This window comes from Pogoniulus pusillus, chromosome 25 (assembly GCF_015220805.1).
Source record: "Pogoniulus pusillus isolate bPogPus1 chromosome 25, bPogPus1.pri, whole genome shotgun sequence".
NCBI lineage: Eukaryota > Metazoa > Chordata > Aves > Piciformes > Lybiidae > Pogoniulus > Pogoniulus pusillus.
This window is the reverse complement of record NC_087288.1, coordinates 19,825,910-20,033,717: the sequence shown is the minus strand read 5'-3', so window position 1 is coordinate 20,033,717 and position 207,808 is coordinate 19,825,910. Positions and strand designations below refer to the sequence as shown.

General features: G+C 51.8%; 6 protein-coding genes across 9 annotated transcripts; 2 read left to right on the top strand and 4 right to left on the bottom strand.

Annotated features, from left to right (window-relative positions):
* Window positions 1-1,791: 1,791 nt before the first annotated feature.
* Window positions 1,792-32,948, bottom strand: KLHDC3 (kelch domain containing 3). Of its 2 annotated transcripts, none has more exons than XM_064164668.1 (11): window positions 32,865-32,948; window positions 22,800-22,959; window positions 19,772-19,948; window positions 17,338-17,453; window positions 14,421-14,492; window positions 12,258-12,471; window positions 11,425-11,511; window positions 10,211-10,319; window positions 3,226-3,299; window positions 2,586-2,664; window positions 1,792-2,455 (listed from the first exon to the last, which is right to left on the bottom strand). In XM_064164668.1, the coding sequence occupies exons 2-11, from the start codon at window positions 22,951-22,953 to the stop codon at window positions 2,389-2,391; spliced, it is 1,149 nt and encodes a 382-aa protein (XP_064020738.1). In that variant the 5' UTR covers window positions 22,954-22,959; window positions 32,865-32,948; the 3' UTR covers window positions 1,792-2,388. The 2 variants fall into 2 exon arrangements, with proteins under 2 accessions (XP_064020738.1, XP_064020737.1); XM_064164667.1 differs by having other exon boundaries at window positions 22,800-23,034; window positions 32,865-32,941.
* A 73-nt stretch (window positions 32,949-33,021) lies between these two features.
* On the top strand, window positions 33,022-34,451 carry MEA1 (male-enhanced antigen 1). The gene is given in 4 exon segments (XM_064164666.1): window positions 33,022-33,162; window positions 33,164-33,455; window positions 33,569-33,689; window positions 33,769-34,451. Coding segments are annotated over 4 exon segments (642 nt in total). The 5' UTR covers window positions 33,022-33,097; the 3' UTR covers window positions 33,933-34,451.
* Window positions 34,329-71,649, bottom strand: PPP2R5D (protein phosphatase 2 regulatory subunit B'delta). Of its 3 annotated transcripts, XM_064164663.1 has the most exons (16): window positions 71,567-71,649; window positions 70,534-70,641; window positions 62,434-62,659; window positions 59,307-59,506; window positions 58,276-58,386; window positions 55,631-55,723; window positions 54,092-54,222; window positions 53,690-53,749; window positions 52,076-52,184; window positions 51,231-51,284; window positions 48,011-48,181; window positions 45,898-46,025; window positions 43,571-43,672; window positions 38,971-39,043; window positions 38,419-38,535; window positions 34,329-37,252 (listed from the first exon to the last, which is right to left on the bottom strand). In XM_064164663.1, the coding sequence occupies exons 1-16, from the start codon at window positions 71,591-71,593 to the stop codon at window positions 37,115-37,117; spliced, it is 1,848 nt and encodes a 615-aa protein (XP_064020733.1). In that variant the 5' UTR covers window positions 71,594-71,649; the 3' UTR covers window positions 34,329-37,114. The 3 variants fall into 3 exon arrangements, with proteins under 3 accessions (XP_064020733.1, XP_064020734.1, XP_064020735.1); XM_064164664.1 differs by lacking the exons at window positions 70,534-70,641; window positions 71,567-71,649 and adding an exon at window positions 67,038-67,327; XM_064164665.1 differs by lacking the exons at window positions 38,419-38,535; window positions 38,971-39,043 and having other exon boundaries at window positions 37,160-37,252.
* A 13,756-nt stretch (window positions 71,650-85,405) lies between these two features.
* Window positions 85,406-154,485, top strand: ABHD12 (abhydrolase domain containing 12, lysophospholipase). The gene is made up of 13 exons (XM_064164662.1): window positions 85,406-85,706; window positions 124,305-124,429; window positions 127,861-127,966; window positions 134,040-134,159; window positions 139,797-139,827; window positions 144,663-144,708; window positions 146,184-146,313; window positions 148,121-148,158; window positions 148,367-148,446; window positions 149,437-149,519; window positions 152,165-152,243; window positions 153,630-153,757; window positions 154,191-154,485. The coding sequence occupies exons 1-13, from the start codon at window positions 85,555-85,557 to the stop codon at window positions 154,228-154,230; spliced, it is 1,158 nt and encodes a 385-aa protein (XP_064020732.1). The 5' UTR covers window positions 85,406-85,554; the 3' UTR covers window positions 154,231-154,485.
* Window positions 154,486-156,502: 2,017 nt separating this feature from the next.
* On the bottom strand, window positions 156,503-182,969 carry PYGB (glycogen phosphorylase B). The gene is made up of 20 exons (XM_064164661.1): window positions 182,673-182,969; window positions 179,749-179,850; window positions 177,062-177,140; window positions 176,075-176,178; window positions 173,152-173,283; window positions 169,667-169,778; window positions 166,390-166,472; window positions 165,379-165,522; window positions 165,027-165,119; window positions 164,765-164,911; window positions 164,061-164,224; window positions 163,067-163,181; window positions 160,884-160,985; window positions 160,612-160,759; window positions 159,618-159,676; window positions 159,143-159,284; window positions 158,603-158,810; window positions 158,102-158,236; window positions 157,823-157,889; window positions 156,503-157,550 (listed from the first exon to the last, which is right to left on the bottom strand). The coding sequence occupies exons 1-20, from the start codon at window positions 182,913-182,915 to the stop codon at window positions 157,398-157,400; spliced, it is 2,532 nt and encodes an 843-aa protein (XP_064020731.1). The 5' UTR covers window positions 182,916-182,969; the 3' UTR covers window positions 156,503-157,397.
* Window positions 182,970-183,670: 701 nt separating this feature from the next.
* ENTPD6 (ectonucleoside triphosphate diphosphohydrolase 6) lies at window positions 183,671-207,481 on the bottom strand. The gene is made up of 13 exons (XM_064164659.1): window positions 204,821-207,481; window positions 203,702-203,778; window positions 202,789-202,932; window positions 200,643-200,718; window positions 193,922-193,957; window positions 192,721-192,809; window positions 190,870-190,949; window positions 189,998-190,062; window positions 189,544-189,645; window positions 188,792-188,932; window positions 187,418-187,474; window positions 185,617-185,729; window positions 183,671-185,029 (listed from the first exon to the last, which is right to left on the bottom strand). The coding sequence occupies exons 1-13, from the start codon at window positions 205,077-205,079 to the stop codon at window positions 184,946-184,948; spliced, it is 1,323 nt and encodes a 440-aa protein (XP_064020729.1). The 5' UTR covers window positions 205,080-207,481; the 3' UTR covers window positions 183,671-184,945.
* Between the last annotated feature and the right edge of the window lie 327 nt (window positions 207,482-207,808).

The following is a 207,808-nucleotide window of genomic DNA, read 5'->3' as shown; positions in this document are numbered from 1 at the left end:
ATGGTCATGGTGGATGCAGGAGGACGCCTGGAGCTGGCAGGGTACTGCTACCTCCTTTGCCTCCTGGCTGCCTCTGAACTCGCTGACCCTGCTGCTCCTGGCCTCCTTTTGTAGCCTCCTGGGGCACAGGGGCCAAGCCGCTCACGGTGAGGGTTACCTCTCCTGACGCAACTCCAAACAGCTCAGGGCTATTTTTAGAAGGTTGGCTGCTAAAAATAGCCCCTGCAGCTGGCTGCAATCCGAGAGGGGAAGCAATAAAAGGAAGCCAGGGGCTTTAAAGCAAACCTGGCTACTCTGAGAGGGTGATGATGACAGTAGCAGGGATCCCCCTGAGAGGCAAACATCTGCCCAGTTCCTGGCTCACAGTTGTTACCAGCCCAGTAGGAAGTCCAGGATGGGCTGAAGGCCTGTGGTTAAGTCTGCCCACCCAACAGCTGCTCTCCAGCATCACTGATAATTCAGCTAGGTGCTGCAACAGGGTGGGCCAAGAAAATGCACTAGAGACAGCTGGACAAGGTGGTGAGCAGTATCCCACCCTGGGGTCTGGAGCAGGGTCCTACCAAAGGTTTGCTTTTGCCCTCCTAGAGGCAGCTGGCACAGGGAGCTGTGCCTTTTGTCTCCACTCAGAGACCCAGAGATTGGTCCTCCCTAGAGCAGGCAGTGAAAGCCATTCCTGGCCAAAGGCAGGAGCACCTCGGGGAGCCTCTGTTCAGTATCATGCTGCCCAGTGTTGTGATCCTGGGCAGACTGGGGGCATTTCCTGCCACCTGGCACCCTACAAGGAGAGTGAGCTCAGTGCTTTGGTGCTGGGGAAGGGGATGCCATGGCAAACCCCACCATTTCATGGCACAGCTTGAGAGCCTGTAGCTGAGGTAGCTGGTTGAGCAGGGGAGATACAGCTGCCAGACAACACATGGGAGATGCCCACCACAGAGGAGAAGCCCAGGCTGGAGGTGCTTTCCCCGAGCCAGATGTGGCAGCACAGCCTGGCTCCTTCCCCACTGCAGCCCGCCCACTGGTGCCCATTGCCCAGCCCACCACAGCATGGTGGTGCCAGTACATGAAGAGAAAGCTCTTGTTGCCCTTGTGGTGCCTTCCATTCTCTTGCCACGGGGTTTTTGCTCCTTGCATGCCACCCTAGGCTGCTCCATCACACCCACACTGGTCCTCCTCCCACAGGCTGAGGAGCCCAGACACCTCTGTGAACTCATGCTGCTGGATGAGCAGTACTTGACCCTGGCTACATGCCAGCACTCTGGGCAGGAAAGACAGCCTGGGCCTCCTGCCACCCATCCCTGGCATGCAGCCACCACCATCGCTTGCCTGCCCTGTGACTGTACAACCCCTGAAACACCCTGAGCCCCTTCCTAGCTTTCCCTCTGTCACCTCTGCTACAGGCACCTCCAGAACTCCTCCTCACATCAGACACCTCCACAGGATGGGGCTCTTCTGTGCCACCTGGAAAGGCTGCCTCAGACACTCTTCCACCTCCTTCCCTGCAGCAGGGAACTGTGGGGTGCCCACACGCAGGCAGCGGAACCCAGGAGACGTGCAGCATCTTTCTCTCTGTCCTCTTGCAGGGCAGCATAGCCCCAGACAGGAGCAGTACTGCAGCAGAGGGCCCAGCTACTTCTTTCCCCCAGGGAAGGCTGCAGCACACACCAGACAACTCACAGCTACCGTAAGACACTGGTGGCCTGCAGCTGCAGGAGAAAGCACCTGGTTCAGTTTCTCCCCTCCCAAACTTTTGTTTCCCCTCAGCTGACCTGCTAGGACACAGAGCAGCAGAAGCCATGTCCACCTCAGTGTTTATAAAACTCCCCAGTTGGTGTTTGACAGTGGGAGCTGGGCAGAGTCCAGTTGGGCCCATGCCCCTGCATGAGGCTTGGCTTGTGGCTGGGGCCTGCCCTCCAGTGCCAGGAAGCTGGTCAGCACTGGCAGGTGCAGGCGTGGAGGTCCCTGCTCTTCTGACAGCACAGGAACAGTTCACAGCCCAGGGCCAACCCTGGGGCCATGGCTGCTGGTAGGAGTTGATTCAGGCCCTCGGGAAGTGGCCAGGGCCCAGGCCAGCACAGACACAGCTCCACAGGCAGCAGGGGAAGGAAGGCAGGAGACGCTGGAGCCATCAACAAGGAGGGGAGTTCACAGTTGTGCTGCTGCTGCTGCTGCTGCTGCTGGGGTGAGCAGATTCTTCCCTGGCAGCTTGCTCTGCCTGTCCACGTGTGCTGCCCAACAGGTGACAGGAGCAGAGAGAGGCCTAGCTAGGGGAAGGCAAACTGAGCTCACATGTTCCTTGCTTGAAAGGGCTACAAAAACTCATGCAGGCAGTGGAGGAAGAGGTCACTGTGTGGAGGAGCAAGGGCAGGGAGGCAGAGGCAGAGGCCGGCGTCAGCCCTGGGACGAGACGATGGGGCGGCTGATGGTGCTGTTGGTCGTCATGGCCGAGAGCTCCCATCTGTAACACAGCAAGGGACACGCTGGGAGGGAGCCCCAGCACAGCTCCCAGGGCACCCCCCAGCCCAGCACACCCCAAAGGCTGCCAAAAGGGGCCCCAAGGGCTGACCTCCCGGCAGGGCACACAGTACCTGATGTCGTGGGGCAGGCAGGACTGGTCCAGACTGTACTGAATCACTGCTAGCTTACACAGAGTCTTCAGACTGGGGCCTGTGGGGAGAGAGCAGTGAGCCACAGCAGTCCTTTTCTGGGCCACAGAACCAGAGAAGGGTAGGAGTTGCAAGAGACCTCTGGAGATTGGTTCAACCTCCATGCCGAAGCAGGATGACCTATGGCAGGTCACACAGAACCTTAGGGGTTGGAAGGCACCTCCAGAGATCATCAAGTCCAACCTCCCTGCCAAGGCAGGATCCCTTAGTGTAGTCCACACAGCCGTGCACACAGGTGGGTCTGGAAAGTCTCCAGAGAAGGAGACTCCACAAGCAGTGCTACAGGGCAGAGCACCCCAGCCACCCCTCTGAGGAGCAAGGCGAGGTGCACAGCAGGGACAGGCTGGAGCAGTTTCCTCTGCCCCCACAGAAAGTTTGTGGAGCAGGTGCTGAAGAGCCATGAGCCCAGCTCAGATCTTCCAGCACTGCTGTGTCTCTAACTGGTGCCACCGAGTGGGAAGCACCTGCAGCCATGTGGGACATGCTATGGTGCTCCACAGCAGGGCCTGCTCGCGGGGGCCCTTGTGGGGAGGTGCAGGCTGGGCGAGGAGTGCTCACGTACTGAAGTCGAGGATGTAGAGGTCCGAGTGATCCATCAGATCGAATTCGTCACCCATGCCCTCTTCTGGAGACGGGCTGCAGAAACCAAAGCAGGGCACTCAGTACTGAAGTGCTTCTACAACAGCTGTGGGCCCCTGGGCTCCCCAAGGGCTGAGCAGGTCCAGACCTCTTCCTGGTCTGCCTGCCCCATGCAAGGTCCCTCTGATCCCTCCTGTCCCTCTGCTTCCCCCAAGAGCACCCAAAGCCACTTCTCTCCCAGCTCCTTGCAGAACCTATAATGCTGCCCAGAGCCAGGGGCAAATCACACCACCTCCTTGGCAGCCAGAGTAAGGGATGGAGGAACTGTCTCCTCCTGCATGACCACGACACCTCCAAACACGTCCTGCTCTGTGGGGAACACCACCTTTCCCCTGTACACTGACCAGCCTCTGCCTGCTTTCACGTCTCACTCCCTAGGTACCTCCCAGACTACACTCCAGCAAACTGAGCAACACAAGGGCCTCTCCCCGAGCTGCGGCACCCACCCTCAGAGCAGGAGCAGGGTGGTGGCAAACAGCTGCTTCAGAGCTGAGGCTTGTTTTAAGGCTCAGCAATTTCAGTGGATCCAACCCTTCAAAGTCAGACCTGCAAAGCTGAGTCCCAGGACAAGGCTGAGGAGACCTCCGAGCAAGCTGGAGAAAGGGTGTGAGCAGCTCCTGGAGGCTTTCAGAAGCATCTGTCCCACTCTCTGTGTGACAAAGAGGCTCTATGAGCTGCTCTACAGCAGGCAGGGCCAGCAGCTGGCACCAGCTGGAGAACCCAGTGCACTGCTGGAGGCTCACCAGCTCCATGGCACTGCTCCATGGCACTGCTCCCTTGTGGGAAGCTGCCCCGGGAATATGGCAGGAAACAGATCGAACCACCTGGGCAGGCAGTGGTCAGCCCATCCAAACCTGGCCCCAAGCACCACGTGGGGCAGCCTGACACAGCCCACACCATGTCTTTGTGCAAACCTCAGGCCAGCTTCACCTCACAGCCAAGGGCAGGCACGCAATGGCAAGTGGAAGGATTTGCAGGAGCATCACAAGTTACAGACATCTGATCTGGGAAGGATCAGACATCACACAAGAACAACACACACAGCCCAAAAAGCTGTGCTGTTATCTTACCTAACCTCACTGAAGACAAACTGGAGCCTGCAGAGGACCTTTGACAAGGCTGTCTAGTTGTGATGCAGTGCCACTCAGCACAGAGACTGGGCCAGCAGCTAGTGACCACCCACATCTGCTGCAAACTGGTGAAGCAGCAAAAGGAGCCACAACCTGCAGGCAACACTGCTGTGTCCACCTCAGCTCCAGCTTTCCAGGGCTGTGTGAAACACTTGCAGACTGCCACACACCACGTTACTCAGGAGTGATGCCCTGGAAACCTCTGAGCTAGGTTCTCCTGTCTCTAAGCTCTCAGGAGCACCAGTGCTGCTGGGGACTGAGGCTGCATGCATGTGCCCACACTGCTGCAGCACTGCAGTAGGCCAAGTGTAATAAGCCAAGCTGCTTCCACAGAGGACAACATGGAAGGTGCTTTGCAGATGTTCAGCTTCTTCTACAGAGAAGCAAAGGCAGCAGTGGCAACAAACACCTGAAGCAGGCACTGAGGTCTTTGCCTTGGTTTAGGGGCAGCTCTTTCCCTCTTTGTCTTTTGTACTGCTGCATTTACAGATCGTTATGGCTGGAAAGAGCTGTAAGACCTTCAAGTCCATCCATTATCTAAAGGTACCAGGGCCACTACTACACCATATTCTCAAGCACTGTTTCCAGGCTTTTCAAAACCACCAGGGATGGGGATTCAGCCACTGCCCAGGGAAGCCTGTTCCAGTCTTGAGTGAAGAAGTTTTACCTCATATCTAACCTAGACCTCCACTGGTGTAATTTGAGGTCATTTCCTCTTGCCCTATCAGTTATGACTTGGGAGAAGAAACAAACCCTCATCTGGCTCCAACCTCCTCTCAGGGAGTTGTAGAGAGCAATGAGGTCTCCCCTCAGCCTCCTTTTCTCCAGGCTAAACAACCCCAGGTCCCTCAGATGCTCCTCACAAGATCTGTTCTCCAAAGTCTTCACCAGCTTTGCTGCTCTTCTCTGGATCTGCTCCAGCACCTCAATGTCCTTCTTGTAGGACTGAACCTAGGACTCCAGGTGTGGCCTCATCAGCACTGAGGACGGTGAGACAATCACCCTTTTAGTAGCATGAACCCTTCAGCAAAAGCCCACAGGTCAGCGACCTGCAGCCAGGACAACATCCTGCTTGTGCTCCTCTGACGCTGCCAGTGACTGGGCTGCTTTTGCCTTCTGCTGGGTGAGCTCGAGCTGCGTGCCAAGCACAAGGTTTGAAACAGGTTCTACCCAGCTACATGCTGCTCACTCTTCCAGGTCTCCCATGGCGAAGATCTACTGCAATTAGTTCAGCACAGCCATAGAGATGTTCCATGTGATTTCAGCCAGAAATCATCTGCGTGGTAGGACCAGCACAGGCATTTCTCAGCTCGACTTGAGAATCACTGTGGGCTCCAGCCACAGCTCCCTGCTTGTGCCAAAATGAGGATGGCATTTCAGAAGACTGCAGTCTTGGTGGTACAGTCAAAGCACCTGAGAAACTGGTCACTGATCACAGAGACCACTCTGTGGTGCTTGGACCAGAGGGAAGTACTGCCATGGCTGATGGCCGTTTGGAGGATGTGAAAGAAAGAAACGGTGGCTTGAGTCCTGCTTTGGTTTGTGACAAAGCAGTTTAGAGTGTCCTCACTGCTCACCTGGAGCCTTGCACAGTGACATCTGCAGTGACATCACTTGCTTCCCCAGCTATGGCCCACTGAACTTTGTACCTCACGGGACATGAGACAGTACCTGCCTCTGCCAGCTTCCCACCGCCCCAGCAGCACAAACTGCAGGGCACAGCTCACTGCTGGCAGAGAAGACCTGTTGCTGATAGGTCCCATCTGCCTGGATACAGGCAAAAGCCCCTTTAATTCCACCCCTCTGTGCTCACCACACCACAATCTAATCTCACATCCACGTCACAGGAAATCCTAGACCATCCCTTATCTTTCAAAGGAAAGCCAGCAGGCACCACATCTGTGGCTTTAATCACCCAGCAGCAAGGGAAAGCCTGGAGTTCAAGACCAGGGGAGCCACGACTCACTGACAGCAGGGTGCAAGGGCACCCTTTTGCCAGCCAGAGCACAGCAAAACTGCTTGTTGCAGCTGCACAGCAACTTGGCACAATAATGAATGCTCCTGGCCACCGAGCACCCTGGGACAGCCCCTAACCTCTCACTAAGGCTAGGCTTTGTCAGTGAAAACACAGCCTGAAACAAACCCCAACTGGCTTAAGGCTCTGGGAACACCTTAGGGTGGCCTCCCAGTACCTGAAGGGGGCCTATGAAAGCAGGGGAAGGGCTTTTGACAAGGGGTTATAGTGATAGGGTGAGGGGGAACAGACTGAAGGTGAAAGAGGGGAGATTCAGATTGGCTATTAGGAAGAAGCTCTTTCCAGTAAGGGTGGTGAGGCACTGGAACAGGTTGCCCTGGGAGGCTGTGGATGCCCCTTCCTTGGAGGTGTTCAAGGCCAGGTTGGATGAGGCCTTGAGCAACCTGGGCTAGTGGAAGGTGTCTCTGCCCATGGCAGGGGCGTTAGAATTAGATGATCTTTAAGGTTCTTTCCAGTGCAAACCACTCTATGATTGACTGATTCTATCATCTCTTTAGCTAAACTGTCTTATGGCATTGCCTCTCCACACCACTCTCCCCTGCGGGTGGACTCTACAAGCTTAAGTGCTGGTGGGTTTGGAGGAAATCAGACTGAGGCCACAACTGTGACACAGCTAAGGGGAACACTGAGCTTAGTGCCTGTCACTTAAATGGACACAGATGATGGGATTGCTGCTGGCACCAGGAAGAGACCAGAGCTGGGACAATAAGACCAGGGCCTGGGCAGTAGTACAAAAGAAACATCTAGATGCCACAGGAGTAGGCACACTGCAGAATCACAGAGTGGTAGATGATGGAAAGGACTTCTGGAGATCAAGTCCAACACTCCTGCCAAGCCAGGTTCACCTAGAGATGGTTATATAGGAACAAGGCCACGTGAGTTTGGACTGTCACCAGACATGGAGACTCCACCACCTCTCTGGGTGGCCTGTTCCAGCGTTCTGTCACCAAAGAAGTTCTTCCTCATGTTCAGATGGAACTTCTTCTGTTCAAGTTTGTGCCTGTTACCCCTTGTCCTGTCACTGGGCAGCACTGAAAAAGAGCCTGGTCCCATCCTTGGCAGCACAGGAGGTTCTGCCTCAACACAAGGGGAACTTCTTTACTGTAAGGGTCTCAGAGCCCTGGCACAGGCTGCCCAGAGAGGTCGTGGGGTCTCCTTCTCTTTGAAGGAGACTTTGAAGGCCTGTCTGGATGTGTTCCTGTGTGACCTGTGTTAGATAGGATTGTCCTGCTCTGGCAGGGGGTTGGACTCTCTCTTTGGGTCCCTTCCAACCCCTAACATCCTGTGATCCTCCTGCACCCACCCTTTCAGTATTTCTCAGCATTGATGAGATGCCCTCAGTCTTGTCTCTCCCAGGCTAAAAAGATCTAACTCTCAGCAAATCCTCACAAAAAGATGTTCCAGTGCCCTCAGCTTCTTTGCAGCCCTTTTCTCTACCCTCTCCAGCAGCTCCCTGTCCTCCTTGAAGCGGGGAGCCCAGAACTGGACACGGTATTTCAGATGTGGCCTCTCTCGATGCTGCGAGGGAAGGCAAGACACAAAGGGATCTGCCTGCCCGCCCAGCCCCCAGCAAGGGGAGCCTGCTGGCTCCTCCTCCCCCTCCCTGGGCAGGGGAGCACAGGTCAGGAGGCAGAGCAGAGGGAGTTCTCCATTACAACGACTTCCTGGAAAACTCCTTATCTCTGCAGGCAGCTCCAGCGCACACCTGATAAGTGTTACAGGAAGCCGGCACAGGTCTCGCCTGCATCTCCCTGCTCCAGCCCAAGCAGGCTGCATTCTTGGCTGCCGGCAGCTCTTCCTATCCCAGTCTGGGGCTGGCTGGGGGTGAATCTGGATTAAGGAAGAAATGAAATCCTGCAGTTGTTAGGTGCAGAAGACGAGGCACTGCTGTGTTGCCTGGCAGAGGTGGACTAAACTGCCACAGGCTGGTGTGGAGTCTCTCCTGGTTTGCCAGCATTTCCTGGGAGCACCCAGTGGCTTAACACCAGAGTTCAGCTGCTGCTGGGACACAAACCCACACTGCAGCATCTCTGCATCCCAAGCTACCACTGGACCCTACTGAGCCTTCCACTGCACAAAGCTGCAACCAGTGTCTGTTGAGGAGCCCAAATCAGCGCAGCATCTCTGTATGCCTCACTTGTCCTAAGCACTCCCTCACACCTGCATGGATGTCCTGCTTAGAACTAAGGACACTCCCTTGGCACTTCTGGGGCCTGAAGGTTCTTCACTCCATCAAACACTGGTATGGTCGAGCCACAGAACCACAGAATGATTTGGGTTGAAAGGAGCCTTAAAAGGTATCTAATTCCAATCCCCTGCCATGGGCAGGGACACTTCCACTAGACCAGGCTGCTCGAGGCCCTGTCCAACCTGGCCTTGAACACCTCCAGGAAGGGCACATCTACAGCCCCCCTAGGCAACCTGCTCCTGTGTCTCACCACTCTCACTGGAAAAATTCTTCCTAATATCCAGCCTAAATCTCCCCTCTTCCAGCTTAGAGCCATTCCTCCTCATCCTAGCACCACAAGTGTTTGTCAAAAATCTCTTCCCAGCTTTCTTGTAGGCCTGCTTCAGGTACTGGAAGGCTGCTCTGAGGTCTCCCTGGATTCTTTTTCTCTCCAGGCTGAACAGCTCCAGTTCTCACAGCCTGTCCCCATAGAGCTCCAGCCCTCTGATCATCTTCACGGCCTCCTCTGGACCCACTTCAACAGTTCCATGTCCTTCTTGTGTTGGAGTCCCTAGAACCAGACACAGAATCTGTCCTGCCTTGTCCTGTTTTCAAAGTTATGCCCTGCAAGTGACAGCCTGGGACCTGGAGAATGCCCCAGAGTCTTCCAAAGCACATGGAGGGCTGAAAACATTTCAGATGTTTCTGCAAGGTTGATGCTGTCAAACAGGCCTGTGCTCCAGAGCTGCACTCTGTCATTCCAGACATCAGAGTGTGTCCTGCTGATGGGCTACTTCCTTTCTTTTAGCAGCTGTTAAGGCTCTTGGCCACATTCAGCTGCCCTGCTCCCTGGCAGTATCGCTTCCAGGGTTTGACAGCTAAATCCTTAACACCAGGTCCCTCCAGCGAATGGAAACAGAAGGGAGTGCTGCTGCCACCTGGTGTGTATGGGCTCTGCAAACGGTTCCCAGCCGAGCTGACAGCCCACTGCAGCTTGGCAGGCACCACACTCGCCAAAGAAAGAAGGGAACAAAACCTGATGGGAGGTGCAGGGCAGCATGTAGGGAAGGATCGGTCAGCCCGAGCTGTGGTACAGCAGAGCAGATTAGGAGGGCAAGATCCCCTCCCCATCACCCCTTTTGTGGCAAACTTGACCACTGCACAAGCCCTCTTGAACAGCACATTGCACACTTGTGCCTCTACTTGAGGGCCTGTCAGCAGCTGCTGTACAAGCTTGCATGACATCTGCAATCTCTTGTCCTTCTTCCAGAGGAGCCCTGGTCTGCATGGCTGCTTACACTTGTGAAGCAGGTCAGAGTGCCAGGCTGGAAGGGGCCCCACAGATCGTGCAGACCTACTTTCCTAGGCAACAGTATAGCTGAACCGAGAGGGCCCTGTTGAGTCTTTAATGTAGGGGAATCCACTGCTGCCCTTGGGAGAAACATCCCATGGGGAAACATCTTCTTCTGGAGTCTTCTAGATGGGACAGTGGCCTCTGACTGCAGCCTGGGGCAGAGCAGGGAGGGACACAATGCTGGAGGGAATGGTGAACCTTCTCACAGAGCCACCAACTCACCTGGTGCCTCCAAAGAGAATGATTTTGTCCCCCACTCTGCAGCAGCACTGCCGGCGTCGAGGACATGGGCCCTTCCCCTTGGGCTCAATCTTCCTCCAGGAAAGGGAAACTAGGAGATGCAAAAGAGTGCAGTAGGCTGTCACAAGAGCCTGCCCATGAGCCAGCTGAAGCAGGTTACGCATTTAAATGGTCAACAGCAAAACCGGAGGCCCCCAGAAGCCAACACCCACACTCCTTATTGACCTCTGCCCCAGTGCCACCCTGAAGCACTTCTATGAGGCTGTTGCTGAAGCATTACTTAGATGCCAGGCCCAGCCTTGGAGCTCTGCCTGCTGAGACACAGGTTGCAGGTCAAGGCCTTTTGCTTGCAAAGCCTGAGTGCCAGAACCCACGGGCTGCCACGGCAGAGGTCAGACGTCACAGGGAGGGGAGAGAGCAGAGCTCCAGGAGCAGGCAGGGGACCTCTTTTCCCCAGCAGCCTGCTGTGGGTCAGCTCCGGAAGGTGGCCCAGGGGCCAGCTCCATCTGCTGGCAGCAACTCTGAATGCAGAGGACTCTCGCAGACTGGAACTGAACCAGGAGGAGAAGACAGCAGCTTTGTCCTCGCTGCTCCACGGCAAGGATCCGGGGGGGGGACTGATGAGCCGTGCACAGCTCTGAAACCTTCAGAAGCTCCCACATCAGCTCAGAGATTAGCTCGGGAGCAGCAAACCGGTTGGTGTCAGGTAACTTTACTGTGCAAAGCAATTAATTAACAAGCAGCCTAATGAACTACAAAAAGTGCCCAAGGACCCCCAAACAGCTCACAACTGATTGCTATTCAGAGTGCCAGCTGAAGTGACCCCTTCTGCTGCACGGTGATCTATGCCAGGAACGTGTATGGTGATCCTGCAGCTTAAATCGAGTGGGGTCCCCAGCTCCCCTAACCCCCTTGCTTCCCTATCTCTTCTGCCACCACTTGTGTGTGTTAAAGAACAGCTTACTTTTGCTAACCACCCTTTGATGAGGTGTGTCTTTCAGCAACACTTCCTTTCCCACTTTCTGAGACTTGGAGATGGTCTGAGGAAGAAGAGGGGTCCCAAGCACAGCAGCAAGTTCGTGGCAATGCTTTTACAAGAACCATTTTCCCATCAGGCAGGCTCCCAGCCCTCGCAGAGCAGGCTTACCTCAAGGGCCTTCAGCACTGTCACCACCACAGGTTAAAAGCACACATACCTGGATTGAATTTCCAGAGGTCATGGAAGTGCCTGTTCAGACGTGCATTGTAGCCACCAAACACATAGAGCTCCCCATTGTAGCTGACTGTGGGCAGCAAACACAGACACATTCAGTGAGCCACCCGGGGGGGGACCTAACCCAAAGCAGCAAAGTGGTGCTCCTTATCAACCTTCACTTACATCACCCTCACATGCAGGGCTACAGGCAAGGCTTTTCACTGGGAAGCAGCTCCCCACAGAAGCCAGACTCTGGTCACAGAATCATGGAATGTCAGGGGCTGGAAAGGACCTCAAATGCTCATCCAGTCCAACCCCCTGCCAGAGCAGGATCACCCAGAGCAGATCGCACAGGAAAGCATCCAGGCAGGCTTTGCATATCTCCAGAGAGGGAGACTCCACAACCTCCCTGTGCAGCCTGTGCCAGGGCTCTGGCACCCTCACAAGGGAAAAAATCCTCCTCGTGTTTATATGAAACTTCCTATGCCTCCACTTCCACCCATTGCCCCTTGTGCTGTCACTGGGCATCACCCAGCAGAGCCTGGCTCCAGCCTCCTGGCATTCCCCTGCACATCTTTATAACCATTGCTGAGGTCACCTCTCAGTCTCCTCCTCTCCATGCAGCACAGCCCTAGCTCCCTCAGCCTCTCCTTGTAAGAGAGATGTTCCACTCCCTTAATCATCTTTGTGGCTCTGTCCTTCTTGAACAGGGGGGCCCAGAACTGGTCACCCATTACTAACCCACATCTCCACCCAGCTGATCAGACCCCCCTGGCCCAAGGAGGGCAGGAACTTCCTTCCCCCATCCTCCTCCCTCAGCAGGGCCCTACTCACATGCTGAGTGGCTCCGCCGGCCCTCAGGCAGCACTGGGGTTTGAGGGGAGTCCAACCAGGAGTTGGTTTCTGTATCAAACACCTTAATGCGGTTGCAGTAGATCTCATTGTTGGAGTGGAAGGGCCCAAAGCGATCAGCTCTGCCGCCAAAGACATACATCTTTGTGCCAATGATGGTAGCCGAGTGGAAGTCTCTCCAGCGAGCTGGCGTACCCTTCAAGGGGCAGGACAAAAGGCTGCAGATTAGCCAGGGAGATGACAGTTTGAGGTGGCTGCCCCTCCCTGGAGAACTCCCCCTCCTGCAGAGCCCAGCCACAGCAGGCAGAAGCTGCGAGAAGTGTGGGCAGACAGAGATGCACAGAGTTGGTTTGGGTTGGAAGGGATCTCACAGATCAACCTAGTTCCAACCCCTCTACTGCAGGCTGGGACACCTTCCACCAAGCCACGTTGCTCAGGGCTCTTCACACAGCCCTCACTCTCATTGCAGCAGTGATAAATGAATCATTAAAAATACTATTTTTAGATTCATTCTTCTGACCTGGTTCCTTTGTTCTAGCTGAAAACCAGTCAGGGAAAGAACCCAAACCACCACAGTTTCTTCTGATGAATAATATTCAATTTCTGTGCTAGTTTGAAGCAGGCTAGAATGTTTTGGTAAGAAAAAAGTAGATAATTGGCTGTGAAAGAAAAATAATGGTTATGGCTACTCCCCTCACAGTCCTGCTGAGATGTGTGGGAACAGGAAGGGTAAACATTAGATAACACTTTCACCATTTTGGTCTTCACTTTCTGGCTGGGCTCGGATGAAGCTGCAGCTCCCTAACCTCACTGCCACTCACCTTTGCTTCTTAACCTCTTGGCTGAACCTCTATTCTTTCTTAGGGCTGGGGTAAGGTTGAGAGGGGCAGGGGAAGGTGTGGGGGTGGTTGAGAGCCCCTCCTGGGGACTCAGGTTTCTGGGAGGGGAGTTGTGCTTCTGTATTACTTTTAACTTGTCTATAACTGTATATACTGTAACTATCTGCTTGTATATTGTGCTAGCTGAAAATAAATAGCTTCATTTATATTCCCAGAGTCCAGCTGAGTTACCTGGGGTACCTTCTAAAGTGTGGGGGGGTGGGTAACAGCCAAACCACCAAATTTCTTCCATGAAAACTCCAAGCTATCACATTCTCACAAAGTGTGTGTGGGGGGGAAAGAGCTTTGAAGCTGTACCCATAGCCAAATTGTAAAGATTTGTTTAGACTGTACCCCAAAATTAGCTGAATTTTAACACACAGTTATGTTACCAAGCCTAGTAGGATTAACAGACATTAGCCAATTAATGACTAATGGTCAGCAGTTACAAGTAAAGCAACTAAATTACCTCTGACAGTGCTGTGAAAGTCAGTGCCTGTGCAGGATTGGTGTATTACACTGCTGCCAGGCTGCAGTGGTTTAAGGCTCATCAGAGAATCCCAGTAAGAGAAGCCAGGAAAGTTCAGTGCAGAATGTAAATAAATTATAGCATTGGTTGCAAAAGCAAAAAGGAATAACAAAGTCTTTGCCACTCATTGGTTTGCTAAGAGGAGCAAAATGGCAACATATAAACAATTTGTCTCTCTTGGCTCTTGGGCTCTGTCGCTGCTCCTTCACCTCTCCGACTCCTCCGCACCATATACTGACCTCGGCTGACCAGATAAGAAGTGAGATCTCTGAGGGGAGAGAAGGTGGTGGTGTTGGCCCCTTCTGGGCTTTGTGCAAGGAGAGAGGATTGGATTTCTGTGTCACATCTGAATTGTTTAGAACTGTAACTCCATGGGAGTGTACTTTGTGTACATGCCTGCGAACTTAGCTTGCTGTAAAAGAGAGCTTCAGCTCACTTCCAAGCTATCTGAGCTGGCCTGGTAAATTTCATCTGGGGAGGTAGGGGAGTGTGATTTTTCCTAACCCCACCACACAGATTTCCAGACCTGAAACTGAGAAACCCATTCCTCTGCTTTGTGCTGCTGTTTGAAAGGTTCCTCTTACGCACAGAGCTGACAGAAGACAACAAAGTCAAAGCTGTCACCTCTGCAGTGACGCCGCGCTTTCAAACGCAGTGCAAAGAGACAGCACTGCCCACCCCAGGCAACAGCAGAGGTGAGGCCTCCTCCACAAACCAGAGCGAGAAGCAGGCACTGACCTTGGCAGAGATTAAGGTCCATGTCATGGTTGTGGTGTCCAGTTTGTGGATATCGTTTGAAAAGCAGTCGGCCTGGAAAACACAGCAGGGCACAGCCTGGTCACAAAGGGACTGAGCCTGGTGACATCTGGCCCCAAGGAGGATGCTGTCCTGCAGACCTGGAGCATCTCTTTGGAGTCAGTGCTTCTTAAGAGATGTGCTGCTTGCTCCAGAACGTCAAGGGAGGCAGCACACTTCTCACTTAACCACAGTGAGGAGAAGCCCATTGCAGCACAAGGTTTCACCTCAACACAAGGGGGAACTTCTTTACTGTAAGGGTCCCAGAGCCCTGGCACAGGCTGCCCAGAGAGGCTGTGGAGTCTCCTGCTCTGGAGCCTTTCAAGGCCTGTCTGGATGTGTTCCTGTGTGACCTGTGTTAGATAGGATTGTCCTGCTCTGGCAGGGGGCTTGGACTCGATGGTCTCCTTGGGTCCCTTCCAACCCCTACCATCCTGTGATGATCCTATGATCTCAAAGGTGGTTCTGTCTCTCCCTGCAGCTCTCCCATTTGTTTGGTGTTTAGCTCAGTTTGGGGCTATCCTGCACATGCCTCCAGAAGCCTGTCTCCACTTCATGCAGCAACAGAAGAAAGGGGCACTGAGGGGACAGAGTGGCTCTTCTAAGGCCATGGGATGAGAGGTAGTAGCTAAAAATTACTTCTAGGAAGCTAAACATCCAGAAGCAAAATACACCTGGGGCTCTGGTGACCCCCCAGAACTCATTTACAGCTGTCTGTCTGGAAGAACCTGCATTCACACAAGCAGCACAGAGTCCTGCTCCTCAGACAGTTGGCTGAATATGACCCAGCATGCACCCAGGTGGTCAAGGCAGCCACTGGCACCCTGACCTGTATCAGCCACAGCGTAATGATCAGGACCAGGGAACTGATTGTGCCCCTGTACTCAGCACTGCTCAGGCTGCACCTCGAGTCCTGGGTTCAGTTTTGGGAGTCTCACTACACAAAAGACACTGAGGTGCTGGAGTATGTCCAGGGAAGGAGAAAGCTGTTAAGGATCTGGAGAACAGGTCTGGTGAGGAGCAGCTGAGGGAACTGGGGTTGTGTCTGGAGCAGAGGAGGCTGAGAGGAGAACTCAATGCTCTCCAAGGCTTCCAGAAAGGAGGTTGGAATGAGGTGAGATTGTAGTGAGAGTGTTGGTCTGTTCTCCCAAGTAACAGGACAAGAGGAAATGGCCTCCAGTTTCACCAGGGGAGGGTTAGGTTAGAGATCAGAAGAAATTTCTTTGCTGAAAGGGTTCTCAATGACTGAAACAGGCTTCCCAGGTAGGTGGTTGAATCCCCATCAAAAAGGGAGAGATGTGGTGCTGAAGGAGATGGTTTAGCCCCAGACATGGTGCAGTTGGGGAACGGTTGGACTTGATGCTCCTAAAGGTCTTCTCCAAGCAAAACAATTCTATGATTCTACAAAATAGCAGTGAGACAGCAGCAGGCTTGTCTGGCTTGGTTAAAAACAAGCCACCTTAGCACTGCTCCTGCAAGCAACATCATGGATTTAGAGTGCTGCTGTCCTCAGAAGAGTGGGGAGGATCCAGAGACTGCTGTAACGGAGCCCCCCAGTTTTCTTCCAAATAAACAGATGTGACTGCACAGCTTCTCTGAAGCCTGGTGACAGTCTGACATAGTATTTATTCCCTGGTCTTAAGAAGTGGGTAAGGATTTGCTCAAAGGAGCATGAGGCACTCTGACAGCTAGTGCAGGATGGCCTTCAGCTGAAGGTATCGTTAATGGGAGGACAAGTGTTTGAAGAGGGGACGAGTATGAGGCGAGCAGGGAACATACACTGCCTTAGGACAGAACCTTACAGCAACGCTGCTGACATGGGAAAGTGATTTCTCTGGCTCCTTTCTCAGCTAAAATTGGTTGGACTTGATGATCTCAGAGGCCTTTTTCAATCTTAATGATTCCATAAATGACATGTAGACCTCTATATATTTTAGATGCTATGCATTTACCTACCTAAATTTGGCTGAGAAATGAAGCAGAAAAAAGCCCCAAACCAACCCAGTTGTATTTGTATTTTTACCTCTAGCTAAATGTTTTGGGAAATTAAAATTTAAAGAAGGCACCTTTGGTTTTTTTTCAGGCCTACTTTCCCAGCCTTCTTCTGCACAATCAGCATAACCTGGGTAATTCATCACAGACTCACACAATGGTAGGAGTTGGAAAGGACCTCTGGAGTCCAAGCCCTGCTCTGCCGAAGCAGGCTCACCCAAAAGGCTGCCCAGGATCACAATGCCTGGGTGGGTTTGGAATCTCTCCAGAGAAAGACACTCCACAGCTCCTTTGGGCAGCTTGCTCCAGGGCTCCAGCACCCTCACAGTGAAGAGTGTTCTCTTCTTGTTCTAGTGGAACTTACTGCATTCCACTTTGCTGCCCCTTGTCCTGGGGCTGGGCGCCACTGTAAAGCATCTGGGCCCATCCTCTTGCTCCTCACCCTTTAGCTATTGATCAGACATAATTGCTTTCATAGACTCATAGAATCAACCAGGTTGGAAGAGACCTCCAAGCCCAGCCCTAGCCAGTCAACCAGACCATGGCACTAAGTGCCTCATCCAAGCTTTGCTTGAACACCCCCAGGGATGGCGATTCCACCCCCTCCCTGGGCAGCCCATTCCAATGCCAATCACTCTCTCTGCCAACAGCTTCCTCCTAACATTCAGCCCGTACTTCTCCTGGCACAACTTGAGACTGTCCCCTTGTTCTGTTGCTGGTTGCCTGGGAGAAGAGCCCAACCCCACCTGGCTACAGCCTCCCTTCAGGTAGTTGTAGACAGCAATGAGGTTTCAACTATGGATACAAATATGCTCCTGTATTCTGCCTCTACCAATGTTCAGGGTAGGATCACCAAATAACTACTCACCAGCTGTTCATAGCCTCCAAAGATAAACATGGTCTTTGCCAGGACACAAGCTGAGTGCCCATCTCTTGCTCCTGGGACCATTCCAGACACTTTTGGCGTGAACCATTTGTGCGTGTCTGAAACAAAACCAGGAGGCAACAGTGAGAAAGTACAGTAGCTGCTGGGACAGCACAGCTCTTTGCTGCTGCTCTTCACCTCTAAGGCAGAAATCCTTCTCCTGGTCATGTGTAGCACCTGCTTCTCTGGAGGAGCTACAAGTTTCCTCAGGCAAGGCTACCTGGTGACAGAGGTCTCAGTTCCTGAGCAGAGCCTCTGACCCTGCCTGACCTGACAAACAGCTCATGTTTTAACTGCGAGTAGCAAAGCACTGCTTGAGCAATGTTATTTTTATCCAATCTCTCGCAAAGCCTCCTTGTGAGTCACTTAACTCTGCGTTTACAGCCTCAATTACAATGAGGCAGCAATGCCAGGTGGCTCAACTAAGCTCACGGTGTGGAGGTGCTGACTAAATGACTGGGGAAAAACAGCTCTCAACTGCAGGCAGAAATCACTGAAGCGGAAGCTCGGCGATGCCAGCAGAGCTGCTGCACACATCCCTGCCTCTGCAGCGCAGCTCTCCCTATCTCCTGATGCTGACTAACTGACTGGGGAAGAGCAGCTCTCAACTGCAGGCAAAAGTCACTTAACTAGAAGCTCAGCAATGTCAGTGGAGCTGCTGCACACATCCCTACCTCTGCAGTGCTTTCCCTGTCTTATGTGCTCCTCTTGTTACATTCTCATGCCCTCTTCCTTAGGAGCCTTCCTCACGCTCTACCCTTCATGGTTCTCTTTGCACTGCTCTCTGTGACCCTGCACCAGACAGGTTCAGCCCCTTAGCCTGCACACTCCAGGGGTTGGCTCGATTTAAGGGAGGACTTTAAACCCTGCCAGAACTATTATTCATGTCAGGGCCACACGTAACCAAGCCACTGACTTGCTGCCAAGCACAAACAAGCACCTGTCCCAAAAGCCCAGAGAGGCACAGATAAGCCTTGAGGCAGCAGGAGACATTACTCCCACCCTCCCTAACTGCTGTGAGCTGCCAAGAGCAGTGCTTATTTCAGAAAGTGGCAACACTGGAGCCAAAGCAAGATTCTTCATGAGGATAAACTTCTCTGAACTTGGCCTGTAGCCACAACTATCCAGCTAGGCTCCAGCTGGAAGCACACAAAGGGTCTTGCAAGGTCGACAGAATCCCTGGAGAGCCTCTAGTGAAAAAGCTGCAGTGGCTGTCCAGCTCCTTTCCTTCACAGGGGCTTCTTCCAAGCTCAGTCCCACAGTAGCAGCAAGAGCTCACCCAAACAACACACCAAGCTAGAGGTGGAAAAAGACCTTGACTCCCGATCTGATCAGCCCCCCAGGGGACAGAACTGCACTCAGCTAGGACTTTAATCCAACCTGATGTGATTCCCATGGTGGAACTTATATCACAGACGTGGGGCTGCAAGTGCCAGCTTCACTCTCCAGGATTGGCAGAGGACAAGGACAGCATGTACAGACAGCTGCAGAGGGTTCAGACCAGGACTGAACTCTGGCCTTCCCTTAATTGCCACTTCATGCTAAAGTACTGGAGTTGGCAGGGAGATCAGGCAGCTCCCACTGTGAGGCCTCTGCATAGGCAGAGGTTTACTGCTGGTTTCCCAGCTGCATGTGTCAAGGCAAGGAGGAAACCCTGTGCCCACAGAGCAGCTCCAAGCTGTGAGATGCTTCCTGGTGAAGACAGGAACCTATGATCAAACACCAGAGCAAGAAGTTTCCTTGTGAGACCAGCAAGCCAGTTACTGGTCAGTATTTGGACAGACTTGCCTTCAGAATCCCCAGATGTACTCCCCTACCTTCCTGACACTCCTGCCCACCCAGCTCCTGACGGTCTGTTCTTCTCTATGTAGAAGCCAACTGAAAGTCTGAAGGAGTTTCTTCCAGGGTTATCAAGCTTGATCCATGACTTTCCTCCCTTGGGCCTCCTATTCATGACTACTACTACTGTGTTTTACTCCTTGCTCTCCTCATGCTTTCTGAGAGAAGGACCATCCTCAAGAGGAACCACAATCCTCAAGGGCACCTTCTTGCTGCAACCTTCAGCCACCTCACACACAGAACACTTCAGCTGTAGTTACTACTAGTGAGAGCACACAAAGGTGACAGAAAAATTAAAACCAGTCTGACCACTAAACAAGCTCACTGATCTCTGTCCAAGTGCTTCTGCAGAGCCAAGCACGCAGACACACCATGGTGAAACAGCCAGCAACACCAGCTCCCCATTCACATCACCTGCTCCAGTCTAAGCCTGTAGAGTGGAGGACAGGACAGCAAGCTGGGGAGCAGTGTGGTGGGCCAGGCGAGTGGTGTCACCAAGAGAAGCTGGGAGAAGGAAGAGCGAGCAGCTGGGACTTACTGACATCGAAGGCGTAGAGCACGTTGCAGGCTCCCTCGGTGTCGTTGCGGCCGCCCCATATGTAGACAGTGTCGTCTATGAGCACTGCTGAGTGCCCATACCTCATGTAGGGCACCTCTCTCACCTGGTCTCGGCTGTTGGTCCACACTGGAGGCAGCTTGACCCAGCGCAGAGACACTGCAAGCACAAGTTTGAGCCCACATCAAACGCTCACAGGTCACACAACCCATCCTGCACAGTGCTTTCCCCCCACCCCACCAATGCCAACAAATAGAGCAGTCTCATAAGCAAGACAAAGCTGGATCTGACTCTGAGCAGTAGACACTTAGGGAATGCAGAAGCACAGTTTTCTAAGGGCCCTTCATCACAGAAAGCACTAAAGCACCAGAGGGCTCTGGACAGAATTCTTTCATCAATGAAGATCACAGCATCAGAATTGTTTCAGTTGGAAGAGACCTTTAATATCATTGAGTCCAACCTAAGACCACCTTGGACACTACACCATATCCCAAAGTGCCACATCCACACATTTCTTGAACACTTCCAGGGATGGTGACTCCACCACCTCCCTGGGCAGGGATAAAAATGTTATGAAGGCATGTCCATGCTGACCCATCCTAGGAGGTGAGTGAAGGTACAACACACAAAACAAACAGAGAAATGAAAAAGCAGAGTGGTGACAAGGAATGCAGGCACTACTTCAGGCTAGTGACATTTCTGAGAGACTCAAAGCTGGAAGAATCACAGAATGCCAGGTTAGAAAGGACTCCAAGGATCATTTGGTCCAACCTTTCTAGGTGATAGTGATAGCTGAAATGAGATGGCCTAGCACCCTGTCAAGGAGAGCCTTAAACCTGACCAATGTGAGGGAATCCACTGCTTCCCTTGGGAGCTGATTTCAGCAACATACACGGGCACATATCTGGAGGCATCACTGGCATTTGCAGTAGCGCAGTTTAAGTAAAGCTCTGCAGCAGAAATGGTGTTTAACTTTGGGTTTCTAAGCTTTAGATGAGCTGTTTGCCTCCTTTACCTCCATTCATAGCTGAGTCCTCCCTCCTAACTCCTGTATTACTAACAGGAGCTCCTTGTGAATAGAAGTTGCCCTTCCTGGCAGCCTGCAAGTCACATTCAGCAGTAGCCAGAACAGTCAACAAGTATTACAGGGTTTAATGACAGTGCAAGAGTCACAGCAACTATTACATGGCCATTGCATAACAGCACCCAAACATCCTCCCTCTGCAGCACACATAGCCTCCAGTTTTGTTTTCGACACAAAAGATAACACAAAACCAGAGAAGAAAACAGTCTGCATCTCTCCTGAAATCCTCACGTGGGGAGAGAGTCAGGCAACTTCAAAGATGAGCATCTAGCACAAGGGCAGAAAGGCTGCTGAAGCACAGCCAATGCTAAAGTCAAGCTAGATGAGTTGTTTCCTGCATAAACCAGTCCTTCTCTTTGGCAGACTGAAAGAGATCATTCAAAACACAGTATTCTGCCCTCAGCACTGGCACCTGGCACTGCTAACTGGCTTGGGAAGCCAGTGGTGGCTGCAGCATCGTGACGCTTCAGTACTTGGGAGCGGTGAGAAGGGAAGACAACCCAAGAGCATTCCCTTGGGCACAATAATTATGCCTCCACCATAAATGCAGTGCTCCAGTGGCACGTTTTACAAGCTGCAGCATTCAGCTGTCCTGAACATGAGAGCCCAGTCTCTCTAGGTAGAGATGAATGTCTCTGCTCACAAGCCCCTGAGCTACACCCCGCTCTACGCTGTGAGCAGGGCAGCCCTGTGTAACCAATGTCTTCAGGCACAGCTGCACAATTCAGCCTTCTCCAGTCAGAGTTAGAGGAGTGAATTCACTGCAGACAAACTAGCTTTATCTGTGTGCCATGGTGTGTTGCTGTCCAGCCTGCAAGACTGGTAATTTCTTCCCTGCTCGTGTCTCTATTCAGCTGGACCCACCCAAGCATCCATACAGTTTTTTGACCACCTGCCTGATGACAGGAAATGCTTCATGGAACCAGCTCTGTGGTCCACTTCATGGACCAGCTCTCTTCAGAGAGCACTGAATCAAGAAATACAACCTCTCCCAGCACAGCCTCCAGAGAGCTACTGCCTACCCCACACAAATGGTTCTAGCTCCAGATGCTTTTCTAAGCCACATTGTCAAAGATAGTGGCCATCAAAATGAGAAGGCCTCCATCCTTGCCACATGGCCCTTACTGACCTCCACTACGCTGGCAGCATTGTCAGCTTGTCCCCCAAGGGAGCAGCTCAGGAATCTAAACTTGGGCACTTAGTTAAGTGCACTGGCTCTCTATCCCACCTCTTCTACGACTACCTGAAAGGAGGCTGCAGTGAGGGGGGGGTTGGTCTCTTCTCCCTAGTATCAAGTGATAGAACGAGAGGAAATGGCCTGAAATTGCATCAGGGGAGGGTTAGGTTGGACATCATGAAAGATGTCTTCACTGCAAGAGTAGTCAGGCACTGGAACAGGCTGCCCAGGGATGTGAAGTCACTGTCCCTGGAGGCATTCAAGAAACATGTGGACATGGCACACGGGGACATGATTAGTGGCCAGGTGGCCTTGGGTTGATGGCTGGACTCAGTGATCTTAGAGGTCTTTTCCACCTGAAACAACTCTGTGATTCTATGAGTCCGTGCTAGGGGCAGCTGAGCATGGTCATGCTGCAAACCACAGGCAGTACCTGAGCCAGATAAACGTCACCTATTTGATCCTAGTTGGGCTAATCTTCGCCGAGAGCAAGGACACAACAAGCCATCGCCTGTGTGGTTACTTTGAGCGGGTCGTTATCCTAGCAGTCTGTGAACTACAGATCCTCTGTGCCCTGCCCCTGGCGCTGAAGACACACGGCTGCTGGAGGGAAGAAGGCCAGGCAGGTCCTTTTGGAAACCAAGAGGCAGACAGCAGGTTACAGAGCCTAACACACGAAGCACCAGCGGGCAAGAAGCGTGCAGCCGAGCCCAGCGAGCCGCACCTCGGTGCAGCGCAGAGACGCTTACCTGCGTTGAAAACGTGGACGTCGATCTGGCGCAGGGTCTCATAGTCCTCTCCGGAGCAGTAGCCACCAAAGGAATAGACCTTGTGCCCGACAGCCACGGCCGCGTGGTTCACCCTCCGTGGGCCACCTTCCAAGTGCACTGCCCACCGTAGCATTCCTCCCTGCAAGCCAGACAGCCTTAGGAGCCCCAGTGCCACAGCCGCATGCTTCCTGCGCCAGCACGATGCCACCTGGCTCTGCAACAGAGGGGCACTGCTAAAAGAAGCCAATCCACCTTGCAGGTCTTCTACCTTCTTTGAACGGCAGTTACAGAGGTCGTGCTGCTGTCATCCTCTCTCCTCTGCCTCCCAGCCAGAGAGAGTTTTACTCTTCCCTTGGAAAGGAGACGCAAGGTAGGCACCGTAACCTAAGCAAGGCTTGGAGGAGCAGGCAGAGAAGCCCTCAGATACAAAAAGCCCTCAAGGAGTCTGTACAGGTAGCCCAAGCTAAGCACCTTTGGTGAAGGCAACTGAGTGCTGTGTGCCCAGCTGTGACCTGGTCACATACACATCATGTTTGTGCCAGAACAATTTGTGCACATGAATGAGAAGCCTGTGAAGGTGAGAAGAACAGAGCCAGAGGGAAGTGAGGCACCATGAGAAACAGCAGAGGAAAATTATGGGGCCCCCAACACAAGAGAGACGTGGACCTGCTCGAGTGGGTCCACAGCAGGGCCACAAAAGTGATCAGAGGGCTGCAACACCTCTCCTGTGAAGACAGGCTGAGAGGACTGGGGCTGTTCAGCCTGGAGAAGAGGAGGCTTTGGGGAGACCTTATAGAGGCCTTCCAGTACCTGAAGGGAGCCTACTGGAAAGCTGGGGAGGGACTGTAGTGATAGGATGAGGGGCAAGGGTTTCAATCTGGAGCAGGGTAGATTCGGGTTGGACATTACAGTAGGAGAAAGCTCTTCACAATGAGAGCAGTGAACACTGGAACAGGTTACCCAGAGAAGTGTTTGAGGCCCTGGCCCTGAAGACATTCAAACTCAGACTTGCTGTGGCCCTGGGCAGCCTGATCCAGCTGGAGGTGTCCCTGCTGATCCAGCTGGAGGTGTCCCTGCTGACTGCAGGGGGGTGGATCTGTGGAAGTATTTCAGAAAGACACCAAACAAGGGAAGGCAAAACATCAGCCTCACATAAACCAATCACCTCCTCAGTACAGGGCTGGACTACCCCACCAGCATTTGGACTCCCTGATTTGAGCACTAGGGTCTAGGTCATCGAGAAACAAGAGAACAGAAACCTCCCAGGCTGCAGAGAAAGCTCTTTGCCAATCATCAGAACAAGGCCTCCTCCTGCAGCAAATCCAGGCATCAGGATGGAAATGCTGTCACAGCCTATCTCAGCTCCACTGAAAGGCTTCCCACTTCAGACACATGGCTTACAGGGGCTCCCCGAGAAGTCACCACAGCTGATTCTTACAGAGGTTCTCCTTTGGATCTAAGGATCTGGAACACAACCCTGCCTGGGCTGGAAGAGAGGAGATTTGGGCTGGATATTGGGAAGAATTTTTTTACAGTGGGGATCATGAGACACTGGATCAGGTTTGCTCAGGGAGGTTATAGATGTCCCCTCCCTGGAGGTGTTCAAGGTGAGGCTGGACAGCATCTTGAGCAGCTTGGTCTGCTGACCCTGGTTGGAACAAGATGATCTTTAAGGCCCCTTCCAACCCAAACCATTCTAGGAGGCTGTGGGTGCTTCTGAAAATGTAGGTCAGTTCAATACCTCACCAGGTTTCTCTCAGCTGAAAAGCAGCCACGAGAAGAGCTGCTGGTGCTTCAGAGAGCCTAAAGAAAACTCTCTTTTCATCGCTTGGTTACAGCTTCTTGGAAGGTTCAGTCAGTACACTCCCACCCCACACACTCAGCTGTAGCATTTGCAGAACACAAAGAAATCTGCAGAGGCCTTCAGCAAGGACCAGAATTCCTACATGCTTCCTCCTCTTCCTTTACAAAAAGCAAAGGCAGAGTTTTCACAGGGAGCACTTCTCACAAAAGCCACAGGATGGTAGGGGCTGGTGAGACCTTTGACACCATTTAGATGACACCATTTAGGTGACCCCCTTGCTACAGCAGGTTCACCTAGATCAGGTTGCACAGGAACATGTCCAGGTGGGTTTTGAGTCTCCAGAGAAGGAGACTCCACAACCTCTCTGGGCAGCCTGCTCCAGTACCCTCAAAGTAAGTAAGTTTTTCCTCATGTTTAGGTGGAACCTCCTGTGACCTAGTTTGTGGCCATTGACTCTTGTCTTATCACTGTGCTCCACTGAAGAGAGTCCAGTCTCATAGTCTTGACCCTTGCTCTTTAGATATAGATAAGTAGAGATTAGATTCCTTCTCAGTCTGTTTTCCTCCAGGATAAACAGACCCAGACCTGTCAACCCCCACCTCACAAGACACATCTCCAATCACCCCAGCATTTTTGTGGCCTTCTGTGGGACTCTCTCCAGTAGTTGCCAGGCTCTTGGACAGAGCAGTCCACCGTTGGATCCGGTACTGCCTATGTGGCCTCACCAGAGAAGAGCAGAGCGGGTGGAGAATATCCCTTGACCTACTGGCCTCAATCTTCTTGATGCACCCCAGAATACCATCAGCCTTATTGGCCCCTAGGGCACATTGCTGGCTCATGATGAACTTGTCCACCAGCACTCCCAGGTCCTGCTCTGCAGAACAGGTTTGAAAGTTTCTTTAAACTTGTGGTTAAAGTTTCCAAAGCAGATGGAGAGCAGTAAGAAGAGGCAGCTGTTCTGCTCCAAGGGGTCTCCCTCCATCTCCTCAGTCAAGCAAAACCACTACTTGCAACCAGGCACCTATCACCATCAGCCTGACCATCACAGTATCTGGCTCATCTGCACTCTCATCCCCACCTGGGGAAGGAGTCAGAGATACGACTCAGCAGAGATGCCTTAGGCTTCCAGCCCAGCCACGCATACTACAAACAGTTCAAACTGTGCCAGGGGAGGCTTAGGTTGGTCATGAGGAAAAGTATCTTTGCTGCAAGAGTGGTCAGGCATAGGAACAGGCTGCCCAGGGTGGTGGTGGAGCCACCATCCATGGAGGTGTTCAAGAAACATGTGGACATGGTTTAATGGCTGTGGCAGTCTTAGCTTGATGGCTGGACTCAATGACCTTGGAGGTCTTCTCAAACCAAACCAACTCTCTGAATCTATGAGAGGCACCCAGGAGCCAGCCACCTCATTCCAGAGCTACTCATCTCAGAAAAGTAGAAGTGATTTCCCTTTAGAGTAACTCCTTTTCCAAGTTGTCTCCCAAATAGCAATGGGCAGCCAGAGCATGCTCTGTGCCCAGAAGTCACAGCAACAGGACAGGCAATGTCTGAACAGAGAGCATCCTGCAGTCTTGCTTGCATCAGATGGGCACAGACCATGGAGACCCACCCAAAAAGCCACTTCTTGCAGCAATCAATATCACCTTGATTGCCACTAACTGCCCACAAAGTCACATCAAGCTTTACTCAGACAATGGTAGGAGCTGGAAGAGAACTCTGCAGATCAAGTCCAACCCCTCTGCAAAGGCAGGCTCACGTCAAAGTGACAAAGGAAAACCTCCAGGTGGGCTTTGAATACCTCCAGAGACGGAGACTGCCACCTCAGTGCTCCACCACCCCTAAAGACATTTCTCATGTTTAGATGGAACTTCCTCTGTTCAGGTTTGTGCCCATTACCTCTTGTCCTGTCACTGGGCACCACTGATAAAAGCCTGGGCCCACCCTGCCAACAGCCACCCCTTCAGTATTTCTAAGCCTTGATGAGATCCCCTCTCAGTCTTCTCTTTTCCAGACTGAAAAGATCAAATTCTCTTTCCTCACAAGAGAGATGTTCTAGAGCCCTCAGCAGCTTTGTCATCCTTTTCTGTACCCTCTCCAGCAGCTCCCTGCCATTCTTGAACTGGGGAGCCCAGAACTGGACATGCCATTCAAGACGTAGTCCCACCAGAGCAGAACAGAAGGGGTGGAAAACCTCCCTCAATGTGCTTGCCACACTCTTCTCCAGCAAAGCTGCTCCAGAAGGACCCACAAGTACCCCTTCTCCTCCAGGCCACGCTTCACTGTGTCTGGGACCACCACAAATTCAGATCAAGCAGGTTTGGGGTTTACTTTAAGGCAGGCAGCAGCTCTTGTGTAAGTTCTCTGCAAAGCCAGAGCAGAGAGGAGTTTCCATGGAGACCACCCAAGTCACCTTTCAAGCTATTCTGAATTGTTTCTAAATCTGTTTGCTGCCTCAGCCATGAGTTTTCACTTCAAGACCTAACCACTTCCCTCTAAACTGCTTCTTGATGTAGGAGACACCTCGAGGCCTTAACTGGCCTTTACCGTCAGCATCTTCAGCACCCTCCAGCCCGGGTCCAGTCCTGAACAGTTAAGAGGCTGAATCTTGTTTCTGAGTTCTCCACTTGGTTCTTCCTGCAGTAGTAGAGCACAGCAGCCTGGTCCTTTCACTCCAACAGCAGCCAGCTGTGCTACCTGCACACTCTCACCGTTAAGGCCAGTTACAGGAACGCAAGAATCACAGGCTCACAGCTCACAGGATGGTAGGGGTTGGAAGGGACCCAAGGAGATCATCCAATCCAACCCTCTGCCAGAGCAGGACAATCCTATCTTACACAGGTCACACAGGAACACATCCAGACAGGCCTGGAAAGGCTCCACACAAGGAGACTCCACAACCTCTCTGGGCAGCCTGTGCCAGGGCTCTGGGACCCTTACAGTAAAGAAGTTCCCCCTTGTGTTGAGGCAGAACCTCCTGTGCTGCAGCTTACACCCATTGCTGCTTGTCCTGTCCCAGGGAGCAGTGAGCAGAGCCTGTCCCCCCCCTCCTGGCAGCCTTCAGATACTTAGGAACATTGATCCAATCCCCTCTGAGTCTTCTCTTCTCCAGACTGAGCAGCCCCAGGACCCTCAGCCTCTCCTCATCAGCCATGCCCTCCTGTCCCCTCATCATCCTCCTAGCCCTCTGCTGGACCCTCTCCAGCAGATCCCTGTCCCTCTGAAACTGGGGAGCCCAAAACTGAACACAGTATTCAAGATGAGGTCTCAGCAGGGCAGAGCAGAGGGGGAGCAGAACCTCCCTTGCTCTGCTGGACACACTCCTGCTAATACACCCCAGGATGCCATTGGCCTTCTTGGCCACAAGGGCACATTGCTGTGCCATGGGGAACTGTCAGCCACCAGCACCCCCAGGTCCCTCTCCTTGGGGCTGCTCTCCAGCAGTCACCTCCCAGCCTGGACTGCTGCAGTTTGTTATTCCTCCCCAGGTGCAGGACTCTGCTCTTGTCCTTGCTGAACCTCATCTGGTTCCCCTGTGCCCATCTCTGTCTGCCCAGGGCTCTCTGGGTGGCAGCAGAGCCTGCAGCTGTCTCAGCCAAGCCTCCCAGCTTGGTGTCAGCAACACAGAATCACAGAACAGTAGGGGTTGGGAGGGACCAAGTCTGACCCCCCTGCCGCCGCAGGATCACCTAGGGCAGGTCACACAGGAATGTGTCCAGACAGGTCTTGAAAGTCTCCAGAGGCACTGCACAACCTCTCTGGACAGCCTGCTCCACCGTCTGTCATCCTCAACAGTAAAGAAGCTTTCCCTTATGTTGAGGTGGACCTTCCTGCGTTGCAGTTCCATTGCCCCTTGTCCTATCACAGGGCACCACTGAAAAGAGCCTGGCCCCTTCTTCCTGACAGCCACTCTGCAGATATTTGCAAACATGAGTAAGATCTCCTCTCAGCCTTCTCTTCTGCAGGCCAAGCAGCCTGGGCTGAAGGCAAGGACACCCTAAGAAGCTGATCTAGTCAACCCAGAGGCAGTGGCTGGAGGCCCAGCTGGCTGTGCTGTAGGAAAGGATGATGCTGATGATGTAGCAACGTGCTTCCTGACCATTACAGTTTCTGGGAAGGGTTTTGTCAGGGATCAGTCCTTCCCAGGAGCCAGGCAGATGTAGAATGGCCCTGGGGTGGTGGTTAGGGCTGCAGCTAGCTGCATGTGGCCTTGGCTCAGGATGGAGATATGCCCACAGAGCAAACATACAGCACAGCCAGCACAGCTTCTTGCTGCCACTCAGACCCAGAGCTTAGGTCATGGAACTGTTTTGGTTGGCCTCTAAGATCACCAAGTCCAACAGTCAATTTAAGACCACCACAGTCACTAAACCATGTCCCAAAGTGCCCAACACATCCACGTTTCTTGAACACCTCCAGGGACAGTGACTCCACCACCTCCCTGAGCACGCAGAACCACTGGTAGGCTTTGTGCAAAGAAAGCAACGAGAAGTGTGAAGCAATCCTCACAGGATCACACCTTACAAGGCAAAGGGAGACACAGGCTTTAGCAAGCTGCCAGTGTTTTCCAAACACAAGTGCTCCTCTCCACACTGTAAGAAAAACATCCAGCCAGATTCCATCTTTCTCTTCCACCGCTGGCCACATCATATCCCAAGCCTGTCACAACCTCTTCCTGCCTTCACCAAGGGCTTGGTCTCCTTTTCAGCCATGCACAGATCCACCTCCCCCTTCTCTGTGGCAGTGCCAGAGCCCTGCCTCCTGAGGACCCCTCTGCTCCTCTCCATGGTTTTTGCACCCACAGCTCCAGCCTCTCTCCTCTCTTGCCTTTTTAAAACCCCTTCCATTAAAGCAGTCTTCTGCCCCAAAGCCACTTTCCTCTTGCAGTTGCTCTTTGCACTAGCTACAAATATGAATGAAATGCACTTCTGAGAGCTATTTCCTGTCTTAAGGCCCTGCTTGCTGTTGTGGCACATGTGTCAGCACCTAACTTCACCTCTCCAAAAGCTGCACAAGAAGAATACAATGGTCTGGATGGTTTGGGTTGGAAGGCACCTTAAAGGCCCTCTAGTTCCAACCCCCCTGCAATGGGGAGCACTAATTGGGTTGCTCAAGGCCCTGTCCAACCTGGCCTTGAACACCTCCAGAGAGGAGGCATCAACAACCCCCCTGGGCAACCTGTTCCTGCATCTCATCACTCTTATTGTAAAACCTTTTTCCTAACATCCAGTCTAACAGATCTTCTAATCCTGCTTTGTGCTCACACAGGTGCCAACCATGCAATCTTCACCACCTCTCACTGCCCTGGTCTGCCATCATCTAGCAGAGCTGCAGTCAAGCACAGGCAACATCTGGGCTGAAGGCCTGCTAGGTCCTGTCATTAACTGCCAGGAACAGGAAAGCTTCCAAAAGCGAGGTCACAATTCCAAGCAGCGCTGGAGCAGGCGATGCTGACCATGCTGGAGTGAAGCAAGCACTGCAGTGAGTTGTTCCTGGGCCATTAAGCACAGGGAGGCTAAAATTAAAGAGTGCTCCAAATGCCTGAAGCCCTTCACTGACTACACAGCACCACAAGCCCAGGTACACACTTACTCAGCCATGAGGTGATCATGAACTGGCTCTGCTGCTGCTGTCAGGCATCGCACCTGACCACAAATGGAACCTCACAAGCCTGTCAGCAGAGAAATGCTATAGACGTCCTTCAACACCTCCCTCCCTCTTCATCAGCACTGAGATTCAGCAAGGAGCACTGCAATTCACCCTGGGCACTTCACTACTAAGCAAGAGAACCATCAGATTAAGTCAGGCCTTCCAACACAGCACCCCCAGACAACACTCGAATCTCTGGCTGTGCTGCTGAGGATGCACATTGAGTCCAACCCCCCTGCCAAGGCAGGTTCACTTAAAGGTCACACAGAAACACCTCCAGGACTCCACTGCCTCTTTGGGCAGCCTGTTCCAGTGCTCTGTCACCCTTGAGTTAAAGGAGTTCCCCCTCACCTTTAGGTGGAACAGCTTCTGTTCAAGTTTGTGCCCATTACCACTTGTTCTGTCACTGGGCAACAGTCCCATCCTGCTGACACTTCCAATATTTCTAAGTCCTGATGGGATCAGTCATCTTTTCCAGACCAAAAAGACCCAATTCCCTGTCTTTCCACATAAGAGAGATGTTCCAGTCCCCTGAGCATCTTTGTAGCCCTGAAAGAACCTTCATCTTAACTGTCCCATCTTAGACCTAACAAGAGGCTACCAGCACCATCCACCACCACCTGAGATCATCAGCAAAAGCACTGCTTTTCTCACTGGCATTCCTTATAGAAACACAGGACTGTTTCAGCTGTGAAAGTCCTCTAAGACCACCGAGTCCAATCACCAACCTAAGACCACCATGGCCATTAAGCCACGTCTCCCAGTATCATGTCCATGTCATGGCTGTAGCTGTTTGTTGTTTGCTTTAGACTTTCTATTTTCAATCCCTGCTACCATCTCTGAAAACACTTCCATCTGAGCTAGAAAGCTGCCCACCACCTACAAGTGCACCAGCAAAACAGAACAAATGATGCAATTATTTCAGTTGGAAAAGACCTCCCAGAGTCCAGTCATCAAAATAAAACCACCGAGGCCATTAAACCGCATCTCAGAGTGCCACATCCACACTTCTTGAACACCTCTAGGGACAAGGACTCCACCACCTCCCTGGGCAGCCTGTTGCAATGCCTGACCAAAAAGATTAAGTAGTCTTAGAACAAAAACACAGATCCTTGGATAAACTTCTTTGTGCACAGAATTCACTGAGCTGCCTTATTCCTTTATGCACAAAGATACCTTGAGCCATTGCTGAAAGCTGCTCAAATCCCCCTTGCTGCAGTCAATTCCCACAGCAAGGGAGAGAAACTCATTAGAAAGCAGCCTAGGTTTTCAAGGGCTTGATCTTCAAAGCACCACCCCAAGCAGAGAAGCCTACTGTTCCTGCAACGTGGCTTCAGAGAGCAAACCCTAACGTGTGGCTGCTTCGATCCCATCTCCCCAAAGATGCCAGCCACAAGGTTTAGTGATGCTTAAAATAGTCCAGCTAGCTCCCAGCAGCCTATATAGACAGTTTTATTTCAAGCACATCCAACTTACTGTTAGAGACAGGGTGAGAACCACCCCCTTTCTTCACTCGTGCTTGACATTTATCTGATGGTGCTTTGACTATTTATGCTATGGCAGTGTGAAATTGCAAGCTTGCACATTCAGCAAGCTTGGACACTCACAATGTGATTCCAGCAGTGCTAAACTAGACGGTGCTAGAACAGCCCCTCCTGAGCTCGTTAACAGAAAACCGATCTGGAAGCTTGTTTTAGACACAGAAACCACAGACCTCAGGGAGAAATGGATCCCAGGGCTCCTCCTTGCAGACAGCAGCAACGACCACTACCTTATTTTTGCCCAAATACTTTGCCCACCACCGACTTGCTTTTGCCCAAAGCTCCAACTACGCTTCTGCGCCTTCTGTTGTGGCTTCTCCCCTCCCTCATCTCACCTTCCAACCCCCCACTGGTGCTTCTCTACAGAGATACTCCTTGGCTCATTCTCCCTCGCCAGGAACGTCTCTGGGCCTCTGGCTACTGTCAGCCAGGCTACTTCTGCCATGTCCGTGGGAGGGGACAACGAACGTGGCGCTATCTGCTCTGGGCACGGTCCCGCCACCTCCCTCCCCTGCACCTGCCGCCACCACGGCAGAGCGTCCCGCAGGGCTGCTCCCGGTGCTCGCCGGCACCGCTCCTCCCTCCGCCGCGCTGCAGTGGGATCGGGCTGCGCTGGCACAAGCCCGCGGGCACGGCGGGAGGAGGCCCGGCGGCGGTTAACGCGGAGGCGACGAGCCGGAGGGCAGCCTCCACGGCAGGGACCCGCCAGCCCCAGAGGAGGGGAGAGTCTCGCCTAAGGCCGACTGTCGCCAGCACCCACGGGCTCTTCGGGGTCGCCCCGCACCTCCGCCCGCTGCCCGAGGGTCCCTGCCAGCCCTGAAGCCGCAGGCAACGGGGGAGAACGACAGCCCCGGGCCCCGCGGCCAGCCTCCCCGAGGGGCTCGGTGGCAGCGGCAGCCCGCCCGCGCCCGCCGCGGCTGGCTCCATCATCAGCCCTCCTGCGCTCGGCCCCGCCGCCGGCCCCGCCGCCGGCCCCGCGCCGCCAGCTCCCCCTGCGCCACGGCGCGGACGCCCCGCTCCGCCAGCCGGTCCCGCTCAGCCCCAGCCCCGTACCTGGCGGCGGGAAGGCGACCCAGGAGTCCCAGCTCTACGGCCGCGCCCGCCGGTCGCTGGGATTTGTAGTCCGGCACCGCCCCGCCCGCCCGGAGCCCGCCCTCCCCCGCCACGGGGCAGCCGGGCCCCACGGGGCCCCTGCGAGGGTGCTGGACCCGAGCTCCCCTTGCGGCTACGGCCTTCTGCAGCCCGCCCCGCGGCCGGGCAGGGTACGGCAGCGCCGGGAGCGGCCGATGGCGCCGGTGCGGTGCCGGAGAGGCCTCCTGCCCCGGCACTACAACACCCACAGTGCCCCAGCGGCAGCGCTGCCGGGCGGAGGTGGTGGGGCCGCTCCGCCGCCGCGCCCGGGGGATAGCGACAGCGGCAAGTATGGGGCCGGAACGGGTGTGTCCCGAGGAGCCGGGGCCGCCGGAGGCCCCCAACGGCTCGGCGGGCTGGAGCGGCGATGAGGAAGAGGAGGAGGAGGAAGGCGGCGGGTATTTGTACCAGCCGCTGAGCCAGGAGCCGGAACAGGGCCCCGGCGAGGCAGGCCCTCCCGCCGCCCCGGCGGGCCGCACCGAGTCGGGCCCCGACCTGCAGGAGCGGCTGCAGGTACCACCTCGGGCCGGGCCGGGCGGGGGATGGGGGCGAGCCGGCGGCGGAGCGGCTGAGCCCGGCAGGGCGGGGGAGCAGGGTCGGCAGCCGCTCCCTGCCTTTCTTTGCAGATGATGAGGCTGTACTTGCCCGACCCGCCGGCCGACAGCGAGGAGGAGGCGGAGGAGGAGGCGGCGGCGGCGCAAGGCGCTGTGGCTCCGAGCAGCCGCAGCTCCATCCCCATGGATGCAGGTAACGGCGGCTCCAGCCAGACCCTGGCTGCCGCCCTGCGCGGGGCTCGGCCGCGGCCTCACGGCCTCTCTGTTCACAGAGCATGTGGAACTGGTGAAGAGGACTATGGCCGGCGTCAAGCTTCCCAGCCTGGGCATTCCCGCCTGGGCCAGCCAGATCTCGGAGGACCAGTGGAAGGCCGTGGTGCAGCGCACGCTGCAGGCCCGGCAGAGCCTCGGCGGCTCCGCTCCCGAGTGGAAGTGAGGGCCGAGCTGCGGCGCGGGGGCTGCCCAAGCCGTCCCTCCGCTGCACCGACAGGGCAGACGCCTGCTGCCCTGGAGCCCGGCGGTGACAGGATTTGCTGGCATCCACCCTTCAGTCTGTCCCACTGACATTACCTGGCTTCCCTTCCTGCTCCTCTTTCCCGGTTCCAGCTGGTGTGTAGCTTGCCGTGTTGTCCTTGTGTTGGCTTCCTCTGCCTGCGAGGAACCCAGCCGGGTTCCACACCTGTGTGTGTCTGGAGGGTCGGGTCTGGGCCAGCTTTGCCCAGTTTCCCTTTGGACAAACACTGGATTTGTCTGTGCTGGAGAAGTCCCTCTCCACGCTAGGGCCCCTCTTCCAGGGCAGGGACTGTGCTGGAGCATCAGGTGGAGCCGAGTGTTGTCTTTCCAAGAGATTGTTTTTATTTAGTTCTGTACATACAGGGACATCTGTACAAAATCCAACACTTTCATACTATGTAATGCTCTACTGAAAATAAAGTACACCATATGTACATATGAACTGTAAGCAGCTTAATACTTGTGTCCAGGGGGTGAATACAATAGTTAAGTGTCGCTTGTTCCCTCGGGAGGAGGGAGCCAGGTGAAGTGGAAGAGGCAGCTCCAGTTCTGTCCATTTGGCTGATGTGGGGAAAGGCATAGGCAGAAATGAGCAGTGCTAACGCTAAAAAAGAAGTGTTGAGCAGCAGGGGGTAGCTGTAGCCTTGCAGACAGAGGCCTGCATATGAGCAGCAGATGAGCACACTCCCCCCTTTCTTAGGTGGTCCCCTTCTTGGATGTCCAAGGACACTGGAATGAATAGGCAGCAAACTAACGGCAGTGTGAAGTACTAAGCATAAATTCCCTGACCCAGAACGAGACACACAAAACTATGAGAACACTGAAGCTGTACAGCACACAGTCGTGATGTGTTACAGTCCTGCCTCTGCATGTGGCACAACCCCAGCAGCAACCTCTGGCCAGGCGTAGGGGCTGCCAGCAGGACCGTCTGCAGAAGAGCACCTTCTGCAGGACAGCAAACAGCTCCTGTGCACCAGAAGCCTCCGTTCCTTCCGTGAGCAGAGCAGCCCGTTCCGGGGAAAGGCAGACGCTGCCTAGCAGCAAGCAGGCTCAGGTGAGGGCACACACCGGCTGCAGCGCTCGAAGGGACGCGGTGGCTTATAAACGCAACGGTAAATGGGTGAGTCAGAACGGCTGTACTGCAGCGGGGAGAGCTATCTTCCCGAGCCCTGCTGCCAGTGGTGCTCGGCCATCCTCATCTCTGCCGTGCCCTGAGATGCCTGCTGCTAGTCTGCTCCCCCTGGCGCCACCCAGGGCATGTCTACATGCTGTGCCAGGCATGAGGTAATTGATCGGCAGCTGACCATGAGCTTGGACTAATGTTCAAAATAAGCAAGAACCTCCCTGAGGTGTTTTTGTAAGTCTCCTGATGAACTGGCCCATTGCATGAAGCAGAGGGGAGGTAGGGTCCTGCATGACTGGTGGTGATCCCGCACGCACTCGTGCTTGCCAGCTACTCCTAAGGACGGTGGCACACCCAAGGAGTGTCCAGGGGAAAGTGTGCCAAACAGGCTGGAGGCACAGCACACACAGGGGAAATCAAAAAGCTTGCTTTGGGTGGGAGGAAAGGTGAGCTGCACACCCGTGGCAAGATGAGAGAGGAGGAAGCTCTGACCTGGGAATGGTTCTATGGTGAGGACAAGCAGATACACCAGGGCCTTCTGCAACATCCCATGGTGCTGCAAAGCAGTGGCAGGACTAGCATCAACCCTGTGTGCTCTCTCCACTACTGCAACCCCACTTGAAGCTTATGTGTCAAGAACGCAAGCACAGCAGGTAAGAAGCAAGGAAGAGTCCCTTTGCTATCACAAACCAGCCTCTCTGAGGTGGCACCTTGAATCTGCACCACAAAAGGTAAGGAAAATGCTGTGTAACAGTAGCACCCACGTGTGCAACCCCCTGGGCTATCAGCAAGTGTGCTCTAAAGGCTAAATTAGCACAAGTGCCTGGTGCACCACATGATAACTAACAAGGGCCTAGGGCTGCAGCAGGTGCCAAAGTAGCAGGGCAAGGCGGACTTTGCTCAGAGCACACACAGAAGCATGTTGGCAGCAGCACCTAGCCACTGGTCATAAAGAGGAGACAACACTTGAACTCAGCCTGCCCTGGAACGTGTATCCATTGCTTCTAATAGTTTGCAGAAATCACTTGAGCAGCACAAGCTTCCTAGAAACCCTGGCCACTGCAGAGCTATGCATGGGATACAGCAACAAAGGGAGAGCTGCAGCAGTCTTTTAATTGAGCAGGTAGAGGAAGAGAGCAGGAGTCAGTGGGGGACGCCTGCTACAAAGCAGAAAGTTAATTCTGGGCCCACAATTAACCCAAGACACTGGGATGCAGGTAAGGAGTCGGCACAGACCAACACAAACAGCTGAAGGAATTCACTTTCCCACAAGAGAGCTTCTGTGGATGCTCTACAGGGAGGGCTGCAACAGTACGCAGCGCTCGCACCCAGCTTTACTAGGGGTGGCAAAGCACTGAACCCCCACTCCACTGACAGGAACAAAACAAAAGGCTTGAAGCAAAAGAAAGCTGGAAGCTGACATCTCTGCTGTGCATGAGACCCTTCAGCTGCAGAGCTGCACCCCAAGGCAAGGTGGAGAGGCAGCAGGGTCCCCACAAACTCCTGGCCCGAGCTCAGCCTGACCTCTGGGCACCACAGGGCTTGGCTGCAGAGGGGCAGGCATGGTGCATGGGCACTTGGGGCTTGCAGCAGCATGCTGAGCCACACATGGTAGCCTCTGGCCAACACAGAGCCTAGTGCTGCAGCACAGCAAGGCTCTGGCTCCCAGGCAGAGTAAGAATCTGGTAGCAGCTGGAAATGAAGCTGCCTGGGCTGATACAATCACAGGTCAGGCAGGTTCCCTTCACGCATGCACACCCCAGGCAGAAAAGCAGGAGGAAGGAGGAAAAGCAGGACGTGACAGTGGTGAGATACAAGTCATAACGTAAAGCCAGATCTATCCTGGGGGGAAGTGGATGGAGTGGAGGACAGGCACAGCTCACCATGTTCATTCCTTATTTATACATGAGAACCAAGTGCATTTCTGTGACCTCTGGGGAAAAGGGATGGGGCAGAGCTTCCCGGGCCAGCTCCTGAGCCCGTCAGAGAGCCTCCTGGCTTGAAGTGAGAAACTCTTCTGCTCTCTTGTGGGCCTCCAGGGCTTTTATAGTGTAGACGTCCTGAGGAAGCTCAGATTTCCGGCGCAGCAAAACTTTCTCCTTCTTAATGTCTTTCAGCATCTACAGGCAAACCAAAGGAGTCAGGGATCAGTAGCAAACACGTTCACCCTTCCATCCTCCCCATCTCCCCATTCTCTGGCTTCAACAGCTCTAAGATATGCTGAATGACACAGCAGCTTGCTGCAGCAACTTTGGTTGCAGCAAACTCATGAGCAGTGTAGGCTCGGGGCAGTGTCTGGAAAGCTGCCCAGCAGAAAAGGACCCTCTGGGTGCTGGTTGACAGCTGGCTGAAGGTGAGCCAGCAGTGTGCCCAGGTGGCCAAGAAGGCCAACACCATCCTAGCCTCTATCAGGAATGCTCTGGCCAGCAGGAGTAGGGAGAAAATTGTGCCCCTGTACTCGGCTTGGTGGGGCTGCACCTTGAATAGTGAGTTTAGTTTTGGGCCCCTTGCTACAAGAAAGACATTGAGGTGCATGTACAGAGAAGGGCAACAAAGCTGGGGAAGGGTCAGGGGAGCATGTCCTGCAAGGAGCAGCTGAGGGAACTGGGATTGTTTAGCCTGCAGAGCCTGAAAGGAGGCCTCATTGCTCTCTACAGCTACCTGAAAGGAAGTTGTAGTGAGACTGATGCCAGCCTCTTCTCGTAAGTAATGACAAGACAAGAGGAAACAGCCTCAGGCTGCACCAGGGGAAGTTTAGATGTAAGAGTGCAAGATGCAAGAGTGGTCAGGCATTGCCACTGGAACAGGCTGCCCAGGAGGTGGTGGAGTCACCATTCCCAGATGTGTTCAAGAAACAAGCAGATGTGAAACTTTGGGACATGGATGTGTTGGGTAGAAGGTTGATGATCTTAGAGGTCTTTGCCAGCCTTGATGATTCTATGGAAACAGGCTGAGTGTCACACAGACCAAAAGGATACAGAAAAGTCCCACTGGATCTTTTTCTACAGTAGGAAGGTTAGACAAACTCCACTCCTCAGACTACAGGTTCATCTCTTAATGATCTGGGATGGCAGTAGGGGTATTGACCCTCAGAATACTTGGAAAGAGCCAGTTCTGGACCTTGCTGATGTCCTGGCTAGTCTGAGAGTAACTGCAGAAGGACCTGAGGCCTTGAGTAACCTGGTCTAGCATGGTCCCATGGCAGGGAGGCTGGAACCAGATGACCTATAAGGTCCTTTGCAGCCCAAACCATTCAGTGAGTCTGTGACCCTGGCCATCTACACACCTGCACAGCCTCTGTCTCCACTGTCTTCTTCAGCAGCTGTATATCCTCTGCAGTGGGGGTCTCCGTTTCCATACAGCAGACAGGAGGCAGTGGTGAAGGTGCATAATACATGGGGTACTGCAGACAACAGAGACAGCTGGAGAGACAGCACCAAGCCTGCACCCTCAGCACCCTAACAGCCTGGCACACAGCTTCCAGCTGCCCTCCCTGGCACTTGTAAAGCCAACAGTAGGTGTAGAGACAGGAAAGCAGCATCTTCTCCTACCCATTCCTTCATGTGCCCTCTGAGCCACAGCACAGGAACAGATGGCAGAGGAGTCCCCGGATACAGACCTGCTCTCCATAACACACTACTTACAGGTCAGTGCTACCGAGGGTCAAACAGGTAAAGCACTGCCAGCCTCTCCAAGAGGTTTGGGAGGGACAGACCATTGCAGTTGTGTGCTTAGGATTGAGATCAGGTGCTATAACCTGCTCTTATCAGCTGAGGAAACAGGTCAAGACCACCAGCACATTCCTGTCTCATTAAGTCTAGGTCCTGCTGTTACCCACCTGGGGGTTCAGCCGGGCCAACTCCTCTATTTTGTGCCACATTTCTTCTCTTTCCTTCATCCTGAACCTTCCCCTGCAGAGAGAGAGAGAGAGAGAGAGAATGACTATGCAAATGTGAACTCCAGGGCAAGTCCATCCACAGAAGGACAAAAGCAAGAGACACCAGCAACGTGAAGCTGAAGGTAAGAGCTGTTCAGTCCTTCAGAGCCCCCTAATTCCCCCTACAGGCGAGAGGTGGCAAGAAGAGGAGACACTACAGCCACCAGGGGCAGGCAGGCACACTCCTTGCGCACCTCAGATGTGCAGTGGGCTGCACAGGCACATTTTCCCTGTCTTTGTGCTGCATGAGCAGACCAATTGGAGTAAAGGAATGACACCACTTTGGATGTCAAACGCATTCTCCTCGTGCCCTACAGATGCAGAGGGACGGACTGCCACTTCCAACAGGCCTCAACTGCCTGCAGTTCCCTCTCTCTCTAACCACAAGACATGAGAAAGCTGCCCAAACCCTCAGGCACAGCTCTTCAACTTGGCACAGACCTTAACTGACCATTCAGCTGGGACACCTGGAAAATCCAGGGCTGCCAACACTCCCTGCAAACAGAGGTGAGCATTCACCACTCCTTCCTCTCTTCTGCATTTCAAACATCTGCTCTAAACTCTGCTTTATTTCTGATTTTAACCATCTGACCTTAGCAGGTGACACCAAACTGTGTGGCCCAGTTGACACACCAGAGGGAAGAGATGGCAACCAGAAGCCCTTGAACAAGCTTGAGAGGTGTCCCCTCATCAAGTTCAACAAAGCCAAGTGCAAGGTCCTGCACCTGGGTTAGGGCAATCCCAAACACAAATACAGGCTGTGTGAGGAGTGGCTTGAGAGTAGTCTGAATGATAAAGCCTTGAGGATGTCAGCTGATTAAAAACTCAACATGAGCAGGCAATGTGCACTGGCAGCCCAGAAGACAACTGTGTGCTGAGCTGCAGCAAAAGAAGTGTGACCAGCAGGATGAGTGGGGTGATTCTTCCTCCTCTATACTGCTCTTGTGAGACCTCACTTGTATAGTTCTGGTGCCCTCAACACAAGAAGGGCATCAAACTGCTGGAGTGGGTCCAGAGGAGGCCACAAAGATTATTAGAGGGTTGGCACACCTCCAGCATGGGGACAGGCTGAGAGAATTAGAGCTGTTTAGTTTGGAGAAGAGAAGGCCTTAGAGCAGTCTTCCAGTACCTGAAGGGTGCTACAAGAAAGCTGGGGAGGGACTTTCTACAAGGGTTTGTAGTGATAGGATGAGGGGGAACGGACTGAAGCTAGAAGAGGGGAGATATAGACTGGATATTAGGAAGGAATTCTGACCCAGTGTCTCGTGGTCCTGACTGTAAAGGTTTGCTCAGGGAGGTTGTGGCTGTCTCCTCCCTGCAAGTGTTCAAGGCCAGGCTGGACAGGGCCTTGGGCAACATGGTCCTGCGGAAGGTGTCCCTGCCCATGGCAGGAGGTTGGAACTAGATGATCCTTCAGGTTCCTTCCAACTCAAACCATTCTATGACTCCATGACATGACCACCTCACAGGTTTTTATTAACACAAAATGTGCTATTTCTGCTCAGTTTAAGTCTCTGTTAGAAAATGGCAGCTAACTGTAGCACCACATCACTGTCCACTGACAGGCAGGACCTGCAGGCAGCTCTGCAAGGGAGGCAGCAGAGATGAGCTGTGGTTGTCTTCTCCACTGGCAGGGTAGCAACAGGATGTGCTGCTCAACAGAAGAGGTAGCAGCACTGTGGGGTACAGGAGTAGCACTCTACATTGGACTGATCTAAGACTCAGCTCGACAGGGTGCTCGACAGGGCCATCTCATTTCAGCTATGCTATTAGCTATAAAGGTTGGACCCAATGATCCTTGAGGTCCCTTCTATCCTGCACTCTATGATCCTGTGATCCATTTTCTCATGTGCAAGCTCTTCTACACTACCATTGTCCTATATTCTGCTCCATCCCAGGCCCCTTGCCTCAAAACTCCCTCTTTCTTCACTTCTCTTATACAGAATCAGAGTCATTTTGCTTGGAAAAGACCTTTAAGATCATCAAATCCACCCATTATCTAACTCTGCCAAGGCTGCTGCTAAACCATGGTCCTCAGCACATCTCTGAGTCTTTCAAACACCTCCAGGAATAGGAATTCAACCACCTCACAGAGAAGCCTGTTTCAGTCTTTGAGAAGCCTTTCAGGGAAGAAGTTTCTTCTAATATCCAATCAAAATCTCTCCTGCTACAACCTGAGGCCATTTTCTCTCACTCTATTACTATTTACTGGGGAGAAGAGACCAACCCCCACCTTGCTCCAACCTCCTTTCAGAGAGTTGTAGAGAGCAATGAGGTCTCCCCTCAGCCTCTTCTTCTCCATACTAACAACCTCAATCCCCTGAACTGCTCCTCACCAGACCTGTTCTCCAGACCCTTCACCAGCTTTGTTGCCTTTCCCTGGACACACTCCAGCACCTCAATGTCTTTCTTGTAGTGAAGGTCTCAAAACTGAACTCAGGACTCAAGGTGTGGCCTGATCAGTGCCAAGTACAGGGGCACAGTCAGTTCCCTGGTCCTGATCACCACACTACAGCTGATACAGGTCAGGATGCTGTTTACTTAAGCCATGGAGCCTGTTACCAATCTCATTCCTTTTATCCATAGATACTGTGAACATCACTACCATTACCATTCCCCAACCCAGCTCTTCACTGTACCTCTGCCCCAAATCTCTGCCTCCTTCCCCAGAGAAGCTGTGCTTTCCTCCTGGCCTCCCATCATACCACATCCCCTACTGCCAGCGATTTCCCTTTTCTAGATGTTTCTCAGCCTCCAGACCTTTTACTTTCCAGTTGCTGCATTTCTATCCCAGCTCTAGCATCACTTCAGAGAGAGATCTTTTCTCCCTTCTCAAGCCAAGAAGAGTGGCTAATGCTTTGCTAGTAACAACACCATTGAGCTTTCTTCTTTAGGAACAAGTTCTTTACCATGAGAGTGGTTGAGCACTGGAACAGGTTGCCCAGGGAGGTGGTTGGGACCCCATCCCTGGAGATACTCAAGGTGAGGCTTGGCAGGGCTCTGGACAACCTGCTCTAGTTGAGGATGCCCCTTACAACTGCAGAGGGGTTGGACTAGATGACCTTTGGAGGTCTCTTTCAGCCCAGACCATTCTATGACTGATTCTTTTTTACCCAGAAAGGCCTCCTTGTCTGTGTCCCTCTGGCAGGAATATCCCACTTAGCTGAGTGTATTATGCTCACTGTAAGTAAACTAGTCTTTGACTCAGCTGCTAGAAGATGCTTTTACATCCTGCTCACCAAGCTTTCAACTGGCATTTTTACCAAATTTGGTCATGTAGGAGAGCAAAAGCTATACCCTTGATTAAAACTCTGAAACATAATTAGGCAGAGAGGCACTAGAGAGTGAAAAACATAAATCAGCATCAGCAGAAAACAGTGCAGCTCCACCCATCTGCCTCTTGGACAGCTCTGATCTGCTTTGCTCATCTTTTCCAAAACAGTCCTCCACCAGCCACACAGTGATGCTGGGAACAGTCACCCTCAGCAGAGGTGAAAACCCAGAGAGTTTCCTCCTAGCTTACTGAACTGACTCAGCTTACCAAGGCACGAAGCACAAGGAAACAGAAAGAGTGGAGTTTTTCACAGCATGATGGTGGAGGTGCTTTGCTGAGCTCACATTTTATCCCCACCACTAGCTCTTTGAAATTCCAGGTATTATTCTGTCTTTATTACTGGAAAATTGCAAGTGTCCTGGGGCATGAAAGATGCAATATGCCCACTGCAGCAAAGCCCTTCAGAGAAGTCTTTCTAAACCAGCAGGGTTTCACTGGCATCACTCTGACACAGTGATCAATATTTCCAAGGCAGGGCACAAAGACAGGCTGAGGGAGCTGGGGTTGTTCAGCCTGGAGAAGAGAAGGCTCCAGGAAGATGTTCCAGTACCTGAAAGAGACCTACAAGAAGGATGGAGAGGGACTGTTTGCAAAGGCCTGCACTGAAAGGACAAGGGGCAATGGTTTCAAACCAGATAAAAGCAGATTTAGATTGGACATTAGGAGCAAGTTCTTATCATGAGGGTAGTGGAACAGTGGAACAGGTTGCCCAGTGAAGTACTTGAGCCTGTGTCCCTGGAGATGTCCAAGGTGAGGCTTGACAGAGCTCCAGGCAACCTGATCCAGTTGAGGATGCCTCTGCTTACTGCAGAGAGGGTTTGGACTAGATGACCTTTGGAGGTCACTTCCACCCAAACCATTCTATGATTCCATCATGTCTCTGCAAAGCTGAGCATCCCCTGTACTGCAATTTGTTTCCTCATGACCCAACAAACCCTGTAACTCTTTTCCAAGCTACCTGCTTCAATTGAACCAGAAGGATTTTTAATCAGCCCACATATTTCACCTCCTTTCATCCCTACACACAGCTGAGGAATCCTTCTTCTTACCAAATTAGTTGTACCACCTTTCTATTTCCTTCTGCCTACTGGTATCTACCATCTGTTCCTGTACCCCAAGGAGATTCTAGGATGAGCTCAAGTTACTCGGCAAGAGCCTTTTACTCACTTCTGCTTCTCTGCCTTGTATTGCTGTGTGCAGTCATCAAAAAGCTTTTGGTTCATCTCCATGAACAGCTTCAGTGCATTGTAGATCAAGCCATGGATTGTCCTGCAAAGAAGGGAGAAAGAGTCATGGTGGCAACCCCAGGTTCTCATCCCTCAGGTAGCACCAACAACACAGACAAGAGCTAACAGCAAAGTGACAAAAGATTTTCACACAGTCCCAGCTCTTAGCATGGCAAAACTTTCTACAAACAGAGGAGAGACTATCACACAGGGAGATCAAGAGATGATGAAGGAAGAGAAGACAACTGGGACAGGTCTGCACTACTGTGGTCCGACTAATGAGGGCAAAAATAGGCATTCATGCATTTATTTCTTGTAGTTAGACACTGAAAAGGAAGACTGCAAAGGACCTGTTCAGGGCTGTTCTCAGTGGGGCTTCACCTAATCTAATATTTCACCTTGCATATAGACAATGACTTTTTTGGGCTGGCCAGGATACAGTCACGAGCTCTGCCAGTGAGCTGCCCAAAACACAGACATTCAGCAGCCTATAGAGATGGGAACACAAAGAAAAGCCAACTTTGTGACAGCAGCTTATGAATAGGTTGTGCTGTATGCAAGCTCTCTCTGAGACTCTCCAGGGAAATAAAAACAAGCATTGAAGCTGTCTCTGAAACATCTGACCCAGAGGAAAAAGATAAAGAGACTCAGCAGACTGATCTCTGTGCTTCACCAGTTCTACAGATGGGAGTAACAGGCACAAACTTGAACATAAGCAGCTGGAACTAATCATGAGGAGGAACTTCTTTCATTTAAGAGTGACAGAGCCTGGAACAGGCTGCCCAGAGAGGTGGTGGAGTCCTTCTCTAGCGACTTTCAAATCCTGCCTGGACTTGTTCCTGTGTGACCTTCTCTAGGTGAACCTGGCAGGGAGGCTGGACTCAATGATCTCCAGAGGTCACTTCCAACTCCTACCATTCTGTGATTCTGTAATGAGTGAGATACAGCCTTGCTGGACTAACGCAGGCTGTCTGACAAAGTGCTGGAGTAGATGAGCTATGGGGAGGAAGAGGAGAATCTGAGGTACCCAATATGCCCTGAGAAGATGTGGCTAGTGCTAAAACAAAGACAAGGAGAAATAAGAGGAAAACACTTTCAGGATTTCTTCTGAAGGAGAAGGAAGACAAGAAAAGACAGAAAGAATAAGTCAGAATCTTGCTTGGTGCAAGAAGGAAACAGAACTGGTGAAGGGTTTTAGACAAGAACATAAAGTCCTTCTCTGAATTCTGATCAGGAGGGGGAGGAACACTGAGCTAGAGCCTGTGTCCAACTGTCTGCATGCCATGTGCAGATGTGCAAGAGCAGATGTGTCCATTCATGCACGAGCCCATCTATGTGCCTGATGGTGCACATCTGGGTGCTAGTGTGTGTCCCTGTCTGCATGTCTGTGTCTCCCTTGGTCACTAGAGAGCCCTTGACTGGTGGTTCAAGTTCCTGCTGCTTGAGACAATGAAGAGAAAGAAGAAGTCAAACAGCAGAGCAGTGGGGAGCTCTCTGGAACAGAGTACCACTCCACAAACCCTGTCCTTGCTACTGCACTATACTCCTAAGCCCTGAACTCACTCAGCCTCCCCAGAATTAGGTATTTGGCCTTTTTTTTTTCATCCTCTAGAGTAGAGGAAGATTACTCTTTTTTTTTTTTTCCTTTTGGTGTTCTTGTGGTTTGTGTTGGAAGATTTAAGCTCTTGGCTGTGGATTGAGTATTTTTAGCTAATTCTTTAAAAGGAGGTGAATTTTACAACTTGGATTAATTGGGTAAGGAATCAACTGAAGAAAGAGTTGTAAGAAAGGAAGCTGATGTGAGATCAAACAGACTGCTACTGAGGATTGGGCACAGAGGGCAGTAATTGGATATGGGGCATCTGCCTGGTTACTTCAGCTTTCTCCATTCTCCTCGTGCTCTAGGAGCCAGGCCCTGCAATAGCCACGGTCAAGCACATTGCATGGGTGATCAGTAGTCAACAAGCCATCTGGAAAACCTACTGCCCACCTCCAGCAGACCACCAGCATCAATGATATGAAGACATCAAACCCTGGGCAGACTCAGTGTCACCAAGGCTGGCCACTGCAGGCAGCTGAGCCCTGGCAGAAGCAGGCCACTGAGCTCTGCTGCGGCACTCTCCCGTGCTGACAGCACTAACAACCCCTCTGGCTCAGCACCTGGTGTCACCAAGCACCACCAGCCGTCGCTGCACTGCAGCAGCACACCCCAAGATCACCAGTAGGTCAAGCAATCCTGCAAGTGCCAGGCCATGTGGGAAGACCTACTTGTTCCAGTGACTCTTGGAGTTCTTGTAGAGCGCTGGAAACATGATGGGGAGAATTTTGGCTGCGTTATCGCTGATCAGGCTCATGATATATTCGTTGTTCCAATAGTACAGCGCTCGCTCTGCCACCTGCAGCGGGAGACAAAGCCAACCTTGGAGAGGCTCCTGCCATTCAACACCTGTGCTGCACAGGGAAGCTGTGCAGTGCTGGGACCAGAGCTTGCCACCACCCAGCCAAGGCAGCAGAGGCAGCAGGGCTGCCCTCTGGCACGCTCTAGGAGGCCGTTCACCCCTCTCGCCCAGCTTTCTTTCCCTTAGCTTCTGCCAGACACTTGCCACCTCCCTAGGGCAAAACCTCACGTTCTTGACTGGGCAAAGCCCACCCTGCATGTACTGATGACTCCAACACCTTTTACACAACACTTGAGGACAGTCATGTCACATGCACTCCAGCTCCCAGCTCAGACCAGCTTCAAGACTTCTTTTCCTCAGAGCCTCCTCTGTCAAATTCCATTCCTCACCGCCGAGTCTCTGAGCTCTGGAGCATGCTTCAGTCACCAGGCCCACGACTCACCCCCTGCTGTAGTTAAGGGTGAAAATAGGGAAACCCGTGGGGCAGCCATCCTGCTCTAACAAGACAAACAAGCCTAACAAGTTCTCACACAGGGACAGATTCGACCACAGTTGTCCATACGTAACCACAAGTCTGGGCAGTGCAGATCACCAGGCTAATTTCTACATCTACAGCTAGCTCACAGATGGTTTGAAAACCTAGGAACAGAAACACCTAGTCTCAGTTTTATATTTTAGACTTAGTATATACTCTTAAGGTATCACTCCACAGGAGTAAATGAAGTGAAACTCACCTCAGGTTCACTTACCTAGCTTTGGTTTCCAGCTACTGGATCCTGTTAAGGCTTTGTCCACTAGATTAACACTCAATCCACTCAGAGAAACCTCTCCCCTACCAAGGTATTCAGACTTACCAAGAAGTCCGTTCCTGGTTTTGCTCTTAGACAAGCTGCAGACACAGAGACTGTTCAGCCTGACTGTACAGGACACGTTTGGGATCAGTTTTCTTAGGCTGCAAGGTGTCTTCAGCTTTTCCAGGTTTTTCAGAGCTGGCAGCCAATGAGGGCTGCTATCAAGTACAGGATGGCTCTCCACTAGACTTTACCCTACTTTATTCAAGCTCCTTAGCTCCCTATGGTAGCTCCTTCCATGCCTAAAGGTCATGTTAGTCCTTTGGTTCCCTTTACCACACCAATAATCCACATTCAGCCTGTTTCCATCAGGCTCCCCAAGTCCTTTCCAGGAAACAGTGCTCTTATATATGCACACAGTTAATGGTCAGACTACATCACCTTGAAGTTTTTTTCCCAACCTAAATGATTCTGTGATTCCATGACTTAGACTGGCCTCGTTTTTGGCCTGCAAACACACAACTTTGGACCTCTCTGTACCAAAGACAGACTGGAGGCACTCTGCCTCACTGTGCAGTCACAGTCATGCTGTGTCACTGTTTAACAGCCCACCCATACCTGGGTCAGCCACATTTTTTCACCAGCAAGCTAAACCCTAAGCCAGCAAGCAAAAAACACCTGCTAGAACCTACTAGCAGATCCTAAGACCCTGGGACATTTTAAACCTGAAGACTACCAACCAGAGATTCTTTTAGCCTACCCTACAGACAGCTTACCTTCACAGGGAACAAAAACCATGAAGCAGACTCCAGCAGCTTTTCAGTACACCTCACTTTTTATCACCTACATCAGGCTCATACAAAGTACCTTCTCTGCACAGTCTCTTTGGTTGGCCTCCTTCCAATAGTGCAGCCAGCTTAGTTTTACTGCAGCAGAGTGACACTGGAGGTGACAGAGCAGCTCTGCTCCACCCTCCAACATTTTGAGCAATATGTGATGCTCAAAAGCACAGTGCAGCAGGAGGGGCTGCACCAGTTCACTTTATCTTCTCTTTGGATGAGCTGGCTCTGTGGTTGTGATGAGGATTCTCACTGCCTCCCACCACATATCCCACTGATTCACAAAGACGAGCCCTCAATGCCAAGTGGGCCTCAGGTCACTGCCCTATCCCATCCCTGAGCTGCAACCCACCTGAAAGTGTGGGCTGGAGACACACTTGGCCAACTGCCTGAACAAGGGCTCCATAACTTTCACAAATTCAGATGGCTCAATCACGTCCAGGATCTCCTCCAGCTCATTTAAAAACATCACCTCCTTGGGACTGTGAGTTTTCGGCCAGAACTTCAGCAAGCCCACAATCACCTGAGTGGGGAGGGTACAGAGACACTGTTAGAGGCTGGAAGGTAGCATCAGCTGTGAAATACACTTTTAAGGGTCTGGTCACAACAGCAGGTGGGAGGAAGCAAGAGAAGAGGCTCTCAGAAAGTCAGAGTGGGTTACCAGGGGAGAAAAACCCAAACTCCGCCAGGTTTCATACCAAACAGCAGCCCAGGCTGCTGCCATTCTCTATGAGCACAGAGCTTAGAACCACTTTTTTTTCCCCCTAAACACAGCCTAACATGGAAGACTGGAAGCAGTGTGGGCAGCACGTTGGGTGGCAGATGGTGCAGAGCAACTATGGAAGATCAACTAATAAACCTGGAAATGCTATGGAGAAGGTCACCAGGGAATCATTCTTCAATACACACCAGAGCCTGACAACTGGGAAGCACCCAGCAAATAATGTGATGAGGGAAAAGGAAGGACAACCTCACACAGAAGTAACTGGATGCCTGAGCTCATTCTGGCAAGGTTTTGAGGAGACTCAAAGTTCAAATGGACTTCAGATAGGAGCAGACAATGGAGGCTACAGCTAAATGATTAGTTAATTATGGCAATGCAGATGCAAGTTGTGGCCGAGGACACTCTTGTGTACAAAGCACAGGAAGAACACACTAGGGGAAGGACAGTGTCCCACCTGAGTATTTAGTTATAGTACTGCTTCCTTCTCTTTCATCTGCTTCTAGACATGAGCAAAGGCAGGATCCAAGCTCCTGCAGGCCTTCCCTGCCTTGAGGCCATGGGTACAGCATTTACAGAAATGCTGACTCTGTGGACAACAGAGTCACACCCAACTTAGGAGTTGCTCTTCCACACTCTGTGTACTTGGGCAAGCTGATCGTGAAGCCAGTACTAGAGAGAAAGCTCAGAGGGGTGCAGGGGCAGTAGCAGGCAATGAAACAGCAAGATTAGAAACATCTAAGCATTATGCCTCCAAAAAATCAAGGCCTGAGAAGCCAACAGTTTGGTATCCTCAGTGTTTGTCATTGCTCAGGTTTGCCATTTGTCCTCCAGCTAAGGTGGTGCAAGCTGTGCTGAGTCTGTCTTTGTATGACTGAGCACAGCTGAGGCCTTGCTCAGCTGGCAGTCACTCAGGCTGCTGTTAACACAAGAGCTACCACATCACACCTTGCTGAGCAAGGTTCCAGGAGGCGCACTCAGAGTGGATGTGGACCTTGTTAGCAATCTGGCCACCTTCCAGCACTGGTGGCAACATCTCCTAGTGCACTGCTGATGCACAAGCCCTGTGATTCTGCAAGCCTTCAACAAGCCCACTCATCTCAGGAGACTATTCAAAGCCTTCCCAAGCAGGATGCTTCCACAGGACACGACTTGTGGCAGAATGGCCACGGTGTGTCTGGTTGAGGCCCAACACAACACTGACTGAAGGTGATGAAAATAGATCAACCTCACTGCTTTCCACAAGCACCAAAACCCAGACTTGGGTCTCTAATCTTAGGGCCCAGGAACCAGTGATGAGCTATGGAGCTTTACTATTGAACAAGCTGCCTGGAGAAGAGGAGGCTCAGGGGTGACCTCACTGCTGTCTACAACTACCTGAAGGGAGGCTGTAGCCAGGTGGGGTTGGGCTCTGCTGCCAGGCACCCAGCAACAGAATAAGGGGACACAGTCTCAAGTTGTGCTGGGGGAGGTCTAGGCTGGATGTTAGGAGGAAGTTGTTGGCAGAGAGAGTGATTGGCATTGGAATGGGCTGCCCAGGGAGGTGGTGGAGTCACTGTCCCTGGAGGTGTTGAAGCAAAGGCTGGCTGAGGCACTTAGTGCCATGGTCTGGTTGACTGGACAGGGCTGGGTGCTAGGTTGGACTGGATGATCCTGGAGGTCTCTTCCAACCTGGTTGATTCTATGAACCCTGGAAATATTGACAGGTTTCTTTTTCTCTCTTCTCCCTCACCCCTACAGTAAAAATGCTTTGGCAGGAGCTGGCTGGGCTGGATGTCAGCCACGGGAAGTACTCAGCACGATCAGGAAGCTACTTTACACAGTTTGTTTCAGAGCAGGCTTTTGGGAACACAGGAAATGGAAGATCCACATTTAAGGGAAGAGCTGGGAGGTCTGCTTCAGCACTGCTGCTGTTAGAGATGCTGAGCCAGAGAGCTGACAACAGCTGACCAGCTTCCACCGAGCGGTGTCAGGCTCACCAGGAATGCACACATTTCATCCAGGGAACAGAACGCTCTCAGCTAGCCTTACTCATTAAAATGCTCACACTTTCTGCTGCTCCCTGCTACAGTAACACCACCACGAGCTCCCTGGCCATCTGCTGTTTTCGAGGCTGCGAAGCTGGGCTCTGCAGAGACATTTCCTGGGCTGCAGTGGGTGGAGAAGCACTTGTCTCCTGCTTGCACCCTCTGCCAAGCCAGCACACAGCCTGGTTAACGCTGCAGGTCTGCTCAGCCAGTAAGTGGAATATGCAAGGTCCTCATCTACACTGCTCACACATTTTAGAACCTGCTATTTCCTGAAGGCAAATGTGTCTACAGTGTGGCTTAGCACTATGGAGGCAGCAAAGTGACGCTACAGCAGCAAGGAGCATCAGTATTCACTTGTGCCCAGGAACTCGACGCTTGCCTAAACAGACCTTTGTGTCTTGGGTTCCTAACCTCACCCCTCCAATTCTTCAGCCAAGCCCAGGAATCTGGAGTGAACTCTTACTATTTCAGGGTGCTCCCAAGCTCATGCTGGTTCCATCAGAGATGAGCTGGCCATGTGTTTTGTGTCTGCAGCGCTCGCAGAAAGCTCTGCCATGAGAGGACAGCTTAGTGTAGTGTTCCTTCTGCTACATCAAGATCTGAAGCACCTTGCTGGAGCTTTCAGGAGAGCATGCTAAAGGTTTACACATGAGGAGCACAGCCCTTTCTGACCACAGGGTACCAGGCAAATCCAGTAAACAATTCAGTTGACTCCCAGCTACTTTAGCCCTTTTTTTCCACCCCTTCTGCACTCTAGGGAAGCTGTGAAGCTTCTTGGGACTTGAGTGACACACACAAGTTAGAGCAAGGTTGTTACTCACTGGCTCTGTCAAGCTGCTGTCTTTCTCCAAGAACTGTACAACACAGTAGGCCAACTGTAAGAAAAGAACATGGCAAGGTTAGAGCTTCCTCAAGTGTACCTGAAAAGTGCCACCACCACCCTAGGCTGGAAGTCACATTATGCCCTCCACAAGGCATGTGATGAGCAGTTATTTGCAGCTCCAAATGAATTCAGGTCTTCTGACAGCAGGCAAGGGCTGTAAGGCCAAGCAGGCAGGGCTTGACTCAGGACAGTAGTGTAGCACAGATGATAAAACCTGAGCCACCTCAAGCAGCCACCAGCAAATACGTCCAAATGCAAGCACAGCTGCACACGTGGGAGGACACAAACCTGACTATCACAACACCTGGCCTCAGCAACACAAGCCTAAGAGAATAGACATAATTGCTCAGTACCTGTGTTTTTTCACTTCACAGCCTGAGTCCTGATCTTCTCTACTTTTCTATTATGTATTCTAAATTGAAAGAAATTAATCTCTGCACCATCCCAGCACACTGATTTCTCTGTCTATCTCAGCAGTGACTAACAGCTGACACACCACATGCACAGGCATGTGGCAAAGCAGGCCACAGCATTAAATCAGCAGAGAAAAGCAAGATACCCTCCTGTCAGTCAGTGAAATAAAGCACAGGTATACACAAAGGCATCAGCACCACAAAGCTGGGACAAACCACGGCAGCAAGGGACCAGTGCAGAGTCCAGAACATCTCACAGCAAGAACTTTGTCCGACAGGGTGATGCAGCCTGGTGCATGGCTATAAGCAAGCCTGAACAAAGGCTTCTGCAAGAACCACATTCTGCCCTGAGAACTGAAGCACTTCTCACCTGTGGGTGGTAGACACTGAGAGACTTCACTTTGTGCAGTGGTAACAAGACTCTGATGAGGAACATCTTGTGCTCTTCCTTCAGAGGCAAAGCAAAGCCATTGATTATGCTGAGAAGAAATAAGAGGTAACATCTTTACCCAGCAGAAACCATAGAATCATAGAATGATTTGAGGTGGAAGGAACCCTGAAGATCATTCAGTTCCAAACCCCTGCCATGGGCAGGGACACCTTCCACTAAACCAAGTTGCTCAAGGCCCTCTGCAACCTGGTCTTGAACACCTCCAGGCAGGGGGCATCCACAACTTCCCTGGGCAACCTGTTCCAGTGTCTCACCACCCTCACTGGAAAGAATTTCCTCCTAATATCCAATCTAAATCTCCCTTCTTCCAGCTCAAAGCCATTCCCCTTCATCCTTGCACTACAAGCCCTTGTGAAAAGTTCCTCCCCAGCTTTCTTGTAGCACCCTTCAGGTACTGGAAGGCTGCTGCAAGGTATCCCCCAGAGCCTTCTCTTCTCCAGGCTGAACAGTCCCAACTTCCCCAGCCTGTTCCCATAGGAGAGGTTCTCCAGCCCTCTGATCCTCTTTGGGGCCTCCTCTGGATGCTCTTCAACAGTTTCATGTCCTTCCTGTGCTGGGGGCCCCAGAACTGGACACAAACAGTACCTCTCACCACAAAAGAATCAGTGGCTTGCCCTAGCTCTCATGAATCACTTGAGAAAGCATCCATCAGAAGCATGGTCCTTAGGGCCCAACCTGCAAACCTTAGCAGGCATGACAGGGAAACTCCTCTGACAGGGCCTAGGCTTTGTCTTGTGCCAGGGTGAGTTCTGCCAGGTTTAAGAGGAACCTCTGAGGAAGGCCAGCACAGAGGTAGCCCAGTCATCAAGGCCTGTACTTTACAGAACAGGAGGATGACAGCATAGGAGAGGGCTGCATACAGAAGGGCAGCTGAAGGCATGGAGAAGACTACCCATTGGTAAGGTATCTCTGGGCTGTGAGAACTCCCTTTTGCTGCCTGCTGAGGCAAGACAGAAAATGTGACTGGAATCAAACTCAGAATTAAGGAGACAAATCATAGAACTATAGAATTGCTTTGGTTGGAAAAGACCTTTCAGATCACCAAGTCCAACCATTATCTAATTCTGATAAGGCTGGTGCTAACCCATGTCCCTCAGCCACACTTCTGTGTCTTTTTGAAACACCTCCAGGGATGGAGACTCAGCCACCTCCCTGGGGAGCCTGTTCCAGTCTTTGAGAATCCTTTCAGTGAGAAAGTTTCTTCCAACACCCAGCCTGAAATTCCTTTGGTGCAACTTGAGACCATTTCCTCGTCCCATTGCTTGCTACAGGGAGAAAAGACCAACACCTACTCTGCTCCAACCTCCTTTTAGGTAGTTGAAAAGACTGAGAAGGTGTCACCTCAGTGGGAGGGGAGAAGGCTACCCACTGCACTTGTCCTCAGGCTGGAGAGCACTTTCACCATGTGCTTTGTCAAACTGAGATCTTCTGGAAGAGGTAGCTCCTGCAAGAACTGCTGAAGGAGGGCACTACTAGCTCCTGAACTGGGAGGTCTCACTGTGGGCCCTCTGGGAACTGTGGAAGTGTCCTTACCTTCCCAGGATCTCCAGCAGCTCTGCAATCCCATTGTGGTGCTCTGTTTCATAGATGAACCTAAAGAGAAGAAGAGGTCATTGCCAAATGCTAGATACAATTTGGTAAGCAAAATTAAGGAGAGCCCCTGGAGATGGGGACAACAGGGCAAGGTGTAAGATAGAATCAGATAAATTCATGGCCCCAAGGTGAGCTAAAGCTTGCAGGTCCCAATATTTTCTCTGTGCACTGAAGACAGCACCACCACATCCTCACTGCTCTTAAGCGTGAGTGAATGCTGTCCCTGACAAAGCAGTGTGATGTAACTGAGCCACTTAGCAAACTGCAGCCTAGTGCCCCAAATTCATCTCACTGGATTGTCCCACTCCCTCACCAGGCCAGTGGCACCAAGGAGTATCTCACCTGTAAAAGATGTTGTTGATCTGCCTCCTCACATATGCTCTCAGGCCCAGGAACTTCCCATAGATCCTGTGCAGAATAGTCTTTAGGAAGTCTCGTTCTCTGGGGTCTTCACTGTCAAACAGATCCAGCAGCTGTGGAGAAAGACAATCAAGTCACTGACTCCATACTGACTGGTGGGGACTGGTGGGCTCCATACTGACGCTGGGCACTGCTTCTGCTTGGCAGAAGAGGGCCTTTTGAGTGCAGTGATGCATTCAGCACCCTGAGCACAGCAGTTGCTTTCCTGATTCATGCAGCCTCCAATTCACAAGCTAGAACCATCAGCACTTTTTTTTGTGTTCAGAAGCACAGTGAAGGCCTGCACACTCTACAGGCTGTGTCCTTGGATTTCCTCTGCAAGGCCCCCACTGCTCCTCTCCAGCAGTACAAAGACAAATAAGTTGCAGGGATACAACCTGTACATGCTCTTGCCCTGCACAGACAACTCACAGAATCATAGGAAGAGAGCTCCAACATCATCCAGTCCAACCTAGCACCCAGCCCTGTCCAGTCAACCAGACCATGGCACTAAGTGCCTCAGCCAGGCTTGGCTTGAACACCTTCAGGAACAGCAACTCCACCACCTCCCTGGGCAGCCCATTCCAATGGCAATCACTCTCTCTGACAACAACTTCCTCCTAACATCCAGCCTAGACCTCCCCTGGCACAACTTGAGGCTGTGTCCCCTTGTTCTGTTGCTGGGTGCCTGGCAGAAGAGCCCAACCCCACCTGGCTACAGCTTCCCTTCAGGTAGTTGTAGACAGCAATGTGCTCTGCCCTGAGCCTCCTCTTCTGCAGGCTGCACACCCCCAGCTCCCTCAGCCTCTCCTCACAGGGCTGTGCTCCAGGCCCCTCACCAGCTTCATTGCCCTTCTCCAGCCATGTTTCAGCACCTCAACATCTCTCTTGAACTGATGAGCCCAGAACTGGACACAGCACTCAAGGTGTGGCCTGAGCAGTGCTGAGCACAGGGGCAGAATCACCTTCCTTGTCCTGCTGGCCACACTGCTCCTGAGCCAGCCCAGGATGCCATTGGCTCTCCTGGCCACCTGGGCACACAATTGTGGCTGCTCATTCAAAACTAGACGAGGGAAAAAAGAAGCCCCACATCAAACACTTGCTGACTGGACTATGAGTGTAAGACTTTGACCAAGATCATAGAATCACAGAATGGTCTGGGTTGGAAGGGACCTCCATCTAGTCCAACACCCTTTGCAGTGAGCAGGGGCATCCTCAACTACAGCAGGTTGCCTAGATCATAGTTGAGACTAACCTTGGATATCTCTCCAGGGATGGGGCTCCCTGGGCAACCTGTTGCAGTGCTCAGCCACCCTCGTGGTAAAGAACTTGTTCCTACCTTCCAATCTATTTCTCTTCTCTAGTCCGAGACCACTGCCCCTCGCTCTATCACTATAGGCCTTTGTAAAAAGTCTCTCTCCAAAGTCTGCTGCATGTCCCTCACAAAGGCAGTGCACAGTGGCAGGTGCAATGCTTACTTACAGACAGTACAAACTTCTGGTCGATGTATTTCTTGGCTACATTTGGTTGAAAGTCAGGTGACTCCAGGAACCGGAGGAAGAACTCATACACCAGCTAGGAAAGGAGAAAGAGAAATGGCTTAGAAACCTTCCCCATGCTCTCATCACTGTTTACTTCAGATTTTAAATGTCTTCCTTCTCTTTAAGGATTCAGGGAAAGGCTGGGAAGCCTGAATGGGAGGACAGAAAACACAGGAACCTGTGTTTCTCCACCCAGTTAAATCAACACAGTTGCCCTTGCTCTGATGGGCATCAAGAAGGTGGTACATAGAATGGTCTAGGTTAGAAGGGACCTCAAGGATCATCCAGCTCCAATCTCCTGCTGTAGGCAGGGGCACCTCCCACTGGAACAGGTTGCTCAAGGCCTCATCCAACCTGGCCTTAAACACCTCCAGGGAGGCAGCAGCCACAACCTCCCTGGGCAACCTGTGCCAGTGTCTCACCACCCTCACTGGAGAGAACTTCCTCTTAACATCCAGTGTAAATCTCCCCTCTGCCACTTTAAACCCATTCCCCCTCATCTTGTCAACAGTCCCTCCCCAGCCTTCCTGTAGGTCCCCTTCAGATACTGCAAGGCCACTATAAGGTCTTCTCAAATCCTTCTCTTCTCCAGGCTGCACAGCTCCAACTCTCTCAGCCTGTCCTCATAGCAGAGCTGGCTGCAGCCTTCTGAGCATCTTCGTGGCCTCCTCTGGACTGGCTCAAACAGTTCCATGTCCCTCTTGTGTTGGGGCTCCGGAACTGCACACAGTGCTCCAGGTGGGGTCTGAGGAGAGCAGATCTTACTGCCTCAGGTCCCATCAAAGACAAGAGCCACCTATTCAGATGAAGACACTAGGCCTGGGAAACTCTTTTCCCATCACCGGCCCACATCTCAACAGAAAATAGAAGCCTTAAGAGGAGAAGGCAAAGGCTCAGGCATCACTGGAAGCCCTTAAGACACACCAAGGAAGATCAGAAAAGCAGAGGGATGGAATAGATCCCTGCAAAACACAGTGTCCTCTGCCTGCTGGAGACTGACTTGGACTCGTCCCACTTGGACAACAAAAGGCAGCTTGTTTTAAGAGGGCTGTCAGTGCTGAGACATCAGTTTCTGATCTTTCTGTCCTCCTGTAGGGATGAGTCCATTCCAGGGCTGTCTAGTGCTTCTGAGTGGCCACTAGCCCAAGCATGTCATCCCAAAGGCTGGAGATAAAGGAGCTATGGTGTCACCCATTCACAGACAGGGCCCAGCTGCCCAGGCCAACAGCACAGAAAAACTGTAATGATGGCCAGAAAGCTCAGCAGACACTTGCCACAAACCCACACAAGCTGCTCCTGACCTAACTCTGGCTTCAAACACTCCCAGCTACATGGTGGTGCTGATGCCACCACACCACTTCTAATGGCACTTAGATCTCTGCATCAACTGCAGCAAGGAGAAGTGATCAACCACTGCTGCAGAACCGCAGCCTATCTCCTCTCTGTATTTTCTGTTTCACTCTGCAGTGCCTGGTTCTTGTTCTGCCTTCGTCTGCTTCACCCTGCACAACTGCCTGGGTAGCCACCAGAAGCTCCTCTCGTGACCTCCACTAAGATATGCTCACTGTTGCTTTCACAACCCTTTTCAACCAGCTTGCCCTACAGTCCATTTCCCAGGACACACAGCCAAATGAAAAGATCCTTGGCTTGCCCCCCCTCTTCTCCTCTCTTCAGTCCCTCATCTCTTCTGGTAAAACCTTTCCTCCCAATTAATGCAACTGAATTACATCCAGCATGCAAGAGACATATCAGCAGGTGCCAGTATAGGCTTTGCTTTGGCACCAGGCAGTCCTCTTCCTCCACAGAATCCCAGAATGCATCAGGTTGAAAGAGACCTCAAAGATCATCCAGTTCGACCCAGCACTAAGCATCAGGTCTACACACTCCAATGACAGTGACTCCACCACTCCCTGGGCAGACCATTCCAGTGTCTAAGAACCCTTTTAGTGATGAAATATTTCCTAGCATCCAACTTGAACCTCCTCTGGCACAGCTTGAAATCATTTTCTCTGGTCCTGTCACTTGACACCAAGAAGAGGCTGCCCCCTCCTCACTCAAACCTCCCTTCAGGTAGTTGTAGAGAGCAATGAGGTCTCCCCTCAGCCTCCTCTTCTCCAGACTGAACAACCCCAGCTCCCTCAGATGCTCCTCGAAGGCCATGTGCTCCAGGCCCTTTACCAGCCTTGTTGCCTCCATGTGCCTCCCGGGCAGCTGGGCAAGAAGAGGAGCACTGAAGCAGGCAGGGGTGGTGCCCCGCAGATGATAAGGGCTCCTTCAGGAGGGACAAGAACACAGATGGCAATTTCTTCTGACAAAGACAGTATGACACAACTCCCTCACTTCCAGCCTACCTCAGGGCCACACGGGACTACAGCCACCTGCAGGTGAAAGCTGCACACAGCCATTGCCTCTATTGCCCACGAGACACGTGGAAAGCAGGCTTGGTCCCTCCCTGTCCCCACACCGACAACCCCTGGCAGGCTTGGAGAGCAGCCAGTGGCAGGGCTGCCAAGCTCCAGCACAACACGGGCCCCTTGACTTCCCAGACGTGAAGTCATCAGATCTACATCCCTCTCTCCTCCTCACCTGAAGGTGTGGCCAGGCAGCTTCTAGCGTAGGCTCATCTTCCTCAGGGTCAAACTCCGCGCCTGTGGGGTTGGATGATGGTGGAAGTGTCCGGAAGAGGTTCACTGAAAACTAAACCATAGAATGATCTGAGCTGGAAGGGACCTCCAAAGGTTAGCTAGCCCAACCCCCTCTGCAGTTAGCAGGGGCATCCTCAACTAGATTAGATTGCCCAAGCCTCAACTACCTCCCTGGGCAACCTGTTCCAGTGTTCCACTACCCTCATGGCAAAAGAACTTATTCCTAACATCCAGTCTAAATCTACTCTTCCCTACTTTGAAACCACTGCTCCTCATCCTGTCACTGCAGGCCCTTGTAAACAGTCTCTCTCCATTCTTCTTGTAGGCCCTTCAGGTATTGGGAGACCACTATTAGTTCTCCCCAGAGCCTTCTCTTCTCCAGGTTGAACAATCCCAGCTCCCTCAGCCTGTCCTCTACAGTAGAGGTGCTCCAACCCCCTTATCATTTTTGTGGCACTGCTCCATCAAGTCCATGTCCTTTGTGTATTGAGGGCTCCAGATCTAGATGCAATACACCAGGTAAGATCTCACCAGAGCAGAATTGTTTTGGTTGGAAGAGACCTCCAAGATCATTGAGTCCAACCTTAAATGAGTGAAAAGGTGCATGACTGACATTCCTGCACTTTATGACCTTCCTCCCTGCAGCAAATCCTTTCCTGCAGAGCACCACATTGAGATTTTTCCATAGCTGTGCCTACAAACTGATTTCTCCCTAGAGGCTGTAGAGTTACAGACTGCAGAGGAACTCCATGAGTACAGTCTGTGCCAGAGGTAAGCTCTCCCACCTCTCCCTACAGCATGCACTGTCACAGCCTACTCTTCTTCTCTTACAGGAGCAGGCAAGCAATGAGGAGGGGAGGGGTAGGACTGGGATCACACTCCTCCCTGACAAATGCCTGTTGCTCACCATGCCTCTGAACAGTTCCTATTTCTTTGCAACACAAGCATGTACTGGCCCCATCCATGGCTTACCATGATAACAGCTTCAGGATAGATGGCCTCAGTGACAACATCCCGGTTGTGTGTGATGTATTCCACCATCTCGTTGAGACCTGCTCGTTTCACCTCCTTGAACTTCAGGTCACTGAGAGGGTCAGAGATGAAGTCAAAAAGCACACAGCATTGCCGCAGCTTCTGGATGAAAAGCTCTTCTCGTTCATGTGGAGGAGCATCTGTTAGAGAAAGCAGGGATCTGTGTCCTTGGAGATACCCAGCACACCTTCCTGATTTGCCCAGGTACTGGTGTGGTTTGCTCCCTGTCCTGCATTCCCCCTCCCCCATCACACTTCCCCCTGACCTGGTAGGAAAACAGGGAGAGAAGCATAAAATTGTTTTGGTTGAAAAAGACCTCTAAGATCATTGAGTCCAATTGTCAACCTAACACCACCATGGCCACTAAACTACGTCCCACAGTGCCACATCCCTGTTTCTTGCACACCTCCAGGGACAGTGACTCCACAACCTCCTTGGGCAGCCTGTTCCAATGCCTGACCACTCTTGGTGAAGAGATTTTTTCTACTCTCCAACCTAAACCTCCCCTGGCCACTTCCTCTTATTCTATCACCTGATACTAGAGAGGCTAACCCAGAAGAGACGCTCAACTGGCACAGGTCCTGTGTTAGCATCATTCTGTCTGGCATACAGCCACTGGAAACTACCCAGTATTAGGGCCAAACTTAGCTCTTTCTTGCAGAACAGCTGGTGCAGCTGCAAGGCAGTCACCCTTCCTAAACAATGACCTGTTCTGGTGAGCTGCATCATAGAATCATAGAGTCAACCAGGTTGGAAGAGACCTCCAAGATCATCCAGTCCAACCTATCCCCCAGCCCTATCCAGTCAACTAGACCATGGCACTGAGTGACTCATCCAGTCTTTGCTTGAAGACAACAGGTCTGGCTGAGTGACTGGTAGACACTTGCTCCTTGCCCACACTTAAGTCGTGTTTAATCCCACCATTATGCAGACTAACCTACAGTGCTAGCCCTAATGTGGACAAGTTCAATAGCACAGCAGTAATATGTGACAGAAACATCAGGAGGAAGAAGAGGAGGCAGCTTGGTCCTCTCCCAAGAAAAGTGGCTGTAGGAACCAAAAGCAGTCTGCACTAAGATCTCTGCATTTCAACACTTTCCTCCCAACGTGCTGAAGACTGTGAGAATCCTAAGTATATCACAGAGTGACAGTGGCTGGAAGGGACCTTTGCAGGTCTTTGGGTCCAAACACCTTGCCAAGGCAGGTTCACCTAAAGAAGGCCATACAGGAACACATTCAAGTGGGTTTTAAATGTCCCTGGAGATGGAGACCACCACCTATCTGAGCAGCCTCTCCAGCGCTCTGACATCCTTAAATTAAGGAAGTTCCCCTTCACATTTAGATGAAACTTCTGTTCAACTTTGTGCCTCTTGCCCCTTGTCCTGTCACTGGGCACCACTGAAAGAGAGCCTGGTCCCATCCTGCTGACACTCACCCTTTCAGTATTTCTGAGCTTTGATGAGATTCTCCCCTCAGCCTTCCCTTTTCCAGACCAGAAAGACACAATTCTCTCAGTCTTTCCCACAAGAGTTTAAACTGGAAGAGGGGAGATTCAAACTAGATGTTAGGAAAAGGTTCTTTCCAGTGAGGGTGGTGAGACACTGGAGCTGGTTGCCCAGGGAGGTTGTGGATGCTCCCTCCCTGGAGGTGTTCAAGGCCAGGTTGGATGAGACCTCGAGCAACCTCTTGCAGTGGGAGGTGTCCCTGCCTATGACAGGGGCATGGAACTAGATGATCCTTGAGGTCCCTTCCAACTTAAACCATTCTGTGATTCCATGATTCTAAGAGAGATGCTCCAGTGACCTCAGCATCTCTGTAGCACTTTTCTGTATCCTCTTCAGCAGCTCCTTGCCCTTCTCAAACTGGGGAGCCCAAAACTGGATGCAGTATTCCAAATGTGGCTTCATGAGAGCAGAGTAGAGGAGGAGAAGAATATCCCTCAATCTGCTGGCCACGCTATTCTTGATGCATCCCAGGATGGCACTGACAAGGGCACATTGCTAGCTCATGCTCATTCTGTTGTCCACCAGCACTCCCAGGACCCTTTCCTCAGAGCTGCTCTCCAACAGATCAGCCTCAGCTGATATACAGGGTTGTTCTTCCCCAGGGGCAGGACTCTACACTTGACCTTGCTGAATTTCGTTTGGTTTCTCCCTGCCCAGCTATCCAGCATGTCCAGGTCATGCTGAACAGCAGTGCAGCCTGGTGGGGTGCCAGCCACTCCCCCAGTTTGGTATTGTTACAGATACACACACACATATATATTAATAAGCATGAAAGTTTACACAGAATCAGAGGATGTTAGGGGTTGGAAGGGACCTCAAAAGCTCATCCAGTCCAATTCCCCTGCCAGAGCAGGATTACCTCTACCAGATCACAGAGGAACACATCCAGGCAGGTCTCGAATATCTCCAGAGAGATATTCAATACATATTCTCCACAATCCCCCTGTGCAGCCTGTGCCAGGGCTCTGTCACCCTCACAGGGAATAAAATCCTCCTCATGTTTACATGAAATTTCCTATGCCTCAACTTCCACCCATTGCCCCTTGTCCTGTCACTGGGCATCACTCAGCAGAGCCTGGCTCCAGCCTCCTGGCACTCACCCTGCACACATTGCATTAATGAGGTCACCTCTCAGTCTCCTCCTCCTCAAACTAAACAGACACAGCTCACTCAGTGTCGCCTCCTAAGGAAGATGTTCAAATCAGTTCAAATGACAAGTGAAGTCCTGAAGTTGTCACTGAGTATTCTCCTTCTCTTTTGGGCTATCAGTTCACAGAATCACAGAACGGTTTGGGTTGGAAAGGAGCTAAAAAGGTCATGTGGTCCAACCCCCTCCACAGCAAGCAGGGACATCTTCAACTAGACCAGCTTGCTCAGAGCCCTGTCTCAAACCAGCTGCCAAGCCAAGCAGCTTTCCCAGAGCCAACCCTGCCGTGCTGTAGCCAGAAGGTTAGCAGGACGCTACCAGGCTCACTTTGGGAAGAGCCCTTACGCCACCACACTCTGCCTCAGACAAGGTGCAGCTCATGATGCAGGTCACTCTCAGCCCACAGCTGCTTTACCTTTAAGGGCTGGGAGCTTCTGCAGTTCCCGGTTTTTGCTGAGGTTGAAGCGGGAGGAGCTGTGCCTCCGCTCCTTCTTCACAATCTGGGGTCCCCCTGAGTACTTGATCTTGTTCAGCTGGGTTGGGGGGGGAGCACTGTTACTGGGCCGCTTATTTGAAGTTGGCGGCTGTTGCTGCTGCTGCTGCTGCTGCTGTGGCTGTGGCTGCTGCTGAGGCTGCTGGGCCTGAAGAGAGAAAAGAAAGTAGAACAATTCACAAGCTTTTATCTATGGATCTCACAGTCAGACACCTCCAAGCATCTTCTTGGGCTGAAGAAACCAGGCATGCTTTTCACAAGCTTTTATCTATGGATCTCACAGTCAGACACCTCCAAGCATCCTCCTGGACCAAGAAACCAGGCATGCTTTTCACTATTGCACTTGCAATTTACCCACCCCTGCAGGGCTCTAGACCTGTTGGCTGCATCTGCAGCAAACCTTCAAAGTGAAAATCAGTTTCACTCCTGTGAGCTACAGAACTTGTAGAATTGTTTCAGGTGGGGAAGACCTCCGAGATCAAGTCCAACCATCAACCTAACACCACCATAGCCATTAAACTATGTCCCACAGTGCCATGCCCATGCACTTCTTGAACACCTCCAGGGACAGTGACTCCACCACGTCCCTGGGCAGCCTGTTCCAATGCCTGACTACTCTTACAGGAAAGAAATTTTTCCTGGTATCCAACCTAAACTTCTCCTGGCACAATTTCAGGCCATTTCCTCATGTTCTATCTCCTGATACTAGGAAGAAGAGCTCAACCTCCACCTAAGCTGCCACAAAGACATGATAGCCTCTTGGCTGCTAGAGATAATGGAACCAAAGCCACGTCTTGCAACTAGTTACAAGAGTCTGTTGACACAAAAACCCAGGAGTCTTTCACAGTTCAAAAAGAACTGCCTCCAATTACAGCAGTCTGCACAACACCCAGCAAACATGGAAGTTGTTTCCTTGTCCTTGTGTGGAGAATCACCTGGGAAAAAGCAAGGCAGTGTTGGAGGACAGAGCAGGTGTGACAGCCCTGCAAAGACAACGGTGAAGATCACTTAAAATCATTGCTGCATCCATAGCTGCTTGTCTAGGAACCACACAGGCCATACCCAAATTTGTGTCTCACAGCTGTTGGTTTACATAACCCATCCTGGGTGCTTCCTCCATCCTCACCTTGTCTCTGCCTCACTGATCTCTGGTCTTCTCTTGTAGACTTGATTGTCCACATCACCCCTTTCAGCCACACAGAGTCACAGAATGTTAGGGTTTGGAAGGGACCTCCTGAGATCTGAGCCCAACTGCCCTGCCAAAGCAGGATTACCTGGAGCAGGCCACACAGGAATGCATCCAGACAGGTCTTGAGAGTCTCTGGAGAAGCAGACTCCACAGCCTCTCTGGGCAGCCTGGTTCAGTGCCCCATCTCCCTAACAGCCTAAGCTTTTCCTCACGTTGAGGTGGAACTTTCTGTGTTCCAGTTTGTATCCACTGCCCCTGGTTCTACCACAAGACACCACTGAAAAGAGAGTAGTACCTTCTTCAGATACTCAGATCAGTAAACACTGATCTGATCTCCTCAGCCTTCTCTTTCCCAGACTAAACAGCCCCAAGTCTCTCAGCCTTTCCACATCAGACAGACATTTCAGTCCCTTCACCATCTTCACAACCCTCTGTTGGACTCCCTCTAATACATCCATGTCCCTCTTGAACTGGGAAGCCCAGAACTGGACACAAAATTGGTCTCACCAGGGCAGAGCAGAGGGAAAGGGGAGCCTCTTTCAACTTGCAGGTCATACTCCTCTTAACATCCCCACACTTTCCTCTGCCACTCTCTACACTTCATGCTTGTTAAAGAGCACTTACAGAGGCACTTTCTGATGTTTAGCAGGTGACCAGCAACTCAAGCCAGTGTTTGCTCAGCTCAGCTTTGTTCTGATCTTGCTGAGACTCTCTGCTGGTTCAAGTTCCACTTGAGCCATAATGGCTCAACAACCACACTGACCCAGCTCTTGGAAGACTTACTATGGAAGAGGGCAACGTCTTACCAGCAAGCCTGTAGGAAAGGGCTCAGCTGGAGAGAGCACTCAGCCTGCTCTGGCTCTGCTCTGTGAGCCCAGCAACTTTCCCTTCCTCAGCTCTGCTGCCTCCTTGCTGCTGGTACACAAAGCCAAGGAGCTGCAGGGTGAACCTGTTTAGAACAAACCAGGCACTGCACAGAGGGTAGAAAGCAGAGATGGGTGAAATCCTTGGATGTCAACCTCCCCTTCCTCCATAGACTCCCAGCTGTCACAAACAGCATGGTGGTACAAAAGCAAACCCTCTCACAATAGCGACCAGCAAGACTTTGAGGGAAAGCACCAGCAGTGCAGAAGCTCATTAGTGCTTTCCTCCAAATGAGATATGGTCAGGTTCTTCCTGTGAGGAGCAGCTGAGCTGCAATTTACCCTGCACAGCCCTTACTGAGTCCTGATGGTTTCCAAAGAGGTGCGGCACAGCACCAGTCTGCAAGAGTTATTGGACCCACAGCATGTGGGGAGGCAGCAAGGTACAAAGAGGGAAAGCTGCCTGCATGGATATTCTGCTCTGCAGACTGGGATATGTAGAGCAAATGCAAAGGCTCCCTGTGAAAACCAGTGCCTAAAACAAAGCATCAATTGTTTTGCCAAGCCATTACTTAAAATTGAAAACATTTTGGTTCTGATCTGGCTCTGCTTGAAGGAAATCTTAAGTGGTTCTGATTCAAACTCAGATCCAAGCCAAGGCTGGGGGAGAAAAGAAGATTTTAAGTCTCTTCATTTTAGATGTTATCTGTTTCCTTTCATGGATCAGCACTGCCCCACAATGAGAGGAGGAAGCGTGATGAGCTTGTGATGAAAACAGCTGTGACTGCCAGACAAAGCAGGCCTAGATTATTAACTGGAGGCAACTTATCCTCAACAGTGGTCTCTCCTCACTTAAGTCAGGCTGAATTCCTCCTGGCAGCTTTCCAAGAGTGACAAGTTCATTCCTCATCCTGAATATTTGGGCACCTAGGCTGCTTTCCAGGTGCTTCTGGGAAGTCAAGTCCTAGAATCATAGAATCAACCAGGTTGGAAGAGACCTCCAAGATCATCCAGTCCAACCTAGCACCCAGCCCTGTCCAATTAACCAGACTATGGCACTAAGTGCCCCAGCCAGGTTTTGCCTGAACACCTCCAGGGATGGTGACTCCACCACAGCAGCCCACGGCAGCCCATTCCAATGCCAATCACTTCCTCCTGACATCCAGCCTAGACCTTCCCTGACACAACTTGAGACTGTGTCCCCCTGTTCTGGTGCTGCTTGCCTGAGAGAAGAGCCCAACCCCACCTGGCTACAGCCTTCCTTCAGGTAGATGTAGACAGCAATGAGCTCTGCCCTGAGCCTTCTCTTCTGCAAGCTGCACACCCCCAGCTCTCTCAGCCTCTCCTCACAGGGCTGTGCTCCAGGCACCTCACCAGCTCTGCATCACACTCTGTCCACAGGCAAGACCACCAAAATCTGAATGCTGAGCCACCACGAAGAAAAGATGGGACAGACAGAAATGATGTATTGGTGGCCTCACAAGTTACACTGAGGGAAGCAGGACACATGGATCCCCCTGTCTGATAAGACATTCCCACCCACACAGGAAACATCACAAATGTTCTGAGCGTGCTGTATCACGCAGCCACACTGCCTGGCATCTGGCACCAAGGGGTCTGGAAAAGTCCTTGCCACCAGCTTCTACAGTCAACAGCTGGCATGAAGAAGGAAAAAAATACAGCCCCAAGTTTAGCTGCTGGTTATTCAAGAAACAGGCATGCAGATGCAAAAATCACACAATCCAATCTGCTAATTTGATGGGGGGGGCAGATATTCTCTTATGCAGCAGTGCTCAGAGGGTTTTAGGATGGACTGCCTCTATATGGATTTTCTGACATCATCCTCAATACTTGCTTTCAGGAGGCGCTTCCTGTGGCAGGCCTGCTTTCCTTTTGCCTCCAACACCTCCAGTCCTGGAGACAGGAATCACAAGAGGCTTAAGTTTCCTAACAGCTCCTCTGAAGTTTCCATTCCTGAGGATACAGCAGAATGCTAAAACTGAAAGGTTTTTTCGTTACTGCACAGGTATCAACCTGTTCTCCTGATAGCAACACCAGCTGGACACTCCATGGCTGCAGGCACACATCTACCTGATAAAGCCAGGCCCCTTCCTGACAGGCAGGGTTATGCTGCCTGTGCTGAAGTGACTGGAGAACAGCACAAAGCTGTGGCAGACCCACTTCCTTGCCACGGTGGTGAAGCCACTTGTGCCAAAAGACTGGGCCAGCCCCAGTTGCAACCACCTTCAAACCTCCCCAAGCACAGGTTCCCTGTCTTCACAGCAGCTCCCACCGGTTTCCATCACCTCTTTATCCTGCTAGGAACTTGCCTGCACATGTCAATGAGCCCCAGGCCACGGGCTTGCTCTGTGTCATCTCTCCTCACCCCAGGCTCCCAGGGACAGACACCCGTCCCCATCCACCCGGAGCTGTGACAGCTTCTCCTCTGCATTCCTACCCGTGGATGACCTCACCTCTGCAGGCACTCCTACCGCGGCTGGATACATCGCCACTCGGAAACCGGTCTGCTTCTCTGGTCCCTCGAGCATCTCCTGCTTACTAAGCTTCTCAGCCCAGATCTGCTCGCAGCTCCTCCTCCTCCTCAGATGACTCTTCCTTTCCCATCCCTCAAGTCGGTACCTGCTCTCTTTGTCTGCTGTTACACAGCTTCCCTATTAAAATAAAGCTCTCTGCCTCCCAAGTAACATCAACACACTGCCTCTCTCCGAACAATGAGCCCCAGGTACTGCAGCAACAAGACCCATGGAGATAGCTGCGAAACACGTCATGCAGCAGCTCCGCGGAACGCGGCACCCTTTCCCAGGGCTGCAAGTCTCATCAGCGAGGCTCCGAGCTGCCCTTCAGGCTGCAGAGCAACTCCTCTCTCCTTTTTACTGCTGCTAATCCCTGCTCCCACTTCCAGGTCATTAACTCTCTTCCCCACCCAGCTGCCTCTCCCAGTCTTTCTGGCCAGAAGGAGTAACTCTTTCTCGTCCTCTCATTCAGTGCTGAATCACACACACACAAGATCATACTGCCAGCATTTCTCTTTTTTCTCCTGAAACAGCCACATGAAAATTCCCTTCATTCATATCTTCACCATGTTCTGGAGGGGATGAACTAAACAAACCTTCTACTTCCCTTTCTTCATGCTCCTGTTTTATCCCACTGCTCCTTGTCCTTCCCTGAACAAACTGCCCTCGCCCACCCCCCTCTGCCAAAGCCAAGGGCTAGCCAACCTCTGCTGGTTCTTCACCTCCGATAACTTCACCTTAAAATGGACATCTAAACCAGGGCTGCAATAGCCCTGTATTTACAAGGGAACTCAAACACTTGCTTTTCCTTGTGGGGATATGTCTGCTTTTGGACCTATCTTTCTTTCCAGATCAGCTCCAGCAAAAGCTCCTTTACTGCAGCAGAGAACAAAGCACTATGCTTAAGGGTTTCTGGACTGACTCCTACCCTCTTCATCTCCCTCCGCAAAGATCCCCATAGGAGGTCCTTGTCTGCTGCACTTGCTCAGATCTGTCAAATCAGAGCTGCTCTTCAAAGAGCTTTACTCATTCCACCAGCCAGACAACCTGCCCACAAAACAAGTCACAACTTTATGGTACAAGGATAAATTAGGGCTGAGTTTTTCCCCATGCTCTTTGGAGCATGGTGTTGTGAGAATGCAGTGCATACCAGAAGAGGGATGCCCAAATGCTTCTCTCCTGCTGCAATCTAACAAAAAGAAAGGGAATTCTCTTTGGTGCACACAACTTATAGCCTAGAAAAGGCAACAAATCAACCATAACTTCATGGAAGAATTTACAGGGCACAGAACTCTCACAACAACAGCTAGCAGAGGCACCTAGGTTAGGATCAGCTCATCAATCCCACCAAGCAACAGCACTCCCGGTGTTTCCCAAGTCAAACCATCTCCTGCTTCTGACACAATGAAGCAGTCTCACTCCCAGCACAGGTTACCTAATTTCTTGTGGTCCCCCAATGTGAAAGTCAAAATACCTTTCTGTTCTTCCTGAAGAGCAGGAAAATTGCACTCAAGCCAGTATACATTTCTTCTGGTCAAGCAAAGAGCTCTCTTCCATTCTGCAGCAGAGCAGTTCAGGGACAGGAAAGCACCAAGAGAAAGCAAACTTCACCACAAACTCAACAGGAAAAGAGATCTGCGGCAGTGCAGACTGCAGAGGTGTCTTCTTTCTACTCTGCTCTCTGTTCCTATGATCAAAGGAGGCTGAGCCTTCCATCTTAAAGAAGGGCTGGATTTTGTTTGGAATATGAGGAAGTGGCTGGGAATGTTTTGTGGGAGGGAAAGTTAGACAAATGACTTCTAAGTTTCTTCTGCACTCAGGCACAACCAGACATTATGTGCCACTTCAGGTCACAGAAGGAAGCTTGTAGCCTGCACTGTTCTTCCTTTCTTACTGCACCAGTTGTAACCGGGAGAGCAGTGCCACCGCCCACGGCTGACCTTGATGGGGACCATTAGAGTGCTCTGCTTTGATGGCCATCCCTCACCTTCATGTTACCACAGAATTGTTTTGATTGGAAGAGACCTTTAGGATTATCAAGTCCAACCTAGGAAAGCTGAAGCACTGCAAGCACTGAAAGGTTGAAGCATGAAAGACCCAGGCTCTCATTCCTCTTCCCAGAGCTGTGAACTCAGCAGACCAAGAATACTAAGTCACCAAAAGGTAAGCCTGACCCCGTGATGCCAAGGCAGGAGTTTGCTCATGTCCTTTGAGTTTGTAGACAGCTCTCCCAGCAAGCTGTTTCCAGCTGTACGCATGAAAGAAAACAGGCAGAACCCAAAACCAGGATGAACTATAAAAAGAGGACCTACAAAACTTCTACAAAGCATATAAATTTGGGTTTGGAGTTCTTGCTGGCCACATAACAGGTTAGGGAGGGGTACAGGCCAGCCCATGAAATTGAGTGGCTTGTTGTAGGAATATTTTCTAAGGCTTTACAATCCATGCTTTGAAAAAGACTCAAAAATAACCTTATTTTGACTATGATTACCCCACTGAACTACATTTCTTCCTAAGGTCTTAGAACCTTACCCAAATCCTTCAAATTACAAGTGCAACATGTTCCAGACAAGACTCAAGCACGCAGACACTTAGGGACACAAAAGCAGCACAGTCAAAGTGCAGTGTTAAAGCACACACACACACAATTCCTTGGACACAGGTAACTTTTTGAACCAAGCCTCCAAATCCACAGCCACGCTGAGAGCTGGACAAACTCAGACCTGCCAGGAAAGTTCCAGTTTACCTAAATTTTTGCTGATTCTAAGCACAGTTGATCATATTATCACATTCTGCTGAGGCCAGTCGAACACATCCAGCTTGGTAATGTCAACAGTGAAGAGTGAAAGAGACTGAGCACAAGACTGTGCCTTCTTCTGAGTAATGTGATCAGCAACAAGGCTGTTCCAAAGGAAAACCGTTTGACCTCTGGCAGTTCACCTTTACTCTTTCAGGTGTTCTATCCATTACTTCCTAGTCCCACTCCTCTAGGAAACACCTCAGATGTTCCTTTTTTATTGCTTCTCACTCCTTTCCCACTCATAAACAACGTGACAGGAGTGCTCTGAAAGGAGCAAGAAAACTGCTCCCATCTGTCAGGCTTCCTCACTGATAACAGTGGCTTTTCCCTCACTCCAGCCCAACTCTGTGAGCAGCACTCACCAGCAGCTTTCTGCCAAAACTGCTCTTGCAGGGCTGGAGGGTATGAGACTCATTCTGTCTTTTCCATAGTCACTGTTCCCTTTAGTCAACCTTCAAGAGGAAGTAACTTTGTCTTTAACTTTAGTCTTTGCTACCATCTTCTCCTATTCCTTAAGATGCTGATGACAGACATTATTTGGCAAAGCAGCACGAAGTAGCTAGAATGGAAGATGCTAATTGCTCCTCAGAGATGAGTTGCACATGCACACTGCTGTATCCAAGGTGAAAGCCTTACCTCTTCCGAATTCTCCACCCCACCATCCTTCCCGCTACTGCTACTGCTGCTGCTGCTGCTGCTGCTGCTGCCAGGCTTTGTCGTGCTTTTGGTAGACTTCGGAGACTCCTGAAAAGGGCAGAATGTGTCCAGAGAAAATGTCACCTTGTGCAGAGCTCAGTTGTGCAGGATCACAGACTTGTCCCTCCTCCACCCCTGCAATCAGCCCTGCTGCGGGCGGTAGCTCCCAGACCTTTTCCCCTGAGAAGGATGGCATGAGCCGGGGAGCACTCCCTGGCAGAGGGCAACCGCGGCAGGGACAGGGCATAAGCAGAAGCAAGTAAGTGCCGGCACGGCCCATCCCGGTCCCTAAAGGCTGACCCCGGCCAGACACGTCCGGGGGTGACAGAGCCCTGCTCCCACCCTGCCTGTGCCAGCGCCTTGCCCAGCTCATGGTCCCGCTGCTGCCCACTGCGGGCTCTGCTACCCACAGAGCCGGCGGGCACAGGGCAACGGCAGTGGACTGGGGCCACCCCGGGCAGGGCCGGGGCACACAGCAGGGCATGGGACAGATATCCCTGGCCGCACCGCCGTTGTCCAGGCCAGGGAGGAGCCGTACCGCCCCCACGGGAGGCATAACTGGGGGCAAGAGAGGCGGCCGTGCCTCGCAGCCCCGCCACCTCCCGCAGCGCGGAGCGAGGCAGGTCGCAGCCTCTGCTCAGCACCAGCACCGAGGCAGGCACTGGAGGCGGCGGCCGCAGCCTCCGGTGCCCTGCAGCCCGGGACCGGCGCTGGCTCCGGGGCGCCTGGGACCGGCTGCGCCCCCCCGCCCGCGCGCGCCCCCGCCGCGCCCCTGCGCCACGCGCCCCGCCCGCGCGCCCCCGCCCCTGCCGGCCGCAGCCCGCGCGCGCTCCCGCCCCGAGGGGGCCGCGCCGAGGAAAGGCCGCGCCGGGGAGCGCTGCGGGGGCGGGGGGCCGGTTTACCGGGGCCGCGCCTGGGTCGCACAAGGGCATCCCCGGCGACGCGCGCCTGCCCGCCCGCCTGCCCGCCGCACCTTCTCCTTCTTCAGCTTGTAGGGCATGGTGAGCGCCGGGCCCCAGCCGCTCCGCGCCCGCCGCCACCGCCGCCGCCTGAGCCCGGGCCCGGCCGCAGCGCGCTGCTCCCATTGGGCCAGCCCTAGCGGTCTGCCTAGCAACAGCCTCCGCCACCGCCGCGCGGCCGTGACGCAAAGCCGCGGATTTTTCTCATTGGCGGCGCCGCGCTCCGGTGCCGGGCACGGCCCGGGGGCGGGGCAGGGCTGCGGCCGAGGGGCTCTTCCGGGGCAGCGCCGCCCGCTTCGGCTCCTTGCGACGGGGCTCGGTCGCGGCTTGGTGCGGCGGCTCGGTGCGGCGGCTCGGAGGCGCTGGTGTCCATGCCCGGGGGTTCTCCCGCGCAGGGAAACGGCTCTGAGGACGCGCAAGCGGAGGGCAGATCTCCACGGGAGCCCCGGCGTTGGGGCCGCTGCTGCGTGCCCGTGGCTGTCGGGGGTCAGGGGTGATAGTGGCGACAGTGGCTAGGGTCCTCCTCATGCTGCGTCCCTCATCGCCTGTGAGGGAAGGGCTTGAGCAGCATGAGCTGGCCCCAGGGACAGCGCCCCGCCTTTGTAGGACAGGTGGTTGGTGGCGCTCCGAGGCACAGCTTTGGGGAGGCTGCTGCTGGAAATAACGGTGCCAGCGTAAGGGGGAGGGGGGGGGGGGGGGGATGAAAAAGCGTGAGAGGAAGCACTGCAAGGCGCAGAACGTTCAGAGCAGTGCCCCTGCTGATAACGGAGAAGGCTGTTCCTGGCCTGTGGGTCTCTCTGTGCTTCCTCGTTCGCGTAGCACAAGTTGGACAGCTCGTTGGCAGATGGCCCGGCATCCTTGCAGTAGGAGGACAGCCTCTAACAGCCGGTAAACATTGCCGTCAACCTGATGTTGAACACGGGGGAAAGCAACCAGTGGGCAGCAAGCTGTCCTCAAGTTCATGGACTTGAACCGAGCAGGATCTGCTAGCAAATGGCCACTCTGTTAGTGCACGTGGTGCCTAGAGAGCCGAAGGTCAGTCCAAAATGTGCTTCAGATGGTGGCTGCTGACCTGTTGCAATAGGTGCAGGAGCTCCCGTTCACTTCAGCCAAGCTGGCAGTAAAGATCACTCTGACTTTCAACCAGGTGAAGCTTTTCTCTGCAGCCCGTGTTCTGGTGTGCACTCTGGATGTGTTGCTGGGAAATCTGTAATGGGTCCTTGGTCCTCACAGCTACTCTTTGACAGGATGGGATTTGGCATATCAGTGCCCAGAAGAAAGGGCATTGGGCTGTGCCAAGTGCTCTGCACATGGGAAGAGGGAGGAGAAATCCTCTGAGACCATTATAAAAGATCAGTCCAGCAGCTGCTGCTTGAGAGCCCTTGGCACAGGAGATTCCCCAGAAACAGAATGAGGCCCTAATTATTGTTGTCCCTCTCCCATGTCATGCATGAGTGATCCTGGCCAGAGCACTGGCACAACTGTCTGTGTGCCTGCAAGCAGTGCGAGCAGGTAGACTTGACTGGAGAGTTTATAGCTATCATCATTCACTCTCTTAAGCTGTCACACTGAGCTCTGCACTGGCTTTACTTGGAGTTCCTCTGATGACTGGTCCCAAAGGAGCAGCTTCACCGAGCTGATGTTTGGCCCCTGAATTTCAACCAGAGCCAAGCAGCTGGTGTTTGGGCCTTATTTTCCTGAACTTGCCAGCAGAGAAGTTGCATCCCACTGCCACAGCAGCTGCCTTTTTCAGCAGGAGCCCTGCACACCAAGGGCAAGCACACAAGCAGCGAGGTCCTCCTGAGGCCGGTCTCAGCTTCCAGCCGTGACGACTGCGCTTGCCCAGAGCAGGGAGTGCTGCAAAGGGCCAAACTAGCTTTCCAGGCTTGGCAAAGAGTTCTAACAGGTTTCACCCAAAAAGCCCTTTGCTGCCACCTGCCTGGCCTGTCAGCCCAGGACACTTCAGCGTCCGTCTCTGCATTCCTCCGACTGGGGCTGCTGGCAGCATTGCCTCCACACCCGGAGCTGGAGACCCACTCCCAGGTGCCATCTCCATAGCAGGAGCATGACAGAGGGGACTGTGATGGCTTCAGTTCTCGGCCCAGGCCGGGCAGTGAGAGGGTTTTACTGTTGTACCCTCTCTCTGTGTTGGGGAGCACAAGTTGGGAGACCTCAAGTCTTTGGCTGCTGCTCCTTCAGGGGCTCTTCTAGGTCATCTCAGGTATTTGACCTTCCAGCTGGGAGGCTGCTAGTGGTTCTGGAGGGCTCAGAGAATGTCTCTTAGAAATGACTGGCCAGCTGCTGCTGCAAAGTGCAGGAGAGGAGGGACTTTGTCTGCTCCAGTCCACTGTGCTGTGCAGCCATCTCAGCTGCCCTCCCTGTCACCCCACCTCAGCGGGGTTGGTTATTGGCAGGAGGGTTGCTGCTCTCAGTGCTCAATGGTCCTTGGCATAAGCAGCGTGAGCAACAGTGGGGGGAACAGCCAGTGGAGGTTGAGGGGTGCCAAAGCAGCATAGAAGTCTGAAGGCACCTGGTTCCAGATGGGGTTAACCCAGCCTTGCTTGACACACCCACTCCCACCCCAAGCTGAGACTTTCCACTGCTGCAGAAGATGGGCTTCCAGCCGGGGCTGCTGCTGCCTCGTGGTGACTGTGGAGAGGTGCATGGGGCTACAGCCCCCACTCTATGGCACAAGGAAGCCAGCAAGGTCACAGAATTAACCAGGCTGCAGAAGACTTATAGGAACATCGAGTCCAACCTATCACATAACCCTTCTAATTAACTAAACCATGGCACTAAGTGCCTCATCCAGCCTCCTTTTGAACATCTCCAGGAATGGTGATTCCACCACATGCAGCCCATTCCAATGCCAATCAGTCTTTCCATGAAGAATTTCTCCCTAACATCCAGCCTAAACCTGCCCTGGCACAGTTTGAGGCTTTGTCACTGGGTGCCTGGGAGAAGAGACCAACTCCATTTGGCTACAGCCTCCCTTAAGGAAGCTGCAGACAGCAATGAGGTCTCCCTTGAGCCTCCTCTTCTCCAGGCTGCACACCCCCAGCTCCCTCAGCCTGTCCTCACAGGGCTGTGCTCCAGGCCCCTCACCAGCTTTGCTGCCCTGCTCTGGGCATGTTCAAGTACCTCAACATCTTTCTTAAACTGAGGGGTGCAGAACTGGATAGGGTGTGGCCTAACGGGCACTGAGTACAGAGGCAGAAGGACTTACCTGATCCTGCTGGCCACACTATTCCTGATACAGGCCAGGATGCCATGGGCCTTCTTGGCCACCTGGGCACACTGCTGGCTCATCTTCAGTCAGCTGCCAACCAGTACTCCCATGTCCCTCTCTGCCTGGCTGCTCTCAGCCACTTTGTCCCCAGCCTGCAGCGCTGCATGGGGTTGTTGTAGCCAAAGTGCAGAACCCTTCACTTGGCCTTGTTAAAACTCATGGCACTGGACTGTGCCCATCTATCCAGCCTGTCCAGAGCCCTCTGCAGAGGCCTCCTGCCCTCTAACAGATCCACACATGCTCTCAACTTGGTGCTGTCTGCAAACCTACTGGTGGAGGACTCAATCCCCTCATCCAGATCCTCAGTGAAGATATTAAACAGGACTGGGCCCAGCACTCATCCCTGGGGCACACCACTGGTGACAGCTTCCAGCTGGATGTGGCTCCATTCAGCACCACTCTCTGTGCTCAGCTCTCCAGCCAGTTCTGAACCCAGCACAGAGTGCCCCTGTCCAAGCCAAGGGCTGCCAGCTTGGCCAGGAGTTTGCTGTGGCAGACAGTGTCAAAGGCCTTGCTGGAGACCAGGTGGACTACATCCACAGCCTGGCCCATGCCCACCAGGTGGGTCACCTGGTCATGAAAAGAGATCAAGTTGGTCAAGCAGGACCTGCCCCTCCTAAATCCATGCTGGCTGGGTCTGATCCCCAGGCCATCCTGCAGGTACTGTGTGATGGCACTCAGGATGATCTGCTCCATTGTCTTGCCTGGCACTGGGGTCAGGCTGACAGGTCTGGAATTTCCTGGGTCTTCCTTCCGACCCCTCTTGTGGATGGGCACCACATTGGCCAGCTCCCAGTCTTCAGACACTTCTCCAGAGAGCCAGGACGGCTGATAAATGATGGAGAGCAGCTTGGCCAGCTCAGCTGCCAGCTCTCTCAGCACCCTAGCATGGATCCCATCTGGTGCTACAGACTTGTGAGGATCCAAGAGGCTCAACAAGTCCCTAACTTGGTCATCAAGGAAGGTGCTGGAGGAAGACCACAGGAACCTACTGCCTCATGTGATGCAAGCAGAGTGGGCAAGAGGTAGTGGAGGGGCCCCTGAACATCATGAAATGCTGTGATGCAGGAGTGGGGGGAGCATTAGAGGGTCACTGGGGCATCAGAGGCAAAGGGGGAGCTGAGGGAGCACCCTCTGGGGAGAGCTTCATGGTCTCAGTGGGACAGGGAGTGGTTGGGAAAGTAGGGGGGCATTGGGAGCAGCAGGGGGCAGCGAGCAGGGCATTCAGAGAGGGCAGGGAGTTACTTGCGGTGGCAGGTCCGGGAGGCTGGCAGTCGTGGTGGACGCTTCGTGGGGAGCTGCCAGGTGCCGGAGGAGTATTGGTAGCCAAGAGGGGAGCTGCAAGGGTGCAAGACAAAGGGGGACCTGAGGGGGGCAGGCCTGTCCCATGTCAAACCCCTGCCGTCTACAGGTCTCGAAGGGCTTGTGCCACAAGCACCTCACCACGCTGTACCACGGCGTGGAGATGAGGACGGGCTTCTTACCTCCTCATCTAACTGTCCACCGTGAGGAGCATCCTGAGGCCAAGCAGGGCTCTGGTTCTCCCAGCTGCTTCTCACTGTAGCTGTCGTCCACCGATGGGCGAGCTATAGGGCCACAGTCTCTGGCAGCACGGGACGGAGCAGCAGGGGCTCTGCAGGGCTCTGGCTGTGGTGCACAGAGGATCTCTTACCCCAGCCCAGGCAATGAAGGGACTCGGGAGGTTGGTCTCCTCTCCCAGGCAACCAGCAACAGAGCAAGGGGACACAGTTTTGTGCTGGGGGACATCTAGGCTGGCTGTTAGGAGGAAGTTGTTGGCAGAGAGAGTGATTGGCATTGGAATAGGCTGCCCAGGGAGGTGGTGGAGTCACCGTGCCTGGAGGTGTTGAAGCAAAGCCTGGATGAGGCACTTAGTGCCATGGTCTGGTTGATTGGACAGGGCTGGGTGCTAGGTTGGACTGGCTGAGCTTGGAGGTCTCTTCCAACCTGGCTGTTTCTATCCTGTTCTGTCCTATTCTATTCTCTCTCTGCCTCCACACCCTCCACCTGCCACACTACATCCTTACCTACTCTTCCTCCACATGGCCACCTGTCCCATAGCTCCCAGGGTAGCCTCTAGCTCCTCATCTACCCCCAGCTTCCTCCATAGGCCCTGACCTTCCCCCACTGACAGCTGCCATCTGCCTCTACCTGCCCCCAGCATGTGCTGCCTCTCTCCTGCGAGGACTTGAAGCCAGAAAATTATCTGGATGGCAAGAAGGTCTCCATCTCCAGCTTGTTCAGGAGTATCCAGGATTACTTGTTCCAGCACTTTTCAAGGGATCAGTGCTGGCCTGTAGCTCCTTGTATCCTGTTTGCCCTCCTGGAAGGCAGCAGTGACACTTGCTTTCTGCCAGTCCCCAGGAACCTCTCCCCAGGGCTGTAATTAAACAGGTGAAGCCTCAGAGGGACTTCAGCCACCTCCCTCAAGCACTCTAGCAGCATCCCATCTGTTCTCAGGGGCTTGTGTCTGTCCTGTTTGAATGTTCCCCAAACCTGTTCTTCCTCACCCCAGGCACTCTCTTTGGCCTCAGTGGCTGTGGTTCCTGAAGGCAGCAAAGTTTCAAGGTCATGACTGTCATACTTTTAGCATGGGTGCCTGGAGTTAACTCTTCTCACGTACAGGACTTTTCACATCCCTTTGTTGGGGATGAGATGATGGAGATGGCTTCAATCAGCTGTGTTTGTACTGTCATCTAGGAAGACCACGGGGTAGCAGGCAGGGAGTTGTGCTGACTTAGGAACATCAGCACGTGGCACTTCTCTGAGCCATTAAGGAGCACTGTGTGATGGACCTTTCCAAAGCTTGTTCTGCCCCTAGTAACCTGGATTTTCATGGCTTCAGAAAGTCAACACGAAATAACAGCCCCACAGACCTCTCTGTCTGAAATCTCCATCATTTCCTCTGCATGGCCCAACCTGAGGACAGCGGAGTCAGCAAAGTGAAAAAGCTCAAGGTGCTGAGCTGCTAAGGCAGCAGCTGGAGGAGCACTCCGGGCAGTCCTGTGCTGCCCATCAGGCACAAACGCACACCACCAGCTTCAGCTACAGAATTTGCGCCGCCACTGGTGCCTCGGGGGTTTGTAGCATCAGTGCTGACAGAGGAGAGCAGCTTGAGGAACAAAAAGCTGTTCTCCTAGCAGGCTTCTCCGCGTTTCCTGAGGTACTGCTGCTTTCCTCGGCAGGGTGCAGTCTCTGCTCTGTCCTGAGTCATCTCTCCTTGGCTTTTGCCCTCCTTTCAGCACCTCTTCAAAGAAGGTAGCTCTGTGCTTTTCTGATTTCTCTGCTGCTTTAAATATCCCTCTGCTCCCCAGACACTTCTCTCCCAGTCCCGGCTTTTTGTGCTTCCTTTGGTGTCTCTTGCTGTGGATTCTGTCTTTTGGGGAGGCATGGTTGAGGCCATCCACAGCCAAACACAGCTCTCTTCACTTCTCTTCATGTTACTTAGGATCTGTGCTCACTTGCTGTGCTTTGATTTCCGTCTGTGTTCCTCATCTCCAGGCCAGATGAATTCATGTGTAACTGCCTCTGGAGAATACAGAGGGAAGAGATTGCCATCAGTGCAGCCCAGCAGGCTCTGACCCATGGCCTGTCTCCAGACCTCTTCCAGATGATTCCAGACATACAGGAACCCTATGGGACATGTCCTTGCCCATAGGGATAGTTTCCATTGTTGCTCTACCATAATCTTCATGCCTTGAGCTAAGAAATCTCAAACTCTTTCCCAACCTTTACTCTGACTGGATTTTCCTGTTCTTCCTGTACATGCTGTCTTTGTAGAACCACATGGAGTTACTGGCTGCTAAGAGATCCATTGGCAGCACATTCCCTATGCTGTTTTGCATTGTTCAGATGAAGTATTTGGTGACCACAGACGGTAGAATTTCACCCTGGTTTGCCTATAACAGCAGCAGTACTGCACGCAGTGGGCCCTTGCCTCAGCAAACTCCTGCCAAGTCCACCAGAATTCAGCCATGGCATTTGGGGGCTAGTCTAGACTTCAGAATGGATGCTAGGGACTGTGTCACAGAATCACAGAATGGCTCGAGTTGGAAGGCATCTTAAAGGTCTTCTAGTTCCAACCCCCCTGCCATGGGCAGGGACACTTTCCACTAGATCGAGTTGCTCAAAGCCTCATCTAGTCTGGTTTTAAATGCTCCTAAGGATGAGGTGTTCACAATTTCCCTGGGCAACCTGTTCCAGTGTCTCGCTGCTCTCACAGGAAAGAACTTCTTCCTGATGTCTAATCTAAATCTACCCTGCCCTAGTTTAAAACGTTTATGCCTTATCTTATCCCTACAGTCCCTTCTAAACAATCCCTTGTTGCAGAGGAGTTTGTCTGGGTTTTGGGGGGATGAAATATGAGGCCGAATTTTAAAGAGTTTAAAAGATTTAATATTATATGCACTAGGAATCCCCCTTCCCCAGACTTATCTGCAGCTACCCCACACAAGTTCTTTGTTTGCAGTTTCGAGATTATATTACAGAATGTCTGTGTATAACAAATTAGAAATCTAGCAAAGGTTTGAAAGGATTTAGGAAGAGAGCCTGTGGCTCCAAAGTGTCACCGGTAGAGATTATTCTGGCTTAGATCAAGTTCGTCAGTTACTCACTGGCCAGAGTCAGTTTGAAGGTCCCAAATATCGTGGATTGGAACAATTCAGGGGTTATCAGGGCGCACTGTCTGAGCTTCCATGGGTACGAGCCAAGCTGGGCATTGGGCCGTCCCGAGGCTGGCCAAACATGGGTCGGGGCACTGACGAGTCGATCAGTATGATCAGTGCAGTGCGATGCAGTGCGGTGCAGTGCAGTGTGGTGCGATGCGATGCAGTGCGGTGCGATGCAGTGCGGTGCGGTGCGGTGCAGTGAGGTGCGGTGCGGTCAGTGCGGTGCGATGCGATGCAGTGCGATGCGATGCGATGCAGTGCGGTGCGGTGCGGTGCAGTGAGGTGCGGTGCAGTGCAGTGTGGTGCAGTGCGGTCAGTGCGACTGCGAGTGCCCTTTTATTATATAGTGTTCAGAGGAGGTGTATCCAGCCAGACTGGGGCTGGCACAAGTGGACAATACAGATTGGCTCAAAGTTATGTGTAAGGCACAGATAGGTTATTCCCTATAAAAACAACCTTTGGTTCCACCCCAGGGGCCTGGCAGGGTCAGCCCCCAGCAGATGTGCGTAGGTGCTCACAGTGCCTTCCAACTCAAGGACTTTTTCCCATAACAAAGTCTCATGTTTACAGCTCATGCCCCACTGGGAGTTTTCCCACAGCTAGGAACGGCGACTGGTGCCGTGGGCTGTAGTCATGCAACGGCGGTGGTCAGGCAGAGCAAGGTTTTGACCCCGCGATTGATGGTCCTTGGGGCACAATTCTGTCCAAATGAGGGCTTGGCAACCCTCCACCACATCCCTCCACAACTTTCTTGTAGCACCCTTCAGGTACTGGAAGGCTGGTATAAGGTCTTCCCAGAGTCTTCTGTTCTCCAGGTTGAAGAGCCCCAACTCCCTCAGCCTGTCCTTGTAGGAAAAGTGCTCCAGCCCTCTGATCATCTTTGTGGCCCTCCCCTGGAGCCTCTCCAACAGATCCATGTTGGGGGCCCCAGAATTGGACACACTACTCCAGGTGGGGTTTCACACAAGTGAAGTGGAGGGACAGAATCACCTCCCTTAGCCTGCTGGGCACACATCTTTTGAAGCAGCCCAGGATATGGTTTGCTTTTTGAGCTGCCAGTGCACATTGCTGGCTCATGTCGACGCCTTGCCAGCCAGCACCTTCAAGTCCTCCTGAGCAGGGTTGCTCTCAATCCGCTCATCACTCAGCCTGTATTTGTGCTTGAGATTACCCCAACTCAGATGCAGGACCTTGCACTTTGCCTTGTTGAACTTCATGAGGCTGGCATGGTCCCACCTCTCCAGCCTGTCCAGGTCCTTGAAGAGGAGCCAACAGATTGATGATGCTTGGCCTGTGCAGGAAATTCCCAGCAGAGTCTGTCAACAGAACACCTTGGAGGTGGAGAGAAGCTCTTAACTGGAGGAGATTCCTTGGGTCTGTGTATGTTGGGAAACATCCTGAGACAATGTGTCATCAGCAAGGACTCTGGCAAAAGAACTGAATTTAGAGGTACCCTTTCTGCCAACTCCCCCAGTTACAATGTTAAACCCCACACCTAGCTACAAAGCCCCTACCCAAACGCACCTCTCACTCTCTGGGCATGTGCAGTGATTTCAAAGCAGCTGTGTCTTTCCGGATGAAGCAAGAAAGGAGCTAACCAAAGTCTGATCTGTAAGTGTTGACAGGAGGTGTAGCTGATACATGTTACTGCAGAAGTATCTGCTGTAAAGCTCAGCTGGTGTGCTGGCTTTGCGGGGATACCCTCAGCACCCAGACTTGCACGGCTTTGGAGTTAATCGATACCTCACCTCTGCGTGTGAGAGTAGTTTGTTGCACACTGGGGAAAGGAACATGGGGGTTTTTGACAGCAATATAAGCTGTCATGCTGATGTACATCCCAGTGCAGGGACCTGGGGGATATCCACTTTGGTGTCATGGAAACCTGCAGGTAACTGGAAATGTCGGCACCCCAGCACCCAGCAGGGATACCCAGCTTGCTGAGGTGCCACTCACAAGGGACAGAAAGGGGCATAGGCCTGGTATGATTAAACTGATTCCACAAGAAGAGCCACTGGGACAGGGGAAACAGGGCAGCTGTGAATGAAAGAACACCGCCTGGACTGCATGGGCCTGGAGGGGCTAGATAGAGGCTAAGCTACAGAACACACCTCAGTGGGGAGATATGGCACAGCTGATACAAAGACACAGAGAAGGCTTAGCGGTAGCTCTGACTGTTGGACTCAGCAGTGAGGACACAAGTGACGCTGTGAGGTGACACAGATAATCACAGCCATAGCCTCTGAAGAGTCAGAGATATCACCTTCAACTATTTTGTGTTCTAAAACTTTCTCTGAAGCACAAGGCAGTGATGTCAAAGGTTTGGATGTGACTCCATGCTTCCCTTGTGCTTTGTAGCCTTCTGGGGAGGTTATGGTATCACTTTGGAAAGTGCATCCTCACCTGCTGATCTCTACAGACACACACAAGCATTGCTAATTGGCAACAGAGCTTCCCTAGCAGTGCAGGGATAGAATCACAGAACGGTATGGGTGGGAAGGGACCCCCAAAGACCATCCAGTCCGACCCTCCTGCAGCCAGCAGGGATGTCTGCAAGCACAGCAGGCTGCACAGAGTCTCACACAGCCCAGCCTGCAATGGTTCCAGGGATGGGGCATCCACTACCTCTCTGGGCAACCCCTAGTCTAAACCATCAACCCAACAACAGAGCCCACTCAAGAGTCTGCCCCCAGCTGTCATCTTGGACTCTAAATCCTTTAAGCCCACAAGAAGGTCTCACCAGAGCTCCCTCCTCTGCAGGCCAAACAAGCCCAACTCTCTCAACCCCTGCCCACAGCACAGGGGCTCCAGCACTGGAAACAAGTGGTGGCAAACATCTAAAACGTCCCCTGAAGTGTATCAGCAAGAGCTGATGACTGCACTGCCCATACATCTACATCAGGCCCACATCTAGCTGGGGCTAAACTACAGCAGTGCCTCCCCAGCAGAGAAGAGGAGTTGGGCAAAGGAGACTCACAGGTTGAAATGGCAACAGACTTATTAGTCAAAGTGTTACCAACATCAATTCAAAGTATATGAAGTTATACTGCAAAGGTACAGAAGGCACAATAATCAGGAAGGCAGTCCTTGAGAGAAAGAGGAGAAAGAGGAGCAGGCTGAGCAAGAGCCTGAGCAGAAAGCTGCAGCACCCTATGCCACTGGGGAGCAGGACAGCAGTGCAGTGCAGAAACAGCCATGCCCCTGTGTTCTGTCTCCCACTGCCGCTGCTACCACTGTGTTGATCTGTTAATCATGGATTCACAGAATGGTTTGGGTTGAAAGGGACCTAAGAGATCATCTATTTCCACCCTCCCTGCCATGGAGAGGGACACCTTCCACTAGACCAGCTTGCTAGAGGCCTTGTCCAACCTGACCTTGAAACACCTCCAAGGAGGTGACGTCTACAGCTTCCCTGGGAAACCTGTTCCAGTGTCTCACTACCCTCAGTGTAAAGAATTTCTTCCTAGGGTACTTTCTCTTTTCCTGTAAGGTGAAGCAATTCCTGGAAAATGGCTTTGTGGACAAGTGACCTCAGCTATCTTCCACCCATTTCTCCTGGCTCACTTCTGACTGATCCTGTACCTGATGGAACAGAGACATTGAAGAGAACGGTGTGAACTAATCAATCCCAGGAACAAAGACAAGGCAGTGCACCAAAAAGGAGAAAGCAACTGCTAAAATACAAGTCTCAACTACCTCAGCAGCTATGGACAGCCAGCAGAAAGTACTGCATCATCATCTGCCAGCACAGGTTTTGTCATGTTTCTGGAAGCTTCTCCTCACTTTTCACAGAATCACAGGATGCTAGGGGTTAGAAGGAACCTCCAGAGAGCATCAAGTCATTTGAGACACTTTAGACCAGGTTGTAACTGCTCAAATTTTCAGCCAGGCTTTTGAAAAGACTGAGGATTTTTTTCTCTCATGTTTTGAACAGCAAAGGACAGTGTTCCCATCCCTCTGATTTTGTTTTGTGTCTTATATCTCATTGGAAAGAGTGAGTGCTGCAACTGAGGATTGTTAGCCATGCATCAGGAGCTTTGTCATGAGTTGTGGTCACTCCAAAAGCAGGTTCTGCAAAGGCTCTGTGGGGCTCCACTGGAGAATTCAGGCCTGTGAAGAGGGAATTACAAACTGCCCAACAGGCTTTGATACAAAAGGAATGGACTCAGACAAAATAAGAAAAGACTGGATGAGGCACTTGGTGCCATGGTCTAGTTGACTGGATAGGGCTGGGTGATAGTTTGGACTGGATGATCTTAAAGGTCTCTTCCAACCTGGTTGATTCTATGATTCTGGGTGAAGTTTACTACTGAGAAGGATGCTTGACTAACCTGATAGCATTCTATGATGACATAACTGGATGGGTAGATTCAGGGAGAAGAGTGGATGTAGTCTACCTTGACCTTAGCAAGGCCTTTGACACTGTCTCCCATAATATTCTAGTGATCAAGCTCAGGAAGTGTGGAAGAGCAGGCAGTGAGGTAAGTTAGGAACTGGTTATAAGGTAAAGTCCAAAGAGTGATGATCAATGGTGCCAAGTCCAGCTGGAGAGCTGTAACCAATGGAGTCCCCCAGGGATCAGTGCTGGGGACAATCCTGTTCAACATCTTCATCAATAACATTGATGAGGGCACAGAAAGAGAGACTGAGTCTGCTTAGCAGGTTTGCTGACAACACCAAGCTGGGAAGCTTGGCTGAGACAGCTGCAGGCTGTGCTGCCATCCAGAGAGCCCTGGACAGACAGAGGTGGGCACAGAGGAACCAGATGAGGTTCAACAAGGACAAGAGCAGAGTCCTGCACCTGGGGAGGAATAACAAACTGCATCAGTCCAGGCTGGGAGGTGACTGCTGGAGAGCAGCCCTGTGGAGAGGGACCTGGGGGTGCTGGTGGCTAACAGTTCCCCATGGCACAGCAATGTGCCCCTGTGGCCAAGAAGGCCAATGGCATCCTGGGGTGTATTAGCAGGAGTGTGTCCAGCAGAGCAAGGGAGGTTCTGCTCCCCCTCTGCTCTGCCCTGCTGAGACCTCATCTTGAATCCTGTGTTCAGTTTTGGGCTCCCCAGTTTCAGAGGGACAGGGATCTGCTGGAGAGGGTCCAGCAGAGGGCTAGGAGGATGATGAGGGGACAGGAGGGCATGGCTGATGGGGAGAGGCTGAGGGCCCTGGGGCTGCTCAGTCTGGAGAAGAGAAGACTGAGAGGGGATTGGATCAATGTTCCTAAGTACCTGAAGGCTGCCAGGAGTGGGGGACAGGCTCTGCTCACTGCTCCCTGGGACAGGACAAGCAGCAATGGGTGTAAGCTGCAGCACAGGAGGTTCTGCCTCAACACAAGGGGGAACTTCTTTACTGTAAGGGTCCCAGAGCCCTGGCACAGGCTGCCCAGGGAGGCTGTGGAGTCTCCTTGTGTGGAGCCTTTCCAGGCCTGTCTGGATGTGTTCCTGTGTGATCTGTGTTAGATAGGATTGTCCTGCTCTGGCAGGGAGTTGGACTGGATGATCTCCTTGGGTGCCTCCCGACCCCTAACATCCTGCGAGCTGTGAGCCTGTGAGCTTGGACAACAACACTCCACCACTTCACCACAGGGTCCTGACGCTCTGACGCTCTGCCTTACCTTGAGCTCACAGCCGCCCATCGCGGCCGGGCAGCGCCCGGAGAGCCAATGCCTTGCAGTGCCCCTGTGCTCCCGAGAGGTGACCTGCTCGGCCTGCCCCGGGCCCAGGGGAAGGGGCATGGCGGACCTGAGCCCCAGAGCGCCCCACAGCGAGACCCCCGCGCCCGCCCCCGCCGTGCCGCCAGCGAAATGGCCGCCGGCGCTCTGCCCGCAGTAAAGATGGCGCCGCGGCCCCGCCGAAGTGCTGGCAAGCGGCGACTCTGTGGCGGTGCCGGCGGCCCGGGGGCGGGGATTGGCGGGGGCGCCGGCGAGGCGGGGTGCGGCGCAGGGCAGGGCGAGCGGCAGTTGTGAGCGGCATCGCTGCTCCCGCTGTTGCTCCCTGCGCTCTCCGCCGCCCCGGGCTGCTGCCGCCGCCCCGGCATGAGGAAACGCAACGAGTCGGTCACGGTGGAGCATGAACGCGCCGCCGCCGCCGCCGCGCCCCTCGACAAGGGCTGCAGCCTGAGGCACAGCCTGCGCCTGCCCGCCGCCGCCGCCGCCGCCGACACGGGTATGAAGCGACCGCTAGGCAGGTGAGCAGCGCCGCGCCGGGATTTGCTGTCCCGCTTCTCCCCTCGGTGCCTGCCGAGCCCGCCTAGAGCCACCATCCTTCCCCGCCAGCCCCGCCGCGGGCGGCCGCAGCGCCGTCCTTGGCCGTCGGAGCGGCGACCACCGGGAGTCCGCCGACGAGCCGGGGCCTCGGGCACCTCAGCACTGCAGCAGCAGGGCAGAGTTTTGCAAGCAGAGGGAAAGGATCTTCCCTCCACTGCTTTCTTCCCCTCCCCCATCCCTCCCCAGCACCGCAGGCAGCCTGCGGCTGGGAAGCCCCCGGGGGCCGCCAGGTGCGTGGGAGCTGGGGCTGGTTCCAGCCTCGAGGACACTTCGCTGGCCTTGGGGCGCTGGGCGGGTGGGCAGCCGCGCTCCTCCGGCGTGTTCCCGCTGCTCGGTCCCAGCGGGTCCTGCAGCCCCACACCCTGCCCGCAGAGGGGCTGGAGGGGTTCGGTTCTCATGCCTGGGTCGTGCTTCCTCCGTACAGAATCGTAGAGAGGTAGATGGGGAAAAAACCGCCTGGCACAAAATCCTCTCCATCACAGAGTGTACGTGGGAGAGCAGGGACCGCAGGTGGGGTGTCCCTTTGTCAGTTTGGGGTGGGTTTTTTGTTAAGAAGCAGCTGGTTCATGTGATAAAAGCAACCTCTTTCAATAAACGGATCAGATTTAGGTGTCTGTAGGAGAAGCTTCTCTGTGTGGCTCCATCAAAAAAAATTATTCATGGGATTTTTGCTAGCTCTGTTAATGTTTTAAACGTATTGTGCCTATTTGTGCCGGGGAGAATGTTTGTGTTCCTCTGCCAAAACATAGCATCTGTCACAACAAAAGGTGCCTTCGAGCTAGAACCTTCTTTTCTCAGGATTCAAGGGGGGTGTGTGTGTAATATACGAGAGAAACTCACGGTTGCAGAGGGCTAGGGAAGAAAAGATTCAGAGATTCATAGAAAGGCTTGAGGTGGAAGGGACCTTAAAGATCATCTAGTTCCAGGCCCCCCAGCATAGCTGGGGACATCTTCCACTAGACCACGTTGCTCAAAGCTTCATCCAACCTGGCCTCGAACACCTCCAGGGAGGGGGGGGGCAAAAGATGCAACCTTTCATCTTCAGCTACACGAGTGTGGTGCTTTCTCCTGGGCTCCATTTTGGAAGCGTAAAGAATATTTAACGAGCAAAATAGCTGCGTGGTTACTGCTTGTCCTGAGTTGCTGGGCTTTGGGAATACACAGCCTGCGTAAGAGAAAACCCAGCAAAACAGCAGCATGGAATCATAGAATCAGTCAGGGTTGGAAGGGACCACAGAGATCAGCCAGTTCCAACCCCCCTGCCATGCCCAGAGACACCCTACCCTAGAGCAGGCTGCACACAGCCTCAGCCAGCCTGGCCTCAAACACCTCCAGCCATGGGGCCTCAACCACCTCCCTGGGCAACCCATTCCAGCCTCTCACCACTCTCCTGCTCAACAACTTCCTCCTCCCCTCCAGCCTCACTCTCCCCATCTCCAGCTTTGCTGCATTCCCCCAGTCCTGGCACTCCCTCACAGCCTCAAAAGTCCCTCCCCAGCTTTTTTGGAGCCCCCTTCAGATCCTGGAAGGCCACAAGAAGGTCACCTGGGAGCCTCCTCTGCTCCAGCCTGCACAGCCCCAACTCTTTCAGTCTGTCCTCACAGCAGAGCTGCTGCAACCTCTGAGCATCCTCCTGGCCCTGCTCTGGACACTCTCCAGCATCTCCACAGCCCTCTTGTCCCAGGGGCTCCAGAACTGGATGCAGGACTCCAGGTGGGGTCTCAGCAGAGCAGAGCAGAGGGGGAGAATCACCTCCCTGGCCCTGCTGGCCACACTGCTGCTGCTGCAGCCCAGGCTCTGCTTGGCTTTCTGGGCTGCAAGTGCACACTGCTGGCTCCTGCTGAGCTTCTCCTCCAGCAGCACCCCCAAGTCCCTCTCCTCAGGGCTGCTCTCCAGCCTGGCACTGCCCAGCCTGCATTTGTGCGAAACAAATAAACCAAACAAAAACACAAACCAAAACTAAAACAGAACCAATAAACCACGAATGAATTTGTGGAAAGTGAGTTGTTCCTCTGGTAGTTTTTCTGCTTTCTTAGTCAAAATAAGCACTGGAAAAGAACTTTCTCTTGCTCACGGTGTGGATTTTTGCCATGTTCAAAGGCAGAAGCTTTAACATGTTACTTCCTTTTTAAGTGTATATATGTTGAGTAATAGATATTCAATTTTATGCCCTGGAGGGTAAACCTTTGGGATGTTGTCAGCTCTCTGTTCATGTCGTGACAAGCTTTTGGTAATTGAAAAATGGTTGCTTGTGTTGATCTCTCCATTTCAGTGACTCTGCAATAGATCAGGCTCTGTCGGTGCTCTGCTTCTACAACAATTAAACATTCAGCCTGCTTACTCCATTTGCCTGCTTCTGAGAGCAGTGGCAATCAAATGGGGGCTAATTAACTTCTTCAACGTTATGAATGGTGTTTCAAGTACTTCTTTCCTGAAGTGGAGGTGCTGTGTCAGTGGTGAGCACTGGACAAGCCCCAAGAGCAGGTAGTGCAGGTTTTTGGCTTGGGCTGATGGGCAGATACACTGTGGAAAGCAGATGCAGCACAGCTATTAGATAGGTAGTACTATGCAGTTAAAAAGCAGGGGAAGCAGGTCCTGTCTGCAGAGAGGTTCCTTGGACTGTGATGAGCTCATTGAGGTGCAATCTGCCAACAAGGTGGTTGTGACTGTACCCAAATGTCATGGCCAAAGTGTCAACCAAAACTTGGGTGGATTGGGAGAGCAGAGGTGCTGTGAAGCCAGGGAAGGACAAGCCTGAGTTTGGTGTGGGCTTGTCTCGGTTCTAATTTAAATTCCCAGAGACTCAAATGTATTTGATAGAAGCAAATAACAATTTATAGAGGACCCTCTCTCTTCCCCCTTCTTTCCCAAAAGAAAGGAATTAGATGTAAAGAGAGAGGAAGGGAAGGCAGGTAGGTGGTGGAGTCACCATCCCTGGTGGTGTTCCAGAAAAGACTGGATGAGGCACTCGGTGCCATGGTCTGGTTGACTGGCTAGGGCTGGGTGCTAGGTTGGACTGGGTGATCTTGGAGGTCTCTTCCAAGCTGGTTGATTCTATGATTCTAAATCATCTCACTCTGATTTGGAAGTTAAAAGGAAAATTTAACAATAAATTTAAAAAAGGTATCTGAGGTGGGGAAGTTACCAAGGTATAGGAAGGGAAAACAAACACAAAACGTGTGAATGCAGCCAGATTTGGATGGTGAGGGGTTTGTCTGCCTCCTGGGTGATGGCCACGTGGTAAAGCAAAGAGAACCAGGAGCAGGATGGTGATGGTGGTAAGCAGGGAGGCAGGGGGTGCAGAGAGAGAGAACAGGAAGCTCCCCCTGCTTTCATAGACCTTTAGGCAGGAAGGGGAGTGGGCTAAGCATGAACCACCTGGTGAGGTTCAGACCCACCACCACCCAGGGTCACATTCAGGGGCACTCCCCCTGGAGGGTTAACCCTGTACAAGGCTCAAATGACGTTCTGGTGAGCTTGTGACCGAGTCTGGAGACTTTCCAGACCCTTCTGGATACATTCCTGTGTGATCCATCCTCCTTTGGGGTTGGACTTGATGATCTCTGGAGGTCCTTTCCAATCCTTACTATTTGTGTTTTCTTCATTTGTGCATTTTAAGATGCTCAGCAGGCAACATTTCTTATTTTTCTCCACACTGAGCCTTTGAAGCAGTGTTCCTTAAGCTCTTGACGTTGTAGGAAGGCCTCATTTGCTTGGAACTTGCTTTCCCTTTTCCACATCTCAAGTAATCACAATTTTGTAAGAGTCCTGAAGGTCATCCTGCGCAGTGTTGCTGAGATTGTGTCTGTCTGTAGCTGAGTAAAAGTGCAAAGTGGAACAGCTGCTCACTTCTGTAATTCTGGTTGCTTTAGGGTTGAGTTGGTTTTGGGTTTTGTTTTGTTCCACTTCTCTGCTGTCCTGGCTTGGCTTGTCTGCCTTTCTTGCTGACTTTCAGTGGACCTCCTTTGATTTCCTCATGTTGCAAACTGCCAGACGGTGGTTTGCGGGCATGAGGTCTGTGTGTCTGCCAACAGCTTCTAGCAATGCTTTCTACAGGGTAACAAATACCCTGTGTTTGTATTCACTGTTCACTGTGAATCTGTGTGCACAGAGTGGGTGGTTCAGGAGGGAGAAGGTATGATGCCAAGGGATAAGGTTGTTGTCCAGAACTACCACCTTAATCCTAGAATCATAGAATGAAACAAGTTGGAAGAGACCTCCAAGCTCATCCAGCCCAACCTAGCACCCAGCCCTAGCCAATCAACCAGACCATGGCACTAAGTGCCTCAGCCAGGCTTTGCTTCAATATCTCCAGGGATGGTGACTCCACCACCTCCCTGGGCAGCCCATTCCAATGCCAATCACTCTCTCTGCCAACAACTTCCTCCTAACATCCAGCCTAGACCTGCCCTGGCACAACTTGAGACTGTGTCCCCTTGCTCTGTTGCTGGGTGCCTGGCAGCAGAGCCCAACCCCACCTGGCTACAACCTCCCTTCAGGTAGTTGTAGCCAGCAATGAGGTCTGCCCTGAGCCTCCTCTTTTCCAGTCAGGTCAGACAGCTTTCTAGCTCCATATCCCCTTGGCAGCAGACAGCAGTGGGTGTTTAAAGAAGATCATGAGCAGGGCATATGTATATATAGAGAGAGAGTGGATTTTCCTTGTGGGATATCCTGACTGTAGCTAGTTAGGGGGTCAACTGGTTGCAGTGTGAGCTGTCTTTGTGTTTTAATGTGCCAAGTCATGCAGTTATTACAGCATTCCTTATGCTACTGGATATAAAATTAGTATTTGCTCCTGTTGTTGCTTTCAGTGTGTTACACCAGTTTTACACCCTGGCTTGCAGAGATGGTAAGGAGGTGAAATCTCTGCTGTCAGGTTGCTGGGATGGTGGGAGGTGTCATAATATCTCAAGCTGGGGATTTGTACCACAGCAAACTGCTCTTAGCAACGTTGCTCATTGATAAATGAGTTAAAATCAACACTCCTGGTGGCTGTGAATTCTGAGTTCAGGGGAAGTGGAACCATCTGCATGTCAGACTTCTGTTACTTAGTCTCTGTGCAGACCTGAAGAAACTGCACTGGTGCTTGCCTTCATAAAATCAGAACAGTAGAGTTTGGAAGGGACCTCTGGAGATCAAGTCCAACCCCCCTGCCAAAACAGGATCACTTAGGCCACATCGTACAGGAATGCATCCAGGTGGGCTTTGAAAGTGTCTAGAGAAGGAGACTCCTCAACCTCCCTGGGCAGCCTGCTCCAGTGCTCCATCACAGCAATGCTTTCCCTTGTGTTGAGGTGGAACTTCCTGTGCCCTGATTTGTATCCACTGCCCCTTGTCCTAGCACAGGACACCGCTGAAAAGAGACTGTCTCCTTATTGACACTTGATTGTGCAGGTTTCCATCTTCCCTTTGCAAATGATACAAGCCACTGGTTAGGGAGAAAAGGTGACCCCACTGTAGCTGTGTAGTTCTGCAGCCAAGATCCTGAGGCAAAGTGAGTGAGCCATGAAGGCAGTGATGTTTGTCATTGCAACAGCAACCAGGGCTGTAGAGCAGCCGCAGGGCTTGTGTGTGCAGCTCCAGAGAGGCTCCTTCTCTTAGAACCACAGAATCATTAAGGTTGGAAAAGACCTTCAAGGTCGTTGAGCCCAACTGAAACCCAGCTACCATGGCCACTGAACTTGATCCTCAAGTTCCACATTCACACGTTTCTTCAATGCCTCCAGAGGTGTTGACTCCACCACCTCCCTGGGCTGCCTGTTCCAGTGCCTGACCACTCTTTTGGGAAAGAAATCTTTCTTAATATCCAAGCTAAACCTCCCTGGCACATCTTAAGTCCATTTCCACTTGTCCTATCACTCTTCCTGGGCAAAATGATAGCATCCTAGCTGTAGATTTAATTGATGCTTGCAGAACACAATATTGACTTAGCAGCAGCAGCACCAGCTTGTTCTTGCAGCAGTCTTTTTGAATGTTGCTAGCACTGTGTGCATCCTTCTGGTTTGGTTCAGTCCTATCTTCATGCTGCGCTCAGTTCTTCCAGCAGCTGGAACTCCTGAGGAGGTGGCTGTGACTTTTGAGCTCCTCTGGTGCAGAAAGTGTAACAGAGCATCTCTGCTTTCATGTGACAGAGATGAGTATCTGGTAAATAAGATTTGTGTGGCTTTGGCTGGTGCATACTGGAGTTCAATGTGGCTTTTCTTAAGTGGTTTACAAACAGAAAGAAACAAATATAGGCACTTCTGCTTTTCTTCCAGGGGAGGCAGAAAAATACAGGATGGTGTTTATCTAACAGCTTTATCAGGAGCTACTTTAAATGTCTGTGAATGATTTGGGTTTTTTTGTCTGAAACTCTTTAAGAAGTCTAGGCTGGATGTTAGGAGGAAGTTCTTCCCAGAGAGAGTGATTTGCCATTGGAATGGGCTGCCCGGGGAAGTGGTGGAGTTGCTATCCCTGGAGGTGTTGAAGCAAAGCCTGGCTGAGGCACTTAGTGCCATGGTCTGGTTGATTGGCTAGGGCTGGGTGCTAGGTTGGGCTGGATGAGCTTGGAGGTCTCTTCCAGCCTGGTTCATTCTATGAGTCTAAGCAACAGTGCAGGACTAGAGTACCATGGAATGTTTGGGTTTTCTGTCCTGTGGATATTTTTTGCCTGGTGTGGGTGGCCATTCTCTAATATTTGTGTGACAATGTGTTTTCCAGGTGACAATATTTAAGTGCTAGCTGATTATTAAGGTAGTGTTTTGGGCAGTTGCTCTGACTTGTTTTTGTGGTCAGTGGTTCTGGTATTCTGAGGCGGCCTTAGATACAGAAAATCTCCCTATGGGCTCACAAAGGATAAAGAAAACTGAGTGGCTTTAATACTGATATGGATAGGAAAGCAAATTCTCCCATCTCATTGCTGCTGAACCCTGATCCTGGTGGCAAGCAGTCACATGTCACCCTTCTCTTCTGTACCTAGACCTTACCTGTGCTTCATCCCAACCTTTTAGGAAGTTGCTCTGACTTGTTTGTGTGGTCAGTGGATCAAATGCTCTGAGGCAGTGCATTTGAGTAGCCTTAGATATAAAATATCTCTGTGTGAACACACAGGGAATGAAGAAAACCAAGTGAATTTAATACTGACATCCATAGGAAAGAATATTTGTCCATCCCATTGCTTCTGATCCTTGATCCTGGTAGCAGTCACAGGTATATTACCCTTCTCTTCTGTGACCTAGACCTTATCTGTGCCTCATCCCAATCAGTAGTCAGGCTGTAGACCTGAAGCACGAATTTTGCTGTTCACTGTTCTCTTACAAACACTTGTTGCTGCAAGCATTACAATCTGTTTCTGTCTCTCTGCGTGCTGCTAGGCTGCAAATCCCACGTGTGTCAGCATGTATCTCGGGACAAGCCTTTCTCTGTTGCTGGAGAGCCATAGCCTTATACAATTGTCACACTTGGAAAAGTCCTCTAAGATCATCAAATCCAACCTGGCTGTTAAACCATGTCCTGAAGCCTGCTGCTCCTCAGGCTGGCTCTTTAGTTGTCTCAGCTATTTTTGCTCCTAGGAGTCTCTGTTCCTGGGTCCCTGCAAGGTAGATTTTTGGCTGGCTGCCCAGCTTGCATATCCCACAAGCTGCATTTTTTTTTGTCTGAATATATTACAATTGGATGCAAATTTAGTTATGGCAGAGTTGCCTTCTTGTTGGTTGTGTGCAGCTCTCTCTTGAGTCACAGAGTCACAGCAGATTGCTTTTATGGTTCACTTTCACCGATGTTTTACAAAACTACAGTGAGATGCTAAGGCCAAGAGGCTGCAGCAGTCTGCTGATAGCTTGCTTTCTGCTGCAGCTGAGTTTGACTGGGCTGCTGAGCGTGTCCACATGTCCAATGCAATGTGTGGTGGCCTCTGGTGGCATCCTGACCTAGCAGCTGGAGTGCCCCATGCCTTCCTGTGTCTCTTAGGATTTAAGCAGCAGTATCTTTCCTCTGATGGAAAACTTGAGAACTGGGTCATCTCTACCTCTCTTCCCACCCACCTTGTATCTCTAGGTCTAGCCTCTTTTTGTCTTCCTGTTGCTCTGTCTGGAAGCATTTGCATAGTCCCTTAGGATTGTTCCAGTCTGGACATTATAGCAGAGATGAAAGTTTGCAGGAGCACAATTACAAAACTCGTTGGGTCACAGCAAAGCTGGAGCACCTCTGCCACAGGGACAGGCTGGAGGAGCTGGGGTTCTTCAGCCTGGAGAACAGAAGGCTTTGAGGAGACCTAATAGTGGCCTTCCAGTACCTAAAGGAGGCCTACAAGAAGGATGGAGAGGATCTGTTTACAGAGGCCTGCAGTGACAGGCCAGATGCTGAGCAATGGTTTCAAACTCAAGAAGAGCAGATTTAGATTGGAACAAGTTCTTTACTATGAGGGTGGTAGAACACTGGAAGGGGTTGTCCAGGGAAGTGGCTGCGACCCCATCCCTGGAGATATTCAAGGTCAGGCTTGACCATACTCTGAACAACCTGATCTAGTGGAGGATGTCTGTGTTCACTGCAGGAGGGTTGGACCAGATGTCTTTTGGAGATCCCTTCCAACCCAAACCATTCTATGGCTCTGTGTCACCATCCCTGGAGGCGTTTGAAAGACACAGACATGGTGCTAAGGGACATGGTTTAGCACCAGACTTGATAGAGTTAGATAATGGTTGGACTCAGTGATCTGGATGAAGCACTTAGTGCCATGGTCTGGTTGATTGGCTAGGGCTGGGTGCTAGGTTGAACAGGATGATCTTGGAGGTCTCTTCCAACCTGGTTGGTTCTATGATTCTATTCTATCTTGAAGGTCTTTTCCAATAAAATGATCAGGCTCTTCCTTAAGAATTCTTTTTCCCCCTCCAGGTGAGTTTTGTGCTATTGTCTTTCCTAATTGCTGTCTTCAGGTTAAACCAGTTAGTTTCCAGGTTAAACCAGTTAGTTTCTCTTCAAGGTGCTGCTTGTAGGAGGCCTTTCATCAGTGCTGCAGCTTATTCACTAATTCCACCTTCTTCCTGGGCTGATGTTTCAGCTGTTCTTGAGCAGAGTTCATAAAGGAACTGTGAAATGGTTTCCAGTGACTTGCTTGTGCTTTCTTCTCTAGTCAGTAAGGTTTAGTCAGAGTTGTTGATTTGTGTTCAATGTGTGAACGCAGCTTGCTCTGCGTGAGGATTTCTTTTGTAGTTTGGATTTTGATTTGGTTTATTTTGTTACAACTCTTAAAGAGGATGCACAGTAATATTTTGATCAGATCTGTCAAAAAGAGGGTTGTGTAACTATTCCCACATGTGCCTGACTCTCACTTTCATCAGTGGGACTTGGTGGCCGTGCCTGAATCCTAATTTGTCTTGTGCATCGTCAGCTGTTCTGGCAGCTTCCAGCTAAGTGGGTGCCTCTGAATGGCTTCCAAGTTTAGGGCTTTAGGTGTTCAGTCTCCCAATCATCTTCCCCATTTGTTCAGCCTTTACATCCATTATAATTATCTTTACTTATTCTCATCTCCTCACCCCTCTTTTCTCAGTTTTGCTCAGCCTCTATATCCGTTATCATTCTCTCTCCTGGTGCTCATCTCTTCCCTCCCATCTTCCTCAGTTCATTCAGCAAAAATAGCAAGATTCCTTGCAGTGTGGGGAGTCCTTAGCTGCTTTAGTCTGGAGGTTTTAATATGAGATTCTTTTTTGTTTGCTTTTTAAAGGACTGACTGATTTGGGAGGTTTTGATGTGTAGGTAACAGTTCTATGCCTTTATGTGGCTTTTAGTAACATTAATTTTTTTCATTCTTTCTTTCTTTCCCACTGTGTTCATCACTGACGACCTCAGGAGGTTCAACAAGACCAAGTGCAGGGTCCAGCATCTGGGTCGAGGCAATGCCAAGCACAAAGCCAGGCTGGGCAGTGTCAGGCTGGAGAGTAGCCCTGAGGAGAGGGACTTGGGGGTGCTGCTGGAGGAGAAGCTCAGCAGGAGCCAGCAGTGTGCACTTGCAGCCCAGAAAGCCAAGCAGAGCCTGGGCTGCAGCAGCAGCAGTGTGGCCAGCAGGGCCAGGGAGGGGATTCTCCCCCTCTGCTCTGCTCTGCTGAGACCCCACCTGGAGTACTGCATCCAGCTCTGGAGCCCCCATTACAAGAAGAATGTGGAGATGCTGGAGTGTGTCCAGAGCAGGGCCAGGAGGATGCTGAGAGGCTGCTGCAGCAGCTCTGCTGTGAGCACAGCCTGAAAGAATTGGGGCTGTGCAGGCTGGAGCAGAGGAGGCTCCCAGGTGACCTTCTTGTGGCCTTCCAGGATCTGAAGGGGGCTACAAAAAAGCTGGGGAGGGACTTTTGAGGCTGTGAGGGAGTGGCAGGACATGGGGGAATGGAGCAAAGCTGGAAGTGGGGAGAGTGAGGCTGGAGGTGAGGAGGAAGTTGTTGAGCATGAGAGTGGTGAGAGGCTGGGATGGGTTGCCCAGGGAGGTGGTTGAGGCCCCATGGCTGTTGGTGTTTAAGGCCAGGCTGGCTGAGGCTGTGTGCAGCCTGCTCTAGGGTAGGGTGTCCCTGGGCATGGCAGGAGGGTTGGAACTGGCTGCTCCTTGTGGTCCCTTCCAGCCCTGACTGATTCTATGACTCTTTGGTGTTGAAACCATGGCATTGTTTGTTCTCTCTTGACTCTTAGCACCCTCCTGCAAGTCTATCTGATCTAAATTTCCCTCCCCCCCCACTGTGTCCAGCTTTCCTCTGAATCTCTCTGGATATTGTGTAACAGAGCACAGCATTTTTCTGCTGTATCTGCTCTGTGTTATTCATCCTACAGTCACACATTCTCTGAGCAGTTTTCTCGAGTCCCAGTGTTTCTCACAGAGAGCTCTACTCGTGCAGGACTGCTTCAGACTGAAGAGAATTTGCCTTCTAGTTGTGAGTGAGTTTTGTGTTGGTCTCCTTGAACTCCTTATTTCACTACAGTGCCATACTTCTGACATCATGTGTGCCCCTGGGTTCGGTTGCTCCACTTTGATGGCTTATGCCTGTATTAATAATCACTGTGGTGTTCTTAATAAGTACTGCTTTGTAATTCCTGTAAAGGTCTCTTCTACTCAGGAGCTGTATGAATTGCAGACTCGTGTTTGTTTCACTATGCCTACACTTCCCAATGCATGAGTGGATCTGGGTAACAACTAGGATCCAGAGGGCTTTCTAGTCACCTTGGTAGTGGAATGTCTGTTAGAACCAAAGTATTGTCACTGTCATTGCAGTCTTTGCATAGAATCATAGAACAGTCTGGGTTGGAAGGCACCTCCAAAGGTCTTTAGTCCAACCCTCTCTGCAGTCTGCAGGAACATCTTCCACTAGATGAGATGCCCAGAGCCCTGTCCAGCCTCAACTTGAATATCATAGAATCAACCAAGTTGGAAGAGACCTCCAAGCTCATCCAGTCCAACCTAGCACCCAGCCCTAGCCAGTCAACCAGACCATGGCACTAAGTGCCTCATCCAGGCTTGGCTTGAACACCCCCAGGGATGGTGACTCCACCACCTCCCTGGGCAGCCCATTCCAATGCCAATCACTCTCTCTGACAACAACTTCCTCCTAACATCCAGCCTAGACCTCCCCTGGCACAACTTGAGACTGTGTCCCTTGTTCTGTTGCTGGTTGCCTGGCAGAAGAGTCCAACCCCACCTGGCTACAGCCTCCCTGCAGGTAGTTGTAGACAGCAATGAGTTCTGCCCTGAGCCTCCTCTTCTGCAAGCTGCACACCCCCAGCTCCCTCAGCCTCTCCTCACAGGGTTTGTGTTCCAGGCCCCTCACCAGCCTACAGGAAAGCTGGGGAAGGACTGTTTAGGAGGGCAGAGGTGATAGAATGAGGGGCAGTGGTTTTAAACTGGAGCACAGTGGATTTAGGCTGGGCATTAAGGAGGAAGCTCTTCGTGGTGAGAGTGGTGAAATACTGGAACAGCTTGCTCAGAGGTGTGCTGGAGGCTTCATTCCACAGAAGAGGCCTCAACCCCTTTCCTAGGCAACCTGTTCCAGAGTTCCACTACCCTCATGGTAAAGAACCTGGTCCTAACATCCATTTTAAGTCTACCTTTCTGTGCTTTGAAGCCGTTGCCCCTTGTCCTATCACTGCAGGCCTTTGCACACAGTCTCTTAGTGTAGGTCCCTTCAGGTAGTGGAAGGCTGTTGTTAGGTCTGTCATTGCTTCTCAGCTGGCCACCCTGGGCCAGGTGTTGTGGAGGCAGGGAATTAACGTGGCCAAGTCAGGAATATATATAAAGATAGAATGCTTTGATTGTCCTGGAAACCCTGCCCCCAGGACTAGATGCAGACATTAGCCTCGTTCTGATTAGCAGATTCACTCAGGCTGTGGAGCTCTTACCAGCATCCCGCAGGTAAATTTGACTGCTTTGGCAGTCAGGAGCTGGGAAGGGCTAAGCTACCAAACAGAGCATTCCCACTATCAGTCAGGCTGAGCCAAAAGCTCTCTCACAGGTGAGCCAGGCTGTGTGAGAGAAAGGCCGGGCCAGAGGCTTGTCCTCTGCTCTCTCTCAAAGCCCCCCGAGGCTCCTTAAGGCCAACCAAGCTGCACAAAGGCAGTGCTTATGGTGGGAGCCATCCGAAGCAGGGACTGCCCTGCCCCCCAGCAGCTTGTCCTTGGGAGCCCAGGGGACTCCTTCGGCAGGAACTATCCAGGTGGGGAGAGCTCTAAGGCAGGAACCCCAAGGCAGGCAGCACCCCAATATTTATCCCCTTCCTAGACAAAGAGCTGAGCTAGCACTGCCTGGGCATGAAGAGCACAGCCAATGCCCAGCCCGATCCCAGCGCGGGCACTGCACGGGCACCCCTGGTGCTGGAGGGGCCCTTTGCTGCCCCCTGCACGCCTGCAGGGCAGGGGGAAACAGGTTTTTCACACCTTTCCTCTCCCATTCAAACCACTGAGGGAGAGGGAATTTGGGGCATACCGGACTCCAGGACGCAGGTTGTTGGCTAGTGTGATGCCAAGAATGGCTAGCTAAACTGAGTTTCTAGTATCAGCATCAGTCTTGGGTTCCCCTCTGCACTTTTCCATGTAGGTACCCTTTTTCCTCAGATACACACATATCTGTTTCCAGGCTCTTTCACTGGTGCAGAGGATCAGTGCTTCTGCTTCTGAGGAGCTCGGGTTTGAGGGTGACTTGCCTGCATGCTGTAAGTGGCTTGTAGCTGCTGAGCCAGGAATCCAGTTCTCTGCAGATTCAGTCTCAGGGTGTCACAGTGAGTCTGTGAGTGTGCTCCAGTATGCACTGTCTGTGTGTTTCTTTTGGGTGAAGACAACATTTGTGATGCTTTTGTTACAGCTTTGTTTCCTTGCCAGAACCTTCTGCTGCAGTACATGCAAGAGCTCCTTTGTAGCCAAACGTGTCTTGTGCTGCAGATGAAGAGCTCTTCCTGCTGAGTCCAGTTCCCTTTGAAAAGCACCGTGATGACTTCTTAGGAGGATACAACTCAGTTACTTTTATCTTTCCAGGCCTGAAGGACAGGTCAGATTATTTTGGTACTCATGCCAGCCTGTGACATTAGTCAACAGACCTCTACAGCAATTCTGCCCTACATACACCTGGAAACTCAGTGGGTTTTGGAAGGTTTTGGAGATTCAGTGGGTAGCTGCTCTGTTGGTGGTGATGTTAGCAGCTGCACTCTCATGTTGGTGTCAGTGGACAGCTTCTAACGTGGAGTGAGTGATTGTGAGCAAGGGAGATTGACTAAGGGTACAGAGTGAGAGCACTAGGTTAATGTAGCTGTGTCTGAATCAGTGCCATGAGGAGATTAAAAGAGGAAGTACTTCTAGTGTATTAAAAAGGTGCTTTAGGCTTCCTGTTACATTAAAGTCATTAGCCTGAGGTGCAATCTCTGCAGTTTTATTGCTAGGAGTTAATTTGCACTTAACATGGGAGAAGGTTTAACAGGTAAATGTATAGAACCATAGAATTGCTTTGGTTGGAGAAGACCTCTGGGATCATAGAATCCACACGTTTCTTGAGCACTTCATAGATGCTGATCAAAATAGATCTGCCCTGTGAGAGGCTGTCACAGATTAGTCAAGATTACAGCCTGCTTGGTGAAGGCATCAGTGGCAAAACTGTTTCTGCAGTGTACTTTGTGCTGTAGTTTATTTTATTGAAAGGGCTTGCATTGCTAGTGGGGAGTGTGTTATCTGTGGTGGAAACTGGCACAGAGGAGGGAAAAACAACTGGGAGGTTATCTTGGGCTTGATGCTTAAGCTCAAAGGTGTGTAATTTTGTCTATCAGCTATCCCAAGGATGAGACAATTACTGCTGATAAAACCGTGAGAAGGAGAGGGTTGGTATGGGCTGACAAATAGTGCAGTCAGCAGGCTGGGGTGGCTGAGGGAACAGTGAAGAGGTCACCAGAACACAGGTTAGGTGGAGCTGGCAGGACTGAGGGAGAGTGTAAAGGCTGGACCTGTGACTAGGAGCAAGGTTATTGCAGGTAATCACCTCCTGGAGCTGTCCTTTCTCCCGGGCCTGGCAGGGGCAGTGCCTGCACTCCAGGCTTTGCACTTCTCCCTGGCTGGCAGGCACCTCTCTCAAAGCGACAGATGTTGGTAAACAGGCAGCACTGACCTTCAGGAGTCTGCCTCTTTCTTCTTGAGGCAACTGACAAGCAGAGTCTCCTAACTTCTGCCTCTGTTAAATGCCTTGGTCGTTTGGAGTGTGGCTTTGAACTGGGAGAAAGGATGTCTGTGTTTGCTTTCCAAACCAGAGTGTTTGTTTAACCCAGTTTTGTTTCAACATCGTAACTCCTACTAAGTAGCAGAGCAGCAACAAAGGTTGTTGGGCTAGAAAATAAACTTTAAAACACAAACACTTGAAAATATTTGAGCTAAGTCTGACAGCTGCCCTCTCTTTGATCAGAACAAGCCTAACAAACCACAGGAAGGGAACTCCAGAGATGGAAAGAGGAGCATGAAAACCTTGAGCGCCGAAGTTGTCTTCTGAGTCTAGCAGACAGTTGAAACAAAACCTCTTAGTGTAGGGCATGCAGGATTGAGTGGTGCAAGTTGGTGAGTTTTGGTGGAGTTTGTTTTAGAAAGAGAAATAAAAATACTCCCCCTGGATAGGCTCTCAGTGTCACTTTTCAGTTTTTCCTCCTGTTTTTTGTTTTCTTTTCTGTAGCTGCCACTGCTGAATGGATACTGAGTGGCTTTAAGCATAGATAACAGAGTCTGGAATTGCTCTTTACACATCTGAAGAAACATGGATTTGATGGGTGCACCACGAGATGGATACAGAACTGGCTTGATGGCTGTGCCCAAAGAGTGGCTGTCAACAGGTCCATGTCCAAGTGGAGGCCAGGGACAAGTGGAGTCCCTCAGGGATCAGTCCTGGCACCAGTCTTGTTCAACATCTTTGTGGGTGCCATGGACAGAGGCACTGAGTGCAGCCTCAGCAAATTTGCTGACCACACCAAGCTGTGTGGTGCAGCAGTCAGGCTGGAGGGCAGTCAAGCAGAGCCTGGGCTGCAGCAGCAGAAGTGTGGCCAGCAGGGCCAGGGAGGTGATTCTCCCCCTCTGCTCTGCTCTGCTCTGCTCTGCTCTGCTCTGCTGAGACCCCACCTGGAGTACTGCACCCAGCTCTGGAGCCCCTGGGACAAGAGGGCTGTGGAGATGCTGGAGAGTGTCCAGAGCAGGGCCAGGAGGATGCTGAGAGGCTGCAGCAGCTCTGCTGTGAGCACAGACTGAAAGAGTTGGGGCTGTGCAGGCTGGAGCAGAGGAGGCTCCCAGGGGACCTTCTTGTGGCCTTCCAGGATCTGAAGTGGGCTACAAAAAAGCTGGGGAGGGACTTTTGAGGCTGTCAGGGAGTGACAGGACTGGGGGGAATGGAGCGAAGGTGGAAGTGGGGAGAGTGAGGCTGGAGATGAGGAGGAAGTTGTTGAGCATGAGAGTGGTGAGAGTCTGGCATGGGTTGCCCAGGGAGGTGGTTGAGGCCCCATGGCTGGAGGTGTTTAAGGCCAGGCTGGCTGAGGCTGTGTGCAGCCTGCTGTAGGGTAGGGTGTCCCTGGGCATGGCAGGGGGGTTGGAACTGGCTGCTCCTTGTGGTCCCTTCCAACCCTGACTGATTGTATGATATCAAGCTCAGAGTGGGTTGTGTGTGTGTGGTGATTTTATTTATTTATTTAATCCATAGAATCATTTTGGTTGGAGAAGACCTTGAAGAACAAGTCCAACCATTCTCTAACACTGCCAGGTCAGATGGGGAACCGTGTCCCTCAGCATCACATCCGCAACTTTGAAACACCTGCAGGGATGGGGAATGCAGCCCCCTCCAGGGAGGCATTTAGCACAGGTCATTCTTGAGAAGAGATGCCACTGTTCTTTGGTCACTTCTGTCTTGCATTTTCAGTAGGGGTGACATGAACAGCAAGAGCTGGTTTTCATTCTCAGCCTCTGAAAAGAATCTGGGCCTCACCTTTCACTTATATTATTGCTTCTTGTACACGAGATACCAGATAAAGAGGGGCAGCCCACATCTGTGGAAGTCTTGTAGGCTCTCTTTTCATGTCTTGTCCTGAGCTTGTCTTCTGCCTGTTTTCTTTCATGCATACAGCTGGAAACAGCTTGCTGGGAGAGCTGTCTACCAAGTCAAGGACATGAGCAAACTCCTGCCTTGGCATCATGGGGTCAGGCTTACCTTTTGGTGACTTAGTATTCTTGGTCTGCTGAGTTCACAGCTCTGGGAAGAGGAAGGAGAGCCTGGGTCTTTCATGCTTCAACCTTTCAGTGCTTTCAGTGCTTCAGCCTTTCTAGGTTGAAGTTTGGCCTCAATGATCCTAAAGGTCTCTTCCAATCAAAACAGTTCTCTGATTTCTGTTTTATTTTTCTTTGGTTCCTCTGCTGCCATTCTAAATGTGAATGGTTGGGATGAAATCACATTTGTACCCACTTAAAATGCAGGATAATTCTTCTTGCAAAAGAGATTGGTGTTGAATGAGAAGGGAAATGAGGCTGTGTGGAGCCTCATCTCTCTTACTGCTAGAGGTGTGCAGAATAAACAGCCTTGTGTGACATAACTGGAAAAGCACTTTTCAGTGGGATATAACCAAGCTCAGAGCAGTGAACAGTAAATGCGTTTGCCCTGTCTAGAGGATGATTTACCTTCCCTTGGCAGTGAAGCTTCCCCTGGGGTGTCTTTTCTGAGACAGAGAAGCCTACACAAATGAAGGTGATGCAACTGGAGCTTTGGAGTCAGGGCTTTCAGGCTGCAACATCCTTGCTTGTGAGGGAAAATGTGTGTGAGGTGTTGAAGAATCAGATCCATCTTTAGCCTTTCCAAGAAGGGAAGCCTGGCCCTGTTTGCTCCCCTAGAGCAGCCCTAGCTTATGTTTTGTAAAGCTTTGGTTGGTTTCAGAGCAGCTTTAGGAAGCAGGACTAAAGCTGACAGCATCAGTTTTGTACTGCTGAATGTGAAAACTGTGCATTGGACACAGTCATTGGGAAGATCCCATTCTCTTGTTGTTGCAAATCCAACAGAAGCACAGTGAATGCCCTTTTCTGCCAGCCCCTGATAGCTTTGTGCCATCCCTAGTGAAGCACTCTTCCCCTTTCACTGCCAAAGCAGGGACCACATTTCATAGAGTCATAGAATGCTGGCAGTTGGAAGTCTCCTCTAGAGATCACTGGATCTTGCCAGAGCAGGCTCACACAGAACAGCTCACACACAGCAGCACATCCAGGCATGATTTTAATGTCTCTAGAGAAGGAGACTCCACAACTTCTCTGGGCAGCCTGCTCCAGTGCTCTGCCACCTCCAGAGGAATGTTTTCCCTCATGCTGAGGTGGAACTTCCTGTGTTCCACCTTATATCAGTTGTTCCTTGTCCTATTACTGGGCACCACCCCAGGTCTCTCAGCCTTTCTTCACAGAAGAGATGTTCAAGTCCCTTAATTGCCCTTATAACTCTCCACTGGACTCTCTCCAGTGGATCCCTGTCTGTCTTGAATTGGAGAGCCCGAAACTGGACACAGTATTGCAGGTGTGGTCTCACCAGGGCAGAGTAGAGCAAGGAAGAACCTCCCTAGGCATTCTGGACACACTTCTCTCGATGTGCTCCAGGATACCATTTGCCCTCTTGGCAAAGTCTATCTCCATGGAACTGCTTTTTTTTCCCCTTTAGACTTTATGGTAGACTGGTGCACAGTGCTGCAAAATGTTCTGCTTCTCTGCAGCGAAGTAGAAATTCCATCACCTGCTTTTCAGCTTCTTGGGATGTATTTTCTGGCTTGGCTCATCAGAGTTGTATCACAGTATCATCAGGGTTGGAAGAGACCTCACAGATCATCAAGTCCAACCCTTTACCACAGAGCTCAAGGCCAGACCATGGCACCAAGTGCCACGTCCAGTCCTGCCTCGAACAGCTCCAGGGACGGCGACTCCACCACCTCCCCGGGCAGCCCATTCCAGTGTCCAATGACTCTCTCAGGGAAGAACTTTCTCCTCACCTCCAGCCTAGATTTCCCCTGGCATAGCTTGAGGCTGTGTCCTCTTGTTCTGGTGCTGGCCACCTGAGAGAAGAGAGCAACCTCCTCCTGGCCACAACCTCCCCTCAGGTAGTTGTAGACAGCAATAAGGTCTCCCCTGAGCCTCCTCTTCTCCAGGCTAACCAATCCCAGCTCCCTCAGCCTCTCCTCGTAGGGCTGTGCTCAAGGCCTCTCCCCAGCCTCGTTGCCCTTCTCTGGACACGCTCAAGCATCTCAATGTCCCTCCTAAACTGGGGGGCCCAGAACCGAACACAGTTGTGTAGGATTACCAAAACCTCTGCTTTTAACTGTCATTAATTGCTCAAGCCTTTGTCTTTTTGGAGATGTTTCCCCAACAAGATAATAGCTAAATCTGGAATCATTGAATAAATCATAGAATGGTTTGGGTTGGAAGGGACCTTAACAATCATCTAGCTCCAATCCCCCTACCATGTGCAGGGACACCTTCCATGAGCCCAGGTTGCTCAAGGCCCTGTCTGACCTGACCTTGAACACTTCCAGGGAGGAGGCATCCCCAGCTTCCCTGGGCAGCCTGTTCTAGTGTCTCACAGCACAAAGGAAAGCAGGAACAGCTTAATTTTGCCAGCTATCTGTGAAACACACTCCTGTTCAAGGTATGCCAGAGCCTGACAGCAGTTCTGTGGATCAGTCCTTTAATCATGGCTGTTGTTTTTGGCCATGCACTGCCCGTTTAAGCCTCCCTTTTTAAACAAGTCACAATTACAGAGCCGTTGTGACTGTCAGCTAAATGTCACTGTGCTCAGCTGACAGTCAGCACATGTGATGTTTTGGCATTGTTCAGTGTTCTTGTTTGCTTGTATGTCTCAAACAGGGAACTGTTGGTTTATTGTAATCAAAATGTATTACTAGTGATGTGTTCTGGTCTAAATGGTGGCAGGATCCCTGCTAACACAAAAGCTGCTTTGTCTTCCTTCAGACTTCTAAAGAGCAATGGCTTCTGATCTCTGCCAGCAAAAGCAGAGCTATTTCAGTCAGACAAAGGCAAAGGTTGGACCAGGTGATCCTTGGGGTCCCTTCCCACCTGGCATTCTGTGATTCTGTGGGATACAAAATGAAGGTCTTCCTGCATTTAAAATGAAAGATGTTTGCAGTACACAAATGGTGCTTTTGCTCAGGTGGTTTCAAAGAGAGCCAAAGCCACAAACCCTTCCAGCAGTGGCCATTCTCAAGCTGTGTGGCTGGTGACTGTCTTCCACAAATTGTTGTGTGAAGAAAAGGTTTTCTGCTCTCAGAGTTGTGCAGCTTGGAAATGTGGACCTGTTCATAGATGTGTGTCCACAGGAGCAAAGTCTGAACCTGTGCATTCCTGTTGCTGCTGGAAAGTTCTCACAGGTGCAGTTACCAGTTCAGGAAAGCTTGTGGCTGTCACACTCTGGGACATGGTTTGGTGGCCATGGTGGTTATAGGTTGATGTTTGGATTTGGTGATCTTGGAGGTCTTCCCAAACAAAACAGTTCTGTGATTCCCTGCAAGCCTGGCAGGTTTGCAGTGCATTAACCAGTTCTGAGTGGTGGTAGGAGGAGGTGGCCTGGCCATACTGGATGCTTTTTCAGTTAGAGTATGCATTCAACAGGTGAATGGCTTTATAAAACCATAGAATGTTAGGAATTGGAAGGGACTTCTAGAGAGTATCCATCCAGCTTTCATGCCAAAGAAGGATCACTTAGGGCAGGGCACAGAGGAACCCATCCATATGGGTTTGGAATTATCTCTAGAGTCAGAGACTCCACAGTCTCTCTGGGCAAGCTGTTCCAGTGCTCCAGCACCCTCACAGTGAAGAAGTTTTTCCCCATGTTGAGGTGAAACTTGCTGTGTTCCAGCTTATACTCACGATGTTTAACAGCAGCTGGGAACTGTGGTGGAGTGTTTAATGTCTACATTGGTTTTGCTCTTGTGCACCTTGATCATTGCTCCTTGTGAGCAATGCAGTAGAGAGAAATGAGCTCTACAAGTCTGACTCAGCTGGTCTCAAACTCCTGGTTTGCATTTCTGGTGCTCTTTGAGTCTTTTTATGATAATGTTCTGTTTTTTCCTCTTTCATTTGCAGAGAGCTTTGTGTTCCCCAGCTCATGGACTAGTAGCTGTCTGTGCCTTTAATATAAACCAGCTGTCAGCTGTGAAATGAGTGAAAAACTTTAAAATTTAGTTAACACTGTGGAGGGAAAATTGGTAAGGGACTTTTTAGGGTGTTGGGTAGTGATAGGACTAGGGAGGATGGAGCAAAACTAGAAGTGGGCAGATTCAGATTGGATGTTAAGCTCTTGACCGTGAGGGTGCTGAGACACCAGAGCAGTTGCCCAGGGAGGTGTTAGAAGCCACTCCCCTGGAAGTTTTTGAGGCCAGGCTAGATGGGGCTCTGAGCAACCTGATCTAGTGTGAGGTGTCCCTGCCCATGGCAGGGGGATTGGAACTAAACAATCCTTGAGGTTCCTTCCATCCCTGACCATTCTGTGATTCTGCTTGCCCCACAGTGAACCATAGGATAATAGAATTAACCAGGTTGGAAGAGACCTCCCAGCCCTAGCCAGTCAACCAGACCATGGCACTAAGTGCCCCAGCCAGGCTTGGCTTCAACACCTCCAGGGACGGTGACTCCACCCCCTCCCTGGGCAGCCCATTCCAATGCCAATCACTCTCTCTGCCACCAACTTCCTCCTAACATCCAGCCTAGACCTGCCCTGGCACAACCTGAGGCTGTGTCCCCTTGTTCTGCTGCTGGTTGCTTGGCAGAAGAGCCCAACCCCACCTGGCTACAGCCTCCCTTCAGGTAGTTGTAGATGGCAACGAGGCCTCCTCTTCTCCAGGCTAAACAAGAAGTGTTTCAGTATCTCAGTGCCAAGCTCAACTAAGGATCTAGTATGAGTGATTTTGGAGTTGGTTAGAATCATAGAATGTTAGGGGTTGGAAGTGTCCTCCAGAGGTCATTGAATCCAATGTCCCTGTCAAGTTAGGATCACCCAGGGCAGGTCACACAGGAATACGTCCAGTTGGGTTCTGAAAGTCTCCAGAGAAGGAGACTCCACAACCTCTCTGGGCAGCCTGCTCCAGGGCTTTGCCACCCTCACGGTAAAGAAGTCTCTCCTGATGTTGAGGTGGAACTTCTGTGTTCCAGCTAATGTCCATTGTTCCTTAACCTATTACCAGGCACGACCAGAAAGAGACTGTCACCTCCATCCTGACACCCACCTCTCAGGTGTTTATACACATCAGTAAGATCCCTCTCAGCCTTCTCCATGCTAAACAGCCCCAAGTTTCTGAGCCTTTCTCCATAAGAGAGGAGCTCAAGACCCTTAATCAACTTCATAGATACCTGTCTGTTTGGAACTGGGGAGCCCAGAACTGGGCACAGTATTTCTCTGTCTGTTTCCAACTGGGGAGCCCCAAACTGGGCACAGTATTTCTCTGTCTGTTTCCAACTGGGGAGCCCAGAACTGGGCACAGTATTTCTCTGTCTGTTTCCAACTGGGGAGCCCCAAACTGGGCACAGTATTTCTCTGTCTGTTTGGAACTGGAGAGCCCCAAACTGGGCACAGTATTTCTCTGTCTGTTTCTAACTGGGAAGCCCCAAACTGGGCACAGTATTTCTCTGTCTGTTTGGAACTGGGGAGCCCCAAACTGGGCACAGTATTTCTCTGTCTGTTTCTAACTGGGAAGCCCCAAACTGGGCACAGTATTTCTCTGTCTGTTTGGAACTGGAGAGCCCAGAACTGGGCACAGTATTTCTCTGTTTGGAACTGGGGAGCCCCAAACTGGGCACAGTATTTCTCTGTCTGTTTGGAACTGGGGAGCCCAGAACCGGACACAGTATTTCAGGTGTGGTCTCATCAGGGCAGTGTCAGATTAGTGTCAGTAGCACTGCTGAGGAATTAGGAGAAAGCATGCTCTTAGAAATTAAAGAAATGGTTTGTACTGGAAAGGTTCTGGTGCCAACTGAACAGCTGTTGCAGAAGATGCATTCAAAGCAAGTCAACAACCTTAAAACCCTAATCCCCAAGCCTGCTTTTCTGTCCCAAAAGTAAATTGTTCAGTTGCCTAGGGTATAATTATTCATTGTTTACTACATACTTAAAATAACAGAAGCATCTGCTCCTTTCTTCTTGAACGCAGCTTCCAGGTTAATCTTGTCACACAAATGCTAATGCCCTTTTACCCAAGCATGGAGGAGGAACAGCTGTTGCTTGTACCATGCTGTCAGGAGACACTTTCAATCAGTGTTGCATTGCTGAATGATCAACTCCTCCTTGTCTCCTGAGGTATCCCAGTATCACCAAGGTTGGAAGAGACCTCACAGATCATCAAGTCCAACCCTTTACCACAGAGCTCAAGGCCAGACCATGGCACCAAGTGCCACGTCCAGTCCTGCCTTGAACAGCTCCAGGGACGGCGACTCCACCACCTCCCCGGGCAGCCCATTCCAGTGTCCAATGACTCTCTCAGGGAAGAACTTTCTCCTCACCTCCAGCCTAAATCTCCCCTGGCACAGCCTGAGGCTGTGTCCTCTTGTTCTGGTGCTGGCCACCTGAGAGAAGAGAGCAACCTCCTCCTGGCCACAACCTCCCCTCAGGTAGTTGTAGACAGCAATAAGGTCACCCCTGAGCCTCCTCTTCTCCAGGCTAACCAATCCCAGCTCCCTCAGCCTCTCCTTGTAGGGATGTGCTCAAGGCCTCTCCCCAGCCTCATTGCCCTTCTCTGGACACACTCAAGCATCTCAATGTCCTTCTTAAATTGAGGGGCCCAGAACTGCTCCAGGGGAAAAAAAAAATTAGATGTAGCTCTCATGTCCCTGTCCTGTGGGGTGGATAAATCTTGTGCCAGCCTTTCCCTACCTTGTTTTGTTTGGTTTGCTTTCTGCAAATGTGTTTTGTTGCCAAAGGCTCCTGCATTGCTCCGTTATCTCTGCTCCGTTATCTCTGCCTTACCCTCACTTTATGGACTTACTGCTTTGTTTGGTCACAAGCAGTGTTCCCTAGGACTCAGTGCTGGGGCTGGTCCTGTTTGACCTCTTTGTCAGCGATTTAGGTAAAAGGGTTGGATGCAGTCTCAGCTTGCAGTCTCAGTCTGCAGTAAACTTGCAGAGCACAAAAAATTAAGTGGGAGTGTTGATCTGCTTGAGGGTAGGAGGGGTCTGCAAAGAGGTCTGGATAGGTTGGATCAATGGGCTAAGGTCATTTGTATGAGGTTTAACAAAGCCATGTGCTGGGTCCTGCACTTGTGTCGCTACAATCCTATGAATGCTCCAGGCTTGGAAAGTTGCTCAGCAGAAAAGGACCTGGGGGTGCTGGGTGAGAGCCATCTGAACATGAGCCAGCAGAGTGTTCATGTGGTCAAGAAGGCCACCAGCATCCTGGCCTCGATCAGGAATGGTGTGGCCAGCAGGAGTAGGACAGTGATGGTGCTGCACCTTGAACTAGTATTTGGTTTTGGGCCTCTCAGTATAAGAAATTGAGGTGCTGAAGCAATGGAGGGTGATGAAGCTGGTGAGGGGTGTGGAGAAGAAGTCTTGTAAGGGTTGGCTGAAGGAGATGGGATTATTTAGTCTGGGGAAAAGGAGGCTGAGAGGAGGCCTCATTGTTCTCTACTGCTTCCTGAAAGGAGGTTGGACTGAGGCTGATGTCGAACTCTTCTCCCACATAACTATTGACAGGGTGAGAGGAAGTGGCCTGAAGCTGCTCCAGGGGAGGTTTAGGTTGGATATGAGGAAAAATTTCTTTGCTGAAAGAGTGGTCAGGCATTGGAACAGGCTGCCCATAGTCTGAGTGCTGATGCCACAGTTCCCTGTTGTGATGCACTGGGGTCTTCTTTCTTGCAGGTCCCACCCAAAATCTTTCCCTAATTCCTCAAGCTGAAATGTAGTTACTGAGGTCTTAGTAGATGAAGCTTGCTGAACCCTTCTGAAAATGCCAGTTCAGAAACCCCAAGAAACCCCAGTTCATGGGCATGACTGGCTGGATAACTTCCTTCTTGCTGTTTATTGTTTTAAGTTAATGTTTAATCACTTGATCCTAATCAGAAGGAGGCATGAAAGCAGTCTGAGTGAGGGGCAGGAAGAGTTAGAATGGGGGAATGTGGGAGCTTCAAGTTTCACACCTCATCTGCATTCAGGTAGTTGCAACAACCCACCAAAATGAGGTGCCCTGTAGGCAACTTCTTGTTTTGGGGCTGAAATGGATAAGGAAGCTTCAGGAAAGAGCTTGGGGATAGATGTCTTGTGATGGAAGGAGGGAAAGTGCATTGATGAAGAGGAATGCTGCTGGATGAGAAGCTGGATGTGAGCCAGCAATGTGCATTTGCAGCCCAGAAGGCCAATGTCATCTTGGGCTGCATTGAGAGAAGTGTGGTCAGCAGCTTGAGAGGTGATTGCTACTCTGCTTTGCTCTGGTTGAGATCTCACACAGAGTTATTGTCCAGCTCTGGGGCTCCCAATCCACGAAGAACATGGACCTGCTGGATTGGGTCCAGAGGAGGGCCACAAAGATGATCAGAGGGCTGGAGAACCTCTCCTATGGAAAGAGGCTGTGAAAGAGTTGGGAATGTTCATCTTGGAGAAGAGAAGGCTCTGGGGAGACCTTATAGCTGCATTTCAGTACCTGAAGGGCACCTAAAATCATAGAATCCTCCAGTCCAGCCTAGCACCCAGCCCTAGCCAGTCAACCAGACCATGGCACCGAGTGCCTCATCCAGGCTTTGCTTCAACACCTCCAGGGACGGTGCCTCCACCACCTCCCTGGGCAGCCCATTCCAATGCCAATCACTCTCTCTGCCAACAACTTCCTCCTAACATCCAGCCTAGACCTGCCCTGGCACAACTTGAGACTGTGTCCCCTTATTCTGTTGCTGGCTGCCTGGCAGCAGAGCCCAACCCCACCTGGCTACAGCCTCCCTTCAGGGAGTTGCAGACAGCAATGAGCTCTGCCCTGAGCCTCCTCTTCTGCAGGCTGCACACCCCCAGCTCCCTCAGCCTCTCCTCATAGGGTTTGTGTTCCAGGCCCCCCACCAGCCTACAGGAAAGCTGGGAAAGGACTGTTTAGGAGGGCAGAGGTGATAGGATGAGGGGCAGTGGTTTTAAACTGGAGCACAGTGGATTTGGGCTGGGCATTAAGGAGGAAGTTCTTCACGGTGAGAGTGGTGAAATACTGGAACAGCTTGCTCAGAGGTGTGCTGGAGGCTTCATTCCTTGAGACATGCAAGATCAGACTTGATGTGGCCCTGCACAGCCTGATCTAGTTGGAGGTGTCCCTTCTGACTGTAGAAGGGTTGGACAAGATGAGTTGGGAGATTTGAGACTGAGTCAATGACTGAGAGAGTCATTGGACACTGGAATGGGCTGCCCGGGGAGGTGGTGGAGTCGCCGTCCCTGGAGCTGTTCAAGGCAGGACTGGACGTGGCACTTGGTGCCATGGTCTGGCCTTGAGCTCTGTGGTAAAGGGTTGGACTTGATGATCTGTGAGGTCTCTTCCAACCTTGGTGATACTGGTGACACTGTGATACTGTGTTTCCTTCCAACCCAGCGCAATTTGTGAGCCTATGAATGTGACTAAGGCAGCAGTTGTAGTGTCTGTGAGCCGAAGGCACTGCCAGAAGAGAAGGATGTGGAGGCTCCTTCTTCAAAGAAGCTTTTCTACCACGGCTGCTAAACTACAAACCGATCAATGTGTTCATGTATTTGCATGTATCCATGGTGATACAGATGCAGGTCTTTCCTGCAGGGAGCTTTCTTTTGTGGGCATGGGAATGTTTGCCAGCCTCAGGCTACACGCATGTATGGCAGTGAGTGGGGAAGTGAGGTTAAGTGCACCTGTACCCAGGTAGAGCTTGTCAAATGAACTTGGGGAACTTCTCAGACTGGAAGGTGATGTGAGGGACTTTTTAAGAGGTGACAGTCACTGATGGTGTGCCCCAAAGATCAGTGCTGGGCTCAGTCCTGTTCAGTATCTTTATTGATGATCTGGACAAGGGGATTGAGTCCAGCATCAGTAAGTTTGCAGATGACACCAAGCTAGGAGCAGCTGTGGAGCTGCTGGAGGGTAGGACAGCCCTGAAGAAGGACTTGGACAGGCTGGATGGGTGGGCAGAGGCCAATGGGATGAGATTGAACAAGGCCAAGTGCAGGGTTCTGCACTTTGGCTACAACAGCCCCAAGCAGGATTGCCCTTACTCAGGTGTGTGACCTTGCACTTGATGGTGTTGAACTTCCTGATGTTGGTATGGGCCCTATTCTCAAGCCTGTCCAGGTGTCTCTGGATGGCATCACTTCCCTCCAGTGCATCAACCAGGCCACACAGCTTGCTGTCACCTCCAGCCTTGCTGAGGGTGCACTCAACTCCACTGTCCGTATGGCTGATGAAGTGGAAGGGTGATAGAGTCACCATTCCTGGTGGTGTTCAGGAAAGGTGTGGCCATGGCACTTTGGGGCATGGTTTAGTGGCCATGGTGGGGTTAGGTTGATGGCTGGACTCTGTGAATCTAGAGGTCTTTTCCAACCAAAACCATTGTGTGATTCTGTGACCCCTAATTCTTCACTGCTGGCTGTCTTACTGTCTACCCAAATTGTGCTGCTTTGAAGCTAGCTAGAATGTTTAGGTGAGAAGAACTGGATTCCAGGCTGTGAAAGGGAAACAAGGCTGATGTCTGCTGCACTCAAAGGCTTGCTGAGATGGATGAGAACAGGAGTACAAACCTAGATAAGGCATTCGGGCACTGCCTGGGCTCTGGGCTGCATTTCTCTCTAACCTCACCTTCTGTCTCTCTGATTAATCCACCTGCTTCCTAACCCCCCTGGCCACCCTCCATTCTTCCTTGGGCATAAGGCAATGTCTGGGGTAAGGTAGAGGGGTGGGAGAAGGTGGAAGGGCAGTTGGGAGTCCCTCCTGGGGACTCAGGTTTCTGGGAGGGCTGCTGTGTGTCTGTGGGCTGAATGGGCTGCCCGGGGAGGTGGTGGAGTCGCCATCCCTGGGGCAGTTCAAGGCAAGGTTGGATGTGGCACTTGGTGCCATGGTCTGGCCTTGAGCTCTGTGGTAAAGGGTTGGACTTGATGATCTGTGAGGTCTCTTCCAACCCTGATGATACTGTGTGTGATACTGTGTGTGTGTTCCCTTTTCCCTTGTCTGTGTATCACTGTATATCCTGTAACTATATGTTTGTCTCTTGTGCTAAGCTGTAAATACAAAGCTTCATTCCATTTCCAGAGCCTCTGAGTCCAGTCTGGATGATTTCCAAAGGGGATGGGGAACACCCAAACCATCACACAAATGCAAAACACCTCTGTTCTGAATGAAAACAGAACCTTTGGCCATGTGTAAATTACCAGAAGTTGTCATGGCTGATGGTATCCTCCCAGAAAATCAATCATTTCTTCCTTTAAATGTGTGTCTGGAGATACAGTGTGCAAAGCAGAAACCACTTCAGATTTTGCCTGCGTTTGGACAGAACACAGAAGATGAGCAGAACTGGGGAGGGACTATTTGCAAGGTCTTGTACGAGGATGAGGAGGAATGGGTTCAAACTGGCAGAGGGGAGATTTAAACTAGGTGTTAGGAAGAAGTTCTTTCCAGCAAGGGTGGTGAGACACTGGCACAGGTTGCCCAGGGAGGCTGTGACTGCTCCCTCCCTGGAAGTGTTCAAGGCCAGGTTGGGTGAGACCTTGGGGCCATCTATTCTAGTGGAAGGTGTCCCTGCTTATGGCAGGGAATTGGAGCTGGATGAGCTTTGAGGTCTCTTCCAAGCTAAACCATTCTGTGATTGTATGATTCTAACACCCTTTGGTGAATGGAAGAAGAAAATGTGGTGTCAGTGGGGGAAGTTTTGCTTCTGGGGTGACTTAGGTTTGGGTGTTTTGGATTGAGGTTGGATGTTTTCTGTTGCTGTTTGGGGGGTTTCTCCTGCAATGATCTTCCTCAATATATTTAGCTTTTAGCTGCTTATTCTTTAACACATTTGTAGTTTCCAGCTAAGGCAAATTGAGTTTCCTGTTAAAAAGGGAGTAAGGAGTCTGTTGTTGCTGCTGCTGCTTTGGCCTGAGCACACCAGAAGCTCCCCATGCAGGGCATTTCTTTCCTGAAGCAGCTTCTCTGTAGAGCAAGAGCAGTTTAATTGAGCCAAATTGCTCACTAAAGACTTCCCTAATAATTTCACAACGGCTGTACTATAGCACTTTGTCTGTGAGTTATCAGGAGAAGGGAAGCTGTTTCTTAATGGCTAGAGGCTCTGCCCTGGTTGCATTTTAAGTAGACATCTCCCTGGAGATGAAGGGTAAATGTCACATTACCGATTAGCATTTGGCAGGGGGTACCAGAGCAGAGAGGGAGATGTCTGAGTTCAGACTCTGAAACAAGAGCAGCTACATCAATTCCTGAGCTCTGACAGCATTCCTTGGACAATGTGCTCTTCTGTCTTTTATGTTCCTCCCTTCCAGCTTGTGGCTGGGTCCTACTAAGTGCTTTTGCAAGCCCAGACATTCGAAGAGCCTGTGTTTTGATGTGCTCTGCTTGTGTCTGGAGGAGTTCAGACCTGACTCTTGGTGCCTTTCTAAACAAGTTGGATGCTTTGGGGTTATTTTTCTGTAGAACTGAAACTCAGGTGTATGCAGTAGCCCTCCCCCAGGAGCTCTCCGTTTGGCACTGGTTAGGGCAGCTCGCTGGGGAGCCCCCACCCTGCCTGGTTTCTCACCTGGGTTAGTTCTGGGTGAGAAGGTGGTGATGGCAGAGTCACCTCAAGCGTGAGGGACAAGAAAACTGTAAGGCTGTGCTAGCTCTGAGCAAGCAGCCAAGTGAGACAAAGCCTTAATGAAAAGCCCCAGTTTTCTCACCAGAGAGAGCTAAATTAGATCCTGATTGATTGCTCAGCAACAGAACGTCAGCCACGCTTCAGTGGTCCTCTCCCACACTCCCATGCCGCGGACGGCAGTGGGCGGTAGGTGCTAATCACAGAATCAGGGAATCGTTTGAGCTAAAAAAGACCTTTAAGACTCACTCCAGACGTTCTCCAGCTCTTCTGAAGCTAGTGCTGAACTGTGTCCCTCAGCACCACCTCCCTGCCTTTTCGAAACACCTCAGCAATGAGTATTCAACCACCTCTCTGAGGAGCCTGTTCCAGTCTGGGAACCCTTTCAATGAAGAAGTTTCTTATGATATCCAACCTAAACAGGTCTGGTGCAACTTGAGAATAATCCCCTCAGGGATCAGTGCTGGGCCCCATCCTCTTTAACATCTTCATAGATGATCTGGATGAGGGCATGGAGTCAGTCATCAGCAAGTTTGCAGATGACACCAAGCTGGGGGCAGATGTGGCTGGGTTGGAGGGCAGAAGGGCTCTGCAGCAGGACCTTGACCGCCTGCACAGATGGGCAGAGTCCAAGGGGATAGCTTCAATAGCTCCAAGTGCAGGGTGCTGCACTTTGGCCACAGCAACCCCATGCAGAGATACAGACTGGGGTCAGAGTGGCTGAGAGCAGCCAGACAGAGAGGGATCTGGGGGTGCTGATTGATACCCACCTGAACATGAGCCAGCAGTGTGCCCAGGTGGCCAAGAGAGCCAGTGGCATCCTGGCCTGCATCAGCAATGGTGTGGCCAGCAGGAGCAGGGAGGTCATTCTGCCCCTGTACTCTGCACTGGTTAGACCACACCTTGAGTCCTGTGTTCAGTTCTGGGCCCCCCAGTTTAGGAGGGACATTGAGATGCTTGAGCGTGTCCAGAGAAGGGCAACGAGGCTGGGGAGAGGCCTTGAGCACAGCCCTACGAGGAGAGGCTGAGGGAGCTGGGATTGGTTAGCCTGGAGAAGAGGAGGCTCAGGGCAGACCTTATTGCTGCCTACAACTACCTGAGGGGAGGTTGTGGCCAGGAGGAGGTTGCTCTCTTCTCTCAGGTGGCCAGCACCAGAACAAGAGGACACAGCCTCAGGCTGTGCCAGGGGAGATTTAGGCTGGAGGTGAGGAGAAAGTTCTTCCCTGAGAGAGTCATTGGACACTGGAATGGGCTGCCCGGGGAGGTGGTGGAGTCGCCATCCCTGGAGCTGTTCAAGGCAGGACTGGACGTGGCACTTGGTGCCATGGTCTGGCCTTGAGCTCTGTGGTAAAGGGTTGGACTTGATGATCTGTGAGGTCTCTTCCAGCCTTGGTGATACTGTGACACTGTGATACTGTGATTCTTCTCTTCTTGTCACTTGTTACTAGGGAGAAGAGACCAACCCCCACCTAGCTACCACCTCCTGTCAAGGAGTTGTGGCAAGTAGGAAGGTCTCCCCTCAGCCTCCTCTTCTCCTCACTAAACAACCTCAGTTCCCTCAGCTGCTCCTCACCAGACCTGTTCTCTAGATCCTCCACCAGCTTTGTTGCCCTTCTCTGGGTCTGCTCCAGCACCTCTATGCCTTTCTTGTAGCGAGGGCTCCAAAGTTGAATGCAGTCCTGTAGGTGTGGCCCCGCCAGTGCTGAGTGCAGGGAGACAATCCCTTCCCTGGCCCTGCTGGCCACACTGTTGCTGACAGAGGCCAGGATGCTGTTTGCCTTGGTGGTTGCTGGGGCACACACACTGGCTTATCTTCACCCATTTGTTGATCACTTATGGGAGTGGTTGTGGAAAGCTGGTTTGAATTTGAGAGGAGAGAGCTGTGGTCTGTTGGGATTAGCCCAGCCACAATCTTGTGTGGTGTTACTGAAAGCTGTGGGGTTTGTGTGTGGTCACCTTGCAGGGTTTTACAGTGGATTGCTCTGCAGAGCCTGGCTCTTGAGTACTTCTTCTGGGCTCCTTTCACTACAGCTGCAGGCAGACTTTGTGTAGCTTGCTACTGATTGCGCAGTCTGGACCTGATGATCTTGAAGGTGTCTTCCAGCCCTGTTAATTCTGTGACTTCTGCTGCTGCCCTCTCTGCTGCTCTCCACAGGGCAGTCTGGTTTTGATGTCATTAGAATCATAGAATGAACCAGGTTGGAAGAGACCTCCAAGCTCAGCCAGTCCAACCTAGCACCCAGCCCTAGCCAGTCAACCAGACCATGGCACTAAGTGCCTCAGCCAGGCTTTGCTTCAACACCTCCAGGGATGGTGACTCCACCACCTTCCTGGGCAGCCCATTCCAATGCCAATCACTCTCTCTGACAACAACTTCCTCCTAACATCCAGCCTAGACCTGCCCTGCCACAGCTTGAGACTGTGTCCCCTTGTTCTATTTGTGGTTGCCTGGGAGAAGAGCCCAACCCCACCTGGCTACAGCCTCCCTGCAGGTAGTTACAAACAGCAATGAGCTCTGCCCTGAGCCTCCTCTGCTGCAGGCTGCACACCCCCAGCTCCCTCAGCCTCTCCTCACAGGGTTTGTGTTCCAGGCCCCTCACCAGCTTCGTTGCCCTTCTCTGGACACCTTCCAGCACCTCAACATCTTTCTTGAATTGAGGGGCCCAGAACTGGGCACAGTTGATACTAATATCCTAAAGCTTACTGCTTTGTACTGTTTCCTCTGTCATTCCTGTCTTGTTTCTGCTTTCCTGAGTTTTCTTCTGCTTTAGGAAACTGGGCTCAAGGTATGGAAATGATGTCATTGGAAGTCTTGCTGGCTTTCTTCACCTCTTCAATTGTCAAGTTTGCCATGGGAAGTATTTAAATCTGTTGAACCTTTCAAAATGTATTTTTGTATCCAGAGCTGGCTGGCAGTGTCTTACTACTATTTGTTTGCTTGTTTTCCCTGATGAAAAATGACAGTTCCTTTAGCTTGCCAAGGAAAGTGCATCAGTTTTAGTGATAAATGTTTCTGAAGTCTAGAATGTGGTTCCTGCATGAGAGGAGGCAGAGAAGCAGTTGTGGTGTAGGCAGGTTTTGGATGGGTAGGTTTCTGTGAGTGCCCCTAGCAGTTGCCAGTTGAGGGGGACTGGAGTGTCTCTCTTTGCATTATGCTGAAAACCCTCTTCTCTAGTGTGATGGTTTGGGTGTTCCCTGCACCCCCACACTTAGGAAACCACCCACACTAGACTCTGGAAATGGAATGAAGCTTTGTATTTACAGCTTAGCACAACAGACAAGCAGACGGTTACAGGATATGCAGTTATAGACAGACACAGACAAGGGAAAAGGTAACACAGAAACACAGCAGCCCTCCCAGAAACCTGAGTCCCCAGGAGGGGCTCCCAACCACCCTTCACCTTCTCCCACCCCTCTACCTTACCCCAGACATTGCCTTGGCCCAAGGAAGATTGGAGGGTGGCCAGGGGGGTTAGGAAGCAGGTGGGTTAGTCACACAGATGGCAGGTTAGGTTAGGGAGAGAAGTGCAGCCCACAGAGCTCAGAGAGCAACTCCATTATCTGTATTTGTGTTCTTGTTCTTATCCATCTCAGCAAGCCTATGAGTGCAGCAGACATCACCAGTGTTCCCTTTTCACAGCCTGTATTCTAATTCTTCTCACCAAAACGTTCTAGCTAGCTTCAAACTAGCACACCTAAAGCTTTGTCTTGAATCTAGGGCTGCAGATGCTGTTTAGATCTTGAAAGATGCACAACAAAACTATTTCTCCATCCCAGTTGTTTGTGTCATTCAGCTGGTGTGCAGCAGCCAATATTCACAGAGAGTGGAGGGGTTTTAGTTCTCGCAGACTGGTGCAAAGTCAGGAGCCAGGTGTGTTCCACAGAGCTAGCCCTACCTCTTTACAGAGTTCCATACTCTTGCCTCAGTTCACAGAATCACAGAATGGTAGGAGCTGGAAGGGACCTCTGCAGTCCAACCTGCCTGCTAGTGCCTCTGTCAGGTTGCATAGGAATGTGCCTAGGCATGTTTTGATAGTCCCCAGAGGTAGATCTCTCTGGGCAGCCTGTTCCTGTGCCCGGACACCCTCAAAGTAAGGAAGCGTTTCCTCTAAGAAGGAAGCCTCCTTAGCATGCTCTGCATACCTATTGTTGTTTTTCTTCTCCACTGCTTTACAGCTTCTTTGCCTTCAATTAAAACAGCAGTACCTACAAAATGAATAAGGCATGCTCCAAGAGGAGTTGGTCCATGTAGGTAAGGGGCTTCTCAGTTCAAGGAGGGGTGTGTGTGTGTTTTAAGTATTAGAATCATAGAGTGGTTTAGGTTGGAAGAAACCTGAAAGTTCATCTAGTTCCCAACCCATCCCCCATGGGTGATGACACTGTTCACTAGACCAGGTTGATCAAGGCCCCATCCAGCCTGACTTCGAACACCTCTAGGAAGGGGACATCCACAGTCTCCCTGGGCAACCTATTCCAGCATCTGGGCACCCTCACTGGAAAGAATTTCTTACCAATCTCCAGTTTAAATCTCCTCTCTTTCATCTCAAAGCCATTCCCCTGCACCCTGCCACTACAAGGCTTTGTAAAAAGCCCCTCCCCAGCTTTCCTGTGGCATCTTTCAGGTACTTATAAGGCAGCTATAGGGTGTTCCTGGAGCCTTCTCTTCTCCGTGCTGAACAGCCCCCAACTCAGCCTGTGCCAGTAGGGGAGGTGCTCCAACTCTCTGTACATCTCTCCTCTAGTCCCGCTCCAACAGTTGGATGCTCTCTGTGTGTTGGGGGCTGCAGAACTGAGGTCTCAGGAGAACAGAGTAGAGAGGATCATCTCCCTTGTCCTGCTGGTCAGTGGTATGCTAATGAGTAAAGTTCAGTCGTTAGGAACACACATCTCAACGGTATTACATCTTCATGGCTTGCTGATAAGTTTCTTCCATTAGCAAGTTCTTGTTTCTTTAACTCCTGATGTCCTTGGCATCGTCTCACAACCTTTTGTTTTACTGTGATGGGAACTTCCAGCACAAGCCAGCCACCACCAGTCTGTCAGCACTTCTTCAAGCCTTCAGTCCCTAGCAAGGCATGCATTGTTTGCTCCAAGTGGCCAGTGTTGTACCATAAAGCTTCTGGTCAGTGGCTCCCCCTTAGAACACCACTATAGTATATCCAACCCCACCTAAACCAGTGTCCCTGTAACCTAGGCATTCACTCAACCAGTTTCCTTTAAATAACATTGTATCACTTGTATTTCATAGAATCAACCAGGTTGGAAGAGACCTCCAAGCTCATCCAGTCCAACCTAGCACCCAGCCCTGTCCAGTCAACCAGACCATGGCACTAAGTGCCCCAGCCAAACATTTTGGCTTTTTATCCCTCTCAGCAAACCAATGAATGATGCAGACTTCATCATTATTTTCTTTTCACAACCAATGATCTAACTTCTCTCATGAAAATATTCTGATTGGCCTCAAACTAGTGTTCAAACTCTTCACAGCAGTGAGGAGCAGGTTTAGTGTGTCAGCTCCTAAAATCACCAGATGGGAGATTAGTAATTCTGTGCTTCTTGGAAAAACTGATTTCTGCTTTCAGCTGCCAGCAGTTCCCAGTACTGCAAACTGGCTGCTCGGTGTTGTACAATCTCATTTCTGCTTGAGACTGTTGCTGAGAAGCAGAGGAACTTGTACTGCCTGAAGGGTTTACATGGATTTTAGTTCTTGATTGCAGTGGTACGTGAGGGCATCAGTGTTTCTGCACATAAAATGTTAATCAGCCAGATCACTTGGGTCACAACAACCCCAGGAGCGCTCCAGACTTGGGACAGAGTGACTGGAAAGCTGCCCAGGCAGAAAAGGACGTGGGGGTGTTGGTTAACAGCCAGCTGAACATGAGCCAGCAGTGTGCTCAGGAGGCCAAGGAAGCCACCAGCATCCTAGCCTGGACCAGGAATGGTGTGGCCAGCAGGAGCAGGGAAGTGATCATGCCCCTGTACTCAGCATCCTGAGGCTGCACCTTGAAAACTCTGTTCAGTTTTGGGCCTCTACAAGAAAGACACTGAGGTGCTGGAGCATGTCCAGAGAAGGGCAACAAAGCTGGTGAGGGGTCTGGAGAACAGGTCTGGTGAGGAGCAGCTGAGGGAACTGAGGTTGATTAGTCTGGAGAAGAGGAGACTCAGGGCAGAGCTCATTGCTGTCTACAACTCCCCGAAGGGAGGCTGTAGCCAGGTGGGGTTGGGCTCTTCTCCCAGGCAACCAGCAACAGAACAAGGGGACACAGTTGTGCCAGGGCAGGTCTAGGGTGGATGTTAGGAGGAAGTTGTTGTCAGAGAGAGTGATTGGCATTGGAATGGGCTGCCCAGGGAGGTGGTGGAGTCACCGTGCCTGGAGGTGTTGAAGCCAAGCCTGGTTGGGGCACTTAGTGCCATGGTCTGGTTGACTGGCTAGGGCTGGGTGCTAGGTTGGCCTGGATGATCTTGGAGGTCTCTTCCAACCTGGATTATTCTATGATTCTATGAACTCTCTGAAAGGAGGTTGGAGTGAAGTGGAGGTTGGTCTCTTCTCCCTAGTACCAGGTGACAGAACAAGAGGAAGTGGCCTGAAATTGTGTTAGGGGAGGCTTAGGTTGGATATGAGGAAAAATTGCTTTATGGAAAGAATGATCAGGCATTGGAAGAGGCTCCCCAGGGAGGTGTTGGAGTCAGCATCCCTGGAATTGCCCAGGAAACGTGTGGGCATGGCACCTGGTGATACGGATTAGTGGCCATAGCGGGGTTAGGTTGGCAGCTGGACCCAATGATCTTAGAGGTCTTTCCCAACTGAAACAATTCCCTGACTGTGTCCATGAGTTTTGCACCTTTATGTGTATGGCCACGTTATATGTACAGCTGTGTCTGTGGCAGCTACTTTGAAGCAATAGGTATATTTTGAGGGAAGAAATGCTGAAGTAGCTGTTGTGTGATGCTTTGGGTTTTGTTTGATTTTTGTCTTTGGTTCGTTTTTTTTAGTGTTGTTGGTTTTGGGGTTCTTTTGTAGCTTGCTCTTCCCAATCAGAATGTTTAGGAGAAGAGGAGAAATACTATGAGGACAGCTGGCAGAGTTGAAGTTATTCAGCCTGGAAGAGAGAAGGCTTCAGAGAGACAAAGCAGCCTTCCAGTACCTGAAGAGGGTCAACAAGAAATCTGGGGAGGGACTCTGGACAAAGGCTTATAGAATCATAGAATCAATCAGGTTGGAAGAGACCTCCAAGATCATCCAGGCCAACCTAGCACCCAGCCCTAGCCAGTCAACCAGACCATGGCACTAAGTGCCTCAGCCAGGCTTTGCTTCAACACCTCCAGGGATGGTGACTCCACCACCTCACCTGGGCAGCCCATTCCAATGCCAATCACTCTCTCTGCCAACAACTTCCTCCTAACATCCACCCTAGACCTGCCCTGGCACAACTTGAGACTCTGTCCCCTTGTTCTGTTGCTGGTTGCCTGGGAGAAGAGCCCAACCCCACCTGGCTACAGCCTCCCTTTGGGTAGTTGTAGAGAGCAATGAGCCCCCACTCCCCCCCCCCTCCCCCCCCCGAGCCTCCTCTAGTGATGGGATGAGGAGGAATGGCTTTGAGCTAGAAGAGGGCAGATTTAGACTGGACATTAGGAAGAAATTCTTTCCAGTGAGGGTAGTGAGACACTGGAACAAGTTACCCAGGGAGGTTGTGGATGCTCCCTTCCTGGAGGTTTTCAAGGCCAGGCTGGACAGGGTCTTGATCAACCTTGTTTAGTGGAAGGTGGCCCTACCTGCAGCAGGGGAGTTGGAACTAAACCATCTTTAAGGTTCCTTCCAACCCAAATCATTCTGTGCTTCTCTGAAAACAGAAACAAGAGGCTGGGACAAACTCAGGCTGGAGGCACGAAGAGTGGTGCCGCAGGTGGGAAATGTCAGACTGCTTTATGAAAGAACTTTGCTCTGCAGGGTGTTGAGAGGTCTGGATCCTGTCAGCTGAGCGAGGCAGAATGCCTGCTGCAGCCTGGCCACGAGGTGCTGTGTGATTTTATCACTCTCCTTAGGCTCAGTTCCTCAAAATACCTGCAAATGGACTGGAGCAAAGCCTCGCTGCTAGCCATGTAAAGGGGAAGTGCTGTCAGGCTGCGTTCTGGGGACAAACACGTGCTGTGCATTTCTAAAGATGTCCCCATCTGTGGAATCAGCAGGAAAAGGCTTTTGTTACAGTGTGGTTCCAGAGGGGAGTTTCTATTCCCTTTTTCTCAGCTGCGATCAGCAGCTGGCGCTTTGGTTGCCTCTGCTTCTCTCCTGCAACTGAGGCTACGGGAGCTGTTTGCAGTCCAGGTTTGTTTAAGGAGCAAATGCTCAGGTCTTCAGATGCACCAAGCACACAGAGCATGAGATGTTAGCTTGTGGTCGAACTCTGTGATCTTAAGGTTTCTTCAGCCAGGCAGTTCTGTGATTCTGTGTGCTCCTGCACCGGCTCTGGTGGCTTCTCTGCCAAGCCCAGGGGTTTCAAGAGGGGTGTCTGGGGGGATGGTGAGATTGAAAGCAGCCCTGCAGAACAGGACTTGGAGGGACTGGTGGATGAGAAGCTGGATGTGATTCAGCAGTGTGCACTTGCAGCCCAGAAGGCAAATCCTGCCCTGGGTTGCATCAAAACCAGTGTGGTCAGCATACTGAGAGGAGCGATTCGTTCCTCTGCTCTGCTCTTGTGAGACTACCCCTGCAGTACATTGTTCAGCTCTGGAGTCCTCAGCACAGGAAGGATGTGGACCTTTTGGAAGGGAGTCCAGAAGAGAGCCACAAAGATGATCAGAGGGCCTGGAGCACCTCACCTACAAAGACAGGCTGGAAGAGAGTTATGATTGTTCAGCCTGGAGAAGACGAGGCTCTGGGGAGACCTTGTAGCTGCATTTCAGTACCTGAAGGAGACCTACAGGAAGGCTGGGGAAGGACTGTTTAGGAGGGCCTGTAGTGCGAGGATGAGGGGCAATGGTTTTAAACAAGAGCAGAGTACATTTAGGTTAGACATTAGGAGGAAGTTCTTCACTGTGAGAGCCATGAAATACTGGATCAGGTTGCCTGCAGAGGTGGTTGGAGACATTCAAGGTCAAACTCAATGAGGCCCTGAGCAACCTGACCTAGTTGGAGATGTCTCTGCTGACTGCAGAGGGGCTGGGCAGGGTTGTCACCTTTGAGGGTGCCTTCCAAGCTGGTGCACTGTGTGGCTGTGAGACCCGTGCCAGGAAATGACTGCTGTGCTCAGGTCTGTCTCCTCTTCCCTGCAGGCGATCTGGGGTATGGTTCCGGCTGCGGAAGCTGCTCGTCTGGCTGCTGGGAGTGTACGTAGCCATTCCATTCCTGGTCAAGCTTTGCCCTGCTATTCAGGCAAAGCTGGTCTTCCTAAACTTTGGTAAGTGACTTGGTCTGTTGGGATGGGTGAGGGGTGAAGGGAGGGAGCTTCTTTATTCTTTCTTTGTCTGCATTGACTTTCGTAGAACCATTAGGGTTGGAAAAGACCTTTAAGGTCATCAAGTCCAACCATCAGTCTAAGACCACCATGGTCATTAATCTGTGTCCCTAAGTGCCATGTCCACATGTTGAACACCTCCAGGGATGGTGACTCCACCACCTCCTTGTGCAGCCTGTTCCAATGCCTGACCACTCTTTGAGGAAAGAATTTTTTCCTCATATCCAACCTAAACCTCCCCTGGCAGAATTTCAGGCCATTTCCTCTCATTCTATCACCTGATACTAGGAAAAAGAGACCAACCTCCACCTCACTGCAACCTCCTTTCAGGCAGCTGTAGAGAGCAATCCTCCTCTTCTCTAGGCTAAACAACCCCAGTTCCCTCACCTGCTCCTCACAAGATGTGTTATCCAGACCCTTCATCAGCTTCACCCTGCGTGTATATAGCTTGTGAAGGAAATGAACTCTCACAGGTTATAAGTTCTCCAAACTCTATTTTGGAAAGCATTCTCAGTCCATTTGTGTCTTTACAGAAACACAATGACCAGGCTTTCAGCCAGAATGGTCTCCTTCAGGGAATCTGTGCAGCATGTCAAATCTATGTTTTGAAGGGTCCCACAAAGTTGCAGGCAGGGACAGCAAACAAGCTTTTTCCAAGCAGTGACTTTTAGTCTGAAAACAAAGGAGGAGAATACAGTGGTTGGGATAGAAGAGGCCTGTTCATGCACTCAGATTGAACATCAGGGGTTGGAAAGGACCTCAAAAGGTCATCCAGTCCTCCCCCGCTGCCAGTGCAAGATGTCCTAGGGCAGGTCACACAGAAACACATCCAGGTGGCTTTTGAATGTCTCCAGAGAAGGAGACTCTACAACCTCTCTGGGCAGCCTGTTTCAGGGCTCTGTCATCCTCACAGTGAAAAGTTTTTCTTTAAGTTCACCTGGCACCTCCTCTGCTGCAGCTTGCACCACTGCCCCTTGTCCTGTCACTGGGCATCTCTGAGCAGAGCCTGGCTCTGTCCTCCTGACACTGCCCTGCACATCTTTATGAACATGGATGAGGTCACCTCTCAGTCTCCTCTTCTCCAAGCTGAAGAGTCCCAGTTCCCTCAGCCTTTCCTCCTAAGGGGGGTGTTCCACTCCCCTCAGTGTCTCTGTGGCTCTGTGATAGACTCTTTCAAGCAGTTCCCTGAGGTCCTTCTTGAACCAAGGGGCCCAGAAGTGGGCATAATATTCCATATGTGGTATCACCAGGGCTGAAGAGAGGGGGAGGAGAACCCCTCTTGCCCTGCTATCTACACCTGTTCTAATCCACCCCAGGATGCCACTGGCCCTTTTGATTACAAGAGCACATTGCTGGCTCATGGTCATCCTGTTGTCCACCAGGACTCCTAGATCCTTTTCCTTGGAACTCTCCAACAGCTCAGCCCCCAGCCTATGCTGGTACATGGTGGTGGTCTTACCCAGATGCAAGACTCTGCACTTGTCCTTGTGTCCATTTAACCTTTGTTCTTGGTCAAACTGGTGGTACAGTGGGTTTGAGAAGTTGACTCAGCTCCCAGGTTGCCCAGGCAGGCCTGAGCATAGAATAGGCTGGTTGGAAAAGACCTTAAGATTATCAAGTCCAACCATAACCAAATGTCTCCTGGTACACAACTGTTGCACCATGTCCCTTTCTTTTCATCCAGACATCTTTTAAACACCTCCCAGGGATGGTGGTTCCACTGCTCTCCTGGGCAGTCTCCTCCAATGCCTGACCACTGTTACAATCCATGGGATTGAAAATGGTGGAGCTCTACTGTGTGAGAGGGACTTCTTTGTGATCTGGATTTGCCTTTAAACCTCACTTATGCTTTGTAATTAAGTTTAGAAAAATACTTTCCTTTGCTTGCAGAAGGTAGAATGACCAACTCCTGTTGGGTTCATGTCATTGCAGTTGTTAATTTGCCCTAGCAGATCTTTGTTAGTTCTCCCTGAAGTTCCTTGCTCTAATTCCCAAGTGACTGAACTAATTGTCCCATAACATGTCCTTGCTCCAGTATCCCTGAGGCATACAATCATAGAATTAACCAGGTTGGAAGAGACCTCCAAGATCATCCAGTCCAATCTAGCACCCAGCCCTAGCCAGTCAACCAGACCATGGCACTAAGTGCCTCAGCCAGGCTTTGCTTCAACACCTCCAGGGATGGTGACTCCACCACCTCCCTGGGCAGCCTATTCCAATGCCAATCACTCTCTCTGCCAACAACATCCTCCTAACATCCAGCCTAGACCTCCCCTGGCACAGCTTGAGACTGTGTCCCATTGTTCTGTTGGTGATTGCCTGACAGAAGAGACCAACCCCACCTGGCTACAGCCTCCCTTCAGGGAGTTGTAGGCAGCAATGAGCTCTGCCCTGAGCCTCCTCTTCTGCAAGCTGCACACCCCCAGCTCCCTCAGCCTCTCCTCACAGGGCTGTGCTCCAGGCCCCTCACCAGCTTTGCTGCCCCTCTCTGGACACGTTCCAGCACCTCAACATCTCTCTTGAATGGAGGAGCCCAGAACTGGACACAGCACTCAAGGTGCAGCCTCAGCATGCTAAGTACAGGGGCAGAATAACCTCCCTCGTCCTCCTGGCCACACTGCTCTTGAGCCAGACCAGGATGCCATTGGCTCTCCTGCCCACCTGGGATGCAGCCTTTGTTCCAGGAGGTTTGTCTCACCAGCAAACAGTAAAAGGTTTGCCAAAGCAGCTAAGCTGCCCCACTGGCACAGCAGGAGCTGTCTTGCATCTCTGAGATGTACAACGCAGACTGGGCAGAAAGGGTTACATGTGAGCCACAGGAAGCTTTGTCTGTCTCCCTTGCTTCTGAGCTTTGGCCTGCTCACTGGTTGGTTTGTTTGGGGTTGGGGTTTTTGTTGGTAGTGTTGTTTGGGTTTTTTTGCTGGTTGCTTGTGTCTTTTTACTTTGCTATCTTTGATGCTCACATTTCGGTCACAGCTGTAGCCAGGTTATAGAACCATAGAACAGCTTAGGTTGGAAGGGACCTTAGAGGTCATTTACTCCAACCCCCCTGACATGGGCAGGGATGCCTCTCAGCTAGACTTGTTTGCTCAAGGCCTCATCCAGCCTGCTCTTGAACACCTCCAAGGAGAGAGCATCCCACAAACTGTCTGGGCAACCTGTTCCACAGTCTCACCACCCTCATACTGAAGAACTTCTTCCTAAAATCTAGCCTAAGCCTACTGTCTCTCAGCTTAAAACCACTCCCCTTAAAGTATTCCCAGCAGAGTGCACCAGTTGGTGCAGCTCTTCAGTGCCTTGGTAAAGCAGTTCAGTGAGGAAATAAAGGTAAAGATAACAAAGTTTCATAGTATTTCTTTTTAATTTCATTTCAGTGAGGGTCCCATATTTCATTGACTTGAAAAGACCACAGGATCAAGGTTTAAACCACACTTGTAATTATTATCTGCAGCCAGAGGAGGATGTGACCATTGGAGTCTGGTAAGGAACCCTGTTCTGTGCAGTGTGGGCTGTGATCTTTATCGTTCTCTCTGTTCCCACTGTTGCTTGTGTAGTGGTTTTGCTGTGCACATGGTGGTCTATGCAGTGTGGGTTGTGCATCTTTATCCTTCTCCCTGTTCCCACTGTTGCCTGTGTAGTGTTTTTGCTGTGCACATGGTGGTCTGTGCAGTGTGGGCTGTGCATCTTTATCCATCTTTCTGTTCCCTGTGTTGCCTGTGTAGTGGTTTTGCTGTGCACATGGTGGTCTGTGCAGTGTGGGCTGTGCATCTTTATCCTTCTCCCTGTTCCCAGTGTTGCCTGTGTAGTACATAGGCTGTGCACGTGGTGTTCATTGCCCCTGCTCTGATGGGTTTGTGTTTTCCTCTGCCAAGTGACTGTGTGAGTGTTGAAAAGTATGGAAATGTCTGAACCCAGATCATGAAATGCAATTAGGCAGCCTGTGTGTTTGGAGAAACTTCATCCTTTGGAATCCTAAAGGTTCCAGGTCTCCATTACTAAGGTAATATACGAGAGGAGACCCAAGGAGCTTGGACTTTTGTCAACCAGTTGCTGTTCAACTGGTTCCTGTCTTGGGTTTTTTTTGTTTGTTTGTTTTGGGTTGGTTTTTTTTTTTTGGTGTACAAGAAATGTGGGGGAAGATAGGAAAATAGAGGCAAAGTGTTCAGAGTAGGAAGGAGAATATTCCATGTGTAAAACATATGTAAGGTTTGGCGAGTGGGTGAGAACAGAACACAGAGTTTACTCTCTTAACAAAACAAGTGACAGTCATAGAATCAGAGTCAGGCAGGATTGGAAGGGACCACAAGGATCAGCCAGTTCCAACCCCCCAGCCATAGGCAGGGACACCCTACCCTAGAGCAGGCTGGACAGAGCCCCATCCAGCCTGGCCTTAAACACCTGCAGGGACAGAGCCTCAACCACCTTCCTGGGCAACCCATTCTGTGAATCAGTCATAGTTTTTGATCCCAGGCAAAGGCAATCAGTTTTAGCTCCTTGTTAGCCAGGTTAAGCTCAGAACACAGTTGTGGGGTTTGTTTGGGGGTTTTTTGTTAGTTTGTTTGAAAAGGTCTGCTTTCAGGATCTCCCTTCTTATTTCACCAGCTCAAACCAATTCCTGCATGGCCACTTTCTCTTCCACACCACTTTCTCTTCCACACCACTTTCTCTTCCACACCACTTTCTCTTCCACACCACTTTCTCTTCCACACCACTTTCTCTTCCACACCACTTTCTCTTCCACACCACTTTCTCTTCCACACCACTTTCTCTTCCACACCACTTTCTCTTCCACACCACTTTCTCTTCCACACCACTTTCTCTTCCACACCACTTTCTCTTCCACACCACTTTCTCTTCCACACCACTTTCTCTTCCACACCACTTTCTCTTCCACACCACTTTCTCTTCCACACCACTTTCTCTTCCACACCACTTTCTCTTCCACACCACTTTCTCTTCCACACCACTTTCTCTTCCACACCACTTTCTCTTCCACACCACTTTCTCTTCCACACCACTTTCTCTTCCACACCACTTTCTCTTCCACACCACTTTCTCTTCCACACCACTTTCTCTTCCACACCACTTTCTCTTCCACACCACTTTCTCTTCCACACCACTTTCTCTTCCACACCACTTTCTCTTCCACACCACTTTCTCTTCCACACCACTTTCTCTTCCACACCACTTTCTCTTCCACACCACTTTCTCTTCCACACCACTTTCTCTTCCACACCACTTTCTCTTCCACACCACTTTCTCTTCCACACCACTTTCTCTTCCACACCACTTTCTCTTCCACACCACTTTCTCTTCCACACCACTTTCTCTTCCACACCACTTTCTCTTCCACACCACTTTCTCTTCCACACCACTTTCTCTTCCACACCACTTTCTCTTCCACACCACTTTCTCTTCCACACCACTTTCTCTTCCACACCACTTTCTCTTCCACACCACTTTCTCTTCCACACCACTTTCTCTTCCACACCACTTTCTCTTCCACACCACTTTCTCTTCCACACCACTTTCTCTTCCACACCACTTTCTCTTCCACACCACTTTCTCTTCCACACCACTTTCTCTTCCACACCACTTTCTCTTCCACACCACTTTCTCTTCCACACCACTTTCTCTTCCACACCACTTTCTCTTCCACACCACTTTCTCTTCCACACCACTTTCTCTTCCACACCACTTTCTCTTCCACACCACTTTCTCTTCCACACCACTTTCTCTTCCACACCACTTTCTCTTCCACACCACTTTCTCTTCCACACCACTTTCTCTTCCACACCACTTTCTCTTCCACACCACTTTCTCTTCCACACCACTTTCTCTTCCACACCACTTTCTCTTCCACACCACTTTCTCTTCCACACCACTTTCTCTTCCACACCACTTTCTCTTCCACACCACTTTCTCTTCCACACCACTTTCTCTTCCACACCACTTTCTCTTCCACACCACTTTCTCTTCCACACCACTTTCTCTTCCACACCACTTTCTCTTCCACACCACTTTCTCTTCCACACCACTTTCTCTTCCACACCACTTTCTCTTCCACACCACTTTCTCTTCCACACCACTTTCTCTTCCACACCACTTTCTCTTCCACACCACTTTCTCTTCCATCTCAACTAGAAATTTGAAAGCCACATAAAATTTCCTGCCAGCTCTGCAGAAAACACAAGTGCTGCAGCTTGGATATATGTACAAGAGCAGCAAAGACCTGGAGAGGGGGGAAAAGAGCTAGACAGCATGTGAGGTGTGGAGGGACAGGCGTGTTCTTTGCTGCAGCCAGTAAGATGTGGTAATGGGAGTTTTTAGTTCTCTCTGTCCAACTTGTGTGTGTACAGGGATTTTGTCTTCCTTTGAGAGTATGGGACCCTTTGGAAGTGGCCAGTGATACCCTGCTGAATAAAAACTGCACCTTCTCTGGAAGTGAATTTTGGTAAAGGACACGTTGAGGAGCAGAAAGTTCAGTCTGCCCAGGGTAGGCTGATAAAGGAGGGTTTGTGCTTCACTTGTGTGATTGGAATTCTGCCTGCTGAGCTGTTTCCCATACAAGCACACTGTGCTGTCCTCACTGAAAGAAGACTTCCACCTTGTAGTGGCAATTCAGGAGTCCCTGTTGCTTGTCGTGATGTTTTTGAGATGGGTTTTCACCTAAGGCTGGAGCCTTGCTTTAATGCCAGTGTAAAGTCTGGTGCTCAGGATATCGTTGAAACAAAGTCCTCAGCCTGCCCTGGTCCTAAGTTTTCTGAGGTCTTGAGGAAGAATAGTTTGAGAAACTGAATCCTGCAGTTCCTGGAGCCTCTCTTCCCCCCTTTCTCTTGGGAACTCAAGTTCTGCTTGGCTGCGTGCATGCAAGTAGACTTTTTGCATTGTTTTCCCCCTGGGTTGGTTTGTCCTCTGAGCTTTACATCTGGGAGGAAGATGAGGCTGATGGAGGTCGTCTTCCTCCGAGGAGAACGGTTTGGGAGTGCTTCTGACAGTCGTGAGCTGGCCCTTACCAACGCTTTGAGACGGCTGTGGCCGTGTGCTGGCTTCTCCAGGAATTACTCACGTTCAATGCCTGCCTTCTTTTTGGGCTGTCGTCCCCCTCCCCTTTCTCTCTCTTTCCCCCCCCCCTCTCTTGTTCTCCCCCTCCTCCCTTCTCTGTTCCCCCCCTCCTCCTTTCTCTCTCTCTCTTTGCCCCCCTCCTCTCTCTCTTTGCCCCCCTCCTCTCTCTCTTTGCCCCCTTCCTCTCTCTCGCTCTCCTTCCCCCTCCTCTCTCTCGCTCTCCTTCCCCCTCCTCTCTCTCGCTCTCCTTCCCCCTCCTCTCTCTCGCTCTCCTTCCCCCTCCGCTCTCTCGCTCTCCTTCCCCCTCCTCTCTCTCGCTCTCCTTCCCCCTCCTCTCTCTCGCTCTCCTTCCCCCTCCTCTCTCTCGCTCTCCTTCCCCCTCCTCTCTCTCGCTCTCCTTCCCCCTCCGCTCTCTCGCTCTCCTTCCCCCTCCGCTCTCTCGCTCTCCTTCCCCCTCCGCTCTCTCGCTCTCCTTCCCCCTCCGCTCTCTCGCTCTCCTTCCCCCTCCGCTCTCTCGCTCTCCTTCCCCCTCCGCTCTCTCGCTCTCCTTCCCCCTCCGCTCTCTCGCTCTCCTTCCCCCTCCGCTCTCTCGCTCTCCTTCCCCCTCCGCTCTCTCGCTCTCCTTCCCCCTCCGCTCTCTCGCTCTCCTTCCCCCTCCGCTCTCTCGCTCTCCTTCCCCCTCCGCTCTCTCGCTCTCCTTCCCCCTCCGCTCTCTCGCTCTCCTTCCCCCTCCGCTCTCTCTCTCGCTCTCTCCTTCCCCCTCCGCTCTCTCTCTCGCTCTCCTTCCCCCTCCGCTCTCTCTCTCGCTCTCTCCTTCCCCCTCCGCTCTCTCTCTCGCTCTCTCCTTCCCCCTCCGCTCTCTCTCTCGCTCTCTCCTTCCCCCTCCGCTCTCTCTCTCGCTCTCTCCTTCCCCCTCCGCTCTCTCTCTCGCTCTCTCCTTCCCCCTCCGCTCTCTCTCTCGCTCTCTCCTTCCCCCTCCGCTCTCTCGCTCTCTCCTTCCCCCTCCGCTCTCTCGCTCTCTCCTTCCCCCTCCGCTCTCTCGCTCTCTCCTTCCCCCTCCGCTCTCTCGCTCTCTCCTTCCCCCTCCGCTCTCTCGCTCTCTCCTTCCCCCTCCGCTCTCTCGCTCTCTCCTTCCCCCTCCGCTCTCTCGCTCTCTCCTTCCCCCTCCGCTCTCTCGCTCTCTCTCTCCTTCCCCCTCCGCTCTCGCTCTCTCTCTCCTTCCCCCTCCGCTCTCGCTCTCTCTCTCCTTCCCCCTCCGCTCTCGCTCGCTCTCTCCTTCCCCCTCCGCTCTCGCTCGCTCTCTCCTTCCCCCTCCGCTCTCGCTCGCTCTCTCCTTCCCCCTCCGCTCTCGCTCGCTCTCTCCTTCCCCCTCCGCTCTCTCGCTCTCTCCTTCCCCCTCCGCTCTCTCGCTCTCTCCTTCCCCCTCCGCTCTCTCGCTCTCTCTCTCCTTCCCCCTCCGCTCTCTCGCTCTCTCTCTCCTTCCCCCTCCGCTCTCTCGCTCTCTCTCTCCTTCCCCCTCCGCTCTCTCGCTCTCTCTCTCCTTCCCCCTCCGCTCTCGCGCTCTCTCTCTCCTTCCCCCTCCGCTCTCGCGCTCTCTCTCTCCTTCCCCCTCCGCTCTCGCGCTCTCTCTCCTTCCCCCTCCGCTCTCGCGCTCTCGCTCTCTCTCTCCTTCCCCCTCCGCTCTCGCGCTCTCTCTCTCTCTCTCCTTCCCCCTCCGCTCTCGCTCTCTCTCTCTCTCTCTCTCTCCTTCCCCCTCCGCGCTCTCTCTCTCTCTCTCTCTCTCCTTCCCCCTCCGCTCTCTCTCTCTCTCTCTCTCTCCTTCCCCCTCCGCTCTCTCTCTCTCTCTCTCTCCTTCCCCCTCCGCTCTCTCTCTCTCTCTCTCTCCTTCCCCCTCCGCTCTCGCTCTCTCTGTCCTTCTCCCCTTCCTCTCTCTCTCGTTCCCCCTCTCTCCTCTGCCCTAGATAGTACACTTTTAACCTAATCTGTTTAACCTTCAGGACCATGGTGTCAGAAAACAATACCTGATTATCTCTTCACACCCTGAGCCCCTCTTTTTCCTTTGATTGCCAACAGAGTCAGAAGTGCCTCTTATTTAGAGCATTTTTCCCCAAAAGAGCTGACTCTGGTTGTGCTGAGTAGCCACTGACCTCACTCCAGATCTTGTTTGTGTGTGTAGGAATTGTTCATTGAAGCAGTTCCATGCCCTAGAAGCTATCAGTTGAGATTCTTTCTCCAGAGCAGTGGGAAGTTCAGTGGTTGTGCTTTGGCTTTGCCTGTGAAGTCAGGCACAGCCCTGAGTTTTGAAGGCAAGAGTGATGGAGGTGAGAATGTAGAAACAACTCTAGTGGCTGTCTCTTGAATCTGGCTGTTTCTCAGCTTGTGGTACTTTTATGAAGAGTGTGCATGTGTGGAAGCCTGGCTTGATGAGGATTCCAATGGCAGACCCTGAGTGGCAACAGGACAATGCCATTTCTCCTTCTGTACCCAGGCACACAGTCCCTGCAGCCTTGTGGAAGAATGCTCGAGGAAAGGACCAGCTGTGGTTTGAAGATGCTCTGGGTTCCAGCCATCCTGTGATCCTTTACTTGCATGGCAATGCAGGAACGAGGTGAGGCACAAAGCAGCCATGGCTTTGTTTCATGCTGTGCTTCCCTGGCTTGCCACAGCTTTCACAGACTGCTGAGAAAGATGAGGACAAACTTTTTAATAGGGTTTGTAGTGATAGGAGGAAGGGTGATGGCTTTAAACTAAAAGAGGGGAGATTTAGACTAGATACAAGGAAGGAGTTTAACTTGTTAACTTGATAACTTCTTTAACTCATGGCCTCTGCTAGAAGCCAGGAGGCTGTGGCACATAAAATGAAGTGGGAAGAAGTACTACTTTTTAGTGATCTCTGAATCAAGACATAAGGGATAACATCAGTGCTTCTGGATATGTGATACAACTGCATTAAAGAAACTTCCCAGTTCCTTTCATGAGCTTGTTTTGGTAATTAGCACATTTTGAGGAAGGAAGATGAGAAGGAAGGAGGAAGGTGATGTGCTGGTCTCGTTCCACTGGTTTGTATGTGCAGGACATTTATCTGGAACAGGAGCATTTCTAACATTTCAGATTTATAGTTGACCCTGTGTTGGTCCTTTGGTTAGTTCTCTCTCTGGGCTAGGTGCTAAGAGAACATCAGCACAGTGTGAAACCTCCTGGATGTTTCTCAAAAGCATGTTCTTACTGGCACCTCCTGCACGAGGCAGCTCTTTAGTTGGTAATTAGAACGTGGCCTTTCTTCCTCCCAAAGAGCATCACAGAGTGGTGGGGGATGGAAGGCTCCTCTGGAGATGCATCAAGTCCAACCCTCCTGCCAAAGCAGGATCAGGTAGAGGAGGTCACACAGAACACATCCAGGCAGGTGTGGATCAGCTATAGGAGGTCACACAGAACACATCCAGGCAGGTGTGGATCAGCTAGAGGAGGTCACACAGAAACACATCCAGGCAGGTGTGGATCAGCTAGAGGAGGTCACACAGAAACACATCCAGGCAGGTGTGGATCAGCTAGAGGAGGTCACACAGAAACACATCCAGGCAGGTGTGGATCAGCTAGAGGAGGTCACACAGAAACACATCCAGGCAGGTGTGGATCAGCTAGAGGAGGTCACACAGAAACACATCCAGGCAGGTTTGGATCAGCTAGAGGAGGTCACACAGAAACACATCCAGGCAGGTGTGGATCAGCTAGAGGAGGTCACACAGAAACACATCCAGGCAGGTGTGGATCAGCTAGAGGAGGTCACACAGAAACACATCCAGGCAGGTGTGGATCAGCTAGAGGAGGTCACACAGAAACACATCCAAGCAGGTTTGGAATGCCTCCAGAGAAGGAGACTCCACAATCTCTCCGAGTTCTGCGTGTGTGCTCTGCTGAAGCTGATGTCTGCTCTCCTACTCTGCCAGAGCAGAAACACTGCAGAAATACAAGTTACACCATGTAAAGCAGAGAAACTCCAACTGAGCTGGCAGTGATGTTTTGCTAGTTTTTACATCACCAGAACGTTGCCCTTTTCACCTAAATTCTTGTCTTAGCAATATTCAGTTTTGGTACAAGGGCATGGTGTGGAAGGTGCTTGCTGTGAGCCAGGAAATGCATGAGCAGATGAGTTTCTCATGCTTTGTGCTGATGTATTGAAAGGTTTAATCAAATTAGAATCATAGAAGCAGCCAGGTTGGAAGAGACCTCCAAGATCATCCAGTCCAACCTAGCACCCAGCCCTAGCCAGTCAACCAGACCATGGCACTAAGTGCCCCAGCCAGGCTTTGCTTCAACACCTCCAGCCACAGAGACTCCACCACCTCCCTGGGCAGCCCATTCCAATGCCAATCACTCTCTCTGCCAACAACTTCCTCCTAACATCCAGCCTAGACCTGCCCTGGCACAACTTGAGACTGTGTCCCCTTGTTCTGTTGCTGGCTGCCTGGCAGCAGAGCCCAACCCCACCTGGCTACAGCCTCCCTTCGGGGAGTTGTAGGCAGCAATGAGCTCTGCCCTGAGCCTCCTCTTCTGCAGGCTGCACACCCCCAGCTCCCTCAGCCTCTCCTCACAGGATTTGTGTTCCAGGCCCCTCCCAGCTTTGTTGCCCTTCTCTGGACACCTTCCAGCACCTCAACATCTCTCTTGAATTGAGGAGCCCAGAACTGGACACAGCACTCCAGGGGTGGCCTGAGCAGCGCTGAGTACTGGGGCATAATCTCCTCCCTTGTCCTGCTGGCCACAGTGTTCCTGAGCCAGCCCAGGATGCCATTGGCTCTCTTGACCACCTGGGCACACTGCTGGCTCATCTTCAGCTACTCTCTACCAGTACCCCCAGGTCCCTTTCTTGCTGGCTGCTCTCAGCCACTCTGTCCCCAGCCTGTAGTGCTGCTTGGGGTCGTTGTGGCCAAAGTGCAGAACCCTGCACTTGGCCTTGTTAAATCCCATCCCATTGGCCTCTGCCCACCCATGCAGCCTGGCCAGGTCCCTCTGCAGGGCTCTGCTACCTTCCAACAGATCAACACCTGCTCAGTCAGGGTTGGAAGGGACCACAAGAATCATCTAGTTCCAATTCCCCTGCCATGGGCAGGGACACCCTACCCTAGATTGTTGCATTCTTTTTCACATACTGCTTTGCTTGTTTTCCTCCCTGTGCTGGGTGTAGCAAAGGATACTAATGGAAGCTATTCTGCAGCTTAATGGTGGTCATTTGGGACCAGCAGCTCTGCTATATGTGTATTGATTAGATTTAATTCTCAGCTTACCCAAAGTGCCACCCAGACGAAGTATGGAGCTGTGGATCAATTTCATCTCTCACTCTGTGCTTTAGACTGTGTGTTGGAGAAGCTGGAGGTGCTGAAACAACCAAGTCATTTCATCTTTAATGTTATGTGTTGCTGTATGTGGCTGCATTGCATATTCAGCCCTTTGTCAAGGGGCTGCTGCATTGATGCAGGCTGCATTAACCAGAAGTGAAATGCACTTGCCTTGGCTTTCTGGTTTGCTTGACTGGCCTGGAGAGCTGAAGCTAAAGTGTTACATTGACTTGATCCCCTTAGAAGAACATCCAGCTGTGCTTTGAGGAAGGCATGGAAAGGCACCAATGAGGGCATGCCAAGGGTGACTTTTCATAGAATTGGAGGATAGAATTGTTTGGGGTAGAAGGGGCCCTAAAGATCATCTAGTTCCAGCCACCCTGCCATGGGCAGGGATGCATTCCACTAGACCAGATTGATCCAACCTGGCCTTGAACACCTCCAGGGAGGGAGCATCCACAACTTCCCTGGGCAACCAGTTCCAGTGTCTCACCACCCTCACTGGAAAGAATTTCTTCTTAATCTCCAGTCTAAATCTCTTCTCCTCCAGCTTCAATCCATTCCCTCTCATCCTATCATTACAAACCCTTGTGAAAAGTCCCTCCCCAGCTTTCTTGTAGGCCTCTTCAGGTACTGGGAGGCTGTTCTAAGGTCTCCCCAGAGCCTTCTCCTCTCCAGGCTGAACAGCTCCAACTCTCTGAGCCTATCCTTGTACAAAAGCTACTCCAGCCCTCTAATTATCTGCATGGCCTCCTCTGAACCCTCTCCAACAGTTCCATGTCCTTCTTGTGCTGGGGGCACCAGAACTGGACACAGTCCTCCAGGTGGGGTCTCATGAGAGCAGAGTAGAGGGGCAGAATCAGCTCCCTTGTCCTGCTGGTCACACTCTTTAGATGCAGCCCAGGACAGAGTTAGCCTTTTGGGCTGCCAGCAACCATTGCTGCCTTGTGTGGAATTTTTCAGCAGCAGGCACCCCCAGGTCCTTCTCCTCAAGAGCACAAATCTTTCAAGCAAATGTTCTTGTTCATGAGACTTGTAAGGTTCAAAATGACTTACAACAAACCCCTGCGTTTTGCCTTGAGTGTTTTTGGGTGCCCTTAGGTATTTTGTTTGAGCTGATGGCTTTTGGCTGGCCACATGCACATGTTCTCAGAGCAAGGTGGTCTGTAGCGTGGCACTTTGGTTTAGAGGCTGCACAAATCAGTCACAGGGTGAGTGTTTGAGAGTTTTTCATGTGAGGCCAGGAGAAAATCTCTTACATCAACAGAAAAGTGAAGTTTGAGTGTGACTCAGCCACGCCATGTTGTGGATGTATTTGAAAGCATCTAATGGCACATTCATAGAATCATAGAATCAAGCAGGTTGGAAGAGACCTCCAAGATCATCCAGTCCAACCTAGCACCCAGCCCTATCCAATCAACCAGACCATGGCACTAAGTGCCTCATCCAGGCTTTTCTTGAAGACCCCCAGGGACGGTGCCTCCACCACCTCCCTGGGCAGCCCATTCCAATGCCAATCACTCTCTCTGTGAAGAACTTCTTCCTAACATCCAGCCTATGCCTACCCTGGCACAACTTGAGACTGTGTCCTCTTGTTCTATTGCTGGTTACCTGGGAGAAGAGGCCACCCCCCACCTGGCTACAATGCCCCTTCAGGTAGTTGTAGACAGTAATAAGATCACCCTTGAGCCTCCTCTTCTGCAGGCTGCACACCCCCAGCTCCCTCAACCTCTCCTCATAGGATTTGTGCTCCAGGCCCCTCACCAGCTTTGTTGCCCTTCTCTGGGCATGTTCCAGCACCTCAACATCTTTCTTGAATTGAGGAGCCCAGAACTGGACACAGCACTCAAGGTGTGGCCTGAGCAGTGCTGAGTACAGGGGCAGAATAACCTCCCTTGTCCTGCTGGCCACACTGCTCCTGATGCAGGCCAGGATGCCATTGGCTCTCTTGGCCACCTGGGCACACTGCTGGCTCATCTTCAGCCTACCATCTATCAGTACCCCCAGGTCCCTTTCTTGCTGGCTGCTCTCAGCCACTCTGTCCCCAGCCTGTAGAGCTGCTTGGGGTTGTTGTGGCCAAAGTGCAGAACCCTGCACTTGGCCTTGTTAAATTTCATCCCATTGGCCTCTGCCCACCCATCCAGCCTGTCCAGGTCCCTCTGCAGGGCTCTCCTACCTTCCAACAGATCAACACCTGCTCCTAGCTTCCCTCTCCACTTCATTGTCTAGATCTCAGTTTACAGAAACACTTCAAAGCAGATTCTTTCACTGGACATATTTACAGTGTAGAACTCTGGTCTTCTCTGCTTAGACTTTTGCACATGTCCTTTCTGTCCAGAGGGCTTGTGGAACCTTCTCTAGAGAGCTTTGAAGCCCTCCTGAATGCATTTCTGTGTGACATGCCCTAAGTGGTCCTGCTTTGCAGGGGTATTGGACTTGGTGATCTCTGGAGGTTGCTTCCAACCCCTACCACTCTGTGAGTCGGATGAGAAAATCCAAGGTTTCAGCTCCCTGAGTTAGGTGAGAGCAGGAGACCAGGTTGGCTGGGGCAGCACTGGTGGCAGGAGCACAGTCACCAAAGCCAACAGGGCTAGGCTGTTCTGGATAAATGACAGGCTTTGGAAAAGGCAGACAGGAGGGCGAGTTGAAAGGCTTATGTTTCCCTGCTGTGATTTACAGGGAGAAGTAGACTTCAGAACTGTGCCCTGCTTAGCGTTGCTGTCTCCTTGAAGCCTGTGACAAAGCAGTTTTGGGGTTTCTGAAGTTTGGTGTGTTTGTGTTAAACTGGAAGCTCGAGGCAATTGGGAGATGCTCTTTCTGGAAGCTCAAATACTCACATCTGGTTTGGTCTGGTGTTGTTTTGTTGTTTTGTATTTCATTTTCTTCTCTTCATGAACCCCTTTGGCCAGAGGAGGAGATCACCGTGTGGAGCTTTACAAGGTGAGTGGCTGCATCTGTTGTCCAAGCAGTTGCATGAGCACATCAGATGTGCACAGACTTGAGAAGACCTTGTCACAGCCCAGGTCTCCTCTGGACAGGAAGCATATATGGGATGAAGAGGTCTAAGCTGTGAGCACACTTCCTCATGTTAAAGGATATCTGAGAGGGCTTTTACTTGCTGTTGTTAACTCTCAGCTCAAACTTATCTAGTTAGGTTCTTGGTCAGGAATGGCACAGTTGGTAGAAAAAAGTTGAAAGCTTTATTTAATCACAGCCATAATTATGCTTATAGACTAATTTAAGGTACCACTGAAGAGTTTTCCTTCTTGATACCAGCCTCTATATACTCAACATCACAGAAGAGAGTGGAATATTGTCAGTGGGAAGCGACCTACAATGATCATCCAGGCCAAGTGACCATTGCAGGGCTGACCAAAAGTTAAAGCATTGCCCAAATGCTTCTTAAATACTGTGACAGGCCTGGGGCATCAACTCCTCTCTAGGAAGCCTGTTTCAGTGTTTGGCCACCCTCTCAGTAAAGAAATGCTTCTTAATGCCCTGTCTAAGCATCCCCTGGTGCAGCTTTGAACCATTCTTAGACATCCTGTCACTGGGTACCGTGGCAAATGGATCAGCACCTGCCACTCCAGAGAACAATGCAACTGTTGGCATTGGAAGAGGCCTTTCAGGTCATCCAGTCCAACTGCTCACCTACAGCTCACAGTCCTTCCACTACTGCCAAGCCACTGCCACTAAACCACGTCCCTCAGCACCACATCCATGTATCTGCCACATGTCTTCTAATGATAGAGACTCCAGCACCTCCAGATGGGTTTTGAATGTCTCCAGAGAGAGAGACTTCACAGCCTCACTGAGCAGCCTGGTCCAGTGTTTTGTCACCCTCACAGTGAAAAAGTTTTCCTTATGCTCACATAGAACCTCCTCTCCTCCAGCTTGCACCCACTGCCCTTGGTCCTGTCACTGGGTGCCCCTGAGCAGAGCTACATCCTCCTGACGCTGCCCTTCACATCTCTGTAAGCATAAATCAGGTCACCTCTCAGCCTCCTCCTCTCCAGCTGAAGAGCCCCAGCTCTCTCAGCCTTTCCTCATAAGGTCATCAAGTCCAAACATCGACCTGAGACCACCATGGCCTTACTTGCACCTTGAGGCTTCAGCTGTGAAGCTTTTAGTTGTTACTACACCGATGTGGTGGGATAGTGGAGAGAGGATGCAGAAGTTTTTTCGCCTGCTGCTTGAGGTTACCGAACTTTACAGCAGCATGTGAAGCAGTGCAGGGCTGTTACAGGAGCAGAAGTCACTGCTATAAATAAAACCTTTGGCACTGTGACACGAAAGAGTCTGCAGAGCCAACTCAGATCTTACCAGCTTCAGCTGAGTCTTGTTTCCTCAGCTCATCCTAAGGGGAGATACAAAGGAGAAAAATACTCTTTAAGAGAAGCCTCCCAAAATCCAACAACCCAGAAGAGAAGAGGCAGAGAGAGCAGGGATGGGACTGGGGCTCTCCCAGGGTTGTTGGCCTCAGCCCATCAGCTTGCTGTGTCCTTCACCAGGAGGAACTGGGTGTTGCTGGTGGAGGTTCTTCCTTCTCTCACGTATCCACTGTGTTAGGCCATACTTTGGTCTTTGCATGTCTGCTTTCCTCTTGGGATGTCTGGGTGCTGCTGCTGCTGCTGCAGCTGCCTTAGTGCCAGGGTAAGAAGAAAGGTGCACATGGGCAGAAGAGCCCTGGTCTGAAGCAGAGGGTGAGGCCCTGCATTGTGAAGATTGATGTGGGCATCTTACAGCTCTCTGGCAGCTGCAGAGGTGTCAGTGACAGTTTGTGCTGCTTTTCCTGCTAGTTCCTGTTCTGTCTCAGCCTTGTCTCATCCTTTCTGTAGAAGAGAAGTGGTAGAGCAAGGCAGTGCCCATGATCAGGGTCTGACATGTCTTTAGAGGAATCAGCCACCACAGGTGGTCCACCATCAGCTTCTTCCTTGGTAAAGAGATGAGATGACCTTCATCTTTATCCCATGTCTTTCTCCCTGCTCTCTGCTAGGGAGAGCAGAGCTGGGCACACCAGCTTGTGCCATGCTGGGCTGGTGATCAGGGGTGAGTGTGGCCTGCAAGGGGACTGGTGCTGCTTCTGCCTGGTGTCTTGAGGGCATCCTTGCTGCTTATTGCTACGAGACTACTACTGCTTTTGGAAGGTGACCAGGGCAAGAGTGGGACATATTGATGTTGAAATGTCAGCTCTCTGACAGGGGCACCTTGCTTTGTGTAGCTTCTGGCTCCCAGTGTCTAGAGGAGAATTTGGCTGGGAGTGTGTCACACAGTTCCTGTCCCTCTCTGGGTGGGACTTGGGCACTCCTTCTAGGCATGGCTGCTGTCTTGCTGCTTTTGGCTGGGCTGAATGGTAGGATTTGGGGGTAGGTCTCAGACTTGGACTGGGGTTGAGGAAAGCTGGAGGCCACCCTGTGGTGGTCTTAGAGTCATAACATTGTTTTGGCTTGTAGAGACCTTTACGATCATCAAGTCTGAGCTTCAAGCTAAGACCACCATGGCTTTTAAACTGTGTCTTGAAGTGCCATGCCCACATGTTTCTAGAGCACCTCCAGGGACAGTGACCCCACCACCTGCCTGAGCAACCTCAGCAGTTATGGGGTGTAGCTCACACTGCTGGTCACCTCCAGGGATGGTGACCCCACCACCTGCCTGAGCAACCTCAGCAGTTATGGGGTGTAGCTCACACTGCTGGTCACCTCCAGGGACAGTGACTCTACCACCTGCCTGAGCAACCTCAGCTGTTATGGGGTGTGGCTCACACTGCTGGTCACCTCCAGGGACAGTGACCCCACCACCTGCCTGAGCAACCTCAGCAGTTATGGGGTGTAGCTCACACTGCTGGTCACCTCCAGGGACAGTGACTCTACCACCTGCCTGAGCAACCTCAGCTGTTATGGGGTGTGGCTCACACTGCTGGTCACCTCCAGGGACAGTGACCCCACCACCTGCCTGAGCAACCTCAGCAGTTATGGGGTGTAGCTCACACTGCTGGTCACCTCCAGGGATGGTGACCCCACCACCTGCCTGAGCAACCTCAGCAGTTATGGGGTGTAGCTCACACTGCTGGTCACCTCCAGGGACAGTGACCCTACCACCTGCCTGAGCAACCTCAGCAGTTATGGGGTGTAGCTCACACTGCTGGTCACCTCCAGGGATGGTGACCCCACCACCTGCCTGAGCAACCTCAGCAGTTATGGGGTGTAGCTCACACTGCTGGTCACCTCCAGGGATGGTGACCCCACCACCTGCCTGAGCAACCTCAGCAGTTATGGGGTGTAGCTCACACTGCTGGTCACCTCCAGGGATGGTGACCCCACCACCTGCCTGAGCAACCTCAGCAGATAGGGGCATAGCTCACACTGCTGGTCTGAGGAGCCATTTTCAGCGGCAGAGCCTGATGCTGAAGGACCTTTTGCAGGAAGCTGGTGAGGGTGAAGGTGCTTAGTCAGCTGAAGAAGGCAGAGCTGCCATAGGAACAGTGACTCAGGGTGAAGAGAGATGCTGTGCTGCTGTGGGAGCTGAGTTCCCAGAGCAAGGTGGGTACTAACCCTACAGCACAGTACTGAGTTTGTGGGCTTCAATCATGTGTCATAGACCACGAAAGTGACAACCTTTTAATCCTCTTGTGACTTTTGGTTGGGTTTTACCTACCACAGAGCTTTTAGACTCATAGCAAGCAATGGCAGTTTGGGATGCTGGCACTGTCTTCACCACAGCTACTTTTTCCAAACAAGCTGATCTAGCACTGAGCTATTTCTACTTGCTTTTGACAGATTTTGTTAGGATTGCCATTGGCTGTACCACAAATCTTCATGATACATCAGTTCCAGAGTCACAGAATGTCAGGGGCTTGAAGTGACCTCAAATGATTGAGTCCAAACCCCCTGCCAGAACAGGATCACACAAGAACACATCCAGGCAGGTTTTGAATGTCTCCAGAGGAGACTCTCCACAACCTCTCTGGACAGCCTGTGCCAGGGCTCTGTTGTCCTCACAGTGAAAAAGTTTTTCCTTGAACTCAGCTGGAACCTCCTATGCTCTGGCTTGCAGCAGCAGCCTCTTGTCTTGTCACTGGACATCACTGAGCAGAGCCTGGTTCTGTCCTCCTGACACTCACCCTTCACATCTTTGTAGCATGAATGAGGTCACTTCTCAGTCTCCTCCAAGCTAAAGAGCCCCAGGTCCCTCAGCCTTTCCTCCTAAGGGGGGTGTTCCACTCCATCATCTTCGTGGCTCTGCACTGGACTCTTTCAAGCATTTCCCCGAGGTGGTTCTTGAACTGAGAGGCCCAGAACTGGACACAGTATTCCAGATGTGGCCTCTTCAGGGCATTGCATGGTTTGGATGCATACACTGAAGCCTTTTGAACCTGAAACAGGCTCCTATGTGCTGTGCTAATAACACTTGGCCAACACAGTAACATCCACGAGCAGTTGTGCTGTTTCACTGGAGAACCTGAAGGTGTTTGCAGGGGCAAACAGTCCCAGCATGTTCGTCAATCTCACTGCCAAAGCTAAGATTTAAAGGGAGAGTCAACGTCTAAGATAGCCTGATAGGAGGTCCAGGAGAGAAATGGAGTGAAACCAGCAGGCTGAGGTGATTGTGTGTTTGGAAAGCTCTGTGCCTGCCGCACCAGAAAGCTGTAAGCTGTCACTTTCACATGCCAGGCTGACAGGTTTATGGATTCAATGCCTGCCCCTTAGGCTGAGGCAAGAGCAGGGCTGCTGGGCAAGTCTCTGTGCTGGGTTTGTACATTGTTTCTCTCCCTCCAGGTTCTCAGCTCCCTTGGATACCATGTGGTCACCTTTGATTACCGAGGTATGTGAGCTGCTTTTGTTAGGAAGCCTTTTTCTGTGGGAGCAACAAAGTTGCCTTCCTTTATCCCAGGAGAGCTGTTAGTAAATGCTTGCTCCCAGCTAATTGGATGTGGCTATGGCTTGGTTGGGTTTTTTTCCCCCCTCATGAGTATCCAGAGAACTTCCAGAAATTTATTTCCAGTGCCTTCACATGTAGCACTGCTTCCTGATGTGCAGCTCACAGAATGCCAGGTGGGAAGGGACCTCAAGGATCATCTGGCCCAGACTTTCTAGGTGATAGTGATAGCTGAGATGGCCCAGCACCCTGTCGAGCTGAGCCTTAGCACAGAACAGTGCAGGGGGATCCACCACTTCCCTTGGGAGATGATTCTAGTGCCTGACTGTTCTCCTGGGGAAACATTTTCTTCTGGATTCCAATTGGAATCATCCCAGGAATAACTCATACCTGTTAGTCCTTGTGTTCTCCATGGGACTCTTTGTAAGAAGGGAGTCTCCACCTTCAGGAGCTCAGTGGACTTCTGCACAGGGCTGACTGATTTGGGAGCTAAGGAGCAGAGGGTGGCCTAGGCACATATACATCCACTTAAAGCATCCTCCAGGAGCACCTCTGGAAACTGCTTTTGGTCATTATCTGCTTGACTCTCCTGAGGTCACACAGGGAACTGAACTTGCACTTCTTTTTACAAGCTCACAGGTGAGATAAGACAGAGTAAATGATTTGCTAACAGTGAGTAATGTCCTCAGCAAAAGCCATGACCGTTTTGCAACTGTGCCAGCAGCACTCAAGCATCTGCTACTCTCTTTTTTTGGGTCCCTTCTTAGTATTTAAGCAATTTGCTGCAGTGTAATGCTACTGGAGATAAAGAAAACAAATCAATCCGTTGGTTTTTTATCTGGACAACATCTGGGAGAGATTTAGTTGTAGGAGCCTGCCCTGGTTTTCAGTACTACTGGTAGCTGTTTATTAGGTATCAGAAGGCATGTGGGGTGCTTGCTGCATAGGATAACATGGGTAGAGCTGCAGTGAGAGTCCAAACAATCAGCAGGGTGGAAAATTGCTGGAGGGCATTGATTGAACAGCAGAGTGATGTGCCACAGCTTTGTGACACATGTGAGTTTTGACCCTAAGCACCCAGTGCTTATGTTTTTGCTGACTCCAGTTACAAAGGGGTTACCTGCATGCAAAAGCAGCTGTTGCAGATGGGTAAGGGCAAGAACACAGTGTGGAAGTGTTTAAGATCCAGCTCTTGTGGTTGACTACATGCCTAAGAAGTCTTTGGCAGCTGGGAGTTATCTTGTTTAAAAGACAGGCTCAGTCAGAGCTTGCAGCCCCAAACGGCAGAGCTGCACAGTACAATAAGCAGCAACTGTCCATGTCTCACATCCCTTTGCAGCTGGGGATGTGCTGCATGGCAAGAGCTGGTTGGCTTTGTTGGCCACTCTGAGTGGTTCTCAGAATGCCTGTTTGTGTTTCAGGCTGGGGTGATTCAATAGGTAGCCCATCAGAGAGGGGCATGACCTACGATGCCCTTCACGTCTTTGACTGGATAAAAGCAAGAAGCGGAGACAACCCTGTCTATATCTGGGGACACTCCTTAGGCACAGGGTAAGTCTCTAAACTTGGTGGGGTTTGGCAGCTTCTGGAAAACACTAAACACTGACCTTGGCTGAAGGCACTGTTTGCTGTAGGCACCAAGCTGGTTTAGCCTGGAGTCTGTGGCGTAATTGCTGCCGAGTAGCTTCCACTTCACACTCTACAGAGCAGGAGAAGCTCCAGTGCATGCCTGTGCAGGAATTGATCCTGAACCTCCAGTGCCCAGAGGGTTACACTGGAACAGAGGACACTTAGGACAACATAATGCAGGTTGGCCAAAGGGAGGGAAAGTGGGGCTGTGGTGAACCTCTGAGCATCTCAGAGCAGCTGTGTTCACTTACCCTTACAAAAGCTCTTCCTCCCATCCTGGCCAACGTGTGATGAGTAATTGGTACTTGTGCAGATGCCTACTTGACTATGCTGCTGTGGTGTGGTGTTCACGTGGCCCAGGGCAGTTCCAAGTTTCAGGTGTCTTTGCCTGCTCCTGTTTTATTTCCTTTCTCCCTTCCCTTCTGTTGCTGTCTGGAGGTGGGTCGTGTTCAGCAGGCAAGCATGTGCTCCTACCCCCTTGGTTTGTGGAGGAGCAGAGGGCAAACACAAGAAGTTGAGTTGAGCTATGTGCAGATTTAACTGAGATCATGGCAGCTTGCTGGGCTGCCCTACACATGTGTTGCTGGGACAGGCAGGTGTGGTGCACCTTTATTTCTGTGTTGCTAAACATCCTGCTTTGAGAGAAGGCAAAGGCTTTTCCTTCAGCTCTTCTGGGTTTTGCCATGTGCAGGATCTTTTTCTGCATAACTGCTGGGCAGGTGAGTGGCCTGGGACTGTGGTCCCCAGCTGAGTTCCCACTGGCTGTAGCCAGGCTGGACTTGGAGGTTTTGGAAACACACTGTGCTTGGGTTGTTCAACTTCCCTGCCTCGTTAGGGTGATGCAGGAGGGAGACTTTGCTGCTTTCTGACCCAGTTGTGGAGGCTCCTTGCAGTGTCACCCTGGGACTCTGCAGATCAGAGGCCTGGAATGCAGCACCCCTCTGCTCATACACTCTTTCTTGGTCAGTCCTTGTAGTGCTGAAGGCCATAGGCTGTGTGACACAGCCTGTGAGCCACCTTGCTGGAGCTTCTTCCACGTGGCACATGTTGTGCTGCCTCCTTAGCACAGAGCCACAGAATTGTTTCAGTTGGAAAACAGCTCTAAAATCATCCAACCTTCAACCTAACACCGCCACGGCCATTAAACCATGTCCCAGAATGCTGTCTGCACATGTTTCTTGAACACCCCCAGGGATGATGATTCCACCACCTCCCTGGGCAGCCAGTTCCAATGCCTGACTACTCTTGCAGGAAATAAATTCTTCCTCATATCCAACCTAAACCTCCCCTGGCACAATTTCAGGCCATTTCCTCTTGTTCTAGCACCTGATACTTGGGAGAAGAGACCAACCTCCACTTCACTCCAACCACCTTCCAGGGAGTTGGTAGAGAGCAATGAGGTCTCTCCTGAGCCTCCACTTTTCTAGACTGCAGAATCCCAGCTGCTCAACTGCTCATCATAAGACTTGTTCTCTAGACCCTTGAGCTTTGTTGCCCTTGTTGGACTTGTTCACTTACCTAAAGGCAGGCAGCTGCTGCCATTTGAGACAGTTTGGAATGGGGCACCTGCAGAAACCCAAGTCCTTGTGGGCTGACTGCCCAGACCTCAGACAGTCTGATGGGTCAGCATTATGGCAGCTGAGTTGTACTTCTGTCATCTTCTACAGCTAGAGCCTGGTGCTTTGCAGAGGGTCTGTGCCAGCTCAAATGTTCCTGCTCTTCTTTCCAGGGTGGCAACAAACCTCGTGAGGCGCCTTTGCGAGAGAGGTAAGTCTGCTGGGTGGATGCTTTGCCTGCCCAGCCTAGGTCCTGCTGCTGTCCCAGATGGCCATGTATGGTTGGGGTCCTAACCAGGCTGTCCTGGGTGCACCATGGTGGCAGCTGCTCACTGAAAGGAGAACCTGCCTTTGCTGGCTGTCTGCACCTCTGCATCTCAGCACCTCTGCATCTCAGCACCTTGCCTTTGGCTTTTCAGAAACACCCCCGGATGCCCTGATACTGGAATCTCCATTCACCAACATCAGGGAGGAGGCACGGAGTCACCCCTTTTCTGTGGCAAGTACACAGTGGCTTTCAGAGCAGTGGCATGGCATTGTTTGTTGCTTAGAGATTAACCTGCAGAAGTGCTGTAGCTGAGCTCGTTGTGTGACTCCTGGGGCAGCAGTGGCACTTGAGGCAGCGTCTGGGAACACCAGTACAAAGAGTGGTGCCAGAGCTGCTGAGGAGCTGCCCAAAGGAAGCAGAAGCTGGGAACAGCAAGTGCAGTCAGGCATTCCTACACCCACACAGTGCTTAGGGTTGGAAGGGACCTTAAAGATCATCTAGTTCCAACCCCCCTGCCATGAGCAGGGACACCTTCTTCTAGATCAGGTTGTTCAAGGACTCAGCTGACCTGGCCTTGAACACCTCCAGGGAGGGGGCATCCCTCCCTGGGCAGCCTGTTCCAGTGTCTGACCACCCTCTTTCCAATCTCCAGTGCCCACCTCAAGCTTCAAGGGAGGAGAAGGTTCTGCTCTCAGCAGTGGGCAGCCTGTTCTTCTGTTGTAGCCTCTCTGTAGCATGGGGGTTTTGTGGGCTATAAGCAAAGCAATGGTGAAGCTGGGCTTGTCTTGGTCACTACTCTGCCCATGTGGCCCCTTTGTGTTTCCCTGGTGAGTTCGTTCTGATGTGGCCTGCTCTTCCCTCTGGCACGGCTGCCAGTTGGCTCTGAGCTGAGCAGGTCTCAGCTCGGGTGCTGGGTGCAGCCAGGCTGTGAGATGCCCTGGGATAACACATTCTTCCCACAAAACTCTTGCCAGCAGCAAGGTGCTACCTGGAGAACTTGACCCTGCAAGCATCCAGAGTGCCTGTTTCTGAGCAGGTCGAGTAGATGGGGCTGAAAGAGGAGAGGGAAAATAATGCTGCTGGCAACAGGACCCATCTCACTGCAGCGAGCACAGCCAGGGCACAAGGGGTGCCACCGGGGTGGCAGCTGCCTGCCCCGTTGCTGCTGCCTGTGTAACTGTCCTGCTGCTGCCTGCCACCAATTGCAGCTCTTCTCTTCAGATATACAGATACTTCCCTGGCTTTGACTGGTTCTTCCTCGACCCCATCACCACCAGTGGGATCAAATTTGCCAACGATGAGAAGTGAGTTCCCTTTGGGCTTGCAGCCACGGCAGGCACCAGGCTGCACAACTGCCTTGGGTGGTCAGTTGGGTTGGGTTGGGCTTTTTCTGCTGAGGTTTCTTCTGCTTTGGGATTTTTTCATTTGTTTTGGGTATTTTCCATTTGTTTGGTTTTGGTTTGGGCTGTTTCAGTGAGTCTGTTTGTTTGTTTGGGGTTTTTGAGGTTTGCTCTGATTGGGTTGTTTGTTTTTTTTTCCTGTTTGGTTGTGTTTGTTTCTTTTCTGTTTCTTGGGGGGGGCTTATTTGGGTTGGTTGGGGTTTTTTTGGTTTGGTGGGGCTTCTTGTTTGCCTGGAGTTTAATTTGTTGTGGGGGTTTTGTGTGCTGGGGGTTTGGTTTTGTGTTTGGGGTTTTGGTTTGTGTGTTTGGGGTTGGTTTTATGTGCTGGGGGTTGGTTTTGTGTGCTGGGGGTTGGTTTTGTGTGCTGGGGGTTGGTTTTGTGTGCTGGGGGTTGGTTTTGTGTGCTGGGGGTTGGTTTTGTGTGCTGGGGGTTGGTTTTGTGTGCTGGGGGTTGGTTTTGTGTGTTTGGGGTTGGTTTTGTGTGTTTGGGGTTTTGGTTTGTGTGTTTGGGGTTGGTTTTGTGTGCTGGGGGTTGGTTTTGTGTGTTTGGGGTTGGTTTTGTGTGTTTGGGGGTTGGTTTTATGTGCTGGGGGTTGGTTTTGTGTGCTGGGGGATGGTTTTGTGTGTTTGGGGTTGGTTTTGTGTGTTTGGGGTTGGTTTTGTGTGTTTGGGGGTTGGTTTTGTGTGCTGGGGGATGGTTTTGTGTGTTTGGGGTTGGTTTTGTGTGTTTGGGGTTGGTTTTGTGTGCTTGGGGGTTGGTTTTGTGTGCTGGGGGTTGGTTTTGTGTGCTGGGGGGTTGGTTTTGTGTGTTTGGGGTTGGTTTTGTGTGCTGGGGGTTGGTTTTGTGTGTTTGGGGTTGGTTTTGTGTGTTTGGGGTTGGTTTTGTGTGCTTGGGGGTTGGTTTTGTGTGCTGGGGGTTGGTTTTGTGTGCTGGGGGTTGGTTTTGTGTGCTTGGGGTTGGTTTTGTGTGCTGGGGGTTGGTTTTGTGTGCTTGGGGGTTGGTTTTGTGTGCTTGGGGGTTGGTTTTGTGTGTTAGGGGTTGGTTTTGTGTGTTAGGGGTTGGTTTTGTGTGTTAGGGGTTGGTTTTGTGTGTTAGGGGTTTTGGTTTTGTGTGTTAGGGGTTTTGGTTTTGTGTGTTAGGGGTTTTGGTTTTGTGTGTTAGGGGTTTTGGTTTTGTGTGTTAGGGGTTTTGGTTTTGTGTGTTAGGGGTTTTGGTTTTGTGTGTTAGGGGTTTTGGTTTTGTGTGTTAGGGGTTTTGGTTTTGTGTGCTTGGGGTTTTGTTTTGTGTGCTTGAGGTTGGTTTTGTGTGCTGGGGGTTTGTTTTTTTGGGGGGTTTGTTTTGTGTGTTGGGAGTTTTGTGTGTTGGGGGTTTTGTTTTGTGTGTTGGGGATTGTTTTGTGTGTTGGGGATTGTTTTGTGTGCTGGGGGTTTGTTTTGTGTGCTGGGGGGTGGTTTTGAGTGGGGTTTTGTGTGCTGGGGGTTGGTTTTGTGTGCTTGGGGGGTTTATTTTGTGTGCTGGGGGTTTGTTTTTTTGGGGGGGGTTTGTTTGCTTGGGGGTTATTTTGTGTGCTTGGGAGTTTATTTGGTTTGGGGGGGTTATTTGGCTGGGGGTTTATTTTGTTGGGGGCTTATTTTGTTTGAGGAGGTTATGGTTTTTTTTTGTTGGGGTTTATTGTATTTGGGTTTTTTGGTGTGTGGCTGGGGGCTATATTTTTGTGGTTGTGGCTTTGTTTGGTGGGAGGTTACTGTATTTGGCTGGGGGTCATTTTGTGTGGTGGGGGCTGCAGTGTTGGTGTTTTCTTTGGCTGGTTGAGGGTTTTTTTGTTTGGGGTTTTTGTGTAGGATGTTTGGGAGGTTTTGTCTGTGCTTGGTGGGTTGGGAGCTTGGGCATTGTTTGTTTGGGTTGGTTTTTTTGGTTGGTTGGGTTTTGAGTTGATTGGGTTTTGGTTTGGCTGGGGTGGTGTTGGTGTTGCTTTGTTGAAGCATTAGAGTTGCTGAAGGGGTTTCATTTCCTCTGGTAGCCTTGAGTACAAGGCAAGCGTTGCACCGTGGAGCCATTTCCTTTTCAGCTACTCTTAACAAGGGCAGATAGAAGAGAAAGCAGAGAGACCACCCAGGGCTATGCTAATTTTGGTCCATGTGATTCCTGCTTTCAAGTGTAGGTTACACATTAAATGTGAGCATTTGGACATGGAAGGTTTGGGAAGGTTTCTCTGCAGTGCATTTGTCTGAGCCACCCTGAGTGTTGTAACATTGTCCTTCACTGAGCCTTTCAGTCAAGCCTTTGTGAGTTTGGTTTCCATTACTGAAACCAAAAGCAGGCCTTGGGGGATGCTCCTTTGTAGTGGGGTGAGCAACTTTTCCCTGGTTTGAACAGAAACAGCTTTTACAAGGATGCCTTTCAGTGGTGAATTTTCTGTAGGTCAAGTTAATGGTGCCCACATAACGGCGATTTGAGGATCAGGATGCATTTGTCAGGGCAGTTTCTGTTGGTGTCAGAGTTGGTGGGACTGCTCTGAGCCTTCCTGACATCGTTGTCTCTCTTACAGTGTGAAATACATTTCCTGCTCCCTGCTCATCCTTCATGCCGAGGATGACCCAGTGGTGCCGTTCCACCTCGGAAAGAAGGTACGCGGCTGGGTCTGGCAGGAGGAGCTGCTGTGGACAGCAGCACAGCCCAGGCAGGCAGAAAGGCAGCAGCAGGAGAGTGTACATCAAAATAGGCCTGCAGAATAGGGACTAGAAATTCTCTGGTATAGAATCATTTTGGTTGGAGAAGACCTTTAAGATCACCAAACCCAACCACTCCCTTATCTCTGCTGAGGCTGGTGCTAAACCACGTTCCTGAGCACCACATCTCTGCCTTTCTGAAACACCTCCAGGCATGGGGATTCAGCCACCTCCCTGGGCAGCCTGCTCCAGTCTTTGAGAACCCTTCCAGTGAAGAAGTTTATTCTAATATCCAACCTAAAGCTCCACTGGGCATTTCCTCTTGTCCTATCACTTGTTACTTGGGAGAAGAGACTAACACCCACATGGCTCCAACCTCTTTTCAGGGAGTTGTAGAGAGCAAGGAGGTCTCCCCTCAGCCTCCTTTTCTCCAGACTAAAGGAAAGCATAAAGAAAACCACCATGGACCAGATTCCCTTCCTTTTTTGCCCTGCTAACAAGCATGTGAAGAAACCCTGAGCCAAAAAGAAATATTACACAAGATAAGAGCAGGTGATGCTCACAGCACAAGAAGCCCCACACCTGTCTTGAAAGGACTGCTTCAGGACAGCTGTTTCATTGGTATTGATAATTCTGGTGAGGGCTTTGCAATGTGAGTAAGATGTGTCTTAGGTGGTGTTAGAGTTGCTTCTGCCACTTTGCTCTGGTGAGACCTCACCTGGACTACCACATCCAGCTCTGGAGCCCTCAATACAGGAAGGACATGGAGCTGATGGAGTGGGTGCAGAGGAGGGCCACAAAAATGATCAGCTGGTTGGAACCCTCTGCTATGAGGACAGGCTGAGGGAGCTGGGGTTGTACAGCCTGGAGAAGAGAAGGCTCTGGGGAGGCCAAAGAACAACTTCCAGTACCTGAAGGGGGCCTACAAGAAGGATGTTTACAACAGCCTGTAGTGATAGGACACGGGGCAGTGGCTTCAAACTAGAGAAGAGCAGATTTAGACTGGTGTGAGGAACAAGTTCTTTACCGTGCGGGTGGTGGAACACTGGAGCAGGTTGTCCAGGGAGGTAGTTGAGGCCCCATCCCTGGAGATATTCAAGGTGAGACTCGACAGGGCTCTGGGCAGCCTGATCTAGCTGAGGATGCCCCTGCTGACTGGAGAGGGTTGGACTGGGTGACCTTTGGAGGTCCCTCCTGACCCTGAGCACTCTGATTCTGTGAGATCAGTGGCCAAAGTAGAGCTAGCAAAGCTGATCAAGCCAGGGCCCACAGCCCACCCTGCTGTGGCAGAGGTAGGTGGCTTGGAGTGACACATGTCCCTCACCTGCCTCCCCTTGCCCTCAGCTCTACAACATTGCTGCGACCTCCCGGAGCTTCCGAGACTACAAGGTGCAGTTTGTGCCGTTCCACACAGACCTCGGCTACCGGCACAAGTACATCTACAGGAGTCCAGAGCTACCTCGAATACTGCGGTAACAGCCAGCTCACGGGGGCCTGCTCTGCCTCGGGGGGGGGACAGGGGCTTGGGCACACACTGTGACATCTGCCTGGGAGCAAGAGAAATGTCTAACAGGTAGATCTTTTGAAATCCCCTCTGGCCTCCAGAGTGGGTGTGATGCTGGGGCCAGCTTAGCACAGTCAGAGCTCGCAAAGCAGGCTGTGGAAAGGGGAGCCAGAGAGCACTGAGAGTATTTCTCTGTGGCTTGTCTCTGCTGTGAGCTGAATGCTCTGGAGGAGTTGTCTGCAGAGCAGTTACTTCTGCTTGCCTCTTCTCGTGTGAGGCACTGATGGGCAAGAGCAAAGCTGGGTTGCTGTTCCCGGTGTCTGGCAGGGGAATGGGAAGAGCTGCAGGCTGCAGCAGTGCAGGAGAGCCAAGTGACACTGCTGTGTTGTTTCCTTTCCTAGGGAATTCCTGGGAAAGTCTGAACATGAGCATCAGCACTGAAGACTGCTTGGCAGCACAGAGGTTTCCCTTTCTTTCCTTCCTCTCCTTCCCTTTGCTCCCCCCTCTCTGTGGGTCAGTCTGCCGTCCTTCCGTCCCTGGCACTGAAGGGGCTCAGGGATTCCCACTCTGGTCCTGCTGTGTACCGTGGCAACTCCAGCTCCCGGCATCGGCGCCTGTGACGGCAGGAGAAAGGAGTTGTTGGCTGCTTTTTTTCTGACATGGATGAAGGGATGATGACAGCCCAGGAGCCAGTACCAGTACCAGACCGTGTAAGCACAACAGAGCCTGGACAAGCCAGCGTGGTACCCCTGAGGGCAGACGCTCCTGGGACACAGCCTGTCACGACCAAGGATGTTTCTTTCACTTTGAAACGCTGCTGCTGGGTTGTTTGGATCACGTAGAGACTCCTTTGTAGGTGAATGGCTTTTGCTGTGCCTCCATACCACAGCTCTCAAGTTTGAGGTGTTCTCTTTCTAGGAAACCTGTGTCTGGTGGGAGATCCAGGTGGGGGCAGGTGTTCTTACTCAGCTTTTCAGTCACAGTGTCTTGGAAGGGTTCAGCTCATTACACACAGTTGGGAATAAAACCATTTCTCCTTTAATTTACTCCTCCCTTTCAAAGCTCAATGTAATGGAAAAGGTCATTGCCCTTTTATCTTTTTGGTACCCTTTTCCTTCTGGAACATCAGTTCTGCTCCCCGTGGATCTCCTACCCTTCTTCACATGCACTTCCTGTTAGGACTGGAGTGACTTAAGTAGGTAAATTGCAAATTTGGGAGTTTAAGCCAGAAAGTGTGATGCTATTTTTTGGTTTGTTTGATCTTCCCCTTCCATGAAGACCCCAGGATGTGGGGGAAGGAGGCCTTCCATTCTCCCCATTCCCACTCAGCCAGACCTGTGCTTCCTTCACGTGGGAAAGGCAGACTGTTTTTTTTCTGCAGGCTAGGTTTTCTTCCTGGAGGTCTACCCTGTTCCTCTGCAGTTGAAAGCAGGCAGTGGTATGCAGTTCTTGGTGCAAAAATAAGTCTGGGATGTCCCTCCCCACCTCCCTTCTCTGTGCTCTGTGCCTCCCAGGTGCAGTAGCACTTCTCAGCCCATCTCACGGTCATGGTTGGAGCATGCCCAGGAGACTGCGGTGAAAAGGAGGAGATGGACATCAGGGGCTGTCCTCGCCCTGCCTGGGGCTAGAACACAGGCTGCTCTGTGCCTCTGTGGGGGTCCTCTGCTGACTCTGGTGTCTGGCTGACAGTCTGTAAGGACACCCCCAGGTGCCGTAGATGTAGCGCTGGGTGAGTCGTGCTGCCTGAAGGGTGTGTTCAGGGGCGTACAGCGCAGTGTCCACCGCTCAGCATGCGTCCAGGTTCGTGCAGGCTCCTCCTAGTCGCAGAGCAGACAGTAGCTTGTACCGAGATCCTTCTGCCGCAGCGTGGTTGTCCCCGAGGCTGCTGACCCGTGACGCTCACAAGCTAACTGTGCCACTTCAATTCCGTTTGATGCATCTGTGTTTATTGCACTGACAGAGGAGAAACCCTTCGCTGGGCGCGGCAGAGTGACCTGCACATTCCAGCCGGCGCTGCTGCTGGCAGCTGGCTCGGGGGCAGCGCCAGAGCCGGGGGCTGGCTTGCTGCCTTCTCCCGTGCGAGAGCTGAGGCTCCAGCACACGAACCAGACCAGCTGGTCTCGTTGATCCCAACTCCATTCCCATGAGGCCAGTGACTCGCTTGGAAATGTAAACCCAAATGTTTATCTTCAAGTGGTGTAGTTTTAATAAAGGCATTGACTGCTCCTCGCTGCAGCTTCATCTCTCACCTGCTGCTTTGGGCACTTTGCTCCCCTGTGCTGGGGGGGCCAGCTGGGGGGGTGGTGAGCTGCAGCAGGGCCTGTGCATCAGCAATAAACTCGCAGCTGGGAGCAGCTTAAGCCTTTGTGGCTGCTGTCAGCCTTGGATGAGCAGCTCCCGGGTGCCCCAGTGGGTCTGGCTGGCTGCAGCTAGGCTCCGCTTCCTTACGGGGGCCAGGGCAAAGGGGAGCCGCAGCACAGGAGCCCTGTCTGCCCTCTGCAGGGCAAACCCAATGCAGTGCACACAGAGCCAGGGGCCTCTGGTACCAGTGCCCTCCTGTCTGGCCCATGCACTGGCAAGACTGACCTTCCTGCCATGGCCATGTAGCCCTCGTGATGGTGCCAGCACCGTGCCAGCTGCAGGAGACCACAGCCCATGAAGCCAGAGCTGGGGCAGACCTAATCCCACATGGATCACAAGTGCCAAGCCGGGAGGTGCTCTGGTTGTTTTAATGAGTTGGCAGCACACAGGGGAGCGCTGGTGCACTACACAGCACTGCGGGTGTTAAACTGAGCCCGGCACCAGGAGGGGCACGCAGAGCAGCATCACCTGGCTGTGCAGGGATGCAAGAGATGCCATACATCTTCATACCCAGCACACAGCTCTGCCTGGAGGGCCAAGAGCCTGCGTGGGGCTCAGGGGCCTAGCAGGGTCAGCCACTCAGTGAGCAGTGGCAGGTACAACCTGGAGGCCACAAGCCCCTGCAGTGGCTCGGTTCCTGGGCTTTTAGTTACTAGAGAGGGGTGGAGGAAGCCATAGCCATCCGTGGTGAGGAAGTGGCTGCTCCTAGGCCCTCTCTGGGACACGCAGCACTTGACAGTGGTGCCTGCACTGGGGCCAGCTGCTTTTAACAGCCAGCCCTACCTTCTGTGGGCATTACCAAGGTGCTAATCTACAGTGGCCTCTCCTTACCCTGGTGTTGGGGCTGGCAGACCCCCTGGAGAAGGATGCAAGACAAACTCTACATTGGCTAAGCCTGCCTGTGGGACAGAGGCAAGGAGGCCAGGCCAGGCTGCATGTGAGTGGGGAGGGTTTAGTTGGAAAGGCCTTGTTAGGCATGGAGCACAGCTGTGGAAGACTGATCCGTGGTCACAGGGCTAGAAGCGCTGGGCGGCAGGTGCGGCTGGGTGCATGGGTGCAAACGCAGGGGCCGTGCTCTGCTTCCTCAGCTCCTCCTCTCCAGGCAGGGCTCCTCCTCAGAGCATCCTCCTGCCCCCCTGAGGGACAGGCCTCCTTTCGGCTGAGCTGAGCCCATCTGACTAGCGGTGAAGCACCGGCGAGGCCCCCTGGGCGGGAGCCCATCCCTGTGTCCTGCCCCGGTGCGCGGCTCAGTCCCGGGGCAGGTTCGGGGGGGGGATTGTCGCGGCGGACGGCTCCACGCCCCAGATCTCCTGCGCGTACTCCGTGATGGTCCTGTCGCTGGAGAACTTGCCCGAGCACGCGATGTTCCTGATGACTTTCTTCGTCCACTCCCGGGGGTCCTAGGGAGAGGAGGGACACTCAGCCCCTCACCCAGCTCTGTGCCAGCCTGTGGCCTCGCTGGGCACTGCCTGTGCACCCTTGGGTGGTTTCAAGGCTGTGGTGCAGGGCTGCTGAAGCACCAAAACCTGCCTCTCCCTGGCCCATGCCTGTACAGCACCTTGTCTGTAAGGGCTCCACAGGAGCACACTCATCCCAGCTCCTCCTCAGCTCCCTGCTCTGCTGCCACACCCAAGGACCCCATCCCTGCCCCTCAGGAGTGGGCAGCTCTTACCATGAACAGCTGGTCCACTTGGCCCTGGCATTTAATGTAGGCCTCATAGTCAGCGAAGACCTTGAACCTGAAATCCAAAACAGAGCAAGGCTTGGGGCTGGCTGCTCTGATGGCCCAGCCTGGTGAGACAGGGCAGCACTGCCACCTCTGGGTCCCAGCCTGGTGAGACAGGGCAGCACTGCCACCTCCCTGCAGGCAGGCAAGTCTCAACCCCCACGCAGGGGCACCCAGGGAGACCCTAGGAGCAGCCAACTGGAGGGGATGCTTGCCAGGACTGACCTGTCGTGGTACATGAGCATGTTCACAATGTCCTTGAAGCAACCCGGGTCTCGAGGGGAGAAGAACCCACTGCTGATCTGGTCGACAGCCTGGCGCAGCTCTGGCAGGCGCTGGTAGTACTCCTGGGCATTATACCTGTGCCCAGCAGAGACAGGCTGTGGGGCCCAGCACCTGGAGAGCAGGACCTGACGTGTCTGGGGCAGGGAGGGCAGGCAATGATGGTGCAGGTCCTTGCTCCCGGGGCTGTGGCCATCAGAGCACCCTGCTAGTGGGTGCAGGGTCTGAAATCCCTCGTGCCCAGGCCCCCATGGTCCATTCACAGCCACTGTGCTCTCAGCAAGCTGCTTGGGGCTGCACCCCTGCAGCTTGCTCACTGACCAGCCCAGGGCTTTCTTCCATCCCCAGGGAGGAAGGCGTCCCCCCCACCAGAGAGCATGGTCTCCCTACCAGAGCTGGCATCTGACAAGCCCTGGCATTTACTGTGCTCTCCCCAGCACCAACCCTTGGCGATCCAGGGCCTCCACATCCTCCACTCGCATGCCAAAGATGAAGAGGTTCTCTTCACCAGCCTCTTCAGCCATCTCCACGTTGGCCCCATCCATGGTACCAATGGTGAGGGCCCCGTTCACCATGAACTTCATGTTGCCAGTACCCGAGGCCTCTGTGCCAGCTGTGGAGATCTGCTGGGAGAGGTCTGCTGCTGGGATCACTGCAGGGTACAAGAGAGGCAGGAGTTAATCCTTGGTGGCACACTGCAGCATCCTGTGAGCTGTGCCCAGGGCAGCAAAACAACCCTGGGCATCTGCTAGTGGTCAGGCAGACTTCAATCTCAGCCCAAGCAGTGCAGCTCTGGGGTCAGAGCCAGGCTCAAGTCTGCTCTGACCCCACACAGCTCCTGGCATTCCTGCACGAAGTCAGCTTCCTGCCCTGCGTGCAACCCTCAGGCCCTTCCTAAGCGAGAGCCTCTTGGGCCAGCCAGTTGCTGGCCTCATCTGGGACACTCCCAGCTCCTCACCCGTCCTTACACCAGAGCAGACCTACCCTTCTCGGCCAGGGACACCCTGTAGTTCTCCAGGAAGATGACCTTCAGCTTGTCCCCCACATAGGGATCGTTGTTGATGACCTCACCGATGGACGTGATGAGTTTGATGATCATCTTGGCCATATGGTAGCCAGGGGCTGCCTGAAGAAGAGCAGCCCAGAAATGGTGAAGCCTTTTAAGGAAGGCAGAGCACGAGAGGTGCCACTGTGGGTCCTCACCACAGGGAGAGTCTGGGCCTTGTCTCTGCTGTCCACATGGACCAGCAACAAAACCCTACTGGGAAACATCCTAAGCTGCAGAGAAGGAGTGGTGGGGACCTTCTCAGTCTGATGTGTCTGTGAAGGTGTCTCCTGAAGAGCTCAGCAGCAAACACTGCACAAGCTACAGGCTGCCTGGCAAAGCACAGCAAGGGCACAGCACCTTCCCCACACCCCCACGGAGCCGGACGTGCGCCCAGCCTGGAGCATGCCTTACCTTGCCTCCTATCATGATAGTCCTGGGCACAAAGGATTTGGATGGGTCACTTCTGATGCCTGCGAGAATAGGAGAACAACAGAGGAGAAGGCTGAGGGGAGACCTCATTGCTCTCTACAGCTCCCTGAAAGGAGGCTGGAGCAAGGTGGGGGCTGGTCTCTTCTCCCCAGTATCCAGTGACAGAACAAGAGGAAATGGCCTGAAACTCTGCCAGGGGAGGTTTAGGTTGGATTTCTTTCCTGCAAGAGTGGCCAGGTACTGGAACAGGCTGTCCAGGAAGGTGGTGAAGTCACTGTCCCTGGTGGTGTACAAGAAACACGTGGCCATGGCACCTTGGGACACAGTTTAATGGCTATGGTGGCCTTAGGTTGACAGTTGGACTCAATGATCTTAGAGGTCTTTTCCAACCAAAACAGTTCTATGATTTTAACACCACTAAAGTGAAGATAAACTGGGGAGAGTTTACTGCTTGCACCAGAGGTGGGCTGGGATCCTTGCCCGTGTCATGCAGAACCAGCAAACCTGCAGGACCCTGAAGCCCAAGGAGACACTTGCTGGAGCTGTGCTGGATGAAAATGGCAGGGGGGGGGTTGGAACTAGATGATCTTTGTGGTCCCTTCCAACTCCCACTGATTCTATGATTCTAAAATGGGTTGCAAAGCCCTGGAAGAATTACTCAAGCAGCATGATGCAGAGCATCAGTGACTTGCCTCCCCTTGGCAATGGGCAGGGCCCCAAGGTACCCACTAGGGAGTGGGGGTTTAACTTGCACCGGGCTCAGTCCACATGCACCAGGTATGGGGGTTACCTGGGCCCTGGGGTCCAGCTGGGCTGGAGGCATGGGCTGTAAGCTTCTCCTCACAGCTCTGTTTGACCCTGCAGACACTGTCATGCTTCCTTCCTGGAAAGCAGCCCTTCCCTGACTAGCAGCTGGCACACTTTTCCATGGATCCCTGTCAGTGAGAGGCTGGGGGTGCCCCCTTGCAGGACTCACGGTTGTAGAGGGTGATGGCGTGCAGGCAGTTGAGCAGCTGCCGCTTGTACTCGTGGATCCGCTTGACCTGCACATCGAACATGGAGGAAGGGTTGATCTTCACCTTGTACTGCTCCTCCAGGTAGGCTGCAAACTTCAGCTTGTTCTCCTGGCGAGAAAAATCCCATGTGGAATGGGCGTGGATGCCCAAGCCTTGTGTCAGAAGTGAGGATTTGCTGCTGGGATGCTCCTGGGAACACGGTGCCCTTCACCCCAGGGGCAGTGCAGGTTACCTGTTTGACTTTTGCCACATCCCTGATAAAAGTCTCATTGTTGACGAAATCCAGCAGCTTCCTGAGCTGGCTCAGGTCTGTGATGAAGCCTTCCCCAATTTTCTAAAAGAATCCAAGAAAGAGATCAAGGAATCACAGAAGGTCAGGGGCTGGAAGGGACCTCCAAAGTTCATCCACTCCAACCCCCTGCCAGAGCAGATCACCCAGGAACACATCCAGGCAGGTCTTGAATATCACGAGAGGGAGACTCCATCACTCCCCTGAGTAGCCTGTTCCAGGGCTCTGTCACCCTCACAGTGAAAAAAACTCCTCCTCATGTTTCCATGGAACTTTCTGTGCCTCAGCTTCCACCCATTGCCCCTTGTGCTGTCCCTGGGCATCACCCAGCAGAGCCTGGCTCCAGCCTCCTGGCACTCACCCTGCACATCTTTATAAACACCTCTCAGTCTCCTCTCCCAGCAGCACAGCCCCAGCTCCCTCAGGCTCTCCTCCTAAGAGATGTTCCATTCCCTTAATCACCTTTGTGGCTCTGTGCTGGACTCTCTCAGGCAGTTCTGTGTCCTTCTGGGACTGTGGGCACAGTGGGATGTTCCACTCCAGTAGTTTAAGACTTACTGGAAAGTTCCCAAGTGAGAAATCAGGAGTTTCTTGAAAGCTCAGTGCAGAATGTAAAGAAGTAGAGGAGTGGTTGTAAAAAGAATACTGAAGTCTTCTGTCATTCACTGGTTTGCTAACCGGGCTAGAAAGTGAGTGCACAAACAGTGCCTTCCTCCTGCCCCTGGCTTCCGTCTCCTTGCGGCTCTCGGCTTGGCACTGCTCCCCTTATCTCTGTCCTAACCTTCTCGCTGGTACAAACCAACCGGCAGGTAACAGGGGAAGGGAGGGAGAAGGAGGAGGGAGTGGGTCCAGTTGCTGGAAACCCTTCTGGGTTCACAGAAGCACAGAACATTAGAAGTGCTCACCACAGAGGCTTAGAGGTGATCACACCCCCCTGAGACCACCAAGTCCAATCCCCCTGCCGAAGCAGGATCCCCTGGGGTAGTCTGCACGAGAACGCACCCAGGCAGGTTTTGAAAGGCTCCAGAGAAGGAGAGTGCACAACCTCCCTGGGCAGCCTGCTCCAGGGCTCTGGCACCCTCACTGTGAAGAAGTTTCTCCTCACGTTGAGGAGGAAGCTTCTGTGTTCCAGTTTGTAGCTGCTGCTCCTTGGCTTATTGCTGCGGAACGGTGAAAAGAGATTGGCCCCAGGCGCTTGACACCCACCCCTCAGTTCATCCAGGGGGAGGTTGAGGGACACCTCAGGGGGACCCCTGTGAGGGTCCTTGTGTTGTTTCTGAATTGTAAACACACTTCTGTACACAGATGCTGTATTAGCTGCTTATTAGTAGCTTCCTTTGCTTCCCAGCCGCCTGAGCCGCTCTGCTGATTTTATCTGAGGGTAATTCCCAACCCACCACACCCACTGCTGAGACACCTCAGTCCCTTAATGCCTTTCCCCAGCAGAAATGCCACAAGTCCCACTGGGAGTTCTAGGAGTCCCTGTGGCTCTTTCTTATGGTGAGGTTACTTCTCTATGCCAACAGGGAGCCCAAAGGTACAGGGGAAACTGGCACTGGCACTGGCACTGGCAAGGACACCAACAAATCACAGGATAGAATCACAGAGTGGTTTGGGTCAGAAGGACCTTAAACATCATCTAGTTCCTTCCAAGCCTGCTGCCGCGGGCTGTAGGAGCGCCGCAGGGAGGATGCGCTCACACGTTCCAGGGCCTCCTGGCAGCCCGGGAAGCCGAAGCGCAGGGTGTGAAGACACACTGACTGCCCTGGGTGACCCTGCTTTGGGCAGGGGGGCTGGACTCAGCCTCTGCACCTCCTGTGACTCCACTGCAGCTGTGCTGCGTCACAGAAACCTGGGCCTGGTAACCAAGGGTGGCAGAGCTGGGGCTGGAGCTCTGCCGGAGCTCCTCTGCGCCTGGGACACTGAATGCTTTGGCGCCTCGGCAGCGCTGGGTGGGCTGTCTGTAGCCACTGCGAGGGCAGAGAACCAGACCCAAGCTTCTGATAACTTGGCTGCCCTCGGGTACCAGGCTGTCCTCACCCAGACACGCCAGCCTCGGCCTGGCCGGGCCACGGGAAGCGCAGCTGAGAAGCAAACGGCTCCCACTTCAGGTGCCCGTGACCCACCTCGGCGATGACGTCGGCCAGGCCCGGGTTGCACAGCAGCAGCCAGCGCCTTGGCGTGATCCCGTTCGTCTTATTCTGGAATTTCTCCGGCTCCAGCTCATAGAAATCCTTGAACCTGGAAGATCAGAGAGTTCTGAACCACCTACCACTGCTCAGAGCTTCCACTGGCACCCCACTCAATCTGCACCTGACTCAGGGCATCTCTCTGGGTCTCCCTGTAACTAGCACAAGCTCCCTAGCAGAGAACACAGAATCACTTTGGTTGGGAAAGACCAAGCAAATGGATCAAACCATTTTCCAGCTCTGCCAGGGCTGGTGCTAAACTATGCCCCTCAGCACCACGTCTCTGTGACCCTGAAATATCTCCAGGCATCAGGATTCACCTCCCTGGGCAGCCTGTCCCAGGCTTTGAGAACCCTTTCAGCAAAGAAGTTTGTTCTCATGTCAAACCTAAACCTGCCCTGGTGAACTTGAGGCCATTTACTCTCATCCTGTCACTTGTTACTAGGGAGAAGAGACCAACATCCACCTGGATCTGGCCTCCCTGCAAGGACCTGCAGAGAGTGAGGTCTCCCCTCAGCCTCCTCCAGACTGAACAACCCCAGTTCCCCCAGCTGCTCCTCACACGACTGATTCTCCAGACCCTTCCTCAGTCTAGGACACATATCCCTCAATGTCTGTCTAGCAGTGAGGGCCCCAAGACTGACGCCAGTCCTCAAGATGTGGCCTCACCAGTGCTGAGTACAGGAGGCCAAGCACTCCCCTGGCCCTGCTGGCCACGCTGGAGGCCAGGCCCCTCACCCCATTGCTCAGCTGCAATGCCGAGGGCTTCCCCACGTCCAGGGGAGACGCGTCAGACCTGGCACACGCACAGCGAGACGCGTGCCCGGCCTGCCATGCCAGCCAAGCCAGCCCTGCCGCCTGATGCTGCAGCCGGGCGCCGGGCACGGCCCCGCCGCTGCAGAGCTGTGCTGCCCGGGCGCGCCAGACTCACACGGAGTGCCTGACGATGTGGGAGTGGATGCGGGCCACGCCGTTGACAGCGTGGGAGCCGATCACACAGAGGTGTGCCATGTTGATGCGCTTGCACTCCCCCTCCTCGATCACCGACATCCTCCGCAGGCGGTCCACGTCCCCTGGGTAGAGAGCTGCCACCCGCTGCAGGCAGGCAGAAAGAGGACCCCCTCAGCAACTCAGCCAGAGGGCCCAGGAACATTCCCATCCTAAAGGAATCACACAATGGTAGGGGTTGGAAGAGACCTCTGAAGATCATCCAGTCCAACCTCGCTGCCACAGCGCGATCACCCAAAGCAGACCACACGAGAACATGTCTGGGTGGGCCATGGAAGCCTCCAGAGATGAAGAGTGCCCCACACTAGGCAGCCTGTCCCGGTGCTCTGCCACCCTCACACTAACGAAGCTCCTCCTCATGGTTAAATGGAACTTCTGTGCTCACGTTTGTGCTCATTCCCTCTTGTCCTGCCCTGGGGAGCACTGGGAAGAGTCTGGCCCCGTCTTCCTGACACCCACCCCCTGGATATTTGCAGCATCACTAGGATCCCACCCAGCCTACACAGCCCCAGCCCTCTCGTGAGAGACATCCCAGTGCCCTCAGCATCTTAGCCACCCTGTGCTTGGTCTGGGAGCCAGACCCAGACACTCAAGCTGCCACAGCCTGTGCCCAGCCCAAACCCTTACATCCAGATGCATCTGGTTGAGGGCATAAATGATCTCCAGGTGGCGCGGCAGCAGCTTCTCGAACATGGAGACAGGCCAGCGCTCCAGGGCCTCCGGCAGCACCGTGTGGTTGGTGTAGGCGCAGGTGCGCTTCGTGATCTCCCAGGCCTGCGGTACAGACGGGCGGTGAGCGGGCACGGGGGCAAAGGAAACCCTTGCCTGAGGACAGCAGGGATGCTCTTTGCCCTGCAAGCTTCAGCACAGACCTCCCAGCTCTGCTTACCTTGTCCCAGTCCACTTTCTCCACATCCACCAGGATCCTCATGAGCTCTGGGATGGACAGGGCAGGGTGGGTGTCATTTAGCTGAATAGCCACCTGCAACACAGACTTGCTGGGCTCAGAGATGGCTGTGAGAGTGTCCTGCACCCACCGGGGTCAGGTGAGGATCAGCCCCACGCAGGCACCCTGGCGTCAGATGGAGTTGCAGCAGCAGAGCTATCCAACCTTGGGAAGCTTTGCTCCCAACTGCTCGTTCCCAATCCCAGTTGCCAGGGTCTTTGTGTACATGCCCCAGCTTGCTCAGAGCATGGTGCTCTCCCTGCTGAGGTGCAGGTCACTCTGCCCACAGACTCACCTTGTCTGGGAAGGTTTCAAAGCACGTTCTCACAGGGTCCCTGCAGCCGAACTTGGAGGACTTAAAGCGGCGGATGATGTCCTGCAGGGTAGCAGCCACCACAAAGTACTCCTGTTTCAGCCGCAGCTCCTTGCCTTCAAAGAACTGCCAGGGGCAACACAGCCATCAGCGCTGCAGCTGCCATCCACAGCTGGCAGCCAAATGCCTGACATGCTCCTGTCCACTCCAGTGGGCTTCCCAACAGGCCTCGTAAGCTCAGCACCTCGTGAGGGCAAATGTGGATGCATCTCCTACTGCCTCTGACACAGCAGCAGCTGCAGGGACTGACAACTGCTCGGGCCAACAGAACCTGCCACATCCATGCTGCTCCCACAGGGCACGGGCAGCTCCCTCCCTCACTGCAATACCCTTTGCAGGGGTTTTGGACCAGGAGCCAGCGTCTCTGGACACACCAGCTGACTCCCCTCACGCTACACTTCATGCTGGTCTGTTTTAAAAAGCAGCAGGAATGAGGTGTGGGAGGGGGGAGTGCAGGAGATGAGGATTTCCAGCACGGATGCTAATCCATGACTTGATAGTGAGGCCTCTTCCTTTCAGATCTGGTGCCTGGGACAGTCCCTGAAGGGAGAAATCCCTTGAAGTAGGGATGGAAGCGAGTTGCCCCCTCAAGGCTGCCTCTGCAGTGACAACTTCCTTGTGCAAAGGGTGAACCATGTAAATTGTCACCTGCCTTGGACCTGAAGGAGCAGCATTTCCTTCCCTCCATGCAGCAGGAGAGAGAGCAGCCAATACTGGCCAGATTCTCAGCTGCCATCAGTCAGCAGAGACTCTCTGAAGCCAGCAGAGCTGCGTCTGGTCACTGAGAATTACAAGGCCCAACTACTGTATTAAAATTCCTCAAACTGTAAAAATCAGGTGTCCATGACTTTTCAGTGCTTCAGACAAGGTGACACAACTGCAGGGAGGACAATCCTGAGCAGGAAGGAAAAGAGAAGCAAGAGAGTCACTCACGTTGTCGTTCGGGTACAGGACTCTGGATATGTTCTCTGCCAGGTTTCTGTCCAACACCGCCTCAATGTAGTCACCCACATTGACTGCAGCAAGAGAGAGAGAGAGTGCAGCAGCAGGAGGGGTTCAGGCAGGTCCCTCTCACACACACACACGTGTGACAGGGACAGCCAGGCTGGGGGTGTGACACAGGAATGGGAACGTACGTGTGCACAGTAAGCTATCCATGGGACAGCAATGTGTCCTTGTGGACAAGAAAGCCAACTGTATCCTGGGGTGCATCGAGAAGAGTGTGGCCAGCAGGTCAAGGGAGGTTCTCCTCCCCTTCTGCTCTGCCCTGGTGAGATCACATCTGGTGTATTGTGTTCAGTTCTGGGCTCCCCAGTTCAAGAGGGACAGGGATATACAACAGTGTCCAGTGGAGTATGACAAAGGGACTGAAACAGCTGTCTGATAGGAAGAGCTGAGAGAACTGAGCTGCTCAGTCTGGAGAAGGCTGAGAGGAGATCTTACTAATGTTTACAAATGTCTGAAAGGTGGGTGTCAAGAAGAAGGGACCAGGATCTTTCCAGTGGTGTCCTATGACAGGGCAAGGGGCAGCAGACACAAGCTGGAACACAGGAAGTTCTACCTCAACATGTCTACTGTGAGTGTGACTGGAACAGGCTGTCCAGAGAGGCTGTGAAGTCTCCTCTAGACACTTTCAAGTCCTGTCTGGATGCATTCCTGTGTGACCTGCTCTAGGTGATCCTACTTTGGCAGGGAGGTTGGACTCAACTGATCTTCAGAGGTCTCTTCCACCCCCTAAACATCCTATGTTTAATGTCCTGCATCTGGGTCAAGGCAATCCCAAGCACAAATCCAGGCTGGGCAGTGAGTGGCTGGAGAGCAGCCCTGAGGAGAGGGACTTGGGGGTGCTGCTGGAGGAGAAGCTCAGCAGGAGCCAGCAGTGTGCACTTGCAGCCCAGAAAGCCAAGCAGAGCCTGGGCTGCAGCAGCAGCAGTGTGGCCAGCAGGGCCAGGGAGGGGATTCTCCCCCTCTGCTCTGCTCTGCTGAGACCCCACCTGGAGTACTGCATCCAGTTCTGGAGCCCCCATTACAAGAAGGGTGTGGAGATGCTGGAGTGTGTCCAGAGCAGGGCCAGGAGGATGCTGAGAGGGCTGCAGCAGCTCTGCTGTGAGTACAGACTGAAAGAGTTCAGTTCAAGAGGGACAGGGATATACAACAGAGTGTCCAGTGGAGTATGACAAAGGGATTGAAACATCTGTCTGATAGGAAAAGCTGAGAGAACTGAGCTGTTCAGTCTGGAGAAGAGGAGGCTCTGAGGTGACCTTGTGGCCTTACAGTATCTGGGCTACAGAGAAGCTGGGGAGGGACTTTTCAGGATCTCAGGGAGTGACCAGAATGGAGCAAAGCTGGAGATAGGTAGGTTCAGGCTGGAGGTGAGGAGGGAGTTGTTGAGCATGAGAGTGGTGAAAGCCTGGAATGGGTTGCCCAGGGAGGTGTTTGAGGCCAGGCTGGCTGAGGCTGTGTGCAGCCTGCTCTAGGGTAGGGTGTCCCTAGGCATGGCAGGGGGGTTGCAACTGGCTGATCCTTGTGGTCCCTTCCAAGCCCGACTGATTCTATGATGCTATGAGTGAAAGGCACAGGAGAAAGGCAGGTGTCCATGCAGTTTCTCAAGACACTCTTATAAGGAAGGACAGGCAGAAACTGGAGACAGAAAGCAACCAGAGAGGGCAAAAAAAGGAAACAAGTGATAATCATCTTATTTAAAGGCTGAAGAAAAATGGGCCAGGTCAAGGCATTACACATGCCACAGTCACACTCAACTCCTACACACAGCGAAGGCTCATCCACTACCAAGCTTGCAGCTGCCAATCAAGAACTGAGGAGACACAAGGATTTGAGAGAAAGACATCAGCCTTTGTCCCACACAAGTTCCCCTGGAAGGGCTGCTTGGAGGCACATCTCTGTGCTTGTAGGGACGGATCAATCAGTCTGATCTAAACTTTTAAACATCCTGGAGCTGCTTCAGAGGTGCAGAGATGTGGTGCACCAGATGCTTTAGCATCAGACTTGGTAGAGTTTGAGAATGGTTGGACTCAGTGACTTGAAAGACCTTTTCCAAACAAAACAATTCCATGATTCTATAAAACCTTCCCTTCTGGAACAGTCCAGCACTGACATTTGGCACTTCAGCTGCCCTGTATCTGCTATTCAGCACCACAATCAGAGCCTGGGAGGTCACATGTAAAGCTAAAGGAAACCAGTGGCTGGAAAGCAGCCAGGAGGAAAGGGAGCTGGGGGGTACTGATAGATAGTAGGCTGCAGATGAGCCAGCAGTGTGCCCAGGTGGCCAAGACAGCTAATGGCATCTTGGCCTGGCTCAGGAGCAGTGTGGCCAGTAGGACAAGGGAGGTTCTTCTGCCTCTGTACTCAGCACTGCTCAGGCCACACCTTGAGTGCTGTGTCCAGTTCTGGGCTCCTCCATTCAAGAGAGATGTTGAGGTGCTGGAAGGTGTCCAGAGAAGGGCAACAAAGCTGGTGAGGGGCCTGGAACACAAACCCTGTGAGGAGAGGCTGAGGGAGCTGGGGGTGTGCAGCCTGCAGAAAAGGAGGCTCATTGCTGTCTGCAGCTACCTGCAGGGAGGCTGTAGCCAGGTGGGGTTGGTCTCTTCTCCCAGGCAACCAGCAACAGAACAAGGGGACACAGCCTCAAGTTGTGCCCAGGGCAGGTCTAGGCTGGATGTTAGGAGGAAGTTGTTGCCAGAGAGTGATTGGCATTGGAATGGGCTGCCCAGGGAGGTGGTGGAGTCACTGTCCCTGGAGGTGTTGAGGCAAAGCCTGGCTGAGGCACTTAGTGCCATGGTCTGGTTGCCTGGCTAGGGCTGGGTGCTAGGTTGGACTGGATGAGCTTGGAGGTCTCTTCCAACCTGGTTGATTCTATGATTCTGTGGGCTTGTGCTGCTCTTTGCCTTCCGCTGCACGTAAGTGACCTTCCATGGCAAACATGGGTGATGTGGGGCACGTGGTGGCAGGTGATGTGGCCCTGGGGGAGGCACAAGGCAGGTTTTGAGAGCATGAGAAATGCGATGGGCACGGAAGGAGGTCAGTGGTGTGCTGGTGCATGAGGGCTCTGCAAGTGGCGTGCCCCCACGGCTTGGGGGCAACCAAGAGATACGGACAAAGCAGGCCAGACAGGGAGGGATGTGCCAGGTGCTATGCACACAGGAACAAGCAGGGCCCAGCCTGGCCAGAAGAGAGGCAGTGAAGCACTTACACTCCTGGAGGTTGAAGTCATTGGGTGCTTTTGCAGACCACAGCCTCATGGTGTTTACAGTGTTGTTCTTGTATCCTGGCACTGGTGTGTCGTAAGGCATGGCAAGGACAACCTGCAAAAGGACAGTATTCCCCTGGGATTAGGAGCATGGTGGCCTCAGAGAAGGTGGCAAAGTGACTGAAACCACTGCAGGAACAATCCAGAGGACACAGACAACTCCTGGCTGTGGTTAGAATCTCACCTCACTAAAACACAGCTTCACAGACTTCCTTGCTATCATGGGTACTTCCAGCACCCACTGCCAAAGCATCAGTAGGAGTAGAGCTGTTTGGACCTGATCTGACAAACTGGAGGCAAAAGCCTGTCAGTGAAGTGTAAAAGAGAGCTGCAAGAAGTCTCTGCTGACCACCTTCTAGCAACTGGTGTTAACTGCCAGCTGTTATTCAGAGCACTGAGAGCACCCTCAGCTGGTGACTGTCATTCTGTCTGTCCTGGGATAGAGCCAGGATCAACTCCACAACTTGCAGCCTGCCTGTTAGTCTTCTGCATCCTGTCCAGAGCAAACCAAAACAGGCAGCACTATTTCTACAGAAATAGTTTGTTGAACCTACCTGGGTGAAGCCCCTGAGATCTCCAGAACTTGAACTGGACATGAGTGTGAAACTGTCAATCAGTGCAGTCTGTGGGTGATGGTTGAGCGCCAGGAGTGAGACTGAGGCTCCCAGCCTAGATTACACTGGCCAGGCAAGGCATTGCTCTGCTTACAACTTGTGTTCTCCAGCACACTGCTGTGCTGAGCAGTTGATCCACATCCCTCCAGAGCTGCTGAGCAGGAAGGCAGAGCACCTTCACCTCAGCCTGAAGCCAAGAGGCTGAGCGCTTGTGCCTGCAGATCTGAACAGCGCATGCAGGGCAGAGCCTGGGCTGCCTCTCTGACACCTGGCCAAGGAGCCAGCAGACAAACAAGGGCATGCAGTGATAGGAGGAGGGGGAATGGCCTTGAGCTGGAAGAGGGCAGATTTAGACTGGAGATTAGGAAGAAATTTTTTCCAGTGAGGGTGGTGAGACACTGGAATAGGTTGCCCAGGGAGGCTGTGGATGCCCCTCCCTGAAGGTGTTCAAGGCCAAGTTGGATGGGGCCTTAAGCAACCTGGTCTAGTGGGTGACGTCCCTGCCCATGGCAGGGGGCTTGGAGCTAGCTGGTCTTTAAGTTCCTTCCAACTCAAAGCACTCTATGATTCTGTGATCCCTCTGAACAAGTCAGTGTGTACTGGCGTGACAGCCTGGCAGCCAGAAGCTGGCCCCAAGCAAAGATGTGAGAGGCAGCAGAGAACAGAAGGAGCTGTGCTCACAGGGCAGGGAAAACCCAGGCAGAGCAGCACAGCAGCCTTGAACAGCCTCTCTGTGCTGGCGTCAGCAACACCTCCCCTCTGAGGAGAATCAGCAAGAGGTCAGGCTCCCAGAGCTGCTCTTAGCAGCTCCGAAGATGGAAGCAGGCAGAAAGCCTGCCCTGCCTGAGCCACAGGCCTGGAGCAGACATCACATGAACTGAGCAAGGCTATATTTGGAGACTGTGTCTTGGGCTATTTTCAGCCTTTCCAGCTTGTTCCCTTCACAGCACTATCTGAAACTGAACATCCTTGTAGGAAGCTGTGATGCCACTGCACTGCTTGGGATCCCTGAAACCCAGGCCTCTGCCACAGGCAGAAGAGGAAGACAGAGAAAGGCAATGCCACTCAGTCACCAAGGGGATGTCCTCTCCAGAGAGCTTTGGCATGGTACCTCCATGCTGTCTGTGGGTCTGTGGTGCTGAAGCCCTGCACTGTGTGTGTCCTGGGAATCACTGATGGCACTGCACTGCCTCTCACAACCAGGGTTTCTGGAAAAGGACCTGGTTTACTGCTTCTCTGATCTTCAGCTCTTGGTGATGGTCCTATGACCATGGTTTGTGTTGGAAGGGACCTCCAAAGGTCATCTACTCCAACCCCCCTGCAGTGAGCAGGGGCAGCCTCCATTAAATCAGGTTGCCCAGAGCTCTGTTGAGCCTGAGCTTGAGTATTTCCAGGGACTGTGCCTCAGTTACCTCCTGGGGCAACCTGTTCCAGTGCTCCACCACCCTTACGGCCAACAGCTTCCTCCTAACCTCCAACCTAATGTCCTACTCTTTCACAGATTCATAGAATACCAGGTTGGAAGGGACCTCAAGGATCATCTAGTCCAAACTTTCAGGGTAAGACTATAGTTCAAATGAGATGCCCCAGCACCCTCTGAAGCTGTCCTGGTTTTATGCCTGTGCACTCCTCAGATGAACAAGGCTGCTTCATCAGGCTGATAGACCTTTCAACATCACAGGGGACAAGACTAGGTTACATTCCTGAATCCCAGAGAAACTCACAGTCCTCCCTCCTCCATCCTGGGCCATGCTGAGGCAGAAGAGGCAAAACATCTTCAATTCTTGTAACAAGTCTGCTCTTCAAAGCTTGCCTTGCTGGCTGTAAGCCTGGGACACACTTACAGCATGGCACGCTGTGCCTTGAGCAGGAACTTCTGAAGCACAGCATCAGCTCTTCAGTAGTAGGAGGCTGAAGAAGCATTTGCTCCCCACAATTCCACCAAACAAGGTCTCCAAGCAGACTGGAGAACTAAAACTATGTCTCCAGCCTCCCCTGACAGCAGACTACCCACCAGGCACGTTTGGGAAAGAGGAAGTTTTTCTCATCACAGAGCTTGAACACCCCTGGGATTGCTCCAGAGCCAAGCCATGAGATAGAAGCAGAGACTGGTTTGCGTTGGCAGGGCCCTTAAAGATCACCTAATTCCAACCCTTTTGTCATGGGCAGGAACATCTACTAGACCAACTTGCTTAAGGCTCCTGGCAACCTGCCCTTGAACTCTTCTGGGCTTGGAGCCTCCACACTTCTCTGGCTAACCTGTTCCAGTGCCTCACCACCCTCATGGGTGAGAATTTCCTCCTAAAGCCTCATCTCGAACCACCTTCTTCCAGTTTGAAGCCATCACCCCTTGTCCTGTTGCTCCATGCCTTTGTCCAAAGCCCCTCTCCAGCTCTGACACATGGACAGTGTGAACACCAAGTGCTGAGCACCAGCTGTTGCACTCCCCATCCTGGTCCTGTAGCCACACATGACTTGTCAAAGCTCTGGCAGCCTTAATGCTTCACAAGGTGACTATGAGTCAGCTGGGCTGATGAATCTCAACCTCCAGCAGCGGTGCCAGAACCACCTGCAAAACCCCTGGTTTTGAGCAAGCAGTAGCCAGGAGCAGTGTGGAAGGAGCCTAAAAGGGGAATCTCTTGTTCCCCAAACCCTGGTGCAGCCACAGCCAGCAACATCACCTTTGTAACTGCAGGAGCAGCAGAGTGAGTTTTGTCAGACTGGGAGAGACGCAAAGCTTGACCTCCTCAGGCAGCCCAAGGACAGACTCTTCCCCTGCACTCCCCCAGCCCAGCAAGGAGGGGGTGTCGGTACCTGGGTGTCGACCCACTTGACGCCCTCGGGGGTGTGGCAGACGCGGCCGTAGAAGTGCACGGGCAGCATGTACTCGGGGCGAGCCTTCTCCCAGGGGTTGCCGTAGCGCAGCCAGTCGTCAGCCTCCTCCACCTGCAACGGGCCGTGGCCTCAGCTGAGCACGGAGCCACAGGCTGCCAGGGGCTGGAAGGGACCTCCACAGCCCATCCACTCCAACCCCCTGCCAGAGCAGCATCACCCGGCGCAGGTCACACAGGAACACAGCCAGGCAGGGTTTGAACATCTCCAGAGAGGGAGACTCCACAACCCCCCTGGGCAGCCTGTGCCAGGGCTCTGGCACCCTCACGGGGGAAAAACTCCTCCTCATGTTTCCATGCAACTTCCTACACCTCAGCTTCCACCCAGTGCCCCTTGTGCTGGCACCACCCAGCAGAGCCTGGCCTCAGCCTCCTGGCACTCACCCTGCACATCTTTATAAACATTAACGAGGTCACCTCTCAGTCTCCTCTTCTCCAAGAGAAGAGGCTTCTGTCTCCCAGTCAAAGCTGAACTAGGCTCTGCAGCCAGTTTCAAGGCAGAGATGCCAGTTTAAAAGCAAAGCCTTAGTAAGCCAGCCTTAAAAGTGGATATGCAGAGGCTCCTTGAGGACACCTGGGCTTCTCGGAACATGGATGACTATGTCCCAGCTGGTGGAAATAAGTCAGTCTCAGTGGACTCCACAGAGCTGCACAGGTTTTAACTATCCAAACCACATGGTCTGCTGCATTCTGGAGAACAGATCTGAGGAGCAGCTGAGGGAGCTGGGCTTGCTTAGACTGGAGAAAAGGAGGAAGGGAGACCTCACCCTCTACAAGCCCCTGAAAGCAGACTGCAGCCAGGTGGGGGTTGGTCTCTTTTCCCTACTAACAAGGGATAGGACAAGAGGAAACGGTCTCAAGGTGCAGCAGGGTAGGCTTAAGTTGGATATTGGAAGAAACTTCTTTACTGAAATGGTTCTCAAAGACTGGAGCAGGCTGCCCAGGGAGGTGGCTGAATCCCCATCCCTGGAGCTGTTGAGAAGACACAGAGATGTGGTGCTGAGGGATGTGGTTTAGCACCAGCCTTCGTAGAGTTAGTGAATGCTTAGACTCTATGATCTAAACAACCAGAATGACTCTTTGATTCAGCCTGTCTCATGGCCTTTACACCCAGTTTGGCTGTGCTCATGGGAAAGACAGGATGGGGTTCCCCAGAAACACATCAGTGCTGCTCCTGGCCACAGACCAGCTCCTGTAACCCAGGCCTCGCTATCTTCTCTGCCCTCTGCCATGTCTGCTCTCTGCCATAACAGCACCAGTGGCAGTCAATGCAGAAGGGACACCAATGCTGCCATGCACCAGAAACCGGAGGGGCTGAGGCACTTGGAGATGCTGTGTGCCTGCAGGCATGTTTCTGCCAGGCAGGAGGCAGATCTGATGCACAGCCAGCAGCACCACCACCCCCCCTGTGCTTTTTGAAGTAGGGCCAACTACACTGGATGCTTTTTCCCCTGTTGTCACCACTTCTAGGGCCTAGCACTACAGCTTCTTTACTGGGAAGGAGGGAAAAACAACCCTCAAAGCTCTCACAAACCCTGACTTGTGGAGAGCTATTTTAAGGACAAAAGTGGTCCTTCATGTTCAGAAGCACAGAATCATAGAAGCATAGAATTGTTTTGCCTGGAAAAGACCTTTAAGATCATCAAGTCCAACCATTCTCTAACTCTACCAAAGCTGGTGCTAAACCATGGCCTCAGCACCACATCTCTGGCATCTTGGAAACACCTTTGGGGATGGGGATTCAACCACCTCCCTCAGCAGCCTGTTCCAGTCTTTGAGAACCCTTTCAGTAAGAAGTTTCTTCTAATCTCCAACCTAAACCTCCCCTGGGCCAATCTGAGGCCATTTCTTCCTAGAGAGAAGAGATCAACAGCCACCTGGCTCTAGACTCCTCTCAGGGAGTTTCAGAGATCAAGAAGGTCTACCCTCAGCCTCCTTTCTGTAGACTAAACAACCCCAGTTCCCTCAGCTGCTCCTCGCCAGACCTGTTCTCCAGACCCTTCACCAGCTTTGTTGCCCTTCTCTGGACATGCTCCAGCATCTCAATGTCTTTCTAGTAGTGAGTGTTCCAAAACTGAACCCAGTTTCCAAGGTGTAGCCTGATCAGCGTGGAGTACAGGGGACAATTGCTCCTCTGGTCCTGCTGGTCACACTCCCTGATACAGGCCAGGGTGCTGATGGCCTTCTTAGCTCCATGTAAGGAACAAAGCAGCTCCAAGAGAAACCATTTCCAGATATACACTGGGGAAAGCTGCCAGCTGGGGCAGTTTGCTTTGCCTGTTTCCCCTGGATAAATATTGTGATGGTTCATGCCACACTTGATTCCTATTTAAACTCCTGCTGCCAGTCTCCCAGGGAGCCCACAGGGACAGCAGCACTCCAGGCACTTGCTTGTGTTCCATCACATCCAAATCCATCCTCCACCAGACACCCTCCTGAGGTGTTTAGCTACACCTCCATCCCCAGCCTGACTCCTTGCCCCCTCACTGCCAGGCTGGATGGGACTCCTGCGCTGCTGTGGCTCCGCTGTGGAGCTTCAGGCAAGGAATCCTATTTGCAGCCATGGCCTGCAGGCTCAGCTCCAATACCATCACACCAGGCTGGTAACTGACAGGGACAAGGTTTGACATGCCCCTGCCTGAGCACCTGCTGCTCGCACACACCGCTGCCCTCGGCGCCTCTTGGCTCAGCCCATTTGGCTTCAGGCGGTGACCTCACGCTCCCAGGTTACAACCAGCTCAAGGCACTGCAGCGCCAGCGGCGGGGCCAGGTCCTGTCCACAGGCAGAGTGAGCCACCCCAGGATGAAACAGAAGGAGAAAGGTTGACTTCAATTTGCCAGTGTACCTGCCAGCCATCAACAATCTTCTGATTGAAGATGCCAAACTCGTAGCGGATGCCGTAACCGTATGCTGCCAGCCCCAGCGTGGCCATGGAGTCCAGGAAGCAAGCTGCAAGAGCACAGCACAGTGGTCAGAGGGGCTGGAAGGCACCTCTGGAGATCACCTACTCCAACCCCCCCCTGCTCAAGCAGGACCACCTAGGGCAGGCCACACATGAACGTGTCCAAGCCTCGCCCCACGGCCACTGCACCTGCTGTAGCATGCTGCAGAGCAGGATGAGGAGCTGCCACATCAGTGACACTGCAAACACTGACTACCCCAAGGAAATCCACATGCAGAAGGGAGAGAAGAGTCTGCAGCAAGACCCCAGTGCATGTCCCACCAAGCCACCATGAACACCTCAGAGCTGGTCACACAGGTTACCAAATACCCAAACGCAGCCTTGATGTAGTGAGAGCTCTTCTAAACTTGCAGGAGGTGCCCACACCTTGCTGCAAGCCCACCTGCCCATTCTGACCCTAACTCACTGCTAGCTCCACCAGCTACTCTGCAGTTACTGCTTTCAAAGCAAACCCTTCCAGCCCTCAGGCTGGGGCAGCGCTGCTAAGGAACAGCTCCAGCATTCCCTCCACACTGGGGAGTTCTCACCTCCAGCAGTCCCACAGGACAGGCAGACAAAAATAGCAGCAGTCTGCCTATGTGAGAGCTGCTTGAGGGCCTCCAAGAAGTGAGAGATTCCACGGGGAGGTGAGGAGGAATGCTACAGATAGCCTCTTTCAGCCACGGCCATGCCTGGATCCTCTCAGCAGGGAGGAGGCATGTTTTCAGTCAGCCAACAGCAGGCAGGAGGGCAGGATGCTGCTGAAGGGCTGGGGAGCAGATGTGAGCTGAGGTCTGCATGCTGTCCCACTGCAGTGCCAGCCTCCAGCCAGGCCACCCTCAGTGCCTGTGCACTCTGCCCAAGGAGGGGGCTCCACTCTGCCCACGTTACCCGCCAGACGGCCCAGGCCTCCATTGCCCAGCCCAGCATCTTCTTCGATTTCTTCCAGCTCCTCCAAGTCCAGACCCAGCTGTTGGGGAGAGCAGAACATGTCACCACTCAAAGGCCATGCCCTGGGGCTGCTCTCTGAGGAGAGCAAACACAGAAGGCAGAACAACCCACACCACAGGAAATGAAACCCACAGGCTCTGGTCCCTGGGCAGCCCAATTGACTGGGGAACTCTTTAGCCTATCAGCAAACATCTCTTGCCTGTGAACTAGGTTTCCTTAGAGACCTCATCTCCTGGCAGCCTCTCACAGCAAGACGTCCTTCCACTGGAGCTGTCACTGGAGCTGGGATGGCAAATGGCCAAGTGGGTGTACAAGAGACTGCTGAGCCCTGCCAGGGTACATGTGCTGCCCCTCTGCTCACACCCACCCGGTCCTTAAAGAAGGGCATTTGCCATTGCTCTTGATGCCTTCCTACATCCTGCCCAGCCTGCCACCAGCTCCTTGGCCAGGGCCCATGCTAAAAGTGGTTATCTCCTCTGTTGCACCTCTCAGGCCTCTTGCTGTCTGGCTCAGGGACTGCTGTCAGTTGAGGGCTAACGTGCACCAGCAGCAAGGACTCTCCAGGAGTGAGGAAATGCTGCCTCTCAGAGGGCACCAGTGCCTGATCTCAGTGCCAGGGGCAACAGTCTGAAAAGAGGAGCCAGGAGAACCTATGCACAGCTTGCAGCAGGCTCACAAAAGCTCTCCCCACGGCAGAGCCATGCTAGAGATGAGACCTCCCACCCCATCTGGCCACTGGCCATCCACGTCAGGGGCTACAGAGAGGGAAGCCTCTGCTCGCACACCGGGCCACATCAGCAGGTGGAGAACGCCTTGCAGAGGAACTCGAGGATCCTCCCTGAAAGAAAACCGCCTGCCCCCTGAGGCACACCACCTCAGAGAGGAAACGAGTCAGGTCCTGCTCTGGAAATCCCTGCCCATCCCTTGACAGGGAAAGTGCTCACCAGAATGTTTCACTAGCAATTAGAGCACCTCATTTTGAGAGCAGCAGATCCTAACTTCTGCTGGGAAGTGTAACATGGATCAAATCAGTTGGGAAGAGAAGACAGGGGAGGTAAAGCTTTGGGGTGAGAAAGTCCAAAAACTCATACGCTGTCAAAAATCCACTCTCCTGCTGCAGAGGTGGCTGCAAGGCTAAGCCTCCTGCTTGTGACTGCCTTGGTGGTACTCAGCTGTTTTTCTGCCGTGTGAATCAATGCCACAAGGTTTTGATTCAAGCAAACAATTCCCATCCCCTCGCCCCTTCTCCCTGCCCAGTGACTCGCCCTCAGCCGGCAGTGCTGCTGTGGCGCCTTTGCTGTAGCTGCAGGTACCAAGTGTCACTTGGCTTGGTGCTGAAGTTTCCCTTTCCAGCCCAGCCTCCCCCATTAGACTACATCCCATGATAAGCCATCACTTCTCCCGGCAGTGGAAAGCTGTCTGCAGCCTGTGACTACCTAACCTGGTGGGATAATGGCTGTTGCTTTCTGGATACGACTCCCTAGAGGAAAACAGTGGTTTAGAAAAAGCTCCTTAGGAATCTCCAGGTCCCAGCAGGGTCTTCTGTAAGGGATGAAAACCATCAGCAGACAGCCAAGCCCCACTCTGTTTAGTCAAAAGCACATCCTTAAGGGAAGCCCTGAGGAGTAGGAATGCTCAGCCTTCTGTGTGGGAAATGGACAGAGGCACTGAGTGCAGCCTCAGCAAGTCTGCTGATGGCACCAAGCTGTGTGGTGCAGCAGCCAGGCTGGAGGGCAGGGATCCATCCAGAGGGACCTGGACATACTGCAGAGGTGGGCACAAGCCAACCTCAGGAGGTTCAACAAGATCAAGTGCAGTGTCTTGCATCTGGGTTGGGGCAGTGCCAAGCACAAATCCAGGCTGGGCAGTGAGTGGCTGGAGAGCAGCCCTGAGGAGAGGGACTTGGGGGTGCTGCTGGAGGAGAAGCTCAGCAGGAGCCAGCAGTGTGCACTTGCAGCCCAGAAAGCCAAGCAGAGCCTGGGCTGCAGCAGCAGCAGTGTGGCCAGCAGGGCCAGGGAGGGGATTCTCCCCCTCTGCTCTGCTCTGCTGAGACCCCACCTGGAGTACTGCATCCAGCTCTGGAGCCCCCATTACAAGAAGGATGTGGAGATACTGGAGTGTGTCCAGAGCAGGGCCACTGGGATGCTCAGAGGCTGCAGCAGCTCTGCTGTGAGGACAGACTGAAAGAGCTGGGGCTGTGCAGGCTGGAGCAGAGGAGGCTCCCAGGTGACCTTCTTGTGGCCTTCCAGGATCTGAAGGGGCCTGCAAGAAAGCTGGGGAGGGACTTTTCAATATGTCAGGCATTGACAGGAGTGGGGGGAATGGAGCAAAGCTGGAGTTGGGTAGGTTTAGGCTGGAGGTGAGGAGGAAGTTGTTGAGCAGGAGAGTGGTGAGAGGCTGGAATGGGTTGCCCAGGGAGGTGGTTGAGGCCCCATGGCTGGAGGTGTTTAAGGCCAGGCTGGCTGAGGCTGTGTGCAGCCTGCTCTAGGGTAGGGTGTCCCTGGGCATGGCAGGGGGTTGGAACTGGCTGCTCCTTGTGGTCCCTTCCAACTCTGACTATGATTCCATGATGCTATGATTCCAAACGTTTGGGCAGTTTCTCAGAGGTACCCCCCTCAAGGCTTCACCTGGTAAATGGCTTCATCGCAGGCGTTCTGCAGGCCCAGGTTCACCATGGTGTTCTGCAGCGTGCGGCCCATGTAGAACTCCAGGGACAGGTAGTAAATGCGCTGGGGAGGCAAAGCAAGATGCTTACACGTAGCAAAGTACTCCACTTTCACCACCACCTCTGAGAACTGAGACAGGCTCAGTGGGGGATGACTTCCCCAGGCCGCTCCTGGCGCCCGCCCGAGCAGCAGGCAGCGCAGGCTGTTTGTGCGAAGGCTCTCGGGCGGGACGCCAGCCAGCCCTGCGCCGCGCTCCTGCCAACAGCCTTCTATAGCAAAACCTCGCCGCCTCTCAAGAGCTTCCCTAATTAACTTAGGGCAAGAACTATCTGGGATGCTGGGTGGTGTATTTATACACCGTCACGCTCGGCCGAGGTGATGCTTACAGCTGCTCGGCTTGTAAAGCCTCCCATGCTGCGCCGAAGCTGCCCCAGAGCCTGCTGAACGCCAGCGCGGACGCCCCTGCCCCGCGCAGGCTGCCTGGGCTCAGGGCCAGGGCCCTTCCTGCTCGCAGCTTCCCAGCGCTCTGTGGTAAAAACACCCAGCTCCTCTCGTTCTGCCCACGCCGAGCTTCACAGGCACATCCTCACCCTGCTGCGGAGCAAAGTGAGTGTCCCACGGCTAGCAGGGCTCCTGGCAGCGCCGTACGGGACAGCCAGCTCTGCAGAGACCTTCCAAGTTTGAGAGGAGCTGAGCCTGTGTGCTGAATGCTAACCAGAGCCTGCCTGGAGGATGAGAAGCAGGCTGGGCAGACGTCTGCCTGCTCTCAGATGTAGTGCTCTGCATGTTTTCATAAACACACAGCAGCTTCCCAGGCAGCGGCAGCCTAGCCTGAAACCATGCTTTCCCCTGGAGTCTCCTTCCTTCCTTCCTAGCTGGGATCTTTCCCTGCTTGAACAGCAGGATGGCTCATTCTGACACTTCTGCGAGGAGAAGATGGGCCACGAAGAAGGTCAGAGTGCTGGAGCACCTCCCCTGTGGAGACAGGCTGTAAGACCTGGAGCTGTTTGGCCTGGAGTAGAGAGGGCTTCCAGTACCTGAAGGGGGCCTAACGAAAGCTGGAGAGGGACTGCAGAGAAGGGCAGACGAGGGGGGATGGCTTTGAGTTGGAAGAGAAGAGATTTAGACTGGATATTAGACAGACTTTTTTCCCAGTGAGGGTGGTGAGACACAGCAACAGGTTGGCCAGGGAAGTTCTGGAGTTGGGAGTGCCCCCTCCCTGCAGGTGTTCAAGGCCAGACTGGTTGAGACCTAGTGGAGACTGTCCCTGCCCACAGCAGGGGTTTTGGAACTAGGTGACCTTCGAGGTCTCTTCTAACTCTCACCACTCTATGATTCTGAGTCTGAAAGTGTCCACCTGCTCCTTGGGGCTCATCAGACAGACTGAAAACATCACCCGGTTGCATAAATACTCTGCCCCCCTCAGTCACCCGCAGGGATGTGTTTCTAGTGGAAGCCTAAGCACAGGGTAAGCAAAGCCAGTTCTGGCTCCTCTTAGCCTTTCCAGGACCGGTACAATCCCCTGTTAGCGCAGCAGCATGGATCAGAGCACATCTGTGTGAGAAAGGAGAGACGAGCAGCTCTGCACACCGGCCTGAACTCCGAGTGCCAGCGCAGCCAAGCTGCTGCGAAAGTGCAGTCTGCTGCTTCTGTCAGGCCAATATTCACAGCCCCGAGAAAAGAGCTGCCTTGAGAGGCAGCTGCCTGCGTGCCAAGGAGCTGTGTGCCCTCTCCAGTACACACCTGCCCTCTGGGGCTCTCCGGTTAACTGCTGCAATGGGCTTTAAATTAAACGGATTAAGGCTGAGTAATGTGTTGCAGTCCCCAACATCTCCAGCACCACCATCACGACTTGGCAGCTGCGGAGGAGAGGAGGGAGCAGGTTGAATGCCCCCAGAACCACCACCAACTCAGGGTTTGGTGACCTGAGAGAGCTCATCTGGTTCACACGAGGCAAGAAACTCCTGCCCAAAGCTGATCTGGCGCTGTAGGAGCGAAGCCAGGACATGGCTACACTGACGTGGGCTGAAATGCAAAGGTTAGAATGCCCCCAGGGGACACAGCCGCAGTGGTGTGGGGGCAGGACACGGCCGTGATGAAGCGTGCACAGGAGCTGGCAGCATCAAGGGCCATGTGAGGACATGCTCATAGTGGGATCACAGAGACCATACCTGTGACAAGGCAGATGGGGTCACAGCTGTGGGGATGCTTGAAGAAGGACATGGCTGCAACAGGACTCAAAAGGGCAGGGCTGCAAAGAAGCTTTGTGTGGGCAGAGCACAGGACACAGCTGTGGCGGTGCCCACGGGGACACAGACTCAGCAAGACGTGCACAGGTGACACAGCTGGGACAAGGGACGGTGTGTGAAGACGGATGGACTCTGGGACAGGGATGGCATCACACAGCCACAGGGAGGTGCACGCAAGGGACACGGCCATAGCGATGCGCATGGGAGCAGAAGGCATACAGCTGGGACAATGCCTGCACAGAAGTCACAGTCAGATGCAGGAGGGACATGGCCATGGCCGTGGAGATGCCCACGGGGACACAACCCAAAGGGAAGAAGGTGCATGAACGACATGTCCACGGCTGTAGCGATGCCCATGCAGGCACAGCCGAGGGAAGAAGGCGCTTGAGGCACATGCCCATGGCTGTAGTGTCGCCCAAGGGGACACAGCCCACAGGAAAGAAGGTGCACAAGCGACAGGCCCACGGCTGTAGTGACGCCGCAGGGAGACGGCGAGATGCACTCGAAGGGCAAGACCGTGGCGATGCCATGTCAGGAGGACACGGAAACGCCTGCGGGACCATGAGGAAGGCGCAGCCAAGCGCCCGTTCCCATGGCAGTGCCCGCGGGGCCTGGCGGGGCCGGGAAAGGGCTCACCTTAGGGTCCCGCTCGTAGTAGTGCTGCTGGGTGCGGATCCAGCGGCCCACCAGGTGGTCCCGCACCGTGTGCGCCAGCGCGAAGTAGTAGTCGCGGGGGGTGGCCACGTTGCGGTCCTTGACCAGGGTGAAGTGGAGGTGCCGGTTGAAGCTCTTGCGCACCTCCGCCACGTCCCCCAGCCCCGCGATGCCCCGCACGCTGATCTGCTTCCGCCGCTCCCCATCGCTCAGCGGCGCCGCCATACCGCCGCCGCCCGCCGCCGCCTCTGGCTCTGCCGCAGCCGGGGCCGGGGCCGGGACCGCCGCGCCTGCGCCTCCGCCGCCCGCGACGAGGCGGGGCCCCCGCACAGCCGCCGCCCGGCCCGGCCTCCGGCGCAGGGGGCGGGGGAGGGGGCACAGCGATGGTGTGCGGGAGAGGGCTGGTTCGGTAAGGCAACGGCAAAGCAACGGCTTCGGGAGACAAGAGAGGGCATGGGAGGACAGGGCCAGTGTGTGGGGCTGTGGCGGTGAGGGGATGGAAACGGCTTGAGGAGAAAAGGATGGCTGGGGGGCACAGCGTTGGCATGTGGGGGCTCAGGCGGCATGCAGGGACTGAGATGGTCGCGGGGGACGGCAGGGGTGTGAGGGGATGGAATGGCTTCAGGAGACAAGGGGAGCCATGCGGAAGGGAGTTGGAGCCTGAGCTGGCACACACCGGGACAGAGATCACAGTATCACAGGATTATCAGGGTTGGAAGAGACCTCACAGATCATCAAGTCCAACCCTCAAGGTGAGGCTCGACAGGGCTCTGGGCAAGCTAGTTGAGGATGACCCTGCAATGGGCTGGATGACCTTTGGAGGTCCCTTCCAACCCAGACCACTCCGTGATTCTGTGGCAGGGATGGTGTAGGGGAACAGAGATGGCATCCAGGGCTGTGATTATGGTTTGAGCACAATCATTTCTCAACCCACCTGCCTTGCAGGCTCCAGTACCAAAAGCCACACCATCATCACCATGTTTTTGTTTTAAATTGGAGTTTTATTGTCAGTACAGTAGGGTTCAAGTGTCCCCTGTACAGTGAGCTGCAGAGCCAGCAGCCAAGCAGGCCACCATACAACATCTCACTGCCCTATGGGAAGGACAAGGCTGTGGCCATGAGTGCAGGTACTGCTGTCTCTTGAGGAGGGGCTCTCTTGCACCCCAAAAGACCACTGGGGTCGGCTCTGAACATCCATACAGACACAATGCAGTTCCACAGTTAGATTACAAAGAGTGCAGTGTGCCCTCTCCAGCTCCTGCCACCTCCAAGATCACTCCCAGCCTGCCTACAGGACATTCTCGTGGAGTGGTGCATTGCAGCTACCCTGCCACAGCTCAGTGCCACCACAATACATTCATTTATCGAGTGAGATGCATCTTCAGGAGCAGCGCCCGAAACACCACGGAAATGCTTTTATCTCAGGCCCTGCAGTAACCTTGCCAAGGCACAAATGTCTGTGAGGTCCAAGAAGCCATGCTCAGGCCCTGACCAACTCCAGAACTGTCCAATCCATTATTAGCTTTGTACCCAATTCCTGGGCCTTGCTCAGCTAGATCTAGCAAATATCTTCCATCTACCTCCTAACAGCCAGGGAACCAACAGCAGGCTGTAGGCTCTAACCCTACAGGGTATATAGGCTTTGATTTATTCCTCTTGAGTCCATGTTTAGTTTCTGAAGTGCTCTTGAGCTTTTCCAGCTCAGCAAGTGGAAAGCAGAGCTGAGACTTCCATTTCAAAGCCACTGCTGGAGTAAGGGCATTGTTTTTGTGCACGGACACGTAAGTTCACCTTCAAACACGGAAGTAGTAAAAGAAAAACCACTGAAAACTGCTGACAAACAGGAAAAACCACCCTGAAATCAGGATGGTGAAGAGTTCCTTCTGGAGTGATCATTTCCTACAGCGACTTCAGCACAGGACAAGCACACAGTACGGGCACATTCCAAAGGAGGTGTGTTTTTCTCATAGAGATCACAGATGGCCTGCAGAGTCCTGGGTTCCCTTCAACAGTGATCAAAGTTTAACACCAAGCTGACTGCAGATACTGCCGAATCAAGGCTCATTCTTTAGTGGGCTCTGCACTGTAAAGAGAAGCTAGTGATGGAGGGGTCTTGGCAGGGAGTGGGAGGACAGGGGCCTAGTTTATGATGAGCTCCCAAAGCATCCTGGAAGCCAAAACCCAGGCCCTTCAACACGTTCTCCTGTGTTGAGCTTTCAAAAACTGAGACTCCCAAAAGCAACCTCTGAGGAGCTTTAGTACCTATTGAGTGAGTCGATGTAATGGAAAGTGGCTCCCAAGGCCCAGCTCGTTTCAACATTGTCAATTTTCCGGGCAAGCTGGAACAAAATAAAAACAAGCAAACAAAAAAAAAGGTAAATCACAGTTCTGTGGGAGAAGGAGAACAGGCAGAGATGTGGTGCTGAGGGACAATTTGGCACCAGCCTCAGCAGAGTTAGAGAATGGTTGGACCTCGTGATCTTAAAGGTCTTTCCAACCAAAGTGATTCTATGAATGCAGTGCTGAAGGTTGCCACCAGCAGGGGGACAGTGTCCCTCCAACCCTAGTGACACAGCATGTGTTGCAGCAAGAAGTCTCAAGTTGTGCCAGGGGAAGTATGGGCTGGATGTTAGGAGGAAGTTGTTGGCAGAGAGAGTGATTGGCATTGGAATGGGCTGCCCAGGGAGGTAGTGGAGTTGCTATCCCTGGAGGTGTTCAAGAAAAGCCTGGATGAGGCACTTAGTGCCATGGTCTGGTTGATTGGACAGGGCTGGGTGCTAGGTTGGACTCAATGATCTTGGAGATCTCTTCCAACCTGGCTGATTCTATGATTCTAAGGCAAATCAAGAGCTGAGCTACTGGCATGACAGTTACTGCTTTGGCACCTTCCTTCCAACTCCCCCCAGCAATCCCCTTTGTGCCTCACCTTAAAGACCTGGCTCCTCGGGAAGCCCAGTTCTTGCAGGAGAAAGGTGATGTATGTGAGGTCCATGCAGAGAAAAGGGCTGCTTCCAGGGCTGACTTCCATCGTCTTGCATACTAAAGAGAAAGAAAGCAGTGTCTGAATGCAGATCGTGGGGCTCAGGGCTGGCATCAGCCCTGCTCTGAAAAAGACTCAAATGAATCCACAAAACACCTCTTGGCAGTTGAGTTTCAGAGTGATGAAGCTTGTTCCAGTGAGGCTGAAAGGACACGTACACGTTACGAGAAGCATAAAAGCCTTGGCACATGTGAAGAGAGACCAAGGCCTTCTGTCTCTGCTCTAAGACAGCTGAGTTTCTTGCATCTCTCCAGTAATTGACAAAAAGAATGGCTCAACTTGTCTTCTACTGACTTCAAACCTTAAAAAAATCTGTACAGCTTAGGTGTGTTGTGTTTCTCCAGCCCAAGCACTCAACAGATGTTGTTGAAACCCAAGGGGAAGAAAAAAGACAAAAGAAAAGACAAAAGCAAAATAAACCACACTTCTTTTCTCAGGGTTGCACAAATGGTAGCTCAGGAATCAGAATTGCAACAATTGTTTGGTCAGTCCTAAAATTTATCCCAAAAAAAACCCCAGATTGCAGGATTAAAAAGACTGTTTGCATCTGTGAATCTGTGCAGGCAATTCTCTCTGCAGCTCATGAAGCAGAAAGTTATGAGCTGGTTTTTCTTCTTTTCCAATTAACAAATCAAGTACATGAGGAAACCTTCAGGCAAAAAGAAAAGTTCCATGAGATTAGAGCAGGTGATGCTGACAGCATGAGAAGCCCCACATCTATTTTTTGGGAAGCTCTGCTTCAGGACAGCTGCTAACTGGCAGGTTTATTAGTCGTTCTTGTGAGAGTTTTGAAATGTAAATATTCTAAGATGTGTTGTAGCTGAGCTGCAAAATTAAGAATTAATATAAAAATCACAGAATGGTTTGGGTTGGTAGAGACCTCCAAAAGGTCATCTACTCCAACCCCCTCTGAAGCAAGCAGAGGCATCCTCAACTACATCAAGTTGTTCAGAGCCTTGTCAAGCTTCAGCTTGAATCAGGGATGGGGTCTCAACTACCTCCGTGGGCAACCTGTTCCTATCATAGTCAGGGCTGGAAGAGACCACAAGGATCAGCCAGTTCCAACCACCCTGCCATGGGCAGGGACACTCTACCCTAGATCAGGCTGCCCACAGCTTCATCCAGCCTGGCCTTAAACACCTCCAGGGATAACACCTCAACCGCCTCCCTGGGCAACCCATTCCAGGCTCTCACCACTCTCATGCTCAACAACTTCCTCCTCACCTCCAGCCTGGCTCTCCCCACCTCCAGCTTTGCTCCATTCCTCCCCAGTCCTGTCACTCCCTGATAGCTTAAAAAGTCCCTCCCCAGCTTTTTCGTAGGCCCCTTCAGATCCTGGAAGGCCACAAGAAGGTCACCTGGGAGCCTCCTCTTCTCCTCTACTCTTATAGTAAAGAACTTGTTCCTAACATCCAGTCTGAATTTGCTCTTCTCTAGTTTTAAACCATTGCTGTTGGGAATAGTAAAATTAAATGTAGTGATTCTATAGAATTTAATACTACTATTCCCAACACATTGCCTCTCATCCTATCACTGCAGACCTTTGTAATAAAATAGTTGAGCAGAAAATCTGGTGAGATGCTATGGAGAGAAAAAAAAATCATTCAAGCTTCTTAGCATGTCAAACATTTGCCATCTGGGCAGGAGTTTACACAGCATTAATAGTGTGTGTTTGTGTTTCACTCACCATATTTAGCTGCAATTTCAAAGTCACCAACAGTTAAGCTTCCTCCTTTTTCTTTATCTAAAAGAGGGGTTAAAAAAACAAAACCAATGTAGTCTTTTATGGGTTTTGTATATTGGCAACTGCAGGCTGAAGTCATGACAACTGTTTGGCAATCAAACCTTGAGCCACTGAAACAATGACAAAACTCACCCTTGCTTTAAGAGAACCATAAAAAAACCTCTACTCATATAGCTTTAAAAGTCTTGCTTTGTATTTTTATGTACTGTTTCATGAAGAAGCTTTATTCTAATTCCCTAAAGAAAGGGTTTACAGACGCTCATCTTATCCCACACATCTCCTCTGCCCTGCCCCTGTGATGCAAGAGCACAGTCAACACCTTTGACCAGATCTGAAAGGTCAGTGGTGCTGTGCAACATTATTGCAGTGGCTAAGGAAAGAGTGGTGTCTAAGCAAGCCTGAGGTCTCATAATCTGCTGTCTACCTCTGAAGACAGCCTTCTGTGCAGCAGCACCCTGCTGGAAAGGAGATGGGATGTACCCTGAGTAGCTATAGAATGATCTGAAAATCTTCATACTGGCTAAAAAAGTCAGTGAAGCAAGGCCAAGATTGCTTCGCTGCCCAAGAAATGGGTTTAACTTTTAAAGTTTGGGTTGATTTTTTTCCCTGCCTTTTTTTGACTGTAGTTAATCAGATAACCATAAAAGACCCCACAGAATCATTCAATGTTAGGAGTTGGAAGGTATCTCCAAAGATCACCAAGTCCAACCCCTCTGACAAAGCAGGGACACGTAAGGCAGGTCACACAAGAACACATCCAGACAGGTCTTGTAAGTCTCTAGGGGAAGAGACTCCACAACCTCTCTGGGCAGCCTGTTCCAGTGCTCCATCACTCTTGGTAAAGCAGCTTTTCTTCGTGTTGAGGTGTTCCTGTGCTCCAGCTTGTGTCCATTGTCCCTAGTCCTATCACAGAACACCACTGAAAAGAGACCAGCACCTTTTTCTTGTACGACAGATGGTCCAGTCCCTTCATCATCCTCTCAGCCTCCCTTGGTCACTCTCTACTATGTCCCTCTTGAAATGGGGAGCCCAGAACTGCACACAACACTTCAGATGTGGTCTCACCAGGGCATAGTAGAGGGGCAGGAGAACCTCCTTTGACCTGCCTGCCACATTTTCTTCATGCACCCCAGGATGCCATTGGCCTTCTTGGCCACAAGGGCACATTGCTGTCCCGTGGATAACTTATCCACCAGGACTCCAAGGTCCTGCAGGTTGCTTACCAGACGTTCCATAAGGCAGGAGCACCACGATTTGTGCGTTAGCATTTCTTCCACGTTTGGCATTAAAATGAAACACAAACAGGAGCAAACATACCTATGAGACCAACCTCTGCTGCACGGTCATAGTAGTAGGAGAAAGTGTAAAAATCCAAGTCCTTCACTTCTTCAGCTTTATGCACCTTTTTATAAAGCATCTTTGCCACTTTGTTAGCACAAGCCTCGTAGAGAGGCTCACCTAAAAGAAGGCAAAGAAACCCAGCTTATTACAGGCAAATTACACAGAGAATGCTTTGAGGTAGAAGACAACCTTAAAGATGATCTAATTCCAACCACCCTGCCATGGCTAGGGACACCTTCCACTAGACCAGGTCGCTCAAGGCCCTATCCAACCCGGCCTTGAAGACCTGTGAGTTACATATACACAAAACTCATCTTGCATCTGCCGGGAAAGAAGCCTCCTTTTACACAATAGCATCTCTTAATCTCCTCTCAGGCAACTGCAACCTGCATCTTCTTCCAGTGGCTACACAACCATCCTCAGCATGAGACTTAGTATGTGATGGATCAGAGATGGACAACATCATCTGAAGCAGAAGGATTCTGAAAGACCTGTGCTCAGGGACTGCTCAACTCCACCTGCATCACTACTAGCAGCTTTAGTGGGTGGACAGACACACCACAGCACAAGAGAAAAAGAGATGCAGAATCTCTTTGGCAGCAGCACATCAAGAGGAGCCAGACAGAACAGTAAACAGAGGACCTAGATTCTCTGCAAGAGGCTGAGTATATCATTTACTCTGCTAATAGCACACTGGCCTAGATAGGAAGAGTGATAAATCACTATACCTGCCTTCTGTCCTTTAATTTTGTACACTATCTCAGCATGCTGCCACTCAGATTTGAAGCCAGGTGGTAAACAAGGGCTGACCAACTCCTCCCCTTCTCCTACTGCAGAAGTAAAAGAAAGCCACATTAAGCAAACCCATGGAGTTCATGTCAGATCACTCATCCCCAGCACTCCTCCATAATGTCCCACAGCCTGAGTGAGGCACCTTTAACCCCAGCCACGGCTTAGCTGTCCCATACCCTCCCCCAGGACTGACAAGAATCCAGGTCCTCTGGGATCTAGCAGTGTCACCTCCTGCATTCATCTCAAATGCACCCAGCCATGGTGACAGGAGTTCACATACCACTTAGGAACCTTGAGTCCAGTGCAAAGGGGACAGACAACTCCTCCCCCCATAGCAGGGCTACATACCCTATGCTTAGAGCCAAGACTTGAGGAGCGCTCGTAACTTACGGGGTTTGCCCTCAACTCCTCCTAAAATGGCAAGCCTTGCTGACATCAGCCCGAGTCCCAAGTAACTGCAAAGAGATAAAAACCTCTGAATAGCATTCTTCTTCTGATATTCCACTGGCAACCTGGCAGCAGGCTCCCAGGCAAATGGCTCAAGTCAGCAGGGGAACTTAAGAGGAACAGTGTGCCATCCCACTCTTCATTACTCTTACCCAGAAGGCTAGCCCCTCTTTGAAAAAGCACAGGCAATAGCTGTCAGCAGAAGCTGTCAAAGAAAGCTGAAGGCATTCCCCTAACACTTCTCCTACCCTCCTCAAACGTAGCACAGCCTTTAGCACACAGAATTGACTGTTTCTGAGCTCAAACACACCTCACAGCAAACAAATGTGAGAAGCAGCTGCTTCCCTCTGCTCAAAACACTTGGAGCGGGGGAAGAGAAGTGAGGAGGAAGGATTGACAGAGATAAAGTGCTATGAACTGACCATGCTCCATCCTCCTGTGCTGCTTGGCACAGAGGAGGTAGAAGAGTTGGGAATGAAGCTGATCCTGAGAAGGGCAAAGGTGGTTCTTATTTGACATTATCCTAATGTTTAATTGCCAATAAATTAACTTCTAAACTGAGGCTGTGACTTCCCTGTCCTATCTTGACAAGCTTTTTCTTCCCTCTGTCCTGTTGAAGGGGAGCACTAGAGCAGCTAAGTGGGCACCTGGTGGGCATCCAAGGGTAATCCACCACAAAAAAAGTGACTTGAGTTTCTCTGCTTCTTCCCAGCATTCACTTGAAAGCACCCAACCTTAGCAAACCACCTAGATCTCTCACTAGCTTCAGGGAAGGCTTCTGTCTGTTACGGTGTGCTCTCCTTCCCACAACCAACCTGTAGGAATACAGCTTGTAGGTGTGGTTAAACATCTGAAACGATGTTGTGTGGCCAGCTGGTGAGGTCTGCAGAGTTGCCTGGAGGGAGAAAAAGGTGTCACTGCAAGGTGTCTGCCAGCAGCAGCAAACATCAACAACACAGTAGAACGACAGAATCATTAAGGTTGGAAAAGTCCTCCAAGATGATCCAGCAAAAGCATCAATCTTAGGAAAGACATAAACCAATCCTAACATGGTTCACAGAGACACTGTGAATTTGCAAGTATTTCATTTTGACCATTCATAGAATGGTTTGGCTTGGCAGGGACCTTCAAGATCATCTAGTTCTAAACCCCCTGTCATGGGCAGAGACAGCCTCTACTAGACCGTGATCTAGTGGATTACAATCAGACCAGATTGCTCAAGGCCTCCCCAAGCCTGGTCTTGAACACTTCCAGAACAACAAAACCTGGAGCTCGAATAGTGTCTTCACATGAAGCTGGTTAAATTTCTGTTTTAATCCACATCAAGTTGCTGTATAAAATAATTAATCTAATTAAAAAGGAATTCCTATTCCAGCTCTGAACTGCTTTTGTCAAGAGGCTGCACAGCAATTATGTCTTCGCATGATCCCTACTAGGGAAAACTGAGTGCAAGAGAATATGAAAGCCCAGCACATGTTAACTCCCTACTCAAGCAAATTCAGCTGTGAACTTCCACAAGCCAGAGGAAAAGCCAATTGCTCTGCTTGCCAAGGAGCAGCAAGAACCAGCCTGTGGTCTGAAGAAATGAAAGGGTTATCACCTAAGGCACTTTGCAGCCTCCTCCCCACGTGCACCAGGGCAGCTAGCTTGTTTGGGAGGAGCAAAGCTCAGGCCACAGTGCTGTTTATGCTGCTCAGATCTTAACATCATCTCCAAGGCCAGAACTTCCACATCCCAGACTCTTCACATCCCCTGTGGTTCTGCTTCAAGAGCACAACGTCTTCATTAGCCCAGGCTGGGACAATTGCCACAGCATCTCCACCCCTTGCTTATGCGTAACTTTACTACGAACAGTATCTTTGCTCAGGCCAGAGCAAAGACACTTACAACTCCACATCCACAGAACCTCCAGCACACAGAACACAGGAAGCTGACACGACAAACATCATCCAGGTACTTTTTAGTGCATAGTAACAGTTGCTCTTTAAAAAGCATTCATTCATAAATGAGTGAACTCAAGAAAACCAGAAACAAGGATTGAGAACACATCTTGAGTTCTTAAAACCTAATACAGGCCAAATGCTGGACTTGAATTCATTAACAGCACTGAGTTCTTCACGATAGGCAGCAGAAACTGAGTCAAGGATTAAGACACTCAGGCAAACCTGCATCTTCCCCAAGATACAGCACCTCTGACACATTCACCACATAGAATCACAGAACTGCTTCAGTTGGGAAAGACCTCTAAGATTGTCAAGTCCAACAACCAACCTAAGACCACCATGGCCATAGTGCACATTTCTTGAGCACCTCCAGGGATGAGGACTCCACCACCTCCCTGGGCAGTCTGTACCACTCCCTGATCACTCTGTCAGGAAAGAAGTTTTTCCTTATGTCCAACTCAAACCTCCTCTGGCACAATTTCAGGCCATTTCCTCTTGTCCTATCACCTGACAAATGCATCACTGACCCCTGGAGTCAGAGTTGTGAATGCTTTTGTGACTGACCAGAAGAAGGAAGAGGTGGACAAGCGACCTGGGTTTTCCATCAAAAGCATGGCTTCATGTCACACTGACAAAGGCCTGGTCTGTTTCCAAGAGCAATCAAACTGAGCAGTTACTGCTTTCTACCCCAGAATTCCCCAGCAGCACACATGGTCATGTTACCTCTGTGCGTGGAAGGAAGGTGATCTGCGTCGATCCACCACCCAGATCCAGCATCCCCACGCTTCTCTTCTGTGGGTCATCCAGGCTACCTGAAATGTGTGACAGGACAAACACTTGGTAGAGGACTATCAGAAACTGCCTAGGCACAAAGCCAGAGGTACAGTGGTAGAGAGAGGACAACCTAACTCCATCTGACAGCTTCCAGTCAGGACTAAATTACACTGTCATCTACCAGGCATTTATTTGGCTTTATCAAGGTGACCTGAAAATCTTCAAGTGACAAAGTTTCTCTCACTTCTCTGGTGGTTGTTCATGCCCTAATTACAGCACCTTTGCTTATTGGATTCCTAAACATTTATCCAGACCCTTTTACAAACTCTACTCTGGTAACCACTTTGCAGTAGAGAGGAATGTGGCTTTCTTGGCCACCTCTCCCTGATCCCTTAGAGATATTTCACAGATTCCTATGGCCAAGGGGATGGCAGACTGAAAAGAGCTGGTCTGAGGCACTTGCCATTCTTCCTGCTGCCAACCCAGGCCTTTCTTCTCATTTAAATCTAGTTAGATTTTTCAGACACCCCTTTCTGACAAGACTCATTTGTGCCAAGTATCTTGATATACTTTTCAGTAGCTTATGTTTGAAGATCTCTGACATTTCCTGTGAGCATAAAAAACTTCAGGGCACTTGTACTGCTCTGTACACTGTGAGTGCTGACCAGATGGCAGACTGCTGTACTTAAGGCCAGAGAGGACTTAGTTTCCTCTTTACCCTTTTCTCAGCTACCCTTCTCTTACTCAGCAGTGTAAACAGGCGTGGTGTTCCTGTGTTATACATCCATAAGGAAGCAGCACAGCACTTTGTTTCATTCTGCCAAGCACATCCAGAATACCCATGTTAAACAGACTCTAAAAAGGAGTAAGATCCTCTGTAATCTAATGAAACAAACACTACAGGGAGCTAAAAGAAAGGCTACAATTAAACATCTAGGAAAAGGGATTAAATCTCTCACCCTGATAAGTAAATGGTCAAAATCTGTATGATTTATACAGGCCAAGCTAAAAACAATTGCTGACTTATTCCCAGGATCCTTCTTTCTTACACTCCACCCCAACAAGAGAGAAAATCCCATGCAGGGGCAGAAAAGAGCATTGATCTCACAGTATTGGTCACATCTTTACATGCATGCTTATGTGCACATACCTGTTAAAAAATTTATTGTGATCCAGGCTGAAATACCTAGGAAGAAGAAGATTCAGAAGATGCAGTGTTAGGTCACAGCATTTGATTTGAGCTAACAGCAGTAACAAAGAAGATGAGCAGTATTACAAAGTCTTCCTGCTGTTTAGAATCATAGAATGGTTTAGTTTGGAAAGAACCCCAAGGATCATCCAGCTCCAACCCCCTGCTGTAGGCAGGGTCACCTCCCACTAGAGCAGGTCACTCAAGGCCTCATCCAATCTGTCCTTAAACACCTCCAGGAAGGAAGCAGCCACAACCTCCCTGGGCAACCAGTTCCAGTGCCTCACTAACCTCACTGGAAAGAACTATGTCCTAACATCCAGTCTAAATCTCCTCTCTACCAGTTCAAACCCATTCCCCCTCATCCTGTCGTTACAAGACCTTGTCAATAGTCACTCCCCAGCCTCCCTGCAGGCCCCTTCAGATACTGGAAGGGCACTATAAGGTCTCCTTGAATCTTTCTCTTCTCTCTTAGCTGGAGGCATTTTGAAGCATAACTGCAGCATCTAAAGAAAGCAATCAGCAACCCAGAGCTTGTTATCCAACAACAGAGATGCTGCCTGCCATGAGCACCCTTGTCTCCCTTTCACAAGGCAGAGAGTGGTTTGGCTTGGAAGGGACTTTAAAGAGCATCTAGTTCCAATCCCCCTGCTATGGGCAGGGACATCTCTCACCAGACCAGAGGTCTTGTCCAACCTGGCCATGAACACCAGGGAGGAGGTATCCACAGCCTCCCTGGACAACCTGTTGCAGTGTCTCACCACTCTCACTGGAAAGAGTTTATTTTCTTTTTATCACCCAGGCTGAAAATGACCTCCAAGATCGTCAAGTGCAGCTATTTTACCTACTTCACCAAGTGTGTCACTACACCATACCCCCAACCAGGCTGACAGACAAAACCTTCCACTAGACCAGGATGCTCAAGGCTCCATCCAACCTGACCTGGAACACTTCTGGAGAAGGGGCACCCACAGCCTCCCTGGGCAACATGTTCCAGTGTCTCATCACCTCCCACTACAAAGAATTTCCTCCTAATCATGGAATCAACCAGGTTGGAAGAGACCTCCAAGCTCAGCCAGGCCAACCTAGCACCCAGCCCTGTCAGTCAACCAGACCATGGCACTAAGTGCCTCAGCCAGGCGTTGCTTCAACACCTCCAGGGATGGTGACTCCTCCACCTCACTGGGCAGCCCATTCCAGTGACAAATCATCTGCCCTCCTCAAGCTTTAGGATTTTTTACTTCTCTGTTTTCAATATCCAAAACAATTTTCACTTCAGTTTAGCCTGAGCTGCTACTTTTAGTCAGGTGAGTTTGTTTATGGTAGCATTAATTAATAACTCAGTGTGTGCCTTATCTAATTTTTACATTCCAGTCATCTCTTTGCTGTAGATATTCCCTGTGTGTTGGCTGATGCTTGTCTCTGAAAATGAGGTTCTAAATATCAGTGATTCCAAATCTGTCTAGCTCCAGTAGCCCGCAGAGTAAAAGACTGGGGTTTGGTTAGATGGACAGTTTACTCCTGGGCTGCTAAGCACTGGGCATAGTGCAGTCACTCTGCAAGCTTCTTGAGATGAAAGCTCTCTAAATGTGCTCTCTCAAGTGTCTCTAGATGGTTTGGTTAATTGAGCCAAACATTACCAGCCAGCTTTCTGCCTCTGTCCAGGGATGGCAATCCTATGAGCACAGACTGAGGGAGCTGGGGCTGTTCAGTCTGGAGAAGAGGAGGCTCCCAGGTAACCTTCCTGTGGCCTTTCAGTATCTGAAGGGGGCCTACAAAAAAGCTGGGGAGGGACTTTTGAGGATCTCAGGGAGTGCCAGGACTGGGGGACATAAAGCAAGCTGGAGATGGGTAGGTTCAGGCTGGAGGTGAGGAGGAAGTTGTTGAGCATGAGTGTGGTGAGAGGCTGGAATGGGTTGCCCAGGGAGGTGGTTGAGGGCCCACAGCTGGAGGTGTTTAAGACCAGGCTGGCTGAGGCTGTGGGCAGCCTGCTCTAGGGTAGGGTGTCCCTGCCCATGGCAGGGGAGTTGCAACTAGATGATCCTTGTGGTCCCTTCCAAGCCTGGCTGATTCTATGAATTCAGCCACCTCCCTGGCCAGCCTGTTCCAGTGTCTGACAGCTCTTTCCTTGAACAAGTATTTCCTAATGTCCAGCCTGGCACAGCTTGAGGCCATTCCCTCTCATTCTATCATCAGTTAACTGTGAGAAGAGACCAGTGCCTACCTCTCTGCCACCTCCTTGCAGGGAGTTGTGAGAGCAATGAGGTCTCCCCTCAGCCTCCTTTTTTGTAGATTAACAATCCCACTTCCATCAGCCACTCCTCACAGGACTTGCTCTCCAGGCCCCTCGCCAGCTTAGTCACCCTTCTCTCTACCCACTTCATGCCTCAATGCCCTTCCTGTACCACAGTGCCCCAAACTGAACACAGTACTCATGGTGTGGCCTCACAAGCACTGAGTACAGAGGGCCATTCATCTCCCTGCTCCTGCTGGCCACACGATTTCTAACGCAGGCCAGGATGCCGCTGGCCTGCTTGGCCACCTGGGCACACTGCTGGCTCATACTCATCCTCCTGTCAATCAGTACTCCCAGGTCCTTTTCTGCCACACAGCTCTCCAGCCACTATTCTCCAGGCTTGTGGCCTTGCATGGGGTTGTGGCCCAGGTTCTTCTTAACATCCATTCCAAATCTCCCCTCATGATATCACTACAAATCCTTGTCCAAAGTCCCTCCCCAGCCTTCTTGTAGGCCCCCTTCAGGTACTGGAAGACCATTATAAGGTCTCCCCAGAGCCTTCTCTCCTCTGTAATGTCTTATAACACCAAGTCTCCAAAGGATGTGTAGTTGAGAGTTAAGCAAAGGACCCTGAAGAAACATGGAGAGGCTCTGCTGAACTCTGGTGACACACCTTGCCCACAAGTCATTTCCACAACTGTCAACCACTACTGAAACCCAAAATGATATCAAAGAGAACAACTTTCTACACCAGAGCTTATGTGATATTTGTAAGAGAAGCCCCATATATAAAAATGCCAGGTGAGAAGTCACAAAGGCCTGAGCCCTCAGCCAAAAGACAAAGAAATGACCTGAAATTCATGTTGTTCATTTGCTAGGGAAACATTCAGTGGTAGGCTTCAATCTGACCTCAGACACTTAACTTTGCTCTTGAATAATAACAATTCCCAGTGTTCCATTTTTCCCTTGTCCTCCTCTAAGCATTTTTTGTGAGCCACAGTTTCTCTCTCCTTGTTTTAGAAACCTTTCCCCCATAAATTAGATGAATGCTAGATTGTTATGCTAACAAATTGAAGTATTTATCCCTGTGGCTAAAACTTGAGGCACGCTAGGGAACACAGCTCACTTCAACCCTTGGCTGAACCAAGAAGGCTGCCACTGCTAGTAGTGATCTGAAAACAAAACAAAAAAAGAATTACAAGGTCTTTCTTCCATTAAGCAACAACAAAGAAAACTCATAAACAGCTAAATTTTGGGTTCTAAGCAGATCCTAACCACATTTTAATATATGGTTACTTAAAATTTAGATGTGCTTCAAGTTGTTTTTTGTCCCACTGTAAGAGCAACATAGATTTGTTGGAACAAGTCCAGAGGAGGGCCACAAAGATGACCCAGGGCTCTGCTACGATGATAGGCTAAAGAAACTGGCACTGTTCAACCTGGAGAAGAGAAGACTCTGGGGAAACCTTTTAGCTGCCTTCCAATACCTGAAGGGAACCTACAGGAAGGCTCAAAAGAGACTTTTTACAAGAGTGTCCACCCACAGGACAAGGGCAAATGGCTTTAAATTGAAGGTGAATAGGTTTAGGTTGGATCTTAGGAAGAAATTCTTCACTACAAGGGTGGCAAGACTCTGGAATGGATTGGCCAGAAAGGCTGTGGATGCCCTCTCCCAGGAGATGTTCAAGTTCAGGTTGGATGGGGCCTTGAGTAACGTGGTCTAGTTGAGAGGCACCCCTGGCCACAGCAGGGAGGTTAGATTAGATGATCTCTAAGGTCTCTTTTCAGCTTAGGCCTTTTTATGATTCTACAACTCTATTATTTTCAATCAAGACTGATTCCAGGTTCTATCCTTAGCAATTTTTATATGCCCATCAGCTTATCTCAGCATCTGTTTTCTCCTCTCTATAACGTTCTTAGGACTGAATTCACAATCATGATCACTAGAATCACAGAATCATTAAGGTTGAAAAGGACCTCTAAGATCATCAAGTCCATCCTTCTACCCAACAGCTCCATGACCACTAGACCATGTCCCAGAGTGTCACATCTACTCATTTTTTAACATCTGCAGGGATGGTGACTCCACAATCTCTCTGGGCAACCTGTTCCAATGCCTCATCACCCTTTCAGGAAAGAAATTCTAATATCCAATCCAAACCTCCCCATGTGCAGTTTGAGGCCATTACCTCTTGCCTTCTTGTTAGTCACTTGGCCATCATCAGCCTCACTACAACCTTTTTTCAAGTAGCTGTAGAAAGCAGTGAGGTCTCCTCTTACCCTCTTCTTCTCCAGACTAAACCTCCTCAGTTCCCTCCTCATAAGACCTGTCCTCCAAACCCTTCAACAGCATTGCTGCCCCTCTCTGGACAGCCTCCAGGACCTCAGTGTCTTTCTTATACTGCGCTGCTCAGAACTGGACACAGTACTCAAGGTGCAGCCTCACCAGTGTTAAGTAGAGGGAGATGATCACTTAGAACGTGTGCACAGACATAAAGGTGCAAATGTAATGATCACAGAGTCATGGAATTGTTTCAGTTGGAAAAGACCTCGAAGATTGTCCAACTATCAGCCTAAGAGCAGCATGGCCAATAAACCATCTCCCAGAGCAACACTTCCACAGGTTTCCTGAACACCTCCAGGGATGGTGACTCTACCATAGAATCACAGAATCAACCAGGTTGGAAGAGACCTCCAAGCTCATCCAGTCCAACCTAGCACCCAGCCCTATCCAATCCACTGATGTCTCCCTGGGCAGCCTGTTCCAATGCCTGACCACTCTTGCAGAAAAGAATTTTTTCCCAATCTCTAACCTAAGCCTCCCCTGGCACAATTTCAGGCCATTTCCTCTCATTCTATCACCTGACATTAGGGAGAAGAGACCAACACCCACCTCACTGCAACCTCCTTTCAGGGAGCTGTAGAGCAATTAGGTCTCCCCTCAGCCTCCTTTCTTTAAACAACTCCAGCTCCCTCATCTGCTCCTCACCAGACCTGCTCTCCAGACCCCTCACCAGCTTATTTGCCCTTCTCTGGACATGCTCCAGCACCTCAATGTCTTTCTTGTAGTGAGAGGCCAAAAACTGAACCTGGTATTTAGGGTGTGGCCTCACCAGTGCTAAGTACAGGGGCATTATCACTTCCTGGCTCCTGCTGGCCACACTATTGCTGATCCAGGCCAGGATCCTGTTGCTGCTCATGGTAACCAGATCAGATACATTTTACATCATGACCAAAACTTCAAGAAATCTCTAATGAGCACTGTCAAGAGCAGAGTATAACAACACTTACAGAATCATAGAATCAGCCAGGTTGGAAGAGACCTCCAAGCTCAGCCAGGCCAACCTAGCACCCAGCCCTGTCCAGTCAACCAGACCATGGCACTAAGTGCCTCAGCCAGGCTTTGCTTCAACACCTCCAGGAACAGCAACTCCACCACCTCCCTGGGCAGCCCATTCCAATGCCAATCACTCTCTCTGACAACAACTTCCTCCTAACATCCAGCCTAGACCTCCCCTGGCACAACTTGAGGCTGTGTCCACTTGTTCCATTGGTGATTGCCTGGCAGCAGAGCCCAACCCCACCTGGCTACAGCCTCCCTGCAGGTAGTTGTAAACAGCAATGAGGTCTGCCCTGAGCCTCCTCTTCTGCAGGCTGCACACCCCCAGCTCCCTCAGCCTCTCCTCACAGGGCTGTGCTCCAGGCCCCTCACCAGCTTTGTTGCCCTTCTCTGAACACCTTCCAGCACCTCAACATCTCTCTTGAATTGAGGGACCCAGAACTGGACACAGCACTCCAGGGGTGGCCTGAGCAGTGCTGAGCACAGGGGCAGAATCACCTCCCTTGTCCTGCTGCCCACACTGCTCCTGAGCCAGCCCAGGATGCCATTGGCTCTCTTGCCCACCTGGGCACACTGCTGCCTCATCTGCAGCCTACTATCCACCAGTACCCCCAGCTCCCTTCCTGCCTGGCTGCTCTCAGCCACTCTGTCCCCAGCCTGTAGTGCTGCTTGGGGTTGTTGTGGCCAAAGTGCAGAACCCTGCACTTGGCCTTGTTCAGTCTCATCCCACTGGCCTTTGCCCACCCATCCAGCCTGTCTAGGTCCCTCTGCAGGGCTCTCCTACCTTCCAGGAGATCAACGCCTGCTCCTAGACCATCTCAACAAGCAGACATTAAAGAAACCTTTCCAGAAGTGCTGACTGCACAATGGCTTCCTGGTGATCCCAGAAGAACTGCTCAGCATGCAGAGCTTTGAAAATTAGGCTAAGGTTCAGAACTTTGAACTGGAAAACACAACACAAGTTCTCTTTGTCTGGCATTGCCCAAGGCAGCACAAAAACTCTGTCAGACCTGCTGCCTGTGGGTTCCTGCTGCAGTGAACGGGGACTTGTCACAGTCAGCAGGAACCTCCAGGATTGTAGAAAGGGTCTCCACAAGGCAGCCTACCTTCATCTGTTCCATTCATTATTGACACACAGTTGTCCCTCACGAAGAAGGGAGAGGCCTGAAAAATCTCCTTCACCTGTAGTTGAAACAAAAGCTACACTCAGAAATCTGTTTTCAGCTGGAAAGCAAGCTTCTTGGGTTTTTTAAATTCCAGTTTTACACAACTGCTTCCCTTCTTGGGCCAGATCCTGACTGCTGCTCATCACTTTGTGTGAAGTTCAAGAGCCCAACAAGCATCAGAGGGCACTCTGCTAGACAAGGTTAGTGATTTACACACTGGCTCTGCAGTTTGGTGCAGACAGAGGGGTAGACAGCATGAAGTCTGATTAGAAATGCCACTAAAAAGGGGTGGACAAGGGCAGAGAAGAGAACCCAGTTCACTTAACTGCAATTTCTGTACAGTGTAGGTCTAGGAGAGGGGGCAGATGGACACCCTTGCTTTCAGCAATGTCCCAGTGAATGGCACTGATTTTAAAGGAGCATTGTCAGCTGTTAGAGGTCCTTTACACTACACCCCGCATGAGGAAGCAAAGTCCCAGGGTCCTCTAAAGTAACAACAGTAGCAATTCCAGACTGAATTCATTGTGGAAAAGAACATGTCAGCTTGCAGGCAGCAGAGAACAAAACAGAATCACAGAATCATAGAATTGCTTTGGTTGGAAAAGACTATCTATGATCACAGAGTCCAACCATCAACCTAAAACCACCATGGCTACACCCAGATGTTTCTTGAATGCCTTCAGGAAGGTGACTCTATCACCTCCAGGGGCAACTGCTCCAGTGCCTGCAAAGAACTACAGACCTGTCAGTCTGACCTCAGTGACAGTGAGAGTCATGCAGCAAGTGATCTTGAGTGCCACTGTGCAGGGCAACCAGCTGATCAGGCCTAGTCAGCATGGGTTCATGAAGGGCATGTCCTGCTTGATGAACCTTATCTCCTTCTACAACAAGGTGACCTGCATAGTGGATGAAAGACAAGCTGTGAATGTTGTTTAGCTGGACTTTACTACAGTCTTTGACACTGTCTCCCACTGCATCCTCCTGGAGAAACTGGCTGCTCATGGCTTGGATGCATGGATGCTTCAGAGTTAAAAACTGGCACAAAGTGTGGTAGGGAATTGACTTAAACCCTGTTGGTAGCAGGTTACAAGTTGTGCTTCCAAAGGTTCAGTATTTTGGTCAAGCCTCTTTAATGTCTTTATCAATGATCCAGACAAGCGGATTGAGCGCACTCTTGGTACATCTGCAGATGACACCAAGCTGGGAGGGAATGCTGACCTGCTGGAGAGTAGGAACATGAACAGGCTGGAACTATGGGCCAAGTGCTGGCTCCTGCAATAGGGTCACAACAACGTGAATGCCCCAGGCCTGGGGCAGAGTGGCTGGAAAGCTGCTCAGCAGAGAGAAACCTGGGAGTGCTGATCAGCAGCCAGATCAAGATGAGTCAGTATGTGCCCAGGTGGCCAAGAAGGCCAACAGGATCCTGGCCAGCATCAGGAATAATGTGACCAGCAGAAGCAGGGAAGTGACTGTCCCTGTGTTCTTGGCACTGGTGAAGCTGCACTTTGAGGACTGGGTTCAGATTTAGTGCCCTCAGTACAAGAAAGACACTGAGGTGATGGAGCAGTCCAGAGAAAGACAGCAAAGTCGGTAAAGGGTCTGGAGAACAGGTCCTGTGAGGAGCAGCAGAAGGAACTTGGGTTGTTTAGTATGGAGAAAAGGAGGCTAAGGGCAGACCTTCTCATTCTCTACAGCTGCTGAAAGGAGGCTGGAGCAAGGTGGGTGTTAGTCTCTTCTCCCTAGTAAGAAGGCACAGGAGAGGAAATGGGCTCAAGTTGCACCAGGGGAGCTTTAGGTTGGAGATTAGAAGAAACTCCTTCCCTGAAAGGGTTCTGGAACAGGTCCCCAAGGATGTGGTTGAATCCCCATCCCTGGAAGTGTTTAGAAGACGCAGAGACGTGGTGCTGAGAGACATGGCCTAGCACCACACTCGGTGGAGTTAGACAATGGTTTGTCTCAATGAAGTCAGAGATCTTTTCCAACCAAAACGATTCTATGAAGATAAAGCAGTAAATAGCTTACACAGAAAGGACCAAGTTTTGCTGTAAGATTTCTGGAAAGCAGCCCAAAAGACAAGAAGTTGTACCTTATCCAACAGTTTCTGAGCTTTCTCTCCTGGCAGCAATCGTAGGCCAGCTGTGGCCTTTAGGACCAGAGGAGTAAACTTCCACAGCTCCAAAGGAACTTCCTTCTTTGCCACCTCCAGGAGGTCTTTTATTCCCTGGCCACACTGTTAGCAGCGAAAGAACACAAAACACCCCAACAAACCCAAATCTTAGAAACTCATAACATTTATCTTTCCTGGAAATGGAAAAGGGTGCTCAGAGGTATGATTCACTGCAAACATGGAACAAGTGGATACCACAAGGGGTTAGAAGGTGAGGGATTCGTTATCTCCTATCATTTGATAGCTGGTGGATACAGTGGGGACTGTTCAGGTCAAAAATTACCAAGAGGAGTCACCTTTTCAAACAGTGCCACAGACCTCTGTATAATTGAATGCTCTGGTTCCAAAAGATTAAAAAGGGAGCATGACAAATTCTTGGGAGAAAAAAGACCTTTGGAACCATTAAAACACTATGAGCTGGGTGTAAGTGTGGCTCAGGAAGTCCCTAAATCCTAATGAGCCAGAAAGCAATGAGACAGGAGGGAAGTCATCTATAATGTGGCCTGTTTATTAGACTGTTTTCCTCAGAATCCAATTCTGGTCAGTTTTGCTTCAATTCAACACAGATCTTTGGTTCTCTTCTTAAGCACATGAAAATTCTTAAGGCAGAGATAAGAAAAACATCCCCTGTGGTTAACAAAAACAGCTCTGAGTGGAACTGGATGCATTTTGTTCCTTGCTCCTCTGCATGTCAACCACCTTTTACTGTTGTCTCCTATCATTTGGAGACACTTCCTGAAATTAAGGCAGTTTAGCAAGATGTGATTTGCAAGGCAAAGGAAAACCAGGAGGTTTGGGGGCACAGAATTTTACAGTATAGAAACAAAATTACCTTCTCAACATCATCAGCATATGCAGACAGACCTGGCTTCAGTGCTTTGAACGTCTCATGGGTTAATCTGGGAGTCTCTGTTCAAAAAGAGGATTTCAAAATGAGTAATGGCACAAATAATGTTGCATACACAGAAAGAAAAGCATTTTACAAATTACACAGACTCACAGAATGGTTTGGGTTGGGAGGGACCTTAAGGATCACTTAGTTCCAACCCCCTCTACCATGGGCAGGGACACCTTTCACTAGCCCAGGCTGCTTAAGGCTCCATCCAACCTGTCCTTGAACACGTCCAGGGAGGGGGCATCCACAACCTCCCTGGGCAACCTGTTCCAGTGTCTCACCATCCTCACTGTAAAGAATTTCCTCCTAATACCCACTGCATCACTATGTGGTAATGAAAGTCAACTGAAGTGTGTGTCTGATGAACTATGCAGGCACCCAATGCTTAAATATAGGCCTTGCTGTGGAACTAACTAACTCCTAAGAAAGAGTCACAACTGTTTCTCGGGTGTCCACTACACACATTTTTCCATGTACATCCAACAATCCCCAGAAGGGTGCCAGCTCTCCTGGAGCCCTTCTACCTGCTATGTGAAGCTTTCCAAACTGCAACAGCAACAAAGACCTCACCTTCCAACCTGCTCTGGCTAAACCTGACTCCAGTAAAACTGTACCACCTATTTTTCAATGGCAGCCAAGGGAGCCAGACCCAAGTACTCTGGAAACCTGCAGTACAGACAGTTCTATGAACCTGCAAGCAAGCCAACATGAGCCTGACAATACCCTCCTCCTGAACCCTTCTCTGAATCCACTCCAACAACTCAATGTCTTAATCCTCTCTTCCACCAAGCAGGGCAATGAAAAACCTGCTCTTCTTCAAGGCTCTAAAAATATGACTGCTATTTACTTCACATGCTGCTATTACAACAATTTTTCCTTTCTGAATGTTTGCATAACTTCCTAACTTTCATAACCTCAACCAAACATGACTGAATTGTCATACTCCTCCTGCCAGCTCCCTAGGAGGAGCTGAAGCATGTTTGTTCAAGCAATCCCCAGAAAAGAATCAGGAATGATTTGCTCCATATCCTGTGTCACTGCACAAGCAGGCCATACCTTTTGGTTGCTGTGTAAATTTAAAGATGTGGATGCGAGTTCCTGTGCTTCCTGCATCAAACATAATCCCATAGAAGACAGCCAGCCCTGCAGTCAGTGCTGGATGGTTCAGTTTGTCTCCCCTTCTTTCAACAAACCCTTCTGTTGCTGCCACAACTGGTTTGGAATCCAAGTGCCATTTGATGTATGCAACATAAATAGCTATGCATGTCAAAATCCCAAAGGCAAAGAAACGCTTTGATATCTTCATGGCTTCCATTTATCAGACCTTTCTTTTCCTCCCTTTAGCAGACCTTTTGTCCTTCATGCAGAACAGGAGGGTCTCAGGTCGCTCCTATACACCCAGCAGAAAAAGAAAAAAGAGGTTTGGGTTTGTAACCTGCTGAAAGGATGCAAGAGTATGATGGTTATTTGATACAGGAGTTAGAGGATTTGTGCCTGCAGCCCCTTCGGCACCTGCAGTACGACAGACAGCAGACACCGACTTTGGTGCTCATCTATTGCAGCTAACCCAGGGAAAGCTGCAGCTAAAACACAGAGTCACAGAACTGTTTTGGTTGGAAAAGACCTCTAAGATTGCCAAGTCCAACCATCAACCTAACAGCACCATGGCTATCAATCCATGTCCCTAGGTGCCATGCCCACACTCTTCAGTGCTTCCAGAGATGGTGACTCTACCACCTCCCTGGGCAGCCTCTTCCAACGCCTGACCACTCTTGCAGAAAAGAATTTTTTCCTCATCTCCAAACTAAACCTTTCCTGGCACAATTTCAGGCCATTTCCTCTTGTTCTATCACCTGATATTAGGGAGAAGAGACCAATCCCCATCTAACTTTAACCTCCTTTCATGAAGTTACAGAGAGCAATGAGGTCTCCCCTCAGCCTCCTCCAGACTAAACAACTGCAGCTCCCTCAGCCAATCCCCCTAAGATCTGCTCTCTAGTCCCTTCACCAGCTTCATTGTCCTGCTTATACTTACTCCAGGACAGTGCAGACTCCTGCATTCAAAATTCTGGGATTCCCCTGCAAAGTACTTACAAAACTGGACCTACCAGCAGAATCCCACTCTCCCATGTTGCTTGTCCTAACCATCAAATGCCTCCTTGGCTGCTGGAAGCCTACTAGACCACGTACTACCTTCCCAGTGGTTCAGAAGGAATATATCCATCCTCCTTCAGTATGTCTTTCTGTTCCACAACTACTTCTAAGATATGAAACTGCAGGAATCTTCCTCTCCTACTGCTACAGAGTCCTACAAAGGAATAGACTAAGCAGAAAACAGGGAAACTAAAGTCACTGAAGTGGGAAAGGAGCTCGAGAGGCCTCTCATCCAACCTCCTATTCAAAGAACAGACAGCTACGAGGGCACACCATGCTGCTAACGGCTACATTTAACTGCACCTGGAACACCTCCCTGCGTGGAGATCCCACAACCTCTGTGGGCAACCTGAACCACATGCAGTTATCTCTTAGTTCTTGGACAGTGAAGGCTGTCCCAGAACAAGGACAGTTTACAAACAGTGTTTAAAAGGCAGAACAGAAGATCCAGGGAATTAGAGTGGCCTTCTGCCCCCAGCTCCAGTAACAGGGAAGAATCCACAGTAAAGCACAAAGCCAGAAAGCTACAAGCACACACGTGTCATCATTCAGACGATTAAAAACCAGGCAGCAGTAATGTATAGGGAACAAATAACATTTTATCTTCCTGCTGTCACTCAGCACCACACCTCCGCACCTCTGAAACACCTCCAAGGATGGAGATGCAACCACCTCCCTGGGAGCCTGTTCCAGTCTCTGAAAACCCTTTCAGTCGTTTCCTCTAATATCCAACCTGAACCTCCTCTGGCACATCTTGAGGCCCTTTCTTCTCGTCCTGTCACTTGTGGCTATGGGGAAACGACAACATTCACCTCACTCCAGGGAGCTGTTGAGAGATTCAATGAGGTCTCCCCTCAGCCTCCTCTTCTCCAGACTGAGCAACCCCAGGTCCCACTACTGCTCCTCACAAGACCTCTTCCCAGCTCCTTTCGTTGTTCTTCCCCAAACCTGCTCTGCCATTTCGATGTCTTTTAGTGAAGGCTCCAAAACTGAACCCAGGGCTCAAGATGTGGCCTGACCAGTGCCAAGTACATTGGGACAATCACTGCCCTGGTTCTGCTGGCCTCGCTTTTCCTGGTCCAGTACATTAGGAAAATGGCACTGATAAAAACAAACCAAACCCAAAACGAAACCAAACGAACACGAAAAAATCCTTCTGCCTTCTGTCAGCTGACAGAGAGATGCAGGTGGCACATACAGGGGGTAACTACTCCAACCTTCCCGGTGCCAGAAGGGCCTCAGGCGCAGCTACGCGAGAGCTAAAGCCACAGCACGGGAGGAGAGCAGAAGGCACAGGACAGTCCTCTGAGGAGACAGAGATCTCCGCCGCGGGAACGGCCAGGCTGGAAAGATGAAGGGCATGGCAGAGCAGCGGCCTGCCAGCTCACGCTCTCTACCCCTATTTTCCCTAAGAGACACAGGATTAACTCTCCCCCGCCGCAGACGAGGGAAGCTTTCCGCCGCCTCAGCCGGGGGTAGGGCAGGTGCACGCCGCGGCAGAGCCGCGCAGGCAGCCTGGGCCTGCACAGCCTCCGGCAGGGCGCGGGCGGCGCGGCCCGGCCCGGCTCACCTCAGCCCGATCCACGCCACGGGCCCGCCCGCCCCTCGGCCGCCCCTCGGCCGCCCCTCGCACACGGACCGCCGCGCACCCCCTGCCCGCACCGCACCCCACCCCCTGCCCGCCGCTCACCCCGCCTGCCCGCACCGCACACCGCCTGCCCGCACCGCACCCCCTGCCCGCACCGCACACCCCCTGCCCGCCGCGCACACCGCCTGCCCGCACCGCACCCCGCCTGCCCGCACCGCACACCCCCTGCCCCCCGCGCACCCCCTGCCCGCACCGCACCCCCTGCCCGCACCGCACCCCCCCTGCCCGCAGCGCAGCGCGAC

Coding starts and splice junctions, on each gene's coding strand:
- KLHDC3 (XM_064164668.1), bottom strand. CDS start 22,953: ATGCTACGGTGGGCAGTGCACTTGGAAGGTGGCCCACGGAGGGTGAAC. Junction 14,493..17,337: donor TTGGAGGCTATGAACAGCTG/GTGAGTAGTTAT, acceptor TGTGTTTTCCAG/GCCGACTGCTTTTCAAACGA. Junction 2,456..2,585: donor TGCCTGCCCCACGACATCAG/GTACTGTGTGCC, acceptor GCTGTGTTACAG/ATGGGAGCTCTCGGCCATGA.
- PPP2R5D (XM_064164663.1), bottom strand. CDS start 71,593: ATGCCCTACAAGCTGAAGAAGGAGAAG. Junction 46,026..48,010: donor TCTCCAGCCCACACTTTCAG/GTGGGTTGCAGC, acceptor CTCCCGCTGCAG/GTGGCAGAGCGAGCGCTGTA. Junction 43,673..45,897: donor TCCAAGAGTCACTGGAACAA/GTAGGTCTTCCC, acceptor CCTTCTTTGCAG/GACAATCCATGGCTTGATCT.
- ABHD12 (XM_064164662.1), top strand. CDS start 85,555: ATGAGGAAACGCAACGAGTCGGTCACGGTGGAGCATGAACGCGCCGCC. Junction 134,160..139,796: donor CATGGCAATGCAGGAACGAG/GTGAGGCACAAA, acceptor CCCTTTGGCCAG/AGGAGGAGATCACCGTGTGG. Junction 139,828..144,662: donor ACCGTGTGGAGCTTTACAAG/GTGAGTGGCTGC, acceptor CTCTCCCTCCAG/GTTCTCAGCTCCCTTGGATA.
- PYGB (XM_064164661.1), bottom strand. CDS start 182,915: ATGGCGGCGCCGCTGAGCGATGGGGAGCGGCGGAAGCAGATCAGCGTG. Junction 159,677..160,611: donor CGCCATCACCCTCTACAACC/GTGAGTCCTGCA, acceptor CTATTCTCGCAG/GCATCAGAAGTGACCCATCC. Junction 157,890..158,101: donor ATGCTCATGTACCACGACAG/GTCAGTCCTGGC, acceptor TTTGGATTTCAG/GTTCAAGGTCTTCGCTGACT.
- ENTPD6 (XM_064164659.1), bottom strand. CDS start 205,079: ATGGAAGCCATGAAGATATCAAAGCGTTTCTTTGCCTTTGGGATTTTG. Junction 200,719..202,788: donor CTCAGAAACTGTTGGATAAG/GTACAACTTCTT, acceptor TTTCAACTACAG/GTGAAGGAGATTTTTCAGGC. Junction 185,030..185,616: donor CGAGGAGCCAGGTCTTTAAG/GTGAGGCACAAA, acceptor ATTTTGTTCCAG/CTTGCCCGGAAAATTGACAA.